This window comes from Candoia aspera, chromosome 4, assembly GCF_035149785.1.
Source record: "Candoia aspera isolate rCanAsp1 chromosome 4, rCanAsp1.hap2, whole genome shotgun sequence".
Taxonomy (NCBI): domain Eukaryota; kingdom Metazoa; phylum Chordata; class Lepidosauria; order Squamata; family Boidae; genus Candoia; species Candoia aspera.
Genome location: NC_086156.1, coordinates 48,104,853 through 48,375,364, shown reverse-complemented (window position 1 = coordinate 48,375,364; position 270,512 = coordinate 48,104,853). Strand labels below are relative to the sequence as shown.

The following is a 270,512-nucleotide window of genomic DNA, read 5'->3' as shown; positions in this document are numbered from 1 at the left end:
TAATTTATTGGTAATTGGTTAGTGAAATGACCATATCAAATAAAATTGGATAAAATAATATAGCATATTGAAATACATAAAAATATTCATTAACATAATCAGATAAGATCATCCCCTTGGCAGTTAATCCCAAGGGGGAGTTCACTTTTATTTTCTATGTAGGCCTTTTCATGCATTCCTCCAATTCTGCTCTAGACCTACCTTCAGTTGAACAAACTCATGGGATGGGATGGGTATTTAATTCCATGAAGATGTTTATGTTCCTGTGGAGGTAGAATACTGTTGGTTCTATATGCTTGTTTCAGTGGATCTACTTTAATTATAACTAAATCGGAATCTGACTCATTGTTTTTATTTCTTATAGTTACTCAAAGGTTTTTCTAACCTGATCCTTTAGAGAAAAATGTCTTAATTGAAGTTCTTGAGTTGAAGATTTCATAAAACTACTGAATCGTCATCTACAGAGCAGTTAAGCATGTAGAAGCATAAATTGGCTTGGCATGACTTGATGGTACAAAGAGCCTATTCCAAAGCTAGTTAAATGTAATTACTTAGATGTTATCTAAGTTGTGGCATTAATTGACATTTAAGTGTTACTAGATAGCGTTACATGATTTGTAAATTATTCTATAATGACTGGTTGTTTGTCTTTCTGTTTTAGAACAGCACATTTAAACACTGTTTATGAATAGAATACTGTTGTTATCTACAATTTTGAATTATACTGAAATCTGAACATGGTTTTTGTTATACACCCATGTTTTGTTGTCCCAATAATTACAGCCAATAAATAATAAATATTTTCTGTTAAACCAGATTTTACTTCAGTAATACATGATTTCTTTTCACTGGTTTTCATTACTCTGTTTTAAATGTATACTTAGTGTTTTCATTACTAGGGCTCAAGAATAATTCATGAACCAAAGGATGCTAAGGGGAAATAATTTTCATGTTAAAGTTTCAACAAATGCATACCAAAATTTATGAACTGTACTGAATAAAATGCCTTTATCAAAATGTTGTTCTATATATGGAGATTTTAAAAACTATTTGAGGAAATATCCTGAAATCTGTATGGGAAGAATATGTTCTTCACTTTCACTAAAAAGTAGTAGGAGACAGAATCTTCAATTAGGCTTATGATACATCTGATTAAATATATACATTTGATCCCATCTTTCCAAACTGAAATCATCACATACTTTATATGGCTTAATTGTTAAGATTTGATTATAATATTTTGCAGCGCAAATGCATACATCCATTACATCAGATTGTTTGGTAAGAGGAGTGACTATTTTTCTATTCTGTCTAAACATATGGGTACATTTCTTCCAGGTTGTGTTTCTATGTTTGCTACTAAAGACAGCATGATCTATAATAGGCCTTCTATTTCAGGTTACTTAACTAAAAATTTCCTTCAAAATCTGCTCTGATTTTTATCATGTATAACTTAGTATTAATTAAGATTGGTCAGCAAACAGATTGAAAATCCTAGACAAAGATACTAGATACTTAGCTGTGTTTTTAATTTATCTATTGGCCTCATTCATTCATTCATTCATTCATTCATTCATTCATTCATTCGATTTATATGGACACCCATCTCAAACACATAAGTCTGGATGGCTAACAATACTTTAAAAAATGTGGAACAAAATTATAAATAATCATTTACGAGAAAAACCAACCACCAACAATCATGAACAACTGACTTATTGTATGCCACCCAGGGTCTTCTTGGAGTTGAGCAGCCTTAATAAATCCTAAGAAAGAAAGAGAGAGAGAGAGAGAGAGAAAGCAAGCAAGCAAGCAAGCTGGTATTGTCTTGCATATTATAGCTAGTATATTTATAATACCATAAATAGAACTGAAATGACTGAAGAAATATGCAAAATCAGAAATAATATGCATTTACGTTTCTTAAAATTGATAGTTTTTATAATTTTTGCAAGTGAAGCATCCTCAAGAACAATCATATTTTTGAGCATGTAGTAGAGATCAGACACAGATTTTCCACAAAAAGCTTGGGGGGAAATTACAATTTATGAATTGACATAAATACCGGAAAACGACTAAACGAATAAACAACAACAACAATGAGGGGAAATGTAGAAATGGCTGCCTGGTGTCCTTAACTGTCACCTGAGGACATGGTATCCTATTGGAAAATTGCAACAGGAACTGTATGGATCAGGGACTTGTTGACTTCCATTGGCATTTCAGACAGCTTCAACAAGCACATTGTCATCTTTTGAAATGCATAGCCTGTGATTCATTTGTGATGCTTATGACTAGGGCTAGGGTTTCTATGATATGTCATATTTTTTCTGGAACCTTTATTTGAATTTATAAGTTAAAGCATGTTTTAGAGTAATCTGGTGAGAATTGGATGCTTTTTATTTTGCCTGAAAAGTCATATTTTGACTTTTTAAAGGTATTATGTGATATTTATGCTTAATTTTGTAACAAATGTCATAGAACGTTACTTACTTTGAAAAGAGTTGAATAACCCAGATTAGATTACAGCACTCTGCAGTTTATCAGTAATTTTTTCAGCCACTTTCCCCTTTGCTTGCTTTAAATCACTCTTAGTTTGTTTTACAATGTTCAGTGCATCACTAAGTTCCATTCCTACAGTTTCAAGGCGGGTGATTGCTCTTGATAATCCACTGAAGTTAGATCCTATATAAGCTAAGTTTCCAGCCAAGGTTTCAGAAAAGGAATCTTGCACAATCTTGATGGAGGAAGATTCACAACAGTCAAATTCTTTATCCGCTGCAAGGAAGCATAATTTGTGAAATAATACATAGCTACATCCAACCAAGTTCCCCAACGTGTCACAGTTGGGGAGGGAGAGCCAAAGTAGGAGCAATTTCTTTGAACTTTTGTACTCAAAGTGGAGCTTTAATGAACATTTTTTTCCCATTCGAAATTATCTTATCTACATCAGGATAGTTGCTTCAAATCTCTTCAGCCACTCTGTGTAAACCATGTGCAAGGCATGTGATATGGATCATTTTTGGATAAAGAAATTTAAGTCCCTTGGCTGCTTTAGTCATGTATGGAGCAGCATCTGTTACAAAGAGAAGGATATTTCCCCTTTTTACACGATCCGGCCAGAGTAGTTTCATAGAATCGTCAAAGAGCATAGCAATAGTGGAATTGTTTACTTTTTGTAGAGTTTCACATGTTAGAAGAAATACTTCACCAGGCTTGTCACATTTCAGGGTGCCAATAATAAACATATCTTCTGTTTACATCACTTGTTTCATCTATTGAAACCCATATCTTAGTGGTGTCAACAGCAGATCTTATCTTTTCTAACACATCTTCATAGCAGGCAGAGATGTAATTTTTCATTACAGTTGATTCATTTGGAATTGGGTGACAGGTGTACTTCTCCAAAAAATGCCTGAGGCTACCACTACCTAATTTCCTTAAGGTGGCGCTGCGGGTTAAACCGCTGAGCTGTCGATCGGAAGGTCGGCGGTTCGAAACCACGCAGCGGGGTGAGCTCCCGTTGTTAATCCCAGCTCCTGCTCACCTAGCAGTTCGAAAACATGCAAATGTGAGTAGATCAATAGGTACCGCTTCGGCGGGAAGGTAACGGCGTTCCGTGAGTCATGCTGGCCACATGACCCGGAAGTGTCCTATGGACAACGCCGGCTCTAAGGCTTACAAACGGAGATGAGCACCACCCCCTAGAGTCGGACACGACTGGACTTTACGTCAAGGGAAACCTTTACCTTTACTTAAATGGACTCGAAGCAAAATTTGAAGACTTCGAGCCAGAATTTTCTCCAGATGAGTTTGCTTTTTTCAAATTTGTTCCTGTAACCTTTTATGATGTCGAATGGAGTTTCTCCAGATACAAGAACATACTGGTGGAGAACGGAAGGAGTTTTGAGTTGAATAACCTCAAGATGCATGTGGTCATCCAATGCAATTCTGCTGTCAATGAAAACTAATCCGGGATGACCATTTTACTCTCAAAATGTTCATTTGATTCTTTTAATACTAGCACTTCTGCACTGGAAGTGAAGAAGAATAAACCTTTTAATTTGTGTGTGTGTGATTTTTAAAAATTAGGTGCTAATTTCAGAAAAATTGTGAAGTCATATTTTTGCTTTAAAAGTCGTATTTTTTGTTTAATTGGTCATATTTAAAGGGTTTTAAGGTAATAAATGCTTGCATATTTCTAACATTTTTAGGTCATAGAAATCCTCGCCCTACTTATTACAATTATGAATAGGAGCACTTTCAGTAAAATTTATACCTGCCTCTGTTGCTTTAGAATTTTGACCTCTCCTAGATGGATTTACCTCACCCAATCCAAGGGAACCCAGAATGCCTGTTGAAGGTCCCCAACTACTGAGATGTAAGACAGGAGGACCTCTGAAAACATTCACATGGCCATTCAGAAGCTTGTAAAAATTTGGCTGTTCTGGAAGGCCTTTATGATTTGATTGTCTACAGTTGCTATTATTATTACTATATGAGGTCAAGTTTTGGTTGTATCAATTTATTGTATTCTCTTGTCAGCTTTGCTCCTGTCTTTGAGACTGAGGCAATTTGTAAAATAATTAATTGATTAAGCTACAATTCCCTGTTGAAAATTTGGAGAAGTATGGAAAGACTCCCCCCTCCCCCCAATTGTCAGTGCTGTTTCTCAGGGAGCTTGTTTTAACAGCTTTAGATTTAAATAATGCAGCTTCACACATAAAACACAACTACCCCTCATTCTTAATCTTTGTGCTCCAATTATTTTAAAGTTTATAGAAACCACCTCAGTAGGGATTTCTGTTAGCCATATTAGAAAAGATCAACGCCTCCACTATTTTATATATATATTTTGATATAAAATATTAATTTTAAGACTTTTTCTCTGCCTTGCTTATTTCCCTTATGGATGTTTTTCTGAGTGTGGCCAAGAGATGTGGCACATATCCAAAGCTAAGTGTGGCACTGCTAATCAGTAGTTGTCATGTTCACTGTTTCAATGTGCACTGTACATCATAACATTTCACATGCCATGGCGCTGACACGCGTTTCTGTTTGGGAGGGAGCTGCTGTGAAACCTTGTACCAAGCTCTGTATCTGTGCTCATTACAATGGAATGTGTTTGGGTTATGTTCTCTGTTCAAGGACTTTTCCTGCAGACCATCAGAAGCTGTTAGGAGCACCTGGGATTGTGAACTTGAGAAGATTCTACGGGGGGAGGGATCTCATTTGCACCGAGGGTTTTTAGTTTGCATTTGGTGCACTTTTATCATTCTCAGATTTCTTTGTGATCCCTCATACTATTCTTTAATAAATCAGGTATCTTTGAATTCCTACTCATGAGTCTGATAGTGTTTTAGAATAGGCATTCATTACATAAAGCTGAGAATCACCAAAGTTGTACCGTTAGCTCCTACCAAGATTAGTTTCTTGTGAGGGAAAATAGTTAATGATGGCTGAGTCCAAGCTCACGACCGGGGGACTTGAGGAGCCAGCTAGCTTGATGCCCGAGTTGACGGTCAAGAGCGGAGAACTGAGCCTCACCCCAGAACCTTCAGATTTCCGGCAGGAATCGAGTTCCAGCTCTGAGGTGGAGGAATCTGACGATGGGGGAGAACCAGAGCAACCAGCACCCAGCGAATCGCCTGCAGAGTTGACCACCTGGGATGAAATGGGAGAACCCCAGCCAAGGACGTCCCAGGTGTCCTGGAAGTATCGGTTCCCGCTGACCCCAGACATAGAATCTACCACGGTATCAACAGAGAGACAGCCTAACACGCGAGGGAGGGAGGAATCTCAAACCCCTGAAAGGCTAAGAGTGGTGGAGGCCAAAATAGAATCAATGGAGTACATATTAAGAAACTTGTCTCTATCATTGGGAGGGCAGGGGAGGCGTGAAGGAGATCCCAGCTTCACGCAACCATCCCCCATCCTCCCACCCGGACCGCCAGCGGAGCGGGGCCGGAGACTGCTCTGGGATGAATCTCCACCCCACAGAGCTCGACCACCAGTGTCCCCACCCCGAAGAGGGAGAACTACTGTAACCTGGGGCCCAACCACTCAAGCAGCTGCCGATTCCGCTCCAGGAGTGGGGGTGAGAGACTTCTGTCAAGTTTGATGGGGATCCAACCAAGTTATCTTTCTAACCAATGCTAAAAGTTACATGAGGCAGTTTGGAGCATACTTCCCTTCCAAAGAGACTAAGATAACTCTCATTGCCACCAAGTTGAAGGGTCGAGCGGCTGACTGGTATGTTCAATTAAGTGAGGCTGACTCCCCTGAACTTGAGTATTTCGAGGACTTCATGAGGTCGTTAAAGCTGCATTTTGAGGATCCTCTGGCCAAGGCAAGAGCTAAAAAGGTGCTGAAGGATCTTACCCAGGGCCAACTGTCTGTAGCTGATTACGCCCTGGAGTTTAAGGCTTTAGCTGGGAAAATCCCCGACTGGTCTCAGTCAACCTTAATAGAACAGTTTAAAGAGGGACTCAACCGGGACGTCCTACGGTGGGCGTTGTGTAGGGACGACCCAGAGACATTGTATGAATGGATCTGTCTGGCCGGCAAGGCTGAGCATGCCCAGCATACCTTCATGCAAACCAGACCTGAAAAACCACCAGCCTCCATGAGGGGACCCCGAAGTGCCGCAACTGCTGCCCGGCCAGGCTATAGAGCCTGGGAAGAGAAGAGAGATCGGCACTATGCAAGGGGTCATTGTCTCCAATGCGGAAAGGAAGGGCATCGAGCAGCTGATTGCCCAAAAGCCAAGGCTGGAGATCGAGCAGGCAAGCTGCCAGCCAAATCGCCCCCCCCCCTCGCGGCGGATGACAGCAGCCAGGGGCACAGCCGACACTGAGGAAGTATTCTACTTCTCGGGAGAGGCTGAAGATGACTCTAAGGAGCCGGCAGGAAACACCAGCCACCTGCCATGAAGAGCGCCTGCGGGCAGGTGGAGGAGGATGGGCGCAAGGATGCTATGGTGAGTGCTGACTGTCCCACTTTAGCAGTAAAACTGAAATTGGGCTCCTGCACAAAAACTACAGACGTCTGGGCTTTAGTTGACTCTGGGTGTTCCAGGTGTCTAATTCACCCTGATCTGGTTGCGGCTTCAGACCTGCCTAGCTTCCCCCTCCAGCAGCCTTTGATCTTCACACAGTTGGATGGTTCAACGGCGGGGTGAGGGGTGGCAACCCATTTCACTGGAACTGTCGCAATGCAAATGGGCAGCCACCGTGAGACTTTAAAATTCGTAGTGGCACCTGTTGGCAATCCCTTGGTAATTCTGGGGATCCCCTGGTTGACCTATCGAAGCCCATATATAAACTGGGAACACAGAACTCTGACTTTTAAGGATGGGTTTTACCAAGCTGCTACAGCGGAGAGAGCTTCACGTGCAGGGGTTGGAAGGGCTGCAATCACCATGCCGTGCCCTAACTTGGTACATCTAGAAGGCTTGCCCGATCGATACCAAGACTTTGCAGACGTTTTGGGGGGAATGGAAGCAGATCAGCTACCCCCCCATCGGAAAACTGACTGTGCAATAGAGTTGGTTCCCAATGCTCAATTGCCCAAGCCAAAAATTTATCCAATGACTCAGAAGGAGCTTGAGGCATTACGGGACTTTATTGACAAAAAACTGTCAAGGGGGTTTATTGAACCTGCAAATTCCCCAGTTGGGGCCCCTGTGCTATTCCGGGAAAAGAAAGATGGCACGCTTCGACTCTGTACGGACTATTGAGGGTTAAATTCCATCTCAATTTGCAACAAGTACCCTCTTCCACTCATGAAGGACATGTTAGCTCATTTGTCTAAGGGCAAGATTTTCTCCAAGCTCGATCTTCGTGAAGCCTATTTCTGCATCCGCATACGAGCTGGAGATGAGTGGAAAACCGCTTTTAATTGTCCATTGGGTTCATTTCAGTACAAAGTCCTCCCTTTTGGGTTGGCAGGGGTGCCCGGAGTCTTCATGCAATTGATTAATGAAGTATTACATGATCATTTGTTTAAAGGGGTCCTGGTTTATTTAGATGATGTTCTCATTTGTTTGGGTTATGTTCTCTGTTCAAGGACTTTTCCTGCAGACCATCAGAAGCCGTTAGGAGCACCTGGGATTGTGAACTTGGGAAGATTCTATGGGGGGAGGGATCTCATTTGCACCGAAGGTTTTTAGTTTGTATTTGGCGCACTTTTATCATTCTCAGCTTTCTTTGTGATCCTGCATACTGTTCTTTAATAAATCAGGTATCTTTGAATTCCTGCTCATGAGTCTGATAGTGTTTTAGAATAGGCATTCATTACAGTAGTGTTTTATTATGACTCAGTGTAAAAAGAAGCGATTTAATTAGGTGTGGGACTGAAGCAAAGCACAGTTATGTGGTCTGGTTTGTTATCTTCTAGCAGTATATCTTGGCTATCATATCTTAACATCTGCTCTGGATGAGAGAATAAAAGATATGCAAAACAAACATTTTGGAAAGATATGTCTTGTTCCTCTATCACTCATTAAATAGCATAGTATTTCCTAGGTGATTATATAATGTGAGAATCTAAAAAAGAATCTCTATAATAATTGCTTGCATGCACTCATAGACTGGTACATTCTGGAAAACAGAACTTTTCCCTAATAAATGCTGCTCAGATTTCATTTTGAAATGAAAGAAAATGTAAAGTGCTTACATGAATCATACATATTTTAACAAACATGTAGAACAAAATAAAGTATGTAAAGTTTATCTAAAGTCTCACAATTTCCTCTCAGAGTTCCAACAGGAGAAAGGTTTCATAGATAGATAGATAGATAGATAGATAGATAGATAGATAGATAGATAGATAGATAGAACATTACATTACATTACATTACATTACATTACATTACATTACATTACATATATAGATATATGATAGATATATATCTTAGAATGTTCAGTCACTGAACACCAAATGGGTAAGGAGGGCTGCCTTAATTATTGTTACCACTGTTTGTCATACATGTTTACTTGCCTCAGCTTATGGTCTAGTGTGCCATCTGAAGCTGGACATAAAGGTTAATTTGGTTTTGGTTTTACCTTTTGGTTTCCAAACAGATGGAAAGCCAGAATGGCTGCAAAAATGGGATACTCCCAAGTGTCATTTTTCCACCTTCCACAGGTACATGGGTTTCTGTTGTGAATACAAAGGAGGGGAAAGAGACCCAGCCTTCCTGTACTCTATCAACTGGTGCACCAAACCTTGGAGAGGGATCTTATTTTAAGAAAAACCTTTTTTAAAAAGAAAAGTTTTGCCCAAAAGATGTCTCGGAGACGCCAAAGTGGCAGATAGCTATATATGGTTTGCAATGTAATTAGGCACCAGATTGATGATATAGTGACTTACTCATGGGTATTGCCACCTCTGTTTTTGACTCAGTATATTATGTGAACATACACTCTGTAGTTCAAGCTATGTTATTCAAGTTGTAGCTAGCAGCCACTTCTTTATTTCTGTCTCTGAAAGTGAAGCAGTGAATCTTAGTTCCTGTCTATAAATTCAGACACAATAGCAAACCAAACTTAGCTGTGGAAAGTGAAGACTTCACCATATCCAAAGCCATACTGGATTCTGAAGATGAAGGTTGGGGCAGCATTATTTCCTTTGGGATGAATTGTCCCCTCCCCTCTTGGTGTTTCCTTCCACTGAAATCAATCATGCAAACTTTGTTATTTGTTTCTGCCGGGTTAGTGGTGTGACTGCAGATCCAGACAAAGAGACAGGAATGGGTGCTGTAAAGCAGCTAGCTGAGGGTGTCTGTGATGTAGGGCTTTTTCAGCAAGGGTGATGTGAAGCATTTCATGGCCCATAGGACGCCTTCCCAGGGACTAGAGGACTACAACCTCGTTGTTTGTACCACTGGGCAGAAAGAGTTCTTGCAGCTGTTGCTATCAAAGTTGTCTTAGTCTTTTCCTACTATTATATTGTTTTGGATCAGTGTTAGGCTACTAGGTGTTAGTTATGATAAAACTTTTTTCAATGATTTCTTGTATAATGCTATTGTAAACAATAACAAATTTATGCATTTCTGCCTTTGGTCATGCTATTTTGGTGCCATATAAACTGAAAAGGGGCCATCAGGTAATCATATGCATAATCCAGAATTGTTTAAACAACACTTTTTCAGTATGCTATGTGCCTTCTAAGGAATCTTTCCTGCTTTTAGTTCATTGCTGCAAGAATTTCTGCCATTGCTCAGTTAACATTTTTAGTAGTGATCTGGTAATATACATAGTTTCCACTAAAAGATAAACTGGTACTTCTGGACAGCCATACAATTTTACGATTTGGATTAGTAGTAGGCCAGTAGATGCAGTAGCTACCAATACAGAAGCCTTCTACTTAGTTACACAATGCAAGGAAATAATGGGTTGTGCCCAGACTCTGTTTGGCCTCTGTGTTCTGTGAGGAGAAGGGAAGTATTTCTTTTCTCTGAATATCAACAATTTTCCTAATGTCATTTATGGGAAAAAGTACAATTCTGGACATTTGGTACTCAGACCATACTTCTACTATGTATGCATTTTTTTTGTCTACTTTGTCTCTGAGGTCTCAATCCCTGTTGGAAATGGATGTTGGAATGGAAACTGTGGGTTAAAGAGAGTGATATTGAGCCCATCTTCTTTAGTGATTTACAACGTTATGACTGCAGTTGTAAGCCTAACTTGCTGGATTACTGCTTGCTATTTGTTGCTTCATTCTTGTAGGCCTTGTGGAGGGCAACCCAGCATGCTACTTCTATAACTGACTGGGAATGCTGAGTCATCACAGCCCATGACTAGAGAGGAGTGACAGCAGCAAGAGCTTTTATGATTGGTGATCTTCAGTGGGCAAGGACTGCAACAAGTGGTATACTGAATGTCTGGGAATGTAGTTAGTGATGGTCATGGAGGTGGTGGTGATGGTGGCAAAGTTAAAACAAGGTGCAAGCAAGAGTCTGGACAGAAAGATTGGCTAAACTGATATTCTCCACCTGGACAGTCCACCTTAGTTAGGATCTCTGCTAGGGAGCAGCCTCCCCATAATTGCTATCTTGAGCCATGTCTCCAACCTCTTTGTTCCAAACCATACAGCCAGTTATAAAATGCCAGTTGTGGAATGCTTCTCATTGGCTATGAAAATGGACTTTTATTGATTATATGCTTATATATGATATTTCTTTGGTACTCGTCACTGAAATTTGGTTCTGCAAAACTGAGTCAGTTTGCTCACTGCCTTGGGAATTAGAGTCATGGGTCTGTGAGCCTCATTCATGTAGGAAAGGGGAGAGCTGACTGATACTTTGTTCTATCTTGGGCTGTTGGAAGTTTCCCCACTCCAATGTCTTTGAATTTAGAAGTAATAGCTGGCTGCTTTACTAACAGTTCTTACTGGGTGGCCTCTATTTATTGTCCTCTCGGGCCCGTTTCACATTTATTTTTGGAAGAGTTTTCAACAGAGCTTTGTGAATTTCTTTTACCATGCTGTCCTGCACTGCTTTGTCAGGACTTTAATATTCATATTAATTCCTCACCAGCTGTGCAGGATTTTTGTTCTGTCCAGTCAATGTATGGTCTATCTATTTGTTCTGCTCTCCCATTTGTATTAATGGGGGCAGTTAAGATACAGTGTTGTCTTAAATGATTATAACTTTTCTGGACTTAGTATTGCTCCCAGGTATTAGATCATTCCATGGTCATATTTTCTTTGCCTTTGACATCAATTCAACTTCCATCTACTGTAGTAGGTACTGCCTGCAATGTGATTGTTTGTGTTTTTTCATGTTGTTCTTATGTAAGCTCTTAGAGACACCACAGTTTTGTGCTTTGGCAAATTGTTCTTCTCCTGCCTTTTTTCTTCCTGTCCTGTAATGTCTGCTGATTCTTTAGGCGATTAATACAACTAACTTGCTCTGGATCAGGTTGCTCCTAGCCATGAATGTGCACTGAGAGCCTGGTCCCCACCACCATGAATGTCCTGCAACTCTGAGGAGGAAGACAGCTAGAAAAGTATCCAGGGAGGACCTCAGGCTGCGAACACATACAGAATAGCTTTGGACCATTGCTTTCACCCCTGTGAAAGACAAAACAGGCCTTCTTTCAGACTAGCATCCAGCCTCAAGCCAGGATTCCTCACCAGATTTTCTCTACCATTCTTTCTCTACAACTGAACCAGGGAATGCGCTGTCTCCTGGTTCCTCTTTCAGTTGAGGGCTTGGGAGAATTTCTTACTCTACTCCCTCTGCCTATGAATTTATTCTTGCTTGGAGGAAGCAGTTGAGAAACCACAGAAGGCTGTCCTTATACTATTTTCTCACCTGTTCCCTTTCCCGGCTTCCTTTATCATACCTTCCCTGGATCTCTGTTTACCAGCCCTTATCTCTGCTTTCTTTTTAATCTTTGAAAGGTTTTGTGATATGATGGTCCTCTTCCTCCTCATTATTATTTAGCATGATCAGTTTGTTTCCTGGGAAACCAGAAGTCTGTGATCTCCGTGGCAGACATTTTGTAACAACACACATGCTACACCCTCAAAATTCCAAATAAACTCAATAACTCCCAAATGCTGGGACATTCTATTATTAATAGAATTTGGAATCTTATCTTGATAAATTACAATCATAATGGTGTGAAAGTTACATTTGATAGTAAGATCAGGAAGTCAACAGTGACATATTTTACATGACTTTTGAGGGATGTGCAGCACCGATCTTAATGAAATATGTTCCATTTTATAAGATGACACATATTTTTATGGCCATCTTACTAGTTTTATTTAGCACTAAACACTTTTTCTTTAGACTGAGCAACTAGAAGACTTGCTCTTTGTGGCTACAGGCCTCTTTCTTTCTTTCTTTCTTTCTTTCTTTCTTTCTTTCAATTTCTATAGCTGCCCATCATAGCCAGGAAACCTGTTTCCCCTTATTCTGCTTTTCCCCTTTCTCTTTCACAGAAGAGTGCTTCTCTTACCATTATTGCCAATGCAGTAAGTGGTTGTCAGTCTTCACTCAAGGTGCCTCAAGGATGAAGAGGGATGATGCAAGTATTTAATATACTGGAATTATTTATCATGCACATAAACTTCTAGATGCTTTCCAATCAATAATGGCTTTACAATAGTGTTGGTCCTCTTACTATTTTATTGTCTTTGTCAGAAGAGCCAGGCTCATTTCAGATCTTAGTTCTGTGCATTGCAGTATGTGAGGGTTTTTTAAAATGTTTTTTGGCAATAGTGTTATAAACATCTGGCCTAAATACTGTGTATGTACATATACAGTATGTATGCAATGAATTAAGTTGGGATGATCTTAATGAAGCAACTCATCCAGCACCAAGCGAATAATGTTCCTAAAAGCTCCATTAAAAATTGAAATGGGAAAGATCAGGATAATGGCTTAGCATCTGCTAAGTACCTTCTGCAAGTACTTTAACATTTCATCTGAAATCAAATAAGGCTGATGGTACTTGCCAACTTTGCATGTGGTCTTCAGGTGTCAAGAAGACTGATTTATATGGTTACATATGCTCACTGAGGCTTGGCATAGCCTAGATACATGAATATGAATTGTTTAAAACAATTTGTGTGTTGCCATATGCATATGCGAGAGCCAGTTTAGTGTAGTGGTTAAGGCATCAGGCTAGAAACCAGGAGACCCTGAGTTCTAGTCCTGCCTTAGGCACAAAACCAGCTGGGTGACTTGGGCCAGTCACTCTGTCTCAGCCCTAGGAAAGAGACAATGGCAAACCACTTCTGAAAAACCTTACCTAGAAAACTGGAGGGACTTGTCCAAGCAGTCTCTGAGAATTGAACATGATTGAATGGATTTATATATATATATATATATATATATATATATATATATATATATATATATATTTACATTTACATTTACATTTACATACATACATACATACATACATACATACATACATATATAATGCTATAATATATTATGCTATCTTTGCTATCATATCTGCCTCATTCCAAGGGTTTTGAAAACACCTACATGAACACACATGACAACTCTCCTGAATTGCTGCTGCATTCCTATTGCTGCTTCATTCACTGTCTTCTTCTAAAACAGGTGATTGGGAATTTTGAGAGATATATATCTAACATATCTGGTTGGACACTAGGTTGGGAAAATCTGTCCTTTAAACTACATCCCATCCCTTGCCATAGCTCATCTTCATTACTATAGTACACTAGAACAAGGATTACTGGTGTTCTGTAGCATGGGATATCCTTGGAAGAATGTGCATCTCATTGATTAGGAAAGGTTACAAAGGAAAAGTGAGAGAGAGAAAGTCATTACCCACAATGACAATGTCATGTTCACCGTTTCAATGTGCCTGGTACATCGTAACGCCTCGCATGCCATTTCCTTGGAGGGGGCTGACTCTCAGGAGCGGGTGGATAATTCCACTCTCCTGAGGTGTTATCTCTTGGCTGCTGTATTGGAATGTGTTTGGGTTAGGTCATGGATTCAAGGTTGCTTTCCCAGGCTGAGGCTAACAGTTTCCAGCACCTGGGAAGGGACGGTTGATATGCTCGGCCGAGGGAGGGGTCTCCTCAAGCCAGGGGATTTAGTTTGTATTTTCGTGCGCTTTTGCTCATTCTCAGCTTTCTCAGTATTTGCCATAATATCCCTAATAAACCAGATTTCATTTAAGTAACCTCTTGTGAGTCTGAGTGTTTGGGGTAGGCAACCATTACAGACAACCACAAATGATAACTCCTTTGTGTAATGGCAGTATTCATTACAAGATCTAAAAGATTTATTGAACAATTAAGGCTCCTTCATGAGGGAGAAATAGCCATTGAAAGTGACCATACCAGAACGAAGGAAACACTTCTGTTTCTGATGCTATCCAAACTAATTGTAGTAACAGTTACCTGAATGGAAAGAATTTAATTCAAGAAAATTGCAGCTTTTCTTGAATTAAAGGAGATCTTTGAAAGATATGGTGAAAGTCACTCAACCTCTTACAAAGATCCCAGTGAAAATTCCCACCTTGAAGCTACAATTTGCTTGAGAAGAGAAGCAGTGGGGAGCGAGGTTTTTGTGATCAGTCCAAACCTCAAAGGGATTTTTAGCACCCTCTAGCAAATGCCTCTAATGTGTGAGGGCTGTTTTAACAGCAAAAGCTTTTTTCTCCCAAATAGGCCAGTTGCGCTCAGAATCTGAGAACTTGCAGGAGAGGTATGCGCATGGTTGGGGGAAGCCGGCTTCATCTTTTTGAACCAAGATGGCCCCAACAGCTGAGTCAGAGGCATCCGCCTGTACAATAAAGGGGTGGCTTGGGTCTGGGTGGGCTAGAATGAGTTCCCTCGTGAAAAGAAGCTTTAAACGGTCGAAAGCAGTTTGACAATCAGATGTCCAAGCAAGCCTTGCCCCTGGGGAGGTAACTTTTTGTGTCTCCTCCCTCCCCCTAGTTTTCAGTAAGTCAGTAAGGGGCAAAGCAATTTGTGCAAATTGGGGAATAAAATTTATGTAAAAGTTGGCAAAACCTAAGAAACTTTGAAGTTGCCTCCTGGTACAAGGGGGTTCCCACCCCATTATATTTTGCACTTTGGCAGGATCCATCTCGATGCCATTTGCAGAAATACGATAGCCCAAATAGTTCAGCTGGGATTTGTGAAACTTGTATTTAGAGAGCTTAGCATACAGTTTGGCATCCCTCAGTTTTCGCAAGACCTTCTTAACAAGTGGAACGTGGTCTTTGAAGTTGTCAGAATAGATTAAAATGTCATTCAAATAAACTAAAAGCCCTTTGTACAGATGCTCATGGAGGACCTCATTAATATATTGCATAAATACTCCAGGGGCCCCTGATAATCCAAATGGGAGCACTTTGTATTGGTAAGAACCCAAAGGGCAGTTCAAAGCAGTTTTCTATTCATCCCCCTCCCGAATTCAAATTCTAAAGTAGGCTTCCCTGAGATCAAGTTTGGTGAACACCTTTCCTTTTGATAGGTGTGCTAGCATGTCTTTCATTAAGAGGAGAGGGTATTGATTGCTTATTGAGATCGCATTTATTCCACGGTAATCAGTACAGAGCGTAAGAGAGCCATCCTTTTTTGCCCGGAAAAGCACTGGGGCTGCTAGAGGTGAATCAGCAGGCTCAATGAAACCTCTCTCTAAGTTTTTATCTATGAATTCCCTGAAGACCTTTTTCTCAGTTTCTGTCATAGCATACATTTTCAGTTTGGGTAATTTAGCCTTTTGGTCAATTTCGATGGTACAATCAGTTTTCCTGTGAGAAGGTAATTGGTCACATTCTCTTTCATCGAACACATCAAGAAAGTCAGAATACTCAGGTGGAATGCCTGATTGTGCAGCAGGTTTTCCCATTGGAATCTGGTTGAGGAGTATCCCGGCTACATTCTGCCCATTTTCGTGGCACAGTCGAGAGGTTGCTGGCACCATCATTAAACAATAAAGTGCCAGACTCCCAGTCAATTTGTGGTTTTCTACTCTTTAGCCACGGGAGTCCCAGGATGATGGAATAGTTGGTGATAGGGGCCACAATGAACTGCAAGGTTTCCTTATGCCCCCGCATCCAACCTCATGGCTACAGTCTCAGTTCGGAATTCAACGGGACCCCTGTGGGCAACAGAACCATCCATCTGAGTGAAAATAATTGGATGCTTAAGTCTTTTAGTTTTGAGGCTCAGCTTGTCAATTAAGGCGGGGTGTATTAAATATTTTGTGCACCCCAAGTCTAGCATTGCTGTCAAATTGGCTTTGTGTTGGGTTCTTAAGTTTTTTAGCTCTACTCTCACCAACAAGGTGGGGCAATCATCACTCACCACTCACTCACCACTCATGTCTTCTTTGTCATCTTCCTCCGAAGTAGGCACGTTGCACCCAGGAGTTTCCACCTGCTTGCGGGCACGATCTAGAACAGGTGAAAGTTGTTTCCCTCTGGTTTCTGTTCCTCCTGTTCAGAGTCTTCGCTTGACTCCATCAGGGACTTCATGTCTGGATCCTTTTGTGCTAGTGCTGTCACAGCTGTCGCTTTGTGTCTGGTCGGCGGGGTCTTAGTCAGTTTGGCTCCTCCTTTAGGTGCATCGGACTCCCCACATGGGCATTCTGCTGCTCGGTGGGTGTCTTTCCCACACTTGAAACAGCTGCCTCTTTTCCATGTGCGGTCTTTCGGGTCCTCTCTGTCATGGAATAGCTTTCGCTGGGTGGAGGGAAACTGCCTTGGTGCTCCAGTATTCTTCCCTGTCGCTTGCGCTTGGAGTTGCCTATGGAATTGGTATTGAGTATTCTCTATCTCCCCTGCTAGGCAAATCCATTCTTTTAAGGTAGGAGGGTCTCCGTGGCAGAGCGCTCATCTCAGGATTTCTGGCTGCAAGCCCCCCTTGAAATAGACAATCTTAGTGGTCTCCAACCAGTCCATAACTTTCCTGGCAAGAGCTTTGAACTCTGTGGCATACTCTACCACGGTTCTGCCCCCCTGCCTAAGTTGCTGTGTGACACCTTTGCTTTCATCTTGTTGAGTGGGTCCTCGAACCACTCTCTCAATGCCGTCATGAAGTCTCATAGGCTGTTCAGCTCCGGGGCCATGGCATTGTGCAGTTGCAGAAAACTAGAGGTTTTCTGATCCCCGAAGCCTGGCGCCTACCTGGCTCACTTTCTTGTACTCAGTGGGAAAGCAAGACCCATATTCCTTCATGTAGATGGACATGTTGGTCAAGAAGAATGCTAGCTGTTGTGGATCACCATTGAACTTAACTTGTATCTCTTTCAGGGTCACAGCCAGCATCGCTTCGCTGGGTGCAGCTCTCCCCCTCTCGCTTTGGCTCTCCAGGTGGCCTCCACTCCGCCGGCACCTCACTGGGGACTCGAAATCCCGGGTTAGGGTTAGGGTGTGTCGCCTTCCTCATCAGTCCAGCAATGCCACTCGGGATAGCTGACTCAAAATCTCCGCCAAGGGGTACACCATGGTTTCAAGGGTTTTTGACATGTTGCAGCACCACTTCCATAGCAGACATCCTCACCTCCAAACCCCGCATTTCTTGTGGAGTCCCGTTGTGGTCTGATATAGTCCCGTGGGACCCTGGGCTCCGCACCTTTACTTGTGCCTCCACAGGTGGAGGGGCTCTTCCTTCCCCCTCCCTGGCACCAGACTGTGAAGGACCCATCTTTGGTTCTTCTATGATCACGCTTGGTGTCTGAGGCTCCCTCTCAAAATTGAGGGAGAGAAGAGCACTTTCCAACTCCATGATGTTGAGCCAGGGTTCCATCTCACACTTGCTGTCCCCATTCCTGGAGCTCTCCTCCAACTCAACTCTTTCCTCTTCGACCTTGGTGTACAGCACTGTCCTCTCCAATGATGGTAGAGGTGATGGCTGCTTGGCTCGGGATTTTCTGTGTTTAGGCATGATTCATTAACTCTCAGCTGAGTTACTTTCTCAGGAAGAGTTTTCGAATAAAATGAGGATTCGCAGCTTAATGTCAGCACCTGGTCATTCAAGCATTCATATAATCACAGTCAAGAGGCTGAGATTCCTTTAACTGTTTAATGAAGCGAAATGAACGGTACAGAAGTAAAGCTGTGAATGGAGAGTTCCCACTCAAACCTAGATTTAAAACTACATTCCCTTAGTTTGTTCCCTTTCCCACGAAAGCATGTCACCCCCCTTCCCATCCAGGTGGTGTTCCTGGTGTATCTCAACCCATTGTCCTTGATGTCTTCCATAGCCATAATAATCCACTTCATACTCCAACCTCACACCCCTTCCCATCTGGCGACACAGAGTCTATACCATTTACAAGGAAATGATGGCAGATCCTCTGATAAGGGGTTCTGTGAATCCTTTGATTGGGGAGATCTGACAGGGATCTTGACAAGATAAAATTCTTTTCCTGTGTTTAATATATCTCATTTGGTTCTCAGTGTTCCCTGTATTTTTGCAATGTTTACAATCATTAGCACATCCACTGTGAAATGCCTGGAGTCTTTGGATTGTTTTGGTAAACTGGACTGCCCTAGGAATATTTTCTATACAGTATATGGTAGAGTTCACCTCAACTGTGATGGCTAAATGGAATCTCCATGTACAGAGGTCTCATGATGTAATGGTATGTGGGAATGATCTTCAGAAACAAGAGGAAGAGCTACAATGGTCAGATTAGAAGCAGCTGAGCCTGCAGAAGGAATGGGGGGGGCAGCTTTCCAGGTGTGGGGAGGAAGTCATCTCTACACACACAGCAGGATGCCTCGTGTGATCTTAGGGAGTTACTGGCAGAAGAGGAGAGTCTTGGCAAATCCAGCATGCCTCATTAACATGTAAATTGAGTTGTCCCACAATGCAACTCTGAGGAAGCTGTTTGTTGCCACTCCCACTTCCTTTCCTTCTCTTCCTTCTTCTCCACCAGAAGCAAGCACAAGGATGCGTGCTGCTCTCCTTCATTCTGGGCACCACGTGGTGGGCCTGGAATTCCCCTTTCTTCCACACAGCTCTTGGCAGCTGTAGGGCTGAGAGTTCAGGGTAAAACTAAGTATTTAGAAAGGAAAGAACAAGGGAACTTCATCTTTTCCACCAAGATGGATGTAGCAGAAGCAACATTAAAGTGAGTAAGAAATTCCTTTTTACTTATCAACCCAATGTGTCTAAGCATGTGATTCTTTATGCTTGGGAGGGCTGAATGTGTAAGAGCAATAACCTGTGTTTCTCTAGCATGCTCATTGAAGCTATCTAAGATAATTTTGTTTTTCTGTGCCAGCTTCTAAGCTGTGTTATAAGCTCTGCTCCATTTCAGTTCTAGCAGGCCACTAAATTGGCTTCAGCCTTGTGTGATCTTAGGGAGTTACTGGCAGAAGAGGAGAGTGACATAGGTGCATTTCATTTTCATAGCCCACACTCGGTTTCCCCTGGGAATTTGGGAGGGGGAACTGAGGCTGAAGGTGAAGGTGATGTAATGGTATGTGGGAATACCATTTGAGAAACAGGAAGAAGAGCTGCTGACCAGGCAATGGTCAGATGAGGCAGCTGAGCCCACAGAAGGAATGGGGGTGTGGCAAACATCTCAGAAGGAACCATCTCTAGTTTCCTGAACTGTAAAGGTGAGGGGGGAAGAGATGTACTTTCAGACTTGCAAGATTCTGTTAATGTAACCTTATAATAAAGATGGAGCTAGTACCCCTGAGTGTGCTGCTTGTCTGGACTACCTTGCAAGGCTGACACATACCTCTGGATACCTGATATGGTATTTCCTGGTACTCATCTTCATTTCCTGCTGAGAACTTCTGTAGGCATCTGTTTAGCTCCTCATTAGATATAAAATGCTACTAAAGAGGCAAGCAATCTGAGGTTTTGGTTTCAAAGACCCACAAACCCAGGCACTACAGCCAATAGTCAAGGATGGCAGGAATGGTAATCCAGAATATTCAGCAATTCTTGTTGATCTTGCAAGGTGGACTTCAATCTGACTGAACAAGGTGATCTTTATGATCCAGCAGGAAGTCACACTCTTGCTTGGGCATTTTAGTGCAAAAATTGGATATGATCTATTTGTAAGTGTGTAGGAAAACTGGACCAAATTATTTATGCATGTATTTTTTTAGTTGACATATATTTAAGTTGTATCTCAAATTTGTATTTTAATAATAGCAATGATGAAAACTTTCCTTTTTCTTCTAATTAATATATTAGAATCTAGATAACACAAGCCTCATAACTTGAGCAACTTGACCTTGGTGCAGGGTTTATAAACTGGAGTTGGGTAACTGACCTATCCCCAAATAGCCACTCTGCAACCTGCTGTATTCGTTATTTCACTCAGGTCTGAAGCCTGCCCATAACTACAAGACTTTAAGACAACCCTAAAAAGTTGTTTTTTATCTAGGCCCTCTGCACTCATTTCAAAACATTGGCTTCATGATGATTGCTGACTGCCCTGTCATTAACAGCCAAGTATCAAAAAGTGTTCCATTCTCCCATAGAAGGCACCATCGGGAACTGTCTTAGGTTAATATTTCTCCTGATGTTTTTTATGGTCAGCATCAAAAATGAGGGAATATTTCCTTTGAAAAAGATACCACAAAGATGCAAGTTGTATTTAGCCATGTAAGCGGGGTGTATTGGGGAAAAAGAAACCATGTTACAATAATACTAACTTTGTATCTGGAAGCTAATGGCAGAGATATCATCTCCACAATGCAGCCTTTATTTGATTTTTTGTCCAAGTTCACATGCAAGATAAAAATAAATGTATCTAGTATACAGAAAAAATGAGTCTGGAAAGTAAATCAAGATGGAAATTTTATTCAGCTAGGAAGAAACCATTAACACATTTAAAATAATAAGACTGAGTCAGATATATAGCTGTTGCTGGGACCAACTGAGTGAAACTCCTTACTGTATCTTCTCTGTCATGAGGTGGTGAGTTCCCAACACTGCTATCTATAGGCAAAATCAAAGCACAACTTTTCTCTTGCTAAACTGGAAGATTTTGGGGTGTGCAAGCATTTTCCTTGTTTTACCAAGCTCGTTTTTCAACTTTATTTTGTCAACAAGGATACCTTGTGTAGGGGAATGCTGGGAATGTGAAATTTGTGTTAGAGTCAGAAGGGTTCCTTCTGTTGCCTTTTACTTCTGGAAGAAGAAAGTTTCTTCAGATTAAATGCTCTTTACTAACATTTCACAAAAGAGTTTTTAATATATTTACAAGCAGAACTAAACAGATAATTAATTTTAAAAAACTATTTTTTTAAATGACCCATTACTTCTTATCATACTCTTACAATGCGTATACAATTGGGATTGGAATTTCCATTGCTAAACTATATGGTTGTAAAGTGTGATGCATGTGGCCACACTGCTTAGCGATGGCAATTCCTGCAGTTCCGGTTGCTGTTGTCAAGCAAATCCCGTGCTGTCATTAAGCATGATATCACGTGGTTGCCATTTGTGACCTCCTGCTGGCTTCCCCATTGACTTTGCTTGTTGGAAGCTGGCAGTGAAGGTTGCAGGTGGCAGTCATGTGATTGTGGGACGCTGCAACATCGTAATTGTGAGCTAGTCACCGAGCACCCAGATGGCGATCATGCGGGGACGCTGCGATGGTCAGAACTTTGAGGACTGGCTGTAAGTACAACTCATTCAGTGCTGTCATAACTTTGGTCACTGAACAAGTGGTCATTAAGTGAGGACCACCTGTATTTGCATTTGTTTATTTCTGTAGTGTATTCTCAGCTGAAGCAGAAATATACCACAAATGAATTCTACCTTCTTTAACAGACATTCTTCACTCATTTTCCCCAATCCATTAAGTAATCCAAGTGAGTACAAGGTTTTCAACTGATGTTCTCTCTCTTGGTTTGAATCTACTTATAACGCTTCAGCAGGTGGCAGCACTTGTTGGATGACCTTGTCTGGGCTTGGAAAGTAAGCAAGCTCAGACATGGTTAGTACTTAAAGGAGAGTCCATCAGGGAATCCCAGGGCAGAAGGCTGCTAGAAGAAGAAGGCCCCAGCAAAACACTTCTGGGTCGTTGCCAAGAAAAGTATCTGGATATCTCCAGGAGTCAAGCTGGAGTCAAAGGAGCCATCAGTTTACATTTGTTGCCTTTAACAACATTAAATTTTCCTTCTGAAATCTTAGCTCTACAATGTGCAAGCCTTGGACTACACTATCTATATGTTGGTATTTTTTTAAAGGTTCCTTTAATATTTTTCTGCCCTCAAATAAACATTTATATTGTATTATAAAGTAACATTGATATAACATTCCAAGGAATTATTTCAGTGCATACTAACAGAGCACATACCACCTTTTGCCTCAACCTTAAATTCATCTGGAAGCTTAAATTTAGACTTCAGCTTCAATCTGTACTTTTGGTATTTTGGTTTTCATTGAATAGGACACATTCTTTTAATATTGTCAAAAAATATCTGGCCAATGAAACAAATGAGAAGGGGCAATTCTATCTGAAATTACCCCATCAGAATTTGGTGGGTAATATACCTTCTCATCTAAAGTGAGGAGAAAAAACAGATTTCTCCCTTTCTGTGCTGAAATATATTCTTTAAAAGTAAAAACATCATATTTATTCTGAAGAAATCTTTTACCACAGAAATTTCCATCCAGTAAATAATGTTTCCTATTAACTGTACCTACTGGTGGTAGATCACAGTTCCTATTTTGTCTTGTGGAGAGCTTTCTCAAAGATCTTTCAAATCCTAAAAGAATATTCCAGTTACACAATAAACTTTTGCAGATCTCAGTTCCTGTGAGCAGAATGGCAGTGCAACTAGAAAAGCTTCCTTCCATGTCCAGAGAACGATTCAGGTAATTTCTTCTGAACTATTGATGTTCTGATGATGTCATAGAGGGAGGAAGAGTGGTCTTCTCTTGTTCTCTAATATGTGCCACAATGCACCCTTTTTCTCACTCTACCACCAGACCATTAACCATGGAAATGTGAAAGGAATTGACTTTCTCCATGGCCATCCAAGAAAGTATCAAAGGTCCCAACAGGAAGGAACAACAACAACCAGTAAGAAGGGACAGAAAGAAAAATAATTCCTGTAACAAACCATTGGCCAGGGCAATGAAGAGGTGATTAATCCACCACAAATTCTCCCTGCCATGTACCTGCAGATTGCTCTGCTGATACAGTTAGACTGCTCTTTCAAACCCTGGTTGAATGTGTTTATAAACTATAGCTTATACTCATAGCTATTCTACAGTAAGTTCAACCTGACCCACTGTGAGTTTCAGCACACACTGTTATGCATTACTCACTTGGTAGTAAGTTCTCTTGAACTAAATGAGCTGACTTCTGAGGAAACATACTCAGGATCATACTGCAATGTATTGGGGCACTCATGATCATACTGCAATAAATTGGGCGCAAGCAATGATACTGTGCTATCTGTTCCCAATATTATCAATAAAACATGGGACTGGATGGAATGATTTGTTGATGACAAGTGAATACTCTTATGGAGTAACCAGATGGAGCAGCTGGTTATGTGGATCTATATTATTTTTCAAAAAATGATTTTATGGAAAGATGTTATTGTTTTGTCTGTATTTGCCAGAGTGTAGTTATAAAAAGCAAGCCATGCCTTTTGGTGTTGTATTTGTCAGAGAGACTGCATAAAATCCAATTGCTGGGTCTGTAACCTTAATTTTTCAAATCCAGGCAGGGTAAAGACGCAAATGTTGTAACACCTCCCTCCCTCACATATATGCATTTTTAATAATTACAAAAGTTTACTCTAAAGAAGCATTAAAATGATCAGTATCACTACTTTGGTTTTCTTAATATTTTCAGCCTTCATTAGCTTGTTTAATGAATAGGGAAACATTGACTCTGTCTAGGAATTTTCCAGACAAATAATTCCACTTAACTCTGCTGTTCAGCGTGTGACTCTATGAATTCTTGTCCCTTATCAGTTCCACCAGCTGTACAAGGGCAGTCCTAAACATCTAACTTTTACAAAACACTTTTTATGACTGTGAGAAGATGGTTTGTTTATAGCTGGAAAACAAAATATGCACCCAGATATTTGTAGTTGTTTTGTCTGTGACCAAGCTAATGGCATCCGCTATCACTTCACTAGTTAATCCCGCCAACATTTCCTATTTGTCTAGGATATATATACTGTAGGATGTGAAAATGCAAGCGGCAATTGTCTTCATGAGGGAGTGATTTCTATTTTCTTTAAATTAAAAGAAAAACTTGTTTAGGTTTCAGATTTTACAAATGAGGATGTGGGGGAGGGGAGGATGTGGGTTCTTTTCTTTTTTCATAAATAATTTCAGATTTCAGAAAATAAATGCAATGAGCAACTCATTTCTTATATGGAACAATTGCCTATTTTGCTCCCAGATGACAAGGTGGCTTGCTCACGTGTCATGAAATTTCTACATTGATAAACATCCTTTCAAAATGAAATGTTAGGAATTTTTCTAAATCTTGTATTGTTGCTTCACTGGATGTATTTTTTAACGAATTAGTGGAATGCTCTAATTATATATTTAAAATAATGCAGGGCTGTCAATCTTCCTTGGGTCAGTGCCTCCAGTACAATTCTTTGACCAATGGAAAGACTGCACCTGCCATCCCTGGAAGGGGTAGGCCTCATTTTTTTTTCTTTTTAGCAACATTTGTAGAATTTCTAGAAGTATGGAGATCTTAGTGGCAAGCCCCCCCCCCACATAGCTGATCCTTACCATTGAAAATTGATAGCAAAATAGTTGAAATGTGATTTTAGGCTCCTCTGTAAGTTGGGAGGAGTGTTTGAGGATGGGAAATGGGAGCAGTTTGTCTTAAGGGGGCCTTCCCAGTCCTTATTGGGGGAGCAGGGGAGGGAAAAAAAGTACCACTGAAAATGGCTATTTATTGCTGTAATTGAAAAGGGTGCTAAATCAGTATTACTGCAGTCCTGTATTTCACATGGGAATGAGCTTCACTCTACTTTTGAGTAGAAATATATGGGGTTGAGCTATAAATGCTCCTGAGTGGTGATTATTATTGTTATTGTTGTTATTCCATTTGTATACCGCCCAACTCCCTTTCTGTCCTAAACTTTAATACTAGGATTATGTACTAATTGGTCCCTAATTTGACCTAATGAATGACATTTGGAAGATACAAGAATAAGCCAACTGTGTATTTAATTAGGTTTGATGTTTAAAAGACTTAATCCTGAATACACTTATAATACTTAGCAATTTATTTGCTAATTTATAGTAGAGTAATAAAACCTTGGTAAGTCTTATTAAATTAAAATGAGTAAGCTTTATTGTTATTTTCAGACTAATGTATTTGCAGCAGGTTTTCTTATGGGAATTCATGCAATACAGTAACACAGCTTTTTCAGTGCTTGAAATTAATTTGTCTTAGAATGTTCCTTTCTCATAGAAGAGAATTGGGAAGATTGAGTACATTTTAAACCTGAAATTTTGAATTATATTCCCAGTGTGCATGGTTTACCTTATGTTCTATTTAGCACTCAGTAATGGTTACACTCTGGTTTCTCTTAAGGTTGTATAAATCTTTCACCTTTACACTTTAAGGCAAACATACTTTTACACTATTCAGGCAACTTAGTATTATCAATAGAGACATAGAAATAAACCCCCTTTAGAAGATACAATTAAAAGACTAGGAAGGAAGGAGAGAGGCTAGAGCACATCCCTTCCAGCAGCCAACTGCTAGATAAGCAGGAATCAGCACCAGATAAATAACCAAGGAAGAAACGATACCCTCATTGAGGAACCATCCAGGAGGAAACCACACCCCCACCAGACTGGCAGGGCAAACTATTCCATATAAACATCCAGAAAGCCCCACTCCCCCTTGCACTGATGATGTTACCCAGCCTGGTAAGGAAACATCTGCAAGAAAACAACCAAGCTCAGAGAGGACCAAAGGCTCAGCAACTCAGTATATGCATAATGAACACATTTCATAGTATCTTAGTCGCAACCATAAAAAGCCAAATAGTTCTCTTTGTCTTCCTTCCTGTGAAAAAAGTAACAAAATTTACATTTAAAAAGTCAGTTCTGTCATATGCAAAAAATATGTTCATTTTTTGGCATAACCCACTACACTATGTAATTTATTTATTTATTTATTTTATTTTCTATCCCGCCTTTATTTTTTTTTATAAATAACTCAAGGCAGCGAACATACTTAATACTCCTTCCTCCTCCTATTCTTCCCACAACAACCCTGTGAGGTGGGTTGGGCTGAAATACTGTAAGAAAATTAAGTACGGCTGTGTGGATCTAAGCATATTTATTTGGTCTTAAACCTAGTTAATACGAGGTCAAAATCAACTGCTCAGGTAACCTAAACTCTGATAGTTTTGGTTTTGAAATGGTTATTTTCCTTGTGAATGTTGTGCTGTGAGCAAGACCAGAACTTCGCACTGAATTTATTTTGAAACTACCTATGAATGTATTAATGAACTTCAGATTTCTTAAGCTCAAAACAAGAATAAATTGCCACAAAGGTAGGCATTTTAAAAAGTATATATATTAGAATTCATAATACAATTAAAACATTTTATCTGATTAGAAGTATAAGAATCAGGTAAAATGTTACTATTATTATGTCGTGCTGGTAATATTTACTGGAAAGCAGTTCAGTTCATTTTGTTTTTGCCCAATTCATTCGGAAACAAAGTAACTATGTACAATATAGTTAAAAGCCTGTTTTTAAAGTTATAAATACAAATATACATGTGCACATAAAAGCACATTAAAAGGGGAAAATATTTAAAATTTATTTATTTATTTATCAAATTTGTCACCGCCCATTTCCTCCAACCGGAGGGACTCTGCGCAGTTTACAATATAGAATAAATATACAATAAAAATTCGAATAAATATACGATAAAATTCTAATAAAATCCCATTAAAACTAAAACAATTTCTTAACTACCCCATTAAAATTAAAATAAAGAGGCTAAAATACAATTAAGAACACAATATTGTTTTTTGAATCTTTGTTGTTGTGCCAAAAGAAAAGAAACATGGAAAAATTATTGTTTTATTAATATCACACTCAATTGACCTACCTGGATATTTTGAAAAAATCATTATCTAAATCTGTTCCATTTGTCATTGCTAAGTAGATATACAAAAAAAAAACCCATTAAGATTTCTATCTAAATCACTTGCAGTGTCCCTGAAAGAATCATAAACAGTGGAACATATGTTGCCTCAGAGAATGTATGGGAAAGTACTGTAAAGAATTAGCTATCAATATCTTTAATACAAAAATCAAGACTAGGCATCTTTCAAGCCATGTGCCAGAGATATTGGCCTGTAAAACGATCTTAGCCAGGTGTTACCTTACCGTGGTGTTTAAACGTTTGTGAGCCCTTTTGAATTTTCAATATTCCTGCATAAATATGACCTAAAATGTGGTCTGTTCTTCACCCAAGTCCTAAAACTAAATAAAGAGAACCCAATTAAACAAATGAGTCAGAAACATTATACTTGTTCACTGATTTATTGAGGAAAAGGATCCAAAGCTACATATTACAAGGTGTTATATTTGGGCTTGCTTTTCAAGGCTAACTAGCTATTGTTACCTGATTTCAGCAGTCTTAAGATAATTGTTCTTGATTTAACTGAAAATTCTTTTTATTTTATTTTTGACATATTAAAAAGCCCAGAAGTGACAATAGCATAATATCAGTAAAAAAAGAGAGATACAAATAAAATAATTTTATCTCATTACAAAGCAAACTGTCTGAGTTAACAATTAACAGTATAAACACCATATTGGGTTTAATTAATTTTAAAAGTCCTGGACATTTTAGTCAAAATAACTCATGAACATTTGAACAGATTGCTTGAGATTTCTGTGCCCTACTTTACTGATACTGATGTGCTGTTTGTCAACATACTGATTTATGTTGACAAACAGCACATATTGGCAGTCAATTATTGCAAATCAGATGTAGATATTTTCCAATGTTGTGTGGTAATTTTATGGTTAACTTCCATGCACAAACAATTCACAAATAATTTCTAAACTATGACTTATATCCAAGAATGTTTGCATCTTTGCCATACAATGTTTACTCTAAAATCATGTTGACAATTTTATGAATTTCAGACCAAAATATGGCAATAGTGGGACAAGCCCAAACCACATGAGTTAGATTTTCAAGTCTTGAACCAAATCTCCAACAGTGGCCTTTAATAAACTTTGTCTGAAGTGTCCAATTTACATAAAATAAAACTTACTATTGTATGAACTGCATTCTAATATTAAAAGAGACTAGTTACTATATTCAACTACCTAAATCATTTTAACTTTTCTGAGATTTTGTTTAATTTGGTTACCAGTTGCAATATGATTCAGTTTTGAAAAAAGATATTAAAAAGTGAAATAAAATTCTTGTCCCTTGCTTTGCTACAGGAGGAAAAGCATAACATTTTAGTTCTCCATCTGTAAACGGAAGGAAAAGTTGAAAAGGTTTTTTAAGAGGAATCCTATCACATATTCAAATTTACAGTATATGAATTTATATCGAAGAGAAAGATTTTTGTAATTGCAATTATTTACAACTTGCTCCAGTATGAGCATAAAGCATCTAGTAAAAATGTCTAGAGAAGAAAAGCTGATTTGCCTATAAGAATGTTTGTTATCAGTGTAACACAGCCTATCAACAGAATTCAAAAAGCTTTTCAGCCTGAAAGGTATCCTGCTGATTAGAAAGATAAAGAAGATATCTTGGAGAGAGTATGACATAAAACACTAGTTCGGAGAAAAATGTTTCACTTTTATGTATGTTTATGTATTCAGCCCTAACATGCAATATCTTAGTCTTTTTGAAGCATATTCTTGGGCTCAAATCCTTCCCTATAACAGTAAATCTGCATAAGCAAAATCTATTCTTAAGATAAATGGATGTACAGATGTTTATAAATTAAAAGAAAGTATATGTAACAGTCTCCTCTTCTGGATAATCCAGATAATCCGAGACATATCGGGTAGGAGACAACTGGCCAAGACTGAACATAACTGAAAAAGTAAAGTCTCCTTTGCTTTGACCTTGACTCCTGTCATTTACTGAATGTGTCCCTCATTTTTTTTTTAATGACACTAAGGAAATAGTTTGCCACTGCTTTTTTCAGGATGATTACACATACTCGTTTAATTATTTTTATTTTATCTTTAAAAAATCATTTTGTATAATCAGTCAGTACTTGAAGACGTGTTTTACATTAGGAAAGCCAGAACTTATTTGATGTTATTGCTAATTATGTGAATAATAACATATCAGTTTGGATCCTCACTGCTCTCTGGATCTTTAGGGTTGTTTTTTTTAATTGCAAGAGTTGTACTATTAAGCTTTAAGAGAAGAATCAGAATCAAATCAATTTAAAAACACAATTCATATTATAAATAACATTAGAGATGCCCATCTTTATCGATGGTTCTATTCCGACATTTTGTGTATCCAGAGTCGTTAAAAAGAGACCAAGCTTCAGAGTTTGGGACAAAAGTTTTTGCTTATCCACAGTTATTGGCTTGTTTTTTGTTAGATGCATGTGCAAAAGGCTGAAGTGTTCCCCATGTGTAGAGGGTTTTTTCAAGGTAATGTTATCCATGGTTTCTTCCTCTACAGTTGCTAGGATGGGATAGAACTCCGCAAATGAGGGCCACCTGTGTTTTGATCAAAAATGTCCTAGGCAACAATTCAAAAATACATTTATAGCTTTGTAGGGTGAGGTGGATGAACCTGGAGGAATTTGGGATATTCATGAGGAATTTAGTCCTAATAAAGAAGTTTAGTGTTAGCCAAATAGACTATATTATTAGGGTGCAAAGTTAGCTGAAACAGCATAAAATAAATAAGCAAGTGGTCGCTATGCTTACATGGGTGCAGTGGTGCAGTTTGGGTGTGGTGGAACTGCACACTGCCTGCAAAACAGCTATAGTAGGTAACAGGACAAATCCTATAGTAGGTTGCTATGGAAATGCCACTATTATTATACACAGGTTCAAAGGTAAACTTTTGGGGGATTTTGCACTTGCTTAGAAAGACCTACATGACCAACTGTGGATTAGCCAATGGACTGTTTGAAATGCCTTGTGTGAAATTGACTATATAAGCTTGCTTGTATGTGTTATTGGGGTCTTTCACCTGGGAATGTGAAAGTGAACACTTCTTCCATCACCCTTGGGGACCCCTTGGTGAGCCTGCAAAGTGGTTGAATGAGGCTGAATGATGGTTGTCCTCCGGCTATCTTGGAGTTCTTTTATGTTTTTATCTTTGTTGTTATTTATGTCCGAGTTTTTAATATTGTGATATATTTTTAATTGTTGTTCTGCCTGTAAGCTGCCCAGAGCCACTTTGTGTGAGATGGGTGGCTACAAAAATTTGCTGAATGAATGAATGAATGAATGAATATATATAAATATAAATATATATATTACTTAACGTGTCCTTGCATGTCTAACCAAGATTCTGCAGACTCTTAATCAAGTTGTGGAGGCTTTTAACCTGTGTCCTGAGAGTAGAGGGATGGGCCTGTGCCTGGCCACCCAGATGGCAGAGGAGGGGAGGGCGCTGGGTTTTTTCTTGGGTGTTCCTCCAACAGCAGCCAGTTTAAACTAGGTACCAACGGATGGGAGGCTGCAATTGTGTCTGAGCTTTCTCCTAATGCAAATGAAATGCTATGAAAGCCAGCAGGGAATGCATTAAGTAGGTTTTCTTACAAGAATTAATGCTCATTTCCTTTTTTAATTTAATTTCTTCTCCTGGTGATTTTGTTATATCACCCACAGAGTGAAGCAGCACAGAACAGATAATGTACTTAATTTTTTCTATAGAGATGCTTCTAATAATCAGTTATTGTTTGCATTTGTTAAAATAAAAGCTGCCAGTATACCTGAATGGTAAGATATGGAACTAGTCCAATATTAGAAAGTTAGAACATTAGAAACCGTGCAGTCAAAATTCCTTAGAGAACATTTCCATGTTCTTTACAGTGCTGCAAATATACTGTGATGCAGTTGGAATCTGGAATATCTTTGTAGTGTACTATATACTATACTACCTTGCACAGGCTGGATTTGTTGTCTGAATTTTTGATTTAAATTAGTTTTAAAGTTCAATCCCTAGCTGCTATTACCTCCTGGACAGGTTTGTCTCATCTTGGAAAAAAGAAATTGAACAAGATATGAAGTATTAGTTTTTAATTATTATTTTATCCCATGTTTCCCAGTCACTCTTGAGTGAGATAGGCGGTGACAAAATTTGAAATATAAATAAAAACAAACAAACAAACAAATAAATATATAACTCAAGGAGGTGACCATACCTAATACTCCTGCATTTTCCCCACAACCACCACCTTGTGAGGTGGGGTTGGGCTGAGAGAACGATTGGCCCAAAATCGCCCAGCCGGCTTCCATGCCTAAAGGAGACCTAGAACTCACAGTCTCCTGGTTTCTATCCCAGCATGACACCAGACTGGCAAGCACTGTTGGTTTTCATCCCCATTAGTGATTACTTTGTGTCCAGAGGTAGCAAAAACTGAAGTCAGGCAATTTTGGATATTTTGTTTTTTAAAAAATGTATTGGTGAAATATAACAACCAGAACACATGATGAAGTACAACCAAAAATATAACAGTGCTAGTATAATCAGAAAAGAATATACAGAATAGTAACTAAATGAATGACATTTGAAGAAACTAAAGATATATCAATAAAGGGTTAATATAGAACTAGCTCAATCCTTTAACATATTATTACATCTAGCCATATAGACCACCTATTGCTCCCTCTTCTCAGTATCAATACAATGTTATTTCAATACAATGATATTTATATAATATACTTAAGAGTCTTAATATTCCATTCTAGGTTCCTTTTCAAAAATTAATAGAATTTGAAGAAGGGGAAATAAACAGATGTTTGGAGACTATGGAATCCAAAAAAGAGAAGCCATGCTATATATTGACTATCAAAAGGACATGAGCAATGACCCCCCACCATGGGAGATTAATAAGATACCCTTTGTCTCCACAAATTATCTGATAAAGATAATTTATTTATAGGCACTAGAGGGTAAATATAAAACCCCAAGAGCAAAGCAGCAATGCAGGCTAAAGGAAACAGAAGCAGATCACATACTACTTTATTGTCCATTCTTTACAGGGCTTCAAAATGATTTAATATAATAACTCAGTGCTATATACCAAAGAAGGTCAGCAGCAGAATAGGTTAATCTATTCCTTAGTCATCATATACATCAAAGGAGATTGCAAAATGTTGCTCAACTGCCACTTATACATGCAAAGAATTGTTGAAAATTCTGAAAAATCCAATCTTGTATGATTGATTTATTGCATTTAGTACATTTTTCTTTGAAATCACTATTTGTTTTTGTTCTCTGCACATTTCTTTTTTGAGAGCCAGTTTGATCTAGTGGTTAAGGCAATGGGCTAGAAACCAGGAGATTGTGAGTTCTAGTCCCACCTTAGGCATGAAAGCTGGCTGGGTGACTTTGGGCCAGTCACTCTCCCTCAGCCCTAGGAAGAAGGCAATGGCAAACCACTTCTGAAATCTTGCCAAGAAAACTGCAGGGACTAGTCCAGGCTGTCACCAAAGATCGTTCATGATTGAACAGCAAAAACAAAAAGCAACTCCCCCGCATTTCTTTAATATTTTAAATATTTCCATTTAGTATTTTTTTCTTTGAAATTTTGTTCTCTGTACTGTAAAAATATTTTAAGGTTGATCATAGAATCACAGTGTTGGAAGCCACCTTAGAAACCGTATTTGTTCTTAAACCAAACTGAACAAACACATCAATGAATAAACAAATGAACAGAAAATACATAGTGACATGTTCCCAATCTGGTAGCACGTGACATTATAACATATGCTTATGGTAATTAAATTACCACAAATATGGTTGCAGTGAGAGAATGAATGACTCTACAGAGCAATTGGGTGAAGTGGCCCAACAGCTGAATATTTCCTGAAGATTATCCTGTACTGCACACTCAGCTGCATTTTCAGATTGCTGCACTATTATGTGACTTGGCATCTCCTATAATACAGCATGGAAGATCTAAAAAACATGGAGGAAGCGGGATTATGGAAAAAGGTCCTCTGCCAGAACATTTATCTTCAATATGATTATATTCTACACTTCACTATAAATTCTTCGGGTGGTTTGTGTGCTAATGGTAATACAAAACAAACTACATTAACATAATACTTTAAACATTCTCTTGGGATATCTACTTTTGAATTAATTTCTTTAATTATTTGATCTGGTAGCTATCTTGCTAAACGGTTTGGAAACTCCTTTTCCTGGGAATGGAAATTTCTCCCCCCTCCCCGCCGCCCCCGCAATTTGCACTGGGACTCCTTATAGTTTTCACCGGTGCGGAAGACAGACGCTTCGGCCTGTACAGTAATTAGGCCAATGATCCGATTAAGAAACTTTAGTTGGACAATGAATTTCAGTTGGCTGATTAAATCTTCATGTATTTGCGTACATCTAAACAAACAACGTGTTTCCTTTCCTGTAATTATCTTTTTCCGATGGCATTTGCATTTTAGCAGACACCTTAGAAAAGCTCATCTTTCCAATGTGAAAAATGCCACTCGCCGTCCGTTTTATAGATGTATTAAACATTCATAGTCCCCTTAACCATCCAATTGGTTAATCGACTATACGCTATTACCCCCCTTTTGTTGTTGTTGTTGTTGTTGTTTCATCTACTCCAGGGTTAAGCCCAGAATGCTCCTGGAAGTACAGTGTACAACAGATTGCAACCCGTCGCAACGCTGCGGAAGCTTCCTCGGCAGATTCCCCGCATCGCCGCCCCTTCTGCTGGTAGAGCGCGCACCTTGGTTGCGGTGCGATTTCCAACGATGCGGTAATGATAATGAGACGGCTTTTTGGCAAGCGAAAGAATTCCTTCCTGCAGCTCCCCGATTTTTCCATTCAACGCCTCCCCGCCCGAATTTATCCTGATCTGGATGGATCTCAGACCCAAAAAGAAAAACGAAAAGTCAAACCACGCGGCAACGGCAGCCGGGCGAGCCAGACGCTGCGGGCTTTGGCCCTTCCTCCAGACGAGACAACAACAATTAACAGCTAACAGCCCCCGCTGCCGGCGCCTTTCCCCGTTCTCCCGCTCTCTCTCTCAAAGGCACGGACGGGTCCCGGCTCACCAGTGTCTGGGCAGGAGGCAGAGGGCGCCGGATCGGGGCGGCGCTGGCTGCAGTCGGGGCAGAAAAGGGTCGGCGGCGGTAGCAGAGAGCAGCTCCTGTCAGCGCACGAGGCAGGGGTCCCTCCCGCGACAGGCAGGCAGGCAGGCGGCCGGCCCCGCCCAGCCTGGCGTCTCCCCCCTCCCCGCCCACCCATATCCCACTCAGGAGGGGTCGGGGGGCAGGAGAGCGCTTCAAAGCTCGGCCCGAAGACGGCGGCAGGAGCAGCGGCGCGAGAAGCCCTCCCACCGCCGCCGCCTCCCGCTCCGTCTCCCCCCCTCCGCTTCCCCAGCAGCAGCTCCCTGCCGGCTCGCCGCCGCTGCCGCCGCCGCGCTCCAGCAACCCCGGTCGCTCTCCCGGGCTCTCGGTCGCGCAAGAGCCGGGGCGGGTGTCTCAGGGGACGATGCTCTGGCTCTTGGGCAGCTCCTGGGCGGTGGCTCCCTTGCTCGGCTCCTCAGGGCTAGTCTTTGCCGGCTGGCTGTGGCTGCCCCACCTTGGACTCCCTGTGACGCTGGCGTCTTCCTTCCTGACAGGTAAGGACAACAGCAGGGATCCCGGGGGGAAGCGGGGAGCCGCACGCGCTGTCCACCCGCGCCTGCAGAAGTTGCGCGCGAAGAAATTACGCGAGGCGTTGGTTTTCAATCCGTGAGGCAGCGAAGATGTATGCACGCGTGGAGACGGGAGTGTGTAGCAGTAGCCCGGGTCTCTGCTAAGGATCACCTCGTAAACTAATTTTCTAAGAAGGCCACACAACGTTTACTAAGGCTCTCTTGATTTTTGGAAACCTGGTTATTAAACAGGTATGATCATAGGCAGCCAATCCGGTTTGGATGCAGTCCCTTTGAAATGTCAAATGCGCTTTTGGTGCCAAGCGCCGCGTGAAAGGCCCCAGCGTCTCTTGGTGCGTTCTGCCACATGTGCTTGGAGCCCGGAGGGTTTTCCCGTGTGCAGACGGCTGTATCTTGATGATCGAGCTACCTGGCCAAGATTGCACTGGGAGGCATGCAGCTCTTTCCCGGCATCCTTACAAGTATTGCTCCTGCAGAGTTGTGTGGATTTACAGATTACACATTGCGTGTCAGAAACAAACCGCACACTCAGCTAAGTCGCATTCTTCTCAAGCAGGTGAAGGACTTAAGATGTACCCTGTCCCCACCCGAAGCTTACACTTGCCTGATACCTGGTGCAAAACCAGCCCAGTTCTAGCCACTGTGAGAAGTGTTACATTTCCCCAAATAGCGGTTGGCATATTTTTTTAAAAAGGATTTGGGAGTGGGATCACCTCTGTGTGTGTGTGTGTGTGTGTGTGTGTGTGCATCTTGCTAATCAAACTCATTTAGCAAAGAAGCTAGAGTGTCTTGCTCTTTACATTTCAAGTATGTTGGCAGACAGAAAGACTAGTATTCCATGCCCTTGATCTGATCCGAATTCGGTAACAATAGATGTTCCCCTGTTGTGTCCATAGAAAGATCAAGCCAACAGTTTTCCTAAATTGCTTTTAAAAATGTTTGAGTTTTAAAAGTCAGGGCTAGTAAAGCACTTGTGGGAATAAAATACTCTCGTTAGACACACATTTATCATGTCCATTGAATTTAAAAGATGCTTGTTAGTTACGGAAAAATAATTATTTCTGCTGTGCTTTTGGTGGCTTTAACTTTTTAGGGGAAGTTTTGAAATAACATTAAGAGTGCTGTTAAAACTGAACCAAGTGCAGATACTTTCGGTGTAAGCAAAGGAAAGAGATAATGATTGAAAAGTAACTCCTGCTAATTTCAATAGGGCCTATTTCTGTATTTATATGACTGCAGCATTTGTTGTAATCTTGTGCACTGCTGGTTTTTAGGCAAGGCGCAAATGGATGCTGGACAAGCAACGCGGAGAAGTAATATTAATTTTAAAATTTTCCCATATAGGATCTGTTGCAAAATGTGAGAATGAGGGGGAAGTTCTACAGATCCCGTTTATCACAGACAACCCTTGCATAATGTGCATATGCTTGGTAAGTGTGAATTCTTCAGATAAGATCAAACAAAAATGTCTGGTGTAATCATATATGCCTTATCATCTTTCTTTGTGCGGCCAGAGGTTATCTTACCTTCCGTACTTGCTGGAACTTTCCAGCTCTGTAATCTTGGGATTATATCCTTGACTTTAGCATAGACACACGTCTTTCAGCTGACTTTGCCTCTGACATTGTGAGGGTGCCTAAATGTTTTGTTTGCAGGAAATATTTGTGTTTGACACTGTTTCCTCCATACAACCACCCATCCCATGTCTGTACTATTGAGGCATGTTGTTAGTGTATGGTGAATCTGCACTACTAGCCAAAGAGAATGAAGAGACTGATATTTAATTTGGAACTGTGCTTATTTCAGCCCAAATGCTAAAAAAAAAAAGTCTTGAAAGATATTAACAAGTCCAGAAGGCCATATGGTCTGGGTGGTTTGGGTGTCCAAGTCTGCTTTCAAAATCATCATGGTGTCCTTTGGTACTACTTTCTTGGCTATTGTCATAAAAAGACAATGTTGTATACATGAGAGCCAGTTTGGTCTAGTGGTTAAGGTGCTGGGCTAGAAACCAGGCGACTGAGAGTTCTAGTCCCGCCTTAGGCATGAAAGCTGGCTGGGTGACCCTGGGCCAGTCACTCTCTCTCAGCCCAACTCACCTCACAGGGTTGCTGTTGTGGGGAAAACAGGAGGAAGAAGGAGTATTAGGTATGTTTGCTGCCTTGAGTTATTTATAAAAATAATAAAGGCAGGATAGAAAATAAAATATAAAAAAATGATACTTAGGTCAAGAATTTTCCACTCTGAGGATGACACTGCCTGTTGTTTGTTCTGGAAGTTCAGTTTCCTTATTATTTAACAATGATCCCAGTTTGTATTCAGGAGCAAAGGAAATAACCCGTTCTTTCATAGCCATTTTCAGTTTCATAGCACAAACTCAGACTATGTAAACCAGACTGTGTGAATCATAGAAAAATTATTACTGGTAGTTAGAAAATATATTTTTAAAAGTAATGTTTAAACCAGTGTTTCTCAACCGTGGCGCTTAAAGCTGTGTGGACTTCATCTCCCAGAATTCCCCAGCCAGTATGGCTGGCTGGGGAATTCTGGGAGTTGAAGTCCACACAGCTTAAAGTGGCCAAGGTTGAGAAACACTGGTTTAAACAATGATCATATAGGAACTGCAGTAGACAGTTGCATTTATAGACTTTGGAAAGTGATTTGATAGACTTTGGATTTTCCGATATTTATTTATTTATGGCAATCAAATGATGGTTCTCCCCCTATCAGGTCAGAAAGGGAAAGAGGTGTTTCAGATTACTGCAACTCTAAAAGTTGTTCTTAAACTTTTGCTATTAAGATACATAGCTCTGTAATTTGTCACTCAACAAAGGAGGAAAATGATGTAGCTGGGGAAACTAGAATATAATAAATTATCTGTGGTTTTATTTACAATTACAGATGTCTGCAACCAGCTGTTTACTATGTATATCTGTATGCTTTACACATTACAGTTAGTTTACATAGTTCATATCAAATCCTGTTTAGCATCTTATTTAATTTTCCAGCTTTGATTTGTATAAAGCAAGGAAGTATATTATTAAAGGTGCTTCTCGTAACATTTATACTATGTTTACTGCGGAAGTCTTAGAGTAGCCTTATTTTCCCCAATCAAGGTTCTGTTGCTTCTTTAATATTATAAGATGTTTCTTCCCCTTTAAAAAGATCTTCATCCCAGTAAATTAATCTACTAATTGACTTCCACCGATAAATACATTATTATGCATTATAGATATTTATATATTTCGAACACTGGATTGCTTCAGTTGCCTTCACTTGCATACTTAATGCATATTAAGATCTCTTCCTGATTTTGGCAGGATCCCTGAAAAGTATGCTGTATCCTTACATCCATAAGGTTGTTAAAAAGAGGCAAGAAGGACTCCTTTTCTGACTGGAGCCCCGCAACAAGGTTGAAGTACTTGTGAGGTGCACTTGCACAATCTTTTGTCAACCCAGGCCTCTGCCTTTCCCTTTCCTCTAGCCTCTGGTTTGGGATCTGATGGAGACCCATCATGACAACCTTTTTGCATACTTTATTGTAAAGTTTGTACGTCCAACATCCCATGCTTACAAAATCAACAGCATAAAATTAATTGACCGTCAGACTAGGAGAAAGCATGTAAGAACACAATTTCCAAAGAAGTCACTGTATTAGGAAAAAGAAAACAGTCATGCTGCACCTTGTATTCCATGAAATCAGACTTTTAAGATGCTGCCAAAGATGATATGTAGGTAATGACTCTCTTAATTGTATCTCATCTGTGATGTTGACCGTTAACTAAAAATAGATGCACAAGAGCCCAAAAGTCCAACATCTCCCACTATTTCTGGTTGTGGTTTTCTGTCAAAAAAATGAACTACTTCTTCCACAGGAGCTCTGTGAAACAAATTTGGTTCATCTCCATCACCTTGTTTTAAATTAACATAGTCACATATGTTCACCCATAAACAAAAGATTAGTGCTTTATCTTTTAAAACAAATCATAAACCTGTATAAATTCCTAGTCTAGAAATCCGTGTTTAATTTTGATGTTACACCATCTGGAATTGCTTTACAAAAGGGATAAATCAGGCAATAAATAATTGCACTTTGGCAGACTTAATGCTAAAGTCATTTTCATCTATAAAGCTTAAATCACCTTTGCGTTTCTTTGCACTCTGTGTATTAACATCTTACCACGTTAATGCAGAAGACAAGGTGGAGGAGAGACATTTTGCAATGTGAATGAATCTTCCAGCTAATTTAGACTTTTTATTTACATTACAAAGAAACTGAAGAAAGCCTTGCTTTATGTGTGAAAATACTTTAAAGGTCGTTCTAAGATATTTACCATTTCTCTGATTGTGTCCAGTGGAATATACATGTGTACATACGCTTCTTCTTAAAATGGAACACCCATTATAGGTTACTTCAGCAAAGGATTGTTACCTTGTCGTGGTGCTGGAGCTTGAGCACCTCAGTGATGCCATGAGCTAAACCGTGAAGGGCCACCCAAGACGGGAAGGTCATGACAGAGAGGTCAGACTAAATGCGATCCCTGGGGAAGGTAATGGCAACCCACCCCAGTATTCTTGCCGTGAAAACTAAATGGATCAGTACAACCAGAGATATGTCGGTATACCATCGGAAGATGAGACCCCCAGGTCGGAAGATGGTCAAAATGCTACTGGGGAGGAGCAGAGGATGAGCTCAACTAGCCCCAGACGTGATGACGCAGCTAGCTCAAAGCCGAAAGGACGGCTAGTGGCCGATGGTGCTGGTGGTGAACGGCGAATCTGATGTTCTAAGGATCAACACACCATTGGAACCTGGAATGTAAGATCTATGAGCCAGGGCAAATTGGATGTGGTTATTGGTGAGATGTCAAGATTAAAGATAGACATTCTGGGCGTCAGTGAACTGAAATGGACTGGAATGGGCCACTTCACATCAAATGACCACCAGATCTACTACTGTGGACAAGAGGACCACAGAAGAAATGGAGTAGCCTTCATAATTAATAGTAAAGTGGCTAAAGCAGTGCTTGGATACAACCCAAAAAACGACAGAATGATCTCAATTCGAATTCAGGGCAAGCCATCTAACATCACAGTGATCCAAATATACGCCCCAACCACAAATGCTGAAGAAGCTGAAGTAGAGCAGTTCTATGAGGATCTGCAGCACCTACTGGACAACACGCCTAAAAGAGATGTTATTTTCATCACAGGAGACTGGAATGCTAAGGTGGGAAGTCAAATGACACCTCGAATTACAGGTAAGTATGGCCTGGGAGAACAAAACGAAGCAGGACACAGGCTGATAGAATTTTGCCAAGACAATTCACTCTGCATAACAAACACTCTCTTCCAACAACCTAAGAGACGACTTTATACATGGACTTCACCAGATGGACAACACCGAAATCAGATTGATTACATCCTTTGCAGCCAAAGGTGGCGGACATCTGTACAGTCGGTAAAAACAAGGCCTGGAGCTGACTGTAGTTCAGATCATGAACTTCTTCTTGCACAATTTAGGATCAGACTAAAGAGATTAGGGAAGACCCACAGATCAGCTAGATATGAGCTCACTAATATTCCTAAGGAATATGCAGTGGAGGTGAAGAATAGATTTAAGGGACTGGACTTAGTAGATAGGGTCCCGGAAGAACTCTGGACAGAAGTTGGCAGCATTGTTCAGGAGGCGGCAACAAAATACATCCGAAAGAAAGAGAAAACCAAGAAGGCAAAATGGCTGTCTGCTGAGACACTAGAAGTAGCCCAAGAAAGAAGGAAAGCAAAAGGCAACAGTGATAGGGGGAGATATGCCCAATTAAATGCAAAATTCCAGAGGTTAGCCAGAAGAGATAAGGAATTATTTTTAAACAAGCAATGTGCGGAAGTGGAAGAAGACAATAGAATAGGAAGGACAAGAGACCTCTTCCAGAAAATTAGAAACATTGGAGGTAAATTCCAGGCAAAAATGGGTATGATCAAAAACAAAGATGGCAAGGACCTAACAGAAGAAGAAGAGATCAAGAAAAGGTGGCAAGAATATACAGAAGACCTGTATAGGAAGGATAACAATATCGGGGATAGCTTTGACGGTGTGGTCGGTGAGCTAGAGCCAGACATCCTGAAGAGTGAGGTTGAGTGGGCCTTAAGAAGCATTGCTAATAACAAGGCAACAGGAGACGACGGCATCCCAGCTGAACTGTTCAAAATCTTGCAAGATGATGCTGTCAAGGTAATGCATGCTATATGCCAGCAAATTTGGAAAACACAAGAATGGCCATCAGATTGGAAAAAATCAACTTATATCCCCATACCAAAAAAGGGAAACACTAAAGAATGTTCAAACTATCGAACAGTGGCACTCATTTCACATGCCAGTAAGGTAATGCTCAAGATCCTGCAAGGTAGACTTCAGCAATTCATGGAGCGAGAATTGCCAGATGTACAAGCTGGGTTTAGAAAAGGCAGAGGAACTAGAGACCAAATTGCCAATATCCGCTAGATAATGGAAAAAGCCAGGGAGTTTCAGAAAAACATCTATTTCTGTTTTATTGACTATTCTAAAGCCTTTGACTGTGTGGACCATAACAAATTGTGGCAAGTTCTTAGTGGTATGGGGATACCAAGTCATCTTGTATGCCTCCTGAAGAATCTGTATAACGACCAAGTAGCAACAGTAAGAACAGACCACGGAACAACGGACTGGTTTAAGATTGGGAAAGGAGTACGGCAGGGCTGTATACTCTCACCCTACCTATTCAACTTGTATGCAGAACACATCATGCGACAAGCTGGGCTTGAGGAATACAAGGCTGGAGTTAAAATCGCTGGAAGAAATATTAACAATCTCAGATATGCAGATGATACCACTTTGATGGCTGAAAGTGAAGAGGAACTGAGGAGCCTTATGATGAAGGTGAAAGAAGAAAGTGCAAAAGCTGGTTTGCAGCTAAACCTCAAAAAAACCAAGATTATGGCAACCAGCTTGATTGATAACTGGCAAATAGAGGGAGAAAATGTAGAAGCAGTGAAAGACTTTGTATTCCTAGGTGCAAAGATTACTGCAGATGCTGACTGCAGTCAGGAAATCAGAAGACGCTTAATCCTTGGAAGAAGAGCAATGACAAATCTCGATAAAATAGTTAAGAGCAGAGACATCACACTGACAACAAAGGCCCGCATAGTTAAAGCAATGGTGTTCCCTGTAGTAACATATGGCTGCGAGAGCTGGACCATAAGGAAGGCTGAGCGAAGGAAGATCGATGCTTTTGAACTGTGGTGTTGGAGGAAAATTCTGAGAGTGCCTTGGACTGCAAGAAGATCCAATCAGTCCATCCTCCAGGAAATAAAGCCAGACTGCTCACTTGAGGGAATGATATTAAAGGCAAAACTGAAATACTTTGGCCACATAATGAGAAGACAGGACACCCTGGAGAAGATGCTGATGCTAGGGAGAGTGGAAGGCAAAAGGAAGAGGGGCCGACCAAGGGCAAGATGGATGGATGATATTCTAGAGGTGACGGACTCGTCCCTGGGGGAGCTGGGGGTGTTGACGACTGACAGGAAGCTCTGGCGTGGGCTGGTCCATGAAGTCACGAAGAGTCGGAAGCGACTAAACGAATAAACAACAACAACAACAATTATAGGTTAAGATTCTTTATTCATTGCAGGTTGTCCACCTGCCAAAATGGCTCTGAAAAGAATAAAATTAAAGAGGGAAAATGTTGTGAATTGTATTTTTCACCCCAAATTACTTAAAACATGGGTTAAATTAACTTCTTTCTCTAAAAAAAATGGATGCGTGAATTGCTAGACTACGCAGAAATGAGGTTGGGTGAAGTTCAGAGCGTTTTTGTAAAAAATAACTTTATTATAGTTTCAAAATACAGATAAAATACAAAGTATAGGAAAGATTGAAAAAAGTACTGAAAGAAAAAAGGCAAACTATATAAGTACAGAGATAGTTAGAAAGAAATACAAAGAAAGTGACTTCTGACCTTCTCCCAACACAGATATAAACACAGATATAATATGTTAATCTCTTGCTCTAACCTAAATCTTAATAATTTCTGTAGACGATAACAGTTTAATCATCAAAGCCCAAAATCAAAACTTCAGTTTTTTTCAGATTCAAGCAAATAGTCCAAAAGCAGTTTCTACATAGAAACAAATCTAGTCACAATTTTCTCATCAACGCTATCAGTTTTGCCATACCCACCAATTCCAGTAATTTCACCATCCAGTCCTCGACTGTGGGAATTTGTATATCCACCTTTGCACATACAAAAGTCTTGCTGCTCTTGTCATATACAGAAGCAAAGTCCCAAATTTTGTTTCAAGTTGGTTGTCCATCAAGCTCAAAAGGAAAAGTTCTGGTTTCAGTTGTACATTCATTTTAAGAATCTTTTGGATTGTAATACTATTTCCTCCCAATATTTCTTAGCTTTCTCAGAAGTCCAGCAAAGGTGATAGAAGGTACCTGGGTGAAGTTCAGAGCATTGAGGGAAAACTCAGCCCTAATATTAGCATGTTATATGAACCTTGCGGTTAATTGAACAGTACCATCTCTATAAAGCCAGTTTGGTGTAGTTGTTAAGGTACCAGGCTAGAAACTGGGAAGCCATAAGTTCTAATCCTATCTTAAACACAAAGCCAGCTGGGTGACCTTGGGCCAGTCACTGTCTCTTAGCCCTAGGAATAAGGCAATGGCAAACCACTTCTGAAAAACCTGCCAAGAAAACTGCAGGGACTTGTCCAGGCAGTCTCTGAAAATTGGACACAATTGAACGGATTAAAAAATAATATTATATGGGATACTGCTGCTACTCCGAGAAATTATAGATCAGTCTTCCCTAATCAGGTGTCTTCAGTATATTGCACTATAGGTTCCATAATTTCCAGCCAAAAAAGGCTAACAGCAGCCTAACTCATGGAGGGCATTTTAGTTCACAATCAGACATGTTCTCAGTCTTCAGAACCAGGTGCTTGTAAAAGCAGCAGTTTTCTCTAGTGATGTATTACTGGCCAGAGATTGCTTTGCCTGTGACTTCTGCTATGAGATCTGCAAATCTTCCTCTGTCCCATGCAGTTGTCATGGTATAGCAGTGTTATTGAGGACAAATAAATATGGCTTGCTTCCAAAATACAGGAACCATGCCAAAATTGTGACCGGCTGGCAGTTCAGTCAGTTATACAGGGAAGATAATGCAATATTGCTTGACAGATGCTATTAACTCAGTCATCCAAAAAAATAAGGAAGAGGTGGAACCTTTCAGATCCTGGCCTTTCTTTCTCTTCTTTCTCTGGTCTTCGTTTCTCTCGGGCAAGAACTGGTTTGGCCAGGATGCAAATATAGTCCATTTTAGTCAGCTCTGCCCAGATTGGCTTGGTTCCAGTTTCTCAGTCCTTAGCTTCCATCTTCCTCCAACTTTTCACTTACAGAATCTCAAAATCCTTTTCTGTACACTAACCGCAACACGCGCCTTAACTGGCCACCATAATGATCTTGCATCTTAAATTGATCAGAGTGCAAACTGACCTTTCTATTGGCTAGATTTTTTTCGATGCCCTCACATATAGTGTTTGTGGCATGGCTACTGCTTCCTTTAACTTTTGGTATAACTCCTCACAGCTATGTTGTACTAAAACCCCATGGATAGAGCTGATTCCATGAAGCTTCCCCATAATGTCATTACCTACCCTCCCCACAAGAGGTCATGGCACGAGAAGCACCCACACAACATGCCTTACCACATGGCTTTAGCCTTTGAATATTGTGCATATATTGTATTTTGTAGCCATCAAGAGAAAGCATTGGTCATGCTACTGTGGATGGATGTGAAGTGAACCTGATGCTGAGTTCCAAGGACTGAGTCCATCCCATTCTAGGATAGTTAAGTACAAGACAATGTAATATAAAATCATTACACTGATCTCTGTTAGAGAATAGAGATCTGAAATATCAGATGATATAGGTAATAGATACAGATACAGATATAGATGCATGCCTTCAAGTCAGTCTTTGACTCCTAGCAGCTGCCTGGACAAGTCCCTGCAGTTTTCTTGGCAAGGTTTTTCAGAAGTGCTTTGCCATTGCCTCCTTCCTAGGGCTGATAGAGAGAGAGAGACTGGCCCAAGGTGACCCAGCAGGCTTTGTGGGTCTAGAACTCATGGTCTCCCTGTTTCTAGCCTGGTGCCTTAACCACTACACAATACTGGCTTTTTAAACATACACAATTAATATTTCTTCTATACATCCACACAGAATTCAGAACTTTGTCTCATAACTCAGATACTTTAGTTGATAATTGAAATTCAGGATTTAATACCCATTGGACTTTTTCTTACTGAATTTTAAATGAAAAACTACATAACTATGAGCTGCTTTTTATGGGAAGCCTGAGTTTGGATCTCAGTTTGTACATCAATACTTGAAGTTAGACTTGAGCAAAACTGGCATGAATGAATGGGCCATTACCAAGGTAACTCTAGAGACAAGTACATTCATGGCAAATCTGTGTCCAACAGAATCAATTTGTACATTCAGCTGTCAGACATCAGCCACCCAGAGTCTAATTGAGTGGATGGCTATAACAAATGTAATAAATTAATGAAATTAAAAATGAAGAACAATCAAAATAAGGTCATGGAAGTGAGCAGGCCTTACATTTGGGAGGCTAGGAACGAAATGTTTGAAAAGTCTGATATTACATGAAATTGCTGAACATAATAAGAAAAGTGGATTAGGGACACATTTTGTATGGAAGCTCTAGTATAACAGGAAAGGCATATAGCACAAGAAGTATTTTAACATAAACGCTGGTCTAAGCACAATAAACTACCATATTTAGCTGAGTTTGGCTAAGCCTGGAAATAGATCACATTGCATATTGTAGCATTTCATGTAAAATATGCCGTGTTTCAATGTTATCTTTAAAAGCATAAACTTACTGCACTGTAGAGGAAAGAAGTGAAATGAGATCCTGCCCATAATTATAGCATTAAAAACACTTGAGAACCCTCCAGAAAATCAACCTAGGGTGGATTATTATTATTACTATTATATATTTTTGAGTTTTCAATACTGGGATATGATTATGGTCATGAGGGCTGCAGCTTGGGTGGTGGTGGGAGGAACCATGTAATTTCATTCCATGTGTCACTGTCTACATAAAGCTGGAGCATCTTACCAGATAGCACTAGGATCCAAGAATAACCTTCCCATGAGCTGTTTTTGGATTTTACTTTTTAAAATAAAACCAGACAGGGAAAATTAAGCATGCTATTCAGTGCAATGGGAGATGGGAAATGTTTGAATTCATTTGCACAAGATGGGGGTCAGACTCTTGCAAAAGGGGTGTGTGCGTGCATACAAGTATTTGTTGTTGCACAGTGAGAATGAACAACTGGTTACTGATCTGGTCCAATCCATTGGAATGTTCTAACAGCATGTTTTCATCAAATTTTAGTCCAGGTTCTTGCCAGAAGGGTTGGCATAGGACATGGAGAGGTGGAGGATCATGGAAAAAGTGAGCAATGTGCCTGAACCACAGCTGCTTCTGATGGTTAAGTAAATACAGAAGAAAAAAAAATAACCAAGGGACACATTACATTTCAAGGTTAGGAGGAACCCCTGCCTTTCTTTTCTTAGATTCCTCATCCTTAGGCCTAGTTTTCACTAAAATGGTAAACCTGTGTTGGATTTGTCACTCTAGTGGGTGCTCAATCAGCTGATATCAAATCCTCCACAGATGTCAAGAAAAGTTTTGGCTTGGATTATACAAATCAAAGTGGTTGCTGTTCAGTGGAGGCACATTCAATCATTTTAACTTCACCAGCAGCCAGAAATGCTGTAGCCTAGGCACAGATTTATTATCTCTATAAGAACTAGGATTTAGTTAACTTTCAGAAAGAGGGAAGTAGGTGCTGCTATGATACACCCTTGCCGTATCTTTGAACTGTAGCCATAAATTGAAGAAAAGTTATAACAAAATTATAACAAAGAACTAATTTCCTAATTCTCCTGCTAAAACAGTTATTCAGTGAAGCAGGTCTTCCACACATGAAGATGAGTTGCTTTACTTCTGATCCGTTGGTTGGTTGGTTTGCTACACAGTTTTTTGTTGTAGTGCGTAACCATTGATCCAAGCCAGAACACCTTGACAGATGATATCTATCTCAATTTCCACCCCGGCAACTTAAAGCTTGCCAAATGTATCTGAGCAACAATCATTGCCTTGTCATTCCCAATCTTTTATCATCCCAAGCTAGATGATAACAAAATGAAAACAGTGTGAGCCAAAAATTATAACCTGGCACTGGAAGCATGAGAGAATTTGGGAGACAGGTACGTAGAAGGTGAAAAATCGGCAGTATGCATGGCATGAGTTTTCTTCAGAATGAAAGATCATTCTGTAGTTTAAATTTCCATTTCTGTATCCAAATGTACCATATAGAATTTGATCTTGCAATTATAAAACTAATGTGAGACTCAGTGTTACAAGAACATATATTGCCCCTAGCTCTATGCTTCTAATTGATGTAAGGTAGAAAATATATGATTTTTCAAAGTTGACATTAGATTCCTCCCATTCCCCCAAAACCCAGAATGTAACATTACGTTACCTCCCAATCCCAAATGCTTTGTATTCTTGAATTCTCTGAATACCTCGAACACATGTTATAAACCCAATTATTTTCTTTTGCACAAATCTGTGGTAATGCCCAGTGTCTTAATACATCAGGATCCAATTTTTATTGTGTCAAGGTATAATGGGGCCCAGATAAAATAGTACATACTAAAAGAAATTCATCAAGCAGTACTTTCATACCCACTTTATTCAATATAATTTCAAGAGCTGATGTACATCATCCAGAAAAGTTTTTCTGAACTGAATTTATTCTCACTTTAAATGAGCACTTTCTTGCTGTAAAAAGGTATAAACTATTCTGCTTAGATCTATCCAGTAGTTACCAGTAGCTTTTACTGGCCTCATACTGAAGGTTTTGATCAGACTTCAGCAGAAACATTGCAGAGTAAAAACATGACTATGTGTGATTAAGTTTGTTCAAGACCATATAATATATACCTGAAACAAAACCCCTGGTTAAGTCAGGAGAGAATCTAGAGATGTGTTTATGTTGTCATGTTGATTGATGCATAAATTAATACCTCGGCAATAATGATGAAAAGGGGGCATATATTAATAAGTCAAGAAGTTAATGCTGAAAGCAAGATAAACAAATTTAATCTCTGTGCCATTGTTTCAGCTGCGTATCTGCAGTCACGTTAAAGATCAGGACTTAAGTATTTCTTCTATTATTAGGGAAGTTTGGGGTTAGAGCTACCACTCGGCTGTAGGAATACAGCAGGAACTAATGTCCTTTGGTTAAAAAAAAAATTAAAATTCCACAAAATATTTTGTTTTGATTAGGTGATGCTGCTCACAACTTCCATCAATGTACTATCGCTGCTTGAGGCATAATTAACTGAACAGTATTTTGTGTGCAGGAGATGTGGAAAGAGTTGTTTCAGTAAAGTTGCTCTTATTCTACAAATTGAACCCTCAGCCTTAAAACAAAAAGAATAAAAATTAAGATCTGCAGGCTGCACTGGGAAAGCAGTGTCTCTAGACCAGTTATTACAGAAAGAGCAGATCCTGCTCATGTACTGTAATATTAATTAACATATGGAAGAAATCACTGGAAATTGAGGTAGAGCAGCTAATGGTTACATGTATAAAAATAGACGTAATGACTGGACTGGTTAGCTTGGTTGAAAAACAACATTTATGGAATGACTTTTTTGGGGGGATAATTGTTAACAAACTGTGATGAGAAACACAGGAAGAAGAGTTACCTATTATTTTTTCAAAATGGATTTAAAAAATAGATGATTGAACTCTGTAGTGCAAACAGTTGTGTGATGCTTTTATTCTTTCCAACCTGACAGAACGTTGGAAATAAATTACGTAAAAGGCTCAGGGCTCTGGGTCTGTCTGTCTGTTTGCCAGGAAGTAAGCTCTCCAAAACCAGAACAGATTGGGGCCAAACTTTGTGTGGAGGAGGAAAAGCTAACAAAAGAAGGATTGGGTTCACAAATGGGCCGGATCAGAGTAGGGCCTACGGAAAAAACATTCCAGAAAAAATGCATCTCTATGGAAGAGGTGGTTGTGCTTGCACTTTTCCTGGTCATGCACCCCAGAGTGGAGCATATCCAGCCTACCCTAGGCTTCCTTGGACTGACATGCACATCAATGAGTCTTGAGAGGAAAGGAGAAACACAGAGCAGGTTACCTTGCTATACAGAATGCAGACACTTCATTTCGATGCTACAGGTAATTCAGGAAGCCAACTTCTGCAGGCTTTTCCCACCTTGTTTCTGTAATGCAAAGCTGCCGCAGGTGGTTTCAGGGTCCAGCTCCATCCTGGTAGAGGGCCGTGGTTTAACCTTTTCTGCTATGGCTTTACTTAGTACTTCTCTCTCTCCAAGGGAAAAATATATGGAAGGCGCTGTTTCTGTGAATTGGAGAAAAGCTGGGGATGTTCTTGAATGAACAAATGACTAAATGAAAAACAGATCAAATGACTACTCCTTCCCTTAGTCTTCCTCTCCATTTTCTACATGCTGAGAAACTTATTTTGTAGGGAATACCTCTATAGCTAATACAATATAATAAGGGTCCGTGGTGGCTCAGCGGTTAAGACGCCAGGCTTGTCAACTGGAAGGTCACAAGTTTGGCGGTTCGAGACCCGAGCGCCGTGTGACGGAGTGAGCTCCCGCACCTGCTCCAGCTCTTGCCAACCTAGCAATTCGAAAGCATGCAAATGCGAGTAGATAAATAGGTACCGCTTCGGTGGTAAGGTAGCAGCATTCTGTGACTGTCATGCTGGCCGCGTGACCGCAGAAGTATCTTTGGACAATGCTGGCTCTTCAGCCATGAAATGGAGATGAGCACCACCCCCTAGTGTTGGACATGACTAAATGGGAACCTTTTTACCTCCACACTACCCTTATGTTTATATTATAGCACAGTGTTTTTCAAACTTGGCAATTTTAAGATGTGTGGACTTCAACTCCCAGAATTCCCCAGCCAGCCTGTGAACACTGTTATAGCACACTAAGAGTTTTGGAATAATGCAGATATGAAGAAATATTCCTAGTAATATAGTAGGATTTTACTTTGCCATAAATCCAAACACTTTGATTGATCTGCTCTTTTAATGTACAATACATTGAATCTTTCAAAGTATGGGTAACGCAGAGATTTTAGCATGTTTCTGACACAGAAGAACCAACAGTTGGGTTAGGGTTGACTGATGCTAAATTTTAGGTAAATATTTTGGAAATTGCTGAGGACTATGGCATGACCAAAAAGTTCCAGAAATTTTAATTCTTAAGTGCCTATACAGTTAAAATGATTAAAATGGCAAAGCTCATGCCACCAAATAATATAAAGGGGAAATATAATACAAATTGCAAATGTATTTGGTAAGTTTTTACTGTACTTTGTATCAAAACAGTCTTCTTTAGCAGGAATGCTGTAAAAGAGGTTTAATATCAAAATTCTGGTTTAAAGGCATATTGTTACTTGTGCATACTTTTATATAATCTGTTCTTCTATTCAAGTGTTAATAGATTTTTTTTAAAAATTAGGATTTTGTAATTCTGTTGCAAATTTCTAATTTTGATGTTGCTATATAAAAATAATATTTTTCATGAAAGGAAAATGAACATCTATTTTTAATTCCCCATAGTGTTTTGTTATTTAATTTTTTTACATAGTTACTGTAACAAATGTATGGTTAAACTTAAAAAGAAAATGGCATAATAAAGATAAAAAATAGCTTTGTGTAACCAGAGACTTCAAATAGCCGCTGTTCTAGTGATTTTATCATAATGCTATTAAAATACTGACTTTTCCTTTTAACTGTGAATAGTTTCATTTACATAGCAATTCCTTTATTATCTTTAGAACATAAGAAGAGCCATGCTGAATGAATAGATGATTATCAACAGCGTCCTCTTCCATTTTTACATTGGCGGTTTTGGAAGCAGATAGCCCTGCTATGTGCACATTCTTCCTAGAATGAAAAGCCTAGAAATGTAACCAGCATTCAGGGGTACTTAGGTGGACTTAAGGAGAAGGCTCAGACAGATAAGTTTTCTATTGCAGATGAAAAAGTAACTCTTATACAGAAGAATATCAGCCACTGTAGAATCTAGTCCTGTCTCCTGCCCTTCCCTGCGATTCCTCCCTGCTCATTTCTTTGCCTTGAACGTGGAGGGTACCTGCACCTGGTTTTGATAATGGTTTTACTTGGTCTCATGTATCCTCTTCTGGCTTTTACAGCTTCAACCCTTTATCTATCTATCTATCTATCTATCTATCTATCTATCTATCTATCTATCTATCTATCTAATTTGTCCCCGCCCATCTCCTCCCATCTGGGGACTCTGGGCGGTTTACAACAATCGATTAAAAACAACAATCATAAAACACACAGTATAAAAATACAATAATAAATAATATAAATAAGAGTAAAGATAAAAAGTCCAAGTGGCGAAAGAATCTAAAAGAGTCCAAGCGTGGGAGGAGTGGTCTATTGCAACCATCCCCATGTAGATCTATTCCCCTCTCCACCCCAAACGAGGCGGCAGAACCAGGTCTTCAGACTCCGCCGAAAGGCCAGGAACGATGGGGCCAATCTCACCTCCGGGGGCAGCATGTTGCACAGGGCGGGAGCTACTGCAAATAAGGCCCGCTTCCTGGACCCCGCCAGATGGAATTCTCTTACAGACGGGGTCTGCAGCATGCCCTCTCTGCACGATTGGGTGGGACAGGCTGATGCAATGGGGAAGAGGCGGTCCCTCAGGTAACCTGGCCCCATGCCATGTAAGGCTTTAAAGGTAATAACCAACACCTTGAATTCGACCCGGAAGCAAACTGGTACCCAGTGTAGCTTGCGCAGCAGCGGTGTTACATGTGCCCTTCTAGGGCCACCAAAAACAGCTCGCACTGCTGCATTCTGGACCAGCTAAAGCTTCTGGATACTTTTCAAGAGTAGCCCCATGTGGAGGGCATTGTAGTAGTCTATATGAGAGAGAACAAGGGTGTGAGTGACTGTTCGAAGGGCCTCCCAATTCAGGAAGGGGCGTAACTGGTGCACAGCACGTAGCTGCACAAAGGCTCTCCTGGCCACGGCTGCCACCTGCTCTTCGAGCAGGAGCCGAGTCCAGGAGGACCCCCAAGTTACACACCAGGTCTGTCTGAGGCAGTGCAACCCCATCCAGAACCAGAGATGTTAATGTCCCAGATACGGAAGAACCATTAACCCACAGCCACTTGGTCTTACCAGGGTTCAGCTGAATATGGGGGTTCTTTTGAATCCTGACTACAAAAATGCAAAAAAATCACTGCTCAAATCAACAGTTTGCCACCAGTTTTTGGTAAAATGAGTTCTAGGAGCTCAGGGGGCTGCAGATGTGTAGCTAGTAGAGCAAATGTGTGCTCTGGGTTGCCTGTCCTGGATCTAGAGAAGCCTTCAATATTCTGGAGTTCAGAGCGTGTGGTCTGTTAAATATGCAGCAGTCACGTTGTGCCTGATGATCCCTGGATGGATTCCTGTTGGCAGTCATCATCTTTACTGCCATGAGCTGGTACCTGAGGGGAATCTGAAGTTGCCTTTTTTAAAAATGTTTTTAAATATATTTTTATCAAGCATTTTGAACTTCATCAGACATGAAGGACAGGATATGCAAACATTGCCCTCCTGGCAAGGGGCCTCCATCTACGGAACACAGAAAGCAATGTTATACTTCATCTGCATATTAGTTCATCTATCTATCATTGTCCATGTCAGCTGGCTTTTAAGTTTTATAGACAGTTGTTTTTTATTTGCCCTGACCATTAGGTGCCTTGAACCTTGGGCTTTTTGAATGTAAATTATATACTCTGAACTATGTTCCCTCCCCATTTCAATCTTCAGTCAGCCACTTGATTACAATAGTGTATGGGATTCATCTGTTCCCATGATGGAACCAACATAAAATCCCACTATTCTTACAGCTAGGCAATTTGGGAAAGTCTCAGAATTGTGATCTTCTTTACAAATATCAGGAATAATTAAATTGTGACGGAACAATGTATTCCTGTCTCTGCTCCTCACACATTTCAGGTGCCCCCAAATAGCAAGTTCTTTAAAATGTCCAGCAATAGCATGTGTATTCTTCTATTCCTCTTAAAACTTTGTCCAAGTGTATTGCTTTTATTCATTTTGTTTAAATGCACACCTAGAAATGTATCTTCTCTTGAAATGAATGTGGCATTTCAAACAGAAAAAAAAAAACATCTGTAGCTGGCTTTCTTCCTGTGTGGATTTTTTGCAGCCATGTGTAATCCTGTTTCCTGGCATTTGAGGAAGATTAGCTGGATTAACAAGCTGCTATCTGCTGTCACTACATATGGAGAAGTAACCCTCCTCACAAAGATTGTAATGGCAGTTGATGCCTCACACAGCTTTAATAACCATCACGAGGTGTAACTGCAAGAGCCAATTCTAAAGCAGGTTGTGTTTCAGATCCCACAGGCCTTTTTTAGGTTTGCCTGTGGTCAAGAGTAAACCTGTGGATGTCTTTGCTGAGTCCCGCTAGTGACCAGGAGTCATTTTGTCAGAATGACAGATGAGTTAGGCACTTTCAGCCTGTCACTTCATGTGTAGTGTCAATGCTTGTCAAAACCAGACATTTTTGCTACATCCAGCAGGAGAGAAAAGGAAGTAATGAAAGCAAAATCTGGTGGAATTGATTCTAGTCATAATTTATTAATGAATTCTGTGCTTTGCTTAATCTGTTTTGTGTACTTCACTGTGGAGGGAGAAATGGAACTTATTTCCAAGAGGGTCCTGATGGATAAAGGACCCAGAGTCATTTGTCATTTGTCAAGATGAGCGATGTAGAAATATGTTAAGTAAATACATAAATTAAGAATTTTCAAAGATACATTTTTATGTTTTCAGATATAAGACTAGACATTTATTCCCATAAGTAAATCCAAAATCCAAAACCTTATTTTTAGTGAATTATTTACACACAAACAAAATGAATGTATGGCTTTATTAAAGAATCAATTTTGCATGTTCTGGTTCTAATCAGTCTTGCAAAATTAAACTTTCCTAAAGTTTTTATATGACCAGTAATTATAACCATTCTGGAATCACTGTGAACTGGCAATCAGTCTAGGATGGTGGCCCTGTTGGAGCTTCACTAGGGGACAAACTAGGAATCTGGGAGCTAGGCCCATTTCCTGACTACTTGAGGTGGGCATTTGTATAAAGGTTATCTTTGACAGCCAATTGAGAATGAGCATTGTAAGCTATAAGTTAGATTCCACTGGAATAAATATTGGTAGCAATTACTCTTTCTCAGCTTTCTTTAACTTATTACTTTGTCCTTAAGGGTATAAAACCAATCAGAGGCTGAGAACACAATTTTAGGGATAAGAATGTTAATTTAAATTAATTAAATTAAATTGAAATATATTAATAATCCTTACAGCTATTCTGTTTGCTAGTGAATCTTTGCCTACTCAAAATTTGGAACATTGTCTTTTTTTTTTATTTACAACATGGGAAGCATTCTGCACCTAGAAATCCCATGGTAGTGAATAAAATACTGTGGTGGTGGTATTGTTGTTGTTGACTTATATGGCAGGCCAAATTGGAAGGACTCAAGGTAGCTTATTCTACTGCCATTAGAGGTGTTATCTAAATTAAGCAACAACCAGTTCAATCATAATTGTAGTCTGCACAGGAGAAGGGAGATACCATTGGGATTTATTCCCAGGAAAATGCAGATAGGATTGCAGGTTGACATCTCTTGCTCCAGTTTTGAGGGAAGATACTGTCCAGATGTCTTGGCATCCAGACCACTTTTATTTTGTGAATGGCTCCTGCAGGCCTGAACTGTACCTCCTCCCCCTCCCAATAGTTGCACCTACAATTCTGATTGCCTCTCTGCCCAAGAATCTCAGTGGAAGACCAGTTCTGACAGGGGTTTGCTCCATGGAGCATAGAAGCAAGGCAAGGGAACTGTGAGCAACCTAGTCTTCTGATTTCCACTTGTATGCCAGCCAGAGCCCTATCCCCAAGTGAAAAGAAAAGTCAATCTGTTGCTGTAACTCTAGGGGGCTTCACCATCAAGTGCTTACCATGATATCACGGTTGACTGGGAACCAGAAATGTTGCATTCCCTTCTTGAGTCATTGAACTCTTGGACCTGTCTTTCCCTGCTAACTTTCCCACATGTACTGTTAAATTTTATAAAACAGACATTTTAAAATAATGTATTTGATTAAACTAGACCAACAGACAACCAGACAAGCAGACCAATTAATACCCCTTTGTTCCATGATTAATTTGCCCATTAATTATTTCATTATTGTAACAGTAGTAAATTGCAATTGTAGTTTATATAATTATGTCATTTTTTTTAAATCTGTTCAATCGTGTCCGATTCTCGGAGACTGCCTGGACAAGTCCCTGCAGTTTTAATTAAAGTTAAAACAGCCTGACCGGAAGTAGCATAGTACATATGAAGTGCTGTTGTCAGCATTTAAGTTTATACACAGAACTGTGCTTATGGGGGAAAATTGGTACCTGTGGAAATTGCATATAGTTTGTACCTCTGAATTGGAATGACCGCTTAACCCACAGCTGCTTGATGAAGGTACTGGATTTCAATACAGTGTTGTTGCAGAATAACAGCTTTTAAAGAGTAGTCCGTGGAGGAAGTCATGTGAGTTGAATACAGTAGGTTTAAGCTTGCAATGCAGCTATGAGATGACTGATGAGCTGCTCTTCAAAAAACTGTGGCAGAGTGAGAATTAATACATGAACTTGTTGACATTTGAAATTATGTGGATGAGGGAGAGTTTAACTCTCCAACTCGTTCTAGAAATAAAAGAAATTTAAATATGTATGTAAAAATAGTTTATTATGCTACATTGCTTAGCCATCTTTTCACGAAACATACTCTTCTCCTTTTCTTAATCTTCCTCCTTCCTCCTCCTAAACTGTACAGACGATCAGATTTCTGGCACAGTTTTAACAGCTTTGCAAAGCTTGTCTTCCAAAGATTCTTGCTTCATCGGTAGCCCAGCATTTGAACATTTCATTGACCATGTCATAGCTGCCATTGCATTGGGACATTTTAGTAAAGAAATGGATACTGTATGTGGTAATAGTCACAAGTGACATGTGAGGTTGAAGTGGTCAATTTGACGCAATGGGTTTAGGAAACCAAGTCAGCCCTAAAAGCTGGAGCATACTGCCAGAAATGCAACTCTGGAAGGCATTTCTGATACAACTCTGTGTGTATCTTGCGTTTTTTAGAACAACTACATGCCACATTTACAATTTTGTTCACACAGGTCTCCCAGAGTTATTTTCTCCCTTATGTAGTGCTTGCTACTACATAGCACAGGCCAGATCACAGAAGAAAAGAAAATCAGGCTCAACTCTTCTTCTGGTTAAAGTACATTCTAACAACAGTGACTGTAGGCCTCTTGCTTAGATAATTTGGCAATAGAAAACAGATTGCTGCTACTTTCTTTGGGCGACTTTTTATTTTGCTGTTGCTCTTCCAACCTCTTTGGACAGATTTTTACAATTTATACAGGGGCAACAAAGAACATCCCCGATATGTTTTTCCTGGGCTTTATACCTGTGTTATTTCTGTCTCATTAAAGCATGTCAATACTTTAAGGTCAGAATGGACAAAAAGTATATAGATGTACAAGAAGAATAATCCTCTGGACAACAAGGAGACCGTATTTTTAAACGCCCGACTCCCTTCCATTGTAAAACTTCAAGTAGCATGAAAGAAAAGGGAGTAAAGTATTCCCTGTTGTTTCCCCTGATGTCTGTCATATCCTTAAGAATACAGTATCATGAAAACACTGTAGATTAGTGATATAGTGGAGTCATACATCTCTAGAAGATCATTTCGTTCAAGAATATAAGCAGTAAAAGACATGATTCTAGCCAGACAGATCAGCGGGGGATTTTGCTTTCTTTCTTTCTTTCCCTTTAATCTGACTCTGTTTTTGTGTTACATAGAAGTGAATTTCTTCATGGGATATGACTTGTTGCAAAATAATCTGGGAGGCCCAGTGGGCTTTGTAACCCCTTTTGAAAATGAACAGTTTCAAGGGCCGCTTTGTTCAGAATTTTGAGTGCAGGCTCTGGCCATGAGGAAGCCCAACAAGGTAATATTGTCATAGACCAATTCTCTAGTGTAAAGACTGTCTAAGCAGACCTTTGGTATGTAGGAGAGATGAAGAGAGAGAGAGAGAGAGAGAGAGATCGCAGTCAAAGCAGCTGCAGTGAACATAATGTCGGGATGAATAAATGCCATCATTCAGGTGAAATACAATGCTAATAATGTAACGTTGCTGCAAAATATCCAAAATAAAACCTTGATCTCGTTTGACAGATAAAACACTGGCATCCTAGAGAAATTCTATTCAGTGGTTGAGGAGAATGTCCGCATGACTTTTTATAGAAACTAGCAATTCTTGGCTACTTCAGCCATCTTGGTTCTCTTCGTTACTCTACTTCGTTACTCTACTTACTCTACTCTTCATTACTCTACAAGATGGCACAGTTGTCATCTTGAAGGTGTTGTGGAAATAGACATCATCTTATATTTTCAGGAGGAGCAACTGTTTTTTGAAGCTGGCATTGCATATTTTAATATAGTTGGGATGTACAAGCATCTGCTTATGAGAATTTTGTATGCCTCTTGGGGCTAGTAAGGACCTGCTTTTTATTTCCACACTAGATTTTAGCTACTTCAACAGTTATTTTCACTTTCAGGGCAACTTCGGTGCTTTACTTCTGTGGAGGGTATTTTAGATCACAGAATTCTTAGTTCACTTCAGTTTCAATCTCCTTTGGACGAGGGCATCTCATCCAGAAACATATGAAATCAATGTATCTTTGCAATGCATATGTGTTAGTTTAATTTCAAAACATCTTGGTCTGTGCTTAAGCTAGTTCTACAGGTTTCTTGTATAATTTTTCAAGCTGTACCTTGAAAATGTCCAAAGTAGCCAACAGAAATGTAGCTCACATAGAGACTTGCCTTAAACTGCTGAAAGAGAGGGCTCACATAGATGGCTGTAATGGTAATAGATGGCTGACAAGCAGTGCAGTTTCTATAGAGGAAACGGAAGGTTAATTTTCTTGGCTGAAACTTGACACAGTTGGAGGGGGGTGAACACTCTTGGCAAGTTTCAAGTGGAGAGGGGAAGAATAGCAAGAGTATTGGGTGTTGTTGAAAACCTGAGTGACTCAGAAACCCAGCAAGCAGGGCAACTAATTAGATAGCAAGAGATATGTACATGCTTTGGTGACTGTCCTGGGTGCCTTCAGGACCTTGCCAATGACTGTTGTGAGTTTCTTTTGGGTGTTGCCAATTGCACCATAAGGAAATGAGTATAATAAGGTGGAGAAAGGGTCTTAAGGTTTTTTTTTTAAGTAAAGTAAATAAACCCAGAAGTTTCCACAGGAGTGAAACTAGGAAGACAGTTTGCTCCATTGATGGAATAATATTTCTTAATTGCAATTAAGAAAACAAAGAAAAGCAAATTATTCCCTTTAAAGATGCTCGTAAGTGCAGTTGTTATAAATCCCTCGTTTTGAAAAGCTCGATATTTTGAAATGTTCCATGTGGTAACTTTGGGCCAATGTATCTCACGCGGCTGCTTCTGTGGGGAAAAATAAGAGAAGGGAGCATTCTGTATATTCTTGATCTCCTGAATTAAAGGTAGGGTAGTCATCTGGTAGATAAATAATAAATAATCAGTCATCAAGATGTTATTATATTGGGTGGCACACCAACTCTTAAGCAAGAATGTCCTGTTAGTCATTTCATTTTAAAATTACAAGGTTAGCCAAATCCTTGGTGGATTGTCTCTTTCCTCAGATATTATTCTTTTATCTGCAACTACACTTAACTCCTAGAATCTAGTCCTTTAATTGATCAGCCTCAATTGTCACTCAAGACCATGCTGATTTGATGCCATGAAAGATTTGATTTCAGGAGGCTGAAAACTGCTGGAATGAACCTGACATGATTTTTTTTTTCATTCAATTCTTAGTAAGGATCAGTTAGATGGCTACTACTCCATGCTAACACAAACTTTATTTAATTGGAACTGAATTCAGGTAACACTCAAGAGTCATATAGTGCTTTATACATCTGATATGAACCAGGCTTTAAGCTTAGCTGGTTTATTACCCTATTCACAGTTAATAACAGTAAGCCTAGTTTGTTCGATCTAGGGTTAATCACAATCTAGGTGGTAGCAAGGGTTTACACTGGAACAGGGTCACCTATCCGTGGAAGATATTGTACCTGGATTTATGTTAAGTTTAATTTTAGTTTAATTAAAAGCTCTCTATAAATTTGTGTGCATTTGTATACAGTCAAGATTTACTGTTTAAAGCGAATTCAGCCTAATCTCATAGACTCTAGTCCATTAACGTAACTCTGTTTTAACAGGGAAATGGATCCATATATCTATGTACATACAGTATGTATGCTTCTCTTGCCCACCCAGTGTATGCGCACACAAATTCAAGCACACACCACCTTTGCTTAATTCGACAGTACCAGGGTTTCCCTGCTGACAGGAAAACTCAGATGTGCAACTAAGCACAAGAGAAAATTTGTTTAAGCATCAGTCACACTGCAGGAAGTGATTATTTGGCCTTTAGGGAGTGGTGTGAACTGCTTATACAACTTGGTGGCAGGATGAAAATTTGCAGTGAAATGGAAGGTCTTTGTGCAGGCACAAACCTTTGCTTTTATTAATGTCTCCTTTGGGTCAAAGTGGAATGCCAAAGGGAATAATTGATGTTGGCAGAGATCCCTTGTAGACGGATCTGTAATACCAACCACCGTTACCTAGGATCAACAGTGCCCTGCTGGTTTGGGTATTGTGGTCCTTTTGACCTGCAAGATTCAGGACTTATTTTCAAATTCTTACAGGAGGGCCTTTGGAATTACTCCAGCTGAGGTGTAAAAATGAAAAATGTCATGTTGGAATAGAAAAATCAGCCAGTGTGGCTAAGTCTATTTAATATACCTTCCATATACACACATGAGCGAAAGAGCATCTGAAGCTGGGTCTAATTGGGTCTGATTTTCATCTGAGCATGTTTTGATGGGGAAAGAAGATGTTTAGTGCTGTAGCAAATGCTTCTACATATTTAGGATTCTAGTTCACTTTGATGGAAAAGAAAATGCTTTTGAGTTTTTTCAAAAGAAAAGCAATTTTGGGAAAGCAAATCATGGATGGGCATGGAGTTCTTTCAGCACTTGGCTTAGTTATGAGATAGCTAAGAGGAGCATGTGTTCTGTGCAGTCATCTTAACAGAAGCCTGGAGTCTTCCAGGCTTCACACCCTTAGTTAAATCTCAAGAGAAAATTGTTGGGCAACTTTTGCTGTAAAATGTGTTCAGATCAGAAAGTGTGGGCAGCCAAAGAGGCTGCTGGACAATGGAGAAAGAAGTAATAGAAAACAGCAGCCTCAAAGTAAGAATTTAAAAATCTGCTAAAAGAAGTTCTAAAGCACTTTTTTAGAGTGGAGTAGGAAAACAAAAGCCCTTTTTCTAAGAAGACCATTTGTGAGAAATTCAAATACTAAAATTCAGCACAGTATTACTTTAACAGGACCAGAGACTTATGTATGCACATATTCACAGCTTCCACTCAGGTCTATGCATATTTGAAGCTATAATATATATGAACACAGAGACAAGCCCAGGTACATACCAAAAGTTTTATGTTTAATATGTATGGGGTTGGAGGTTGGGACATGTGGTAAGCCTTACTATTATTTTTGTACCCTGTGGGAATTGACCCAGCATGCTCTTTGTTACTCTGTTTGAGGGTATATAATGTAGGATAGGCTATGTTTTCAGATTTATTAAGGGAGTGCAGGATAAATTATTTTAAAAACATTACGAATACATCACAAAACTTTACGAATACAATGCGCAGCTGCTGCAAACATAACCAGAATGGGATATTGGAAGTGAAGAATGTGTTTTCGGGATTAGCGTCTTCAGAATTTGCAGCTTGTTTCCCATCTAAGCCTGATCATCAAACTTTAGGTTGAGAAGACAGCAACAGGCTATTCCATGGTGCTTCCCATATTCCCCAAAGAAACTACAGCTCCTATTCCAAGACACATGTACATAAAAAAAGCAGGTCTTGAAGAAAGCAAGTCTTTCTCTTGTTCTCTCTTTTTCCTAGCTGAGTTGCAATAGGGAATCCTGTAGGAATGTTGGCAGAAGACCTAAAACTGTGGTTTGGAACAGGTCCCATTTTAGGTCTCTGCCAAACATTTTAGATATTTTTTTTAAAAAACTTTTCTTTCCATGTTGGCATTTTATTTTACTGTACCATCTGAGTTAAGGATTTTTAATTTTGATATGATTTGTCATTTATAATGGGGGTTTTATATACAGAACTGTTTGATGGTAGGTAAAATACAGGCCATAATTTGAGAATGAATATAAGTTATTGGTGAAATGGGACTCCAGAATAAGCAACCATAAAGTCAAGTCTCTGGATTGTCTTTCTTGTGAATCAACTGACTTAAACATTATTTTCCCAGAAAAGGGAATTTAAGTTCAGTAGTTTGCGGTAGATGAAAGATGTGGTGTTGTAACAAAGTGATCAGAGACCTCTTGATCATTGTAGACAGCAAAGTCAGTTTTCGGTTTCCATCATTTTGTCACATTCTAGGGTCATGCTCTAGCACAATCATGATATCAAATTAAAAGGGTGAAAATGTGTAAATACACCTGAGCTTAGTTTTCAGGGACTTGTGCAGCTTCTGTGGAATGAACTGAATTGGTAGCAATTGATAAGATTGTTGAGAGAAGAGCATATAAGATACCTTTTTCTTAAAGACAAGACAGCTAACAGGACTATGAAGCTTGTTTAATGTTTATACCACTAGTACTCCTAAGGACACTTCTTTTTAAAAGCAATAATAATCATGTATAAAAACTAATACTGTTTGTTACAATAGGAAAAGGGAAGTCCTGGTTTAGACATGAAGGCAAAGCTTGCTTCTACTGAACAGTGAAATCAGGTTGCACTGATTTTGTCTTTACACACACAAAGCACAGATTATCTGTTATACAGTACTGCTGTGATGGAATCTGTTTTACAGTTTATCAAAAGGCCTTTCTTCCCCTCTGAAAGAGTCTTCTATTTTTCTACCTTATTCTCGGGGTGCTTTAGAATTTCTCTAAGTGATATATTTGAGCTTACTTTATTATAGGAAGAAAAGGAAGTTGCTGTTGGGGATACTGATTTATATTGTAGAGTTACAGGTTTCTGTTACTCTTTAGCCTCCCTGGCTGCCCATAGAATCGAATTATCCATTCAGTCGTATCCAACCCTTGGCGATTCCATAAGCCAGCTCTCTCCATGATTTCCGTTCTTGTACAGCTTCTTTCAGTTGCTTTATATTTTGGCCTGTGTCTGCTTTGATTACATTCAACCAGCGCATTCTTTGGCATCCTCGTCGTCTTTTGCCACTGACCGTTCCAAGCATAACGTCTTTCTCCAACGACGTTGATTTCTTGACATGACCGAAGTAACTAAGTCTAAGTTTTGTTATTTTTCCTTCTTGTGACATGACCGGTTTTATGTGCTTCAACACTTTTATTTGTTATCTTTGCAGTCCAAGGAATGTGCAAGAGCCTCCTCTAACACCATAGTTCAAATGGATCAATTTTCCTTCTATCCAACTTTTTCATCATCCAAGGTATGGCTGCCCATACCTCCAGTCTAAAACAAGAAATAGACCATGAGCTTTTTTTGATATATCATTGAAAAGTGGGAGGGCAAAGAGACTAGGTTACTTGAGGGACCATTTCTCCCCAATTGTATCTACCTGTCCAATCTGGTTTGGCAGGATGGACATGCTCCAGGTCCTGTCAGCTAAGAAATGCCAGTTGGCGGGGCCCAGCAGGTATGCCTTTTCTGCCATAGCACCCACCCTATGGAACATTCTCTCTCTGGAGACTAGGTTGGCCCTGACCTTGCTGGCCTTTCATAAGGCCCTAAAGACCTGGTTCTATCCCTGGGGCTGGGGCCCCAAGTGTGTGAAGGGTTCCGTCTCCTGGCTGTGCTAGCAACTGTTGATTGTGGTATCTCAGCTGCTGTGTATTTTAATTTTTGAATTTGTGATGGGAATGGTTTTTAATTTATATTAAGATTATTTACTGCCCAGAGTCACTTGTTGAGATGGGTGGCCTTACAAATTGAATCAATCCATCCATCAATAAATAAACTGTAGCCTGCTAGAGAAATAGTTATATAGTGAAAAATAAAACTGTCACGTATACCTCTTCTAACAAAAAAACAATCAAACAAAAAAGTCCAGGAATTGCAAGTTTTACTCATGAGAATTTCAATGTTCTTCTTTGAAAGAAACATTGAAAGCAAACTATCTTTAATTGGATTGAATGAAAACAAAAGGAAAAATTGCAGGAAAATAGAAATCCGTTGTACTCTTACTATGCTTTCCCAACAGTTTTTGCAGAATTATGGCCCTCTCTCACATTCTTAGTTTCTTAAACTGTATACTTTTTTCTAGGTGTTGATATTAGACTTTTATTTGTGATCTTCCCATGGCTGAACTTTTGTGAGAATGTATAATGTTCAGGATTTGTTAAAAAAGAGTACTCAGTATTAGGTGGTTGACAGCATAGAGAGATAGTTCAGCTGCTGTGGGAAAAGGAAAGTTTTATATAGGATTTAGGGACAGATGCTGGGTATTTTTGGTAAAATACAAGTGGGAGGAGTAGCTAAGAGGATAAGGAGGCTGAAAAATAGAATGAGTTCAAGAATCATAGGGCAAAAAAGGCTAAAAAAATCAGAATTCCTGAAAACCCAGAAAAATAACAATGTTAGGAGAAGTTAGATCTCAACATAAAGTAGGATGAAGGTGATTATGAAACAGGTGTTCGTGAGGAAGATAGCTTAGAATAAATATCAAAATAGGTCCAGCAATAGGAAGACCTTACAAAAATAGAGATGGGAAATCCATTGAGACATTAAAGCAAGGAGATAAACAGAGCCTCAATAATGTCATATGGAGTTTATTGATTTAAAACAGGTTGTCAGTCCTTTTGGGTCCTCACAGGTGCCTGTGTGGGATCATACTTGACAGCCCAAGAGCACAGCATACTGAAATAGCTGAACTCTTGTGAGAATTCTGCAAGATCTTTCATGAGATTACTAATAGCTCATGAGATTTCAGCATACTTGTGAATTTAAGCATATACTTTGAAGGACTTCCAAAGTGCTGTGAAACCTATGGACACATCATTTAAAATAACACATAGAATGTTATTGCAGATCTCTAGAAGATCAATGTAGAAGAGCTTACAAGTAAGTCTTCAAGCATGCTTATATTATAGGATGAATCCTGAATGTCTGGTCAAACAGGGAAGTTTCATAATACGTAACTGGTCATTTTGCAGTGGTGTCACCTGTTTGAGAAACATCACTTCCATTCTGTTTTCCTAGAAAGTTCTCTTATACCGTTTACAGTTAAATGAATTGGAGCTTCTCATTAACCTGAGGGGAGCTTTGCCAGGACAAGGTCTGGAGGCTTGTTTGTTTGTTTATTTTAAGACAATCCTGTCTACCATCTTACATTGTTTACACATCATTTAAATAAACAAAACAGATATGAATGTATAAGCCGTCTGTGCAAGTAACTGTGGTGCATGGCCGTAATTACTTATTTATTATGAATTTGGGGATCCTGTTACGGATTTTGCCTGGCTCCTAAGTTTATGGTTTATGAAATAGTTTATGTATTTATGACCAGTACATCTCTTCGTATTCATTCATGCCAAAAGTACATGCTCATCCTTTTTTTAATAAAGAGGAAGAAAATCCTCTGCCCCCATCTCAGCAATGGCTTCTGAACGTTGCAGTTAGAGGCCCCTACCCGCATCTTTCTTGCTTTCTTTGGAACAGCATCTTTAATGTATCTGAGCTTTTAGTGACTACTTAAACACATTCTTGACAGAGATTTGGCAGTACAGATTTCCCTTTATTCTGATAATTCTTGCTTCTAGTTAATGGCTCTGTTTAAATGTATGGAGAAGTGAAGATCCAGACTTTCTGGTTAAAGCTGATTTTATCTAATTTCTCCTCCTGCCTTCTCTACTCACTGCCAAATGCAATGAAAAAAAAGTCCAATGTAACTAGATTTGTGCCACTAGTTAAGAATGGCACTGGGGTAGGTGTGGGGATTATAAGAAAACCAAAATAATTTTTCCTTGTTTGGTAAGGCTTTTTTTTCTTCTCATCCTTACAATCCATACAGGGCCTTTTATAACACCGGGCTATAATGGATGAAACATGATTTAATTTGAGAAAGCAACAGAAAAAGTGGAGTGGGTAGAATGATATACAAAGAAAAATTCTCTCCCTCCACATCACATTTTACTATTCATGACATTTCTGAAGATACTGCCTACATGGTATGAATCATGTTAGACCATAACATTTTTTCAAAGGATATTCTGGAATGATTTAAGGATCATATCTAGCTGGAGCAGAAAATGGGCACAGCTCCAAAGGTTTCTTTGGAATTACACATACTTGATTTAGGGGATGAATATTCAGCAGCTCTTTTGAAATAGTAGAATAGGTAATGCAATATCTTTTTCAAGCCAGCTCTGGGTTGGCAGAAAGTCATGCAAGTTTTCAACCTGGGTAGACCTCTTCATGAGGCAGACAGGGAAGATAGGGTTTTTGTCTGTTCACTGTATTAATGCTCAGTTAAATTTGGAACATTGGCACGTCATTTGGGCTAGATAGAATAGGACCATAACATTGCATGCCCACACTTAGGATACTGCAGCACTTTTCCTTAGGTAGGCAGTTCAGCATTGGTGGTATTAATTGGAAGCAGTAAAATTTAGCATCAGTAATTTGGTGGAGAGAGTATGGACTGGCCTCAGTGAATCCATCCCTTGGGGGTGGTAATATATAGGTAATTACAGTGAGCTTTGGGCAGGTTCAAGAATATATGAGAAATGTAGACCAGAATTGCTACAAAGGAAAGAAGAAAAAAAGGTGGAACAAAACAAAGGAGGCAGTTCCAAAGGGTTTGTTTTTTCATACAGTAAGTCTAAAGACACAGCTGTAGGGAATCTTCAAGCTAGTGATCTCCCAACACTCAAACTGTCATTAAGTGTACATTGGGACAATTCAATTCATAGCTGAGGCTGGGCTTGCCATTGTAGTGCAGAATATGGTTGCATAAACATCATGACCATCTGTTGGCTATAGACTGTGACATCGGTGGTACTGAAATATATAGCAAACATACAACTGTTTTTAAAGCAGTGTAGCAACTTGCAGGCTGCAGGCCCAGACATCCCTCCATCTTTTTTGGGTGGGGGTGGGGAATGGATACCAGAATCCCCCACAGATGGTTCAGTTTCCTCCTAATTCTTAGCAGAAAGTGCAATGCCTAATGTGCTAACTCTCTGGTAGACATAAGGTCATGTAAAACTCCTCCAAAGAAAAATGAGTAGAAATCAGGCCCAAAAATACCATCCTTGCCCCCTTAGGTGATGTTATAATTTTAAAGGTAGAGTGACTATAGATTAGGAGATTGCTAATTAATAGTATTATAGATTGATCAATTCTGGAAGAAGCATCTGTTTTAATTCTGATTCCAACTATTTATGGAAAGTCAGGGTTTCAGCAGGACCAAAAGGCTCTGGTATAGAAGAACTTCAATTCCACCTGCTGAAGAAATGGTGATAGTGAACAATTTAAATGAGTTTATATGTTATACCAACCAACTGTGCATACCAAAGTCACAAACTGCTCTGCATAGCAAAAAGGAAAAATTCTTAAGTTGCTCAAGTACTTTTAACCACTGTCTTCTCCTGAAAGTGCTAAATAGGTGATATATCCAAAGTTACTTGGATTTTTTAATTCTAGTATTTATAGCAGGGATAAGGAGATTGAAGCAAGGCTAAATATTTATACATGGTTGAGATCTCTGCTAAGGACCTGCCTTTCCTAAATGTTTTAAATCTCCTATTTGACACTATTACTATTGTATGACCAGCAACTAGTGCATAGGATGCAGACTCCTGCAAGGCAGCAATAGTGAAAGTTGGGAGGCCACAGGTATCACCCATTACACATGGAAACAAGTTTTCAGCAGGAAACAATGCTTTCTCAGTGGTTATATGCAAAGTGACATGGATCTCCATTGTCAAATGAGGCAATGAGACTATAGCATTGAAAATGTGATGTAAGCACCAAAGTGGAATAGTTGTGCTGGTAGGAAATGATTATGAAAAATGGAGTGGAGATTATGTGACCCTCTCTTAATCATCTATACCTACAAACATTCTGGGTGACATGACAAAAAATTATGGTTGCCAAAATCAAGAATGTTTACAGGCTTCAGAACAATTTAAAAAATATCTCTAAAGCTGAACCCAGAATACGCCGGAACAGAACAATTAATAGATAGGCTGTGGAGAATGAAACAAAACTTGAAGGAAGGTTCCTGGCTATTTGAACAAAACAAAGTTAACTGTATTGAGTCAAAACAGGTGGTAGCACCTAACTTAGCTTGGTTGAACTGAAAAACCCTAAAGAGAATCAGATCTGGTTAAATTTGGATGGGGGAATCTTATTAAATCCCAGGGCTGTAGGCTAGACTGGGAAGTTGAAAAAGCATCTTAGGAGAAGGTTCTGGGAAGCCACTTCCATATTGCTACCAAGAAACAACATGGAATATCCATGTAGTCACCAAAAGTTGAACTCAACTTGAAAAAGACTTTAGTCAAGAGTTATGATATAGAGACAGTTATTAGAATGCAATTCCTAAAATATATTGGAGTCTGATCTCTGGTGGGGATGTGAATGCTTCAGGATTGAGTTGTCTCACTAAGGATCTGGCTTGGCTAATTTACTGAGCACCTAGTCCACCAGCCACCTAAGTGGTGGCGAGATAATCACCCTGATATTTACATCAATGAAGGAAGAACTTAAACCATCTTGATATATGAGAAGTTAGGATGGTATAGAAATGTTGTAATAAATAATAAAGACCTTTTAAACCATCAGAAATTCCTTTCTGTTCCTGGCTGATTTTCAGGTCTCTGACTTTGCTCCCATTTTTGGAAACAATAGATTCTTGAGTTCAGGTGTCAAAATAATATCAATAAAAATATAAAACCACCATCATAGATGAAAAGACCTCCATCATATCTAGAAGAACACATATATGAATCATTTTGAGAGCAGACACTATTCTGATAGCAGCTGATACTCTGTTTGAAAACTCATATTTTTCTGTTCATTCTTTATGGTCATTGCTGTTGAAATAATTGCAGATTTGGCCTGCTTAGCGGGTAATGAATCATGTTTTATAATATAAAAGACACAGAAGGAATAAAGCATAATGTGATAGTTGGGAAGTGGGAATTTTTTTCTCTTTAAAAAAACCCAGGAGGTTCACATGTGCTAAAAATGTTGAATTATCCTTCAGAAGTACTTTGGCTCAAGCTATAGGAAACAAAGAAAAGTAGCTCAGAGCCTCTTCATTAGTTTTATGATTTGACATTCTTCTTTCTACTTTGATTCCTCTTCCCCCACCCTATTTTTGAGGTCTCTAATTATGACACATGATTGATTAAAGTGGCCAATGGCATCTGGCATATGGGCTTGTGTGTGATGTAGCAGACCAAACCCGTAATTATAGCTGAGGCTTGCTGCAAAGAGAGGCCCTGCGTGCTACGCTTGAGGAAGGAATTTCCAGTAGTAAAATTTTATTTCTGAAAAGAAATGATGCAGGGCAAGGTTGGGGATAAATAGCAGAGAAGGTGTAAATATCTGAAGAGGTTGTTCACTGCTTTTGTTATTTTAGTATTAGGGTTCCTATTATCACCTGCCTTGGCCATTGGATTTTTCTTTATTAGAAACAAGCTAAGTCACACAGATGTACAGCGGTCATGCTATTGCATTAACGAGGCCTAGATTCGGTCTTAGATGACAGAACATACCCAGGGGGCTTCTTTTTAAGGATAATCATTTTGATCAAGTTTAATGCAGCTGCTTTTTGGCCCAGAAGCTGAAACGGATGTAGAATATTATTAAGTGGGGGGATAAAAAGGATCGTGTAGCCCTGATCCTAAATGGAGTGCACTGATTGTCTATACCTACCAGGTCCAATTCAGGTTATTGATAGTAGGGCATAAATGCCTTAGGACCCCAGTGCTTAAAAATGTCTCTCTCTCAGTACTGGTCGCTTTGGGTTTTGAGAATTGTCAGGAAGGGTTTGCTCAAGATCTTGCCTGTGATACGGCCCCTAGTGCAATGACTTGAGAACTCCTTCTTGGTGATCTGAGTACAAGAGTAGAGGTCCTTCCTTCTTTAGTTATGGCTGGTGTTGATTCTTGTTAGTTGTTTGGTCATGTCTTTACAGTAGTAGCATCTGCGACTTTTGGGTGTAAGGAGCGCGTGGAATGGTTGGAATGCAGTGAGGCTTTATGACTCCACCATGGGAATAATTTGAGGATGTTTGTGGCTCCACCTTGGGAATAATTTGAGGAAAACCAAATAGGATATTTTATGCATAATAATAGATCCCCACTTATATTGGTTTAGACCAGTGTTTCTCAACCTTGGCAGACTGAAGATGTGTGGACTTCAACTCCCAGAATTTTTGAGAAACACTGGGTTAGACATAATACTAAAATATGAAAACAAACCACAGTGAGCCTCTAAAATGCCAGCTTAATTGTGGCTTGTTTTAAATAACCATAGTTAAGATTAAACACAACTTAGAATATAGACGAAAGTGTTTCATTGAAATATATATTCCAAAGCAGGAACAGAAACTCTCATCCTTCCATTTGGAGAACAAAGGGGGAAATCTGCTCGCCCAAGACATTCTGAGGATAAGTTTTTGACTTACAATGCCAAAACATCCTATTTAATGTTTACCTTTGAAATTAATAGTGCTTCTTGTTTCTGGTGTTATTTTATTTTCTTTCATACTTGATATGGTCAAAAGACTAAATCAATAAAGTATCTGTCTATCTATCCTGGTGTTGCCTGGATTGTTTCCTTGAATTGCAGCGTACTTGTTTTAATTATTGTTTTCTCTCAGTAGAATGGAGTTCACAAAAACCATCATTCTCTTTATTTTGGTTCAAAATACATACATACATATTTTAAAAATCTAACTATAACAACAAGTTGTTCAACAACTATGGTTGAACAGCCATGACTAAATATTTTTCTTCACACAAGGAAGCCCTGGACCAAGTAGCCTAAAAGTTCCTTCTATAGTTTACACCAATATTATCATTTCTGCCATATACTGAAAAGTAGCCTTAACATGAAACAATTCATATGTTTCCATTGGCATAACTATATCCAGATTCGGTCTCTTAAGCTTGCCATTGATTTCTTTCTCCCTGATTTTCCAGCTGACCTCTGCTGCACGTGTGATACAAAAAAAGAACAGTACCTGTTTGCATGAAGGGAGTCATCGTGTCTTCTCTGGGTCACAAATATTACTTGTTGAGAGAGGAGAAAATCCCCAAACATGATTTTATTGGCAGAAAACAGAGAGTAATGTTAGATTTTTATTTATATATATTTTGCTTTCTGTTTTTGCACCTGACAGAACAAGGAAGTGACATGCAAACGCGAGAAGTGTCCTGTACTTTCGAAGATGTGTGCTCTGGTTATTAAGCAGAGAGGAACGTGCTGTGAGAGATGTAAAGGTGTAGTGTTTTCTCATTTTTTAATTAATACTAATTTTATAATGTAACCTTTAATAATTGCTAGTAAAAACTCTTTATGTGTGAATGGCTGATTGAACATTTAATATTTTGTTTGTGGTTTTAGTCAAGAGAATCAAGATGGGTCCATGATGAGAACTGTAAAATGGGATTAAAATCAAAAACTCCTTGGTTTTTATAGCCGTTGTATTAACTGGGCAGCCAGCCTCTGTTGGAAGGGAGTGCTGTATTCTTCTAATGAAAAAGATGGTGTTCTGGGCATTGACGGTTGCTCTTCGGGCTGATTGCCTTCCTGCTGTTATACCAAGTGGCCAGTAGATGTTTTACCAGATCTATCATTGACTGCAAAAAGATTGATAGCAAGCTGTCTTTGTCCTCATCATCATTAACATACTGTATAGCGCCATAATATGGAGAGAATGTGCACTATCACCTGTCACAGAGTATTTGATAGATGTTATGGTGTCCACTTAAGAACATTTGCCTGATCACTTCATCAACAAGCTAATCTGGTTCTCCTTCAGATGATTGTTTTCTTCTGTGTTCTGCAGAACTCCAAATGGCATTTAATTCTAAAATAATATGTTCAGTGAACAGTTGAAGTTTTGTACTTTCCATGTAAAAGGTGATAGAAGATATTTTTGAGAGGAAAAAAAGTGAGATTAAGGTGTTACATGTCAAGTAACTGCTTATAACTAGACATTATTTGAAAGTAAATATACAAAAATATGTACTTGCAGTAATATATTAATGATAGATATATGGGGACTTCAGATAACTTCATAAATGCTATGTTGTTTTCACAAACACTCAGTATTGCCAGCCAGGGGCCAGCAAAGACATTTTCCTTTCTCATAAGGCTAAACTTTCAATGCCCTTCTGTCTGCTAACCTGATACACTTATTAATAACATTTGATCTGATACACTTATTAATAGCATTTATTTATTATTAGATTTATATTACTGCCCCTCTCCCCCAATGGGCCAAATATGTAAACTCTTTGTAAAATTCCTCAAACTGCTGTAGTGTACTCTATATATGAATTAATTTGGAAAAACAGAGATAAATGGATTTCTGAACTCCAAACCCAATGCAAAAATAACCACAACATACTGGGGAAAAAAGACAGCAGAATTTGTTCCATGATGTCATTTCATCTTTATACTCTTTTCTGACATGGAACCTTCAGTTTTATGAAAGCATGCTGCAAAATCAGCTGGAATCCATCAGTTTATATTAAATGCTGGCTTTAAAACAAAGGAGAAAATACTTTTCTAGATGATGACTGTGAACTGTGTGCGTTGAAAAATTATTTTCTCACTTGATTTGCCCATAAGGTCCCTGTCACCTCTCACTAGGTCACTGTGCTCACTCAGTGGAGCACGTCTGTGCATTTGCTGCTCCCAGATCATCAGCTGAGCTCTAAGAGTGCTTTAAAGGGTATGCGTCTCACTGAACAGACAAATACGGAGGGCCTTTTTCATTTCAACTTACCACATTAAATTATTTATTTCTTACATACACCCATGGTTATTTATGTCCTCTGAAGCAGGTTACTGTAGATTTTATGTGCTTGACCACTTCCTTTATATAAGACCTTTGGAAAGCTGTTTTCTTTTTCAGTGTAGATGCGTGCCTCTGAAGAGCATAAGTCAGAAAATGCTGATCTACGCTTTGGGTCTGCTCCTATCTTTGGGAAGATTGTTGAAAACTGTGAAGGACATCTCAGACTTATATGCACATATAAGGACTACTGGAAAGGACAGAAGAAGTGGCTGTGATACTGGGAAGTGCAGCTGCTGGATTTAGAACACCTCATGCAACTGGAATAACTACAGTCATGGATGCTTTGCTCAAGCAGCCATGCATTTGTTAGTCACTGCAGCAGAGAGCCATGCTTATTAGATAAGCCATACTTATTCAGGATTTGGGATGTCTTTCAAATAGAGGTGTACAACTTGATGCCTTGTGATTCCCAAAAGCCTTGGGTGTGGTCCATAGAATCCCTCCCCAGACTACTGAATCCACCAAATATTTCATTGTATAGAAAGGGGGAAATTATTAAAGACACAGGGAGTAATGTATTATCTCTATTTATTTTATAAATATAAAATCATATATTAACTTTATTTAACTGTAAATGAAATCAGATTTAGTTTTTCTCCCAGCCCCACCCTTCTGTTTGGACTGTCTCTGGATGCTTTTTAGAGTATAGTCCCTGGTGTGCTATTCAAAGAGCAAGTGTGGCCTTCAACATAAAGAAAGTCATGCACCTCTACATTTGATCCTCCCATCATGGCTTGTGAAAACAGTGCTACTGTAGATCAAATGGGCTTGTCTTCATTTTTCACTACATTTTGGAACACAAGGATAGAACCACTGCCTCCTAACAGAGAGTGAATTATAACAAGGGTTAACAGTTTAACAAAGGATAAAAGGGAATTTTAACTATATTGCAACAAAGGTTCTTTTAACTAAGATTAGATCTATAACCTTCTTCCAATGCAAGGAATCAGGTCTGGTGCCAGGGAAGGTGAAGTAATGACTCTGAACAAAATTGCTTAAGCATGTGGAGAGTGAAATGTTTTTTGTGATGGAGCAACCACAACCAGCCCAAACATATCTGAGATGTCAGGGAATGATTTCCAATCACAGTCACCACTTATAGAAAGGTGTAAGTTCATCAGGCCTCATCTTTAGAAGTTGGTAACTAAAGAAGTTCAGATCTCAGTTGTTGCATTTGGACCCCTTTAAAATTAGTGTGAGAAGGTAGACATTATGATTTAACTTTTGGCTTCCAGTAAGAACAATATCTAGATCCAACCTAGAGTATTGACTAATACTATCTTAATCAACTCTTTGTAATGAAGGAATTGAACCATGAATTTTTAAAGCTGTTTTCAGTTGTAGCAGTAAGACAAAAATGCTATTTCCCTGCCTCTCATTTATTCAGTTTATTTAACCAGAACATATGAGATCACGGATTATTATAGGAATGGATTTGGCAGCCTTTCATTATTTCGTTGGATGGAGATATGTCATTTTAATTTGGGTCTGACTCCATCTACAACAGTGTATAATTGCTTTCTGAATAAGTATTTGTTATTAGTGGATTGGAGAGAGGTAAGGTGAGTTTATGATGGCAATATAAACCTTCCATTGATCTTAATATGAGTGCAGGGCAGATATCATTAAAATCAGAGATACATAGTTTTAAGAGTGAATCCAGTTATTTAATTCAGTTTGTTGAGCAGGATTTGTAAAGCTTCAGTTCCCAATTTTTCTTTAAGAACCAACCATAGTATCTCACAACAGCTTAAGAACATGTCTTTTTCTGCCTTTCCTACACAAGTTAATTTGCAGTTGCATAGAAAACTCAGGTCAGATCTATACACAGACTTAAAATGCTTTGTTAGCATTTTACTAACCTGTGCTCAGAGTAAAGCTTGGAAATTAGTATCGTAGTTAGAAGTAACTTTGTAGTAATCTATTGCAGCCCCACAGCAAATGTACGAAATCTGGTACTACAGTATCCTTGATGGCTGACCATCCAGGACCCACTTAAATTTCTCTGATGAAACAGAGCCTTTTCTGTGGAGTCCTCGGTGCTCTCTGAGCCTGGTTGTTTGCTTGCAGATGTTTCATTGCCCAACTAGGTAACATCATCAGTGCAAGAAAGTGTGGGGTTTGCTGCCTGGTTATATATAGTAGCATTGACTACTTTTGATTTCCAAACAATTCAAAATCCAAATCCAAAATGCTAAGGAATTCCTGGAAGCTTGGCATTGAGACAAATCAGCTATCAATAGACACATAGAAATAAACCACATTTATAAATCATTCAAAAGAAACAATAAAAAACTAGGAAGGAAACAAAAGGATTAGAACGCATCGCCTCCAGCAACACTTAAGTAAGCAGGGTTCAGCACCAGAAGAACAATCGGGCAGAAAACAATACTCTAATCATGGAACCACCAAGGAGGAAACTACACCCTCACCAAAACTGGCAGGGCAAGCTACTAGATATAAACAGGCAGCAAACCCCACACTCAACTCGCACTGATGGTGTTACCTAGTTGGGTCATGAAACGTCTGCAAGCAAACGATTCAGCTCAGAGAGCACCAAGGACTCCATGGTTCAACCCTGAGCTACATATGTTCTCTTCTGTGAGAGCCTTTTCTACTGGGATGTTCTTTATAATGTTTAGTCAAATTCCCTTTTTCTCATAATTTGAACCAATTGGTCTAGCTTGGATTAAAGTAGCACCCATTTAATCTTATTTGGTATGTTTTAGAAACTGTCCATGATATTTGTGAGAATCCCTCTTATGTGTAATCTGTAATTTGTAATTTAAATAACAGTTGTTACAATATAAAGTTTTCAAAGGATAGGAACTTTTGTAACTGGAGATAGGCACAGCTGTATCCCCAGTCCAAAAATCCAAGGGAATTTTTCAATTATAGTTCGATTTTCAGAAAGTCAGTCTGGACTTTAGACTGGACCCATGAAAACTGACATCAGATTACTTTGCCATATATGTATACAATAATAGTAGTTGCTTTTAAGGTCCCAGTCAAAATGTATTTTTATGTGGGTTATCAGAAATGATTCATATAGGAAGCTTTCCAAATATGAAAAATCCCAACTTCATTAATAACATGACTGTTCTCAGAATGAAGATCCAGAGGATCAGCTTTAGCAACCATCATCCTTTGTAGCTTATGTATCTCATTTTCCCACATGTCTTGGGACAAGAAAAAAATCCTTTACCCTGATGTACTATGACCATATAGTAACCAAGTCTCCCTTGAATTAAAAGTATGGAAATGATTTGCCATGGTCATCTTTTGGGATGTTTATCAATTTCTGAATCTGACTTACAGCCCTGCTATTTCTTGGTGGTCTCCTCTCCAGGTACTAAGCAAGTCTGATTCTGCTTACCTTTTTCAAGATCAGTGGGGGTCAACTAGATGCTACCTCCCAGATTCCATAATCTGCATCTTAAAATCTTTAGGTTGTTCTTTTGTTTGTCTCTTAGTCACAATCTGACTGTCTGGTTTGATGGATTTAACATCAGTTTTGGAAAATTGATATGTGATAACATTAAAAATCAGTTCAAACTGCCTGGTATAAATGAATCCTAACTTCTAACTGCAAGGAAAAATTACTGCAGAGTATTCCTTTTCATCTTTGGGAAATGGACTCTGTTCTATCTGCATAGTTACTCTATAACAATTTTTTAAAAAACAGCCTCCATATGGTTGATTTCAAATGGCTCTCATGCCATAGTTTATATATGTAAATTGAGTCTTCGTATTATAAGAGCAAAGAGTTTTAGATGGAAAGATCATTTGTTTACTTGTGTATTTCCCATGTCTCTTAAGAGTAGTTGCCCTTGCCTACCTCTGTAGGAGCATTTTTTCAGTAACTTTTGTTTTGTTACAAACTCATATTTGATATTCATTTGTACGTTCTTGAATTTGTTTGTGATGTTCTTACTATTTGGTGACTAAGAGTTGATACAGGACTGTGGGTGAACTATAACCAGTGCTTCTATGAATGCATCCCTGAGGAGCATTTTTCTGCTCTGCAGCAATGCCATATCAGTGACTCATATTGAAACTGTGATTCACTGTATCTGGTAAAGCCATTTCAGCATCACTGGATGCAAGCTCACTTCATCATGTTTTGTGAGTATGCAAGAATAACACATTATATATACCTTCTTTTTGCTATTCAGTACCCCAGTTTTTCAGCATAATTGAAAAACGTTATTTAGTTCTCAGTAATGCTGAAATCCTTCTGATTTTGCATCATTCCCCTAAATCCTCCTCTTCCTCCTCCTCCTCCTCTATTATGACTAAGGTTGAGGAATATTAAACACTATAAAGATAATATGTAAAGTTTTAACTTTATTATAAGTTGAGGACATCAAGGTGATCAACAAAGAGAGTGAGTTGTAAGTCTCAGAGACCTTGCCACATCTTTACTGCCACTGCACAGTATTTTGCTACCATCTGGGTTATAGAGGATTTGAGGTTTGAAGCAAAGTAAACTCATATAAAAGTTACCTGTTTTGTCAGAGTACTAATGAATTGGCTAAGATATAAGCACTGTTGATATCCCTATAGATAATACAGTAAAATAACAGCAAGTAATTTTTCCTTGCAGTTAGAAGTTAGGATTCATTTATTCTGGGCAGTTTGAACTGATTTTTAATGTTATCACGTATCAATTTACCAAAAATGATGTTAAATCCATTAAACCAGACAGTCAGATAGAACATTTGAGCTGTTTAAAATCCATATCTTCACTGTTCAAGTCATTAATAAAAAGAGACTTTGGTAAACTTGTTCTTTCATCCTCATGCTCAGCTCCTAATTTCTGCTGTTTGAATCTGAACCCTTTTTTTTTTGGTAATATCGCCTAACCTTCATGCTTTCAGTTTAAATTAGAAACATTGTAGGTAATTATTTTGGAATGCTTTGCAAAAATCAAGAGATTAATTTTCTTTATTTGTTCCATTTTTTACCCTTTATTTCAAGTCGCCTTTACTATTTAGCAGCCCTTATGAAAGTAAACTCAAATTTAGAGATGGGACTTCATTAATATGTCAGAAGATATTATGACCTAGTTGGCAAATAGTGTGGTGCACCAGTAGGAGTTGGTCCCTGAATATAGGAACATCCAGGTTCACTTCCCTATCAGCCAGAAGGCTTAGTCATTTTGCTGTCCCTGGTGAAGGACAACATGTGACACTCAGAAAATAAGCAGACTAGCAGTTAAATCTTAATTTATCACTGATGGCAGAATAGCATCTTCCACTGCATGGAAGAATGTTAGGATTCCTTTGTGGAATGCAGGACAGACTGGCATAAACACTCTGTTCTCCAATAGAAGAAAGAAGACTCAGGAGGAGGACTGGTATAGGGTTACGGGTGAATGATGCCATGTCCAGCAGTGTCCAGCAGTAAAGCTATGGATTCTTTATAAAATTAATCAGCACAGCAAGATTCCTAATGGAGGCTATTTTATTGTAATGATCATCTGCAGCCCAAGTTTTAGTTGAAGCACATACTTTTCACCACCACCTGTTCTAGTGTAAGGGGAAATTTATGCCAGGATTTCCTTAACTGAAAATGCTTTTTGATAAGCTTGATGGCTAGTAGCTATACTGACTATGGCATAATGTGAAATTAAATATGTTTGATCTTTTTTATTTATGGCACATCTAAGGAAGGGCATGCTCCCAATTTCATGCACACAGATACTCACACATATATAACTTTATTGAGGAGGCCTGTGGTAAACAGCTGATCTGCATAAGTATGTGATGTCCTTGTCAAAGTTAACCGGGAAGAACTTAGAACTTGGAATTTGTAGCCTGTTTCAGATTTTGATTTCAAGTCCTTGGTTCTTGGGGTACATGGTAGACTGAAAGGATGAACAAAGATTTGATGTGGTTGACAGAAGAAGTCCGCTTCCAGTCCATTAACTATGATTAAGGGTTATACCTACTTGTCCTTTAACTGATAAATGAAGGAGAATGTTTTCATGGTTAGTATTAATAAAACTTGGGATTTACTTAGGCAGTGCAACTAATGTTACTTTGTGGTAAAAATATGTGAACATGGATCAAATATCCTCCATATAAAGAATGTGTAGTTCTTTAAGTTAGTCAACATATTAATATTTATGAAATACAGATTTTTAGGGCATTTTTGGTCTTTAAGATATTCTAGTATGAAGTCTCCCCAAGGAATAATTTATCATGAATTAAATATAACATGTCCTTGATTTTTTCCTCCTGTTGTTTATTTTTCATGCCAACAGAAACAAAAGGAGAAGTAGTAAGAGAAAACAAATGAGAGAAATCCATCATTGGAAATGAGGGTTATGGAACAATTTACAATTCTTTACCATGAACGTTTCCTCTTGGGGGAATAGGAAATTTATTTATAAAATTCCTGCTAACCTAAAATAAGCAGAACTCCCTGAGGAATTTTTAGTTTCAGAATGAAATAAAAGGATAGGCAATGTCAGACAGACAGAGAGTTTGGTGATGCAGTTGGAAGAAAATACAACATAAGAGAAGAGTAATCTGAAAAGTTTGTGTCCTGATGGGTTATTTAGGACTGAAAGGCCATTTCTTGAGAAGGTGTTGATTGCAACATTTCCAGGGAAAAAGATCTCTGTATGAGTGAAAAAGGAGTTTGGCAGCAGCACGCAAGGTAGAATTTCCTCTAAGGAGATAGTGCAAGGAACAGAAGAAAAAATGGATACAAGTAACCACAGCTGGGAACTGCAGAACCACAGCTGTGAACTGCAGTGCTTGTGATATATTTATGTTCTTATCTGAAAACAAGAAAATATAAGTGTGTAGCAAAAGCAAATTCATTGCCGCGCTTGCAGATAAACTAAGATGAGTGGAACAAGTGACCACATTTCAGCTCATAAGAAGGTGAAGATTTCTTAGACTAACCAATGAAGGTGCTAGAGCAAGTGCTATAAAAGGAAGTGACCTTCCAGAAGGAAGAGAATTGTGCTCAGTGGATGATGGTTTCAACCAGAAGAAAAAGCAGGAAGATATTTTGAATCATGAGAATTGAGGAACAGCTTTTAGGCTGCTGCAGAAGAAATAGAAGAAACAAGAAAGGGGATGTTGGGTTCCTGAAGAGCAACGGCAGTGCACTTTCCACCTGCAAGAGGACAAATAGAAGAATTGAAGATGGTGATTCATACTACTAGGAAGAAAAGCTAGTATGTGCTTCAGTGGCTTAAGAAATGTACTGTTGCTTGGAAGTATGAATCAGAGTTGGGTTTTTTAAAATTAAACTTTATTAAATATTTTCAACATATAAAAGCTAAAAGGCATGAAACAAAAAACCTACAAAAAAGAAAGAAACGGAAAACTGAAAAGGTGCGAAAATACAAAGAAGACCTTCAAGTGTTCAGGTCTTCTTAGAATCAGAGTTGTTTTGTAGAAACTTCCAAGGTTCATTGTACCCACTGACAGATACCTCTTTCTGTTCATGTGGGAACAAATGAACAGGAAGAAAGAATGGTAATGCCAAGATCAGTTACAACCACATTATGTCAGACCTCAGATCTCTAGAATGGGAATTGAAAAAAGGAGGATTATTTTGTGACTGGCTATGGAAATGGTCTGGTGGGAAGGATCTGATTTCTAGGACTGAGGTCTGCATTACCTGATCAACTACTAGCATAAGAGGGGATGTACGTATATCATAAGAAAAGAGAAGATATTTGGTCAAAACTTCACAGTCACCCAGGAGACCTTTAAACTGAATCCAGTGGAGCATGGAAACTTAGAAATAAGAACTTCTCTTTTGGGGGAGATGGGCGGTGGCTAAATTTGAATAATGAATAAATAAATATACACTACATTTGTATACTACAGAAGTCAGTGAGAATAGCCATGCTGAGGGCCATTAAGCCACAATGAACACAATCAGAAGGTTGATTCATAAAGTTGATGACATCCGTTGTCTGTATACTAATAGGACTATTAGATATAAATACTTTGTATGGGCTGTTAGCCTTAAAAGTAATGAGTGGAAAGGCAAGTTACAAAAGTCTCTGTAGAACGTACAAGAGAGAGCATCATGTTCAATAATTTTAGTTTGTCCATTATCTCATGGACACAGGCAATCCGTAAAGGAGGTCTTCCTGTATCTTCTCTGAGTACAGTTGAAGGGAGAATATTGCAACAGACAAAAATAAAGGCACTCCTATGTTTAAGGACCTCTATGTGCATAAAGTATCTTCAGGTGCTACTATATATCTTCATTTTCACTAATAGGGAAATTTGGGATTGTGGCAAGGTTTGATTACTGCTCCATTCATATGTACTCTAGCCTTGAGAGTAGGTGACACGAAGATAACCCAGATAATGACAGTTTCTTCAATATGTTTCTTCTCCATAGAGTTTGGTATTCATCAGCTAATGTTAACATTAATGTTATAATGTTATTGAAACTAGTCCAGCTGGAGAAAGGGATAGTTGTAACCAGTAACTTAAGCATGGACAACCAAACTCTGGCCTCCATTTTCACCATGCTTATTTTCAGTTATAGGCCAGCATTTGAACCACAACAAGGTAGCTGAAAAATAGCTCTTCAGAACTTATCTATACCTCCTCCAGAGGGACAGAATCAGAAAAAGGGCAAAATCAGGAAATGGGCTCATCTGAGCTCCATGAAGAAGTTGCACAAGACTTAGATTCAGAGAGTTTAAGGGTCACAGATACATAATAACCTCCTTTAGTCCTGAAAACTTTAAAATGACACCAGCATCTTTCTGGAGAGTCTGGGTTATGTAATTGTTATGGGCCATCTCAAACAAGAATTATGAAAGTCCAAAACCAAGTTATTTAAATAATTCACCATGTCATTTATATAAAACTTCAAGTGGGAAAGGATGCAGTCTTGTCTCAGACTTTTACTAGTTGGAACTGTAATTGGTGAGCGCTCTAGAAGATTGCATCTGATTTTCAGAGATGAATTGGCCTTAATTGTATGAATAAGTAGTATTAGGCATCGATCAGTTGTCTTACCTTCTGCCACAGTTTTCCTCAGAGGTAGAGTCAAATGCTGACTTCAACACCATAAAAGCTGTGTATAAGGATACCATTGTTCTTTTAGAATGCTTCTGGATCAAGTGCTGGAGTACAAGGCACTGGTCAAAAGTGGATTGATCTAGCCTGAAACCTGCCTGGTCTTACTCTAAAATACTTTTTTGCGCCAACCAGTCCCTCAATTTCCAGTGTTAGTGCCCAGCACAAAACTTACTGACTGTGCTGAACAAGCTGTTGGATCTGTCATTTACAGGGTTTTCTTTTATTTGGGGATTTGGCAGTACTTAACTATATATATTTATTGTATCTGTATTACAGGGTTTTATAGTTTTATGTATATATATGGAAGCTAAGATTGGAGCCTACCATGCAATGTTATTTTTTTTTTATCAGCTCAGGTAGGATTAGATCATTTCCAGAGTCTCCCCAGGTCTCAATTGGGAAATCAAATTCCTGATCTCTGCTGTCAAAGCAGGCAGCCAGTGACGCAAGGTGCTTAATCCTGCCCAGGGCATTTATGAGTCACTACTTCATCCCTGCAAAGTGTTTCCCAGGCCTTTCATGAGTTACAACTGTCCAGATATGTGGGGTCATTGTTAGGATGGTCCATAGTCATACGGTAAAGTAGAGTTTGTTCTTTTCTGTGTGAACAAGGCATGCCGGCTACTTTGTACCGTATGTTGAAGCAGTTGGTTGTAAGAGCGTTTTTCCTTTAAAAGGTCCTGTGGAGACATTAGTCTTCTGTTTATTTGTAATGCATTATCATTGGCAATAAGATTTTGGTTGATGCTTTAACACATTTGAGATCAATCCATGCTTTTAGACACATACATGGGTGAGTAGTGTGCATGTATATGTAAATATATATAATATTTTTTATTTCATTTAATTAAGCATAATAGAAAGGTAAAAGGAAAAGCAAGCAACTGAAAAAGAAAAAAAGGAAAGGGAAAAAGAAAAAAAGTTTATGAAGACATTTCATATTTATTTATTTAAATTTATTGGCTGCCCAACTCCAGTGGACTCTGTACATATATGCATGCAGATGAAGTTCATGCATGATTGTCCATGCATAATCTGCCTCTGTAAATGTAACTTCAAGTCTTCAATCCCCTGAATAATTGGGGGCCATAAAACGGGCAGTTTGAAATCTCCACAAAAACCCTGATTATAGTAATCCTTGATGGCAAAATGGAGCATTAAAAAGTTTTTGGAGCTTCCTTGTGTCCAGTGCCCTTGTTTATTTCACTGTCAGCAATCTGTAACATAACACTGTATGCCCAACATGGGGAATTAGCACTCTGTTCAGGTAGTTGTGTACTTATTTCTGGAATTGGAAATACCTGTTTTAAGGTGGAAAGGCCCTGAGGGGCAGAACTTTTGCAATACAGTATCTTACTGCAGGCTATTTCCCTTTCGCCCATCTTATCAGTTAAATTTCTCCAGCATGGATCATGGTACTTGTTCTTGTCCTGGTTCTCTTTCCTTCTTCCTTTAATTTATTCTCAACTACTGCTTCTTGTAAATTCATCACTTATTTCTCAAGAAGGACTTTCAGCTCATCTATTTTGTCATTAGCATCCATTAATTGATCAAATATTGAGTTTTTGAAATTATTGAGTCCTTAGTAACCATCCGATCTAGATCTGATTCCAGGCAGAGGATATTGTCTGTATCATTTTATCAATAATAAAAATAAATAGGTATTGCCATCAAAAAGTTGCTTGATTGAAACATGAACTGAGCTTAGTCTAACAAGGCTTGTTGTACTTCAGTCCATGATAATTGTATCATTTTCAAGATGCTCCCAACATGAATGTGGTGGTTGTGATTGTGATTGTCTTATCTGTCTGATTTTAGGACATTTTGATGGCAATACCTATTTGTTTTTATTACTGATATATAGGAAAGAATCAGTGTATCAGAATGAAGATTGTTGTTGTTTATTCGTTTAGTCGCTTCCGACTCTTCGTGACTTCATGGACCAGCCCACGCCAGAGCTTCCTGTCGGTCGTCAACACCCCCAGCTCCCCCAGGGACGAGTCCGTCACCTCTAGAATATCATCCATCCATCTTGCCCTTGGTCGGCCCCTCTTCCTTTTGCCTTCCACTCTCCCTAGCATCAGCATCTTCTCCAGGGTGTCCTGTCTTCTCATTATGTGGCCAAAGTATTTCAGTTTTGCCTTTAATATCATTCCCTCAAGTGAGCAGTCTGGCTTTATTTCCTGGAGTATGGACTGGTTTGATCTTCTTGCAGTCCAAGGCACTCTCAGAATTTTAGAATGAAGATAGGGAATACAAATAATGGCATTAGAATGACCACAAAGTAAAGACTAAGAGCAAGAATAAGTCGAAGAAGTGTGCTGAAAGAGTTCTGAGCCACAGACACAATACTCTAAGATACGCAGCTTCATAAAGAATTGACAAATGAGTTACATACCTTCTTATCTCCTAGTAAGTATGCTCTGCTAGACTGGGAAAGTGAAGAATTATCACCCTTGGGAAACAGAAAACCATTAGGAGAAATAAGACCTGGAGAAGACAATGTCCTCTGCGTGGACTCAGATCTGGATCTGATAGCTAAACATTGTTTACTAATAACTCTAATTTCAATTTTTGATCAATTAATGACTGCTAATGGCAATATACAGTAGATGAGCTGAAAAATGTCATTACCTAATATCTGGAAAACTGTCATTATCAAGAAAGGTTTGCAGGAAATTTATGTTTGCTCACTTTAATACTGTTTCTTCAGTGGTATTGGAAGGCAGATTCAGGAACATCTGCCTCAGTGAGACCACTCACCCTTGTGGTTCAAGTGCTACTAAAATGCTGCAACACATCCTGCTGTAATGTACTTTTTTATGGATAAGCCTAACAGCCTAGTGTTGCTTCTGATGAGGAATATTCCTGGGTTGCCTGATGAATTGTATGTTATATGTCTTCTAGACAAAAAAAACTCAGACAGCATGTTCCAAGCTGCTAAGATTTGCCACTTCTTCTATAGGAGTAGGTGTCCATTTATGGCCAAATAGAATATGGTTGCAGAAATTAAAGTTGCCTGCTCATAATGTGTCTTACTGTAAATTTCATGGTTGCCATTTAGTTGCTGCCTTGTATGTTAGTGTGTGACTGTAATAAAGTTTAATCTATCGGCATGGGTGTCTGTAGAGGCGGTCAAAAAGTCAAGATGGTGACCATAACTGCACAATTGAAGCCCCACCTCTTTTTTATGTGAAACACACAAAAAAGAGGTGGGGCTTCTATGTTGCAGTTGCCATTTTGACTTTTTTTGAGCCCCCTGCCAATTCCCTTGTCTGTCAGTCCTGCCAGTCTGCTGTCTGTTGGACATCAGTCAATCATTCTTTCTGTGTAAGCTTATGCTAAGTGCATCATTTCTAATTATTTCAGTGATCCTTGCCTTTTGTGTTGCAATATGGATAGATGATTGCCTGTTGGCATATTTTCAAATATATCTTCTGACCCATGAGAATTAGCAACTTTCTCTATTTTTTTAAGAGTGCAAACCATGCCTTTAATAACTGATGCTTCATAAAGAGCTTTACAAGCAGATCTTTAGAAACTGAACAGCTCCTGAAGGAATGTGATGTTTTTAATGGATATATAAACTGCTAACTGTTCTATTTATTTGTGTTTTACCCTTAGGTTGCAGTTTTGAAGGAAGTTCATACAACAGCTCAATGTCATGGCAGACTCCAGATCAACCCTGTGTCACACAACAGTGTCAGGTAAGGACAAGAATTAATTGGTGTCAGGAACTTTGAGTTTCTGATAGTTACAAAGTATAAGAAAGAAAGCAAAAGCTATTTCCTATCAATTCATATAGTGAAACTGATCTTGAGTTGGGATTTGCATGAAGAATATAGAAGTTAGTGAAGAATGGAAGGCCCTATTGGCATAAGAGTATCACTGTATATATTCTTTTGCTTGGAGATTTGCCTATGAAAATAGCAAGAAAATAAAGATTTCCCTGAGGAAAGATTCAGGACATTCTGTGAAAGCATTTTTAGACAGAGAAATGGATTCAAGATGTTAACGAAGTGAGGTTATGAATATCTGAAATGTTTGCATTAAATCTGACACTAAGTTTGGGTTTCTCATCCTCCCAAATGTTATAGGGTGCATCTAAACATTACATTACATTACATTTATTGTTTCAATCTATATGGCCACCCACCTCAAATTTATGACTCTGGGTGGCTAACAGTAGTTAAAAACACCATAAAAACATGTAACAGTAAACACACATACGAACACACACACACAATCAGCAGCCAACATAAAAACAAAACTACCACCAACAAATTAACATAGCCATTGTATGGGCTGTGCCACACATCTGGATCCCCACATTCGGTGATAGAATTTTGTCTTTAAGGCCTTGCAAAAGGCCAGCAGACTTGGGGCCAATCTAGTCTCTAGGGGGATGGTGTTCCAGAGGGCAGGACAACGATGTCCTGAGTGATGTGCCAGGACAGAAAAGATTCTCTTCCTGGAGCCACCAGATGACATTCCCTAATAGATGGGACCCAGTCTCTGCCTCTCCTGCCAGACCCGATAGGACAGGTAAACATAACCAGGGACAGGCAGTCCCTCAAATAACTGGGCCCCGTGTTTGCCCAAATACTTATAGATAATAGAAGCCAAATAATAAATTGTGACCTGATTCTTGCCTTTGGAGGCTAAAGTGGCTTCTATGGCTTGCCAGTGCATTTTTGGTTGTGCAGAAATATCCCAGTTCTCGTTACTTGTGATTTGGTGATATCCCTCTAGGATTATTATTCTTCGTAATACTCAGGACAGCCTTTGTACACTGTATACTCTTCATTATTGGCTCATCCCATTAAGCCCTTGTTTATCTACAGCCGCTGTGACCTGAACAGGTTGCTTTTCTGTTTTGTCAGAATATATTCAACCCTTAGATTTTATATTTAGAGTCCCACATAGGATATGTTTATTCTGAAGAGCCAGATACTAAATAACCATTGAAAAAGAAGAGGAAAAAAGGCAAAATTACCTTTAGTTTTAAGTATATGGTGACTGCCATAAAGGATCTCTGTGTACTTAATACAGTATTTGAGGCAGCATGCACAAATCCTAATCAGATGCAACTATCTGTGGGCAAAAACTCCTCAGTGGCATTTGAATATCACTGAATTGCCTCAGTCGTGATGGGGGGAGGAAGAGATTGACATGCACATTTGCTCTTTGCACATTGCAGTGGAATTCTGCAGTACCATCATTTATATCCTGGAGCCTTTCTGCTCCTATCACAAAGCAGAAATGGGCAATTATACTTCCATTTAGGGCTGGAATCTGGACTGTTCAAAAAGTCCCTGCTCCCCACTCATTTAGAAAGCCAAATCTATCCTTTAGGGAATGGTAACTAGTGCACAGAGATCCTGTCATTCCCTTCATGTTGATCAAGATGTTGACTTCTGGGGTAAGGACTGCAGGAAGTGACCATTTACTAGTCTCTATCAGCAGGAGCATCAGAGATAAGAGGCTTCTATTCTGCAGGCCTTTATCTCTCTTTTCATAAGCCTTTCTCCAAAGAATTGGAGTGGAAGGAATGTTTTTATCAGCTCTGTTAGCATCAAAGCAGAGTGGTTGGTTCTCTTCACATTTCCTGTAGCTACACATTTTTGATAAGACTGAAATCTTTTTTACTTCATTAAGAAGCTTTCTTAGTTTCCTGGTGCTTAGCTAGATCTAGCAGGCACAGGCTAGAAAGCTCATGTACTTTTGCGGCGGTTGGATTAATTTTTGATACCATGGTGTGCTGTCACAAAGAAGCTTCACCATATTTGATGTCCATTAGTAGATGCTGAATAGCTAAGGAAGTCCAGAGCGAGACACATCCTGATTCTCACCAGTGATCTGCTGCTTTATGAAACAGCTTTTCATTAAATCAGCACAATGGATTGAATTATAAACATTAATATATAACATTGAATTAGCTGCCTAGAAACAATGTGATTTGGAGAGGGGCACAAAATCAGGTTTCCTGACTATTCAGGTAAAACCATATGGGCAGTATAGGCTTCATATGTTTTGTTTTTTAAATCCATCAAACCTTACATATATTATGTCAAATGTCTGTCTGCATGATGCTGGTAAAATGGAGATTGGGAGCGTGTGTGAAGTGTGCATGTGTAAACTGTCTTCTTTGTACATGGTATTGTACTTCTGGTTTTTGGTGGATGATAATTGTGGCTTTCTTGTGCTGTTTGGCAGGAAGGAGTGATAACAGAATCTGAGGTTCAGTGTATTGTTCATTGTAAAAACCCTTACAAGCAACCAGGGGTGTGTTGCCCCACATGTCCAGGTAAGAGCTGAGAGAGATTGGTTTATATCAACCTAAAGAATAGGAAAGCTGACTTTTTTGCTTTTAATATTTAAGATGTATGGATACATTTGTTTGACCAAGAGTCAGATCTAGCGAGCCTTGTGTGAATGGAAATGGTTGTGTTCCTTCTTGTACTTCATACTTTTAAAACTACCATTTAATTTCTCACCCCCATAACCATTGTCCTTATGCTGTTCTGATATCATGGTGTTTATATTATTTAGCCTTTTCTGTGAGTGGTTGACCAAACAATGATAGATAGATACACATTATTGATTTGTCAGTTGACCAAATCAAAGCATGGGCATCAGCCATAATAAGATACAATAAAATGAGATAAAGTGAGATACAATGAAATGAGGTAAAATAGATTATAGTGAGATGAAATAAATAATATATAGTAAGATAAGATAAAGTAAGGATAAAAAAGTAAGATAAAATAGTATAAGATAAAGTAGAGTGCAGAGATACATAATAAGATGGATACTAAAATTTGAAAACAGTTTGTGTTTAGGTGAATTCATCACCTTTGCATGTAACCCCAATGTGTTCTATAAAATATGTTCTTAGTTGGACAGCTCTGACTGAACTTAACAGTTCTAGTGACTACATATATGTTTGTACCCTGAAGAAAATGACATAATCTTTTCTTAGAGTCCCAATATATGGTTCTGTCAAGTAGTGTCTGTAAGTAATGAACCTTTGCTGTGGCATATAATCGACAGTTGAATAGGACATGTGCAATGACTTCTCCTTCTGATGCTCTACAGACACATGTTCTCTCAAAATATGGCACTTGGTGGAATCGTCTGTATCTGACTATAGAATCTAACTGCTTGAATCTTGCTCTGGTAAGAGCTGTCCTATGGTATTGAGTCAAACCCATTGTCAAGTATTTTTCTGTTAGGAAGGACATTTTATTTTTGGCCAACCATTTCAACAACCTGATGTTTGCAAGTGACTCAATATCAGTTTAGGCATTAACATCCAGAAGTCTTCGTTTGAATATTGCCTTGGCCTGATGTGCAACTGAAAAAAAGATACTGTGTTGAGAAGCCAAGTTGTGAGATGATTTGGAGAAGCTGATTAATCCATGTGGTGGATTGAGGTGTGCCCATCTGTTCTTCAAGGCACAACTTTGGTAGTCTGTCAGATTCCATTAATTAAAGACTTTGATTACTGTTAGATTATAAATGGAGTGAGTGCCTGTTTTAGCTCTTACTGCTGCTGCAAGTGTATTCCTCTCAGTTCCTAGGATAGTTCTTAAAAAGCGTGCTTGATTTTGTTCAAGTAAGGAGCCTTTGACAGGCCTCAAAGATCTGCACCATATGTTAGTATTGGTACAATTTTTGCCTTGTGGACCTTTAAAATGGGGAGCAGGGTGCTTGGGTGGTGATAACTAAATAATTTAGTTAGCATTTTAGAGCTTGCTGTTGCCTTTATAGAACTTTGTTTGAAGGGGTTGGCCCAAGATCCTGTATCCATAAAAACCACTCCTGAATATGAGAAGGAATCTATTTGTTATATAGGCTTTCCATCCAATGCCAGTTGTATATGGGCCTTCTTTTTCCAGAAAACACCACTTCGGATTTAGTCTTAATAATATTCAGAAAGTTAGAAACTCAGTAGGCACCAAATTTCCCCATCAGTCTTCTCAGGCCTACTTGGGAGTATGCCATCTGTATACCAAAGGATGTTGATGTGTCTGTTGATCTTTTGCGAGTGAACATCCATGGAATGGAGAAATCCTGGGATGTCAGTAACATAAAGATTAAACAGCATTGGGGGCCAGGGTGCATCCTTGTCTAACACCATTGTAAGTGGCTATGCTCTGTGTAAGAGAGCCATTGACTCCAGTACAGACTTTCAGGCATGTATTTGTATAGAGGGTCTTTACCAGGTATAGAAGTCTAGGTTCAGTATTTACCTGGCAAACTTCTTCCACAAGATGTCTCTATTTTTGGAGTCAAATGCCGCACTAAGATCTATGAAATATGTAAACAAATGTTTACCACCTGTTGTATATTTGGTAATAAGATGGTGTAAGACAAAGCAATTATCTATTGTGGAATACCCAGGTCTGAATCCAGCCTCTTCTTCCACTAATATATTCTTCTCAATCGTCCAGTCCTCTATTTTTCTCAAGAGATATTTTGCATACATCTTAGGTGTTATATCAATAAGGCTTACAGGCCTGTAATTTTTAGGGTCTTCCTTGTCTCCTTTTTGTGTACGGGAACTATGATGGAAAGTTCCCAGCCTGCTGGGATATAGCTAGTGTTGTCTATATATGTAAACAGCCCTGCCGGCAGTGGAGCCCACCAGTCAGTGTGTGTCCTGAAACATTCTGGGGGTAGGAAGTCTTCACCAGGTGCCTTATTGGGTTTTAGTGACTGAATAATGTGTTTATTTCTGTCACTGGCACTGGTGGCCAAGGAGAGAGATTATCAAGGATCGGAAACTCAATAGTCATCTTTTCTGGATGATCCTGCTTGGGGCTGGCAAATAAGCTATTATAAAAATCCTCCCAAACTGTAGCTGGGATGGGGATATCAAGTAGGAGCTGATGCTCCTTCAGCATGCCAGATACAATGTTTTAAAATATGACTGAGCTGGACCCTTTTGCTGACTTTTCTAGCTCAGACCAAACGGTAGCTGTGTGTTGAGCCGTCTTGGTGGCTATTAGTTTCTTGTAAGTGCGTCTAAGTTTTAACATCATGGCATGATTGTTTGGTGTGGGGTTTCTTTGAACCAAACGCATAGCAGCTTTTAGGGTCTTTCTTGAGCAAGAGCAATAAAGGTTGAACCAATCAGATCTTATGGGCTATTGGTTCCTAGTAAAGGTAAAGATTTCCCTTGACATTAAGTCCAGTCGTGTCCGACTCTAGGGGGTGGTGCTCATCTTCGTTTTAAAGCCAAAGAGCCGGCGTTTGTCCGTAGACACTTCCATGGTCATGTGGCCGGCGTGACTACACGGAACGCCGTTATCTGCCTGCCGAAGCGGTACCTATTAATCTACTCACATTTGCATGTTTTCGAACTGCTAGGTTGGCAGGAGCTGGGACTAGCAACGGGAGCTCACCCCGTCACGCGGATTCGAACTGCCGACCTTCTGATCGGCAAGCTCAGCAGCTCAGCGGTTTAACCCAGCAATTTTCCAGTTAAATTTTCTTTAACGTGTAACACAAATTGGCATACCCAGTAAATGTTCCATTTGGGTCTTGAGTAGATGTAACAGCTATTTTCACCCAGGACTGGGCTCTCTCTGAGTTTGTAAAGCTGGCAATCGCCTTGGTGTCCACTTTGGACCATTTGAGCCGCCTAGCTTGCCTCACTTCAAGGTTAGTGAGTAGCCCCTTGTCGTGTGATATGGGTAGTCTTAAATCTGAACTGCCATAAAAGTTAACTGCAGTTGGTTGATGGTCACTGTCCTGCCTCACGTAAACTTGAATGTCTGAGAATAAGTCAGTTTTGTCTGTTGAGACGCGTATGTAATCCAGGACACTGCTAGCTTTCTCAGCATGGAAGGTAAAGGGATATATAAAGCATCTGTCTGTCTCCTAGGATGACCAAACCAAACAATGAAAAGACTGATGCTGAAGAACAGTTGATTTCTTTGGGACCTATTCCATGTCCTTCTCTTCATCTCTACTGCCCTTTCCTGCTGGGTCCAAATGTCATTCACTTGTTACGCTGGCTTCGCTGGTGCTCTTGCTGCTGTTGCAGTGTGATGCTTTCACATCTTCCCCACCTTTTGCCTACATTCACTCCACAAACCCTTTTCCATCTTCGTAGCTCTCTGTCTATTGACAGCCCTCTTGAGATGAAGTGGCGAAGATAACTACAATTAAAGATATTGCATTAATTGATTTCTGAGGGAAAATAATAGGTCTTCTGCTGTGGGAAATTACCAAGACCTCTATCCAGTTGTTTTCTTTGGAGAGCAAAAGAGGTTTTGTGGCTGAACGTATTTCTTGCACAAGCTTTGATTTCAACAATTCACGTTATGCATCATCTCAGCGCTCAGCCTCTTAAAAGCAGCAGGCATGCTACCCTTATCCATTATATGTGAAAAATACTTTGTATGAGTGCCACTAAGCATCTGATGCTGCATTACATTTAGAATATCCCAGTATTGCTTAATTTGATTAGCTGATAAAATTTTCCAGTGTGTCAGGCAGGAGGCTTTCCTAAGCCTGCATTGCAAGATGATTTGAGAGAATGATTTCAGGACCGTACATGTGCAAAGTTCTACATTTTGGAATATGTACCCTTTCTTCATCTCTTCCAGGTGATAAATAGAGGAAGTGTTTGCTCTGCTTTTTTTCCAGGCACAGAAAATGAATGAAGCAAGTCTGGACTGATTTCCTTTCCCCTCTTTTTCCTTTTATTTGCCTTTATTGACTGCTCTTATTTCTCCCCCCTCCCCCTCCCCCACTTGTGTCTTTTGCAGTAGGATAACAATTCTCTTACTATATCAGTAGCAAAGCTATCACGGAAGGCTTTTCATGACCATATCTACCTTAATTCCTTATCGTTGAGGGTGCCGCTTTGTTTTTTTTCCCCTTCTGTGTTCACAGTGGCACTGTTTAGTTTCACCCAATTGCCATTGTTTATAGCTCTGGTATTCAGGAATTACTGTATATAAAATGAAGTTTTGATTTGGGGTTTTGGTGATTAAATGGCCTGATTTTATAGAAATAATGTTACTAAGGTTTAATTAATGGTAAGAGATTATATTTGTATAAAATGCATTTATTGGAGAAGGTTGGAAGTCATTTTCTTTTTTTGCTTCCTATCTAATTTTGCACTTTTATAGTTTTTCTTTTTTCTTTGGTTCTGTACTCTCTCTTATCTATACTCTATATTTTTTTATTTTAACTATACTTTGAAAATCAATAAAGTTCTTTAAAAACAAAAGGAATTACTGTATATAAATGCAATTTTTCCATGTTTCTTTAAACCAAGATTCCTGAGGTCCATAGTATGTTAATGGCAACTCTGCTTAATGCATTTTAATTAAGTTCCTAGATCTTTGTGGTTATGAAGATAAGATTTAAAAGGCTTAGAAATGAAATTAGAAATGAAAAGGTAATTTAACATGACTTTGCATACATGCTTCTGTTATTTTAGACAATGTTTTTTCTCCCTGAACTTGTGATTTGGGAATAATTAGAATCAGTAATAATTTTTCCCATGTTTTTTATATTGCATTTGCACTATCAGAGGATTTTTATGTCTGTGTATACACACAAACACACAGCACACATACAAACCCACACATATTACACATGTACATATATAACGTATGTAATACTTGTTATTTTATATAAACATATAAAATGTTTGTTTTTCTCCAGGTTGCACACTTGAAGGTAGATATTTCTCTGAAGGTGAGGAATTTCAGCCTGACGGGAACAAATGCATCTCATGTACTTGTATTGTAAGTCTTTAGTATTGAATCAATCCATGTGATTTTAAAAAGCATGATGATGATGATGATGATGATGGAAAACTTGGAAAATCAATAAACAAACATTGAAAGGACAAATTGGATTTTCTTTTTAGGACGTGTGTATCCTAGAAAAGAGCACTGTGGATTAGGTAGTCCAAATGATTGGTTGATTTAGAAATGTGTTGCATTTTATGAATGGGAGTTGAAATCCATTACATGTAGAGAGCACAAGGTTGAGGGAATATAGTTCAAGAATTTGATCTTTATTTAAGAAAATTTAATTTTCTTACTGGCACAGAGATTTTTTTGTAATCTGTTCAATCGTGTCCAATTCTCGGAGACTGCCTGGACAAGTCCCTGCAGTTTTCTTGGCAAGGTTTTTCAGAAATGGTTTGCCATTGCCTCCTTTCTAGGGTTGAGAGAGGGTGACTGGCCCAAAGTCACCCAGCTGGCTTTGTGCCTAAGGTGGGGCTAGAACTCATGGTCTCCTGGTTTCTAGCCTGATGCCTTAACCACTACACCAAACTGGCTTGGCACAGAGATAGTAACTATATATCTATCAATACATCTATTAATGTGTGTCTCTATCCACTGCTTTCAACAATTTATTTGTTTATTACATTTTCATGGCTCTGGGTGGGTAACAGTTAAAAACAGAATAAAAACAGTAACCAAAATTATGAATAGCATAAAATAGCAGCTGAGAACACTAACAGGCACCCCCCCAGTCAATACAACTAGGAAATGGGCTCACCTATACTTTTGGAGGCTTGATGGCAAAACCAAGTCTTTAAGGTCTTGTGAAAGGCTAACAGGGTTGGGGTGAGCCTGATCTCTGGGGGAATGATGTTCAACAAAAAAGCTCTCTTCCGGGTCCTATCAGATGGCACCCCCTCGCAGATAGGACCCAACCATCTAACCCTAACCCTTTCCTGCTGATCTAACTGGATGGGTAGACACCACTGAGCAGGGTTGGTCCCATAAGTAATCCGGCCCCAAGCCAATGAAGGGCTTTAAAGTTACTGAGAGAGCCAATCTGGTGTAGTGGTTAAGGGCCTGGGCTAGAAACCGGGACACCATGAGTTCTAGTCCTGCTTTGGGCATGAAGCCAGCTGGGTGACCATGGGGCAGTCACTCTCCCTCAGCCCTAGGAAGAAGGCAATGGCAAACCACTTCTGAAAATCTTGCCAAGAAAACTGTAGGGACTCATCCAGGCAGTCTCCAAGAACTGGACACATTTGAACGGATTGGATTAAAAAAAAAGTACTGTGACCACCAGCACCTTGAATTGTACCTGGAAGCCAATGCAGCTCCCAGAGCAAAGGTGTTGCATGTGAGGAATGACCATTCCCATAACTGCCTGCACCAGCACATTTTGCACCAGCTGAAGCTTCGAAACATTCTTCAAAGGCAGCTCCATGTAGAGTGCATTGCATTAATCCAGTCTTGCAGACATTGATAAAATGATGGAAGTGCGTGACATTATTCACACATTGGAAACCATGGGTAGAAAGTTATCACGGTGATATATATCAGTTATCCACTGAAATTGAAACATTGAGATTCAGAGCCTATGAAACAATGTGCATATTTATACAGTACATAGCTGAACCATGGCATTTAATACCATCAGATGTGATAACAGTCACCAATTTAGATGACTTTAAATTCATAAAATATAGGGCTGTCAGTGACTGCTATTAGTGATAGCTGTATGCTCTCTTTTTTGAAACCCAGACTGCATACCGAAGAGCAGTATTGACCTCCTGTCCTATTTGGAGTTGACCATTATGTGACACAGAAAGCTGGATTAGATGGGCCTTCTGCTGGTCCACCAGAGTCCTCTGATGTTCTTATATTTAATATAAGATCTTAAAATTTAATAAATAGTGTTTAATTATTTGCAAGTAGTTAATTTTGAAATAATATTTTAATATAAATAAATACAATTTAATAATTTTTTCTTTAATTCTTCAGTTATTATGATGGCATGAGGCCATTGAACTTGATGATAGACCTATATAATTTAATAAATATGGAAACTTATGCTTAGTTACCAAAATACATTTTGTACCATGCTGTTCCTATCTTCAACCAAGAGGAGCTATATCTTTTCCTCTAGTTATCAGTTATGTGCATAATTCAGTCTTTTGCATTTAGAAAATCACAAATTATCCGGACAGCCCCAGAGATGGATGTGAAGTTGGTAGGATTAAGAATACTCAATGACTGGGACACTAGTGTTCTGGTTAACAATCTGCTTTAACTATTTGTTTCAGTGGGATTGACTGAAATTCAGTGGGATTCATATCATGTTAAACCATCATATTTGTTTTTAACTTAGTATGATGTGTGAATTTGGGCATGATGGCTTAGAATTTTTTGTGGCCCAGGCCAATACCACTAGTTTAACATTCATTATCTTTTATATATCTTAGCTTAAAATTGAATGTGAATGCATTTAATACAAGGAAGTTCTACCTTACTATCCTATATCTTTCCTTGGAGTGCCAAGATCTTAAGTTCCCATCCTCCTTAAATCTCCTTTCTTTCATGTGATCAAATGCTGTAACAAGTATCATCAGGAGGGTTATCCCTAATGAATAATTAACAGAACTTACAAGAGAAGCCTACTGGAAGGCATTCCTATTGGCAGTTCTGCACATGGAACAGGCATGTTGTGTAACTAAAAGGATCTACCCTCTGATGGCTTCAATTAATCATTCAGTACAAACTTAATATAGTTCAAGTTGGAGCAGTAGATGTACATTTGCTTTCGCCTGGGGTAAAATTGGCTGTATCTCCTCTGCACCACAACTGCAGCTTCATCAAACAGGAATCATGTTGTTGATTACAATGATTAATAAGTTGCCAGTTTGTCAGCATTTCCTTCCCCACCCTTCCATTCCTTCCTAAATAAAACTGGCAGACTAAAGCAAGGTGTTTGTCAGTGGAAAAAAATGTTTAATTGAACTGAAAAAGAGTGCCCTCCCCTTTGTCTTCCTTGCTGTTTTCTTCGCCGCACTCCACTCTCACTCGCTTATTTTCCCCTGGTTTAAGATCACACTTCTGCTTTGGAATGTAGGTTAAACATGGACTAGAGCAATTGTAAAAAATCATAGAATAATTTACCATCTGGCAGCTCAGTTGTTTGAGAGAGAGAGAGAGCCTGAGAGAGAGACTGCAGCAGCAAATCTTTTATCAGAGAAGTAGGGCAGATGTCTTCTTTCAGATACCCATCTGGTCATGAGGTAGTATAGGAACTGGCTTGCAAGTGGTATGCTGCAACATGTGAAGACTTCAGTAGATGAAAGGTATTTTCTCCACTGCTAATTAGATTTCCACTGTGTTTTGAGATTGTAGTCATTCAGGAGGATTCCTTTAAGGGAGGAAGAAACACACCGGAAGAGGAAGTGGGTGACTACTGGAGGACCATATTTTTAAGATTCCCTATGTGAGCAATAGGATGATAAATGGAAAACTCAAGCTGTTTCAGTCCAATTAAAAATGGAATATCTGTCTCTTAAACCCTGAATACCATTGTTGTTTATTCGTTTAGTCGCTTCCGACTCTTCGTGACTTCATGGACCAGCCCACGCCAGAGCTTCCTGTCGGTCGTCAACACCCCCAGCTCCCCCAGGGACGGGTCCGTCACTCTAGAATATCATCCATCCACCTTGCCCTTGGTCGGCCCCTCTTCCTTTTGCCCTCCACTCTCCCTAGCATCAGCATCTTCTCCAGGGTGTCCTGTCTTCTCATTGTGTGGCCAAAGTATTTCATTTTTGCCTTTAATACCATTCCCTCAAGTGAGCAGTCTGGCTTGATTTCCTGGAGGATGGACTGGTTTGATCTTCTTGCAGTCCAAGGCACTCTCAGAATTTTCCTCCAACACCACAGTTCAAAAGCATCGATCTTCCTTCTCTCAGCCTTCCTTATGGTCCAGCCCTCGCAGCCATATGTTACTACGGGGAACACCATTGCTTCAACTAGTTCATTTTAATGCAGCTTTGCAGTTTGCTACCTTCCTGCCTGGACAGGATTTCAATTTCTTAGGAGTACCAAAGGAAATATTGCTCCTACTATCTGTCTTTTTGTGCTGCCTCTGCACTAATGAGTTTCTAAATCCAATAAAAGGAATGTTCTATGGGGAGATACAGATCTAAACCAACACATAAATACATGTATTGTACCTAGATGCATACATTCATATCTTTTGTCCTGGGATTGACGGTCAGTCCAAACTTCTGCTGCTGTTCCAGTCCAGTCCAGAGCAGAAAATATGAACATGCCTTTTTCAGAGACAGGCCATCACAGTCAGTCAATTTCAGCTGTTCTGACTGGCAGGAGCTCTCTAAGTTTTTAGACTTAAGCATTTCCTAGCCATTTTTGGAAACATTAAGGTTTAAATCTGGGACTTACTGTATTTTTTCCTATAACTATGACTGCTTTTTTTTCTTCTTGGCTTTTGACTTTAAAGAGGTCAGTGCTGTTTGGTAAAAGAGGGCTACAATTTCTGTAAATATGTCATCAAGGGAAAAATCACTGGTTAGACTTACTGCATTTAGTTTTGATCATTGCATGAATAAGAATGTAGCTAAATCAGAACATGTTCCAAGAAGGAGAGTGAAGATGGTCAGGGAAATATGAACATATTAAAATATCAAGCGGGGTATTATGTTATTGCTTAATCCAGCTGATTTCTAAGTAGTGTAGTTGATGGTCCTTGGATATAAAGTGACCTGTTCTAAGGCTATAATAATAAATATATATACATATATTTTTGCAGATGTACTTTTTACTTCGTTCAGACCATTTGATATAGCTTTCTGCTATACTTTAATGCTTTTATGGTATATCTTCATTATTTGATTTTCTTAGGAAGGAGGAGGACTATACACAATAGTTAAAAAATGGTTTTGTTTCTGCTTGTCACCAGAAATATCCAGAAGTAACCCCAAAGTACTCCTGGAACAGCACTGATTCTCTCACAATAATCACTTTATCTAATCTGTATTGTTAGTTTTTTCATCCTTATTTGACCCAATAGCAATACCAGACTTGACGATATTTGCCTTGGTTTGATCATTTGAAAATGAACAATGCCTGCAGAATGATGACCTCGCCATCCTGGGTGTTTCCAGATATTTTGGCTGGGGCTAATAAAGAGATGTAAGTCAAGTCACTGAGGACAGGATTTTGGTTGGAAAAAACTGGGTCTTGGAGATCTCCAGGAGTCCCTCTTGCCAGGTAAACATAGGTGCCCTCATAGGGTTGAATGGGGGAATGATGAAATATATGTGATGATGCCATTGTGTAAATGCTGTCAGTCACATACTTGCACCAGATGCTCCTTCCGTTACCAAGCTGTATGAAAGGCAGATTGCTTAGTCAAAAACAGGGCTTTATAGCATGATTTTTATTAGCTTCATTTCCTGGTCTTGTTCTTGCAGTCATCCTGGTGGTCATATATTTTCCAGTCTAGCTTCCTTAATTTGAGATACGATATTGTGGGTGGGATTTAGGGCCTGTACCAGATTTTCCTTTTTGTTTATTTATTTGTAGGAAATGTTTGAGCAAGAAGAGAGCTTTGCAGTCCTTTGATGACAGCAACTGACATCTAAGGCGACATCTTGTTGCACGTATAACTTACCCCTGAACTTCATCTCTCTACTAACTCCTTGAATCGCCTTGAGTGAATGAGAATCCTGGCAAATACAGTTGTGTGTTTTGTTAATGGGGGAGGCAATGGTTGTTCTTTTGTTCTTCTGCTTCTACATGCATTTTTATTTTTATTATTTTTAAAATAATTCTACTTTCTACAGTATATTTCTTACTTTTTATACTTTCACTGATCCACTGTTGCTAAGAGGAACCTAAAGTAAAATAACTGGGCTTTATTGTAACCAGTTGCATATCTGTGTATTGGGTGAAAATTATTGACTGTTACTTCTCCAGATGGCATCCATTCATACTTGAAACACTCTGGGCCATTAACACTTCCCTGAACAGTCTAGTCCTTAGGGTGACTTAAGCCTTTCCTGATGAATATGAAAAGGTACAGTAACCACCTTATTTCATGTATTGCTTTTCAGTCAGTAGGCTTTAAGTGGCTGGATTTCTCAGGGGAAGTACATTCATATGTGAAAGAAAAGCAGGGTTATAGGGATCACTTACTGTAACCAGCTGTCCTGCTGTAATTGAGGCATCTTGCACGAATGTTAATAGCTCTTGATCTGATGGAATCAATGGATGTTTAGAGGAAACTTTGACTTTTCTTCCCTCCCCCTTTTGGCCTTTATGCATCCCCTTAAATGGTGGACTGGTGACATTAATCAGGTGTATTTTTTCAGAAATCACATTTTTGAGAGCTAGGGAGAGAACCTGCCTAGCTGGATAGGGAGGGGGTGTTGGAATCTGCAGCCCTATGTCAGTCAGATCCCAGTTGTATCACTGCTTTTTCCTTTTGTGGTGCCTGTTTTTAAAAAAATAAATAAAAAGGGCAGCGATGGCAAGCAAGCTGCTTTCATGGGAGGTGGTAACCATGGCAAACTTTACTGTTAAGTACGAGTATTCTAAGTCCATAACTGGGCCTTCTTAATTGCAGTCTCCCGCATATGCATGTTACCGAGACTATAATCTTCCTGAGTACTGGCATGTGAGTTATGTGGAGATACAAGGTGCAACCATGCTGCGAGAGGTGGCTGGGCTATTGAGTGGCTTCAGAAGAGGACTGTTCTAGTCTTAGTCTCCAGCTGGGAGTAGGGAGCAAGGCAAGCAAATAGATTTATCTCCTAAGTTGTGAGATTTCTACGGTGCTGGGATGATGGGATGCTGTAACAAAACAGATGGAGTAAGGAGAAGTGTGAAACTATCACATATTTAGATTGAAAGATATTAGTTAAATATCATTTATTATATCCCATGCTTCCCCCACAGAACTCTGAATTGCATAAAGTTAGACTGAAAAGGATGAGAGGTGGTTGGGAGCTCTTACTGTCAATGCAGAAATCTAAATTGCTTGTAGAACTTGGGCAAATTTGTGCCCGTCTCCATGAGAAAAAAACAAAAAGTGAAACAGATGCATTAAAATGTCTGCAAAATTATTTAGTGAGCTTAAGTATATATTGCTTTTAAACGTTGGCTATATATCTTAAAAAATTAATGACTTAAAATAATTTCTAGATCTTTTCTATTTTGTGTTGTATTTCAGTTAATACTCTTAAATCCTATTAAACTGCATTTTCTTAGTGTTATCAATGTGCTCTACACAAAACTATATGATCTTTATCTAGAAATATGCTTGTTTGCCCACTCCCCAACAAATAAGCCTAAGACAGTGTTCCTCACTGTGATATTCTCAGGTATTCCCAAATTCCTGGAAATTATAAATCTCAAAATTCCCAACCATGATGGGTTTGTTTCTGGCTTTGACACTTTCAAAAACCAGTGTTGTCAGCTGTGCTCTGCATTAAAAAAAGGAAGCCTCAGTCCTTCTTTATAGCTTCCATTTGATGGGGGGAAAATCAGATATCCTTCATTTCCTTTGCTAAGCTAAAGCTATATGTAACTGAGTTTTTTTCATTACACATTCTGGAAAAGATGGATTCTTAAGGTTGGAGGTTGAGGCTAAAGCCTGAGTGTGTGCAGAAAAGAGAATCCAAATTGGGTGTTTTAGCAAGAATAGGGCATTTTAAGTGGTTAACCATGCAAAAAACGGTTTTCTGAAGTATCACAATAGTAAAGCAGCCAATATTATTGTAAAGGGACAAAGTGTGGGCTTAGTAATTATAAAATTTGTTGTTGTTATTTCTCTAACAGTGAACTCAGTTCATGAATGTTGATGGAGATGAGGCTAAATGTGTCCACTGAAGAATAAGAGGGAAAATCAATATAATCAAGAAGAACCCTGAGATTTTCAATAGTACAACAACAGTACAACTTTAAAGCTGGGGCAGGGGGCTGGGGAGGATCATGAACATCCAAAATAGTCCCCTGAGATAGCCACAGATTGCTGATTAGAGAATCGGGAATGAAAATTAATGATCAGGGGACAGAGAATGGAATGGAGTGTGCTGGAAGACAGCATAGCTGCTTGTGGGATTGGAATTCTGAATTTATGGCTGGACTTTTGTCTCTGTAATATCAAATAGGTGATCAAGGGTATATAAATTTAGAAATTATATGTGACCTCCAAATATACAGGACCTTGTAGGTATGCAGCTTTGTTTTTAATAAATAAATAATTTGATTGAGCACATCTGAGTCTCCAGATTCAGACTTTATAAAAAAGAAGGAGGTTGAGACTAAATGAAACACAACTGGATAGACTGTGTGAGGGTTAAATGTGTGATTGAGGGCAGCTGAAACATCAGATATTGGGAAATGTATGCTGTCTGATAAAAGGTGTGATTTCCTCCCTTTTTCTAGTAAACATTCCTATCTAAATTGCTTTACCTCTACTTTTCATTTATATTAGGGAAGCATTGGACATTATGGATTGTTGTGTGATAGTAGCGAGGGACTAGATGCTGAATACTAAACTTACTTAAATAAGGCAGAATAATTGGTTGGAGGTTTGGTTGATCTTGTTTGGTGGGTTATATATTTTGGGTGGAGAGTATAGATTTGAGGTGCTCATTAAAGACAGGATAAGATTTGTTCACTATTTCTTTATAGTACCAAAGACATATACAATACCCACAAATTTCATAGTTCTACAATGTGGTTTGTACCTAAGTAATGCACATCAATTTTTTTTTAATTTGTTCAGTTGTCAAGTTGTGTCAAGTTCTCGGAGTCTGCCTGGACCCTGCAGTTTTCTTAGCAATGTTTTTCAGAAGTGGTTTGCCATTGCCTCCTTCCTAGGGCTGAGAAAGAGTGACTGGCCCAAGGTTAACCAGTTGACTTTGTGCCTAAGGCGGGACTAGAACTCATGGTCTCCTGGTTTCTAGCCCAGGGCCTTAACTACTACGCCAAACTGGCTCTCATCTCATCAAACGTAGTCTGTCTTTTAAAATTAAAATTTTAGAATTGTTCATTTATTCAAATAGTGCTGCCAGATTTTTGCTAGAATAGAATATTATTCTGGAGCAGTAGAGAGGAATACAGAGAAGCTATGGACTTAAAAAAATGTAACATTGTTCATGGAGCCATTTGTGGAAAAATATCTTTTAGGCAATACTTCATTGAGAATCATTTACTTCGATAAACTATCATTCTTTATCTGTTAACTTTGTGGAGAGAGAAAAAAAAGATCGAGTGGCATCTTTATACATGGCTGTGTTTATTTATCATGTGAAACCAAAACCAAGCCCAAGTTGGTCTAGTGAGTGAGCAGGATAATCATAGCTTGTTTGGCCAATACCTGATTTGCTGCCCTATTTGTTTACCTGTTCCTGCTTGGATTGGAGTATAATCTGAAACAAACAAGGAAAAAAATCAAGAAATCCACAAACTATGTTTCCCTTTTTTCCCTTAGTATTATTTCACACTTGCCGTTAGTAAGCCAAGCACAAATCTAGCATTGTGATAGAAGCTTTAGAGGATCTGGGAAATTGGTTTTGGTCCTTAATGATCTGGTTAGGTTTTAAGAGGCCTGAAAAGTATTTGCAGCCTTAGCTGTGGGGACCAGTTTCAGGCAGATTTCTGTTTCCCCAACATTTTATCTTGATTGTAAATTAATCTTTTTGGGTTGGATGAACCAAATTTTCCACATCTTAAAACACTCATTTATTTGTTATATTATTTTCAGTGCAAGGAAAATTCCTTACTCTATGAAATGAACCTTTAGAAGAAGATAAGAGATTTTTCTTTTTATGTACTTCATATTAAATCGACAATCAAAATGGAATTGTAGGTAATATTAAAACAATGACATGAAAAGGAGCACTGATTTTATTCACTTAATTAAAAGGTCATAGGTCACTTGATCGCCATATTAAAAATGTGGGTTTTTTTCCTCTGTCCTCTACAGTATGTGTCACAAGACTTCTTACAGTTTTACAGTATGTCAAAAAATAGAACAGTCAAAAATTTCAAAACATTGCCCAAAGCAAATACAATTATTTTTATGAGTATTACTAGTTATTAGGCAGAAAGGCACTTTTTAATGTTTCATCTTGGTGCAGTCAATCAGCATGTAGGGTACTGAACAGAGATCTGTGAGAGCGGCAGTATTACCATGCGAGGAAGATCATAGTAGTATAACTGGTGGCTGTTTCAGGATTGGCCTCATCACACTATTTATTTATTTATTTATCCCATTTTCCCGCCGCCCATCTCAACAATGACCATCTCAATAATAAGTTCCATAATAGAGTGAGCCATCATGACTCATCCATTCTTGTTCAGATCCCAACACTTTCGTGGATTTATCCTGCCAAACACACTCTAGATTAAAGCAGAGTGCTTTTTGTTTTGTCATTAAACAACAAAAATGGAATGTCAGTGTCGTAGAAACAACATGACAGATCAAGCTTTTGACTTGTGCCTAACTCATGCAGAATTTCTAAATGAGTACCAACTGCTAAGTTACTCATTCGTATGTGTTAGGCTTGATGGAGACAGATGAGCGAAGTAGATGGGTCATTAGTATGACATAACAGGCTCTGTTTTGTGGCTGTTTACAACATTTGCTGGACAGGCCCCAGTTGTATTCCCCATCCTCCAGCATATACACACTGGAGGACATTTACCGAAAACATGTACTTATGTTAAACGTTGAGAATTCCCAGTTCATAAAGCCTGCCTAATTACAAGCAAGAATTGACTGCTTCCACTGACAAGGAAGTATTTAGATTTACAAAGTTCAAGCCATAAATGTGGGCCATTAATAGGCTGCTCTTGAGGAAAACCTACATTTTGTTGGCTTGAGGCTTCACTGGAGTTCATAAATTTGTTGTTTGAATGAACACCTCTGAAAATGTGAAATGTTTCCCATGGAAAAAAGGCAAGAGACTGAGGAGAAAACCAAAGCCTCTTGAAAATAAATGAATAATAAGCCCTGATAACCATGAGGGAATGAGGCCACTACACATTAGTGCAGACGTGTCCACAGAACACAGTGGATTTATGTTCAGCTGCTGAAGCACATTTTATAAATTGCTTTCACATGGAATTTGTGTAGTATCTCATGGGGCCACTTCCATGAAGAATTGATTTAGGCCTAGAAGATTCCCACAACTTGTAGTAGGAAGCAGTAAAAGCAACAGTTAGTCAATGATTATAGCCTTTGTTTGCAAAATGTTTTCCGATGGGTCAAGGAACTGGCTTGCTGACTGCAGTTTTGGAGACATTTTCTAAGGACAGGTCCTATGAAAATGCCAAGTATTTGGTCTTTATTGTGGTGTGGTTTTGCCACGTGATAGAGGCCATCATATTTATCATATTTACTCCATTTACCACATTGAGAGTTAAAACACATTTTGCATATAAATTTCACTGCCTGGAGAGACACAGGGGAAGTCATATCTCCATATAATGAATTCCCAGTCTGAACAGCAAGTGCAGAGTTGGCTTGGAAATGTGTAGGCTGCAGCTGCATGATTTGCTATTACATACAGTATGATAGCCACTCAGGCAGATTCTTGCATTATTCTCACTTTCTACAGCCTCTCAAATTCTCTTTCATTCTGACAAGGTATCTGCCACACAGAGACTGTACTTCGAAAAAAAAAGTCTGGAGGCAGCTTTTTTGGCATGGGGTAATTCATTGTTGTGTAAACACAACGTTCACCTCTAATTTAACAGTAACTTAAAGGAGAGATTGATGCAAAGAGGGTGCAAGGCCCTAAGCCAAAACTGTAGAAGTCAGAAATGAAATGTGAAGATGATTGCTAAGGGCCAAAATTCAAGCCGCAGGTATTCAGGGGCCCCAGCTATGATTTCTATTTTGGGGGAGGAGGGTAAAACATGTCAAGTGTTGAATTCAATTACCACCACCACATCATTCAGATTTGTTTTGCTATCTACTATTCCAGCAAGTGCAGAGTTGGCTTGGAAATGTGCCACACAGCACATATCCTTATGTCTGACATGTTTTATGACAGTATATTATTTAGAAGCAATGGAGAAGAAGTAGGCTGATCTAAGGGTATTTTGTTCCTTGGCCTGAAGACACTTCAGCAATTTCTGTTGAGTGAAAAGGGGGCCCTGTGGCCAGAACTGGACCACTGATGGGGCTGGGGTCTTCAGTTTGGTTATATAGAGGTTTTGTCATCTGTGTGCCATACAGTGCTTTACATTTTGTCACTGATGTGTAAACATTTAAATGCACTAGTAGTTGCAATATATTCAATTTACCTTATCATGAGCTGTATTATTTTGATATGTTACCTAAGATTTATGTGCATTGATAAAGGTCAAACATCTCTCTTGTTACCATGGTGACACTTGACCTGATCCTTCTTCAGTGACTTAATGCCATGATAACAAAAGGAGCACACATTTAGTTGATACATGGAGAAATTGCTTTTAGGGAAAGAATGAGGGGAGGTGAAACCGGATGTCATTTGCCCTCAACTAACTTAGGACATCATAGTATGCATATATAATTCATAACTATTGACCTGCTGGGTTAATAGGATTTGTCAGGGGGAGGGAGAGCCCTTTTGATTTCCCTGTTATCAAGTCACTATTCTTTTTATCTTGTAGTTAGTGTGTGTAGTTATGTTCCAACAATGCAATGCCATTCCCTTGTACATAATTCATATTGTGCATAACCAGCTGGAAACACAGCTGAAAAAACAAGCATTACACTGTGTGTAATGTGTGTACACATTACACACAGATGTGCTCATTAAGTCCATCACATTTGTTTTCTTTTTTAAAGAAAAGCTACTTGGGTAGGGGAGATTTTGGAGTGGAGAACTATCCTCTCCTTGTTTTCAGCTTCATCATTCCAGATCACACCCCCAAATACAATTTCAAATCTTTGCTTTACCTTGATTCCTCCTAGCATAAAAGTGGACTGGATGGGAAAATTGAAGAAATGCATATGAGGAAAGAATTGATCCACATTTCATCCTCTTGAAATTATTTTCTCCTGTGTTTACTTGTGTTGATAGAGTTAGATAGGGCCTGGTAATGTTACCTGAGTACTCACAAAACTTTTCTGAGGGTATACATAGGTTCAACGTTTGTCACAATATTCTCATATACAACTACAGGTAGTCCTTGACTTACGGCCAGAATTGGGACTGGAATTCCCATTGCTAAGCGATGCGGCCATAAAGCAAGACATCATGTGACCGCATTGCTTAGCGAAGGCAATCGTCGCAATCCTAGCCACCATCGTTAACTGCGAATTGCGGGTTGCTAAGCAAGCACCCCAATCCAAGCCATTCCGGGCTTGGTCCCTCCCAGCCTGAGCCTCCGTAAGGTAAGCAACTGCCTCCAACTCCTCCCACGCAGCTATCTTCCCCCCCCATCTCTGCCCTTTTGGCTGCCCTCCACCCAGCTCATCTTGCCATCTTCTTGCTCCCACTGCTGACAAGGTGTGCCTGACCTGGCCCTTCGTGCCAAGAAGCCCCTTTGCATGAAGCTGGCAAAAGCACTCTGGCAAAATCAGGCCCCTTTGCAAGCGGTTTCTCCAGGAACAGCTTCTTGGAAGCAGGAGCAAGAAGGCGGCAAGGTCAGCTGGGGTGGTGGAATGCAGGGCAGCAGGGGTTTCAGAGCACAGGGTGGCGAGGGCGACTGTGGCTGGGACTGGGCCGGGGCAGCCGCAGCTTCCTGGGGCATGGCAAGCAGCCCCAGAGCCGCACAGTTCTGGGGCTGCTTGCCGCCCCACAAGGCAGGATGCAGGGTGGCCAAAAGGGCAGAGATGGGGGAGGGGGTAGGTGAGAGGGAGGAGTTGAAGTGCCCCTGCGGCCATAAGTGCATGTGGGCTGCCAGGTGCCCAAATTTTGATCACGGGACCACAGGGGCACTGCAACGGCCATAACTTCAGGCACCTGTTGTCACTTTTTTCGGTGTGTTCATAACTTCGAACAGTCGCTGAACAAATGGTTGTAAGTCGAAGACTACTTGTATTTCCCATCCCCTTCTGGTCTTTTTGAAAATTCGACTGTGCTTTATTTTACTAACACCAAAGTATTGGTGAGACTTTGAAAATATATTTTGTAATGTAATAGTACCATTCTCATTTAAAATTTGCACAGTAAATGGTACTTATCTATATAATCAAAGCACACCGGTATTCAATTATATTTTAAAAAACAACTTTCAGAGTACAGTGTGATCCAGATCAGAACATCACATAATGTTTAGTATCTCATTGTTAGCTAAAGAAACTAAGAATCCTTGAGTACAATCTGCTTCAAAGCTAAGAATCAGAAAACACCCAGCTTAGAAGTCCGAGATGATAGACAGTTTTCTTCATCAAGATTATTTCAGCATGATCAAATTCTACTAGCAAAAATATTTGTGAGGCAGCTACATGCCAGGATTTATATTTAGAAGATTAAAAAAAATTTTTTTTACATAATAAAACATTTTTAGAACATTTGACATTCATTTTAGTCAATATTATATGCCTGGAAAATTACAGTATCAGCTGTGTTAAACCACATACGCAATCAAAACATAGATTCCATCTTGAGAAGTGGAAAATTATATAATAAATGCATTTTATTCATCATTAAAGCATTCCCATTATAACACTTCGTTCTGGTGAAACAATTATATGAACTAATTTGAAGTTTTGGTAAAACAAGGAAACAGAGACCAAAATTAATCAGTTGGAGATGATGACATTTATGGAATGAAATAAGCATTTCTCATTTGGGATTCTAGTATAGGAATTTTAATTCAGCTTAAACAAGGCATTTGGACACTAGGGAAATTCTTTCAAGGGGACTTTGTGGCCAGAAAATGGCATGACAGTGAAAATGTAGACTGAAAATCAAAAACACTATTACGAAAACCAGAGTGGACTGTTCTAACCTATGTAAGAGTAATTTCTAATCAGTGTCTCATTATACAGTGGGACAAACATTTACCACTACTGGAATGGTCATACAAAGGAGTCAAATGTATGTTTAAACAGTTTCTGAAACCATGGCAGCTGAAGACTGGATTAAACAGTAGAACCCTTAATTGGATATTTCTTCATAGATCCTTCCATATTGTACTTGCAAACCTCCCCACATGTCTGAAAATTAAAAGGATTATCCATCATTAAATGCACAGTTGAAACCAGTGATATATGCAGTGCCTAATGAAAATAGTATACTGCACATTATCTTGAAACAGAATAGGTTGAATATAGTATAATCCTAAAGATCCAGTTTTATACCAAAGCTTCAGATCTTCAGAAGATGGGCAAAAACTGGCAAAAAGTATTGTTAGATTGCTGTGTGAACTCTTCTTGGCTATGCTTGTATTTCCACAGGATTTACAGTTGACTCTCAGTAACTTGGTGTTAAATGACTGCTGGAAAACATAGCAGCAATTTACTAATGGGTCCCTTGAGATGCTTGGGGAAAAAAAACATTGCAAATGGTTCTGGAGTGCCCCTGCTTGTTATCTTCCAGGGCAGAAGTATACTGTTCTCAGTTCTTAGTGCCTTTTCTAAAGGCAACACTTGCTATTCTTTGCTTGCAAAGAAATATTGGCTGAATGGGTTTGTGCTTTTTTCTTTTACTGTATGTTTTCAGTTCTTTTGTGCTCCATGCATTCTCAGTCCTTAGATATGTTGCAGGTGGATCCAACAATTCGTTTTTACAGCTTACCGTTAGGTTTCATTAAATGCTAGATCTCAACTAGCTTTGTGATTCTTTCAGCTGAAAAACATTCGAATCACCAAGTTCATTCAGAAGAGATGCAATGAGTTTAGATGCCCTGGATATAGTCAAAACAACTTCATACTTCAAGGTAGTCTTCTCCAGTATGTTAGCCTACCAGTGGTGCCACAAGCTGGAGATGATAGCAATTTTTGTCTTAATCATCTAGAGAAGTTACCTGGAAAAGGCTGATATGTAATCATACAAATATTATTTATCCTACAGTGAAAGGCTTCACAGCAGTTGAACATGAGAACCTCCTTCACCAATATTTGTCAGCTTAAAAAGAGTATACTTGATTATTCATGAAGCATATAGTTGATTGCACTGGTCTGGTGCTCTGCTGTGCATTGGCAGAATAACATAAATCAAGCAAAGTGCCTGGGGAGGTGTAAGAAAGATTGTCCTTTGCCATTTTGTGAATACAACCCAGTTGCTTGCACTAAGGCCAAAGCTGCCTGCAATCCTGCCCTACCGATTCTTTCCCAAAGTCTTTCTTATGATGGAGAAACTTATCTCTGTCATTGATGGAGCAAGATGGGAGACAGGTTAACACCCTCTGCAACTGCCCTTTGTTGCAAACCTGAACTATAAAAAAGCAGCACCTGCTGTCGCTGTGAGAGGCACAACTGTTGGAGCCACTGACGTGATAACAATAATTGCCAAAAATTTGGATTGCAAAAAAGACGAAAATACGTTTTTAAACCAACGTCAATTTTTTATAACATACAGATGTCCCTTAAATAATTTAAGAAGTCAGCACATGCTAACAGTGCTGTCTGCATGAATTGTATAGATGACTGTTCATATCTGAGATGAGAAGAGGAGAAATGTGATATTCTGTTAATCACATCATTACATTGAATAGATAGGCTATTGAACTGCATTGGAGTTTTGCTATAATGTTGTATTTTATTTTTGGAATGTGATTTAGCATCTACATCTATATGATTAACCACTACCCTAAAACAGTGGTTAATAAATGGATCTTCAGAGCCTGGTCTGTAACCTTGTTGTTTTCTTGCACCACCTAGTGGATTCCATGGGAAACTACTTGGTTCTCAAGGGAATAAGGGGGATGCCAAAGTTAAATGTCAAAATTAAAAGTTACCAGGGAATGGCTAACAACTAAAAGTAGGTTAAATAATTAAACAACAATAATATTAAAGCTACTTTTTTACAGTACTAAAAAAACAGTGTTCAATTCTCTCAAAATTCAATTTGAATTTTGTTTGGTTAATTGTAGAAAATAGAAAAGGCAGTGGGATTTTGAGGCCATCTCAGCTGAGATCCATGAAACTATCTAAAGCAGTGTTCCTTAACCTTGGCAACTTTAAGAGGTGTGGACTTCAACTCCCAGAATTCCCCAGCCAGCATGGCTGGCTAGGGAATTCTGGGAGTTGAAGTCCACACCTCTTAAAGTTGCCAAGATTGAGGAACACTGATCTAAAGCAAACATATTTCACATCATATGAACAATATGAAGCAATAAAGCATCCTTGTTCCTTTCTTAATTTTGGGAGCAAAGTGAGCAAATTGCCAGTGCAGGGTATGAACCTTGAGTTCTCCGTTCTTCCTTCTTTAATCTAAAGTGAGCTGAGAGGAAATCAGAAGAGGGAGGGCAAAATACCCTGTGCATTTGTTCTGAAGACTTCCTGCTCACCTATATTAGGTAGCCTGCCACTTTTTCCTATTACAGTGTTGTTTTATAGTAATTGTGCATGAGATCAAAAACTGATGCTTCTTTGGGGGGGGGTAATTGCCACACATACTTAATGATTCTTCTTTCCAGGGCTGTATTAAAAGCAACAAGAAAAGAAACTTAGGCCCTCTTGGGATGTGGTGAACTGCTGACCATGAATCACACATGTGGCTGTGTGTTTTAGTGTTGCTGTGTTTCGCAAAACCTCACAAGGCTAAAGAGAGAGTGAATCTCGTTTTGCCATTTAAATGTTCAAAGGAAGAAAGAAGACCTAGGCTAGACTACTGTCTAATGCCACTTGCATTTTAGGCAACTTGTAACAATGCATTTCTAGTGCTCTTGGGAATACTGGAGATGCTTGGTTGTTAAATCCCTTTCAGCATGAGTCCACGTATCTACAGGTCTTCCAAATCTGATTTGCAGCATTTTCTTTGTAAGTTCATACCTGGCTCTATTTCTTGTCAGGTGCAGTTCATTCTTTCTTGGAAAACCTGTCTGTCTGCCACTTTTTTTCTTGTCTATTTTCCAAAGAACTCACCAAGACATATGTAGGATCACCCTTGTGACCATTTTCTGTTTGCAGAACTCTGTGAGGTAGGTTAGACTGGGAAGTAATAATTTATGACCCTCCTCACAAGCATTACAGCTGAGCAGTCATTTCAGTCTTATTTCCTCCATCCATAGAGGGTCAGCCGTATCATACTAGTTTTCAAAAGCTTTAGAGAAGGGAAAGGCAACCTTACTGGGGCTGGAAGAAACATTTGGAACGTTGAGAGTATGTTGTGAAATCTCTCGCAAAATGGAAGCCTTTTATTAAAATAAATTAGGACATAACTAAAGACTAGTTGGAATCAACACTTGTATGTTATTCTGTACTATACACATCCTAGACAATTCTGTAAGATTTTTTGGGATACTAGTTTATTATATTATAATGATGATGATAATACATCCCAGAATTTTGCTTGCCTGAAAGAATTTGGAGGGTCTGGCTTCATTCTTTTAAACTTTTAAGTGTCTGACATTATATGGATAAGCAAAATACACAAAGAGAAGTAGTGGGAAGATGAACTGTGGAGCCCAATGCAATCAGTTCTGATAGCTGGTCTGTGAGAAGCAAATAGATTAAAATATTTTTTTCATTATTTTAAATATTTATATCTCAGTTTCCAAATGATTGTCACAATATGATTTCCTTGAAAGCTCTGAAGTTACGAGCAATAAAAGAGTACGATAAGAATAGCAAGACCACAGGAGGAAAACATCTTTCTGAAAGCTGAATCTCCTCACCTTGAAGTAACATGAGTCTTAAGTAACTCTGTTGTGGCAGCTAATGAAGGGAAAGAACTAGATGGTCTCTTAAAAAGAATAACAGATGTTTATAATATTCACTTTTATTTGGAGTATTTGTACAGAAGCCCTCCTTGGAGTAGATGTTTGTTTTCTAAAAGAAAAAAATAAATAATTTTGAGCAGAAACATAGAGTTAAGAATTACCTTTCTATGTGTAGGTCAGCCTTACAAAAAAAATTTCCTGACAGATTTAAGTTAATTTGGTTAAACAATAGTTAAAATGTCGGACTTGGACTGGGGAGCTCGCTGGATAACATGTGGCCAGTCACTTTCTCTCTGTCCAGCCTAATTCAGGTTTAATGTGGAGAAAAAATGAAGGCAGCCCACTAGGATATGAACTTAACCACCCCCAACAACAAGGACATCAAGAAGAACATAGATATTGCTGGATACATGACCTGTTTAAAAAAATCATTGGAGCTTCTGATATTGAATAGAATAGTCAACAGTATAGTCAGAATTCTGCAAAGTTGTTTTCAAACTGTCTTTCTTAGGATAACAGTTTACAATGGTTTTCTGCTTAAGAATATCTGCACACTGTAGAAATGTGTTCTGAAATGCATGTTCAGTCCACATGATCAAATTAGCCTGATCTGTTTTGTCCTCCCCATTGTCCAGCATGACCTCAACATATCTTGGATATACTCAACATTTTTATGCAACTCTGTGTTGCAGAGTTCATCTGCCTTTACTAATCTCAGTGAAGACTCCAAGGAAATTTGGAACATGGATAGTTTCACAGCTAGGAAAGCAATATTTCTGAAGACTGCCTTGGCATATTTGCTACTCAAATTCTTGTACAAAGTGCTTAGAAGTCACTGATCTGGAATATTTAACTGATGCCTCGTGTTCATAGTCTATGATATAAATACTAGCCAAAGTGAAGAACAATTCTGATATGTGCACTAATTAAAATATTTTATTTAGAAAAAATACTCCAGCTAGAAACATAAAGCAATTATAAGAAATGGAAAGGAGTGTGAGGGAATATATGTACATTATTCCCAGATTATAGCTGTAATGAAGAAGATTCATATAGCTTGTTCTATTCCTGGATAGGTTATATTACAGGTAGCCCTCACTTAACTATGGTAATTGGGACTGGAATTTTGTTGCTAAGCAAAGCAGTCATGAAGCGTGATGTCACATGATCATGCCACTTAGCAATGGAAATTCCAGCACTCTGTTTACCATCGTTAAATGAGTTGCTGTGGGTTGTTAAGTGAGGATGTCACGTGGTCTCCATTTGCGTCCTCCTGCCGACTTCCCTGTTGACTTTGCTTGTCAGAAGCTGGCAAAGAAGGTTGCAAATGGCAATCACGTGACTGTGGGGATGCTGCGACCGACATAAGTATGAGGATTGATCATAACTACCATCCGTTCAACACCGCCATAAGTTTGAATGGTTACTGAGCAACTGATTGTTAAATGAGGACCACATGTACTTTTATCACTTAAGCATTTAGTCAGTTGTGTTTGGACATGAAGCCACTTGCTGTGGGAGTTCTTTTTCATTTTTTGTAGTTTATTTGTTCAGTCGCTTCCGACTCTTCGTGACTTCATGGCCCAGCCCACGCCAGAGCTTCCTGTCGGTTGTCAACACCCCCAGCTCCCCCAGGGATGAATCCGTCACCTCTAGAATATCATCCATCCATCTTGCCCTTGGTCGGCCCCTCTTCCTTTTGCCCTCCACTCTCCCTAGCATCAGCATCTTCTCCAGGGTGTCCTGTCTTCTCATTAGGTGGCCAAAGTATTTCAGTTTGGCCTTTAATATCATTCCCTCAAGTGAGCAGTCTGGCTTAATTTCCTGGAGGATGGACTGGTTTGATCTGCTTGCAGTCCAAGGCACTCTCAGAATTTTCCTCCAACACCACAGTTCAAAAGCATCTACCTTCCTTCTCTCAGCCTTCCTTATGGTCCAGCTCTCGCAGCCGTATGTGACTACAGGGAACACCATTGCTTTAACTATGTGGACCTTTGTTGTCAGTGTGATGTCTCTGCTCTTAACTATTTTATTGAGATTGGTCATTGCTCTTCTCCCAAGGATTAAGCGTCTTCTGATTTCCTGACTGCAGTCAGCATCTGCAGTAATCTTCGCACCTAGAAATACAAAGTCTTTCACTGCTTCTACATTTTCTCCCTCTATTTGCCAGTTATCAATCAAGCCGGTTGCCATAATCTTGGTTTTTTTGAGGTTTAGCTGCAAGCCAGCTTTTGCACTTCCTTCTTTCACCTTCATCATAAGGCTCCTCAGTTCCTCTTCGCTTTCAGCCATCAAAGTGGTATCATCTGCATATCTGAGATTGTTAATGTTTCTTCTAGCGATTTTAACTCCAGCCTTGGATTCCTCAAGGCCAGCTTGTCGCATGATGTGTTCTGCGTACAAGTTGAATAGGTAGGGTGAGAGTATACAGCCCTGCCGTACTCCTTTCCCAATCTTAAACCAGTCCGTTGTTCCGTGGTCTGTTCTTACCGTTGCTGTTTGGTCGTTATACAGATTCTTCAGGAGGCAGACAAGATGACTTGGTATCCCCATACCACTAAGAACTTGCCACAATTTGTTATGGTCCACACAGTCAGAGGCTTTAGAATAGTCAATAAAACAGAAATAGATGTTTTTCTGAAACTCCCTGGCGTTTTCCATTATCCATCGGATATTGGCAATTTGGTTCCTAGTTCCTCTGCCTTTTCTAAACCCAGCTTGTACATCTGGCAATTCTCGCTCCATGAATTGCTGAAGTCTACCTTGCAGGATCTTGAGCATTACCTTACTGGCATGTGAAATGAGTGCCACTGTTCGATAGTTTGAACATTCTTTAGTGTTTCGCTTTTTTGGTATGGGGATATAAGTGGATTTTTTCCAATCTGATGGCCATTCTTGTGTTTTCCAAATTTGCTGGCATATAGCATGCATTATCTTGACCGCATCATCTCGCAAGATTTTGAACAGTTCAGCTGGGATGCCGTCGTCTCCTGCTGCCTTGTTATTAGCAATGCTTCTTAAGGCCCACTCAACCTCACTCTTCAGGATGTCTGGCTCTAGCTCCCTGACCACACCATCAAAGCTATCCCTGATATTGTTATCCTTCCTATACAGGTCTTCTATATATTCTTGCCACCTTTTCTTGATCTCTTCTTCTTCTGTTAGGTCCTTGCCATCTTTGTTTTTGATCATACCCATTTTTGCCTGGAATTTACCTCCAGTGTTTCTAATTTTCTGGAAGAGGTCTCTTGTCCTTCCTATTCTATTGTCTTCTTCCACTTCCGCGCATTGCTTGTTTAAAAATAATTCCTTCTCTCTTCTGGCTAACCTCTGGAATTTTGCATTTAATTGGGTATATCTCCCCCTATCACTGTTGCCTTTTGCTTTCCTTCTTTCTTGGGCTACTTCTAGTGTCTCAGCAGACAGCCATTTTGCCTTCTTGGTTTTCTCTTTCTTTGGGATGTATTTTGTTGCCGCCTCCTTAACAATGTTGCGGACTTCTGTCCATAGTTCTTCCGGGACCCTATCTACTAAGTCCAGTCCCTTAAATCGATTCCTCACCTCCACTGCATATTCCTTAGGAATATTAGTGAGCTCATATCTAGCTGATCTGTGGGTCTTCCCTAATCTCTTTAGTCTGATCCTAAATTGTGCAAGAAGAAGTTCGTGATCGGAACTACAGTCAGCTCCAGGTCTTGTTTTTACCGACTGTACAGATGTCCGCCACCTTTGGCTGCAAAGGATGTAGTCAATCTGGTTTCGTTGTTGTCCATCTGGTGAAGTCCATGTATAAAGCCATCTCTTAGGTTGCTGGAAAAGGGTGTTTGTTATGCACATTGAGTTGTCTTGGTAAAATTCTATCAGCCTGTGTCCTGCTTCGTTTTGTTCTCCCAGGCCATGCTTACCTGTAATTCCAGGTGTCATTTGACTGCCCACCTTAGCATTCCAGTCTCCCGTGATGAAAATAACATCTCTTTTAGGCGTGTTGTCCAGTAGGTGCTGCAGATCCTCATAGAACCGTTCTACTTCAGCTTCTTCAGCATCTGTGGTTGGGGCGTATATTTGGATCACTGTGATGTTAGATGGCTTGCCCTGAATTCGAATTGAGATCATTCTATCGTTTTTTGGATTGTATCCAAGCACTGCTTTAGCCACTTGACTATTAATTATGAAGGCTACTCCATTTCTTCTGTGGTCCTCTTGTCCACAGTAGTAGATCTGGTGGTCATTTGATGTGAAGTGGCCCATTCCAGTCCATTTCAGTTTACTGATGCCCAAAATGTCTATCTTTAATCTTGACATCTCACCAATAACCACATCCAATTTGCCCTGGCTCATAGATCTTACATTCCAGGTTCCAATGGCGTGTTGATCCTTAGAACATCGGATTCGCCGTTCACCACCAGCACCGTCGGCCGCTAGCCGTCCTTTCGGCTTTGAGCTAGCTGCGTCATCACGTCTGGGGCTAATTGAACTCATCCTCTGTTCCTCCCCAGTAGCATTTTGACCATCTTCCGACCTGGGGGTCTCATCTTCCGATGGTATACCGACATATCTCTGGTTGTACTGATCCATTTAGTTTTCACGGCAAGAATACTGGGGTGGGTTGCCATTACCTTCCCCAGGGATCGCGTTTAGTCTGACCTCTCTGTCATGACCTTCCCGTCTTGGGTGTCCCTTCACGGTTTAGCTCATGGCATCATTGAGGTGCTCAAGCTCCAGCACCACGACAAGGTAACAATCCTTTGCTGAAGTCTTTTTCATTTACTTTTCCAAAAATATCCTCCTGCAACATCCATTCCATGGTTCCCTTTTCTTAGTTATTACTTCCCTGGTTATAGAAAAGAGAGTTTCCCCCATGGTTCACACATTAGCCTTTTATTCTTTTGAAGACCTTTTGAAATCTACTGTGACTGGATTTGTTTCTACTTGGAAACCACTTTTGGATTACTTGCTGGTAATGGAAAAGAATGAAGTTTTAATTTTGGGTTTTGATGATTAAACTTTGTTTTTATAGAAATAATGTTAGCAAAAGTTTATCTTATAGTAAGAGATTAAATTTGTATAATAAGCATTTGTATCTGTGTTGGAGAAGGTAGTAAGTCATCTTCTCTTTATATTTATATTCTCTTTAAATTCTATTTTTGCACTTTCTTCAGTTTTCTTTTTTCTTTAGTTCTGTATTCTAGCTTTTCTGTACTCTGTGTTTTGTATTTTAACTTTATTTTGAAAATCTAATAAAGTTCTAATAAAAAAAAGAAGACCGTTTGAAATCAAGCTAAGAGCCAACTGAGAACTGAAAGCTACACCTCATAAAGAAAAGGCTAACCTCTTATACTTACTCATAGCACATAATTTCTTCTGCTATCCTTCATTATAATAATCTAAAACATTTCATTTGAAGCATTCATGCAAAATTGTGGATCTGCATCCAATATGCTCATATAATGGCTTATTATTAAGCCATGAAGCCATGAACTATAATTTAACATGTAATTTTATGTATTAAGTTAAAAAAAACAAATGTACTTTGTTTCAATTCCAAAATACTTTGCATATTCTCATTCAAAGAAAACTTTGAGGAGAATGATTAGACTCAGATTTTGCCATATTTATTCCCTGGCATCTTAAGTTAAAATGGGATGTGATGTGAAAGATCTTGGAAAGCCACTGCCAATCAAAGTGAGATGGTCAGAAATCTGACCTGGCATACGTTGATTTTTTGTCTTAATAATCAGTTTTGTCTAATTCTGATAGAAGCCTTTGTCCTCTTAGAGATACTATTGTCCAGTTAGAGAGGGCAGGCTTGATATGATTGAAGAAGAAACTGCTCAGAGATTTGAAGTGATGGTTCACTTCCATCTGTTCCTCATGAGATGACTGTAGCTCCAAGTTGTTTAGTAGCACTATGCTCTATGGACTTTGTTTAGGCATGGCAAATTCTCAGAGGACGTTCTTCCTTTTGCACAATCCCTCACAGGTCCCTACTAGTTACCTACTGAAACCTCTAATACCTCATGGATCTTGTGTTTTAGTAATTCCTTACTACATGATGAACTCCAATTTCTTAAATGCTTCTTTGGGCTGAAGCATAAGTAGATGACTGCTACATTTTGTATAATTTAAGAGGTTTGTTTTCAGGAAAAGACTTATTTCTAAGAATTGGAATTTAATGCATGCAGGATACAATTTGTAGAGAATGAGAAGGGTTGGCTCTTTTGTTGGCTCTTAATGAATGAGAACAGTTTCTTTCTACCCTCCCGTTTTCACTTATACCGTCTAATTTGGTGACATCAGTGGTTGGGAGAAATTGATGAAGGGAAGTAGCTGTAGTTTCATTTCATTAGAGTGGCACCTGTTAAGCAAAGCCTTAACAGGCCTGTGGAATACATTGGAAACATCCCGAGATTCTTTATGAGAATTCCTTGTATTACAACATTTTGTATTAGAGCTTATATTTTAACAAGGTTTCATTGTACTGATCTAGTGGTTTTTTTGTGCTTAGTGTTCTTTTAAAAAAACCACCCAGACTTTATGAGCTTTCATTACAGCTTGGAAGAAGGAAGAAAAACCACCTACTAGCAAGAATATTTAAGAGCTTTCTTGACTTAATGAGAATATTACGAGGTGGAACAATTTCTGTAAGGTGTGCCAGAATAAAAATGAACCCTGTATAAACCATTATGCAAGGCAGGCAGGGATATGCAAAATCTCACAAGGAAATGTTACTTGCTTGATTGAAACTCTCAAGATCACTTTGGTGGCTGAAGATAGTTGCTCAAATTTTGTGGTAGGTAATTTAAGGGATGTGAAGGCCCTTTGAGTTTTTGGGCTTCTTTTGGAATACCTCTAATGTCTCACCATAAAAGGAAAACTCATATTCACTTAAAATGTCACTTTGCAGTGTTGTTCTTTGATTATGTCAAGAAATGGCTCAACCCAAAGTGGTAAAACCATCTTCCTGCTAATCATCTATGACTCTGGGATTGAGGTTATGTTTAGACCTCTCCTAATCTAGAAATGGAGGAAGGAAAAGTGAACATTTAAAGGCAAAATAAGCAAGAAGTTCAAAGGGACAAACAAGGTGAATTGAAAAACTTTAACTCTGTAGCCTCATCCCTCTTTATCTATAGAGTTTCACAGAAGACACTGTGGTTTAATAGAAAGTCTGCTTAATGATCTGAAAAAGAGATGATTAATTAAAAAGTTTTGGCTGAGTTAAAATGTTTTCCATGCTGTCTTATGAGTATGAAAACACAGGTGGAAACCTTGTAGAAGAAGAACAAAAACCAAAACTTGACTCTATAGGCCATGTGAAGACCACAGCTGCCTTGCAGCAATCCACCCATATTTGTATATAGACCTGCAAGATCAAGCACAGTGATTCAGTGGCATTATAATAAAAGTGTCAGGCATCAGTATCAGTAATTTACACCAGCATTTTTAGATCTTCTATAGGAAAAATGCAGCTCTTTAGAGCTGAAAAATGAGGTGTGATTTTGTAAGGCTTGGCTGAAAAAGAACAGATGCTGACATCTCTAGAGTTAATATTTTTTCCTTAAAAACACATCTGTCATCAGCCTCCACTTAGAAGAGCAGTGAAGCACATATCTAAATAAACATGGCACTTGGCTCCAACGCCAAACCTGCTCTTTGCATAGCAGCAGCTATTATTTTGTCATTGTGGGTGGAAGGTATTTCAGCAGTTAACCAGTGGCTTATAGTTACAATTTGGCCATGCAGCTATGCTGCACGTCTAAAACAATTTCAGATGACATCCCTGCATATTGTTAAAAGATGGGCTGACATTGCCAGATCAGAATTAGTGTAAAGCCGGCTGATAAAGTCTGCCCTTTTATACAGCTGAAAATACCGTGCTCTGGAACATATGCTCGGATAAGAAGAGGGAAATTGGTTTCTTTTGGCTGAGTGTTCATCGATTGGAGGAAATGGTGTCTCCTTTCTAACCTTTCTCTAAGGGATGAGTTCACAACACTTTTTCTTTCCATCCTAATAAAATAAAAGGAAGGTGGATTTTGCCATTTATGTTCCCTCTAAGTTTTCAGGTTATCACTTGTTGGAAAACGGGAAAAAAAAATCTTCTAGAATACTAGTATTTCCCAACCTAAACCAATGGTAAATGTGCTCTCTGATCCTAAGAGTTTACCATCTTTGGTTTTGACTGAAAGAAACGGGCAAGGAGAACCAAGTAACAAAACAACCGAGTGAAGGCGTCAGTGGGAATTGCAAGGAGTAAATAAAAGCAAATACAGTAAAGCTGACCTATTCTGGATTAGAGCCGAACTAAGATAGCCAGTTTGGTCTAGTGGTTAAGGCTCCTGGCTAGAAACCAGGAGTCTGTGAGTTCTAGTCCCGCCTTAGGCATGAAAGCCAGCTGGGTGACTTTGGGCCAGTCATTCTCTCTCAGCCCAACTCACCTCACAGGGTTGTTGTTGTGGGGAAAATAGCAGGAAGAAGGAGTATTAGGTATGTTCCCTGTGTTATTTATAAAAAAAATTAAAAAGGCAGGAGAATGAATGAATGAATGAAAGGTGCACTTAAGTCCCATTGATATCAGTTTATATAAGTAATGACTAGCTTAATTTCCAGTGCTGTCAGTGGGAGTGAAGTGCAGCTAAACTTGTCTGGATTGGTCTTGCTCACTTTTGGATATGGAACTAACATTCGTTTGGGGACTTTAAAATTAAAGCAGGAAATGGAGAAGAATTGATAGAAAATAACCAGCTTTACTTTTGGGACAATTTTGTTATATACTATGCTGATACCAATTTCATTACAATTGAAAAGTAATCTCACGAGGCTTTCTGGCGCTGTTGTGTGAGAATGCTAAAATCTCTTGTGATTTCGTGTGGGAGTCTGAACTTCTCATGAGATGTTTACTCTTTCACAAGAGATCTCATAAGAACTTAGGATGAGGTTCCTGAAAGTTGGCTCATCCAGCAATATTATATGAAGCCACCTGCAGGCTGAAAAAGTGGCCAACCCCAGCTGTAGATACATTACCTAGACTGTCTGTTCTAGATGTCTGAGTAAAGTGGAATATGGTAGAAGGCCGGGGATGGACAGCTCTCAGGGAAGGCAGACCTGGTGATTGGCACAAATGCTGTATTCCACCAATTGCTGCTGCTTAATGCAGGGTTGGTTTGTAATAAGGCCTGCCTCATCCATGATTTAAACTATGAATGAGAAGGCCAACCTGGTAAGCATTACTGAAACCTGTTTAAGCACAGAAGGTAGGTTCCCTACTTGGAAATGTGCCCACCTGGGTTTTGTGCAGGGCGGTAGAGTGGCTGTCATTATCTAAAAAATTCTAGTGGCTACTAAGGATGCTCTCCACAAAGGCAGTTCAATTGTTCATGGCCACCATGGCAGCCATGGATGGAATCCAGGTTATCAAGGGTCCAACTCACAATAGAGTTCACATGCTAGATCCGGTTTTGTTTCAGGGCAGTGGCAATATGACCTGAGTTGGGGGACATTACCATCAGTCCCTTCTCGTGATTGGATCACTGCCTGTTAGCCTTGGATTTCTCTCTGGCTGCCTGATGCAACAGGGTGGAAAAGCCTATTCGATTGGTCCAACCCAGGCACCTGATGGTCCTTGTTGAGTTTCAGAAGAAAATTGGGGTTGTCCCTAAAGTCCATTATATGGTTTGACTGAAACTTTAGTCGCTGCTTGAAATGAGGGGGCAGTGATGACCTGGCATCAGATTGTGCCCATTTGGACTCTGTGTCCAAATCCCAGAGGGCTCTCTGGTTTTCAGAGGAACTTTGGGAGATGAAAGAGAAGCTCTCTTTGTTCTCTTCAGAAGATAAAATCAAACTCACTCAAGCTTCCTTGGAGGAGGGTTGGGTGGGGAATTCTCAAAGTGCTCATTTGATTTGCAAATGCACTTGGGACACCAGCTAATTACAGGTTAACTGCCTTCCTTTCAGAGCTACCTTGTGCTGCAACTTACACCAAATTCTGTCCTAAAGGTTGATCAGAGGCAGTTAAAAGTGGCAGACTGACAGTTCTTCATATTCAAGCCTTTGATTTCCAGGACAACCCATATACTTTACTACAGATAAATTAGCTGTGAACATTTAGTCTTCAGCTTTTCAAAGTACTGCCTTAGCCAACAATGTAATTAATTCTGTGTAAAAACCTTGACTCCCATCCAGCGTCCACACCAACACACAATGCTGGCCAGTATAAAAAAGTATTAGATTGCTTTTATTGTAATCCTCTGGAACAAGGAGGAGGGGAAGCAGAGGAGGAAATACAATCAAGCACTGCCGAGGAGCAGTATCTGCCAAAATACATGATCTTTAACTCAACTCTGGCTGTGAAAGCCTCTAAAGATTGGCAGTGAAACCTTCCCAGTCTCTATTTGGAGTTGTTCCGCTCCCCATCTCTCCAATATGGATTGGCTTTCGTTAATGGAGTGTTATGATCCATGTAGACACCTTTATTACTATAAAAAGAACTTAAAGTCCCCAAGGAACAATAAAGGCTAACAAATTGTGGCAGAAGCGGAGGGCCATGATCTTATAAGAAGTGAAGACTTCAAATGCACATACATTACATAACAAGTGCTTACTGACTCCAGAAGCCAGTGGTTTAGGGTAACTGGTTTTATAGTCCTGTATGGGATTTGGATCTTAAAGGTGTTAGACACAGATTGTGCACACATGTTATATTAGTGGATGCAGAATCGATGCTGTGCCTAGGATACTTTTTTAATGTTGATTGGTTAAAAAAGACGTGAAGATTCTGATTTTGCAAATATGTGCTGGTTTGTGCAAAGTTCCCATGCTTGTTCTCAGACTTTTACTGAGAGACTTAATTAGTTATAATATTTCTGGTCTCTGGTGTTTCTATATTTCAAAGAACAAGTAGGATTTATGGTCAAGGCAGCCTTTGATAACTGTGCTGATAGAAGTGGAAGGTGTGAAATCCAGTATTCTGAAGATGGCATCTGTGATAAGCATGGTTTGCAAATCTTCTTTAAGAGGCAAGTGTCTGTTGCACATACTTGTTTGTGCATGAACAGCCTATTAGAGTTAGTAGTAGTTCATTAAGAGAATATTTCCACAGCACTTTGTGAGAACAACCCTACAGTGGAAGTATTTGATAATGGGGGAAGTGCCTGGGGTTTCCATTCAGTAGTTCACTTTTCCTTAATATGGTGCCCAACCAGATGTGGTAGACTACAACTTCTGTAATTCCCAATCTCCATGACCAATCATGCATTAATCTTTGGCCATAAAACTACATACTTTGGATAGTATGATGACTACATTCGGAGATTTGTTTTTCTTCAGCTACTTAGGCAGCTCAGCAGGCATTCCAAGTCCTGTTTAAAGTCAGCCATCTGAGCAACTGCAGTCAAAATATTCAGCCTCTGTCTGTCCCACCCACCCACCTTGCCTTTCCCAGAAAGACATTTATGGCATATTGGAATATTCGATTAAAACCCATTCTCAGGAATGCCTAATGTTTGCCAGCATGCAAATTCCCTGCTTTCCCTGATTAGACAGCAGACAAATTGGCAGCCCAGTTCTCACCACTGTGGATTAGAAAGTGAGACCTGAAACCAAATTTGCAGTAGGGAGCCAGCCAGCCTCCACTCTTCTTAGTTTCCCTCCCCGGTTAAAAAAGATTAACTTGTCTATCATTGCATTACAACATGCAGTGGAATGGTTTGCTCTCTGACTGGGTTTGGGAGTGGGGGAACGCCACCCAGCTGCCTTTTCTACCCCAACCCTTTGGCTATGATCAGAGTAAGCAGGTAGAGTATGGAAACTACAGTGGTACATTGATTGATTGATTGATTGATTATGTGCCATCAAATTGGTGTCAACTCCTAGCAACTACATAGATACATTTTCTCCAGGAGAATCTGTCCCTAACCTGGTCCTTCAGGTCTTCCAACAGTGTACCCATTGCCACTGTAACTGACTCCATCCACCTTGCTGCTGGTCATCCTCTTCTCTTTCCTTCCACTTTTTTCAACATCAGAGCCTTCTCCAGAGAGCTGGGTCTTTACATAATGTATCCGGAGTAGGATAATTTGAGCCTGGTCATTTATACTCAAGTGAGAATTCTGGGTTGATTTCTTTTCTTGGCTGTCCATGGGATTCTCAGAAGTCTTCTCTAACACCAACGTTCAAAAGCATAAATACTCTTTTTGTCCTGACACGGTGGATTAACCAGCATGTATTCTTCCTCATTTATGATTGCTCTGTAACACAGGTATGTGTAGCTGGCTGTCTAGTACAACTTCCGGAGACTAAGGCTAGTGGGTTTCTTTGCAAGGCTGCTGTTCACAGTAAAGTTTCCAGGCTGTTTTAAAAAGATCTCTGTTATAGTAGCTAATTATGAATGTATGAAATCATCTCTTCAGTATTATTTCCTCACACATGCTATTCCAAATAATAATGATCCTTCCTGTTATTATTCTCCCATTTTTATGTTCTGGTTACTTTGTTCTACATACTGAATTGTAATATTTGTGCTGTACTGCATATTGGTTACAAAAGTACAGGATCACATCTGGTTTGCTTTCTTCCCCCTTCTTATTTTCCTTTCCATTATTCATGTCCTCAGCTTCAATGTGCTATGATGAAACTTCAGTCAATGTCTCTGTTTCCTTTCTTAAACTGCTCCCATCCAAATGCGGTTAGGTTGCTCCTTATATTTGGACATAATACAAACATTACGCAAGACTCCGTTTCCCTGACTCCCCTCTCCGTTTCCCTCTTGTATGTCTGTGAAGAGGAAAATGGAAGTTATTATTTCAGTTTTTGATTAGCCATAAGTGATTATGTCCAAATCCAGGTATAGTATGATTAGCCTTTCTTAAGAAACATAGCAGGACTAATCACAACTGGTCTGGTTTTGGACTCTTTGTGGCTACATAGGAGTGGGCAGGATGGCACACCTGAATTTGTTGCTTACTCCTGTAACACTGAGAGCACAGCCATCTCTCAAAAACATTTTCCCCATTAATCTCTTTACTGTTGTTGACCTCACAATTCCCAGTACTCCCAATCAGCATTCCCTCTGGCTGACCAAAAGGACAATGCAGAGATAGGTTTCCAGCCAGCATTCAGACTTCCATCTTCCTCACTGCTTCATTGTGTGTGCATAGTGAGGTGGGGATTGCAGGAACAAAGGGAAAAAAACCTAGTCACTCAGTATAAAAACCACAGGAAATGATGGCCAGGCATCCTGGTATCTTGACATAGGTATCTGGTGCAAACTGTGATGATGAAAAAGGACAGCATGTGCATCACAGATAAATCCCAGGCCTTTGTAGTTGTTTCTTGACATTGACTGCAAGTACACGAGACAATGGTTTGTGGTGGGGCATACATTCCATCATTTGCCTCTGCCCCCCTTATAGATACTGTTGGATGGGGAAAGTTGTTTGGTTTTAACAAATGCAGTGATGTGCTGAAGTGCGATGGCATGTTGATTTCATTGGTGGGGTGGAAGAGAGCCAAGGAGCCAGGATGTGGGAAGAGGGTTTTCCTCAAAAAGAGACTGCCTACCTTGCAGCTCCAGCTATCATGAATGTTCACATAATCATGTTGCTCCACTTTAACTGGTCAGGAATGTTATTATCGAACATGAGTTCCAGTGTTAAGCCTTGTCTCATGTAAGTATAGGATGAAACCTTAAATTCCTGACTTGTTTCATATGGAAAAGGCTTGATTCACGTAACCCACCAAGAAAAATTGGAGCACCACAAACTCAAATAGTTTTCTGATCAGCCAGCAAACAGAAGCCATAACCATGACTGAAAGTGGGTTTATATTCCATGGTTTATGCTAACCATGGCTTGGTGTGTAGGATAAGAAACCACAATTGTGGTTGATGCAACAAGCAATGGGGGCTGCCCTAGCATATATTTATAAGGCAGAGAAAACACATATGCAGCTTCCATCATGGTTTTCCTGATAATATGTTTAGTCTGTTTCTAAATCTAAAACTCAGGAAGCCCAATCCATGGGTTAGTGTAATTAGTGGATTACAATATTCTTCTTAATGAGTTAAAATAAACAAAAGTTTATTCACTGAATAAAATCAGATTGTTGTGTTACAAGTTTAACACAGTTTCTGTACTAAGAAGAAACCCTTTGAAATCATTAAAATGCACTCAGCTGTAAGTTGAGTTGATACGGTGAAGTGTATTCTTGTGTTCTCTGGAAGCACAATCCTTGGAAGCTAGAATAGATGACAAACAGCAGTATTGCTTTAGCCTGTGGCATCACATGTTTCAACATGTTTGCCATTTGTGGAGAAGAATGGCTGTAATTCAGTGGCTTCCTTTTGATCTAAATTACTAGCTGATGGACAGCACACAAAAAATTGTTGCAGCTGGATGCAACCACCAAAAAAAATGTTATTCCAAAAGAGGACCAGTGCCGTAATTATATGGGATTCAAATATCCCAAGAATTTTACACTGCGCGAATAAGGAGCTTATATCAGCTAACCAAATAGATCAGACTTTTCCACAATTTGGTAATATATTTTGTGCCTGTGTTATTAAATATTATCTGTCTGTGTTATTAAATATGATCTTCCAAGATTTGAAAAACTTAAAAAGGATATTTTAATATTTAGAAACTGTTACTCCTTTTTAAAATGTCATATACCATCAAAATGTAGCACAATTCATCAAACCAATGAAGTCCATCTCCAAAAATGGCACATTATATTAAGTTAACCAAACAGTTATAATCAAGCTAGTTCAAGATGGCATTTTCATTTTCATTGAGAGATTTCTAGATACATGAAAAGTAAACAGATTTTATGTTTGTAAGACGCTATGTAGAAATTATACATGGTAACTTACTCAGACTTTTCCATTACTTATGAATTTAGTTTATACAGTTGTCAGCCCTACAAGCATAGCAGACTAAGAAACAAATACCATATAGATCTAAAACTATTTTTATTGGAACATCTCTAGACACAGAATCTTGCAAGTCCTTCCCTTTCTCTTTGTGGGAACTAGGGAGGGGCTTGTCTGAGACATTTTCACAAGTTAGTTTCTTGGAACGGGCTCAAGCCCCACTTATCTGACCATTGCCTTGGTAGCAGTTCTTCCTCTGGTCCTTCGAGGCCATTCCTTATGTCCTCTACAGCAGTTACAGACTGTACTGTATATAGTTCAGTTCAGTATAATTTTTTAAAATAAGTATTTTTGGGTATATTTATTCGAAGGCTTCTCTAGAATTTTGTCAGGAGGTTTCCATCTATGCTTACAATTGTAACCTTTCTTGGCGGAGGTTGCACTCTCACCGTCTTTTTAGTCCTTCATTTATTTTATTTTGGGCCTTCAAGGCAGTGTTGACTCCTGGTGACTGCCTGGACAAGTCCCTGCAGTTTTCTTGGCAAGATTTCAGGAGTGGTTTGCCACTGCCTCCTTCCTAGGGCTAAGAGAGAGGGACTGGCCCAAGGTCCTTTACCAATCCCAAAAAAAGATGGCAGGTTCATACCAATATTGGACCTTTCCTGTCTCAACTATTTTATCAGGTGCTCTTATTTCAGGAAGTATTGATTGTTTCCACCCTTACCCTCTTGCAGACAGGGATGGGCTCATTTTCATAGATCTTCAGGATTCATACTTTCAGGTATCTATAGTACTGTACCATTTATTTTATATCTGTGACTTCGGATCAGTTTTTGACTCCTGGCGGCTGCCTGGATTAGTCCCTGCAGTTTTCCTGGCAAGGGTTTTTGGAAGTGGTTTGCCCTTCCTAGTCCTTTCCTAGGACTGAGAGAGAGTGACAGGCCCAAGGTCACCCAGCTGGCTATGTGTCTAAGGTGGGACTAGAACTCACAGTCTCCCAGTTTCTAGCTTGGTGCCTTAACCACTGCACCAAACTGGCTGTACTCCTTCATCAATTTTATAGCAGATAGGCCTCTTTACTTATTTAATGTTTTACCATTTGGCTTCTCCATGGTCCTGAGAGGGGCTTTTTCCCCCTAAATGGAACCTGACACTGCTGTTCTCTGCTTCCAAGGTTTCAATTTGTTCCTTTTCCTAGATGCCTGGCTTCTAGTTGCACGTTCCCACGCCAAGCTATCTTGCCATATAGCATATGTCTTTTTGTTTCTACAGCTCCTTGTCCTCAGGTATCCAGCTTCATAAAAAACTGTGCTGTTCTGGCTTCAAGTACTGTATCAGTAAATCCATCAGGCTTGTATCAAAGTCATAAATTCAATCCAGGTTTCATACACACGTAGAAGACTCACTGAGACAAACCAAACATATCCAAAGAATTAGCAGGAGGGAGAATCTGAAGACAAAGAGAATTAATTTCCAAGGAAAGGAGCTTGCCGACTAGGGTTCTAAGCAAAAATTCATTGAGGCCTTTACTGGCTGGCATTGGGTAACAAGCTCAAGTACCAGCAGTTTCTACCCTTACCTGAGTATAGGCTGGCTTCTTTCAGCAAGTGACTCCCAAGTAGCTTTGCCAGATCTAGTTTTCTCTTGAGGTAGCTGAGCAATCCTATGTTTCCCTGTCTTTGCTGTTCTCTTTTGAGGTACTGGTGTTCTTAAGGGCTGGGACCAGAAAGCTCCTAGTCTGGGTCAAAATGCTGGGTCTATGGCAGGAACCATGGAGTAGTTTCTGGCAAACATAATTGCTGGAGCCTGGAATCTGAGGAAGGCTCTTGTGATACAAGATCCTTTATGAGAAGTATTCCATTCTTCTCCAGCTTGAGCCTCTCTGTCCTCTATGAATGTTGACAATATTTCATTTAATCAGCTGGGTTGGCCAAAACAGCATTTCTCTCATAGTTTGACTTTCACCATCTCTCTCTTTTTTTATTCCCAAGTTCTTTACTCTTTTTTCTCAATATAACCGCAAAGCTAGCTAGCTTTTTATAATTGACTTTCTCCAAATCTGGTCTAGTGCATTATTGGTGGAGTGTCTGTTTTTAACTTTTTCTCTTCCTTACCATAGCAGCATTCATATAGCATGTTGGCAGATTGCTAGGAAAGCATTTGGCCCAGGAGAGATCAGAAAAGTCACACACCAGGCATTTCTATAAAAATAATTTTATTTACAGAAAACAAACATATTTAAAGGCTGTTTGCTGAAAGGAGAGATTTCTCTCAGCTGCATACTCTCTGCAAGCCTACACAAAAGGGAAACTGAAACTAAAACAAGTTCAGGCAAGTTCCTCCCTTAGGCAATGCAACCATTAACACGTGAAAAGAGGACAATTAAATTCAACCTCTTCACCCAGCCAAAATGATTAGTTACCATAGTAACCTTAATCTGTAGTAGAAAACATATTAACACTCCCCTTTTTATCCTACAGAATAAGATGCAAACCAGTTTTCTTTGACAACTCTGTATGTCTTTCCATTCACAATATTTTAACATTATCTCCCCTTTGGTTTAACAGAAAGCTACCATCCTTCTTCCTGTGTATTTCCAAACCTAGGTTATTTGTTACAGTTCCAAGGCTTTTTAATGTGAAATGGCTTTTCATGCAGGCTTCAAAATCAAGCCTTTGTTTTTCTGTTGGTGTGAACAGCAGCCAATCATCAACATAAATGCACAGATACATACATCCTTGTTTGTCTTTCTTCATATATACACATGGATCTGCTTTTCCTTTTTCAAAATCAAAATTCTGCAGTTTTTCATCTAATTTTTGGTTCCAGGATCTAGCAGCATGTTTTAACCCATAGATTGACTTCTGCAGTTCACAGACTAGATTCTCCCCGTTTTCATAGCCAGGGGGTTGCTGCATGTATAATTTGTGGTCTAAATCACCATAGAGAAATGCAGTTTGAATGTCATAGTGGTGAACTGACATTCCTTTGAGTGCAGCAATTTTTAACAGTAATCTAATTGATTCACCTTTAGTAACTGGTGCAAAAGTCTTGTCAAAGTCTAAATCTTTCCTTTGAGTGAACCCTTTTGCAACTAACCTTGCTTTATATTTTTGGATTTTGCCATCAGCATCCCTTTTCAGTTTGAAAACCCACCTACAACCTAGACAGTGTTCATTGGGAGGTAGATTTACCAGTTTCCATGTTTTATTTTCTTTCAAGGATGCTAACTCCTGTTGCATGGCAGAATGCCAATTTTGTGCAATCTCAGGTGGTAAAGCATTCACTTGTTCTAAAGACTCAGATTCTGTGAATATGTGAAAAGCCTTTACTGTTTCAGCCTGAAAACGTGATGGAGGAATGCCTTATCTGCGAGATAATACAGGGCTTAAATTTTGACTCCTATCACTTTCCTGAGAAGCATCTGTCTCATCAGACAGATCTTCAGTTTGCTTTTCTGGTTTAATGTCCTCATCAGGCAAAAGATCACCATCAGCAAGTCCTTGCTGTTCTCTTGTGGTAGTCAGATCAACTGGAGAGCTAGAATTTAATCTCCCCCAGTTTTGTTCAGCAAAAGAAGCGCTTTTGCTAATTATCAATTTCTCTCCCACTATGAACCTGTAGCTCCTCTGGCTTTGTTCATAGCCAACAAAAATGGCTTTCTTTGTTATGGGGGCCTCCTTTCCTTTTCTGTTGTTTTGGAATATGAACCCAAGCAGTGCTACCAAACACTCTAAGATAGTTTACCTTTGGTTTCACACCATAAAACAAATGGAATGGAGTGTCCTGAATCACAGAGTTATACAATCTGTTTTGTACATAACAGGCAGTAGATATTGCCTCTCCCCAATAGTTAAAAGATAAATGTGAACCTTTAAGCATGCATTCCATCGCATTTTGCAAGGTTCTGCCCTTTCTTTCAGCAACACCATTTTGCTGAGGGGTGTAAGGGTTAGAAAGAATTTGTTCTATCCCCTTTTCTGCTAGGAACCTTTTGAATTTGTGAGAAAGGTACTCTCCTCCTCTATCACATTGGAGTGCAGATACAGGCCTAGGGAATTTTCCATTTGCCCATGTCACAAAACCTTTAAATTTCTCAAATGTGTTTTAAGATGTAGATAAATGTGTATCTTGAGAAATCATTTGTGTTAATCTTTGTGTTTTAAGATGTAGATAAATGTGTATCTTGAGAAATCATCAATGATGGTCATTGCATACCTTGCTTCTTCAAGACTTGGAGCAAAAGGAACAATAATGTCAGAGTGTACCATTTCCAAAGGTGTAGTTGTAATTCTGTCACTGTGCTTACTCACAGGAGCTTTTAGTGTTTTGCATTCTTTGCAAACTACACAATCTAAGTATTTGTCACAGGGTGTTATCTTTAGGTCAGCACACAGCTGTGGCATTTGTGCTATATACTTGAAATTAGCATGACCAAATCTCCTGTGCATCAGGTGTACACATTGGTCATGATATGGCGTGTTGGCAACTGCAGCCTTGCAGCTTGGCTTCCTTGCATTTTGCACAATGTACAAGGAGTCTTTTAATATACCAGTAGCACACAGTTTTCCATTTTTCCATATCTCACAACCATTTTTCTTAAATGTTATGACATACCCTGTTGCAGCCAATTGTGCCACAGATAAAAGGTTTGATTGTAAATTTGGCACATACAACACACCTTTTACAGTTTCTCCCAAGCAGGATAAATACAAGTCACCTTGTCCCATAATTTTGGTCACAGACCCATCAGCCAAAGATACACTTTGTCTTTCAGTTTTAGACAGTGACACAAAAGAGCTTTTACAATTACATAAATGACAACTGGCCCCAGAATCTAACACCCATACATCAGAATTACCCTTCTCAGCAACCTGTGCAATCTGGGTTGTTTGAAGAGCCTTCTTCTGTGTTGCCCTTGTGTTCTTCTTCTCTGTCTTTCTACTCTTGGGTCTCATGGCACAGTCTCTTTGCAAATGTCCAGCTGAACCACAAGTGAAGCATCGCTGGCTTGCTAGCGCTGTGGCCTCAGGTTCCTTTCCCTTCTTTTCCCTCATTTTCTGGTCTTGCAGCTTTCCAGAAGAGATGGGGGGGGATCTTTCCTCTCTCTTCTTCCATTCAGCGAGTAAGCACTGTGTAACATACGATGGGGTGAGGTCTGCTTCAGGCATAGCCTCCAGGGTACAAATCAGCGTGTCCCACGTTGCATTTAGTGAGGACAGGAGGATATAGGATTTTGTGAGAGGTGTAAATTCCATTCCTCTTTCCTGCAACTCAACAAACAGCTGCTGAATATGATGCAGGTGCTCAGGAAGGCTATCTCCTTCTGCAAGGTAGGGTCTGTACAGCTTTTTTGTCAGGGTAACTTTACTCCCTGCTGTTGCCTTTACATACAAGTCTCTCAAAGCGTCCCAAAGTTGCTTTGCAGACTGCATACCTCACACGTGGACTAGCTGATTGTCCTCAACTCCCAGGATAATGGTGGCTCTAGCCCGCTCATCCTGTCTAAGCCATTCAGCACTGGGATTTTGTGGGGGTTGCTCACCAATTGGCAGCCAAAGATTCTCTCTGCGAAGATACATCTCCATCTTCAGGGCCCAGTTCAAATAGTTGGCCTCTGATAGGTGCTCCAGAGGCATCGCTGAGGGCTGGGAGGTAGCCATGGCTTCTTCCTTCTTTTGCAAGTCACCTCAGCTGGCTTCTTTGTCCCGTAGACCGGCAGTTGCTGGAAAATCTCCAGGCAGCTCCAAAGAAAATCTTCACAGGTCTTTGCTACCTGCCTTTAAATTGTGCATGAGGAGCTGATCTCTCTATTCTCTCTGGGTTTTTCTGGGCTTACTGGGTTTACTGGGCTGCTTACTGGGCCTATAACCTGTTGGCAGATTGCTAGGAAAGCATTTGGCCCAGGAGAGATCAGAAAAGACTGCAAGCCTACACAGAAGGGAAACTGAAACTAAAACAAGTTCAGGCAAGTTCCTCCCTTAGGCAATGCAATCATTAACACGTGAAAAGGGGACAATTAAATTCATGATTAGTTACCATAGTAACCTTAATCTGTAGTAGAAAACATATTAACATAGCATTTGCCTGGCCTTAGGCACCAAAGGTGACTCTCTTCTTCTTCTTGATAGACATTTGAATTCAAATCCAGGATCCACTGTGCTTGTTATCTACCTCTTGAGGAGGCAGAACAAGAGAATGAGTTTTAATAATGACACAGAGAATCTTTATGCCATATTTAGGCAACCTTTCTGGGGTGATTTTGAGTATCTGTTAAAGGCACACTTATAAAATGGCTGCCATAGCAGACATAGATGATTTATAATTGATTCACATGAGGATTACCAATATATGAGTTACATAATACCTCCTTTCCATAATACCTGCTTTTCTCCAAGCAATTTCCCCAAGATTACCTCTCCTTTCCAGCTTATCTTTGTCTTTTTCCAGGGCAGATGGGCTCACTTCCAGATAAATTGTGAATTGGATTCATCTAATACTTTTAGTTTCTAAGGATGCCTTTGGGATCTGTATGGGTTCCACAGGAATTCTTGAAAATGAAAATGATGCAAAAAGCTGTTGTTTTGTTTTGCAGTATGCCAGCTTCCTATGTATTTGTTTTCAATAAAATGATCTTTAGAATTAAATCAGGTGCAGCTGGGAGCTTAGAAAGATAAACAAGGTTTTTGCAGGCAGAGCCCACAAGCAATACATAGACTTCTGTGGCTTAAGCTCTTTGGTTTCCCATCCTCCCAGCCCACTCTCAATACAGTTTTATAAAAAATAATGAGAATAGCTTGTCTTATAACACTAAACATATTCATTTTTTTTGTTTGAATTAAGCAAAGACAATAATCATGTGGCTTCCAAACCACAAATGAACTGATAGAAAAAGGCCCATCTAAAAAATCCAGACAGTGGGGAGATGTATTTCTATAGAAAGAAATTCCATCCATGGTGAGTCACCACCTAAAAGACATTATGGCTCAATGTTACCTGAAAAAGTGTCCATTCTATTCTCCCTACTCAGTCTTCCTCTGCAACATCAAGAAAAGGACTGAATGCACACAGTTCTACAAAAGCGCAGAATATTGCTTTGGGTGCAGAATTCAATTTCATTCAAACTTGGCAAGGTCCTAATATATGCTTGAAAATGTGCAGGCAATCCCAAGTCAGATAATGAAGATAGATTTCTAGTGATTTTATATGAGGCTTTGTTGTCTTGCCTTCTATAAATGAATGATAAAACCACCATAAATTATATAAAACAATAAAAATTAATAATGTGGCAATATGTACAAAGTCTGATCAGTACAGAATTTGGGTTACCTGAATTTGGTTTCTATATTACCCTGGAAACCTGTGCATCAGTCAACTGAATTCTGTGTTATTTTCTTAACTGTTAATTTGTATCTGGAGAAATATTGAGGCAGTCTACTGACATCATACCATGTGTCTATTCTCTAAATATTCTTGGGTTTTGTTTTTTTTAGGGTGGAAGGACACATTGTATACAGGAAGTATGCCCCGTTCTTTCATGTCCCCAACATCTGAGTCACACTCCTTCTGGACAGTGTTGCCCAAAATGTGTAGGTGAGTAGTTACTTTCATAGGACTACTGCATTTACAATGTACATTTCTCACAATTCGTAATATTTTGGGAAACATGTTGCTAATTCAGTAGATTGCATTGTGTTGTTAAAGCAGAAAGATGAACAGCTTAGTTTTTTGAAACATGGGTTAAAATTATTAAAAATAATATATTGCATAATAGTTACGATAACGAATAATAATTTATACTAAGGCTGTGCTGAGGTGGGATAGAAAATAAATAAAAATAAATAAATAAACCTCCAAAAATGCTTGCTGCTTTTACATTTTACATTAATGCTCCCACATGCTCTGAACCATCTTTTGAAGATCGAATCTGGAGCACTATGCAGTCCTAATTTGTGTTCCATTTTTATTTATAAGAAATACTGTAAGCTTAGACCCTGATTATGTTTTATATAAGAGACACACTGTAACTTTTAGAGAAATTTTGGTTCCATCTGCATCCTACTTTTTGTCCAAAATGAGAACAGTGTTTTTACCATTAAACTTTTTTGTGGTATAGGCTCAATTCTGAAATCGATTTTTATAGAGAGAGAGCCAGTTTGGTCTAGTGGTTAAGGCTCCTGGCTAGAAACCAGGGGACTGTGAGTTCTAGTCCCACCTTAGGCATGAAAGCCGGCTGGCTGACTTTGGACCAGTCACTCCCTCTCAGCCCAACTCACCTCACAGGGTTGCTGTTGTGGGGAAAATAGGAGGAGGAAGGAGTATTAGGTATGTTCCCTGTGTTATTTATAAAAATAATATAGGTGGGATAAAAAAAAATAGAAGGCTTCATTGGGTGCTGCTATTTACATTGTTTAATACGTCCTTTAATTACCCTCACAGAATTAATACACAGTAGTCTAATTCATACTTACCACATTTTCTGACACCTCCAGTGGTTCTACCCATCTAACAGGCTAGGTTATCAGGCCACCTTTGCTCCAACCCTGTTTGTGGCATGAAATATTTAGTGCTATACATTCAGGTAATACCTTCCAAATACCTTAACTTCCAGACAACTGCTAAGCCCAGAATGCAGTTTGTTTGGTTTTGCCTTAATGCACTGTGTGAATTCAGTCATAGTAGTTTTAAAATCATGATTTATGGCTTAGTATTACATATAAACCAGGCCACTGTATCCTACCTAGAGAACTTTCAGTACTTATAACATACATACATAAACACAAATGTACACACCCCTCTATACATATATGTTTAACCATTTACTGCAGTGCAAACTCTTATGAAAAAATATGGTGGTTTATGTTCTGTACAGTCGGATTTTGTTCAGGGGCATCCACAGGGTAGGGGGGATCAGAGTAAAAATGGCAGCTGTGATTACCTAATCAAAGCTTGGCTTTTTTTATGTGGGATTCATGCACAATGCATATAAAAAGTGTTCTGAGCTTTGATCACATGATTGTAGTCACCATCTTGACTTTATTCACATACACACACACAGATACGAACACTCCTGTCTTTTTTGATGATACAAAGTCCTAACAGCAATCCAACAGCATCCTTTGCCATTATGCAAAGAATATCTCATGGATTCTGCGCCACAAAAGTTTGGGGTGGTACCACGGTTCTTTCTAGATAGTCTGTTAGTCTAAATGGGAAATGGAATTATATAACTGGTTTGGGGGAGGATATGTGACAGCAAGAACCTTTGGTAGCAAATAAATTAGGTAACGTGTTTTTTTGTTCATAGCCTTACCATACCAGCCTTCACGCAATGTACAGCACATCTAAAGATGTGTTATCCCATATGGGATTTCTGAAAAAATTGAACTAATTTTTATTGGTGTTCACTGGGGTTTTTCATATCCTGCAAGCCTTGGCTGGCAGGCCCTAAAAGTTGCACTGAATTGACTTCTGGGCTGGAGCACATCATCACTTGGTGATTGCTACTTTCTAACACCAAACTTTACATCAAGGATATTATTTTGTAGGATGCCAGGAATCATGTAATGACAGTTGCCAATTGAGCACTTTTTCAGATTGGATTACATCACTTTACCAGGAAGAAGGCTACCATGTTCATATTATTCCTTCATATAACCTTTTATCTGTTGTGGAAGATACTTACATTCTTCCTCAAACTAGGAAGGTAGAATTGTGCCTTGAATTTCTCTGGGTTCAAATTTAGAGGTTTCATCCTGAGTAGAAATTCATGGTAGAACAAATACTAGCAACAAGCAATACTTGGTTAATATTTATTCTTCTATTTTTTAAAAAATCTGCAACAGGACTGGAAGATAGGTCTTTCTTTTTGTTAAATGCATAAGATGGTTGAGGAACCTCTTCTAGCTTTGGTTAAACATTAACAAGCAGAGTCTGCTTTCAGGAGGTCTGGCCTCTTTGCAGATTGGCTTCATCCTGTCTTCTGCACTTTCTAAATGAACATACCACCATATCATTATACTGGGTTATTAAAAGGTTAAATGAGGCTGGAAGATATTCCTTGGCTACTTGGTGCATTTTTCTTTGCATTTTAGAATTAGGAAAAATACTGAAAACCTGCTTTGCCAAACAAAGAAGAACAAAGAACAAAGTCTGAGGATTCATATATCACTATCTCATACTGTGCTATCCTTCAGAATCTGAGGATGGTGGCCTGCTCTTCCTGAGAAGCTTTTTCAGATAATAGTCTATTTTATTTCTCAATACGGTAGAACAGCAAATGTGAACAAAACAAAAAGTTACTTTTCACTCCACTAAGCCTACCATATCTGGGCTGCAAAAATCTGGACAACCGCTTGATGGTAAACAAAGAATCTAGTCTTTGCTGTCCTCTAGGGGTCAGAATTTTGCAGTTAAGATATAGTAACTTCACCTTCTGCAGCCTGAGACTTCTAAACCCTAAAGTACCAACATACTTGAAAGTGCCTGTGGTGGACTTTGGTGTTGTCGCTGGTTCTCAGGAAGGAGGGAGCACATTCCAAGGATGTGGTAGAGATAAGAGGAGGCACAATCTGGGAAGCAATGGTGGGAAAATGAAGAGGTTCAGAATAGCCCCGCCCTAGAGCTCTCCCAGTTTATTTCCCCTTAGGTTAGGTAGAGTAGCTTTAGTCTGGCAAGATTCTGTCTGTATGGCGTTAGCAAATAAAGAGCTGAAGTTTGAATGGACTGATTCTTCGTCGTTCTTGGGCTGGGCCTGACAGTGCCAAACTGAAGGAAGCTAGCATAGAAATCAGTTTTAGATCCATGTTTTGCCTGTTTAATGAGCTCAAGTAGAAGGATTAGGAAAATATCTGTACCTAATACTGTGGAATGCCATTGCTAGTCAGAATAAAAGGTATTGGGCTCACTAGATAGGTGATTTGAATCTATAATCGTTGTTAATAATCTGCTTTAGAATTCTTCTAAGCATGCACTGTGTAACAGATCTGTAGATGTCGTTAATAGTTCCCTCCTTTTCTATGAGGCATTGCGGTTGCTGTTTTTATTTTTTTTTACACTTGGTTTAGCAATAGAATAAAACTGACTTACACAGGCAATAATAGGTTGCAATTGAGTGTTGATTTTGTTACAATGTAGTTTCCTTTTAACTGCATTCTCTTTCTCTTATTTATATCCAGGGCAAAGGAAAGTGTTTGATCTCCCATTTGGAAGTTGTCTCTTTCATAGTGATGTTTATGACAATGGAGCCTCCTTTATGTATGACAACTGTACTAAGTGTACATGCAGGGTGAGTCATTAATAATCTGTTTTCCATGGTACCTTTTTTATGGTGCAACATTGATATAGTTTGAGGCTACTGAACTTGTTGCCATTGACTTTTGTAACGTGACAGTTACTTCTCTTAAGCGGTGTGGATAGGTAACTTTAAGACTTGGACCCTTGCAAACATGCATTATTTCTGTATGGATCTTTGATTCCTGTTTAAAAGTACTGAGTGTATTGGAGCCAAAAGATCTAGAACTTGCCCATACCTGTTCCTGTCTTCAGAGGCAGGCAAACAACCGCTCTGGGCAGTTGTGGAAGAGACATGCACAGCCTGAATGTGCCCTGCCTGCAGAGATAGGCAGCTGTCCTGTTTTGCAGAGATGGGGTCAGCCTTTGCTTGGCAGTCAACAGAAACAGCTGTGTTGGCAGAAGCCAAATTACTCCATCTTTCTTCTGCCAACTCTGGTTCTTCGTCAGTCAAAAATGCTCCAGAAGTCTGCATATCTTCCAAGCCAAAGAGCCAACCCAATAACTATTGGTGTGCCAGGTTAGTGAAGGGCCGTTTGGTAGTTCTGGAGTCCTGAGTAATTTTTTGAGTAAATTCTTGCATGTGTGCCTTCGGGTCCTTGACTGCTGGTGACTGCCTGCAGTTTTCTTGGCAAGGTTTTTCAGAAGTGGTTTGCCCTTACCTTCTTCCCAGGGCTGAGAGAGAGTGACTGGCTGAAGGTCACCCAGCTGGCTTTGTGCCTAAGGCAGGACTAGAACTCTTGTACTCCTGGTTTCTAGCCCAGGGCCTTAACCACTACACCAAACTGGCTTTCTAGTTAGGAAAAATAAAGTTTTTTTTTCTTCTAGCTTGGTAGATTAGAAATTGTGGGCCTGCTCTAAAGTTTAACCTAGACAGCCAAGGGATTTGTGTGTGTGTGCATGTGTCAGTGTGAGTGTGTGCAAGGGCATATAATTATATTTACATTTATATTTATTATACAAAAACATGTATATATCTCTTGACAGGAAGAATTTGAAAATAAAGTTCATTTTGGTAGTCAGCTAACCCAGGGCTGCAACCAGGATCTGTGTCACCCAGGGCAAACATGGATTCCATGCCCATTTTGGCGCCCCCCCAGCACTCATTTTGGCGCCCCCCCACTGCTCATTTTGGCGCCCCCCCAGCGCAGTGCCTGGGGCACATGCCCCGCTTGCCCCCCCCCAGTTGCGGCCCTGTGCTAACCTATCCTCCATCTAAAACATTAGTGGTAAATACAGTGCAGACATTTTATCTGGTTTTGAGATATACTTAGAAAATACAGGTAAGTTTATAAGGAGTTATCCATTGCCAGGCTTCTTCCAGGCTAACATTGGATCTAAAAGGCTCACAGGCAGGGATTCAAGGACACAGATTTTGATAAGGTAGTTTTATTTCAGCTACTAGAAAGACCATTAGTACAAACAAAATCAAAATTGCAAACTGGAAGACTCAAGCCGTACATGGACAGCAGACTCAAGATTAAAACCTGTGTCTTTCTCTGATCCATGCATCCATGAACCAAGAGCCATTTGTTTTTCAGCAGGAAAACTGTTTAACACCCTGTGCATTGTTATTGTGATGGATCCCTCTACGCTCAGCTACTTGCTTTTGACCTTGTGTGACCTAGCCCTTGCCCTCATGTATAAGCCAGCCCTCAGAAAGATGCTTCTGGGCCTTTCAAATGAACTGCAAGATCCACACTAGAGATTGTTGCTGGTTGAAAGAGAACCACGAAAGTCAAGCCCCAGAGGGTAACGTTTCAGGCATTTGCTGGTCCCAAGACTAGCAAAGAAGCATTGCTCTAGTGGTGAAGTTGTCCTCAAGCAAGTGCAAATGGTAGTGGTGTCCTGCAGCTTCCAGGCTGAGAATGCCCCTGGGCCTCTAAAGTCCTGAAGCCAGCACTGGGAAGCATTAATGCTACTGAAGGGGCCTGAGAAACACAAGCTGATTTTGAAAAGGAAGTCCTGCAGTGACTCCATTCATTTCAGGACTCCCATCTAGTGCTGAGGGTTTGGATAAGTACAAGGCATAGTGAGCGTACAAACAGTAGTGTAAGAATCTGTGAATGCAAATTAAAGAAAGGATTGCAGATGTGTGCATGTAAGATAGTAGGAAAATATTCCAGACCGTGTTGTTTCATTTTAGGTGCCTGTGTAATGTACTGGCTAGTGCTGGCTGGGGAATTCTGGGAGTTGAAGTCCACACATCTTCAAGCTGCCAAGGTTGAGAAACACTGGGCTAAGCCGTTCTGTGGTAGCATAAACTGGCAGTCACTAAGTATATTCAGTTTTAACTGAGTCCTAACTGAGAGAATAACTTTGTCATGTATCTGCTGTCTCATTTGTCTTTCTTTCCATGCAGGATTCCACTGTGGTGTGTAAGAAAAAATGCTCCCCTCCTGGAGGCTGCATCAAAGGCGGAGAAGAGTGCTGCAAAGAGTGCATCTCCTATGTGTTGCCTGAGGAAACAAAAGTGTGCAAGTTTGGAAACAAAGTCTTCCAGGTACACATCTTTAAATTGTGCCTCATGGTCAGTTCACTGGACCACTTAACAAGTTGTAATACATTCGAAACCATGCTTTTATTATTTTTTAATTGATTTTTAAAGCCAAATGGATACAATGTAAAAATGCCTTGAGGAAGTGGTCAAAGTAGCCAGTCCTTTGGAAGAGCACACTGACTCATTTTCCCTGGGGAGATGACTGACCAGCTGCCTCTTTGAATGGAATGCTATGAATTTGCATGGAATGCTATGCAGATTTGCTTTGCTCTTTGCATAGAATGCTGTGAATTATTTTCTTCAGCATACTTCTGATAGCCCTGGAAGGAGAATTTCTGTGCAGGCAGCCATCTAGCCGAAAAGAACTCCTTTTCCCACTCCTACCTTCAAGTGAGCCAATAAGAGTTTAGTTGGCTTTTCTGGATATTATTCAGGACATAGCTACAGTACTTCATGGATTGAGATATCATTGGGGTATTAGATTATTCTAATACATCATTGGGATTTATTGGAATAATCTGTTCCTGCCCTCCCACCCAAGGTCATTGGAGATTCCCTCCAAACACTTCCAATATTATTGGGTGACTGCTTGTCTTTTCAAGAAGTGCAGGATTTTTTCTCCAATCCCACCCTCAATTCTTTATTGGACTTGTATCATTGTGAAGGCGATCTGTATGTTGAGAGATTCTGAGATCAAATAAAAAGTGAAACCCCTTACAAAAAGAACCCTAACCAATGCCACTTTTAATTAATTTGCATTTTTTTCTTTTGCACAAAGCCACAATATAGAAGCCTTGTTTGCAATAAATTGAAAGAGACTCTCTTTATTTAGTTAGCAGTCTTAGACAGAAGAACTTAATTGTCTTTTTATTATTTCCTTTTTGATGGGGATATATGGGGGTAGATATAAATAGAAAGGTATACAGACGTAGATTGATGTATAAAACAATAGAAAAGAGAAGAGATATATCTTACAGTTATCATAATAACTGTGACCTCAAAATTATTTTAGGTGTATCCACAGACTTTGAGTTTTCTGTTTTAAATAGCTGACTCTCACCTATCAGTTTCAAGGGAAGTGAAGCTTAAGATGGGAGTCATGAAACAAAAGAATAAAGCAACAGGTGCCTAAAATAAATTTAACAGAGCTTTAGATTGGCGTTATTTTTCCATAGAACAGAAATCAAAATAATATATTTTGGAGACACTGGCTTTTTGCGCCAATCACATTTAGCCCAACCTCTTAGAGCAGTTGACTTAAGGAAGTGGATAATAACGAGGACATGAGTGCATAATCCACTGCAATAAACTTGGAAGCTCCAACAAGGTTATTTCTGTGTAATCAATATGCATAGTATATTGCATTCTCATGTTACTCACAAAGGCCTTTAAAATCTGCAGTTGTCTGCTCAGGTCATTTTAAAAAAGATATCTAGGTTATGCAACCAATTTAAAACCTGGGATTCCAGTCAGCGTAATCTGAGATGGGTAAGACAGACAAGGGACAGAATCTGGGGCCAATTGGAGTTCACGCGCCAGCTGCTTTTCTACATTCTCTTGTGTCTCCTTTTCATCCTGCACCTCATCCTAACTATAGGAAGGATGCTTACATTAGGAAAATGCTGTTTTGTTTTCTTAATAGAATTGGTGATGGTTAAGAGGAATGAGCAGGCATATTTTTCTACTGTTTGTAAGAACAGCAGTGCTTGTACTGAATCTCTTCCTCTTTGCTTTGCTAATCCTATTATTTAAATGCCTCTTCTGCTGCTTCACATCATCCATTCATTTCTATCTACCTGGAATGTTCTTTTCCAAACTTTTTGGTGTTCTTGTTTTTTCACATCTTATCTAACTGATGTTAGTCCTAATTTATCTTTTTCATGTTCTGAAAATATTGTGAGGAAGCAGAAGCTGATACTCTGATACCATTTAGAGTGGGTGAAGACAACTCTCTGTCTCAGGAGGCACAGGCCAGTAATGGGGGCCCATAGCAAGCCATAGCAAATCATTGATCCCTGATGTCGTTGCATAAACAGTGTGATTACGTACTTGAGTTTTTGTATCTGATACAAGCACATAAATCACATCATCGCATCAAGATGCATCATTTACACACACACACACACACCTTATCTCTCCATGTAAATACTTGGGAACCTGGTATGCAATTCACCTAGGAAAATAATCCTTATATAAATTAACGTTTGACAAGCAAAACTGAGCAGAGGAACAATCCCAGAAGATTGCTAATAAAAGAGGGAGAAGGGCAGGTTGCCATAAGGTTTGTTTTTGCCTGTGTCATCAAAATACCAAGGGTAGCTCAGTAAGGGGCATTTTATTTCTCCTATCAATGGGAATATATTCTAGGAAGCATAGTCTCTTGCTTTAACAGAGGGGAACTTGCATACAGGAAGTAATGACTGAAAAGTAAAGGACACATTAGCTGCAGGCTAGGATAGGCTATTGTGCACTTGGTGGAGAAGACAATTATTTAATGCTATTAAAGGTGACCCCATAGGTATTCATAAGCAACAAGGTAGCATTTCCAATCAAATGTCTATGCTTGTGTAAGTGCATGTGTATAGACTGTCTTATGCCGCAAAAAAGTAAATACAGGTAGTGCTTGCTTACCAGCATAATTAGGACTGGTTGTAAAGTGATGTCCCATGACCTCACTGACTTACTACAGCAGTTCTGGCAGTCCCAGTTGCCATCATTAGGTGAATCCTGCACGGTCACAGTGTCCCATGGTCACATGATGGCCATTTGCAACCTCCTGCTGGCTTCCCCATTTACTTTGCTTGTCGGAAGCTGGCAGGGAAGGTCACAAATGGTGATCGTGTGACTGCAGGACACTGCAACATTGTAATTGTGAGCCAGCTGCCAAGCTCCCAAATTATGATCATGTGACTGTGGGCTGATGCCACAGCCACAACGACTGGTCATAAGTCCCTTGTTCAGCTCCATCGTAAGTTCAAATGGTCACTGAACGAGTGGTTGTTAAATGAGGTCTACCTGTACAGTAATAAGGAAGGTAATAGTAGTGGAAAATTTTTTATCATATACATCATAAAAGATTTTACAAAAGAAAAAAAAACTAAAAAATTAAGACAGTAAAAAACTGATACAAAATAATTAAATTAGAATATTATAGTAGATGTTTTAAATCATTCGCTCTTTCCCCAGATCATAATACCACCTGTTTTGTCTCTATTTTGTTAGTATCTGCCCCACTTTAATTTCATTGCAGTAAATCAAAAGCTTCCATATGGTGGCCATTAAAGAACTACTTCTGCACCATCAATGGATGAAGGAATTTCTTAGAAACTTCATTTGGCACATGTAAACTGTAAGGAATTGAGCCAGAGCGTTATTCTAGCAACACATTGGAATCATAGTGTCTTTAGAGAGGAGGAATGGGGGGGTTCAAGTCAAATATATCTCTACCTGCTAGAATTTAGGTAATCTCTCCTTTGTACTTTCTAAACATTTTCAGATGTTTAGTAGATCAGATGTCTGCCTTAGCCCTGTAAGTAATCTAAATTTGAATTCAGTATTAGCTGTATTTCTGGGTTAAAGCAGAATGATGCTACATCTGGGAATAAATTTTCTATGTCCTGACAGAACAATCAAATATTTTCATGTGCAGTAACTTAAACATGCCAATCACAGTGGCTCTACTGAATCAGACTTTTCTAATTATGTCATCCCAGATGAGACAACCAGGATACAGGATAATCACAAATTGAATAGTTTTTTTTCCTCTAAGAAGGAAACAGAGCGAATCAGGTGGTTGATGGGAAATTCTATTGTGTCTTCATTAAGTGTGGAGTTATACTTCTCTATCTGGAAGAACCAGAGTGAAAAATTATCCCTGATGGCTTACCAATCAAACCAGTTGGAAATGGACACCTCATAATTGATTTAGATTAAACAATGACATAACTCCAACAGGGAGATTGTTGCTTTTTCTTTGTATAACAGGATGATAAATCCCTGGAACAGCTTCCTTCTGCCATCCCAGCTGATGGATGTATCATGTTTTCCCTCCTGCAGGACGGAGAGATGTGGTCCTCTATTAACTGTACCATCTGTGCTTGTGTGAAAGGCAAGACAGAGTGTCGCAAGAAGCAGTGTATTCCAGTCAGCAGCTGCCCTCACGTGAGTGTGACAATGAGGATCTTTAAAAAAAAAAATTCACCTGTTTATAAATGGTAGGGATTTTTGGTAGAAATCTTGATAGGCTTGGTACATGCAGACTTTGGAAAAGAGAGAACTATTTTCAGTTTCTATGACAAGACTAAAATATCCTGAGCAGAATATTTCTCTTCACTATATATCTATATAATCCTTCTGTTTCCTCCAAGTATTTCTTTCTAATCTAGGGATTTTTTTAGTTCTCTCTTTGTATTTCTCCCACTCTCATCTTCTCCCATTAGGTATACTGCATCATAGGCTAAATAGGTTTATGTGGCAATCCTGTTATTGGTTTATTTCAGGTGTAAGTCCCATTGAACTCTGAGGCTGCTTCTAAACAAGGCTCATTGTCAAAATGCCAAGGGACTCCAAATGATGGCATATTCCAGCTGTAGCTTGCCCATTGCTGCTACTCTTTATTACTGAACATTTATTATGAAGGAAAGATGCAGGACCTACAGAATATCTTTTGACTGCTAGAGCTAGGTGATGGAGTTTTTAAATGTTAATAAAAGAACTCCAAGCAGCTAACAGCAATCTTGCAGAGTAGAAGCGTGAACAAAAAGAGAACTTGCACATCAAGCTTAATTATGTTCAGAAATAAATTCAGTCCACAGCAGTTAGATGAAGAAAAGTAGAGGTAGATTACTTTTATTCAATAGATATGGATACAGGTAGGTTCATTTATTTTATTTATCAGATTTATATTACTGCCCCCTCCCCCAATGTGGGACTCTGGGCGGTTAGAAAGTAGTAGAAAGGCACTTCACTGATTCTTTGGTAGACACTTTCTATGTGGAATAGAAAGTCTGTGTGCAAGTGAGATGTTAGAGGACAAGGCCTGCATTATGTAGCCCTCCTGCCTGCATGTCTGCCTATGAGGTAAGAAAATGGAAACTGTTAAATCTCCCAGACCAAGAAGGAGGAGGAAGAGGAAATCAGATGACCGATGTGACTTCCCACAAGCACAATAGAGACACACCTACGAGATAAACCCTCTTATTATGCTTGTGAGACAATGCTGAGTTGACCCCTGATAATTCCAACACTAGGATCTGTCAGAATTCAATGGAATGCAAGTATATACTAAGAGTTACAGTGGAAGCTATCAGTTTGTAACTCTGGGTGAAGGGAGAAATAAATACATGCTTCCTTAATGCAACTGCTTCACACAACTCAGAACGTACATAAAACTATGCAACAGTTATGTTTGCAGCAACATAATTAAGCTGCATTTTTCCATTTTAGAAATAAAGAAAAGATGAATGGATTGTGGCATCTGAATTACTTTTTTGTTTCAAATATTTTATCCATTGTTCAACTGGAAAAGGGACGCGGTGGCGCTGCGGGTTAAACCGCTGAGCTGCCGATCGGAAGGTCGGCGGTTCGAAACCGCGCGGCGGGGTGAGCTCCCGTTGCTCGTCCCAGCTCCTGCACACCAAGCAGTTCGAAAACATGCAAATGTGAGTAGATTAATTGGTACCGCTTCGGCGGGAAGGTAACGGCGTTCCGTGAGTCATGCCGGCCACATGACCACGGACGGGTCCTTAGGGACAACGCCGGCTCCAAGGCTTAGAAACGGAGATGAGCACCGCCCCCTAGAGTCGGACACGACTGGACTTTACATCAAGGGAAACCTTTACCTTTACCTTACCAACTGGAAAAGGTTTTCTGGATTTCTAAATAAATTCTAATTTGTAGACATATAGGCCCCAATGCACCCTGGGAAGGATCTTTTAAGAAAGAGCACATGCTCCATATGCAGAAGGCTCCTGGTGAGGCCTGATGAAGCTTGCTGCCTGAAATCCTGGACAGCTGTTGCCAATCAATGTTAACAATACTGAACTAAATGAGCCAGGTTACTGAGATGGTATAAGGAGGCTTCCTCTGTTACTGTCACTAAGCTAAATAAGGTCTAGAAGTCTTTGAATGTATTGCCTGTAAATAAGACCTCCTTGTAATTCAGTCACACTTGGCTGCTTACTGGAGGCAAAGTTCCCATAGGAAACCTGATTCACACTAGGAAAGCAGCAGGTTATAGGAAGCCTTTGTAAACATCCTCACATATGCATGGGTCAAGGTGGATAAACATTATGAACATCCCATACGTAGAAGCATTTAAATAAGCTAACCATTGACAGAACTCCAAAAGAAGAAATGTGTTACCCAAGAAGATAATACAGAAGGATTCAGATTAGCAGAAAAAAATGCATGTGCTGATTTATGTATGGGCCTAGGTGCACTCAGTCTGCTGTCAAGTTGCTTATTCTCAATGTGGAACTTCAGAGTCTTTGTCCTTAAACTGGACAAAAACTAAAGAGCCCTTCAGACAGAGGTCAGCTTAATGTAGAAAATAACCTTCTGACAACCTTTCAAATAGAGAATTGAAAAGTAAAGCACAGAGCCACCCTGGTCTTAGATCTAGAGGAGCCCAAGAGTGTTCTCATTCTTACTTGGCAGAGGTCCAGATCTATGTTAGAAAAATGGCAGGAGATATTGAGATCCAGGATCTCAGTCATGCCTGGGGATTATTTGATTCTCAAGAGGATCTAGAAATCTCAGAAGAAGGTAAATTGCTTCAACCTTCTCTGGGCCCATTTTCAATATCCAGGCTATTTATCAAAATGTCTTGTAGTAGTAGACCTAAAAAACATTTCCCCAAGACCCTACATATAGGCCTCTGAAAGTTCTATATTCCGTTTGTTTGGAATAACCTTCCTTTGGGATATACGTTGCACAAATGCATTTTGAACCTATGAACTTGAGGTGAGCTTCAGATTTATTCAGGGCATGCTGTCCCATGCCTAGCATATGTTTTTATACACATCTGCTATTTTAACAAATAAACAAAAAAGAAGCGTGGCTGGTCATATACCCGTGCCAAATAAGGGAAAAAAACAAGAGCAGCTGCTCTTATTGCATAATCTCCCCCCAAAAGCTTAACCAGTTTTGCTTTTTTAAACCCACACACAGAGAAGACAAACCATAGATACAAACCTAGACTGTTATTAAAAGAACCAAAAGGGAAGACCCTATAGAATTCAAAGATCCCCAAATATGAACTACTTATAAATATTCATGGATAAAAGTGTCCCATTCCTAAGGAACCCCTCAACTGATCAACAACAGTTGCAGCACATGTTAGCAATAATAAATGGCTTTCTTTTACAAGTCAGAAACAGAATTCTGTGCCAACAGGGTGGCTCAAGTAACTAGACTTACCAAAGCATAATTTTGTTTGACTTCCGGCCACTTTCAGCTGGGAGGGTGACTACACCCCTTTTATGCAAACCCAGAGATAAGGCTATCCTATTTAATTAGAAAGTATTCAGTTATATTTCTCCCCTCCATTCTAGAGTAGCTTGTCCACTTGAGACCCTTCCTGCTGGATCTGATGTTTGGGGAATTATGGGAGAAGGTGGGTGGTTGTGCCCTGATTAAAAGGATCAGAAAGTGCTTTATGGCACCAGGTGAGACACTTTTTTGCCTTGCCCTAAACTGAAAGCAAAAAATATAACAATATGTTTAGGCTTCATTCCATGTAGATAGACATTATAACTTTCTGCTGCTAGTCATTACATATATACTCCATTTTTCTGTTTTATTTTCCTTCTAGAAAACTTAAGGTAGAACACTTGGCTTTCTCCTGTGAAGTAGGTTATTTGAGTGGCTAGTCTGTGAAGGTCCAGGATAAAATGGACATGTTTGTGTGCTGGCTCATAGGCAACTTAAAAATGGATTGCCCAGTTAACCTCATTTTCCGCATTCACACAGGGTGGTGGGTTGTTCATATACATTTTTCCTGTGACACAGGAGGGCAGTGCAGATGACCATCTTGTCAAGTGGCACCTTCCATATCTAGTTGTACAAGAAAACAGGCATCATGTTTTCATGTTATAAATGACGAGCTGCAGATTATCTGTAATGAGTGGCGATAGAATATACTGGAATAAAGCTGCTGTCCTTACCACTTTTTAATACTGCATTCATGGACATGTTGATTGACATTGTTTCTCAATACTCTTTTAAAATTATTTGCTAAAATAATGCTAAAATAATGCAGTTTGCTTTATGTACAATGAACAAACTCGGTGCTCCACACATGGCTGTTGAGGAAGCCTTCGCTTCAAGGCAGAGATTAACTGTCATGGGTTGGGAAACGGGTTTAAATGTCTCCTTCTCCCTTGTGTCCTTCTTTCTACCTTCCAAGAGAAACAACTGAAATATTCCTTGAAGTGCAGCACCAGGAAGGTAAAGACAGTGGCATGTGCCACTAATAGTTACAGTAGTAAAAATCATGTTCATCCTCTTCATTGCATATTTTGTTTTTGTCTTAGTACATCACAAATTTATTAAGGTGGTGATGTCTTTTTGTTTCACTTAAGAGACACTACAGTGCATCAAAAACATTGCATCGAATGCTTTTCCCATCCCCTTCCAATACAATATTCTTTATGCTTGTTTCATGTAGGGAAAGATCCTCAACCGAAAAGGATGCTGTCCCATTTGCACTGAAAGTGAGTAAGTTCATTTATTTACTTTTTTTTCTCAACACTGTTCTTGTCAGCAAAATAAGGATAAATTATTGTGTGTTATTCCTCATTTTGTGTAAGTAGTTGCAGTAGGATTGAGTTTATGAAAAATTTTGAAGAGCAAATTTTGTATTTATCAACATAAATCTCAATAATTTTGCCATTTATTGCTTCTATCCAAGCCATTTCCTTGTTAATAAAATTATAATGAGAAGCTTAAAATGCTTTTATGTCATTACAGAGCTTTCCCGACATAATCTACATCTATATGACTTGAAATAATGTTCAATGTCATGAGAATTTTTTAAAATGCATACAGATTTGCAATGAGATTAATAATACATAATATTTGCTAACTAGGACTAAGATTGGAAATTTCTAGTCCTGCTACTGTTTGTATAAAAGAATAAAAATTATTACTAATAATATCCTTAATGAAAGACAGGGTAGCCCAGATTTATTATTGCAAATATTATTCATTAAAATGTATTAGCTGTTTAATTTTTAAAGAATGAGCCATAGAACAGTTCACTGATTGGCCTTAGGCAAACCTCTACGTTTTCATCTTCACCTTTCAGTTTGCAGTCTGAATAATAGCTACTTTACAAAACATTTTACTGATTTTTTTTCTACTCTGTTTTATCAAGGTGGGAGAATAGATTTAAGAATTACATTATTTTTCTGTTTGCCCAAGAATAATATAGCTGAGTGTTAGAACTCACGTCTGACATCTGGAAAACTCCTGCCCTGAATATTGTGACAGATGAACTGACTCAGTCTAATGTAGCTTCCAGTAACATCCATCCATCCATCCATCCATCCATCCATCCATCCATCCATCCATATACAGTATCTTTCACTGATATAAAGATTTCTCCTGCAGATCACAGTGATGTAACAGTTGATTTTAATACATAAATCTGACATAAATCTAATGGAAGCCATGAGCAAGGCTAGAATAAGGTATTTTGGTGCTAATTCTCACTTCTCTGGGGCATTTTTTGCAAGCACACTGGTACAAAATATAAGCAATTAGGCAATTAAGAATTAATAACTATTTTCTATAATTCATGGACAAACATTTTAAAATAATGAACAAATTGCCTTCCAAGAACTGATTCATGTGTGCATATGTATTAATTATTTACAGATACATTTGTAAACCAACTTGGTTGCAAACTATTTAATATTAATTGAAGTTCTATGTGAGAGTTTGATATGCAATGGTTATCACACAATGATAACACCCACACTCATACTTTTTCATGAATAGCTGCAAACATCTCTTCTCATTGCATTTGATTTTTATGGAGAGATTCAGCATAGAAATGAACATGTATTTTGGAGTTGTGTAGTTGCCTTAGGCAGATGATTAGCAAGTAGTCTTCTTTCTCACAAAAGATGACCTTTGATAATTAACCCAGACACTGAAGAAGTAGTCTGGAGCTTTGAATCAATCATTCTTGTCTTCTTGGACTGGATTTTGATGCTTCAAAATATTCCTAGGGGACTTTGTGAGATCTCATTCATTTCTAGAGGTGTGAATATACATTTTTGGAAAGGCCAATAATTTACTTTCTCTAAAGAAAACTAGTGTGAAATGTTAAGTCTCTCCATCATTGATTTATAAGGTAGCTTAGAGGTAGAATATAAAACCTGTTGAAAACAAAACACGATATAAGAAAAAGCTACTTGAGTGCAGAGGGTATACAGGAGAAAAAGTCAAAAGGAAATACCCATAAACATTCAAGCTAGAAGAATTCTTTGGACATGATTCTAGGAATAGCTTATGACTGACAGTTGCTTGAGCTCTAGTGAATGAGTGTTACTGAATCTATTTACCATGACTACACATTTGGTTGCAGTTAATCCATTAAGTACCTTAGATTTAAATGTTTTAAGATGTGATTATTAATTCCAAAATGGTAATGAAAGAAACTTCATTGTGTGATTTTTCCACATAATTTAACACAGTTTGTTATTTCCTTGAGCTGTAATGAAAATATTTATGGATGGAGATATGGTGGTATTAAGTCAAGAGGGTGCTGGAGTTTCTAAAATATTTGAACTCAATTGCAAAAATGCTGTATTTTAAATTTTGGTTATACTAAAAATAATTGACTTAAAGTGATTCCTCAGCGCTATCCTGTATATGACATAAACAGAAACCTTTAACAAGTAGAAAGGAATGCCTTTTTTCCATAGTATCTCCTTTTATTACAGATTAGTATATATATTTTAGTAATAATACAACACTAATGTGCCATGAAGTGCAGTGGCTTTATTAGGAAGAAACCCATTTTGTAGCTGTGGGAAAGGTTTCTCTGCAGAAGAACACTTGACAGTAAGAGGAACATTTCTAAAGAGAGTAGAAAGGTTCAGAAGAAAATTGCAGCCTATCCCATTGTTAATGTTGAAACGAATGATAAAACTTTCCAGTTCTTTACTGTCACAGGTCAGCAAGACTGAAGGGCCATAGAAAAAAACCTGCCTTAAATTAAAAAGCATTTCCAAAATGATGAATAATATTCTGTGGTAGAAATTTCCAGGGCTGTGCAGAAGTACCCTTCAGAACGCATAGGAGTATATATGACACATATCCTTTTTGAAGCATAAAAACAACCGTGTGCAGGTTTGCACAGCTATTCAAAAAACAACTTCAGGAGTCTCTCCGTGCATGTGCATCAGGAGCCAGTTTGCTTCATTATTTTCCCAGCAAAGCAAAGTGGCTGTTCGTGCACATACACCCAGAAACAACCAGGAGACAACTGTTTATGAAGCGGCACACAAATCTTGAAAAACACACTGATGCTTTAAGGATCTGAAGAGGTAACGTTCTGCAAAGCATGTCTTTTGAAGGGTTTTCATAACCCTAGAAGCTGTACTTACTAATTTTTAAGTTTTTGGTAAGAGATACTGGAAATGAAAAGTGCAAGGAAGCATGGTGTATTCACGCAGTTCAGCTCTTGCTCATGGTGTTCTAAAATAAATTTAATAAATAACCATGTAAATCAATTGTGTTGATGTATGGTTTTCCTTCTTTACAAATGAAATGTAGAGTTCAATTCTGCTCTGTGTATGATATAACTAGCTTTGAATGTCCCATTTTAGGATCAGTTATTTCTTGCTTGGATGCTGAAGCCTAATTCAGAGTTTGGATTTTTAAAGCCAAATCCTGTTGAGTTATGAATGTGTGAGCAAACTACTCTATTCTCCAAATGTAATGTCATATTTTGACTCAGAAAATATTCAAATCCCCCTTAGTTATGGGTTGTACAATATTTGGCTTGGCTGCTATAAATTAACTTGCAAGCTCTGCCTCAAGAGCAAATTACATCTGGATACTTTGGAATTCACTTGGACTTCATTCCCCAGCTGTTTTTGTACAGGTGGCAACACTGAATTCCAGGGCTTCCCACCTGAGAGATTATCATCATCAGAAGACGGTCTTTTTGTTCTTCTGTGTTATGGTATGCGGGTTACTAGATAGCACAAAAACAGTCCAAAAATCCTTCAGAATTCCTTCCAGAGGCTAAGTCATTTAATCTATCCGCTCACCGAACCTCGTCTGCTAGGTCCAGAAACAACCAACTGCTTACATTTTTAATGGAGGATACGGTCATTCCATAAGTAGACAGAATGCCTTCAGGCCCAAGGAACCTGTTTTATTCTGGAAAATGATGTCTGTTTAGTAGACTCAAAGGAAATCCATCTCAGAAGATGTTCTGACAACAAAGCAGGATAGAAACATTTTAAGCTGTATTTCATTTCAGCAAGTGATTAACTCCCACTTAAATCAGCAAGACTTGAATGAGGTTAACTTTGGTGGAAATGTTCTGTTTCGCCATTGCAGTTCAGTTCTGATGAGCTTAGGCTTCTCAGGTTCTCTGCTTGCCTAAGTCCTTTCCAGTCTGGAATAATTTAAAATGCAGTGATGCAGGAAATAATTTAAAATGCATTGGTGCAGGAAATGATGTGCCTCTGCAGCTAGACAGTGATACTGATGGCTTGCCAAGATAAGTCTAGACTCAGCTGCCAAGATTTGCCATGGCATGTTTGATGGACCAGAGAGATATAGATAGACTTTAAGCCTTTCACATTTTGGCTTCTGGTGGGAACATGGCGGTCTGAACAGCTGTGTTCGCAGGCTTCGCAAGCAGAACTGACAGCGTGGCAATTTTTCGGGCTCAGGCAGGTTTTTCCTGAAGCCCAGGAGCATTTTTCCGGAGAAAGGAAAACACTCAGAATTACCCCTTCTGTCCTTGGGAAGACTGCTTTCAGCCAGAAAATCGCAAACAGTGTTCACGATCAACTGGTAAGAGCAGCCAGGAGGCTGGGGCATCATCATTTCCAAGCCACGCTGTAGTTGTGTTTGGCAAACCCAAAAGTAACTTAAAAATAAAAATTAGAAACCCTAATATTCAATTCAAAGTGTATAAGTATTGTATCAACTTGATACATAATATAACTTTATTATATGAATATTTTGTCTCTTCAAATATAGGTAGTGCCTTCTTACAAAAACAGGCCCATGTTACACAGTGAGCTCCATGGCCAAATAAGGACTTAAACCAGGGTTTTCTCTTTTTCCAGTCCAACACTGTATCCACTATAGGTGCTATTAATTTTTGTTAAAAATGATATTCCTCTATGGCAATTGCAAATTCCCTGATTTTTCTTTTCAAGTCTGGCTGGTTAAAATATTATTGACAGAGACAGCACAGATGAATAACTTTGAAAATACTGAGCAGGTACCAAAATACAAGAAAGAAATAACAGTCATTATTATACTTCTAGTGCCTATAGCCAAATTCTCGGCAATGAGATTGGGTATTAATCAGATTATCAGTCCAGGTATAGAACAAGTAGTACTTTCACCCTACAGTTTACTCTTCAGTAATGCTTGATGTGGGTCTCAGGAAGCAGGCCACTGTGATCTGGCTAGAGATGGCCCTGGCAGGATAGGGGAATGTTATGACTCAGGATGTTCTGATCTATCATTTGACTTCTTGGTGAGGTTGACTCTGGCATTCTACAGTATATAAAGACTAATTTGTGGAGCAAGGTAGGGAAAACAGAAGGCTCCAGCAAGAGGCCCTGTGGCTGTAGTCTCCAAGTCTGAAAGGACAGCAAAAACCATCACCTTCTTCCTCTGCCTTCATTATAGTTATGAGACTAGTAAACCCCAAAATTACAAACATTTCCTGCAACCACTCTTAAAAAATAAGCAATACATTTGCTCATTTAAATGCCCAGGACTTGTACTTTGGCATTCTGGCGGGTCATCCGCAGCATCTTATAACTGCTTCTGTGTTGTGTTGCGGTACACAGTAGCATCAAGCCTAAGATAGGGAAGCTTCAGCTTAACTCTCCATTTAGCCAGGGAGAATAACTATCGTTGCATAATATTCCAACAACTCTTATCTCCTACCTTGACTCACCACATAGGATGATCGTGAGTGCAGGTTGGTGGAAAAAGCTTTATATGTTCCCTTTTGCTTCTTGCAGAAGGATGAGGATACAGAATATAAAGAATACATTGTTACTAGGAGTGATGATATTGTCCTTAGACATTTCTACCAAAATCAGAGCATATATCTATAGCCTTTAAGAGGTATAGTAAATCAACCAGAACAGAAAATGTTTTTCAGTACAACCAGATCCTTTGTGTGTTTACTTGACAGTAAATCCCACTGTGCTCAGCAAATTTACTGCCAAGTTAAATTGTATAGAATTATGACATTTAGATTAAAAAATAGTTGCTCTTATACACACACACAACAGTTTCCTCTGCCCCTCCACACGGTAGGGTTTTGGAGTGGGATCAGCTCTTATGCATTGGTGAGAAGAGAAGAGAAAAATCTACTAGAGCCCTACAATATATTAAAAGGTATCTCAGGATCATGTCTTGGTTCTCCAGTAAACCAGCTGCTTGACTCTTTGAGATAAGTTCCAGGGAGTTCAGTAAGACATATTTTTGTCTATAGAAATTGCACATTAAAGTAAAATACACACCTTATGGATTGTACTTATAATTTATCTGTCCCCAATGCAAAGATTATGCATACTTGTAACCTACAGAAGCCAGTCTGGTTATATAGTTATGCCAAATAAGGACAACATCAGATGTTTCATGGCAGCAAATCCATGTTTTTCATTGAGTGTACCCTTGAAAAAGAGCTGCCGCTAATAAGGCTTTTCAGATGAATGTATCAATATGGCTTTGATGTTTGCAGGTAGGTGTTTGTGCCCTTCACACATTATTTGTTTTAGATATCTACTGCACTTCAAAATATAAAATATGAAGTATCCCTTAATCTTGGAAGATCCTTTAGATGCATCTAATCCCTACCTTTCCAAACTTTGAAATTGGTCTTGATATTGCTTTTGTTTCTCACTTGCCTGCAGAGCCTGGAGTTTGCACTGTATTTGGAGACCCCCACTACAACACTTTTGATGGACGGACGTTTAACTTTCAGGGAACATGTCAGTATGTTTTGACAAAGGACTGCTCCTCCTCTACCTCACCCTTCCAGCTGCTGGTAAAGAATGATGCCCGAAGGACCCGTTCTTTTTCCTGGACAAAATCTGTAGACCTTGTGCTGGGCAGCAGCACTGTCAGCCTCCATCAGCATCTCACAGTGAAGTGGAATAGGACTCGCATTTCTCTACCATATGAAACACCACATTTTCACATTGACTTGGAAGGATATCTGCTGAAAGTGACAACCAAAGCAGGTGGGGCTACAATACGTGCCCATTTCTAAACTTTCTATGATAGCACCACAATGATATAACAAATATAATTTGAGTTTCTACATTCTGCAACAAGGTTATTTGAGCTTATCTTTATTTATTAAAAAGATGGAGATTCTACCTTTTCCATTACTGCACTTTTCCCCAACCTGGGGCCCTAGAGGTGTGTGGGATTCCAGCTCCTAGCATTATCTGGTAATTTAGGAAGGTTCATTTCCAATATATCTGGAGGGACCAGACTGAGGATGGCAGCATAATAGAGTAGAACTCAGAATAGCTAACATCAAAAGGTAATTCAACAGAAACAATCAGTAAAGAGCCCAATGTAATTAAAACATCCAAAGCAGTCTGAAAAAAGCAAGAATGCTCCATCTTACTTTAAGCTCTTGATAAAACAAATCAGATAAACAGGATTCCTGATATTTGATGGGTTTTTAAATGTATTTATTTGGGTCTTTTCTATTGTAAGCAGCTCTGAAAATGCAGATTATGAATTTGATAAATGATTAAACAAAAGTAATTAAGGGAGAAGTCAGTCTCTAAGATAATTCAGCATAATCTATTAAACAAGTTTTGTGCTGATCATGAATAATTGAATTCACTTTGTTTTTTCATTCTTCAATACAGCAGAGTTGTGAAGCAGTTGGCAGATTAGATACATGGCTGATTGATTAAATTTAGCCTAGTAAGTCACAAGTTCTACAGATGAATCCTAGTATATGGATTGTCCAAGTGATTTAGGCTGCCTAGGTCAAAAGCATATATAATGCTTCCTAACTGATTATTAAAAGTTCTCATAAGCTATGAGTAGAATAACCCATGGCTGAGCAGAGTGGGTGAGCTGATGACTGATTATGACCAAAACAATTGCACCCAGAGTGAAGCATCATTTATTTATTAACTGCCTAAAGCCTTAGCTGGTTCTATATTTGTTTTAAAAACACACAGAAAAAATTACTTATCTACAGTTGCTTCTACCTTCAGTTTTAGTAGTATACAGAATAGCAAAAAGTTTAAGCACAGGTACAGGTAGTCCTTGTTTAGTGACTACCTTGTGTAGCAACCATTTGCAATTACGATGGTGATGAACAAGTAGCTTTGTGACCAGTCCTCATATTTACAACCTTCACAGGTCTGTAAAGCAAAGGAAAGTTGAAGTAAGATCGTAAGCACAGTCACATTTTCACTTAGCAACCACTTCGCTTAACGACCAAGTTGCCGGTCCTAATTATGGTCCCTAAACAAGGACTACCTGTATATGCAACACATATAAATACATAGATATATTGATGCAAGAAATACAAACAGGTATATTATAAGAAAAATCAGTTCACTTGGAATTCAAAACATTACAATTAGCAGAATATTAGATTAGCCAGATAAATGCCTTTCCTCCCTGCTTGGCTAAGGTCCAGTGCCAAGTAGAGCTAAAAAAAAGAAAAGAAAGAAACTTCAAGTTCCAAAAGTATTTTGTTCCTAGATTTTACTACATTGAAGTACACATCAGGAAGAATGAAGAGATATTTTCCTGGATTAACTTCTTTCTTACTTTGAAAAAACTAACCCTGTTTGGATCAGACAAAAACTATTCACCAAGTATGCCTGATAGTGGATCAGACCACATTTTAAAAGATCACTAGAGGCAGGGCTTGCATAAAACAGATCAAGGAAGCTTTTGTGAACATGAGGTTTCCATTTCATGTCAAATGAAACATGATTTGCATTAGAAGAAAGGATAGAATTTCTATTTGATGCCTCTCCACCTGGCAACAGGACTTATTACATTTAAATTGGGAATTTGAAGGCGGCTGGGTGTTTGATTACCCAGATAACAGACATGAAAAATACAAGCAGAAATTAGTGTCTTGCAAGCTTTTCTAATCTGGCAAGCAGGAGTTTTGTCCTTATAACAAGGTTGTCATAACAGCCCTATGGCTCTCCAAAAAGGTTTTGAATGCTAGTTTTCTAAGGTATCAGTATAGTCGAAGGAAAGACCAGGAATAAGTAAGCATCATTCTGCAGGTGCTTATAGAACAAGGAAAACATTTAGTAAAACATGTCCAACCCAAATAAAGTTAGCAAAAAAAGTAAATCTAGATGACTTTAGCAAATTCATAAGGCAAAGAAACCTGCATGAATGTTCTTTGCTGATTCCAAAATGGGTGTGATCCTAGATCCCTAGTGTGAAAGAAGAGCTGTTTGCTGAAATCCCTGAAGTATAATAGTAGGTATGTAACATCTCTGGGTTATTTTTTCTGCTGAAATAATCTACTTGTGTGTTTGTATTTAGTCTATCTTGCATTATGAAATATGATTCAACAGGAAATTCATAACAGATTGTAGCTACATTCAAGGAATAGGTAAATGGTAGTGCACAGGAAAATGAAATTGCTGAATCCTTAAAATTATATTGGAGAGTTGTTGACAGAAGTTTCATTAGTTTTTTTTTTAATAGCGTGATCTATGGGTATCAGTTTTAAATGAATTGAACTTTCAGGGTCTACCTCTCAATCATCAAATGCTCAGAAATCTCATTATAAAGAACAGTTCTGGCCATCTTTATTCATGAGGAAGGAGGTTGAACTAGAGGCTCTGTTCAGATGGTCCTGTTAGTTTTATTGCAGTCAATCTTGAAGTCATTCCCAACCAGCACAAACACGTTTGAGAAGCTGTTGCTTCCTATCTTTGTCTATCTGTCCTTCTCTCTCTTTCTGGAGGGAAAAAAGACCCAGAGGGTCATCTCTGCTTACTTTCTTTCCACTTGCCTCCCTAGTGTGGCCAAAGGCTTTTTTACTTTGAAAAGTAAAAAAGAGATGGAGATGGAGTGCCTTGAGTACTTTTACATGGTGTTCATTTTGTTTTTGTAAGCTGGAAGGTAGGATTAATGCTCCATGAACTCTTTCACTCTTGTTTTCACAATATGCTTGCAATTAATTGACTTGGTTTATGAAGTTGGTATGACATGCCTTTCCTCAGCCCATTTATACATGTTATGGAAACAAAACCTACGATTCTAAATACATATTTTGGGTAGTACTGGGCTGGTGGCTACCTGCCATACAGGTACTTGGAAGCTAGATCAGGAGGTTGGATTTATTTACTGGAGATATTCTGCTTATGAATTGCAAAAATTCAAAGAGCCCTTTTTTCCTACTTAAGGACATTGTGTTCCCAGCTCTAAAAATAACTGGATTGTGATAGGGCATTCAGAGAATGTTTTGGAGAACTCAATTACCATGATGCATTTTCTAAGACCCAACATTTGATATTTCACTTAAAATTTCACTTTCATCACCATTAAAACCGGCTGACTATGCATCTAAATGTGGGAATGTGGGAAATAAAGTTAATATTCTGTTCATGCTAAGAACTAAAACATCTAAAAAACATCAGTAGGAAAATACGACTAAAATAGAAGGCAAGAAAATGATACACAATACAGTCTATCTTGATCTGCAGAATAAATTCTTATAATGAGGATTGTATAGGGCTGTCCTTGCTGGTTAAAACCTCAAAATCTTGGGTATCTTAAAAACTCTTCTACGCATTCCATCATGCAGTCAAAACAGTATTTGAAATCCTGTGTCCCTCATCAGATGAAGTACGTTGATTTGAGAGTTAGGTTCTCGTCCCGCAGGCATTGAGATTTTTCAGGCATTCCCTGAAAATCTCTCCTGCTCCAGTCCTTAAATGTGCTGAATCAACGATCATCAGTCATCCTTTTACAAAGATCTGTTAGAATATTCATCTAAGTGCCCTATGGACTGAAAAGCAGGATATACATTGAAATAACACACAAACATGTTTCCTCCATTTAAGGAAGGCTGACCACTAGTTGTTCATTTTCCCTCTTGCTGTGATTCCTTTTCTGCTGATCTAATAAATAGTCTTATTATTTTTATTGATGTTTTGATTTTAGTTTTTAAAAATAATTATTAGCAGCTTTAGGCTCCTGGAAGAATATAAAAATGTCTGTGTGTGTGTGTGTGTGTTTTAGAAAATTAAAAGTATACACATATAGATAACGTATATACATACGTACAAATACATATGGTAAATAAAAATATAATCGCCCCCCCTTCCCTGCATTACTTTTCCACTGCTATTATAGAAAATGTCTATTTGGAACTCTTGGTAGAGAAACAGCTGGAAATCAGCAATGCAAGGAAAGAGTAAAGGGGCAGTGATTAACTGCCACCTTGAACAAGCTTGCTTTTGCCCCCCAGTTCTTCCCACGGTACTTTCTTGATGTAGGTCAGAGAGCCTGATTCTCAGATGTAGGTTTTCTACCTTTGTCTACTCTTGTTTCTGCTCTATCAAATTTATCTTCTAAACAAGATACTGTGAAGGTTGGTCATCATCTCTCAAAGCACTGAAAAGCTAACAGCATCTCCTACTCAGCCAAGGAATTATACACCTGTTTTTTTGTCTTCTGCAAAATAAAGATTCAGTTCTGGGCTTGTTCATCGGAGTTATAAGACAAAACATTCTGTGGCTGTCTGTAGAGTGCACATAAGAGAAACATTATTCATAAAGTCTAATTAAAAACATATTGAGTGTTTCTCTTTGCTGCCAGCTGAATTATAAAATTCCACGGAATTATTGAGGACCAGCATGGATGCTTCAATTGACTACAATTTTGATTTTTTTGTTACTGTGTTTGCCTCTTCTCCCAGCTCATTAAACTACAGAAAGCATAACAATTTTTGCTTAACAGAGAGGGGTCAAGCATGGCCTCTAAAGGTGCACTCTATAAGGTGTAACTGCAACATATTATGTTATATCCAGATCATTTCCCCATGAACTAGAAATTTTACTCCCCAAATTAATGCAGCCTACCCTTATGCTGAGGCAGGTTGCTTAAGAAGATGAATTGATTGGTTACCTGAACTACTAGTGCCACTGAAGTCTCTTAAAATGGAATAGCAGCAGCTACGGCATCTCAAATTCATTATGAGATTATAGGAGGGAGAAGCGTCAAGTACAATAGCAGCTTGTTCCACAAAAAGGTCCTTGCCATAAGGTGAATCTGGGATATTCTGCCTATGCCCTATGCATAGTTTACATATTTAGCAAGTTAATATATTTATGAAAGGTTTCTGTATGTAAAAGGTATAACAGACATCTGAACCTCTGAGTCAAATCTGCAAATGTTACACCATGGCTAAGGTGAAGGGAGTATGCATTTTTTTTAAAAAGCAAACATTTGGTATTTCTGATTTATACTAGATATTATAGGATTTCCTGGAGAGAAAATATAATGAAAATTCTATGCTTTAAGGACTATCCCTGCCATATACCTTCTCCTCATGCAGTAGATCTTTGGGGAATTATATATTGGGGAAGATTCTGCCACTAAACTGAGCTGGAAGTAAGCTGACAAGGCCATATTACAAGTCACCTACATACCTTCAAATAGCTTTGTCCCAGTGCAGGCTAGCACACCCCTTGATGTCCAGCAGAGCTATGTCAAAGTTTGTAAAATAAATTGGTGAAGCCCACTATTCCAGCATAAGGAATGGTTAAGCATGGGTATGTAGGAAGGGGGGAGAAAGATTAAACCAGCATTGCATCAAACTCACTACTTTTGGTGTAAGAGATAGGAACTAACTGATTTGTAGTTACTTTCCTTTTGCATGGCATTGTTCTACGCCAATCATGAACATTCGTCAAGAAAATGAGGATCCTAAACCAGGATCCTCAGCTCTTTTAAATATTACTTTTGACCACCTGTCATTGAGCTAATCAGTGCATCCTTATGTATGAAACAGTGTTTTCTGTTTTAAGAGTTGTGAGCAGAGAAGCAAGAAATAGTTAATTCTGGAAGGAAGTGACTTGTGAATATACAGTATCGCATTTGTCAGTGATGTCCCTCAGTTTTGCCCTGGCCTGGGAGATTGTATTCTTGTGGCTACTGTACAATTATTCATCCAATACCCACCACCATTATTGATTTTGTAAAAGGCTGGACTTTGATTCTCATACCTCCTGGAATATTTGTATATGCCTTTTCTTTGGAAGGAAACTGCAGAAGAATTGGGAATTCCCAATGCATAAATCTGAGCTACATTCCAAATTCTTTACATTGAATTTTGTGCCAAGTCAGAAGATAAGTCATGAATTGATTAAGTATTGTCCAAAAAAGGAGGATACTGGGAAAACTGTACAAAGGATTGCTGTTGTTCTGCACATCTCCAGATGGGACAGATGTTGGACTGCCTTCTAATTTGATCAATTACTTATATCTTGATTTCTATCCAAGAGAATGGAGAACTCATCCATTCAGAAAAGGAGGAAACCAAAGTTAGATCCAAATGATATTCGTCTGCTAAGGAGTGTTTTAAAATCCTCTTTCATGGAATGAATACTTTTATTGCAGCTCTGAATGATGGACACTTGAATAAATTAATTTTCTAGATGTGCACAGATAAAAATACATGTGCAATTTGAAACAATGAGTACAAGACTATTATAATCCTGGGTGATAAAAGTTAATCCCTTACTATTAATTAAACATTTAGTGACCTTGTATCTCTAAAATCAAACCGTTCAATCATCAAAACCTAATATACCTGTGCTGGAAAAGGTCAGAAGCCACTGGTGGGATATGCTTTTTTGTTTATTCCTTCACCGGTTTAGCTTTTCCTGTTTCGTTTTTAGATTTGTATTCTGTTGGTCTTATATTCTACGTTATGTGTCTTAATTTTATCTTGAACAATTACTAATTAATAAAAAAAGGAAAAAATAAAATAAAAAAATCCTGGGTGATAATACCCTTATTCTGAACAGTTATATCTTCACCCCAACCCCCAGCATTTCAAAAAACCCCAAAAAACAGTATTTAGCTGGTTTTGAATTGTCCCATCAATGTGAGTTTTAGGTTTAGAATAACTAATTGAGTTGTCCTTTAATAATAAACCTATACATGGTTCATATAGGTTTATTCTTTATGAAAAGTCAAACACTTAGTGGTACAAAGCAAAGCTGGATTCCATATGAACAAGATTTCTCTTAACTGTATGTGGTTACATGGGTTCAGTTGTCAGTTCGATAAAGTATTTTCTCAGTTCAAGATAAATGTTATTTTTTTCCATAAAAGCTTGGTAAATCAAAAGTGATGTTAACTGAAGTTCTCAATGATTACCTATTATGCCACACGCTTTAGCTAATGTGTCTCTCTGACACTTAAGTTACCCTAATAACAATGTAGATAGGAGTAATTTGAAACCTTTTTATTTATTTATTTTTTGTCTAGGGATGGGTTGGTGATACATAACTAATCTGGGATCTCCTTGGCTATTGTCTGATTATTGATAACTTAAGTAATGTGTTGTATCTGCTTGTGTTTTCATCCCTTGCTAAGGGTAGTTGTAATTAGTCCTGTTCTTTTTATCAGTTTTTATCAAGCTTTACCTTTGTATTGTATTTTATTTACTAAATTGGGAGGATATTTGCCTTAAAGATGGCGTTGAAGCATTCCAATATTAAAAATGGTCTGTAAATGGGCAGCCAGCACCAGAGGCAAATCCTAAACTAGAATATGTAACTCTCATGTGCATTTGTTTTAATCTGTTGAGAAAGCTTTTAAGTAATAGCCCTTTTTAATGTTTTAGTTTCAGAAATTCTAAGGTGATATCTTCCTATTTCTAGTTGGAAATAGTACAGTCCAGTCTACTATATTATTTTGTTACAGCATGTAGTAGAGTCAGTTTTAGGTGCAGTCCTGCTTGCAACTCATTAGGTCAAGCGGAAGAACACCATGGGGAGGAGGACCGTGCTCGTTAACTCCCTGCCAGAAACAGCTTTCTTTGGGCAGCTGCTTTCTACTTTGTCATAGCTCAGAAATGGAGCATCTGATAAATGGAGCATAATGCTAAGTAGGCATTTCCAGTCAAAGGAGTCCAAGTATTAAGATGGGGAAGGATCTCTGCTGAGAGGTCTGGAAAACTTCTACCAACCAGCAGGAGACCAGATGGAGCTGTAACCAGGCTCAGTGTATAAGAGAACATCATGTTGTCCGATATGCAATTAAACTTTTCCTTTCTTTGCCTTTTTCATTAGGACTGGAAATCTCTTGGGATGGAGACAGTTTTGTTGAAGTCATGGCTGCCCCTCATCTTAAGGGTCGGCTTTGTGGTCTGTGTGGCAACTACAATGGACACAAGAGAGATGATCTGATCGGTGGTGATGGTCATTTTAAGTTTGATGTGGACGACTTTGCTGAGTCTTGGCGTGTGGAATCAAATGAATTTTGTACTCGTCCTCCAAAGAAACAGTTTCCTGAATTGTGCCAAGGAAACGTGAGAGTAAAACTACGTTCTCATCGGGAATGCCAAAAGCTTAAAGCATGGGATTTTCAGATTTGCCACTCAACTGTGGACTACACTATGTTTTATCGGTAAGTGTTGCCTTTTGATGAGCAAAATGAGAAATAAAAGCTAACTGTTGTAATAGACTTCTGGGAAAGATCATGGTGGTTTGCCAGATATTACAGAACTGGAACATCTGCACATTCCTCCTGAATCAACAAAGCAAGTAGCAACCTCCCCACTTCTTCAAGAGGCAGGCAGCAAGAAGATCAAAGAATCCCCATCCTAATGAATTTATTGGTAATTAAGATGTTAAAGTCCACACATCCAGTTTCCATGATTCTGGAACTTAATCCAGTTTTTCCTTTAATAAATCTGCTTAATAAGACCCTGTGAGAATCTAGCCTTGGTTGTGAGTGGCTGCTAAGGCTTGTCATTACACTTGGAAACTGGATGTGTATACTTTAGCACCCATATATCAGTAAGTTTGTCAGGCTGGGGATTCTTTGACTTTCTTGCTAATTGCTTCCTGAAGTAGTGGGGAGGTTGCTGCTTGCTTTCTGATGTAGGAGGAATGCGCAGGTGAACTGGCCTGCAATATTTTGAAAATTGTCATTTTCTTACCCATGCTTTGAGAAGTCCATTACAAACTCTAGAGCAGGATTAGGCTTAAAAATTCTTTGGAAATTGAAAAGAGAAATTGGCAGATTTATCTATTGAAAACATTTATATCTCACTGTTCAATCAAAAATGCTCCCAGATCAGCTTATAGACAGTTGTTAAAACAGAACAGTACCTGCCTGCAATGTACAATCTCAAAGATAAAACATAAAAGGTGAAAGGGATGGGTTGGGGAGGGGGAGGAGGAGGAGGGGGAAGACCACCATGCAGGTATTATAATTATGGCTAAAGTTAAGTAGTAGCTGGCCGGCTGGAATGGAACTATCTGAGCAATAGTCAATTTGCTAAGAGCATATGATATGTTGGACAATCACTAAAAAGATGTCTACTATTGCTAAGGAATTAATCAACATCCCACCAAAATTAAAGAAACACAACTCAAACCTGAAGAATCTTTTGTAAGAGAAAGTTTAGTGATGTGCTGAAACTCATAAGGCTCCCCGCACCCACATATATGATGTGATTTGTGAAGCCTCTTAAGCTAACTAATGTATCATTCTTGAGATCCCTTTAAAACATTGACAATAGGTTTTTTTAAAGTGATTTCTGCACTCACAGTGAGAAAAAGCATCCTGCTAGAGTAAGAAACATGTCCTTATCATGTGTTGAGTATTTACAATTCGAAATGTTTTCAAATTAGTTCTTAATTTGTAGCAGGTTCTCTGGAACCTGCCTTAGATTGATACTCAGTAGAGGAGAAGAGACAAGTTGCTATTCTTATCAGTGCTTTGCTATAGTTTAACTTCGTGTCATGTGTGTCCATACAGACTCCATCCCTTCTTTAAGCACATGCAATGAAAACTCAAAAAAAAAAAAAAGATGCTGGACATTACTGTTCTAGAATAATGATATGTCATTGCCAGAATTGGTTAGGCTGCCAAAGAGTTCTGAAATTTTTTCGTTCCAAAATCTCTGAAGACAATCAAGTTAGGAAAGGCTGCAATATAAAGTTACAGGAAAATACAGACATACATTTTAAGCCAAGATAATGATTCCATTCTGAAGAGAGAGAAGACAGCTCTTTCTGTTCCTTGATTGGAATCAGAGGAATCTTACAAGGAGTATAAAAATGTTGTTTTCATTTGATTTTGGCTGATATAAAAGAAAGACATTTATTATTTTTGGATTGCACAGTGGTGAGAAGTACTCCCTTTTTTATGAGTTACACAACAGTCATTGTCATGATTGCACTGCTGTTGCTGGGGTGGTTCTTGAAGTGTCTACTCTGAAACATAGGCGAGCATTACTAAACAGTGGCAAACCAAGAGCATGTCTCAAAATTGCCACATCTATTTGTCACAGTTTTAATGTTTACTCCATTTTAGAGTGGTGCAACCTGGTAAAATATGATTGCAAGTGAAATATAAGGATGTAAAAATATGCGTGGTATCACACTTCTAGAAATTTACAGGAAATGTTTACTAACTTATAGTGGATTTTCCCAGATGAAGAATTATGTAAGACTCCATCTGTATATATGATTACCAACATAGGCACTAGCTTCAAATGTTGATGAACCCAAATATGTTTTATCATGTTCATGTTGGAAGGGCACCAACTCCATCATTCTTTTCTATGCATGTGGATTTTTATGCATGGGGGTGTACCGTTTGACTATATAAATGCATCTCCCAAGCTTTTGGCTGCATAATGAAGGAATCTTAAGAGGTGGACAATAGTGCTACAGACCAAAAATAGCTAAGGAATGATAAACATACAGTATGTATATATTAGTGCTACAATATGTATTAAATATTGGGCCTGAATTGTTAATCCCAATAAGTACTAACCAAAAAAAGAGTATCACCTAGAAGCTTATTTATTTACATCATTTTTATACTGCCAACTCCCCAAGGGCATAGCCACCCTGCAGTTTGCCCCATTGTGAATATAGACCACCAACGATTTCTGGAGGGGAGTATGGATGTTGTCATCCTCTGCTTGCCCCCACCCCACTGTGACTATGACCTGTGCCCTGTGCTTTTTTGCTTCATACTTCAAGTAGTGTTTTCTGGCTTCTGGTGGCTCAAGAGTTGCTGTCTGGTTTGCTTGCTGTGCTTTACTTTCTTCTAGGCAACCACCTGGACTTTGGTTACTGCATGAAAGGACAGGAATATCCTCTTACCTGGGTTGGTTGTCACTGCCCTGCAACCCCATTAGGAAAAAAATCATTCTTGTATTTTTTTCCCCCCAGATTTGTCTTGGTATTCTGTGCTGCAGCTACTGATGAAGTAGTATTCTGGTAGCATAGTGGTTATAGTATTTGCCTGACATACAGAAGGTAGCCAGTTTGAAACCTGAACAGAAACATTTTTAAAATTATTTTTCTTTCCCTGAGCTACCTGCTGGCCATGTTTTCCCTGAATCAATCCATTGAAATGTTGGTGCTTACTTGCCTTCTTCATTCTCCCCTCCCCTCCCCTCTGCAGTGCTAACTCCTTTGATATCCTGAGGTTTATAGAAATTATCCATAAAAGTATAAAACAGAACCCTAAAAACTTTCCCACTCACAAGAAAGACCTTCATCCAATAATGACTCCCAAGCTTCCAGTGAGAATAGCAGACTGAACAGCTGTGCCTGCGGGTTCAGCAGGCAGAGCTGACAATGTGGTAACTTTTTTTGGGCTCAGGCAGGTTTTCCTGAAGCCCAGAAACGTTCTCTGGATAAAGGAGAATACCTGGAATCATCCCATCTGTCCTCCGGATGGCTCCTTGCAGCCAGAAGATCACAAACAGTGTTTTGCATTGGACTGGTAAGAGCCAGCTGGGAGGTGGGGATTTCATCACTTTCTACAACAGGCCACCCCATTTCTAAATTACCAATTTGTGTTTTTTGTAAGTATATGTACCCCAAGAGAAGCTTTCTACAGTGAGAAGCTGGTTCTCTTGGTGCTTAACATTATTTTTGGGATTACTTAAATTTTTTTTTTTTTTTAATGTTTTGGATTTCATTTTCCTTCCAAATATAAAGGAGGATTGAGAGTAAATAATTGTCTTCCTGTTATTATTTTAGTATTTAATTTGAAGATACTAGTATTTTCCTACACATTGAATCATCTGATTTGAACCTTCAGCTTTCTATTTTCACTTTCCCTTGAGAACAGTCTGCTATCTCACTTTTACTGTATGTAAACACTTCCATATCTTTGACATTCGCTGGTTAAACTCCTAGGAAGTGCCATAATCTACTGCATGAGACATGGAGGATTTCAACCAGATTCTTTCTGACATCCCCCAAGATTTTAAACAGATCTCTTCTGACTTCTGTCAAGTTTTTATGCAAGATATCCAGGACTTTGTGGAAAATATGAGATCTAAAATGTGCCATCAGGATGGGGATGTGGTGGGTGAAATTGAGGAATTTAAGAGCGATAGGTCTTTTTTAAGAGTGATATTGGGATTTTTATCAAGATGCTGGATGAAGATTGGATAGTGGAGTTGGAGAAATCTAAGGGAGAGGGTGATCTGCAAGCCATAAGTAAAATCAATCTCCTGGTGGAATGCCATGAAAAGAACCTGGAATCTTTGAGGGGGACAGTTGGGCTGTTTGATTCTTTCAAGAGGAAAGCTCTGTGCACATTGTGGGGCTATGTAACTGCTCTGGTTTATTTTGAAGTGGGATAAGGGTTGAAGAATGCTCATCTGGTTTGCTTTAAGGATTTGTTTGATGCTATTTGCCTTTAAAGATTTGGATTTACTGTTTTGAACTGTCTTTGTTTCTTGGGTTTATTAAGATTAAAATTATTAAAACTATTGTATTAGGGTTAAAGAATGTTTATCTGGTTTGCTTTTAGGATTTGATTGATGTTATTCCCTTTTAAAGATATGGAATTACTGTTTTGAATTGTCTTATTAAGATTGGATTAAAATTGTACTATTAAGTATAATAGCAGACAACTTATGTGCTTTTTAATTTGATTCTTATAGTAGACAGAAATGTATAGAATAGTGGTAGGAAGGGAATAATTAAATATATATTATCTTCTGGAGGGGAGAAAGATGTTTAGGAGGTTTAGATGAACTTTTTTCCCCTCTATTTTAATATAAGGGGGAGGAGTAACTGTACGTATTGATTTTTATTATGTGTTAAAGTGGAATGACTTGTAGAAATAATGTGGTGTTTTGGTTTAATATACGGTAAGAGATTGATTATGGAAATTTTTGAATAACCTTGCTGTTAAAAGTCAGAAGCCACATCTTTTTGTAAATTTGAAAAATTATTCTCTTGTGCTTCTGCACCTTTTTTTAGTTTTTTTCCCCTTTCTTAGTAGTTTTTTTGTTTTTCCGTAGTTTTTTATTCTTTGCGTCCCTCCTTGTAGTGCAGATTCTGGTAAGCACTATTGAGGCAGGCTTATTAATTGTCCACATGACATCTTGCATCGGGTGGAAAGGATGTCAAACATGGCTCCCTTTCGGGGTTGCCAGGCCTAATGAATGGCTTTGAACTTCTTAAGTCCTAAGGCCCAAACAGATTTTATTTACGATTATGTAATTAAATTTACAGATTTTGGTTAAGGAAAACTTTATTAGAATTGGATTTTGATTCTCATAGAAGAGTAGAATTGTTTTTATTTGATTCCCAAGCTATCAGCCACAGAAGAGGTAGCGGTAGTGTATGTTTCATGAAAGTAACCCAAACATTATTCTTCTCATTTTGTAGATATCTGAAAGCAAAGTTGTTTCAGGAGTCCATATATTTTATTTAAAAGGGCACGTTCCACAGATGTTAGCAACTCTAGCAACTTTGTTGCAAACTTTCTATTTCATTATTTTCTGTTTGAAATGATAGATATCTTAGTCATTTTTGTCTAGGTTATCAATACTCATTTAATTTTAACACGAGTGTTATTTAAGGGATCTAGTTTGGAAAAGTATTCTGACAAACGTAATTGTGCAAGAATATAACTTTGCCATTGAATCTTATTCTTAGCGTTTTTCCCACGCTATGGCAGGGCAACTTTGCCATTGAATATTTTTTCAAACACCGAAAAGGTAATCAACCAAGCATTTTGGCCATCTTATGACATTGGCCTAACAATGAATTTTCGGTGATGGTATCTTGATTTCAACGTTAAGATTCTTTTATTGAGTTGTGATTTATTCCCAGTGTGGGAATGCAAACATTCAATAAAACTACTACTTTAATTAACCTTTTTGTATGGAAAGTTACAGTTTAAAAAGCAAGTTAACTTGTGGACCATTTGAAAAATATCCAAGGGATAACAGCATCATGTAAAAATGCTTCAGTTCCTTTTCAAGCTCTAATACTGTACATGATTGCATAAAATCGCCTATGCATTTGTACTTTACTTTTAACCACCATTTTTTTATTACTAGATTGCTACTAAATTTAAAGGCATGATCTGGTCATTTACTTCCTGGGATTGCTGGGGGACTGATTTAAACAAATGCTACTTCCTTTGCAGATACAGTAATGAGTAGAACATATGCTCATCATATGTTATGCAAAACAACTTTGATAACCTTTGGCCAGGGATTCAAATAAAGAATTCAGTGTTTCAATAGCCTGTTTTTCCAATAAATCCTTATGTTATACCAGAAAAAATCCTGAAGATTGGGAGATGCTCTAGAATGCGTACAAGGAGTTGTAGGTGGAGGGGCAAAATATTTGCCTTTCATTTCCTGTCTCCTAATCAATGGAACACATTGAAAATGCCAAAGAGTTTATGATTGTAAACTCTGAAGAAATACTCTACCCAAACGAAGAGAGCCAGTGCTAGTGTTTTAAGCAGAGCTCTATATGATTGTTACACATATGGATTTGTTTGTTGCACATATAAATCAGAATAGCCAAATAGGGTGTTCTCTTCTGACCCCTACACCCATATTCATTCCACATAGATGATAGTAACAATGATGATTATGTATATTCCATACCGTCATTGTTTTTCTATGGGGTAAACAGAATTCCCCATTGTACAATCCTGTGCTACTGGGGAATGTGTGTGAATATCAGAGCAGTATAAATGAAGTCAGTTACAGGTACCTTTCCCATTTTTGAAATCTCATGGAAGTTATTATGCAGGCTTGACCTTTAACTGGACCCACTCAGTGGTTGTGACTTGTGATAATCATACTTTTCATAGCTTTGTGTGGACATACAATAGGGAAATACGTATATACAATGCTAGTTTATTTATGGGAAGGGAATTTTTTTTAACAATATTCAAGCACATGCTGCTAACCACAGGGGAAAATAGCCGGTTCCTCAAGTAACAGATGGAGTTCCTGTGTGAAATAATCCTTCAAAATTATTATTTCATTATCAGATCAAACCATAATGAATTCATCAGTTATCTGCAAAGAGGAACATTCACTAGTTCCCTGTCAGGTTGTCAGGGATCGAAACCACGCTGAGACAGTATTCTAACTCTAGTTCTTTATTGCTCCTATCCTACAGACAGAATCTTGCCAGACTGAGGCTAGTGCACTAAGCTAAAGGAAATAACCCAAAAGGGCTCTGAGGAGGGGCTGCCTTGAACTTCTTAACCTTCCCAGACACCAGGTCTGGGCTGTGAAGTCGTTTATCAGTCTGGAATGCTCTCTCCCCCTGGGAACCAGCACTCTCACTGGAATCCACCACATTCCCGGAGTATATTCTGTCACACAGATCTGATAATTTCATGTTCAAATATTGAACATTTAGGCCTTTAACAACTTATTTATATAGCTAACTGTAATTTATCAGTAATGTGTCAACATCATCTGTATCCAAATTAAGAAAATGAATCCCAACCCTATATTAAAGTCTGTTGTTAAAAGGTCTCACCAGGGAATGATTTTTTTTATCGGAAATCAGCCACAGCCCTTCCCCCTGCACCAAATACATTAAAGTCAGTGATTCAATCATTTGTTCATTGGCATGGAAGATAGTCACACACATCATTTAAAATGAACTTTTAAATATTCATAAGGCATATATGAAACACAAGTTTCCACTAATCTAAAACCATCCTGCCAAAATGAAGCCAGACCCTACCCCACCCCGCCCACCAGTAATATGTGATACTGTTTGAGGGGAGAAAACCATTTCCCAGTCTATATTCCAGCTCCCTAGCATGGGGTGTCTGTTTTACTTTGTGAGCACCACCCCAGCCACCACCCTCTACCTCCACACTGTAATCTCCTCAAGTCCCAGCCAATCCTAAATATGTTCATTCAGAAGTACATCTTACGCTATCGGCTTTCTCCCAACCGAACTTGCATGGGATTGCAGCCTTAGATTGTTAATTCAGGAAAACAACAAATTTCCCCCCGTTATGAATATCAATGTGCTTTTTCTGTGAATAATGGATTTAAAACATTTTCTCTCAAGTGCCTACGTATCCTCTTATCTTTTTTTCCCCCTAACAATTTAAGAAATAATATCAGCAGAATGGAACAGTAGCATTTTACATGCTATTGTGCTGCCGTACCTATTATTCATACAATTTGATTCTTGGATACCATATATTACTTGGGCTGTAAACCCAGGAGTGAGGGCTATTACAATATTTGGTTCAAAAGCCCATGTTGATGTAGTCTCTGTAGTCTCAGTATTGCTACAGATGACTTTAAGTTTTAGAAGTCTGCCAGTGTGACAAAATAGACTGTATTGCAGATTCTTATTTATTATTCTTTCCAGCACCTCCTGTTTGATAAGATAATTGTGAATAGAACAGACGACTTTAGGCTTCTGCTTATTCCCCCCTCCCTCCCTCCCTCCCTCCAAAAAATCAAACCTCAGGAATCTTTTGCGTGGAGGAACATCCTTCTCCTTACCCATTCCCAATCTTCATGTTTGTGGTTATTGCAGCTGTAAACCATTGAAATGATGCCAGGAGATTCACAGATGTCTTTTTTCCTGCAGAAATACTGGGAGTGGGACTTTGAGAGGGTGAGTGTGGATTTGGGACATCAGATCCTGACATGACTATAGAGCTGGATAGACATCACTCTCCTGGGATTCTGAGTAGCTTCAATCCAGTGTAAGAATGATGTGTTTCCCCTTTGACCCTACTTTATACTTCCCCTGAGTAGAAAGCTAATGATTTTTGTTGCTATAGGGAAACCAGATGAAGAAACATGCTATTTGTTACCCTTTGTAATTAGAACCTAAAGTTCCTCTTGTTTTTCAAAGATGGCCTTTCAGGATTTTTTTCCTTTTTTGGAGTCAGGAGGAGTGATTTGTGTTCCCCTTAATTTTACCACAGTGCCATGCTTCTCCTTTAAGTTGCCATCATTTCCTAACGGGGTGGGGTGGGCAGGGGGAATGATTATTTTGTTTTGTTAGTTACATCTCTCTTTTGCACTCTGAATTAGTATTTTTTATCCAGCAGAAATAACTAGCTTTTTAGATCATTAAAGGTTTCAGTGTTATCTGAGCCAGATATTTCATCATGATCTACTGCTCCTCCCTGTCTGAGGAATGTGTCTGAGATTCATAAGGTCATTGGGGATAGGTCCTTATTGGAAATTGTTTTAAAAGTTTTGAATTTAGGGAAAAGGGCAGATGTTTCTTTGAACATCTCAAGTAATCCCATCAGAAACCCAGTTATGCATGCAAACCTGCAGTAGACTGTGGCCTTACAGGCACAACAATTTTGGATCTCCTGCTTTCCCTGAGATTGCCTCTTGCAAAAATATACTTTTAGGAAAAAGCCCAGTCCAGATGTTTCTGCCTGACAATCTCATTGTCGCATGGAGGACAACAGGGCCATGTAAGTTCATCCTTCCGCCCCTATTATGCTTTGCATCAACCTTCCCCAACTGATCAAATACTGGGGGATGGCCTGAGAGTTGGGTGCCTCCAAAACAGGTGTAGGTTGTTATTGGGAGCTGAACCCCTAAGATCGCTGGCTCCCTCAAAATTAACATTGGATAGAGAGAAAAGTCAGAACACAGAGAAAGATTCATGGTTACTGTGTCCCTATGTATTAGGCTAAGAGTAAGGAATATAAAGCTGTCCAACATGTGATTTATTTATTATATGTGTACCTTTGGTCTAAGATGCTTCTGGTATAAAGATTTTGAATCTGGGAAGCTTCATTTTTAAGGCTAATACCATTGCTAGATGTACATCCTTCATTAAACTGGATGCTATAGTCAGGTTTTGCTTGTGTGGGTTTTTCTTCAGAACAGTTTTGTGGATAATTTCTGCATACGAATATACTGTATGTGAAGATATCTTTCAGTCAACCAGATATTTTGTTGAATATTCTGCAGCATATGTGGTAACAGAACCATACTGCACTGATAAATAGCAAATTCTGTCTTTCTTGAGGTCAGTGTACTGTAGGCTTGACAGCTGGACAGTTGGTTTTAATGGGATGAAATGTTCCTGTTTGCACACCTGGAGAAAGATGGGTCAATAAATAGAAGAGTTATTAAGAGACATTACACAAATATCAACCACTTGATAGGCGGCACAGAACAAAGCCTGGTAACAGTGTGTCACTTTCACTATTAACTCGAGCAACCATTTTGTTGCTGATGTCTTGATGTGTCCAAAGTGAGATGTGTTAGAACAACATTCCTCGTGGATAAGCTTCCAGCTTGCAAGCTGAGCTTTAGAAGACAAAAAAGAGGATCTCTGCATTCCTCAAAAACTATAATAGTCACTCAGTTTTGTCCTGCAGCAAAAATTACATCTTATCTTGATTTTAGTCCAAAGCTGAGTGCTTTACTCTCTGAGTTTTTGGATTTATCACTTATTAAAAACACAGTAGAAATCAGAGTAGAATAAAAAGTTACAGGGTGCCATTCTGTATAACTCTTATTTTTAAACTTGAAATACAAGACTAGGGAAAACATTATCTTATCATTTGAACCTTCCTTCCTTCCTTCCTTCCTTCCTTCCTTCCTTCCTTCCTTCCTTCCTTCCTTCCTTCCTTCCTTCCTTCCTTCCTTCCTTCCCAGTATCTTACAAAACCCCAAATATGTTTTATATAAAAGGCCCAATATTTCAAAGACATACCAGAACATTGTTTTGTTTGGGGAAAGTGGGGGTGAGTGGAGAATTGGAATCATAATGATCAAATTCTTTGTACACCTAATCAGAATTTTGGAAGTAAACCATCCTGAGTTCACACAAACCTATACCCAGATAAATATTTGGAAGAACCAATTAAATGATTTGGTAAAACAAAACTGATGCAATTTCCAGGGGTAAAGTTTGTAATATATTGTCTTTTGCATTTCCAATATTCCAATATTAAGTTATGCAGCACTTCAGCCACAAAACCAAGGAAGGCTCTTTTGGGCATGACATCTTTATCTAAAAAAAATCATACAGAATGCCCAAATATTCTATGCAGATACAAGAATTAACTATAGGCTGCTTCTACTTGAGTAGCTTGTAGCTCTAGTTAATGATTGTTTTATAAGCTGAGATCAGAAATGTAGTTGACTTTTTATACTCTTAAGAATATTGTGCTTGTTTTTATATCTTCATCACACTATTTTCTGTTCCACTGCTTGTGACAAAGCAATTGTGGATGAAGAAAGAGGGAAGTCCAATTAATCTGAGCTGTGATTTAAAAATTTTCGAAAATCAGAATGATTCTTAAAATAATTGCCTACTTACCACTAAGTATTTATGTATGTATGTAATTTCTCATTAGTATACACAAAATACCAGAAATCAAAATGGGTGCTTTTGTACATTTTAAAAAAAAGGTAGACATTCCAGTAGAAGGGAAGTTTTATTGTACACTGCCCAGAGTCACATTTGTGAGATGGGCAGCTGTATAAATTTGATAAAGAAAGCAACAGTAGAAACAAAGGATAGTTACAAAGGGATGGTGATATCACATAGAATCTCCTAAATGTGATTGGATGAAATATGGCAATTCCATATTATATATTTACTGTGAGTACAAACAGAGCGGCTGTTTCCCAAGCAAATCTTAGTCTTCAAAAATTCTTCAGACCTTGCTTTTCACACCATAATATCAGTGCTTTCCATCAAAATTTGGTCTTTGTATGGAACTTTGACAGCTTGTCAATCCAAAGGTTCCTAATAGCTGAAAAGCAGTTAACAAGCAATTTCTGAAACTGATTAGAAAAGGAAGGATGTGAACTTAGTGTCCTTTCAAAGGCACCAAGTGTGGTTTGAGCAAGGTGGCTATCCCTTTGTCTCCCAGAGCTCTAAACCTGCCGGAGACTGCTGTCTTGCTGTCTCCTTGTGAGGAGCATCTGTCTGGAGCGCTTGTGGGCGATTTCAAGTCCTCTTCTTGTCTGGAGAGAATATCAAAGAGCCAGTCTACTTGCCAGCTCTTCATTCCACCGCAGCTGTTGGCTCTGCTTTTTGCAAAGCCATCTTCAGCCTGCCATTTCTTCCCTGGAAGTCCGTAAGTTTGCTGCTTCCAACCTCATGCACAAAGGACATGTTAAGCAAAGATACATCTTTCCTCTTTTCTCCATTTCCCCCCTTCTATACCGGGTGTTCCTTGACTTGCAGGCATATATTATAGGCAAGGATTCTATTGAACTGAAGGTGCTGTATGAAAGATGACAATTTAATCAAGCTCACAGCACTAAGCTATAATTGTCTTTTAATTTTTCTCTTAATGGTCCATTCTGATGTCAGCCTTAAATCCTATTCCATTAAGACAAATACTTTACTATAATATGTCTTATAGACCAAGCTCCAAAACAGACTGCAAGATGATTTGCCATAAGTTCTGTAACTTTAGGTCTTCATGTTACATGCTTTCCATTCAAGATGCAGATGACTCTTCTACCAGGTGCTCATCCAAGAACATCTTTAATCCATCATGTGAAACTCTTCCCATAAGTACTCGATGGATGTCCGTCTCTCTTTCACCTTCACCCTGAAGTGCTTGCACAGGAGCTGCTTTCTGAGTTCTGACAAATAGCTCCCTCCCTTCCTATTCCCCTTCCTCTGGGATTGTTGTCAAGGTTTCCTTGCAAAGGAGTAACAGCCTTATACATTACAGGAGCCGGCGGGCCTTCTTACGTTCAAGGAGATGCCATTTAGTTTTTGCCATTCTTTGTACGTATCCTCACGGATACTGATTTCAAGTTAACTCCAAGGTAAAATCCCTTTGCATGTTGTATAACTATTATAGATGGAACAGGAATAAGATCCATAGCCAAGATGGGGCCTGAAGGCAAACAGATTACCACTGAATGCTTAAAAGTTTTTCCAGATGCAAAGGAAATTGGGAGATTGAAATCTTCCTTTATCTTTATAATGGATGCCAAGATGGCATTAAACAATTACTGGTTTCTGTTTTGTGGTCTATATGAAGATTTATGGACTTGAGAGCAAATATTGACTGGGAGGGAAAAACCAAAGTTTGCTGTGACCCCAAGGCACGCACTATACATTCAGATGCTAACTGAAAACAGAAGGTTGTGTGTTAGAAACATTCTACTGCAATCTGCGAATGATTCCTCCAATGGTATGGTTAGTGATTCTTCCAATAATCTAAACCGCTGTAAAGCTTCTTCTGCTGAACAGCAATGGGCAAGTATCAAATGGGAAAAAGTAATGGTATTGAGTTCCCCATTCTTTTTGGCGCTAAAGAATCACATTACCAGTCATCAGTTTCTTCAGTAGAGTGATGCCAGGATTATGTCATGTGAAGCTATATCCAGAGACAGCTTTTGTTATTCAGAGATGCTGCTAATGAAAGGACATGGGAGAAATTAGGATTATGCATTTTATTGTCATCCTGAAAAAATCACTCATTTGATGGTTGAATAGATACCCAGTGGCTGCAAGTATGTATGTACAGAATACTTTCCATGAAACCTAGAATCTGACTTTAAAGCTTTTGGCTCACACAGTATATAAAACCAAGAGTCCTGTCACCATGAGTCCTTCCATCCTATATGTTCAATTATCAGGACTGAATAATTGACTTAATAATCAATTATCTTTAGCAGAGAAGATCTGAATTCACTTTGCTAAAGGAAAATATGAATCAGTATATATGTGCATGTATGTGTAACCAGATAAAATGCAGTATCTATTTGTTTCTAAATTGAAAAATAAAATATTTTAGGGAAGTATCAAATAGACCTAACTCTCAACAAAATTAACATTATTGGAACACTCGCATTTGTAATATGGATTTCAGTGTAATTAAGTACAGTTTTCATTTTTCACTTACACCATCCTTTCTTAACATGGCATCCCTTGGATACACTGGGATACTGTCCAAAATACCAAGCTTCCTATGTTCCTTTCTCTGTCACAGTTCCTGCCATCTTTTATTATTTCTCCTGCTCCCCCCACCCCCCGCTGCCTTAATTTAAAATATATGGGACCCACTGAAGGGAAATCAAGACTAATACCTTCTAAGCTGGGAATTCTGGGAGTTAGAAGCTCAACACATGTGGCAAGCACCAGTCTGAGAAAAACTACTCTGGATATTGTTATTTGCTCAGCCGACATCAGTAAACTCTGTAACACTCCCCCACCCTAAAATGTATCTGGCAATACAGCAAGCATAATGGCAAAATAATTGTGCTCTTTGGGAAAGGATATATTTAAAGGCATGTCCATTTATCTAGGGATGGTATTCCCTTTTCCCTTCAGTGACATCTGGAAAAATATGGCCCTCCAAATTAGACGTGTGGCTACAATTGAACAGTACCTCTGCATGTTTGATCATCAAAGGCCTTATAGCAAAGATGGGCACTGGAAAGGTTATGTGTTCCCAATTTGAATTGGCATCAGCCCCGGGCTAGCATGACAAATAGCAAGGAATTATGGGAGCTGTAGTTCACCGTTTTCCTGCTATTTATCTGGTTACCCTGATTAGTTTTAGAGAATAAGTCTCTAGGAACGGAAGAAGAGTTGTAAAAAGCAACAGCTAAGTTGAATCCATCTTAATCGTAGGACAGCTATGAAAATCCCTGATTTAATATAATGGCATTCCTTAAAATGACCTTATCCAGCCAGCAATCAAATGCTTGCTGTACCTGGAAATAAGATAAACAGAAAGCATCTGCATTTTTAGCAAAATGCATTTTAATATATGCTCTGTCTGCATTCTATAGTAGAATAACATGCCAAGGCAAGGAAAGTTGTATTTATGCATTATCAACTTGCCTTTCGTGAATAGCTCTGCAAAATCTGTGCAATAAATTTCCTTGTGTATATAGTATGAGGCACTTCAACTTTAAGACTGCTTAGTGATCCCCTTGATAGCTTGTAAATTTTAATATAATACTGTTCTTTTTGCCTCAACCAATACAAAAACGATAAATTGGAAGAAAATAGCAAAGACACAATAAACTTCTTTCAACTGCTTCCTTCTTTAATACAGGTGTGATAAGGATGAGATGGACTCAGAGACTTCCCAGACACTGAGACCTTTTCCCGAGTCTCATTTGCAAAGTGAATTGTTGGCCTGCCTAGAGCCATGTGTGCTAGCACAAAGTATTTATGTGCCTATTTTCAAAGATTTAAATATTGAGAAAGCTGTCTGGAAGTTGGACAGCTGCCCTCTTAGAGTTAAAACAGTCCTCCATAATTTTGAACTCTACCAAACAGTAATTTAAATGATTGTTTTGGACTGCATCCGCGTCCAACTTGAATGCAGTTCTGTTTAACTGGTTTTTTTGGATCCTATCTTTATAACCAATTTGCATGAGTAAACAAGATCCTAGTTTAGAAAACAGTGGAATGTAACACTTTAATGCTAATTGGATAAGCCACTAGTGGTTGAGAATTTAATTTATATTTAATATCCCAGTAAAGAGGAGTTTGTCTTCCAGAAGAAGGTTACTCATGCTAACTGGCAAAGACGTAAGAGAAAGATTTTCTTACCAAGTCTCAGATTTATATAAAATATGCAATAGTGCTATCAAATAAAAACATTATAAACAGAGAAGTTTATTTGTATTGTATGTTTTTAATGTTTTAACTTGTGAGCCACCCAATGTCATTGGGAGTTGGACAGCATGCAAAGAATAATAATAATAATAATAATAATAATAAAAAACACCTGGAGTTGAACTGGAATAGATTTCTAATTTAATTTTGACTCTGTAGCTAAGTTGCATTGGCTTCGTAAAGAACTAAAAAGTCTATAGTTGTTGCAGTGCTCACTTTTCTGGCAGTGATTTAAAATATGTTTTCATAAATGAATCCTTATCAGGTCTTGGTCACTTCCCCAGAAAGCTTTCACCCAGAATTGGTCTTTTAAAAAGAGTTGTCAGTTCATTGAATCTAGAATGTAAAAATGGCCTCCAAACATCCTATTTTCATTATATTGGAAGGTGATCAGTTGCTGGTGTATCTGTGGCTCTCTGTGAAGAAGTAATATTGAAGATAAAAATCCATATAAAAACCTGGGATCAGATTGAATTAGAGACTATGTGCTTCAATTTCAAAAACAGCTTCAGAGTGCAAACATGGCACCTGCCCATAACTCATGAGGGCAACTGGATCTCTGTCCAGGATCTCATGGCTGCTGTGAAAGCTTGTACAATCCCGGAAATAGATGCAGCTGCTTTTATGAGTCACCTATAGAGTCATTAAAGCACTTTTTTGGAATCCAATCCCAAACACTTCGCAGTCATATTACAGACCATCAGTTCTGGCTGTTTCAGTGTGGGATGTACTATGTATTCTGTTTTTGATAAAAAGACAGTGTTTGCCTTTTCTAGATCTCTAAAATTAAAATTACACGTAGCCCGAATAATGTAATTATTGTTTCTCCTGCACCCACCTGGATTTTCTTTTAAATGAACAATGTAATTGCTAATCATGTTCTTCAAGAATAGTTAGGCCTTTGAAATTTTGGATTTGCTGTCACCTACTCTGACATAAGAGCCTGAATGTTTTTACAGGTAGTTCTCATTTAGCAACCATAATTGGGATCGGCAACTTGGTTGTTAAGTGAAGTGGTCGCTAAGTGAAACTGCAGCTGTGCTTATGATCTTACTTCAGTTTGCTTTACAGACCTGCAAAGGATTGGTCGTAAAGTTAACTGTGAATGGTCGCTAAACAAGGCACTTGCTAAACAAGGACTACCTGTAGAATGGATTGCAACCCTGGGTTTCTTTCTTCAACATGTTTAAAGTTAAAGGTCCAAGTAACAGCTTCCAAATGCAGTGTATTACACAGCTGTATAAAAATAATTGGGTGAACTTTTCAGCATTGGATAGTTGATCATGGAGTCCATGATGCATGCAAATGAAATCAAACTGTTGGTTTATTAACTGTATTCAGACATGAGAACTAAAAGACTAATGAGGGTATATTCGACTCTTCCTGTTCCATGTCAATTCTGTAAATGTCCTATATCCTCATTCATCTGGTTTTTGTTGTTGTTGTTTAAAAGCTTTAAAAACATATTTAAACCAACAAATCAAATTTGAGTAGATTTTTGAGGGAACAGATATTTCTAAATATAGTTTATCTTGGAGTGTGTGCTCTTAATATATTTTCACAAGCATATTTTTGAAATCCTTGAATTTTTTTGGCCACAAACTCTGCCTCTTTTACGTGTGTACAGTGTTGGCACATGTAATAAAGGGGTGGGACTTGGATTACATGTCACCACTGCCATTTTGTCTGTTTTAGCTCCTCTGGCCAGCAAATGCTGCTGTAAATGTCCCAGGAGTCCCAGAACTGCTGTCACTCCAGGGTTTTTTTTCCCCTTCTCTTCCTGGTACTCTCTAATTTTACCTAGTACGTTTGGTGACATTGCCAGGTTTCGTGTTTCCACACAGTCACTGGGTATCAGCAACAGGGAGAGAGAAATTTACATGACAAGTTGCTGTACCTAAAATTAGTTGTTATTAGAAGAAAGAGAAAGAAATGTGTCAACTTCACGCATCAGTTCAAACCTAAATATTGAGTGCTCAGACACTGCATTAGCCCAGTGTGTAAAAACCTGACTTCAAATCAGGATTTGTAAGCATTATGCAGACAGGTATTTATCACATGTCTTTATTCAGGGTGTCAGGAACCACCCTTAATCTGCTGAAACATAGCAGCTGTTGATTTTACCTTCAGATTTTTAATTCTCCTAAGTATTTTTTGCTCAGATCACCTGATCTCCGTTTTTATTCATCCACAATAAAGCTGACATGACAAGGAGGCCTTGTTAGACTAAGATCCTGAAGCAGTGCCCTGGAGCTGAACTTTACATCATGTTTTCCATTGGCTGTCCTGCTTGCATCCATGTGGAATTATCCATTGGCTCAGCACACAGTCTTTCACTGAGTCTCTCTTGCCCATCTAACAGGCAGTGGGCAAAAAAGCAACATGTGTGGAGCAGTAACTTTGCTCTTTGCAATGCTGGTTTCTGCCAAACTATTCACACTGATCTTCTGTTGGGTTTTCAGCCACTGGGAATTTTGGGGGGAGAGAGTTGGAGGGAAATGTTTACACAGGTTTTTTTTTTGCTTCCTCTTCAGTTTGATTACTGCTGTGCAGAGGTTAGCTCCAGGCTGCTGAGCCTCTGAGAGTTGTGAAAGGCATAGAAAGACAAGAACAACAGCTGGATGTATGATCTGGAAATCACAAATGGTAACTTGTTTGTCACTTTCCAGATCCCTCTTGGATGTCTTTTCTACTTGCTTGCTCTTTTTGATATCTGGACGAGACAGTAAAATGGATTTGGAATGTACAGAGCTTTGCTTAGTGGCTAATTTTACAGTATCCAGCTAATTTTCTGAGAAATGTTTGGGGAAGAAGTCCAGTACATAAAGCAACAGAAGGTGAATGTTGAAGCCAACCACATTGGCTTTCTGTCTAAAGTATTTACAGCATGGTCTAATTGTACTGCAGTAGATAGTCCCTTGGAGATGAGGTTTAGAATTTGACTGACAAGCATTAAAATTCTGACTTGACTTGATTATCATGTTTATATAAAGGCCTTTTGTTTAGGTCATTGCTAGTCCTTCTTCAAGCTGTATTGTGCCTGTGTGTGTAGGCACACACAAAGTGAGCATCTGAATTCTTGGTGAATGGAAGCATTATGTTTGAATGCTAATGACTCTACATACATTTCATAAATGTGGGATGCTTTCTTTTCTCATTTTTCGAATTTCAGTAAATGTTGAAATTCAAAGTTAGGTCAATTCCTCACCACACCAGCTGATCTCCTATAACTTCACTAGTCATACAAAAATGTAAGTGGTCACTGTTATCAGAGTCCAGAGATAACATTCTGCAGTGCTGTTCAACCTATAATAAATTTAGGATTGTTAAAGATCTGCATATATCACACCACAGTAGAAACTGTTATCTGCAACCCCTTAGTTTTTAAAGAGCATGGAACTCAACAGTATCAATCACAGGGTGGCTTAGAAGAAGTTCCCTTCCTTAATTTGGGTGGAGGATTAATTTGGGCTGTTTTATTTTTCACTTTTGACAGCTGTTCTACATCCCAAATACTTAGTTCTGAAAAACTTTGTATTCCATTATTTTCACAGATAGCTACCATTTCATTTTAGTGACATATGCTTCCCATTATTCTCCTGCAATTCAATTTGACAAGAGTATTTAGAGCAAAACAGTATCCAAATACCGTCAGCCTTCTTGAACTTCATGATGTAGAGCAGTGTTTCTCAACCTCAGCACCTTTAAGATGTGTGGACTTCATCTCCCAGAATTCCCCAGCCAGCATGTTCTATTGGGTCAATTCATGAGGCCCAATCTCTGTCCTGTAAGTTAGACCTGCTAGAACATGAAATGGGACTTCCTTTGTGATGATACTTACGTTGGGGAGGTTGCCAGTCATCATGCAACTTCATTTATCAGCTTTTTCCTATTTAGTAAAGCTTGTGTGGCTTCTGTTTTTAGACCACACCATTTATTAGGATATTGATACAGTTTGTATAGCTCCTTATTTTTAGCTTTTATTTGAGTAACTTCTTTATTGCATGCATTGCCTCGAGCAACACTGAAACATTGACAATAAGGTAGGTTATCCAAGAGCTTTTTGGATGGTGCTTGGATAAGACAAGATTGGTTTTCCACTATGTGCTTTGAGTTAATTGCTGTTTTATGTAGGTGCTGTCTGTTACTTGCGACAGCAAAATGTATGTTGCTGTTACACTTTAGCTACATATCACTTGCTTTCCAGCAGTCTTCCTTTACTTTGATTCTTGATGTAGTCCTTTGTTTTTGAACTAAAGTTTTGTGTAGCAAGAACAGGTGCTGTGATTTAAGCAGAGGCAATTGACACTGTGGGGCTTTTTGAAGCATTCCTCCCACTGTGGCTTTCCTCACATGGATGTGATATGGCTCAATTGATTCGGGACAAGATGTATGACCTTCACATAAAAGCCATTATGAATACTCCAGCATTGTAATTGCTACATAGTCGGTGGTCTGGACAGATTTTCTTCCTTTGTCTTTGCAAAGCTACTTAATAGCTTCCTACAGATGCTCCCCTGAGCTTGCATGTGTGTCTTCTTTCCATTGATGACACTCCAGACCTATTTTTTAAATTCTTTTTATTGCTGCAGGAAGTTGAAGCTCAACAGCAGAAGCAATGAAAACATTCCCTGCACTAGCATTGTTGGTTTCCTCACCTTTTTATTTAGACTGTGAATGCCGCATAGGCACTGACTTCCCCCCTCAATGGCAAACACCTTACCACAAACAACTATGTCTGCAGATGGTGTCTCTGCCTTTTTCTGCTTCTGTGTTCCATTTCCTTTTGTGGTTTTCATTCCCACAGTAACTGATTCATGGGACTCTTCCTCTCCTGAGAATAGCATACGGCACATGTCATTTTCACAGTCCTGTTGTAAATGTGGGGATGGTCTGTCCAGATGGGATCAAGAGTTTCTGGAATTCTGTTGTTTCTGTGTCTGGGCTGATGTTTCAGGGCTGAAAGAGATTGCTGAACAGTAGGTTGTTCCTGGCTCACATCCTTTGCTCCGTGCATTATGGATGTGGTGGGGGTGGGGTGTGGTTTAAGATTAAAATACAGTAAGTGGATTTCTAAAATTCTGTCATGCCAGCTGTGCTCCTTGGTTAACCTACAGTGCTGGCAAAATACACATTTGTTTATTTTATTTATATTTATATCCTACTTCCTCAACCAATGTTCCAGAAGTGAGCTTACAAAATGTAACAACTTTGTAAACCATAAAAATGTATTTACAATATGGCACTTGAAAGAAAAATTAAAGTAGCAATAAGACAACTCTAAAATGTCCAGATCATGTTGAAGTAGCTAGAAAGACATTATATCTTAGCCACATATTCGTTTAATCTGGCTGTTTCCACAGTGTGGCCTTGGTTAATTTTTACACTGACTCTTATGACTTGTCCTGTCTTGTGTTGCAATATATGGTGCTTGCCCTGCCCTTCTCGTTTTTATGCAACACAGGCCCATTGAGAGTTGTTGACACTAATCAACTGTTTCCTTGTACTCTCCCTGTGTACCATTAAGGAAGAAAGTAAGGCCGGATGGTGATGAAAAGGCACAGACAGTGAACTCAGTCAACCTTGTCACAGCACTATCCATGAGCAGTATTAGGCTCCTAATATAGATAGGATATTCTGAGCTATCTAGTAGTCTAAGACAAAGCAGTTTGCAAACATGTTGAATGGATTTTCTGATTTGTGTTACTCAGAATGCTCTCTTACAGAGAGACTTTTATTTTTGTTCTTGGGAATGCAGCCTCTCTTTCTTCCTCCTTTCCTTCCTTCCTTCCTTCCCTTCCTCCCTCCCTCCCTTGTTCAGAGACTTAAGAGACAATTCCACCAACTTCCATAGTTGGTGGAATTGATTTAGTGCCTCCTGGAATTAAATGTGCTTTCTTAGGAAGAAATTAGAACTCCTGGGTTCCCTTCCCATGAGCTTTCATTCTTTATCTTCTAAACTGTTTTTAATTTTTAAGGGAATATAATTTAATTTGAACTGAATTGGTCATGTTCCTGTAATAGTAATAAAATAAAAATGTATAAAATGTTCCATGCTAGAGCAATCTGGTTCTGGGATGTTTTGGTTTGCTCCCCAAATGTCCTATTTCTCTCCTGGAATGACTCAGTCTGTGTGTTCTGGAGTGATGAAATGTGCCAAGATCATCTTGAACTACTTCTGGAAATAGACAAAACACCTCTAGCATGCTTCCTCTGTTTCAAGAGGAAAAAAATAAGACATTCCAGGGTAAAAACAGAATGTTCTTGAGTATGATCATTCCAACATGGAAGATTTAATACATTTCAATAGTTTGGATAGGTTTATTTTTTAATGGATGTATAAAATCAGTATTGTTTTGATTCCAGAAAACTAATCTACTCCTTCTTAGTCAATCATTTGAAAAAAGCTCTAGGAAATATGTGCAAGAAGACAGTATTTTTGTTCACTTCTGGTACCCTTCATATTTTCTGCACTTTACTGTGAATGTTCCTCTGTGGTACACAAGTTTCTTTATTTTACTGAATCAGACCATTCATCCATCTAACCTAGTCCTGAGTAATCGGACAAGTAGCAAGTTCTTAATGGTCCCAAGTAAGAGTTCTTAGCTGTGCTACTTTGAACACTTTTTATCCATAATTGCCAGCAGATCCTAGAAACTTCTGTGTCTATAGCTTGTGATTGTCTGCTGTTGAGCAACGGCTACTTGTCAGCCCTTGTCAAAATGCCAGGAGAATTTCCTGGTGGCCTTCCCCGTTTTTAAAATCCCTCTTGTTTTTTTTCCCAAGCAGGATATTTTAAATGCAAAATAATGTGCCATGTATTCAGAAGCTGCTACAGGCAAAGGAAGTGTACATTCATAGCAAGACATGTATTCTGAATCAGTGCTGCTGTCAGGCCAAGTACACCCAGTGGTGGGATTGATATCTGGGCCTGTGGCCATGCTGGATGTAACTGGTCAGACAACAGATGCATATCCACAGGATACTGTTTCAGGTGCCTCTTGATCTTGGTTTATGTTGGCTGGTAAGACTGCCCAGATCTGGGGGTATTCTATCTATGACCTTGGATGGGGTGGCACTTCCCTATTCAAGGATGGTGCTCTTTCATAGATCAGGGGGCCCTTCAGATAATCACTCATGCCCTAGTCATCTCATGGCTTGACTACAGCAATGTGCTCTAGATGGGGTTGTCCTTGAAGACCACCCAGAAGTTTTAACTGGTCCAGAATGCAGTGGTTCAGGCAATGATAGACATGCCTCGGTGTGCCCATGTAACACCTCTGCTTTGCAAGTTGCACTGGTTGCCAGTTTGCTTCTGTGTGCAGTTCAAGGTGCTGGTTGTTATCTATAAAGCCCTACATGGCACAGGGTCTGGCTGCCTGTCTTCCATAGCATCTGCCTGGCCATCTATCTGGACCCCACAAGTGTGCCTTCTCTGTAGTAGTGACTGTCCTCTGGAATGAGGTTCCACCCAAGATTTGAATAGCCCATACCCTACTGGTGTTTTGAAGGGCCCTGAAGACTTAGTTCTTCACCCAGGCCTTTGACGAGTGTGATTGAAGCTCCGTTTTCTTCTTTTTCTTTGTTCCCTTCTGGGTTTGTTATCTCTGCCATCTTTGCTCTTTATTGCTTTGTTTTTTTTTCTTGTTTAAAATACTTTTAATAATTTGTAAACTGCCCAGAGTTGCTGGGAGTCAGGCAGCATTTACATTTAATAATAATAATAATAGTGATAGTAATAATAATAATAATAATAGTGATAGTGATAGTAATAATAATAATAATAAAATAATAAATAACCCAACTCATAGATTGCTATGATTGATTGAATGACTATCATATTGACTATCATATCAATACTTAACATAGTATCAGTGTTAGACTACTAAAGTGACTGTTCTGCCAGCATACACTCTGTTGCATTTTGCACCTCTTGAAATTTCTGAGTAATCCAAAGGTAGCCCCAAGAAATCCAATTTCAGGAGTAATAAGAGCAATTATTGCTTAGGCCTCTCACTCTAGAAATGGCCAGAAGAGGCAGAAAACCTCTTTACCCCTCCAGCCATGGATTCTACGTACTGTTCTAATAGAGACCCATGAGTCCAGAAGGACCCCCAAGTCATGGATCTACTCCTCTGTTCAGACAACCCCATCCAGAGCTAAAGTAGGGGCCACCAAGATGCTCAGAAGCTTTTGAACAAAGAGCCACTCAGTCTTAATGGGGTTCAGTTTCAGTCTCTTTATTTCCATGTTGATCCTTAGAGTATCCAAAGTGTCTGCTACAATATTTCCTCTTTGGCCCAGAATTTAGATGTATAGTTAGGAGGCATCTGTATATTGATGGTGCTGGAATAAACCATGGAGTTTCTTGGGCTGTGGGAACAGGAAGAAGCCACTTCAGGACAGTCTCATCTAATACTCTTGTCATTGCTGATTTCCAGAGATGAATGATCTGGCAGAGTTGCTTGTTGTGCTTTTGGGAGAATCCCCAAATGCCTGATGGAAACTGAGATAATCCATTAAGTGCTCGGGCAGGACCATTTTAATTGGTCCCCCTTCCTTGTAGAGGATGGTAGTAGTGACCAACTGTGAGCTGACCAGGCAGTGATCTGACTATGACTAAGGACTGATGCTAGTGTCCTCTACTTCCAGATCATATCCCACCTATTCCAAGATGAAATCAAGGCGAAGTGTGTATGTATCCTCTGATTATGGATTGGGCCACTGACTTCAATTTTTTCTGAGAGACTTTCCTTTAGGCAGAATTCAGTGGCAACCAAAAGCAAGCCAAGTGAGTTTAGCAGGACTTCCTTTCTGGCAGGTTGTATGGGATGGCAGCCTGAAGCTCTTTTAGCTTCTCTTGGAATTCTTTGGAGAAATTTTAACTCAGATTAACTCTTGGTTTGGCCTGCTCTAGAACATAAACCTCTCTTGCATAATTTGCTTTAACTGTGCTATACTTTTATAACATTTTCTACACATATCCCTTCATGTTTACTCTCTGGAGATGTGAAGATGTGAGATGTGATTAGAGGCTTTTAATGCTCCCAGTTGTATTTCATATGACATTATATGAGTTTTAATATTATGTAGTGCCCAGAAGCATTCAGTGGAGGGCATCGTATAATTTTGTAAAATAAAATGTGTACTGTCTGATAGGGTTACGTACTGATTTGGATTCAAAGGCAAAAAGGTCCTTTAGAACATAGGGTTATGAGAACATAGCATCTGTCTGCAACTCATTAAAATGTATTTCTTCTTTCTACTGTATAATTTGGGAAAAGGTGTGATTAAGAGCTCCAAAGGCACTTTTTGGTGTTCAGTCTGAATGCTGCCCAGCCCTACAGTTTGACAGAAAGCCCCTACTTCTGTGATACTAATGATCAGCCTGCATGAGCTGGTTTCCTCCTCCCAACTGGAAAAACAAAGCAGCTTTTAAATATTACTACTATTGACAAAAATGGCAAACAGCATTGTGAAATATCTGTAATCCATCCTTCTCTTCCTACTGTATTCTTGTTAGTTCCCAAATAACAGTCTAGCTTCTGGTCTTCTCCAGAAGACTTTTAGGAGGCTTTCAGTGTGTTAGACCTGCTGGTTGGGGATTGTAGAAGTTGCACTCCATCATCACTAGACCACCAAATCTGAAAAGCAAGTTAGTGAATTAGCTGCCCCCCTTTCCCCATTAAGAGCTGAACAGCTTTTAAAAATGTTTTCGAGCCTCCTAGAGGAATATTCCTTCTATTGTCTTTCCAGGGAGCATGTTGCAGACAGTTTAGGAATGCAACTCTTTCTCAGCAAGGGAGAGTGTTTATTTTTATATTGCAAGACCTCCCAGGAAATATATACAGTGAAACATCAAACTGAAACATCTAACTTTAGAAACTGAAGATAACTTCATTTGACTTTTCCAGGCTCCTATTTTCCACTTTGCTGGATGGGATGCCTTGTCTCTGAGCAGCTCCAAGTTGTCTATTGATACCTTTATCTGTTCTAAACTAGAGTTATAGGATGAATATTTGTGTAAATGTAGGAAATTTTGGTACCTATAGAGATCCCCTCTACTTTGTTCTCTCCCTGTCTATTTTGTTCTCACCTGCTCAGCAGGTTGTAGAGGTTAGACTCTGGGTGTCAAGGAGTAAGTGATTTGTGTCTCTTCCAATGCACCTACAGCACTGGGAGGTTGGTGGCATAGTGGGATACGGCAGGTCCCCAGTTTAAGAACAAGTTCCAAAGTCTGTCCTTAAGTCAAATTTGTATGTAAGTCAGAACAGTTATTTAGCATCAGTTAGTTAAATGTTTGTCTTAGTATATGGTACATATTTTACCTTTTTATGCATATAAAACACTTGAGAAACACTTCCAAATACACTAAAACATCTTAAACATGGTAATACACAAAGTAGTATTGTGTATTTAATCCAAAACATTGTACTTAACTCAATTTTTCAATACAATAGTCTTTATGGCAGTCAGTTCTTAAATAGGAGTCATTTGTAAACCCAGATGTTCTTAAATTGGGGAACTGCTATACTTGAAAAGCATAGATACAGTATATCTCTAAATACTTTAAACTAGGAACGGGCAAATCACCGAGGGAGTGAGGTGTGAGCCTTTTCTTGCTCATGGACAAATGGTATCTCAGGCTACGTGATGCAGTTTCACACATGACTATTTTGTAAGATTTGGCTAATGTATTGATTGACTCTGGTTTGGATTTAGAAAAATGATTTTTATTATAAGCTCAGAGCAACAATATGTAGGATCCCCTGACAGAAGTAGCTAATGGGAAAATGAGCTCAAGATGGGTAGGCATTTCTACAAAAGAGAAATTCAGAGTGCAGTTGCAAACAATTCCAAGAAAGAAAGGAGGAGGACAGCAGAAGTAAATTGTTTAGGTGTTAATTTCCAGAGCCACTGACAAAACTTGTGGATGATCCAGCCAAAATTTTATATAACACGTTGAGAAATCCTGGAGAACAGTTGAAGTGCCAGATAACTAGAGGACAGCAGAGGTCTCTATTTTGTGAAGAAAAGTGGGGAGGATCAAAGGAATTGCAGATAGTCTAGAGCAGATAATAAAATAATACATTTGTAAGCATCTTACCAGAATTACTCAAAGAGTAATCCATTAGTGGCTCCTGATGGGAAATATTTAGTAGGATACTGTAAGTTTCAGTCCTGGGCCCTCTATTGTTGAACATTTTCATAAATGACTTGAATGATGAAGTGGAGGGAATAATGATCAGATTTGTAGACATCACAGAATTGGGAGTAGCTACTACTCTAGAAGACCAAATTAGAATTCAAAAGATCTTGATAGGTTAGAGAAATAGGCTGAAAATAATAGAATGAAATTTAACAGAAATAAATGCAAAGATCTTACAGGAATAAAATGCACTGATATACAGTGTGATTTCTGGGTTGGCAATAGTACTTTTGAAGGAGTTCTTGGAATATCTATCTATCTATCTATCTATCTATCTATCTATCTATCTATCTATCTATCTATCTATCAGATTTTTATCACTGCCTGTCTCCCCCACATGGGGGACCCTGGGCAGTTCACAATAAAAACAATTTAAAATTCAATAAAATCATAAATACTACAATAATCAATAAATATAAAATGCAATGAAATCCAAGCCACGCCAGATCTAATTCAACCCATAAGGGAATAAAACCTGTCCCGGCAGAACTAGGGAACCAACCAGCCCCAAGAATGGCTCTTCCCCTCCCCACTCCAGGCAAGGCAGCAAAACCAGATATTCAGCTCTTTTCTGAAGTCCAGGAGGGAGGGGGCTAACCTCACTTCCGGGGGTAGGATGTTCCAAAGGGCGGGAGCTGCTGGAGAGAAGGCCCACCTCCTGGACCCCGACAGATGGAATTCTCTTGTGGACGGGGTCTGTAGCATCCCCTCTCTGCATGATCGGGTGGGACGGGTTGATGTAGCGGGGAGAGGCGGTCCCTCAGGTAGCCTAGTCCCATGCCATGTAGGGCTTTAAAGGTGATAACCAACACCTTGAATTGGACCCAGAAGCAAACTGGCAACCAATGCAACTCGCAGAGCAAAGAAGTTATATGTGCTGATCTTGAAGCACCTAAAATCACCCGCACAGCTGCATTTGGACCAGCTGTAGCTTCCAAATACTCTTCAAGGGTAGCCCCACGTAGAGCACATTTCAGTAGTCTATATGGGAGATGACCAGGGCATGAGTGACCGAAGGGCCTCTCACTCCAGGAAGGCACACAATACGAAGTTGCGCAGGCCCTTCTGGCCACAACTGCCACCTGCTCATAGCCAGCAGTGTTATGTGGCTGAAACAAAGGAAATGAAGTCAAGAGAAATCCTAAAAGGGATTAAAGGATCTAGGGATGTTTAGTTGTGAGAAAGAAAACTAAGGCGGAATATGGCGATACTTCTCAGCTACCAGAATCAAAAAAGAAAGGTGAAATTCTGCTTTCTATGACCCCAGATGTGGGACATGGAATAATAGGTTTAAGTTACAAGAAGGCAGATTATTTGTACTGACTGCTAGGAATTCAGCAGTGCAAACAATTGCCCAGAGGGGTGGTGGGCTCCTCTACATTAGATATGTTCAAGTGGAGACCAGATAGTTGGGGATGCTAAACATTCTAAACCGAACAGCGGGGTTGACTCAATGGCCTAAGTGGTCCCTTCCAATTCAATAATTCTGTGATGCCTTCAAGGTTACCTGAGGAGCTAGTATTCACTGGACCTAGAACTATTAAAGGTTCTGTATCTCTGCCCTCTCTCGTTTTCTTTCTATCTCAAGAACCTAACCCTAACCTGGTATCTTCTGAGAAAGGGAACTAAGACTGTATGCTGACAACGGCAAAGGCCAGAGGCAGGACTACACGTCTCCTTATTCTTGATAGCTCTTCTCTCTTTCACCCAATCCCCCACACCCTTTCTCTCCATGCTCATGTAAGGGGGGGTTGAAAGTTTTCTCTTTGAAAGTTTGGGCCTGATCGATGCTTTTTCTGGGAAGAAATTAAGGAACACACAAGAAATGTTTCTGTGTGCACGAAGTCTATATAGGCTTTCCAGGCTGCTCTAATGCCACAGATATATGTACAGAGTGTCTGCAGGCTATGGGCAAAAAAGTCAAGGTGACGGCTACAATGGTTTGACCAAAGCTCCCCCTCTTTTTTATGTGTGTTGTACACACAATGCACATAAACAAGAGGAGGAGTTTTGATCACTCATTGTGGCCGTCACCTTGACTTTTTTGACCACGTCCCTTGGACATCCCTGTGTATAGATCTTCTCTGAAACTTGTTGGTTTACAAACTAAACCAGAGTTGAAATTCAAAAGTTCATTACATGATAAAATGATGTAAAAACTGTGTTGCCCCAGTGAACTAGACACAGCAGACCAGGAGGTACTTTTCTGATAAATAACATTGAATATATGTTTTAATCTGTAGTACTGGTACAAAAATAAGTTATGACTCAATTTTTTCCCCTCACAATACACAGAAAAGGCAAAAGAATAGGAAAAACTATGCATACAGTATACATCTGACTTTAAATCTCTGTTTTTAGGGCATATGAATGACAAGTCATGTAAATGTTTATGATTGCACTTCTAAACACATTTACAAGGGAGTAAGACTCAATGAAGATCATAGTATTTACTTCCAAGAAGACATTTACAGACATGTGTTGAATCCCCCCCGCCCCAATATCCTTGTTTCATTTTGGTATGGTCACTTTTATTATTAGTATAATTTTGGCTTTAAAATCCCTTACTGTGGTTTACCCTATTTTGTCTTGACTTGAAAGAAACGTAAGATGACAATTATGATAAAGCTGAAACAAACTACCCTTAGTTAACAAAATAAGGGAGTCTGCACAGAGGCATGGCCTAATTTAATCAAAATGCTTCATGTTTCCGTGCAGAAAAGGCCATGATTTCCCTTCAGAATTTACATTATAGATCTTTCTAAAGTATCCAAAATAGCCTTCTAAAAATTAGTCTCAGGTGGAAAGAATAATTAAATTATGTGAAATATTTTATATTTTATATTTTACACTGTGAAATAGTTTCAAGTTACGGTGGAGAAGAATAATGAAAACAGCATGAAAGAACTATACTGCTTTTTAGATAAATGTTCACAGCCACAATGGCAAGCATGCAGTTACTCTTTAATAAAAATGTATGAGAAAAAGTACAGATAATAAATTTCACATTGTTTTGTTTTTGCATTTCTGATAGCCACCTTAATAATATCCCTCTGGAAAAACTATTTTAGAAGAATTTTGATTTGTTGAACAGTGTCTACTGAACAGATTAAATAAATGCAGATGTTCTTAAGACATTTCCTGTTGCTTCTTCCATCTTTTCTATGTTTGTAATTGTTACATGAAGTACACATTTTGCACATTATTTAGTATAATATATCAAGGTTATTTTATATCATAGTTAAGTGGAATCTGCATGTCTTTCTCTGTGTGTATGAAAAACAATTTGGCTTCTGTAGAAGACTGAATGAATTATTCTCATGGGAAATAGTCTGGAAAAAGCAAGGTTCACATGCCTTTAGAATGAATGGAGAAAGTGTTTAACTATACTTGATTGCTGTTGGTTTCAATGGGACTGAATCACAACAAAGCACTCAGTTTGCTCTCAATTACGCTTCATGACTATGATGTTATTTTCTTTATCGTGCTAATTTAAAGCATGTTTTACTTGATTCCCCAGCTGAAAATATTCCAGAGCAGTTTAGATAAGATTAAATCCCCTTCTTGTGTTTCCTAGATCATATGTTCTTGCACAAAACATTTATTTATTCCGCTGTTCAACTAAAAAGATTCACAGTATAATTTGCATATTTTTTTTAAAAAAACTAGTAAGTGTTTGCCTATAGACTTATAATCTGAAAGACATGACAGAAAGAAAAATGAAGGAGGAGGAAAAGAACAAAGGCATCAATTATTAAATGTATATACTAGTTCTATTCTGATTAGATATGGAAACCGATAGAAAACTTTTCTTCCCATCTCTCCCTTGGCTGCAGCCTGATGGAATTTCATAACAATTTTCTGAAAGATTTTATATAAGCAAATATAGCCACTAAATTATTTGTTAAATATTTTTACAAATAATCACAAATACGTTTGCAATTATATACATTCAGAAATATTTATGTGTGAGGATATATACAGACATCATGCTGCCTTTTTTTGCTTGTGAGAACGGACCAAGTTCTCCTAGTCTTCAGACATATTTATCAGCAACTGAAAGACCAATTTCAGTAATTTGTTGTTTTCCTTTCATCTCTAATCATCAGATAGTCTGCTCACCCTTTTGATCCTCTAAAGCTTGGCATGAAGTTCTCTCAGTTTAGATGTTAAAATCACTTCTGCTGCAGATTGTCAGGCCTATTTGCTTTTAAGATTGAATCCAGGATAGCTAATTGTATTATCTGCATTTTTGCATATACCATATAACCTGCATACAGGGTGGAGGTCATATCTGTTTTCATTTCTACATTTATCAGCTATTGAGTTTATAGAGATACATAACGATGATGACATTTAAAGCACCCTATCATTTGGGATCTCAGGAGTTGAAGCAGCTTTTATTTTATCTAAGTAATAAGTAATCATTACCTAAGTAATAAGATATGTCATGTGAGAGGGTATACTGGTTTGTGGAGTTTTGTTTGCTTATTTAAGGCTTTTTTTAAAAAAAAAGGTCCCTTGCTCTTTCTTGATTGTGATCTATTCAAACAGGGCAAGTTAGAAATATTTTAATGAAAAAATAGAATAGTAAGAAAAATAATAAAGAAATAAGACCCTTTGTTATTCCAAGATCATTTAACAAATAGGGCAGCAGGTAAGGTGGCAACAGATTTTGCACCTTTGTTTTCCTGACTAAGCAAAGATAATGCCCATTTGACAATAAGTAGATTTGTTGGTCACTGACATCATAAATGACCAGTGGCATTCAGCAGAACAAGCCAAAGGCCTTATATACCTAGTTACTATCTTTCATTCATCCTCCACATGGAAGCAACAAATTAGCAAACTCTCATCTTGCACACTGAAGCCCTCAAATGCAATAATCGAGTATGGTAACCATAAAAGCAATGATTTCTGTTGTTGCTTGCCTGCAAATTGGCTGCCTGAGACACAGGTTGTTACTGAATTCTTTAATCCAACTTAACTTGTAGACAAATTCAACACCTGGAAAAAAGCCATAGCATATGAAATTTTGTGTTGTGTCCTCTCAGCCTAAGCACTAATATTAATCTATCTGGAATAAGAAATTTCCAAGGTGAAGCAATATGTTTTAGATCTTGATTTATAAATGACAAAAAGTACAAAATTGAGTGCATTACTAGAGATGGAAGGAAATGGAACCTCAAGTGATCAGATGACAGTATTGTTGGGTGCTTAATATGCTGGCTTCCTCCTCCTGTGAAAATCTTGATGTCACAGAAGAAGAAAGGCAGGACTATCACAATGAAAAGCTCACCAATGCTACTGTTTATCGATCAGTGGGGGCAGAGGCTCAGTTTGTTTCCTGAGCTGAAATGAAGCTACATTTCATAATGCCCTGAGGTCCTGAAATAAATAGTGCAAAAAATAGTATTTCATATCTGAATGCTAATAAAACGTTCCCTGTCAAAACAGGGAAAGGAAAATGCACATGTATATTAACGCATCTAACTGAAAATGTTCAACTTTCAAGGCAGATGGAAATATCTATCATTTTTTTGTTTTTTGTTAGATTTATTTCTATACTTCATTTATTCTTGGAGCTTAAGATGGCTTATAAGTGAAGCTCTCTTCATATTATCTCAACAGCTCTGTGAAGTAGATTGGACTGAGGAGTGAATGGCTCCAAATCAATGAGTTTCCATAGCAACTTGAACCTGAATCTCTTCCATCTGGCTGTGTAACCAGAACACCACACTGCACCTATAAAACACATGGCCCATGCATTTCATTCAGAAAAATGTGTCAGGAAAAGGTTATGCCTTAGGTATTTAAGCATTGGAATGGCATTTATCTCTATATTTCATGTTGAATAGTTGCATTTAAAGCTCAAGCTCAGTGTTATCATGTGAGCAAGGGGCAAGTGAGATTTATTAAAATGCTTTTAAAGGAAAACTAAGGTGCTAAAATTTGTTTGTGGGGGAGGTGGTGTATGTATACATGTGTATGTGTATCAGCCCAAATTAATCTGCTTCAGGATGAAGGCCTCTTCATTAAAGTTATAGATCATAATCTGCTACACAGGTCCTATGCAGGTTTTCCCAGCTGAGATGTGAGAAAACTACAGTGGAGGGTTGGTGCCTGCTTCTGCAGAAGTCTCCCTTGATTTAGAGGTTTTGGCAACTTCACACAGTACCAACCTCCCCTTTTGGAGAAGGTTTTTGAGAGAGTAGCATTCATTTGCAGGAGATCCTGGAAGAAAAAACTGTCTGGTTCCATTCCAGCTAGGTTTCAGAACTGGACATGAGTTGTAAACAACATTGGCGGCTCTTGTAGATGATCAGTGACAGGATATGGATGGAGAGAATGCAGCTCTTCTGATCTGGCCAGATGTGTCAGAGGCTTTCAATGCCATCAATAATGGTATCTTTCTAAACTGCATGCGAGTGTTGGAGATTGGAACTGCAGTGTTATGGTGGTTCTATCTCTTCCTGAGTAGGTGGGTCTGGTTGTTGCTAGTGGGGGATGAGAGGTTGAGCCGTTTGCCCCTCTGATGTGTTATGCCCAGGACTTGGCCCTCTCTCTGCCCACCCCTCCCCATTAAATTTCTACACGAAACTGCTGGGAGAGGAAATCCATCAGTTCAGAGTGAGATAATATCAGCAGCCTGATGATACCCAGTTCTGTATCTCTACCCCAGGGCACGTAGGAGGTGCCATTGAAGTCCTGACTCAGTACAGTTTCAGATTCAGGATAACTTGCAATTTCTTTTTTGTGCCTTCACTAACTAATGTCAGTGGCTACACCATTAGCATAGCTCAAGTCTTAATTTATGATATTTGCAAGTAGCTGTTCTATGGTCTCTCTGCAGTGAGTATAACCATGCAGAATTCCAAATCACTTATGCGTGGTGTGTATATATGAGTTTGTAAGGGTAAGCGTTTGCCAGAATTTTGTACTAAAATCAGTGGAACCACTTCCATGAGCAAGGCTAATATATGTGCAAAATATACAACTATTGGTCTGTTTTCTGAGAGACATTAAGGCATGTGCTTTGCATTCTTAACTCCATTCCAAATATTCTTAATGAGTCCCTTCTGGTGTACACTGAGAGAATTTACTTCTAGCCTTATTTTCCAAGTATGCATGGTATGAATTTGAAACCCAAATATAAGCTGCACGAAAGCCCCACTGTCTGCAGATACTGCTTCAGTATTTACAGAAGAACCATAATTTCACGTTCTTGAAGCAAGACAGTCATGGCAGTTCATGGAACAGTACACAGCTAGGAGTTAATTCAAGACCAGTCCAAAGATTAGGCAATGCTTTGATTCATCAAAGCCTGAATGATCAGTGAGGCTGGCTGCTCATCCTACATCTCACAGTGACTTTGTTCCAATTCATACTGTTAAAGATGCTGGCAGGCCTTAGATGAATAGCTTGGCTGGTTCATTTAAAGCTGAGCCAAAATGTTCATATTTCCTATGCCCCAATTCTGGGTGATAAAAGGTTGTGTGAGGGTTATTTCAACTCTATTAAGACAGAGCAATGTAGAGGTCAGGAAAACAAAGCAGCCAATCGCTCCTCTTGGCTTTCCAGTGTTGCAGCCTGTCGTATTAAATTAATCACAATGGCTTTAGAATGGTGTACTACTGCAATGTTTCAGGAGGCATCACGGAAGGGAATTATGGTTATCAGGGAAGACTGTCATTTTCCATGAAGAATGCCTTTCCAAAGAATGCTACATCATAATGCAGTGTCATTCCATGGACAAAAGAGAATTTAATATAATGGCCAACGTGGCAACTGGGAAGAAAAGAGTGTCATATTCAACACCACTTGCTCATGCTGCTAAAAGAAGGTCTTTCGTTTTTGTCATTTAAAACCAGTCTTGACTTCTAGCAACTATCTGTGCAAGTTCCTGCAGTTTTTCTGGCAACATTTTTCAGAGGTGGTTTGCCGTTGCCTTCTTTCTAGGGCTGAGAGTTATCAGCCCAAAATCATCCTAAAGCAGGACTAGAACTAATGGTGTCCCAGTTTCTAGCCTACTGCCTTTAAGTGCTTTGCCAAGCTGGCTTTCGAAAGAACTGTCATGTTCACCGTTCCGGTGTTTGTCTACATTGTAACGGTTCGCTTGCCAACGTGCTGATACGTGTCCGGGCTGGGAGGGTGCTGCTGAGAGCCTTGTACAGGAGACGTGCTGATCTGTGCCCGGAGGAATGTGTTTAGGCTATCTCTGAAATGTCAAGGTCCTTTTGCCCGTTGATCAGCAGAGCTCGTTAGGAGCTCCTGGGAATGTGGGGCGAACTGTATGTGAGGGAGGGGGTGGGGTGCTGTTTGCAAAGACGCTATTTAGTTTGAGTTTAGGCGCGCTTTTCTCATTCTCAGCTTTTTACCTGTTTGCACTCTTTCCTAAATAAATGCAGAACCTGAATTGACATTTTGAGTCTGAGAATTTTATTTAGAATAAGGCAATCATCACAAGAACAATAGGAAAAAGTGGCATCCATGGCCATCTGACCACTGTGAACTCTTACCTCATCACATAGCCCCCTAAATCTGGTTCGTGACTATACTGTTGCTGGAGTTCACACTTCCAGACTTTCACTCAGTACTTGTTTATCAGTGGAAATGAATGATGTGAGATCTTATTCTGAAAACAGATAATAATCACTTTGGGGATACGGTATTCATCAGAGCTTGGTGGTGACATCATTCAAACCAAAGGGAAGAGTGCAGAGGAGCAGCTTAGATATAATTGGTTTGAGGTGTAGTAGTTATCTTTCGGGATCCAATAGCTTAGTGGATGTGCTCTCTTATACAAGCACCTTTATTTCTGTCCGGTTTTGCATGTACTAGCAAAAAGACAAATACTACAAAAAAGAGAGCAAAGGTCTCCACAACACTCTCACCCAAAGGATAAAGGACTAAAGCCTACGCCATTGTCCTGTGATGGCTGCGTATAACATGTACCACATTGGCCAGATTGTCCACAACAATGCAATACTCACATTTTCCAGGAGCCCTACACACATTGTCTCGTCCCCTTTCTCTCTGTCTCTCCCCCACCAAAACAAAGTTGGGAGGGGACATCCCAAGGTTTCATCAACACTGAACTTCTGGCACATCTTTCAGCAAACAACTGGATTATAGGGGCAGTTTGCAGGAGGGAGTATGAGCAGATGGGAACATTGGGTAGCTAACCTCTGGTTACAAGAATTCAAGTACCTGATGGGGCCCAGGAGCAAAGTCTGGTTTTCTGCCACCTCAGGATGGATGGGTTATGCAGAGACACAAGTATAATAGCTACTCCACATCACCCCTTTTTCTTCTGACTTTTGGCTCTCCAGAGCCTGTGTCGGCAGCTGCAAAAGAACATGTGCTCTTTTTCCATAATGATCTACTAGCAGCAAGTTAGATCTGGTTCCGCAGTATACATGTATTGATTGTACAGCTCTGATATGCTCATTAAGTGAAAATATTGCTGTTGACTTCTTACCCCAGAAAATCCCAGCCAACCACTTCTGTTTTTCACATACGAAAGCCTGGCAATTGCCCAAAGGCCATCTCCTGCCATTAGAGGGGTGACGTGTTGATGTGCGATGCTGCAAGGAATAGTGTCCTTGCAAAAACAGATGAGCCAAACAATACCACATGCCTGATAGTGTGTGATAACTCTGCTGGCCAGTTGCACAGATAGTAAACTGATATCTTGGGTCTTGCGCCTGCCAGAAAACAAATGTGGAAGAACTACGATTCTAGATGTGAAAAAAACAACAACGGGTGGCACCTGATGGCTGAGGGAAACAGATTTAGGACATTCCCAACATCAGTTGTTTCTCTAGCAGCGGGACAGGCAACCTCCAGCCCTAGCAACGCAACACAACTCATGCAGTCTTTTGCTGAATTCAGATGGCCAATTCTGATACCTACTAGGCAGGCAGAGAAGCAGCAGGGAGGCATGGTCAGTTCCAGTATTGGGCTTGCTTCCATCGCAAGTGGATGATGGGAGGTGTAATTAAATCAGATAACCCAGCAGCAGTGTAGGGAGTGCATCTGCTTTTAAGATTTGGAGACAGCATGAGAGGAGGGAGTGCGGGACCAAACTGGCCTTTCGCACTGAAGAAAGAAATATTTCAAACTGGGCTGTCTGAATTGTTTCTAATTTCTGGCCCTGAGAAGGGCTGAAGAAGGTGGAAGAACGGGAAGGGAGGGATTTGGCAGGGACAAGTAGGCCATCAAGGGCTCCAACCAAATATGAATGTTTCCCTTGAGGAGCTTCAGGATTTGAGGAGGGGTGTTTAGGAGGACCCCCAAACTGTTTTTTGATTGAACAGGCCCCAGTGCATTAATCCCTAACAGAAGTGAGTATGAGCCGTGCACCAGGACATTCTCTCATAGAGGTCTCATCGATCCACACAGATTTTCCTAGTGCGTTGTTGTTCAGAAAAGGAATGGAAGAACCAGTGTCTGAACTCTTTGACATTGGCTTGCTTTCTGTCCAGAAGCTGGATGGAGTGAGAATATGATTCTCTTAATAAGTGTCTTTATAGCATAAGGGAAAGCGGGGAGCCTACCATTAGTTTAATCAGGACAATATTAGGAAGAAAATGATGAGAAAATGAGTGGGATTTTTACTGTCTTCAGAACTATGGCTCCAGATTTAGGAGAATTATGACTGAGGCTCTTTGAGGTGGGTATTATGATCACAAAGTCCTGAAAGTCCTATTTTATGTGGTTTTATAAAACATACAACTGCTCTGAAGTTTCCTTTTCAGATATATTTTTAATGAGATACTCTGAAAGATTTAATAGCCCAGTTCTGCATAAAATTTTAATAGGCTTATTCTGACATACATGTATTGAATGGAACTTGCAAAAGAGCATATTTATTTACAAGTTGGGTGGAAGATTTGGATACTGAAAGTGCAGCTGTTAGTGCAGCTCTTATGAACCGGATGGTCTGCATGCGCATTGAAGATTTGATAACAAAAAGAAAAAGTGAGAATGCTCATGGCTTTAAGCCAGATAGCTAAGTCTTCTTCCTTCCCCAATAGTCAGCTGTTTAATTCTTTCTCTCCAAGGTGTTTTCTTCCAGCAAGACATTTTGTACTTCTCTTGGCTTTGGAGTTATCTGTAGGCTGCAGATAGTTCTCTATTACATTGTAGTTTTAATTACATAAATGTTAATACTCTGATCATTTGAGTTTATGATAACGTATAATAGTATTCCTAACCTGGTACTGTCCACGTGTGTTGGTCTATAAATCCCATAATCACTGTACAACATACTTAGATTTAAAGTCCAACACTTTGGGCATGAAGTTTAGAATTAAAATGTCAAAGCTTCTGGGTAAAGCAAGTACCAGGAACAAGATTCTGAATAATCTAGCCTCCTTCACAGCTGTAATTTATCTTTTAGCCTCTGTGTCTTCTGCTCACATCTCAGTACTCCCTTTTTATGTGACATTCTGTTCTTTACAGTAATTTTCAACAGAATGTACAAGGAACTTGCCTATTAATTCATCATAAAATCACCACAGTTTTTCACCAAGAGCTAACATAATTTCAAAATCTTTGTTCCCATGTTCACTCTTGCTTCACTTTTGCATTTTTCTTCATTGCAAAGTTTATGGGTTCTCTACAGCCATTCAGTCCTCCAGATGACAGACCATTATCTCCTACTACCAACATGAAAGTGAAGTAGTGGAGCTGTCTCACTGAAATGACATAAATAGGATATAGCAAGCATATTCCATGCCTTAGGTAGGAAAGCTGGCTGGGTGACCTGGGCCAGTCACTCTCTCTCAGCCCAACTCACCTCACAGGGTTGCTGTTGTGGGGAAAAGAGGAGGAAGGAGTATTAGGTATGTTCACTGCCTTGAGTTAGTTATCAAAATAATAAAGGGACAGAAAATAAATAAATAAAACATTGGAAATCCTAGGTTGTTTCCTTAATGAATTTAGCGACCGATATTTCCTTCCTCTCTTCTTCTGCACAAATTATTGTGGTTCTGCAGAAATGGTACATGACCAAGTAGATGTTGACCTAAGCCCTTATACCAGGTCATTGAGGGGGGGGGGGGTGGACATACAAATTTTGATGATGATGATGATGATTACGATTACCAGGTGTGCACAACTTCTGTTGACTTGAGGACCTCATCAGGCTTTCTATGACATATCAAAGGCCACACCCAAAAGATGGTGGCGCCAGGATTCAGTTGTGTGAGGAATTTTAAAGGGATTAAATAGGTATCTTAACTGTCTCAGTTTTAATCCTAAAAATCTTTTAACTCCTCCATAAATGCAAAATAGGACCTGCAAAAGGGCTGCTGATGGGTTGAAACCTATCTCCCCTCTCTAATAGCTGGGTTTTTCTGCCATGAGAGAAGATACATGCAGAAGAATTATGAAGGGTAATTCTTTAAAGCAGAAGAATAAAGAGAAAATAGTACTGTCTGGGGAGAGAGGGAACGAATTTGCTGATATTTCCCTGATGGGCATAAAAAAGTGCTAAAAGACTGTAACAGCATAAGAATATTTCACTCTAAATCAGCAATATGTATGAGTACCAATTAAATTTGCAACAAATACCAAAAATAACAGCAATATTTAAAATAAAAATAGATTTGAGGACTTTGGTTTTAGATCCGGTTAAAAGCAATCAACGATGAAGCCAAACATTGGGAGGTAATTCCTCAGAAATGGGGCTATACAAGAGAGAGTCCACCAGAGAGCAGTTTGTACGAAGCAAGCATGGTTGAAGTTTGACTGCTCCTCAGAAAATAATCCAAGTCTGGAAAGGCTTCTTCCTAAATATGGTCTGGGTGTTGCAAGAAGAATCTGGCTGCAGTTTAGGTGCTCCCCTTTCCATCTCCACTATGCATCCTGAAATGAGACACCATGTTGTCAAGGAAGAACAATGTACTGGCTCTTGCATGGCTTTGGGTTGCATGCTCTGAGGGTCTCAGACCTTAGCCTGGCCAACACCCACTCACTTGTCATGATCACAGAGGGATAATTTGCTTTAGTGAGCAAAAAAGAAAACAATGATATATCTGTAATTCCTTTCCACCAATCCCCTGTTTGGACATTGTAATATTTTTCACTGATCTTCTGTAAAAGAAAAAACAGTTAGCTTTTACATGAAGCAAAAGAAAACTCCAGTTTGAGTTTTGGTATTAAATTATTGTGGCAGAATTTGGATAAGCTGTCAGACAGATTTTGCATACCTGCAGAGTTAAATTAGGGGATTTGAATGCAAACTTTTTGAATGTGTTGCTCCAGCGAGTAGAATTTCTTCCCAGACATTCATTGCAAAACGGGGCCTCATGAATGTTATTTTTTAGCTCTACAATCCTCTTCCCCACTATCTCCCAGTTTTTGTGTGCTAATGATACGGATTATTGGAGCTGGCTATACCAAGCTGGTTAAATATTATATAGCACCAGAATGCCTATGCCAGTCACCAGTTTCAGGCTCTCTTAGCCTGAGTCTCTTCTCACCTATATAACATTATAGATTAGGAGAGTACATACATTTCAACACATACTACATCATGCTGGATTTGTGAGACAAAAGGTATTCCCACTTAGGAGGATAAGTCTGGAGTACTTATTTATTGTATGTTAAAAAGAACTGCAGATGTTTGATGAAAGAGCCCACACATCTGCATTTTCAATATAATAGAGCAATGTGCAAGGGAAGGAAGACAGCAAAAGTAATCATTATATATTTAAAAAACCTGATGTGTCTGTGCACATAGGCCTGCATATAAGGAAGCACATTCTTTCTCTTAACTGTCTCCCAGGAATTGGACCCTTTCTGTAGTTTAATGCAAAAAAAGCCCATTGTTAACGAGAGGGCTCACATGCTTTGATGATGTGGGAGCAATGGGGGGTGGGTGGGATTTTCTTCATGTAGGGATGGGCCCCACAAATGGGAGGGTGTCTCTGCCTTCAGTGGGTTTCTCCTTACCAATGGTTGTGATCATATATATTGCATTATCATCATCTCCTGACAAATGAAACCTCCTTGCATCCACCTGGGACCATCAACGTCTAGTGCAGCATCAGATGAGATTCAACCGGCTTTGAAAAGTGACTGGTAGGGAAAAGCTACTGAAAAGAAACAGGCTGCTTAGGAAAGGAGTGGATGAAGGAGTGCTAAAGCAACCTCTCTTCCCTTCAGTTTTGGAATCCTACATTGTTCCTTGAAGGCTTAGTTCTCATTTTGGATCAAATAATCCATCCTACCTATTTGGTATTGCCAGTGCTCTAGCATGAAATCCTGAGGCTGCAAAACCTTCAGAGAACTGAAGGTTAGGGTCTTTTACATGTCTGGGTATATATATATGCATGTGTATATGTGTTTGTGTGTGTGTGTATTAGTGCACAGGGGGAAGGGGGGAATACACCAAAGAATTAGAGAAAATGCATGTTTCTTGAATCATCCACATGTATCTATCAAATTAGTATCTTTCCATGTTTACATAAAAAGCATTACACCTGCCTTTCTAAATAATTGTCTGCCCTCTGGAATGAAGTTCCCCCTGCAATCCAGGCATTCTGGAGGACCTTGAAGACCTGGCCCTTCTCTCAGGCCTTGGGCTAGAGTACATGGAGACCCTTGTTTGGAGCCTCTTGCTTTGCCATCTTTTTTTTATCTGCTTTCTTATCTTTTTGCTGGTTTCTTTTTAATTATATTGTATTTAATGTTTTTGCTGAATTGTGAGCCACCTAGAGTTGTTTGGAGTTGGGCTCCAAACAACTCTAGATAGCTCACAATTCAACAAAAAATGACCTGGCTAGCTTTGTCCTTAGGAAGGGATCTCAGGCAGAAAAGAGCTCCTTCAAGTGGAAATTGAAGGCCCTAACCTGGTCTTTCAGATATTCCAATAGTGCACTCATTGCCACTATAACTAAGTCCATCTACCTTCTTGCTGGTCATCCTTTCCCAGCATTAGAACCATCTCCAGAGAGCTAAGTCTTTGCATAATGTGTCCGAAGTAGGATAATTTGAGCCTGGTCATTTATGCCTTGAGTGAGAACTCTGGGTTGATTTCTTAGTTGTCCACAGCATTCTCAGAAGCCTTTTCCAACACCAAAGTTCAAAAGTGTCAATACTTTTGCTTCTTCAAAGCCCAACTTTGGCTTCCACTGAGTGTCCCAGGGAATACCTTGGCTTGCATGATTCTGATCTTTGTAGATATAGGAACATCACAGTATTTGAATATCTTTTCCAAGGAAGTTACGCCTACATCAGCATTATTTTTTTGTACAAAATTTAACATACAGTTTTGCTGTACAGCAAGCATTAGTCATGTGTGATGATTTGCATACAATGTACTAGACTTTTTCCTTGTTTAAAGTATTCTACTTGGAAATACTTTTTTATAGAACTTTATTAATTTTCAAAGTATAGTTAAAATACAAAATATAGAATACAGAAAACATAAAATATAAAACTAAAGAAAAAAAAGAAACGATAGAAGTGCAGAATTAGATAGAAAACAAGGAAAATTACTTCCGATCTTCTCCAACAGAGTTATAAATGCATATTATACAAATGAAATCTCTTACTATTAATTAAACCTTAGTAACATTATTTCTATAAAATCAAACCATTTAATCACTGAAACCCAAAATCAAAACCTCTTTTTTTTTTTAACTTTGAAACATTATGATACATCCCAGGTACTTGTTCCCTGATATTTGTCTATTCAGCACTAGAGGGAGCCAATGCCTTACATTTTCTTTAGTTCTTTGAAAATGGTTCTTGAAACAATTCCAAAAAGCATTTAGTGTGTTCACAAAATGCTTGAATCTGTTTGTATGTAACAATATCATTGTGTGGAACTACCGCCAGCTGAAAAGAATGCTACTTCTAGGCAACATCATCCTGAGATGATGATGTAGCCCACTACCGTTATTGAAAGGAATGATTATGCCATATCAGCATTGTGCCATGCAGTATGCAAAATTCAGAAATGGCCTTGTCCATTGAACTTTGTTTTATAACAAAATTCAAATCATTCAGCTGAGCAGAAGTTTGCTGCCAGCCTGTGAGACTGATGAATCACTTTATTAAAATTGTATCAATCTTGTATATCCTTCCTCAGCCCTCTGCCCTCTAGAAGACTGAAGCCCTGTCCCTTTTTAACATGCTTTGCATGCATCTCACACGCATAAAAAGGGGCAGGGCTTTGATCAAACAGTTGTACACACCATTTTCATGCTGTTGACTTCTCCAAGGGTGCTTCTGTCCTTCACCATAATATTAGAATGATTGTTGTTTATTCGTTTAGTCGCTTCCGACTCTTCGTGACTTCATGGACCAGCCCACGCCAGAGCTTCCTGTCAGTCGTCAACACCCCCAGCTCCCCCAGGGACGAGTCCGTCACCTCTAGAATATCATCCATCCATCTTGCCCTTGGTCGGCCCCTCTTCCTTTTGCCTTCCACTCTCCCTAGCATCAGCATCTTCTCCAGGGTGTCCTGTCTTCTCATTATGTGGCCAAAGTATTTGGCCAAAGTTTGGCCTTTAATATCATTCCCTCAAGTGAGCAGTCTGGCTTGATTTCCTGGAGGATGGACTGGTTTGATCTGCTTGCAGTCCAAGGCACTCTCAGAATTTTCCTCCAACACTACAGTTCAAAAGCATCAATCTTCCTTCTCTCAGCCTTCCTTATGGTCCAGCTCTCGCAGCCATATGTTACTACGGGGAACACCATTGCTTTAACTATGCGGGCCTTTGTTGTCAGTGTGATGTCTCTGCTCTTAACTATTTTATTGAGATTTGTCATTGCTATTAGAATGATAGATTATAGTTATTTTAATGATTGTTACGTTATTGTAAGATAATGTTATTCTTACATTATTCTATAATAATATTATTCTACGTAGAATTGGCTTTCAGTAAATTGTTCTGTTCTTTTTTTTTTTTTTATATGTTGAGCATGTTTGTTACCTTCCCCAAATCTTCAGGCAACTGGGGTCAATCTTAGGGGTACCATATCTGGACTTCAAAACCCAGCCTATTACAAAACTCTTTGCTGCCACCTAGTGCCAACACACCTGCCACCACACTCACAGCACAGATTTAGTAGTCCTACTGTAATGAATCTTTAATAAAGTCAATTGGTTTTTATTGGTCTTCAGGCCAAGTCCAATCAGGAGATTTGCTCACTCTAAGAATTTGCAGAGTGAGAAGACTCAGTAGCTCTTCTTAATTTCAACCATACATTTACTGCAGCCTTTCCCAATCTTGGGATTTAGATAACGATGGAGTCCAATTTCCAGTGATTTTAAATTGTGTAAAATTGTGGGTGTCATGAGCCAGTGCTTTGGGAAAATATTTGTTTGGGGAAGGCTGATTTACTCCACTGCTGTGCAGGCTCTGTTTTGGTACCTGAAGGCTGTGGGGGTTTGAATGGGAAAAAGCAGGCTTCAGTTCAGCCCTGGCAAAATGGAGGGGCTCTGGATTTTAGGACCGCCCTCAGTTGCAGGGACTTTCCATCTGTATGGTGTTAGATTACCCCAGACAGAACCAGTGTGCAATTTGGGGGGTCCTCCAGGTCTTTTGGCTCCTGTTTGAGGAACAGGTGGCAGCCATGGCTAGGAGGCTTTTGCAGAGCTTTGTGCTGTGCACCAATTGCACTCTTTCTTGGACCCCTTACAGTCCCTCATGCTGCAGTCACCTCATGGGGACTTGCCTTTTGCCAGGCATGAACAACTTGGCTCTCCCATCAAGCCTGGGGCCCTGATAATATGGGTGAGCGCACTCCTTGGTTATATTGATTGTGGGATGTTGTGGTGGTTCTCAGCTGCTTTTTAATGTTATTTATGTTTTTAATTCTTGAATTTCCTTTTGAACTCTGTTTTTATTTTTGTTTTAATTGTTAGCCACCCAGAATCATGTATGTGAGATGGGTGGCCATCTACATTTATTAAAATAAATAAATGGTATTGCCATGCACTCTCCATGGGGCTGCTTTTCAAGAACATCCTGAAATTGCAGCTGTTTCAAAACGGAGCAGCGCAAGCAGTTATGGATGCCCCTTGGTGTGCAGACATTAAACCTCTGCATCAGTTATCAGTATGCTTCTGGATGCCATTCAGGATGCTGGCAGTCAACTATAAAGCCCTTCATAGCATGGGGCTGGGTTATTTGCAGGACCTCTTCTCCCCCGATTGTTTCTGCCTCTTTAATCAGATCCAGCAGAAGAGGCAAGTTATGGATCCTGTCAATCAAGGAGCATCATCTGGCAGGACCCAGGAAGCAAGCCTTTTCTGTCATGGCACCTGCCCTTTGGAACATCATCCCCTGGAGATTAGATTGACCACAACCCTGCTGGTCTTCAACAAGCCCCATTCCTCCTTGTGTTCCTGGGCATGGGGATTGGATTGTGAAATGGTTATTTTAATTGTTGTTTGTTTTCACCTTGGCTGCTGGAAATGTATTAGTTTATTTATTTTATCTGTATTATTCTGTATTTATTTTATTTTAATATTTTACTCTTGCTTGTGTTTTTAACTACTGTTGGCTGCCCAGATTCATTGTGGTGAGAGGGATGGCCATATAAATTGAATAAAATAAAAATAAAATAATTTAGTATTCTTTTTACTGTGAACATTTGAATGTAAAAGTTTGGACCCTGAATTATTTCTCAGATCACACATACCGTCACACTACGTATTGACTGGGTAGTTTAGATAAATAAAACAAGTAAGTATCACCATTACCAAAGTTTCAACAAGGTTGCAGATGCAGAGAGGAATTGGAAAGTCCCATTCTGTTTGCAAACCATTTATAGAAGCAACATTAATATCTATGAATGAAGATCTTCACAGAAGGAACTTGCTGTGGCTATTTTCACACATTTTTAAAAATTGGGCCCTGAGGGATCTCAATCACTCCTTTGTTTCTTGCAGGTCCTGTGTGACAGATATGTGTGAGTGCCCAGTCCATAAAAACTGCTATTGTGAGTCATTTCTAGCCTATGCCAGAGCCTGTGAGAGGGAAGGTCTGAAGGTCTATTGGAAACCTGAAGAAAATTGTGCTGGTAAGGGATTTGCCATTTCATGCACTGCAGCCGTGGAGGGGAATGTAAGACAGCTCACATGTGCAAAACCCTTCCTCTGCTCCCCCCTTTCTTTACTTCATATTGTAGGCACACCAAGTCTGCCTAAGTCTGTTGAATGAAGTAGCGGTTAGTGGAAGGACCGCAGAGTTCCAGGCTGGAATTATTCTGGCTGATGAATAACATTTCCTGCTCTGCTTCTACTCATATGGAAGTACAGCTGTAATAAATCTGCCTTCATCGGAAGGGGGAGAGGAAAGAGGAATAAATAAGTAAATCAACATTGCCTAGTATACTGATCCTGCTAATAATTTAAGTTCAAGTGCTTGTAGCTGAGATGAGAGGTGCAGTGTTGCTTTCAAAACCCTGGGTGGAGTGTGAAAAGCACTTATTCCATGCTGCCCAAATGCCAAAGTTAATTGTAGCATATCCACCATCCACAGAGAGGCTTAACTAATAGGGCTTTGCTTTTGTCCCTTGAGCTTACTAAAATAATTCAACTATTTTTTTTAACTGGTATTGAGAAAAACTCACCTCCTTAACTTCTGATCTTGGCTAATACTATATTTAAAGCAAAGAAGTGGAAGTAATAAAACAGATGACTATGTAATATTTGAAGTGGAAAGTCGAAGGCAGATGTACACGTGGAAAAAAAAGGTCTGGTTTTAGTCTCAGATGAATTGCTAAATTCATCTCCTGCTCCCTTTGTTTTTGGCCTTGGTCTTAAGAAGGAAGGAACTGGAAGGTGAATTGAACAGAATACAGGAACAGCAAAGTTCAGGAGAATTGCACGAGCATTTATAGTCAGAAGGGAAGGCAGAAGCAAGGGGCAATAGAACTTCTGTGTTTATAATCACTAAGGGAATATTCTCCTTTGGAAGACCTTGGAATTGAGGAAAATTGACATAAGAAATACAAGATGAATGAAAAGAAAGCTCCATAAGCTTAAAATGGGGAAACTAAGCTTGCTTTTTTTTAAAGGCATAGAGGGATGGTTATATTATTAATCTACTACAGCAGAAAGAAACTAATCTTAAGACTTACTGTACCAGAAATGTTTGTGGCCCAAATATAGATGAATACTTCCTGAATTCAGCTAGTGGGAACATATGAGTAGCCACTAAGGGCCACTTGTAAATAAATACAAATCAGATCAAGTATAAATATAACCTTCATGATAAACAGGTAGTGGGGTAGGGTGCCCTCCAGATGTGTTTGACCAGTTTCCATCTTTGCCAGCCTGCACACACACTGTCTGAGCTGCCAGGGATTGGAGAGATACAATCTTACATACTATCTCACACCGTGCATCTCCAAGCAGCATTCCATAATCGTGAAATCAAAATATTTTTGCACGAAGAAGAAAGATCTTGAGAGAACGAAAATGAAGCAAGGGAGGAAAAAGAGGAGAGACTCTGTTTTGTTTGGCCACGCCCACTTTCAGCCGGGGCCTGCCTCTGCCTTCTTGAAATGTCACATTGGAAATAAGTGTCTCCTGGGCTGAGAAAGGTTCTTCAGCCATGTGCTCAGCTATAATGCTTAACTGGCATCACACCCATAAAAGAACAGCAACAATTCAGCTGCTGCTCTGCTTAGAGTTGGAGCAGTTTGTTTAACTCCAGTTGCCATATTTTTAGAGAGAGAAAAATATTTAGACAGAAACAAGAAAATAATGAATGATTTAGAGAGTTGTGACATAAACAGATGTGGCCACTTTTGTAACACAGAAGCTATTCTTCTGGATTCAAGAAGCTGACCCCCCTGAGATCTCCCAAGTGAATTTTCTTCAGCTCCTTTGCAAGTTACTTTAAACAAATCCTGGTGTGGTTTCCAACAGATAGGAGGGGGATTTAAGGCAGCAATTTCCCTCCTCCCCTCCTTTGCAAATCCAAATAAAAATATCAAACCTTTTGTGAATATTTACAATGTTACAGACGTACAAACTGTACCATCCTGGCATATAAAAATAACTCCACAGGGTTAAGCCATTGAATTTGATGGATATGATGCCGAGAGGGCTTGCTGAGAAGTTAGCAGTTCACCCTCTTTCTCTCACTTGCCACTAAGTGATTGGGTAGTCTTCTCAAAGGTGCAGTACATTTCAAAGCCACAGTGCCTGTTTAAACAATCCAACTCTTCCCCCAACCCCTTTGTAAAATGCCGGAGGCAACAGCTGGGCCTGAAAAGGTCTCTTGTAGGAGTTTTTCTCACTCTCCATTTCTTCCTGCTCATTTGAACCCTCTTCCTGGGTTGGATCCCCATCTGGCTTTTCTTATCCAATCTGTTTGTCCTTTCTGCTCTGCAGGTCTCAATCCTCCCCCAGCTGATCCACTGGGTGGGTCCCTTGCTGGTGAAGCTTCCAGCCTCTCTCATTCAAGTATTGCCACCCCCTCCCCATATTCCTTTGCAGACCCCAGGCTGTTCCTGTCTGAACTGCAAGGAGTGGAAGGAGGGGTGGGGGCAGAGTTCTGCAGGAAGCAAAGCTTAATGCTTTCTCTCTTTTGCCTTCTTCTTATTCATGATAAAAGTGTCCTCTTGCACTTCTCTTGGGCTCAGTTCCCCAACTTTTTATCTCTTTCCTAACTCCTCTGAATATCATTTTTGTGTCTATTCCTTGGGATAACCGCCTCCCTTGCCCAGAGGTCTTAATTCTAATTTCCTTACTGGTTCTGAGTGGTCTAACAACAGATACTTTAATCCCTCCCTTACTTGCCACCCATTTGCTTTCTCCAGAGCTTGTTATCCCCCACAATTCAAACTTCTTGTTAGAGTCCCAGATTCTTGGCATCCAGGTTTTAAGTTCCTTCTTCTGGCAACTCCTACCAGTTTGCACTAACCTGGTATTCCAGAAAAACCATTCCAATTGCATAACTATTAAAGGAACCAGATTTGTTTGGTGGGTGGGCGGAATGAAAGAGAAAAATGGGAAGAGAGATGCCAAAACATTTCAACAAACTGGTGTTGATGCCAATAGAAAGAGAGGCATTTGGTGATGAGGAGAATTCCTCACAACTGAGGACTTCTTTTCAAGTCCTTAAAGTCCTTTACTTAACAAGTAAAACATTATTCCCTTTTAGAGTCATGTTTGAGAGAGGGAAAGCAATGGCTATTTTACATACCTCAACCCTACTCCAATGTGGGTGGTTGTAAAATAAAAATTCACCCTATTGCTTATATGTTTCATTATTGTCTGTCTTGTTCTTGCTGCCAGTCTGTTTCTTGGGATGACTCCAGCTTCTAAAAGCTGCCATCTGGACTTTGTATTCAGTGGAGCATTCCTATTGGCAGAATTGTCAAAAAGGCATTTTTATTCATTCTTCCTCCCTGTGCACCCCTTTGTCCCCTTTCCCCCTCTGAATCTGTGCAGAGGATTAAGAGGTCCTCAGGGATGGCTTGAGAGGTGATGCTGTGGAGTTTGTGGGTTGGATGAGGGTTCTCTCTTCCGAGGAGAGACGGAATCTGGATTCAGCCCAAAGTTCTGAGAGTGGAATACTTTTTCTCCATATCCCTCTGATCATTTTTAACTCTCCAATGAAAAATACTCTGTAATGGTCCCAAAGAGAAAGTTGGGAGTTAATAGAAGATGCTGTAATAATATTTGCCATGTGTTGTAACATAATCAGCACCATAAAATCTCTGGAAAATAAAGTAGGCTATTGATACTGAAGAACATTCAAATCTAAATTTGTAAGTTATCATCAAAGTTGTATAGTTGTCATATTCTGTGATGAAATGCATTCACCTGAGGCTTTTAATTTAAAATGCATCAGCTTTTCTTTTATATTTACTATTCCACTAATAATTTGTGAGAAACAGTTTGGTATAGTGGTTAAGGCACCAGACTAGGAATCAGGAGACCGTGGGTTCTAGTCCTGCCTTAGGCATGAAGCCAACTGGATGACCTTGGGCCAGTCACTTTCTCTCAGCCCTAGGAAGGAGGCAGTGACAAACCACTTCTGAAAAACCTTGCCAAGAAAACTGCAGGGACTTGTCCAGGCAATCTCTGAGAATCAGATATGATTGAACAGAAATGAATAAATAATCTGTAATGATTAGTTATAGTATCCTGACTGTGATTTCCATGGATCTACTCTGAGGATAACTAACTGTAGATCCAACCGAGTGGACTCTGTAAAATTCATATCTTTGAACTGTCTTCCAGGAACCCAATGTAAACACGGTGCAGTTTATAACACATGCGGTCCTGGTTGTGCGAAGACTTGTGACAACTGGAATGAGATTGGTCCATGTAATAAGCCATGTGTTGCAGGATGCCACTGTCCTGCCAACCTAGTCCACCACAAGGGAAGATGCATCAAACCCACTCTCTGTCCACAGCGGTGACATTGGCTGTTACTCCAAGGACATGGAACCTGATGTCTTGAGTCCCTTTCGAAGCTCATAGCCAATAAGGACTGCAGAGTTTGTTGGCAGATCTTGCAAAACACTCTTCAAAAGAGAGAAGGAAATGTGTGTGCCTATGAATGTATATGTCTATATGGAAATGTACACCAATACAAGCATATATGCAGCTGTATATATACTGTGTGTGTGTGAGAGAGAGAGACAGAGGGTGTATGCAGAAAGAGCAGATGAAAAAATTAAATTGCCCTATCCCTTAGCATCAGTGAACTAAAGGAAATGGTCATGGCATCTGCTACCCACCAGCACTGTGTGAAGGCCCATGTGAAGAAGCCCCAAACCATTGTTAAATCTAACTGGCATAGCATGACCTTACCATGTGACGCTCAGTTCGGCAAGAGGCTCTTCCTCACTTCTGTGGGTTTTCTGCATCAGATTAAATGTATACAGGTTATGTTCCATCACAAACCATTTCCGCAGTCAGGGTGTGGAAAGAAGGTAACTCCAAGGTTTAAATATATATTACTATATATACATAAATATACATGTGCACATGCATATGAAAATATGCATCATTTATATCAATCATAGAAGGACGAATTATTATATGTATATATATTTTTTGCTATTAAGTTTATGTATTAGTATTTATCTGCTCCTAGGCTGTAGACCAGTGTTTCTCAACCTTGGCAACTGTAAGCTGTGTGGACTTCAACTCCCAGAATTCTACCTGGGGAATTCTGGGAGTTGAAGTTCACACAGCTTAAAGTTGCCAAGGTTGAGAAACACTGCTATAGACCATGTGAATCTTTTGTATAACTCAATTAGACATTCAGTGGCAAGAAAGTACCCACTGGAAAAGCAAATTGTTTTCAATTCTATTCATTTTCCAGTCCATACTTTGGCTAAATTTTAGATTTATCCAAGACTTACTAATAATTTCTTCCAGAGGAGTCTTGGATACAAGTTGAAGTATTTTAATAAAGAAAACCTGACAATGCATATTAAGCTTCATCAGCAAATTTAAATGTTGCCCCAGGCATGTGGGAGCCACTTAGAGTATGATAAGGATGGTAACATTTAAATCCTACAATCCCATCGAAAGCCATTGGCCTGTTAAGTTATATATATAGCACTGTGCTGTAAAAGTAAAAATATTTTCCATTTAACACAGATTTAAGTCTCTTCAATCCTGTTGAAGGGAATGGGATTTGGGATGCTTAAGTGTATGAAGTGGGACGCGGTGGCGCTGCGGGTTAAACCGCTGAGCTGTCGATCGGAAGGTCGGCGGTTCGAAACCGCGCGGCGGGGTGAGCTCCCGTTGCTCGTCCCAGCTTCTGCACACCAAGCAGTTCGAAAACATGCAAATGTGAGTAGATTAATTGGTACCGCTTCGGCGGGAAGGTAACGGCGTTCCGTGAGTCATGCTGGCCACATGACCCGGAAGTGTCCTATGGACAACGCCGGCTCCAAGGCTTTGAAACGGAGATGAGCACCGCCCCCTAGAGTCGGACACGACTGGACTTTACGTCAAGGGAAACCTTTACCTTTACCTAAGTGTATGAACTAATTTAAATCAAGATCCAGAATTTACCTGTTTCCTTCTTGAGTGCTGTAATTTTTTTGTAATTTATTTCCAAGTTTTGGCAAACCATAGTTTGCCATGTTATTTGATTTAGTTAAAATAAGTTCAGCCAGGGTCATACCATGGTTTTAAATTTCAGATGAATTGACTCTACATTGGGATGAAACCAAAGATTCCATGCTTGCATTTTCAAAATAGCTAACTATATTGTGTTGCATATGTGCTGCCAGAATTACCTTGATGATAACTGATCTTAAGCACTATGAAAGCTCATTTACATGAGCACCAGAAAGTTTCAACAGTGCTTGAGCAGAGTGTCTAGCAGTGATGTTCGTATTGCCTGATGGAGAGAAAGGAAAGTTGTCACCAACATGCTGTCACCATCCTCCATGATACGATACCTGGCATGCACATTACCTCAGTCCATCATCTGGAATGTGAATCTATTTTGCTATCCAGCTTGTTGGCCAGGTAGCTTAGCTGATGGCAGCACGTAGCCAACTTTATCAAGGTTCTCAAGCCAACCATGGTTGGGTCTGTTTAGTGTTAGACAGGAAACTACCAGGGTATTCCAGGGATGTAATGGTGAATAATTTCTATATTGCTGCCAAGAAAGTTGCATGAATGTGTCCATATAGTTACCAGGAGCTGAGCTTGATTTGGAATCATCTTTAGCTTTATGTTGACAAAAAGGAAGAAAATTTCAGCCTTAATCCCAAGCTTCTTTGAAATCTGTTGATCTTTTGAACTTGAGACATCACACACTGGATAGACTTCTGTTGTCAACAGTGTACATGAGAGTGGATGGGGGGGCAGTTAAGATGGATGTGATCCGCTTTCTCTTGCCTGTTTTGACCCCCCCCCCACTCTCCGGACTCTGCTCTCTCTTGCATGCTGTTCCCATGAATTCATTTACTAGTGAACAGTTATTCATAAAAAAGAATGCATGGAGTGTGACAGTAATGTGTTGTGGCTATACCTCATCCATCAGAACTCCACTGTGTTTGCTAGGAAAGTCTGCTAAAGTGACAGAAAGTGGTTACAGGCTTCCACAGGTTCAGGAGCACTGATTTTGCAGTCATTCTTCATCAATTCAGGGAGATGGTAAGAAGATGTCTGGAAGCAGAGCTGGAGTAGCTGTTCTTTTTGCCTTTATTAAAAATGCCTGAAGAGATCTTGGGTTTCAGACCTACATTTTTGTGCTGACCTGTTATCCGAGTTGGCAGAATGATCTTTGCACTTGAATGCTCACCTCCCATTCAGACAAACAAACAAAAGGACAAATTATAGTCTTTTTATTTAAACATTTAAATGCATCTAACCCATATATGTTATGTTTGATATCCATTGAAAATAAATACTAAAAATTTAAAGAAAATAAGAACTTCGTTATTTTGTTGTTTTTCAGTGGCTAGAAATATACTATGGCTTTTAAAGGGAATGGATTGGCTGAGAATTCTGGTATCCCAGCACATCAGGATAACACCTAATTGGCGGATTCTGCCTTTACACATTAGGTCTTATTAACATATTAATATAGTGGTGGGAAAAAACTAGTAGTTTATTCTGGATACTGGGGAAAGATTCAGTTATCAATTGAAACAACACTGGACCTTAAAAGGTATTTAATGTTTTCAAACATGAAGTTTCACTTAATAAGCTGCCTCTTATTAACAGGATGCTAATCCATAAAATATACTTTGAATGCTGAAAGTTGCATTATTTGAACACTGGCTCCCTCAGTGGAAAGCAAACCCACTGTACAGTAATGGCTTTTCATTCAAAATGCTGTTCAGGCAGGCAAAGGTGAATTGCTTCCATGCTGTACACACTGGTTGTAAAGAAGTCCTGAAAAAAAAATTCATTGTAAAGGTCTGCTTACCGGTGTGATCTGTTTAACAAAAAAACAAGTTTTTAAAAAATTATTTAATAGGAGGTATCATCCAAAGACTGTTGGACAAGCTTGATGAGAGCTGCTGCTTTTATCTTACGAATATTTCAAAGTTGAAGTGGCTTCAATACAAGTCAAATATACTTTCTGCTATAGTTTGCCAACTATGACTGTTTTGAATTCTCTTTCAAAAATGTGAACTTAATCTAAGCTGATTTTTGGAAACATCAAATACAGAGATTAATCAAACTTGCAAAGCTGGTCTACATCTTCATTTATTGATTCAAGTCTTGGCTTTTTGAGACACTTGAGCAAGTGTAAAAAGACACCCTCCCATTTAGATGATGTAACATAAAAGTCCCATGTTTATCTACTTGTGTCCATGGTCTGAATCCAGCCACATATACAGTGTGTGGATATATTCTCAGGCAGAACTGAGTCTTATTGATTCCTTTAAATTAATTTCTTAGTTCTGCTTTTACATTAATGTGTTCTCTTAATCACAGCTAATAGAATTTCCCTATCAATGTTACCAGGCAGTGTTCAAAGCAGATAGTTCACATGGATCAGCTGTAAGGTGGTTTTATGCATTTGTTGCTGCACAGTTTGCATTACAGCAATGTCTATCTTGCAGTTGAAAGATCAGTGAGAATCTTATTCTTCTAGCTTATCTTTCAGAATGAAAATCATTCCTGTAAGGAAAAAAAAGCCTGTAGTTCTGATCCAATAAATAATTGCACGAACAGCCAGGCTGTTTTATCTTTACATAATCTGCGGTCAGTCAGCAAAGGAAAAAAAAATTACAGAATCAACCAGCACGTACACAACAGGTGGCATGGTTTTGCAATTGGTACTGTGAATGTGTCTCTGTGTGTAGCTAAATCATGCTGTTTATAGTGCAGAGATAGTAATCCATAATCAATGAGTAGTGATCAACTCTTCAAATGGCTGGTTTTCAGCTGTACTATGCTGAAATTAAGTGGTTCTTTTAGTTGCCATCAATGTCTCTGAATAGAAATGTGGCTCAACAAAATCATAATATAGAATTATGGAGACTCATATAGCGATGTAATTTTTTTGGGGGGGAAGGATCTCACAAATGATGTGCATCACTCACACAATTGAAAACCTTGTTCCTTCCAATTTGAAGCGGCAACATTGTGTTTTTGTCAAAACATGGCCACTTACTAGTAAACGGAATAAATCACTAGCATACTGAGAGCATATTGTTTGACAAGGAAGGTTAGGAGAGAGAAAGCATTCCCTTCCGACTTTCAAGCTACATTTTTTATCCTTTTGACTTAAACAAGTAGATAGGAATTCACTCATTAATCATCAGGAGGAAGATAAAATGCCTTTAAAATATGATTTTTGGCACTTGTTAACATAAATAGAGTCCAGATTTAATTAGCCATGCTACAGCTCATTGAAATCAATAGAAAAATTGGTCAACATTATCACAAATTTAGCTGTATTGGTTACAAGAGGCTTAAATAATTGCTATATTTTCTAGATCAAATCTGTAGACCTCACCTATAAATTATACATACAGTATATCGAATTTTAAAAATAGGCTGACAAATTCATTCATTGCATAAAAGTTCATTTGCTGCATAAATGAATCAAAGAAACAGTTTTAACTCAATTCTGCAATGCAAGCCATACGGTATTTCTATAGATCTATTCTTAAATTCTTTGAATAGACTTTGAATAGATTGTTTAGCTTTTTAAATAACTTTAGAGCAAAGCACCATAGTTGATGTTTCAGTGTTCAACCTGCTTTAATGTGATCAAAATAACTTTTCAGTAAATGATTTGGGAATTGTGTGGCTTTCAATATTGCATTTCCAAGTTTTTCAATAGTTATCTGAAAAACAGATTTTTCTGAGACAAATAAAGCTTAGATTGCTTTACTTTCAGATCACCAAGAGGAAAAAAAAATGGGATCTATTGGTTTGGGAGTGGGAGGTTGTTTCTTTTTTTTTTAAGCCTGAACTTCATAATACACTTCTAGTTGGTACAGTCTTTATTCTTGGGGGAAATGAATCATGATTAGGTGATGTTGCTTCTGTTTTTAACAATTATAGCACAGGAAAGGATATTTGATGTCAAGTATTAATGTTGCATAGGAAGATCTTAGATATCACAAGATATAAGAATATTTCATTTAGAAATTACCCCAAACTTCCTCCATTTGGGAACCTACCTATCTTCGCTGTTTTGAATTTTTGCTTTTTACCCATTATTCATTCCTGGTTTAAGAATGATTGACATCATTCACATTTCTTTTCCATTTTGTGTAACAATGCTATCTTAAGGTTAAAAACATGCAGTATCTTTACAAATTGTGTTCTTTACAATGTTGAAAATATGGTCAAACTTTTTATATAGGCAGCTACCTGGTATTTTATTGTTTGTGTTGAAATGATAGGTGGGCACTGGGCAGCTTTTGGAAAATCATTTTTTTTTCATTGAATAGCAGATAAATCTCAGTCTGAAGACCGTCTCTCAGTGAGGATGGATGTAAACTTGTTTCATTTGAACTTCAGTGTTTGTTTGGTCCATTTAAAGCTTTTTTTAAAATCATTGCTATCTGTTCATGAGAGACAGTGTAAGGGAGGCTGTTCACAACAGTTGTAAATGCCCTTGGTAACCCTTTCTTCACAAAAAGGGGATGGACAATAAGGTTGATTTCTTCTATCTGCAAACAATCTGAATTTTGCATGCTCTTCAGGTTTTTTCCAGATTGATACTGTTAAATGCTTCATTTTGTTCAGTGAAACTGTGTTGAGAAATAGGAAGGAAAAGTAGTTATTCCAGGAAATAGACTGATTTCTAAGAAACGTAAGTGTTGAAGAAAAGCTGACAATTCCAGGAAATAAGTGGAAGACTGAATCCAATGAGTTGATATTTCTGGAGTAGAAGGGGATGCAGGAGTGGGCATGAGATTGCTTCTTGGGCAGTCGTGGATCCCAGCTTGCCCTACTGTTGCTTAGGGCATTTCTAGCGGGAATGTTGCAAGGCAAAGGCACATTTTTTGTAGGCAGCATAGAGCAAGAGAATGGCCCGCAGCATTTGTCGGCACATGGCCATAGCCATGTGCACCTGTGGTTCCCGGAGGCCATGAGGTCTGCGTTGCTGGGGACTTATCACTTGACAGAAGGCTGAACGCTCCGAGACCCTCAATGAGCCAGTCCAGTGGGGAGGCTGTGCGGTCACAAGATGCCCGAAGACTGAGTCGAGTCCTATAAGCCTCACCGCCTGTGGTTTGTGCACAGCCCCATTGCATCCCCTGGTCTCTCCTGCCATTCTGGAGGCTAGCGGCTGCCTCGTTCCAGTCTTAGCACTAGACTCTAGCACCAGACTGAGCCCCTGGAAGCAAAGTTGCACTTCCAGGTCAGTGGCAGTGGCTGGGCTCTGTCCTCCCCGGAAAGGGTGTTTAGTGCTGCTGGGTCTGGGCACAGCGCCCCGCAGCCATCGCAGGGATTCATCCAATGGGGACCAGGGTGCCCACAGCTGGTACCCACTGGCCATGGTCAGCACTGCCCAGCTGCTGCTACCCTGCTTTGCCCAGGATTCTGTGGCATGTTTCCTTTTCCTAGTGCCCTTAGCAACCTATTATGAGTAAGTGTACACCTTGGAACACACATACTGAATCAATGTTCCACTAGCTCCTCCTCCCTGCTCTCAAAGAATGGTGTGCCCTATAGAGCGTCTACAACCATTGGTTGGTTCTAGACGTTATTTCCCAGAAATACAGTCTTCATCCTGCAGAAGTAGAGGGATCTTGCTGGTGGACTGGGGAAAAGGCAACTGTCATTGCTTCTGCCGTGCTCCTCTGGCGATCTCCATTGCTACTTTGCCTAGATAGATTATGGAACTGTCTGAAAAAGGAAGTGCTAGAACTGCAGATGAATAGGGAAACTGATGAAAGTGCTTCTCCTTCCTTTGCCATTTTGTACTTGTGGGAACACAGTCAGTAGAAACCCAGTCTACTTTCAGGGTCAGGGGAAAAAAATCGAATATTTCTAGAAGACCACAGTACCTTAATCTCCAAATAACCACACCTCCCTACTTATGTATTCATTTTAAGGAAATTAGATATCTGCAAATCAAAGGTATTTTCACCACATCTGTTGAAGTCAAATAGTCTGGCTTTGCACATTCAGGCTCATTGCTTACATACTTAAAATTGGATTAATGGTGTTGATTTATGCAAACTGATTCCTTTGGAAAACACTGTGGACAGCATGTTCACTTGAGCTAGTTCAACTCAACATTTTACACCAACTCAGAATCAGTAAGGAGCTTCCAGGAAGACCCCTACACTAGCGGAAGGCTTCCTAGATCCCTTATCTTAGTGGAATAGAAGAGGTAAGTTCACACTGCACAAAACCATGGTTGTTTAACCATGCTTACTGAATAAACCACAATTGGCTTGGTTTACACATTGTGCTAAGCCAGAACCCATGGTTTACTGAACACTACAGTAAATAGCAATCAAATAACCATAATACACAGTAGTGTAAAGTGTGTGTAGAAGCACAGAACTTTCAGTGGAAAGGAGAGGGAAAGGAAGTCCCATCACAGAAGTGGAACTTTGTTTATGTTTTGTTGATCTGGAGCCAGTGCTAATTCATTGAAGTTGGTTCACTCATGTATTAGTGAATCATTAGCAATTCAGCAGTCAGCTCTTATCTAAGGGTTGATGAAGTGATTAAAAGAAGTGTGTTTTATTAGGAAAAAAAGCAATTTCTGATAAAGACAGAATATTTCTTTTTTATTTAGGAAGCAGTGGTTTTTTTAATATGGAATAATACCCTCATCTGGTATTTCTGACATGTGATAAAAATAAAGCCTTTTTGTATTTGGGATATAAACCCAGTGGATGTACTTGCATTGTATGTCAATTCTCTTTCTATTTTAAGTTTGAAAAGCTTGACACCTTCTTAAAGACTTACTTTATTTGAAAAGTTTAAGCTTCCATAGACATCTTTTTTGTCAGATGCTAAAAGGAAGCAGACTGTATAGTTTAGGCTCTAGAAAGACCATATATTTTCTTCAGAAACAAGAAAGCTAATGCAGCTGTAGAATTTGTTCTATTACAAGATGATCTATCTACCAGCAATAGCCATTCTCATTAGATTGTCTCAGATATAGCAGTTGAAAGAGTTTGGAAAAGATAACATTAATGATGAGGGTTAAAGTTCTAAAGTAAACATCAAAATAATAAGTAGCTATTGCTGAGTTTTAAAGGAAATACAGAGTGCAAATCAGTGGCATTTAGTTTGCTTAGGACAGAGGTTTTCAAGCTTTTTCAGTCAACAGAACCTTTTTGTCTTTTTCTTTAATTTCCCAAAACTCTGATCAAGAGACAAAGTTTTAGTGACAGAAAATTGGCAATAACATGAAACTTGTGCATGTTCTAATTTATTTATGAAAATATATGTAATAAAGTTATTTGTTGTTTGAATTTCATAAAAATGGATGCCCAAATTATTGTGTCAAAATGTTCTCCATTTATTATTAATATAAAAAGTAAACTTTTATTCTAAGTGCAAAATTAACATTTCAAATGTACAAGAACTAAACCTTGAATGTTACAATTACTTGGGGGGCTAATGTTTTGACCAAACAAATTAATGTTCAGTGACTGGAATGTGCTTGCTCAGAATGCCACCAAAGTCTCATGGAACACTAGGGTTCTGTAGAACACTGTTTAAAAAACCCTGGCTTAACAAAATTATATAACTCTGGGAGGGGTAGAGAAAGTTAAAAACCAAACTACAATCAATCAAACAAACAATGATCAATGTAGCCATGATCCATGGTCAAGAAAAACACTCCCAATTTGCCAAAGCAACAATTAATTGGCCAGCTAGTAGAGCCAGTGAGAATAGCCAGTTAAGTGTCTAACGAAAGGTGAACATGATGGGATTTGTCTGAATGTCTGGGGGGAAGCTGTTCCACAGGGCAGGTACTGTGAAAGAGAAGACCCAAATCCTGGTCCAACAGGATGACATTGCATGATAGAAGGGACCTGCAGCATGCCCTTCCTGTCAGATCTAGTATGCTAGGAAAAATAAAATCACTAAATCAGAAATGTTATACTGACTATTGGCTTCATTGTGATTAACACTGATATTCAGCTTTATGTAAAATGGTTTTAGGAATATAGCTTTGAAATAATAAGTTTTTAAACTTTGTTTTGAGTCTAAAATGGGTATGTTTCAGTGGGGAAGGAAAATCTGGTAATATCTCTAAGTCTATCTCCTGTATTGGACAACACTTTTCAAAACTCTTTAGAATTACATAATGTTTCTGAAAAAGTGTTTTCAGGATCTAAATCATCCTTAAAAACTAGCCTTTGTAAGAAGTGTTACATACTTTTGGAGGGTATATAGACTCTGGAGTATATCCAGTGGATTCACTATTTGTGAAGTAAGCATGAAGTATTTCTATTATATTGTCCTCCTGGACAACATAATCCATCAGCAGGATGGAATGGTCAAGAAAAAATTTCCTACCATACTTAGAAATTTCAACAGGATTTAATAGAATATGGCCGTGATGTGGTAGACCAATGGCACCTATTCTAGGGGCAAGAGTTGTAATTATATTTCCTGAAATTTTATCAGGTATATGGTCGGTGTCATCATGGTCAAAATTACAACAAATGGTGGCAGCACTATTCCTGAATGATCTAACAAACTGTAAATACTACAATTTCTGAATTGGTTCACTAGTTTACAGTATTTTGCTGAATATGCCAAATAACAGTGACTGATATTTGTATGCTACCTACATGACGTATCATCATTTTTTAACATCCATCCAATGACGGTTTAGACTATGACCTCCAAACTAGAAAACTAGAATATAGAAATGTGCGTTTTGACTATTTACATCAGGTGGTTGTTGTATTTTCTTAATCCTATGTTTCTTTCTTTTTAGTCCCATGTTTATCTGTTTATCTTAACAGTATTTCATAATGTAACATCATCCCACAATTTCAATTCAATGCTTCAGTGTAAATCCACTATGGTATTAACTAGCAAAATTCAGGCACAGTTCAGATCACTTCTGCAACATCTTCAGCAGTAAAATTCTGTGGATGGAATTCAGTGTTATGTATGGTTAAAGTAGCTTTTTCCTTTCCCCAGCCACTACTGATGATCATGGCACAGTGGGAAGTTCTTTGCTTTCTAAGCTGCATTTTGTATGGTCACTATTAGGCAGAAGAGGGTGGCTGTGAAAGATGTTAGGTGCTGCAAAATACAGCACCTACTCAGTTTGCCTAAGGAACATGATGCCTCATGTGCAGTGGAAAACCTTGTCCCACTGCCAGTATCAATGAAAGATTCAGCTGCCAATCCATTCAGTTTCTGTATATGGAGAATGCATATGCTTCATGGGCAGCAAGAAGGAAGGAAACAAGGAAGCAAGGAAGGAATTGCAATCTATGAAAGTAGTTTGGGCCTTTACTAAAATTCACATAACTCTTCCCAATGATCCTCCCTTAGTTATCCTAAATGTTGGAGGTCCAAATTCTTTGGCATCACATGGTAGACCACAAAAGGACAGTAGAGTGTAGATAGAAAGTTAGGGGTTTGCTCTTGAGTCGCCTATTTGACTATCACTCTGCCTGCTCTCTGTCTATGAGATTGCTAATCTGAGGTCACTTCCTTCTGCCCTTTTTCACAGGCACACATAGAAAACATGCTTTTGGACCCTCTTCCTGGTAGGATGTAGTTAGCTAGGTGCTAGGCTTTGCTTATCCATTCAAAGTATTTTCTTTAAATAAATCTCCTTCCTGTTATAGTTATGCAATCTGACTCATGGATTCTGGTTCAGATTAGATTCCCACATTCCTTAGATGTGTACTTAGTCTGCTTCAGCTTCTAGCCCTAAATGAAAAGGCTGTCTTAGAAATTAAGAGTTAAATTCCAGTAATTTGAACAGTGGTGAGTGGGAGGGTCCTTTTTGCAAAGGCAAGATGAGAAGACTTTGAGTGGGTGGTGACATCTTTCGATTAAGCAGGCAGATTGAGGCCTCTGAGCAACAGCTCTTAGTTTGGCCTTCACCCTGGACCTCTGCAGGATGGCACACTCAGGAAGCACCGAAGACCATCTCTTTAAGCAAGGTTATGTCAGTCCCTCTCCACAGACCAAGGCACTGTCGTGACAGCAGAAAGCTTTGTGGCAGTTGTTGGCCATTTGTAATAAAAGGACTCTTTCTGTCTTGCTGGTGAAAACAAGATGATCTGCTGCTGAACTTTATTTTAAAAACCTCAGGAGTGCAGAGTATTTGAAGCACTGTCTACTTAGTGATATAGTTATGAATTTTCTTTTTCCTTGTATTTACTTTGGGGCTAGTAAATAAGTTGTTTTCCTCCCTTTCACTTGTATTTTCCCCCTTTATCACCTGGCAGCAGTATGGAGTAGCCCATTCTATACACTTTAAAAGCACCCTGTTGTACTTCTTACATTGCACTTCTCACTCCTCCATGTCTGAGGAGCACTATTCAGAGTTGATAGAAAAAAAACAGAATCTCACATTTGCTGGCTGCCTTTTTCTCTTGGCTGTCTTTTGTTGGCAGATGGATCACAGGCAAAGAAACTTAACTCCAAATGATGTCGTACAAGGTAATAACCAAATGAGATTCTTCCATATTATTGCCCTTATTTCAGCACCATAGGCCTTGTCAATCCTTCTTCCCCTTTTTGTCCCATTTGGAATTCTGAACATCAACATACAGCTTCTCATTATTTTCTTTAGCTTGGAGTGAGTAGTATACAGTCAATATATAGCAGCTGTATTTCAGAGGGGTTCCTATCAAAATGTTAATACATAAACTTCAGTGCTGAATTTTAAGCATAATATAATCAGTGAAGTGAGAGGGATGTGAGGAAGAAGTTGGGCCTTCTTGGTAGAGGTCTTTTCTCTATGGACAGCAGTGCCCCATGGTATATGCTTGCCCCCCCCCCCCTTCTTCATGGCCTTCAGAAAAATTCTTAAAACTTTTCACATGGGCTTTTGACAATTTTAATGTCAAAATCATCAGTAGTGGCTGGAGAAAGGATAGCCACCTGGCATTATATTGGCTTAGGTTATTTATTATTGCAAATTATTGTACTGGGGATATAATTTTTTGGGGAATCTTTTCTACACTGCCTAGAATCATTTGATGGGGTGGGGTACAAAACATTAAGAAATAAATAATAATAAATAATCTTATGTTGCATCACCGGGACGCGGTGGCGCTGCGGGTTAAACCGCTGAGCTGTCGATCGGAAGGTCGGCGGTTCGAAACCGCGCGGCGGGGTGAGCTCCCGTTGCTCGTCCCAGCTTCTGCACACCAAGCAGTTTGAAAACATGCAAATGTGAGTAGATTAATTGGTACCGCTTCGGTGGGAAGGTAACGGCGTTCCGTGAGTCATGCTGGCCACATGACCCGGAAGTGTCCTATGGACAACGCCGGCTCCAAGGCTTTGAAACGGAGATGAGCACCGCCCCCTAGAGTCGGACACGACTGGACTTTACGTCAAGGGAAACCTTTACCTTTACCTATGTTGCATCAGACTACAGTATTGGTTCAACTAGCCAAGGACTATCTATTCTGGTTTTTGTAAGATGACTAAATGGCCAAATGATCTATAGTTAAAGGGAAAGTAATTCTTAGACTATTGGGTGTCTCTTACAGTACATCATAAAAATAGTGTAAAGACTCTGTTAAGAAACCAGTATTGGGTTCATTCTCATGTCCCACTAACTGCAGCACAAAAACACTCTTCTGAGGACATATCTTCATGACACAGCCTTCATTTCATCTCCAGTCGACTGCAAAGGCAGCTTACATTCATCTTTGGCTGATCCAAGTAGTGTCTTTCCCCTTCTCCTGACACAGACCTTACCATATTGACATTTTACAACAGTTCATTGATGACAATGCCCACTACATGATCAAGGGCTGGGATCTGCTTAGCTGGAATGATGCTTTCCTTCCAGGCTCTGAATACTGCTGTCCATGGACATTTTGGATAGGCTCATTTTGGATTTTGCTCAGGCATCTGCCCTTATATGCCTGATGATTGTATAAATATGTGGATCTGTACATAGGGGTGTGTGTGTGTGTGTGTGCTCCTTCCAAATATATTAGGTTTTTCAAATTCCCACCATCATGAACAATAATCCTGCTTACTGGGAAATTGAGAAGTTACAGTTTTAACAAATCCAGAGGACACCAGTTTGAGAAATCTGATAACAAATTTTTTTTCTGTTCTAATGCAAGTAAATCTGATGAAGAATTCTTAAACTTTTTTCTGACCCCATGATTCAGTAAGCCATTATTTTATCACCAGTTTCACAGTGCAGAGATTCAGAAGATAAAGGTCGCAAGAATGACTCTCCAGTGCTATCTGGAAGAGCTGCAACTCTCTGGGTGATTATGAATCCCCACGGTGCTGCTGGTCAGTGAAGCAAAGATGTGGGATAATTTCTGGGACTATGTAATTACTGGTTGTAATCTTCCTCATGGTTATGATCTCATGGCTGCCCTTAGCAGCTGCAGAGAGATCCTTGAAAAAACCAGTGGGTGCTCCTGAATGTTGCTGTGAAGCATCTCTTTTGCCTTTGGATCCATAGCATTGCACAGCCCTAATAATGTCATCCAGATGAGGCAAGTACCTCCATTAGCAGCAGATATGATTATTGAGAAAAGAGCTTTTAATATTTATTCACAGTTGTGAGACAGGCAGACCAACAGAGGAATATTCCTTTTTTATATATTGTTTCTTTTCCTTAGGTATGTAGGTAGGTATGTGAGTAGGTAGATAGAGATAGACAGACAATAGATAGGGAGAGAGAGAAATACTAAGCAAAGCATTATAGTAAAACTGAGTGCAACTTCTATTACTCATTATTTGTATCAAGTTTCCTTTCTTTCTCTGCCATGTATCTCCCTCCCAACCTATCAGTATAGTCTGAAAAGCAAAGCTGGATTCTGCTTGAGCTTTCTCTCCTTCAGGTCTATTTCTAACCCATTTAAGGTTAAATCAGGTATTAAAACTCCCTTGATATCATATTCCCTCTGTCAGCAGGCTTAAGTGGCCAAGGATATATGAGTTTAGAAATGAACCAATACCACCAAATATTCTTTTAAGGAAGACTGTCAGCGGGAGAAAATGATTAATTGCTTTCCTTCTTAAAATACGCACCTCCAGATATCAGCAGAATTACATATCTCCTGTTCCAATTAGAATAGAGTAGAGTAGAGTAGAATAGAATAAACGTTGTCACTCTACTATACAACAAGGTACATATTAAAATGAAAATTCGTTGCAATTGGCTCACAAAAAATAATTACTACAAAATATAATATATATTCTTAACCATTCCACTCCCCTAATCGTTATCCCTAATAGCTGAAACTCTACATTGGAGGACTTACTTCAGGAGATGGGTATACAGGATCCAGTCATTTTATAACTGGTTGGTCTTTTAATTTTCACTACTGAAAGTTAATTTGAAAGAATTACCATCTTACAGTGCTTTCATTAATGGCTTCATCTTGGCAAAACTCTCTGCAAAGGAAGTTCCAGTAAAGACAAAGGTTCCTGGAAGTCCAGTTCAATTCCTTGTGACCATGTGATTCACCATCTCCTATCACAGTACTTGTGCTACACTGTATCTATCAAAAATAAAAGAGAATAATAAAAGATATTCAAAACTCAGGAATCTTGATGGAATGAGGAGTTAAGCCACCAACACTTAAATTAAGCTGTATCACCTGTTGACTTCAATTCTGGTAGCACTCCGGACTCATCCATGGCTGCTGAGCTAGAGAAATAAATTAAAATATAGAAACTTCATACATTGTTTTAGCTGTGATATTTTGAATAATTGGGAAGTCAAGTAATGCAAACAGCAAAGGTATTCAGTGAAGAATATATTAGACTAAGGTAGTGCATGCTGAGCCAACAAAGGATTGCTTGCAGCAGAGAGAACGACCCAGTTCTCCGTGTTTTGTACAAGAGAAATTTGATATGCATGGAAATGAAAGAAGTGATGCCAGTGGTTGAGTCAATGAAACTCTAGGTTGGCCTGGTTGACAGGCCCATCAAAAAAGTACGTACAGGCTCTGCTCAGAAAGTAGGTACAGCCATTTTCTCAGCTTGGTAGCCTCCAGATGTGTTGGACATCACCTGGCATTAGTCTCCGCCAGGGAGGCCAAAGTCATTGCTGTCTGAGAAGGAACAGAGTTGAAGTTCAGACTTTTGGAAGACAGCATCAAGAGAAAAGTTACTAGAGGGCTTGCTTGTAGCGTAGCAGTTAATTGTGTGGCCAGATTAAAGACCTACAGCTTTTGTTATTCTTTGTTAATCCTCCATATTTTATATATATAATGGTTGTGACAGCACTAAATAAGAACTATCTAGGGAGCCTTTAAAGTGAAAACATCAATTTATGTTTATTTCTCAGAAGCAGGTGGTGTTTTGGTATTAACTCCCACAGGGCCTGGTGTGTTTTGTTCTCTGAACATTCTGACTGAAATCTTGAAGGTATTTTTTTTTTCACAGTGTTTACTTCAACTAAACAGTGGCTATGGCAGCAGCCTGGTCTTTTTTGTTAAGTCTCAAGTTTCAGAACTATTTGTATGCATGCAAAATCATCACTATAGTTGATGATTAGGAATGGAGATACATGCATTGATTGATCTTACTGAAAGGAAAGTTTTCAGTTGTTTTTCAGCCTTATGAAAATGTATATTTCAGAATATTGGATGTCACGAAAGAATGAGGGTTGCTAAAATCAGACTGCTAGGAATGGGCAATTCAGGATAAAGCCAGTCCTTGTTAATGATGTTTCTTTCATCTGTTTTATTATTTTTGTTTTTTGCAGATAAAAAAAATCCACTGGAAAATATGTATCTGTTTTTCATTCACAATTTTTCTTAATATGTACACCTTTTCTATGCATTATCCCCTATTTCTGGCACTTTTTAAAAGTATAAATGTTTCCCAAACCTCTTTTTAATGTAATTTCCCCCAGTGCATGTTTTTTAAAGCATAAATTCTATCAGTGGCTGCTTTAAAAAAATGCAGTTACATACTGCTGTTTTCAACTGCAAATCTATTTAATAATGAATGCATTTTTATGCCAGTTCCCCAAACATTTATTTATTTTTCAATTTCTTGACGTCTCTGGGCAGCTTACAAATAAAAAAGAAAAACAGTAACGAGAATCATAGCTGATAGAAGAATAATACGACCAGCTATAAAGCCAAACTTAACTAGGGACTCTAGAGCCATCCTGTCCCAAGGCTTGGAAGAACAAGCAAGTTTTTAATGATTTCCTGAATGTCATAAGGGTGGGATCTGTACAAATCTCTGGCAGGATGTCATTCCAGAGAGCAGGCACTGCAACAGAGGAGGTGCACTTCCTGGTCTCTCTAAGATGACACTGATCAACAGGACTCAGAGTGTACTTAACCTGCTTGATTATTTATTTATTATTATTTATTATTCAAATTTAATTATACCAGATGGGCAGAAACAATGGGAGATAAGCAGGTCCTATGCCATGGAGGGCTTTCAAGATGATAGCACCTTGAATTGCACCTGGCAGTGAACTGGTAACTAGTGCAGCTCACAAAACAATGGGGTCATGCGAGCATAACACAATGCCCCATCGTTGCCTATGCTGCTGAGTTCTGGACCAGCTATAGCTCCCAAGTGGTTTTAAAGAGCAGCCCCATGTAGCATGTGTTGTAGTAATACAATTGTGAGGTGACCAGAGTATGAGTGACTGTCTGAAGGGCCTGTGCAAGGGCCCTCTTGGCCACAACCGCCATTTGCTCTTCAAACATGTGCTGAGAGTCCAAGAGGATCCCCAGATTGCACACAAGCCTTGAATGGGGAAGTGCAATCCCAGTGAAAGTCATAGATTATTCCAGGAACTGAGGAGCCCAAACAAATGCAGACACTCACTCTTGGCAGAATTCAGAATTGAGTCTGTTCCTCCCCATCCAGACATGCACAGCCTCCCATGAGGACTTCAACAACATCACTTGGTCAGTCCAGGGTCAAGATGTACAACTGGGTATCCTCATCATTTTGATGATAACTGAACCCAAACCCATGGGTGACCTCAATCCAGCAGTTTCATGTAGATGTTAAACAGAAGGGGAGAAAACTTTGAACCCTGCTACACCCCACAGGTGTGATCTCTCCCCACCTGTCAATACCAATTGAAACTGGCTACAGAGAAAGGAGAACTACCATAAAATGGGACATTCTACCCCTAACTCTTGAAGCCAGTCCAAAAAGATAGCATGGCTGACAGTATCAAAAGCCACTGACAGATCAAGGAGCACCAAGATAGATGCACCAACCCCATCCTAGCTCCACCTCAAGTCATCAGTAAGTGGACCAATGCTGTCTCCATACTGAACTTCAGCCTGAAACCTGGCTGAAATGGGTCCAATAATTGGTTTCCTCCAGAGTCCTTTGAAGCTGAAGCTTGACCACCCTCTCCACAATCTTCCCTAAAAGGGGAGGAATGGAGGGCTGGACAATAATTAAAAGCCGAGGGGATTGCCCCCTCACTCAGGGAAGCTGACAGCACTGCATGGTTCCAATCACAGTTTACTGCCTGGGCAGCTTTGAGTATCCAGGAAGGGCCTGGATCTAACAACAGGTGGCCAAGCTGGCAGATTGGAGAACTCTGTCCAGTTCCTTGAGGGTAACCTTAAACAGGAGCACCAGGCAGCTGTGGGGAGACATGATACGAGTGGAGAAATGTTTTGCTGCCCTTATCACCATGATGTAATCCCTAACATGGGTTCTTATTTGTGCTTGGTGAGATTCCTCTTCTTCCAATGGCCTACCATAACTCTTTTCTTGTGCTTCATCTCCCCAAGGTCCTCAGATAATCAAGTGATCTCCACTTTATATACGTCACAGATAAACTTGTTCTGTGCCATTACATTGCTGTCATGCATACTGGTACAACAGAAACCCTAACTATAAGACAGTTTTAGGCAAAAGATAACTTGAGTCCAAAAATTGCTAGGTTGTGAATAAATGTAATGTTTTTCATCCATTTCTGGGACATGTTAACCCAAATAAGGATACTGTGAAGGAATCAACTGACTCAGCATTCTGCTAGTTTGAGCTGATCTCCCTTGCTGAAATCTTCATGCGAGGCCCTGTTTTTGATGGCTGTCAAGTTTCTTGTCTGTCTCTCTGTATAATATGCTGAAATAATACATTTACTGTCTAAATAAGGAAGTAATTATTCCTAGGGTTCAGACTTGTGACAAATCTAGTGAAAAAGACATACAAATACAATTTGTTGTAAGTTGACATCAGTATATTGCTTTGGGGCTTCTGCATTTTTGCTGATATTGAAAACCCTAATTGCTCATCTCTCCCAGTTTTGGAAAATAATTGCCCAACTCCTTTTACATCTCCTTTTACATCGTGCAAAGTATCAACTGCAAGCCCAAAAGATTCTTATTCACAGAATAAGAACCTTACTCATTCACAAAAGCAATCTAATGGTATTTAAAAGCACACTTCCACTTTTCAATTTTATCAATTTTATTTAAAGAAACTTTAAATAAGATAAAATTGGAAAGTGGAAGCATTGTACTTTTCCATCTATGCTGTGATGCCAGCATCTATTCCCTCTTCCCTTTTCCATTTATTCTGTGATGCCCAGGGTTTAATCAGTCATTTACTGGTATAAATCAGCTCCTGTGCCTCTTATTTCAAGAGATTGTTTTTCCTCAGATGGTATATCTGCCAAGAAAGGGAACTTCGGTGTTTTTTTTAGGGTCCTGGGGCATTTCTCCTGGGGTTGTATGTTCACTTTAGAAAGGATATTAGATAATTATCATTGAAGTGACAACCTTCCTCCTGGCTATTCTACTTTAGTTTTCATAGTTCTCTCCTCCCAGTAACATATGTGGATTTTCCTGAGGGATGAAGATCCTGGCCTATACAGAACCAGTTAATCTGGCAATTGATACTAGTGATGTAAAGAAAAAATGCCTGAATTGTTTTTGCACCAATCCTTTTGATGGTGGTGGTGATGATGATGATGAAGATGATGATTTTATCATTATGTTCAGCAATCAGCTTCTAACTGGAGTAGAGCATAACTACAATACAAATCTACATGAGAAAATTCTGCAATAGCTCATAGCATCCCAGTGAGTGTTGAATGACACATACAGAAGTAAACTCTATGGTATAAGTGTTACTAGGATAGACACCAGCTCATATAGAGTAATCAGATCTCCAGCCTTGGATTCTCTGAAGATTAGGATAAATCAGCCAGGTCTACCACTCCCTATACATCATTGTAGGACTGAGGTTTCCCCAGTGTCTGACCTGCAAGGCCAAAGGTGATGGGAAATATGTGTTTTGAAATCTACATCATAGATGGTAGAATGTCAAACCTTGCTAAAATACAGTAACATTAAGAGGTAGAAAGCTAGTTTAGACCTGTTTTTTTTTTAAAAATTTCCTTATCAAGAGGCTTGGAGCTAAAGTATGCATTGTCTAATAAGACTTTTGCTCTATTATTGAAGCTAGAGGATGAATGCTAATTGGGAAGAAACCAAGTAACTGAGTTAGTGTCCCCATTTGGAAGCCTCTTTGACATGTTTACTGAATTTATGGTAGTTGTTTCATTATACATGACTTGCTCATATGGAGATAGGTGGAGGGCCTTCACTTGTCACAATTGATTTCTACACCAGGATCTTGGTTTATTTCTTTATTTTTCAAATGTATATAGCCGCCCAGCTCACAAACATGTGACTCTGGGCAATGTACAAAGAGCTAAAAACAATCAATAAATACATTAAAAAATATTTAAAAACCAACTAAAAGAATAAAAGACAAAGGGATGTTAATATTTTCTGGAAGTTAAAATGAAAAGAGAGCCAGAATCATAGTGCCCTTCTCATGCCTACCTGCAAAACACACAAAACTGCTGCATTGTCAGCATAGAGTAACATTGGAGGCCCTCTGCCTACCAAAAAATGAGGATTTAGGTTAAAAAGGGACTGGATAATTGCACTGATATATAAATGAAAAAGAGGAGCTAAAATACAGCCCTGTCATCCATCCATCCATCCATCCATCCATCCATCCATCCATCCATCCATCTCTATTCTCTCTTTCTCTTTCTTATCTATCTATCTATCTATCTATCTATCTATCTATCTATCTATCTCTCATCTATCTATTACTTCTATCTGTCATCTATCTATCTATTTAGCTATCTCTATCTATATCACATTCTGGCAGGATTGCTGCTGTGAAGACATGTCTATATTGCCAGGGCTTTTTTCTGGAGGAAGCAAGCAGTTCTGGACAAGCACAGAGTACTTTTCCCAGTTCTCCACTTAGGTGACCTTAGAAGAATGCCATGGCTGAATTGGTCCTGGTAGCCCAACTTGTGCTTGATGGCAGCAGTTGTATCCTGCCAGAAGTCTCTGAGAAGTCCCTGAGCAATGCATGCCAGTAGCCTTGGTATATGTTTTCTGTGCTCTCGAGCAACTGGTGACCAGCACTATCCTTACTCTAGACCTGGAAGTTTGGGTTCATACAACATGCTAAACTAGACTTGGGTTGTGTTGAATAAATTGTCGTTCAGTGTGTCATGGGCTCCTATCATTGTTTTAGCATATTGTTGAATCAGGCTGTCATCTTAAGAAACAATATTGTTATGTGAACATAGATACTGACTTTTGTTAACCCAGATTTAGGGTGCCCTGTGAATCCAGCCAAATAATCCTAAGGAATAGCTCTCACTTATTATTTGAAAATACATTTTTGGGTTGGCTGTCAAGCACTCATTCCCAATACAAATTCAGCCTCATTTCCTAGTTTTTTCCTCTGATGATTATAGGGTTTGAAAGACAGAATGAGTTCTGGGGTTGGGAAGAGTAGCATTTTTTAAAAAATTGCACGTTGTGTTATATGTAGCATGTTCCATAGAACTTTCCTCTGCAATACGTTCTCTTTTTAGACAATTCAAATGTGATGAGCCTACTTTCACATACTACATGGTACATGTATTTAGGGAACACTATGAAAGATTTCTAGCCATGGTTTGCTTAAATATTTTCATCTTATTAGCTGTTTTATTTAGTCATAACAGAAAGGAAAATTGGTGTATTGGCCTTTTTATTCAGTACTATCTGGTCAATGGAATTAAGGCTTAATTAAGTTTAAATTTTAAAAGTGGTCTTCCTGTGTATGTGGCAAAAAGCAGATTCTCACACAGGATGGATATGTCCGTAGAGTTGTCCATAATACATGAGATGAGTCTGCACTTTACAATATTCAGGGCTATCTTCAGTTGTTTCCTATCCTTGGAAATCATTGATGTAGATAGTCACTTGAATTATTCCTTCAAGTTTTGCACATATTCTATGCCATTTTCCATACCTGATTGTGTTTTCAAAGAACAATTCTATAATTTGCTTTTACTGTTCTTACTTTAATACTTGCTTGACTTAAGAGGTTTTCTTTTCTTTTTACTTCCAAAGCTTCCACACTGCTACCACTTCCAGCTTGATGCCAACTCATTATTGTCCTCACTGCCACCTACCACAAAACTCTGAGAATAGCCATTTCTCCTCCAAACTGTCCAGAACAGTACAAAAGACAGCATTCAGTCAATGCCCCATCCTTATCCATGTTTTTAGTTTGTGCTGTGTGCATTTGTCTGGTGATTTGCCCCCACCTTCCAAGAAAGTAGTTGTTGTGGGGGAAGAAGCAAAGTTGCCAAAGGACTATCTCACTGTTGCATTAATAAAACATCTTGAAATGTCCCTGTTTTGAGATGAAGCTCTGCCAGCTGAACCTTATGGTGAAGAGGGAGGACTTGAGCCCAGAAGCTGGAAGGCAGGACAAGGGCAGCTCCTGCCAATGGGAAAATAGCTCACGCACAAGCTCTGTGGAATTTCAGCACTGCTCATAGAAATATCACCTTTTGCATGACTCTAGATACCCCAACAACTGCATTTTCAGCTGCCAAACACAGAAGGTGAGATCACACAGGTACATGACTACTTTTGAAATGATTCAGAGACCCCATGTGGAAATGCCCTTTTAAAAATAACTTCCTCTGAGAACTTTTGATTAATCCTAAATTAATTTATATTCATTAAAGTTTTCAGAGGAAGTTATGGACCATCTGTAATGGTGGCTGCAAGGGGAAGCAGGTATATTTTGCATTTAGGGCACTGAAATATTTTTTACACAGGCGGGTTGGATCCAGATTTATTCAGTTATGCCATAGTGATTTTTGGATCCAATTCCTCATGTTTAGTGACATTTTAGTAGGCATGAAAGGATAATCCTGTTCAAACAGAACTGCTGGTGGTGCTATTGAGCAGTCAACACCCACTAACTCCTACCTCAAGACATATAACATAAAATAAAAATTTATTCAAGTAGATAGACGTTAGTTTTGCATGGTCTTTACTTATTTTTACTGGAATCCCAGTGGTTCACTCTCTGCATATTAAGAAATAGAAGAAATAGGGAAAGAAATATTTGATTCTTTCAACGGTATGCCAAGTGCAATAATTAAGTGTAGTAGGGTATAGGAATAAAGCGGAGATAAGGAGGAAATGAGAAAGGTGATCTCATGCAAGTATTTTGAGGGGCGATTCAAGTGTAAAGAACAGCAAGAAATGATATATAGGAATCTTTTAAAAAAACAAAAAATCTGGATGGCAAAAGGGATTCATCTCTATACTCTTGTTGAGACTAAGGAAGATGACTTCGATGGAAATATGCAAGAACAGTCACCTAGACAAAGAGGGCTGAACATTTTTAAGCCTTGAGAAAGAAGACGATATTCAGAAGCAGCTCTGGCAGATGCCTCCCTGAGTTAATGTGGTATAAGAAGGGATGGGGATACAGTACAGACAGACTTGCAAGATTCTATTACTAAGACTGATCTCAATAAAGGTAGTTTTAGTCTTCCTGTGGCATTGATTTCCTGGTCTGGTCTATCTAATGGGGCTGACAGCTTGGCTGCTATGTTTGGGAGAACAAAGTAATGGGTATTAACCATGCCTCTGGTAGGATTTCATGGCAATGTCTTTAGTTAAGCTAGAAAAACGTCATGCATGATGTTATGTACTACAATATTAATTGATGAACAACTAATGTCTCCTCCTTCCCTAAATGTATACCTCTAAATCCCAAAGTGGATCCAATTCGGCTTGGGGATTTTATGATCATGGTGTAGATGCATTAGCTGTGCACACATTGACATCAGCACTGGTTATCTTCATAGAAAACTGCTACCACATGCGAATCCCTCATACTGTATTGTTTCATTGGATTGAAGCCCAGGAGTATAAAGCTTTGTTTTAAATAAATAGAAGCAGTTTATCTCCAGGAAGCTTCATCTAATTTGTGCAATCTAGCAGGTCACAAAGGAATAGAGACTCCCCTGGAAGGTTAAATTAGAGAAGGCACAAAATATAATAGTGGAGTTGATTACCTCCTGCTGCTATGGAAAACCAGTTGTGTTTGTTCATTTTTGATGCATCAGCCATGCAGGCAAAGTATTCAAATGATTCTGGATTTAAGAGGACGGATTGGTGTACTTAATGGAACACTTGAGAAAAGCTGTCATTTTTATGTTGCTTTCTGAAGGAGCAAGTACTTTAAACAAATGGGCAGGATCTGGCAGAGGATATTTATCCCTCTGGATTTCAAGAGTCATCTGATTTCTCTCAGAAGCATATCAGATTTTTAGTTCTATATGCTATAGCATACTACATACTATATGGGCTATAATTTGCTGCTTCCTGGTAGAGCTTCATGAGCTATGGCATTTTTTGGATCTTCCCTTCCAACAATACGTAGGCCCATCTTTGGAGGAGGAGATGACCTTACAATTGGTTCGGTATCAGGCAGCACATTGATGTTTAATAGGTGCTTTGCATGGAGAGGCAGTGGATCAGTTGGATCCAAAGCTTCTCCTTTCCTTCAACAAACATCCAGAATAGGGAAGAGCTGCATCACCCCAGCGCTGTCATTTATTTCCCTCCCACTGGAATTACTGTTTCGTAGAGTTGGAAGGGGCCATTTAGGCCCCTGAACTTAACACTCTGCTTAGTGAAGGAATCTAAATTAAAGCATCCCAGACCCATGGCTATCTAGCCTCTATGATTCAATGAAGAGGAGCCCACCACCTCTCTGGAAACTGGTTCCACTGTCAAATTGCTCTTCCTTTTAGAATGATTTTTTTCTAACATTCAAAGAGAATTTGTCTTCCTTCTTGTAACTTAAGTCTATTATTCCTTGGACTATCAAGGAACAAGTCTTGGCCTTCTGTATGATGTCCTTCCTCATATTTGAAGAGGGCTATCATATCTCTCTCAGTCATTTCTCTCAAGGATGAACATATTCAGCTTCTTCACTGGACTTAGTTTTCAGTTTCCTGTTCGTATTCATTGCGCTACTCAATTTTCTCTGAATTCTTCTTAAATATGTGCCCAGAACTGGACACTGTATCTGAGGTGGGTCTGATCAAAGCAGAATAAAATGGAATGATTACTTCCTCTGATTTGAAAATAATACTTTCGTTGAGGCAGCCCAACATTTCAACTTAAAAAGAAAATGAGATAATGATACAAAAGAAAAGAAAAAACTCTACACTGAGTAATGATAATACAGTGGAGAAAAATTATGGTGATGAAATGAACTAAACGTAACAAAAATTGTAACGAGAAAAATCCATATAATGTATAAGTAGTTATATGAAATCAATGTAACTGGTAAACGTATAGTTAAATCTGAACCATTTCACAACATTTTGTGTCGTCTCATTTTTAGAGCATAAAACTTCCAAAAATAGATAAGAAACTCATATCCTGGATCCATTCCTTAAAATCAGGAGAATGATTTTCTTTCCAGTTATTCTCTTTGCATGTAATTATCCTCTTTGCCATATGTCAGGTTTGATGAGCCAAAGCTCTTCATAAAGTGAAAAATTCCATATTTTAGGAAGATAATTAATAAAGAAGTTAAAGCTTCAAATTTCTTAATTCCCAGTACAAAAAAATCTAATGCCCATCCCTTTTAAAACTTCCTTTGAGGAGTCTAATACACCTGAAACAGTATTTTCTGTTGAATTTGTTTCATTTTAAATCCTAAGAAATATATTTCATGTTTTTTTTAGTACCTGGGCCCACTGATTTTCTGAAATGGGATATTCCAATTCTTCCTTCCACAGATCAAATACACAGGTTGATACTAAATTTTGTTCCACTTTTTAATATCTTATAATTGTTGGTTTCTGTTCATAAGCAACCCAACAATTTTAAGTGCCTTTTTTGCAGTCACATCATGCTGTTTGCTCATATTCACTTTGCAATCAACTACCATTCCAAGACATTTCTACATGTATCATTACTAAATACCTTCTAGTGTGCACACTTGAGTTTTCTTCCCTAGTGGAATAATTGTGCATTTAATTTTCATGTCTTTATTTTCAGTCCATTTCTATATCCTATCGTGATGGTTCTGAATTTTATTTCAGTCTTAGTGTATTAGCTATCCTGCTCAGTTTTTATCATTTGCAAATTTGATGAGCGTTGCCTTCATTCAAGTCACAGACACAAATATTGAAGTACAGGATTACCGCTGAATCAAACTTTCTGACGGACAAAAAACAAACAGTGATGGAGAGAAGATGTAGAGACAGACAGAGTCAGACAGACAGGCAGATGATAGATTGAGATACAGAAGCTGAATACGTGAAAAACAAACTACTATAAAAAGTGGGAATCATTCTCTAGAGTAAAAGAATTGTTTTTGAATCTAGTATTACAGAAATAAGCCCTGGCAAATAATATTCCATGGAGAAAATAATAGCTTGATTAAAAACACACACTTTTAGAGCCTGAGAAAACAAATTAATGAGTGTACAAGCAGTTCATAGAAAGGAACAGAAATAAATGGCTAAAAAAAGCAAAACTTACAAAAAGCTTTTAAAAATACATTATTCTCACTCTAACGTCCATTTTATAAAGGTGATTAAGCCAAACAACTTCAGCAAAGGATCGTTACCTTGTCGCGGTGCTGGAGCTTGAGCACCTCAATGATGCCATGAGCTAAACCGTGAAGGGCCACCCAAGACGGGAAGGTCATGACAGAGAGGTCAGACTAAATGCGATCCCTGGGGAAGGTAATGGCAACCCACCCCAGTATTCTTGCCGTGAAAACTAAATGGATCAGTACAACCAGAGATATGTCGGTATACCATCGGAAGGTGAGACCCCCAGGTCGGAAGATGGTCAAAATGCTACTGGGGAGGAACAGAGGATGAGCTCAACTAGCCACAGACGTGATGACGCAGCTAGCTCAAAGCCGAAAGGACGGCTAGCGGCCGACGGTGCTGGTGGTGAACGGCGAATCCGATGTTCTAAGGATCAACACACCATTGGAACCTGGAATGTAAGATCTATGAGCCAGGGCAAATTGGATGTGGTTATTGGTGAGATGTCAAGATTAAAGATAGACATTCTGGGCGTCAGTGAACTGAAATGGACTGGAATGGGCCACTTCACATCAAATGACCACCAGATCTACTACTGTGGACAAGAGGACCACAGAAGAAATGGAGTAGCCTTCATAATTAATAGTAAAGTGGCTAAAGCAGTGCTTGGATACAACCCAAAAAACGACAGAATGATCTCAATTCGAATTCAGGGCAAGCCATCTAACATCACAGTGATCCAAATATACGCCCCAACCACAAATGCTGAAGAAGCTGAAGTAGAGCAGTTCTATGAGGATCTGCAGCACCTACTGGACAACACGCCTAAAAGAGATGTTATTTTCATCACAGGAGACTGGAATGCTAAGGTGGGCAGTCAAATGACACCTCGAATTACAGGTAAGTATGGCCTGGGAGAACAAAACGAAGCAGGACATAGGCTGATAGAATTTTGCCAAGACAATTCACTCTGCATAACAAACACTCTCTTCCAACAACCTAAGAGACGGCTTTATACATGGACTTCACCAGATGGACAACACCGAAATCAGATTGACTACATCCTTTGCAGCCAAAGGTGGCGGACATCTGTACAGTCGGTAAAAACAAGGCCTGGAGCTGACTGTAGTTCAGATCACGAACTTCTTCTTGCACAATTTAGGATCAGACTAAAGAGATTAGGGAAGACCCACAGATCAGCTAGATATGAGCTCACTAATATTCCTAAGGAATATGCCGTGGAGGTGAAGAATCGATTTAAGGGACTGGACTTAGTAGATAGGGTCCCGGAAGAACTCTGGACAGAAGTTGGCAGCATTGTTCAGGAGGCGGCGACAAAATACATCCCAAAGAAAGAGAAAACCAAGAAGGCAAAATGGCTGTCTGCTGAGACACTAGAAGTAGCCCAAGAAAGAAGGAAAGCAAAAGGCAACTGTGATAGGGGGAGATATGCCCAATTAAATGCAAAATTCCAGAGGTTAGCCAGAAGAGATAAGGAATTATTTTTAAACAAGCAATGTGTGGAAGTGGAAGAAGACAATAGAATAGGAAGGACAAGAGACCTCTTCCAGAAAATTAGAAACATTGGAGGTAAATTCCAGGCCAAAATGGGTATGATCAAAAACAAAGATGGCAAGGACCTAACAGAAGAAGAAGAGATCAAGAAAAGGTGGCAAGAATATACAGAAGACCTGTATAGGAAGGATAACAATATCGGGGATAGCTTTGACGATGTGGTCAGTGAGCTAGAGCCAGACATCCTGAAGAGTGAGGTTGAGTGGGCCTTAAGAAGCATTGCTAATAACAAGGCAACAGGAGACGACGGCATCCCAGCTGAACTGTTCAAAATCTTGCAAGATGATGCTGTCAAGGTAATGCATGCTATATGCCAGCAAATTTGGAAAACACAAGAATGGCCATCAGACTGGAAAAAATCAACTTATATCCCCATACCAAAAAAGGGGAACACTAAAGAATGTTCAAACTATCGAACAGTGGCACTCATTTCACATGCCAGTAAGGTAATGCTCAAGATCCTGCAAGGTAGACTTCAGCAGTTCATGGAGCGAGAATTGCCAGATGTACAAGCTGGGTTTAGAAAAGGCAGAGGAACTAGAGACCAAATTGCCAATATCCGCTGGATAATGGAAAAAGCCAGGGAGTTTCAGAAAAACATCTATTTCTGTTTTATTGACTATTCTAAAGCCTTTGACTGTGTGGACCATAACAAATTGTGGCAAGTTCTTAGTGGTATGGGGATACCAAGTCATCTTGTATGCCTCCTGAAGAATCTGTATAACGACCAAGTAGCAACAGTAAGAACAGACCACGGAACAACGGACTGGTTTAAGATTGGGAAAGGAGTACGGCAGGGCTGTATCCTCTCACCCTACCTATTCAACTTGTATGCAGAACACATCATGCGACAAGCTGGCCTTGAGGAATCCAAGGCTGGAGTTAAAATCTCTGGAAGAAACATTAACAATCTCAGATATGCAGATGATACCACTTTGATGGCTGAAAGCGAAGAGGAACTGAGGAGCCTTATGATGAAGGTGAAAGAAGAAAGTGCAAAAGCTGGTTTGCAGCTAAACCTCAAAAAAACCAAGATTATGGCAACCAGCTTGATTGATAACTGGCAAATAGAGGGAGAAAATGTAGAAGCAGTGAAAGACTTTGTATTCCTAGGTGCGAAGATTACTGCAGATGCTGACTGCAGTCAGGAAATCAGAAGACGCTTAATCCTTGGAAGAAGAGCAATGACAAATCTCGATAAAATAGTTAAGAGCAGAGACATCACACTGACAACAAAGGTCCGCATAGTTAAAGCAATGGTGTTCCCCGTAGTAACATATGGGTGCGAGAGCTGGACCATAAGGAAGGCTGAGCGAAGGAAGATCGATGCTTTTGAACTGTGGTGTTGGAGGAGAATTCTGAGAGTGCCTTGGACTGCAAGAAGATCGAACCAGTCCATCCTCCAGGAAATAAAGCCAGACTGCTCACTTGAGGGAATGATATTAAAGGCAAAACTGAAATACTTTGGCCACATCATGAGAAGACAGGACACCCTGGAGAAGATGCTGATGCTAGGGAGAGTGGAAGGCAAAAGGAAGAGGGGCCGACCAAGAGCAAGGTGGATAGATGATATTCTAGAGGTGACGGGCTCATCCCTGGGGGAGCTGGGGGTGTTGACGACCGACAGGAAGCTCTGGCGTGGGCTGGTCCATGAAGTCACGAAGAGTCGGAAGCGACTAAACGAATAAACAACAACAAAGCCAAACAATTTAGGGTAATGTGGAAAGATTTCATAACAAGCTTTGTGATGGAGATGGACAATACAGTATGTGCTCTTGGTTCCTCTCTGGAAGAAATTAAGTTACATTGGAACATTTTTCTGGGATCTGGAACAACCAGATGGACCTTTCCAATATAAATATGGGGTAAGAGCACTTTGTACCACATGTGATGTCTATTTACTACCTTTTTTAGGTCCTTGACCTCATGGAAAGAGGGAATGAGCCCTTGCCGACTAGTTACATCTGAAACCCATTTAGTAGAAGAATGTACTTAGAGGCTCTCATGTGACCTGGATCCCTGTGCAGTCTTGATGTTGTAGCAAATATATCTGATATAATCAGAGGGGTTGTGGCTGGTGGAGTCAGGTGGGGCTATGGTGGTTCTGGCTAGAGCCTGAACTGCTGAATTACTGAAGCAACACTTCTCCCTCTGTGGAGTTCTTGGTGCTCTCTGAGCTTGGTTGTTCATTTGTATACATTTAATTACCCAACTACGTAACATTATCAGTTTGGCTGACTGTGGGGTTTGCTGCCTGTTTATATGTAGTAACTTGCCATGCCAGTTTTGGTGAGGTTATAGTTTCCTCCTTGGTGGTTCCTTGATTAGAGTATTGTTTTCTGCCTGATTGTTTTTCTGGTGCTGATCCCTGCTTACCTGAGTGTTGGTTGCTGGAGGAGATGTGTTCTAGTCTTTTTGTTTCCTTCCAAAAATTTTTATTGTCTCTTTTGAATGTTGTGTAAATGTGGTTTATCTCTATGTGTCTACTGATGCCTGATTTGCCTGAACATCAAGCTTCCAGGAATTCCCTAACATTTTGGATTTGGATTTTGGATTTTTTTGGAAATCAAAAGTAGTCACTGCTACTATATATACAGTATATGGTAGCAAACATAACACTCACTCGCACTGATGATGTTACCTAGTTGGGTAATGAAATGTCTGCAAGCAAGCAACCAAGCTCAGGGAGCACCAAGAACTCCACGGTTCAAATCTGAGGTACAGATATTCACTTCTATTGGAACATCTCCCTCTCCCCTTTTATCATTTTTCTAACTCCCCTTTTTTCTCTTCTTTCTCCACCTTATCCTCACTGCCCATCAGGGTCCTTGGAATAGGTCACTCAGGTGGCACAATGTCAATTTTTGGCAGAACATTTTTGAGAGTTCAAAGCTGTGAACTGAATTTCCTTCATGAGGAATTTTGGAATTAGGCTGCAGGTTGCTCAGCTCTACTATACAGCTTTAGAAGAATGGTGAAGATGGTCTTGACCAAGATGTATTTTGTTTTGTTTGGTCTAGTGGTTAAGGTGCTGGTCTAGAAACCAGGAGACTGAAAGTTCAAGTCCTGCCTTAGGCATGAAAGCCAGCTGGGTGACCCTGGGCCAGTTACTCTCTCTTAGCCCAACTCATCTCACAGGGTTGCTGTTGTGGGGAAAATAGGAGGAGGAAGGAGTATTAGGTATGTTTGCAGCCTTGAGTTATTTATAAAAAAAAATAATAAAGGTGGGATTAAAATTAATTAAATAAATAGTCTATTTTATAGCATTGGTTAACTTTTTGGCCAGGCATAGATAGGGTTTAATCTGCCTTAGCAATGGTGAGTGATGTTAAAAGGGTCTGTAAACCATGATAATATCCATTTCTCAGTCTAAAGTAACACATTTTTATGGTTATCATTGGTGGAGAGTTTTCACCAGTCTTCCAGTCAAGCTGTGGTTTATATGGTGGAGGACCTGGGTCATCTCTCTAGATGACTCCTGGGGAAGGTGGGCAGATGAAGGCCAGAACAGTCTCATAGTACCTCTTATTAAAGAATGGAGAATTGGATGGATTTTACTGACATCAGTCTAAGACTCCAACCTAATGTTAACTATGGCCAAATTCTTCTTGACAGCAAATGGGAGAGCCTGTTGTATGGTTATATATATGTTGCTGTTGGTTGTGGTTTTTTTCCCAGCTGCTATTTTTGTTATTTATACTTTTGTTATATTGTTTTTATTCTGTTTTTAAATACTATTAATCGCCTGGAGTCATGTATTTGAAATGGGCACCCCTATAAATTTAATAAATAAAATAAAATAACTGAATTTACCAACAACTAACACTTCACCACATCCAATCTCTCTCTGTCTTTCTCTTCCTCTTCTCTTTCTCTCTCCTATATAGAAATTATATCCTTCAAAAGATAAACTGGGGATAGGGTTATTCTTCTGGACAGTTGTCAAGGGAGGAGAAAGAAGAGGGACTTGCTCCATACCATGAAATGTCCCCTTCATCAATGGGAGAAATCAGATATGGCTGATATTCTCAAAGATGAGTCAAAGATTTTGAGGAAAATGTACACAGAGAACCTAACCCCACTTGCACTCTCCCATGGCACAGTCATGGCCTGACAATATCAGCACCCTTGGTCTCACAAAATGGATTCATCTCCTCCTGAATCCATAAGTAACACAGCTGTAATTCATCATTAGGTGTGCCAGTTTTAAAGTAATATTTCCTGCCTTGAGCTTACCCTATCCCACCAAGCTTTGAGGTACCTTAAATCTGTAATGCTTTCTTACCCATTATCTTGGAAGTAAGCTCAGCTGATCTGTCATGGATAAATCCAGAGGTGAATTTTGGGAAGATAGGGGACCTGCCCCTTCTCTTTTAATCACTAGTCAGTGTTTGCCCTCTCCATTAGCACTTTTTTTTCGGTGTTCCTATCTTCCACTTTTCCTATTTTTGTCCCCAACTGTTTTCTAAGTTCCAATCACTTCAACCTACCCCCAAATAATCCAGTCAGCTCCATTTCTCCCACTCTACAGGAACTAGCTAGCTGGATAGTAATGGCAAGATCTGCGTCTCTTCCCTATAGCTCTATTTCTGCCGTGTCTTCCTAGATGTTTCTTGATTTTGCATTATTTTAAATTCACCACATCCTGAAATATGGAGAAGTAGACAAACAAGCCTAGAGAAAACAGACAGACTACTGAAACCAAACTTACCCCATTCCTACTTCACTGTCTTGATTGACAGGTGTTTTTCCCTTTGGTTGGTGACATGTTGAAAAGGACTGCAACAAAGCCAGAGGAGAAAACAAATAATTTTTGGTTGTAACAAATGGCACGCTCACAGATCAGAACAACACAGTTCAACAGTAACTTGGCATAGATGGAACGGAGGTAGACAGAATTTGTCAATGAGGACAACAAAATTTTATGACAACATTGTCTTATGCCATCCCTAGAATAGTTAGGTAGCACTTTAACTCAGTAGTGTAGAAAAGCTCAAAGTTGTATTATTTAGAATTTCTCAGCTACTGGAATAGATCAGGGACCAGGATGGGGGGGGGGGAGAGACAGCAGCACACAGATCCAGATGTGGCTAAATTTCAATGAAGGCTGCATCTGTTCCACCATACATAGCTGGTCTTAATGCCTAACAACTGTTTCTAAAATGGATATAATGAGAATAGGAAATAATGGCTTTTGAAAAATTTGTCTAAAGATGTAGAAATCCTCAAAGGAATGAGTGGAACTCTGGATTGAATGTTGTAGTTAATCTGTTTTATAAACTATAACATTTAATCCAAAGTAGCAGACTACTTCAAATGAACTTTCAGTTTCATGCCATACACATAAAAAACAGTCAGAGCTTTGATCACACTGTGGCCAGCATCTTGACTTTTTTGACCATACCTTGTGGACACCCCTAGAGCCAAGAGTTGTACAGCAATAGTAACAAAAGTACCAGATCTCTTAATGGTATTTCCTTTAACAGAAACAGGCAAAATCCTGAGTTCCATAAACAATGGTAGTACAAATGTACAACATTTGAACAAATTGTGCTTCTATAAGGAGTAACTTATTTGATTGCTATTATTCACAGGAAGGCCAGTCAGAGAAGAACTATGATGGAGAACTTGTGGACCACCTGATGTTGCTGAAATACTACTCCCAACATTCATTGGCATTTACCAGTCTGGTTGGGAATGCTGGAGGTTGTTGTTCAGCAGCTTCTGCTAGATCAATTTTTACCTCTGATGCAGACAATTCTAACCTTAGATATTCATATGATTTGACACAATATGAGGGCACTTGTGTGATACTAGAAACATGATTCAATACTATGTATTCTTTCATAATAAATAGACTGGGAGTTAAACACATACTACCTAGTCTTGGTCTGATTGGCTGATCCCTTGTAGGGAATTCATTCTTCCAAAAAAGAACTGTAGAAATAATGTCCTAAGACCAGATTGCAGGAGTTGATGTACCGTGTGCATATATGCCTTTAGTATCACAGAAGTGGCTTTTAAATTGTCTATTAGATATTTAAAATGGAATCTAGCAATTATACAGGGCTTTTTGAAAAATGTGGTAGATAGAAGAGCAGCCACTGAAAGTTTCAATCTCAACATTTTATTCTAAGCTGTTTCGGTTCCAAATAGCTGAGAACAGCCCCCACCTTCTGTACCCTTTCCTTCCATCAGTTCATGATGCCACAGACTGACTTGCCCTTGGATCAATTAGGTGATGTTTTCTCCTTCTTCCCAGGGGGTGTTAGTGGGCCTTTGCATCTATTTTATACAGATTTTAATAGAAAAGCAGAAGACAAACCTTTCCTTCATTCTTGATTTCAACAAGCAAAAAAGTACCAACCATTGTTTTTTTATGACATACCAGGGGATGAGTTGGAAGCAGTTCAGTGAGTTATTAAGGCCAATGCTTTTCTGAGCCAAGAAATATAGATTGAGATTTTGTACGGAAGGAAAAATGCAAAAGCCAAAAACTTTCCCCAATCTTGATGCATTTACCATATGTTTTTTCTTTGTTTTTAACAGCTGTAATAGCAGTTATGCTTATCTCTTTTGGGAAGTGGGGGTGAGAAGTTATAAAACTAACAAGAAATAATAATCATACTAGCAATATAACAACAGCATGACCAACCCTAGCCAAAGTACCAGATTCATCTAAGTATCAAATGGGGTGCCACAAGGATCAGTCCTTGCTCTTCTCTTTTTTTTCCAAGTAATTTTATTAAAGATTATAATTACAATAGTAAAAACTAATACAACCTATGATAGAAAAATAGAAAGAAAGAGTAAAAGGTCCAAAAGGAAAAGAAAAGAAGAAAAAAAGAATAGAAAGAAAAAAAAGTAAGAATATAGTAAAGAAAAAGAAAAGAAACATATAAAGAAGTTACTTCCAACCTTCATCACAACAAGTATAAACAATTTTAGTAATGTTTCCTCTCCTCTTAGATTACAACAAATTATCTCTTCTTCCCATATCCCAGCTCTTATCTATAAACAAATCCATAAAGCATCCTCATTTTCAGTCCCGGTGTCAGCAAAAGTCCATTAAAGATTACCAGAAATAACATATCTATTTGAACCTTGATCAAATAAACCAACTTTATATTCCCTTGTTTTACTTCTAACAATCTTAAGCTTTAGTCCATTTAAATAATGTCATAGAACTTGATTTCTTTTCATTTCTTCTTTATCTTTTCTCACCCTTCTCCCTTCTCTTCAAAGCTTTAACAAATCTCTTTTGTGAGTCCAATATAGAAAAATTATCCAGGTCACTCTCTTGGTTTATTGTTTGTATGTCCCTTTTAATTATTAAAACATCAGCCAGTTACTTTGTATGTCCACTGTAACATCTTTTTCCATGTCATTCTTGTAGTCTGTCATGTGTAAATCCACTTTCAACTCAGTCTCTGTCTTGTCAGGTAAAACTTGTTCCTCTTCCATAATATCTTTTAGACACAGTCTATCCATAGAGGCAGATATTGCTGTTGATGTTATTAATATTAACTTCTGACTCCATTTTTCAAAACTGTCCTTCACTATTTACAGTGTCAGAATTTTTGCACCACTCTGTAACTGTCAGTCAAGTTTATGTGTTCTTCTCCTCTAACTGAAATCTTTAGTTCCAGCTACTGTCCATTTTTTAAAATCTTATCTTATTATGCATTTTAAAAAATTCAAAACAATTTGAATTTCCCTTGGGCTGGATTCTTTATAATTAATTCCAAAATCTCATTTCAAATTTATCTGAACTCTTAAGCCATTTATAACTTTCTAAAATCAAAGTCTTAATTATCTTTTTACTGTTTATTTCAAACTTTTTTTTAAAGTTCTTAAGCTGGTAGTTAAATTTTTCTTTCATTAAGAAAGAAAATTTCATTAAGAATTGAAGGCAGATTCACCCTGTGTTTTCAAACTTGTTGATCCAAAGACTTCTAATAGCTGAAAAGTAGTTAATAAGCAACTTCTGAATTAGAAAAGGAAGTATGTGAACTTAGTGTCCTTTTAAAGGTGCCAGCTGTGATTTGAGCAAGATGGCTATCCTCTCATCTCCCAATGCTCAAAATCCACCAGAGACCACTGTCTTGTGGTCCCCTCACAAGGAACAATTGTTTGGAGCACTTGTGGGCAATCTCCTGTCCTTTCTTTGTCCAAACAGGTTCCAATAGCTGGTCTATTCACTGGCTCTTTGTTCTTCAGCGCGGTCATCAGCTCCACTTTATGCAGAGCTGCCTTCAGTCTTCCATTTCTTCCTCTGAAGTCCAGGTCATCTGCTCTTTAATATTTGCATTAATGATTTGGATGAAGAGATATAAGGAATGTTTATGAAATTTGTAAATGATAAGGATAGTTAATAGTTTAGAAGACAGAAATAAAATTCAAATATCTAGATACTTTGAGAAATGGGCTAGAAGTAATAGTGAAACAACAGAGACAATGGCAAAGTTTTACTTAAAAAACAAATATCAAATATAAAGTATAAGATGGGGGATAGCTGGCTTAATAAAAGTAGTTGATTACCAATTGAATATATAAGCTGGTATGTGATGTGGCTGCAAAAATGAAATTCAATTTTAGACAGAAGTTTAGAAGTATAATTTCCAAATCATAGGAAACAATCATTCCACTCTGCACTAGTTATTTTAAGAAGGATTTGGATAAATTGGAAGATGTTCAGAAAAAGGAAATCAGGAAACCACAAATCCTATGGAGAATAATTGGAAAAACTGGGTATATTTACCTTTGAGAAATGATGACTTGAGAGGAAAGATGGAATTTGTTTGTTTAATTAGTTATAATTTAGATTTCTAAGGTTGCCCAGTTCAACAGTGACTTTGGGTGGCATACAAATTAAAAACAGAACCACAATACATTAACACCTTGTCTACTCAGTCCTGCAAAAGAAAAAAAAAAGTAAAAGATGATTGGAGCCCATTGCAGTAGGGTTGACCAATCAGGAGAGACTTGGATCTAACAGGTGATCAAATTAATAGTCTTGAGGACCCTGTTCACTTCCTTAGGAGTCATGAGATCAAGCACCTCCCAAATACCTGAAAGGATACCACATGGAAAGTCAAAAACTGTTCTCTCTGATTCCAGAAAGCAGGACACAGAATAAATGTAAGTTACAGGAAGGCAGATTCTGATCTGAATGTTAGAAAAGAAGAAGATTAAATTATTAAATATAGGGGGAATAATCATTATGATTGAATGGGCAATTCCTTCTGGATTCATAAAAAGCATCCAACTGATGTCCAGAGTTCCTTGATGTTCAAGTCAAAATTTTGCTTAAGAAAAAATTTAAAGGAGAAATCTCAGTAGGCCACCAAGGATGATTATTTTACTTTCTTGAATATAATTTTTTTCCATAGTACATTTGAGGTGAAAGTCTCTCTATTTAGGTCACGAAAAGTTACATATGACTAAGGATCCAGGTGTGCTTCCAGATTCAATCCTTGCCTAGACTCTCCAGTCCAGCCCAGCTTAGCCTCCAGAGCCAAGCCTTGCCTAGAGGTACCAGTCCAGTCTTGGCTAGTCTCCACATGTCAGCCCAGTCCTATCTGCGTGCCAGCTCACAGAACCTTGCCTCCAGCTTCTGCCTTGCCACGCGCTCTAGCTTCACTAAGCCTGACAGCTTCGATCAGAGAGTTAGCTGAATTCTGCCTTGCTGTTCTGCCACCGTCTGACCCTGCAGACTTGCCTGTTCATCCGCCATTGCCTGGGTGGTCTTGATTGAATTGCTTTGCTTTATTTGTTCACCAGGAGTTTTACTGTTGTAAATAGTTGTTTTAAATAAAGAGATTGATCATAATTCTGTCTGGCTGCCTCATAGTCTGAACAGGACAGGTAAACAAATCCCACCAATTACGTAATTTTTTTTAAAATAGTAACTATTACTGTGTTTTTCTAGCAGCCCATAGAGATAACTGCCATGAACACAGAGTAAGCTTAGCTTTAGCAATGCAGCATTCTATTTATGGTGAAGCAATCATTTTCTAAACCCAACATTTGCCTTACTTGGCAATGACAGATGATCATCTCAGGAATCCCACTAATGTCACGTGAAGCAATTATTGGACAGGACACTTGGTCTTCAGAGAAGTGCTGAAATCAGGTTTTTCTTTTTGGAATGAGACCTTTTCTGTCCTTTGATTGCTTAAGAGTTGCCTTTCAGGAAACATTAGTCATCTTGTCAGGAATCGAGAGAATCAGGATAAATGCCTTTTTTCATCTTTAAACCCTGATTTAGCTCACATCCTGATGAAAACTTAAGCATTTCCTCATGTAAATGGGTCTGCAGGGAGGGGAATGAGGCAAAAGACAAAGTGATCATAGCTTTGGTTAGTGCTCGGGCAGATATTTGACTCAGTTCCCATGTTGTTGTTGTTTATTCGTTTAGTCGCTTCCGACTCTTCGTGACTTCATGGACCACCCCACGCCAGAGCTTCCTGTCGGTCGTCAACATCCCCAGCTCCCCCAGGGACGAGTCCGTCACCTCTAGAATATCATCCATCCATCTTGCCCTTGGTCGGCCCCTCTTCCTTTTGCCTTCCACTCTCCCTAGCATCAGCATCTTCTCCAGGGTGTCCTGTCTTCTCATTATGTGGCCAAAGTATTTCAGTTTTGCCTTTAATATCATTCCCTCAAGTGAGCAGTCTGGCTTTATTTCCTGGAGGATGGACTGGTTTGATCTTCTTGCAGTCCAAGGCACTCTCAGAATTTTCCTCCAACACCACAGTTCAAAAGCATCGATCTTCCTTCGCTCAGCCTTCCTTATGGTCCAGCTCTCGCAGCCATATATTACTACAGGGAACACCATTGCTTTAACTATGCGGGCCTTTGTTGTCAGTGTGATGTCTCTGCTCTTAACTATTTTATCGAGATTTGTCATTGCTCTTCTCCCAAGGATTAAGCGTCTTCTGATTTCCTGACTGCAGTCAGCATCTGCAGTAATCTTTGCACCTAGGAATACAAAGTCTTTCACTGCTTCTACATTTTCTCCCTCTATTTGCCAGTTATCAATCAAGCTGGTTGCCATAATCTTGGTTTTTTTGAGGTTTAGCTGCAAGCCAGCTTTTGCACTTTCTTCTTTCACCTTCATCATAAGGCTCCTCAGTTCCTCTTCACTTTCAGCCATCAAAGTGGTATCATCTGCATATCTGAGATTGTTAATGTTTCTTCCAGTGATTTTAACTCCAAGTTATATTTAATAACTTTAATAAAATACTATGTCTTTTCATGGGGAATCTTTTAATAGGGAAAGTAGACATGTGGAAAAGGAGTTATCATCTTGAGACTGAGATGAAACTGTGACATAAGAGTGGTATTCCAAAGTGGAATTCCCCTTGTGAGATGTTGGGTCCCCTTCAAAGAACAGGATGTGTGAACCCTGTTTTTCTTTCCTCTCTCAAGGTACTGAGCATAAGTGATCATTATGTAATTATAATAGCATACCCTTACAGGTAGTAGCTACCAACAACCCTCAGTGCTGACAAATATAATTTTAATGTTTTCTAGCCATCATGGGAACTGAGTCAATTATATGTAGCTGTTAGCTAAATAGAATGTACAAACAAGAATTCCCAGTTCAGAGCCTGTAATTGATTGATTGATTGATTATGTGCCATCAAGTCGTTGTTGACTCTTAGCAACCACATAGATAGATTTTCTCCAGGATGATCTGTCCCTAAACTGGTCTTTCAGGTCTTCCAATGGTGTACACTTTGCCACTGTATCTGAGTCCATCCACTTTGCTGCTGGTCTTTCTCTTCTTCTCTTTCCTTCCACCTTACCCAGTGTTACAGCCTTCTCCAGAGAGCTAGGTCTTCAAATAATGTGTCTGAAGTAGGATAATTTGAGCCTGGTCATTTGTGCCTCAAGTGAGAACTCTGGGTTGGTTTGTTTGATGATCCATTAGTTCGTTTTCTTGGCTGCCCATGAGAAGGACATTTTTCCAACCCCAAAGTTGAAAAAATGTCAATACTCTCTTCACAGTCCATCACAGCCTGTAAGGATCCCCACAAAGGAAAGATTTCTACAATAAGAAGTAAACTAAAGATTAAAGACTTCTGGCTTCTGGGTGGAGGAAAATGGTGAGCTGACATGTCTCTGAAGAGTGGAGATGCTGCTGAGATGGAGACTGGTGCCCAGGCAGTGAGCCCAGCTCAGCGGAGCTTCTCTGGACAAGGAGAAGCCAAGTGTAATGTATGTGGTAATGACCTTGGGAGACAGGGGGAAGAGATGCTGCCTAGGGAATTATCAGATAAAAGAGGACATGGCCTGCAGCTGCATAACAAGTAGAGAAAGAAACTCTGAAAATAACCTCTTTATTTTTTCAGGCTGTAAAAGAGATGGTGGGAGATTTGTGCTATCAGACTTGCAAGATTCTGTTAACATAGCCTTACAATAAAGTAGAATTAGCTCGTCTGGTCGTGTTTCCTGTCTGATTGATCTGGGAAGGCTGACAACAAGAGATTGCCCACATGTGCTCTGGAAGGCAGCTCCTTGCAAGGACATTTTACAAGCCTTCCTGGACAGTACCATTTCATTCTGCAGGTGGGGGATTATTGGACAAAAATGCTCTCTAGATATAGACTGACTACATCATGGATTTAGCTTCCTCTTGATGTGATATAATTCCACATTCAGGGATTATGCTGAGCATGGGGATCACTCAGATATATTACTCCCTCTCTCTCCCCAACATAACCCAATGACATATACAGAGAATGAGTGTTATAATATTTCTTCAGATCTAGTTTGATTCTTCACACAGTTTGGGAAAAAATTCAGGTCATATTTGATGGTGATTTCAGAATCTTTTGGCATTCCAATTCTTTTGTATGATCCCTCCCTGTGACTCTTACAGGTTTTATTGGCAATTGTTCTGTTTTGTAATGAATGCTTATCACTTCATTTTATTTTATTAAAATAAGTATCTCTTCTATACAAAGTACATATGATGGACTATCATAAGTGACAGCCCTTTCCTTGATTTCCCAGATGGTGAATGGCATACCCCACCAACCAGCCTGACTACAAAATATTGAACAGTTAACATTATGAAAATGTCTTTCATTCTCTTTTCCTGTTAAATAAATAACATTAAAAGATAACTTTTTGAATGAGTAAACTTGGATTGTGATAATAAAACCAGCTAGTGAAGAGTTCATTATAAATCTCGATTATGTTTCTACCAACATTCAAAAAGGGCACTGCTGGACAAGTGAGAATGGGAATGAATGAATTCCTCAATGTGCTCTTGATATTAATATGGTGATTACCTTCATGAAAAAATAACTGGTGAACACAAAAATGTCTGGTTCAAGGACAGCAGGTGTGATATTACTTTCCATCCACACAGCTAGAAAAAGGTTATAGAAAAACATGTTGGTCCAGAAAGATTTCAAGCATGTATAAAAGAACTTGCTGTTCTTTATTTTTTTTTCAGTTATTCTCTCTAACACTGACTTTGGTCTCCTTTGATCTACTTTGAAATTGAGCTCGAATTAGATGATTGAGAAACTAAAGAATGGTATTAGCAAGCTCTGGCTCCTCTACTGAGCAGGTTCTATGGTTGTTGGCCCTGAAGAAATAGAGTGAAGAGAATAAAGAAGATGACGTTGATGGAGATACAGTATGCAGGTGCTGTTGCCTAGGCAAAAAGGGCTAAAGCATTTTTTAAAGTCCAGAACTGCAGTCAACATTGGGAAATGGCTTAGCTAGACACCCCCTTAATCACTGAATTATAAGAAACAGGAGGATGGTCAGCACAATCAGACTTACAAGTTTCTGTTATTATAGCCAGTCTCAATAAAAGTGGTGTTTCACTGCCTGTGGAGTTGATTTCTTGGTCTCGTCTACCTAGTGGGGCTGACATAGAGCCTTCCATAAATCAGCCTCTTCCTCTGGGGCTGGTAACCATAGACCTCTCTCAGGACACCAAGAAGATTCTTTAGTTGTTAGAACCTGATGAAATAGAACAGAAAATCAGTTTGTTTGCAGTACTGGTAAATCAGGCAAGAGCTGGCAAGTGAGGAATAAGCAGGGAAGATCAGATATTCTTCCTTACCAATCTCAGCTGCATTAAGATAGGGGATGGAAAAGCTTTGTATGTGCTTACCCAAGGTGTAGATATGACTACCTATATGGCCTCCGGCCTACCACCTGCAACAAACATGGATATCAGAGCTGAAATGTAAAACAATATTGCAGAAGAAAGCAGAGGCAACCACTTTTGTAATGTTGCCCAAGAAAATGCATGGATGCCATCATCAAAAATTGAGCTAGATATTAGGTGGTCTTTATCTTAATTTGCAACATTCCAAATAAAGGCATGGGTGGGTAGATGGAAGCAGATATGGATGAATATATACTGTGATTTTGTTTCAAGCCCTCTTTTTTCATACAAATTACTTACTTGACTCAGAGGGTTTCTTATCTTAAACAGAATATCAGATAAGTCCTATTTGCATTCACCAAAAATGAGCCTTCAGTAAAAATACAAATGTCAAGACTTGACTTCATGCCTTCATCTCTATCTCTCACACTTCCCTTCCCACACTTCATGAAGCCAATTGCTTCACATTTCAGTGTTGCAAACCCAAATGCAGGTGTGACCAAAACTCTTAAGTGCTCCATTTGAAAATGGCTACCAGTGATTAATCAATTCACAGCCTAGATAATTAGATCATGAATTCAATATATTTCAGTGTTGTAGTCCTAGCAACCTCTGTTATTTGATCTTGCTTGTTAGAAATATTTCAAGGATTTTGTACATTACTCTATCAAAGCCATCCAACAAAGCATTTAGCATCACTTGGATAACCACTGACTACTATGGCTAAGACCCAACCATCATTGCAACCCACTGTTAAATTGTGGGTTTATAAACTCCAAGGTGTTGTTTTTCCCAAATGTCCTTCTATCACAGGTACTTTGGCTAAGAAACGTTCAAGCAGAAGTAATACTCGCCTCACGTTGCCACTTCACACCACCAGTGTCACCTTCTTTTCTGAAAAATAACTACCATATGTGTTCGCTTAAAAACAAACTGGCAAAGAATTATTCCCTACTTAAGTTTTGGACAACATAATGGATGAAACCACAGGAATAAAGTAGGACTATAGCTTCTCTTAGTAACATATGGCTGCGAGAGCTGGACCATAAGGAAGGCTGAGAGAAGGAAGATAGATGCTTTTGAACTGTGGTGTTGGAGGAAAATTCTGAGAGTGCCTTGGACTGCAAGAAGATCCAACCAGTCCATCCTCCAGGAAATCAAGCCAGACTGCTCACTTGAGGGAATGATATTAAAGGCCAAACTGAAATACTTTGGCCACATAATGAGAAGACAGGACACCCTGGAGAAGATGCTGATGCTAGGGAGAGTGGAGGGCAAAAGGAAGAGGGGCCAAGGGCAAGGTGGATGGATGATATTCTAGAGGTGACGGACTCGTCCCTGGGGGAGCTGGGGGTGTTTACGACTGACAGGAAGCTCTGGCGTGGGCTGGTCCATGAAGTCACGAAGAGTCGGAAGCGACTAAACGAATAAACAACACATAGCTTCTCTAGAGATGAGAATATAAGAATAACTCTGCTGGATCAAGCCAAGGCCCTTCTTAGAGGAGCGTGTTGTTTCTCACAATGTTCAACCAGATATCTTCGTGGCGTTCAGAAGCAGGAAATAAAGACCTACTCTTTCCGCACCATTGTTCCCCTGCAACTGGTATTTGGAGGCATGCTGGTCACAGCCTGGAGGTAACTCTGAGTCTTCAAAGCTAATACACCTTAAGAGACCTGCCTATGAATTAGCACCTCCCCTTTTAAAGCCATACATATGCTAATTAATCCCACAGATTAATTATTCTCTATGTGAAAAAAATCTTTTTCTGTTCTAGATCTCATTCTAATCAGCTCACTGGATGATCCCTGGTCCTAGTGATTTGAGAGAGGGAGAAAAAAGTCATTTCTACCCAGTTATCCATGCCATGCATGATGTTATACATCTTGATCCTATTGCTTGCTCATTCACTTTTTTTCTAAGCTGTCCCACAACCCCTAAATGTACTCAATAACTTTTGATAAAGAGCTTTGTTAGAGGCTTTTTGTCCAGATGTATCACCACTTTTTATGTGCCTTTTCTTAGGCACAGTCTTTGGGTATCATGGAATTTGGTTTCATTAAGGTGTCCTGGGCATGAATATAAGAGTAACCAAAGACCCACATTATATTACAATTGTTTCTGTTTTGCATGTCTCCCTGATTTCTTTCACCATATTGAAGTCACCATCAGTATTCTGATCAGTCAGGCAAAAGCATATCTCTGTGCTACCTGTCTTCAGCAAAGGATCGTTACCTTGTCGTGGTGCTGGAGCTTGAGCACCTCAATGATGCCATGAGCTAAACCGTGAAGGGCCACCCAAGACGGGAAGGTCATGACAGAGAGGTCAGACTAAATGCGATCCCTGGGGAAGGTAATGGCAACCCACCTCAGTATTCTTGCCGTGAAAACTAAATGGATCAGTACAACCAGAGATATGTCGGTATACCATCGGAAGATGAGACCCCCAGGTCGGAAGATGGTCAAAATGCTACTGGGGAGGAACAGAGGATGAGCTCAACTAGCCCCAGACGTGATGACGCAGCTAGCTCAAAGCTGAAAGGACGGCTAGCGGCCAACGGTGCTGGTGGTGAACGGCGAATCCGATGTTCTAAGGATCAACACACCATCGGAACCTGGAATGTAAGATCTATGAGCCAGGGCAAATTGGATGTGGTTATTGGTGAGATGTCAAGATTAAAGATAGACATTCTGGGCGTCAGTGAACTGAAATGGACTGGAATGGGCCACTTCACATCAAATGACCACCAGATCTACTACTGTGGACAAGAGGACCACAGAAGAAATGGAGTAGCCTTCATAATTAATAGTAAAGTGGCTAAAGCAGTGCTTGGATACAACCCAAAAAACGACAGAATGATCTCAATTCGAATTCAGGGCAAGCCATCTAACATCACAGTGATCCAAATATACACCCCAACCACAAATGCTGAAGAAGCTGAAGTAGAGCAGTTCTATGAGGATCTGCAGCACCTACTGGACAACACACCTAAAAGAGATGTTATTTTCATCACAGGAGACTGGAATGCTAAGGTGGGCAGTCAAATGACACCTCGAATTACAGGTAAGTATGGCCTGGGAGAACAAAACGAAGCAGGACACAGGCTGATAGAATTTTGCCAAGACAATTCACTCTGCATAACAAACACTCTCTTCCAACAACCTAAGAGACGGCTTTATACATGGACTTCACCAGATGGACAACACCGAAATCAGATTGATTACATCCTTTGCAGCCAAAGGTGGCGGACATCTGTACAGTCGGTAAAAACAAGGCCTGGAGCTGACTGTAGTTCAGATCACGAACTTCTTCTTGCACAATTTAGGATCAGACTAAAGAGATTAGGGAAGACCCACAGATCAGCTAGATATGAGCTCACTAATATTCCTAAGGAATATGCAGTGGAGGTGAAGAATCGATTTAAGGGACTGGACTTAGTAGATAGGGTCCCGGAAGAACTCTGGACAGAAGTTGGCAGCATTGTTCAGGAGGCGGCAACAAAATACATCCCAAAGAAAGAGAAAACCAAGAAGGCAAAATGGCTGTCTGCTGAGACACTAGAAGTAGCCCAAGAAAGAAGGAAAGCAAAAGGCAACAGTGATAGGGGGAGATATGCCCAATTAAATGCAAAATTCCAGAGGTTAGCCAGAAGAGATAAGGAATTATTTTTAAACAAGCAATGCGTGGAAGTGGAAGAAGACAATAGAATAGGAAGGACAAGAGACCTCTTCCAGAAAATTAGAAACATTGGAGGTAAATTCCAGGCAAAAATGGGTATGATCAAAAACAAAGATGGCAAGGACCTAACAGAAGAAGAAGAGATCAAGAAAAGGTGGCAAGAATATACAGAAAACCTGTATAGGAAGGATAACAATATCGGGGATAGCTTTGACGGTGTGGTCGGTGAGCTAGAGCCAGACATCCTGAAGAGTGAGGTTGAATGGGCCTTAAGAAGCATTGCTAATAACAAGGCAACAGGAGACGACGGCATCCCAGCTGAACTGTTCAAAATCTTGCAAGATGATGCTGTCAAGGTAATGCATGCTATATGCCAGCAAATTTGGAAAACACAAGAATGGCCATCAGACTGGAAAAAATCCACTTATATCCCCATACCAAAAAAGGGAAACACTAAAGAATGTTCAAACTATCGAACAGTGGCACTCATTTCACATGCCAGTAAGGTAATGCTCAAGATCCTGCAAGGTAGACTTCAGCAGTTCATGGAGCGAGAATTGTCAGATGTACAAGCTGGGTTTAGAAAAGGCAGAGGAACTAGAGACCAAATTGCCAATATCCGCTGGATAATGGAAAAAGCCAGGGAGTTTCAGAAAAACATCTATTTCTGTTTTATTGACTATTCTAAAGCCTTTGACTGTGTGGACCATAACAAATTGTGGCAAGTTCTTAGTGGTATGGGGATACCAAGTCATCTTGTATGCCTCCTGAAGAATCTGTATAACGACCAAGTAGCAACAGTAAGAACAGACCACGGAACAACAGACTGGTTTAAGATTGGGAAAGGAGTACGGCAGGGCTGTATACTCTCACCCTACCTATTCAACTTGTATGCAGAACACATCATGCGACAAGCTGGCCTTGAGGAATCCAAGGCTGGAGTTAAAATCTCTGGAAGAAACATTAACAATCTCAGATATGCAGATGATACCACTTTGATGGCTGAAAGTGAAGAGGAACTGAGGAGCCTTATGATGAAGGTGAAAGAAGAAAGTGCAAAAGCTGGTTTGCAGCTAAACCTCAAAAAAACCAAGATTATGGCAACCAGCTTGATTGATAACTGGCAAATAGAGGGAGAAAATGTAGAAGCAGTGAAAGACTTTGTATTCCTAGGTGCAAAGATTACTGCAGATGCTGACTGCAGTCAGGAAATCAGAAGACGCTTAATCCTTGGGAGAAGAGCAATGACAAATCTCGATAAAATAGTTAAGAGCAGAGACATCACACTGACAACAAAGGCCCGCATAGTTAAAGCAATGGTGTTCCCTGTAGTAACATATGGCTGCGAGAGCTGGACCATAAGGAAGGCTGAGCGAAGGAAGATCAATGCTTTTGAACTGTGGTGTTGGAGGAAAATTCTGAGAGTGCCTTGGACTGCAAGAAGATCAAACCAGTCCATCCTCCAGGAAATCAAGCCAGACTGCTCACTTGAGGGAATGATATTAAAGGCAAAACTGAAATACTTTGGCCACATCATGAGAAGACAGGACACCCTGGAGAAGATGCTGATGCTAGGGAGAGTGGAAGGCAAAAGGAAGAGGGGCCGACCAAGGGCAAGATGGATGGATGATATTCTAGAGGTGACGGACTCGTCCCTGGGGGAGCTGGGGGTGTTGATGACCGACAGGAAGCTCTGGCGTGGGCTGGTCCATGAAGTCACGAAGAGTCGGAAGCGACTAAACGAATAAACAACAACAACGTGCTACTTGTGGCCAGCTTTGTCAACTGTAATGATTCTGTAAAGGGATCCAATCTTCCAAAGTTTTCTAGAACATTAGATTTTGTCCCCTTTTTAATATAAAGAGCAACACTTCCTCCATGTCTTTCTCTGACTTTTTTATAGAGTTTGTATCCAGGGATGACTATATCCCACTGACTTTCTTCTTTTTTGTTTTATTCATTAAATCTGCATTCTTGTTTGCAACCACACACACTTAACTTTCCCATCTTGGCTTAGAGATCTAAAGCATACACCATGACATTTTTCAAATGTTTTTGTCCTGAGAATTTTTCATGGCCTTTCCATTCCTTGATCTGTCTGCCTATTAAAGAATATTAGTCTGATCCTTCAAAATACCTTCCAAATCAGATGCTGTCCAGCATCTCTCAACTTTCCCCCAAAGAGCAGCTTAAATCTGGTCTGCCATCCTTTTAATGGTATGTCCCAGCAGTATGATTCCATTTTGGTTCATGTGGAGCCCATTTTGCTTGTACAGGTTCAGTTTGTCCCAAAATGTTCTCCAGTGCTACCAAATCTAAATCTCCCCTCCTGGCATCATTGTCTCATCCACATGTTGAGATCCCTAAGCAATGCCTGTGTAGCTGATTGTCCACATGGAACAGGTAGTATTTTTGAGAATGTTAGTTTGGCAGTCCTGGACTTCAGTGTGCTTCTTGCAGCCAAATTCAGCTTCTAGGAGTGGCACCATGATTGATGTCTTCTTCCCAGCATTATCCAAGAGTTTACCTAGAGGACATGTGACATGTGCATTCTTTGCACCAAACAGGCAAGTCAACATGCAATCTATATGCCCACCACAAATTCATTTCTCTGTTATTTCAGTAAGAGAGGATATGGTTTAATCACAAGGATTAGGTTACTCCTACAGAAACCTCTCCCTCATTCTTGAAGTGATGTTTGCTGGCCTGCCTGCCTGCCTAGGAGTTATCATCTTGAGGCAAAGATGAAACTGTGACGTAAGAGGGGTATTCCAAAGTGGAATTCCCCTTGTGAGATTTTGGGTCCTCTTCAAAGAAGTTAGAAGTTAGAATTCAAATGTATAAAATTTTAGCAAGATGTGTATTAAATGTAAGGTGTGTGATGAAAATACTGTAAATCGAGTCATTTAAAGGTGATCCACTGAAATCAGTGACTTACTCAAAATATGACTGATTTTGAATCTAACCCAGTATCATTTCCTGCTTCTCCAGAGGATTTTAATTAACTTTAATATTTTAGTTTATTTTTACAATTTGAACATTAGTTAGAATGAGGTGTGGGTTTGTGAAAGAGAAGACGGCAAAGGGAAGACTGGGAGAATAGAAAAGTACATGAATGTTTCAGTGAAGGTGCTGATGCATTTGTCAAAAGATAGTGATTGCTTCAGGCTTATGAAGCTGAATTATGAGACCAGTTACAAAGCCGCAGATCATGGGCCAAGTTCAGTCAGTTGAAAATGTGCTGTCCCTAAATGATGACTCATGGTGATGGGGTATGTTCACTCATTTCTCCTCTCTCAGCCCTTTAATACTTTTGAAACTAGGTAAAACTTTTAATGTTTTGCAATCCCATTGTACTAAAACTCAGATGCCTAAGAAGAAAGAATTGCCATCAGGATACTTTTAAACCTTATCATTAAATAAAATGCTATATCCTCTGGATAAGAATTAAGAGAGATAATGCCTACAGCGGTGCTTATTATTTTTCTGTAAAAATGGATTTGTAGCTTTTAGGGATTCACTTCACTCTGAACAGTGTGATTATCCATGTTGTTGCAGTACATAATTCATGCTTCTGTAGTGCTGAATGCAAGAAGCTTTTGTGTGATAGTTTTGTGTGATCTTTGCACAGCTGGAATTCAACAATTTAACAGGTCACTTTTGACCTCTGTTCAATATTGTCATAGGGTGGTGAAGTCTGTGGAATATTACAATTCCTTCTCCTAATTGCTATTTTTCACCTTGATGTCTTTTGTTTAACATATTTACAGAAAATATCCCTCCTGCTTTTTTCCCCTGTGATATGCTTTCCTCACATAGTGAAAGTATTTGCAACAGTTTTTGTGGTTTTTGTGATTCTTTCTCTTTTTTCTTTTCTTTTCTGTTTTTGAGGGCGAAAACTTCTGCAGCACTTTATATGGGATAGATTTTTTTTCCTGGTGAAATATTCTTCATCCAGAATGACTGTGCAAACTGTGCTCCTATTATGCCTTCAGCCTACCATGCTGTGGAATGTCCTTCTAAATAACCACACATAGGATTATCTTCAACAATGGCTAGTTCAAATTTCAGCCACACAGTGGGATGCTCAAACATGTTATGTTTCTAGGCACATATCTGGGATTATGTAATGTCATAATCCCTTTATAATTCTGTTTTTTGAACGTCTAAATCAACATTCACCAACCTGGCTCTTTTCAGAAGTGCTGGGACTTCATTTCCCAGAATTTTCACCAGCATAATTTGGAAGATCCAGATTGGGGAAAACTGATCTAGATCATAGCTCTTGAACAGAGTTTGGATAGAATGCTTAGAGAAATATTCATATGTCAGAAGTCATTGGCAAGGCTTTACCATTAAAACAATGGCAGAAGGTTATCTCTAAGTTCATTTGGCAAGGGAAGAAACCAAGAATCAAGTATAAATTGTTACACGATGCCAAAGAACGAGGAGGTCTAGGTTTGCCTGACTTGAAATTGTATTTTGTTGCCTGTTGTTTGCTGTGGATGAAGGATTGGGTGACTTTGAAGGACAAGGAATTATTGGAACTAGAAGGACATGATCTCCGATTTGGGTGGCATGCCTACTTGTGGCATGATAAAGTTAAAGTTAATAAAGAGTTTAAAAAATCATTTTGTTAGGCGTGTCATACTGAGGGTTTGGAATAAATATAAACCAATATCGTCTCCTAATGTACCTATGTGGTTGTCTTTTTTAGAAGAGAGATGACAGGCAAACCAAGCTGGTTGAGATATGAAGATCTGCTGAATTTTGAAGAAGGTATACCTAAACTTAAAACAAGGGAACAACTAGAATTGGAAGGTCATATTTGTCACTGGTTCAATTTCGTACAACTGTCAGAATGGTTTAATTTGGATAAGACGGTATATAATTTTGTTGATGAAAAAACACAATTTGAAATGGAACTTTGAACAAACAATGAGCAGCTTATTAAGAAAATGTATAAAATGTTGTTGCAATTGAATTTAGAAGATGAATATTTTAAAGATTATATGATTAAATGGGCTAAGAATTTTGGGTATAATATTATGCTTGAACAATGGTAAAATATGTGGAATAAAGGTATGAAATTTACTTTGAATTATAATTTAAAAGAGAATTTTTATAAAATGATGTACCATTGGTATTTAACTGCTAATAAGCTGTCCAAAATGTATAATGGGGTATCAGATGTTTGTTGGAAATGTTTACAGGGTGAAGAAACTTTCTTATCATTTATGGTGGACTTGTGGAAAAGCTAAGAAATTCTGGAATTAAATATGCATTATTATTCAAAAGATCCTCAAAGTGGACTTACAATTGAAAACGGAGCTGTTTCTCTTGGGTTTGATGGACCAACAGCTTGAGAAGCAACATGGAGTTTTGTTCTTATATATGATAACAACAGCAAGACTTCTATACACTCAAAGATGGAAGGATGTACAAATTCCCTCAATGGCAGATTGGATGATTAAGTTAATGGAACTGGCGCAAATGGCTAAACTGACAGCACTGATAAGAGAAAATACCGTGACTGGATTTGTTTCTATCTGGAAGCTGCTTTTGGACTATTTGCTTGTAATGGAAAAAAATGAAGTTCTAATTTTGGGTTTTGATGATTAAATGGTTTGATTTTAGAGAAATAATGTTACTGAATGTTTAATTAATAGCAAGAGATTAACTTTTAAGTACTTTTATATTTGTGCTGGAGAATGTCAGAAGTCACCTGTCTTTTATGTTTTTCTGTCTATTGCATTGTTTTAATTTTTCTTGTTTCCTTTTTAGATTTGTATTCTATCTATTCTATATTCTGTATTTTGTGTTTTAATTATATTCTGAAAAATTAATAAAGCTTTATTAAAAAAAAAAGAAGTCATTGGCAAGGCATTAGTCAGCCGAGACCACTAGCAAGACTGAGCTCTCCTTCCCATAGTAACTGCTTGGATGGGAAGGAATAGGTAGCAGGAAGGAAGAGAGAAAAGCAAATAGAATAATAAGAAAAAGAGTTACCCCTCCTTCCCATCTTTGCTTTGGTTTCATTCACTACTGGCTTCAGCTCCACCAAATGCCAGCTCTCCATACAAAAAACTCATTGATGATCACAATAGGTGCACACTGGATGTGTAAGGTTGTACCTCATGCAATGGTGATAGCTGGCAAAAGCAGTCTCAAGGAGTTCAGAGGTCCTAAACTGGGGTGTCTTATTACCTCCTTTTGGGTTTTGCTCAGTAATCACATCATTATAATGGGATTATATTTCTAGGAGAAACATACTTATTTTGAATGGATAAAAATAGAGAAATTTATATATTGTATTAAAGTCTGGTTTTGCTTTATGGTATTTTATTGTAGACCAAAGAAAAGCTTTGATTTACAATACTTTTGTATTTTCTATAATTTTCTCACTTATGTTCATCTAAAATTCATAAGTAGTAGGATCTCAGTGTTTAATTTAGTCTATGTAACTGCGCCTTTGAAAGTGATGTATAGAATCAATGTTAAGAGCAAATAAAAAGTAATTCCTACTTGTTTAAATGCTCGTCTGTCAAAAGATCTAGTTACAGGTCCATCTGGTTCCAATGGCATACAATCAGTGAAACAATCCTGATTCAGCCACACAATAGTGTTGAATCTGATTTTCACAAGGGTCCAACTGAAAACAATAACAATAGAGTACAGAGACATGCAGACCTGTACATGTGGTGTTTTTCAATCACCAAGACAAGGAAGGTGACACAATACAATCAAATTTATTAGAAGACCATACATTTAAACATTCATTGGAGTATAAAATATTTTTAAATGTGTAATGATGACCCAAAATATTCACAGCTTAATTCATACATAAAACATGTAATGGACGTATAGTATATTGTCCATTACATGTTTTGTTCATCAGGTATGCACTGTTGGGCAAGTATATCTATGATTGGAATGTTGGCCAACTTGTAAACTTGTTCTTACAACAAAGTATGGTTTTGTCCAATGCATCTCCCTATACAAGGGCCTGTCATGAGTAAGGATGGCGAGCAGGGGGCTCCCATCTAGACTGTCAAGCGCATGCGTAGCACTGAGGAATTGTTCAGCCATTCAAAGAGACACAGATCGGGACCGCCTTAACCCTTGGGGATTATATGTCTGGGTTTTTCCCACGCTTCTTCAGTTTGTTAGGATTCCTGTTAAGTACTAGCAATAAATATTAGAGACCAGTTTATTGTCTCAGTGTGTTTCCTGGTTGTTAGGACAGGGCCCTACGCAAGGGGTTATCTGGAGAAAATCCCACTAAACTCAGATTTATGACTGAGTGCAGTGGGCTAAAGATAACTTTAGGACTGAAGGTGGACTTGAACTTGCTTTCTCTCCTTGGTCCTATTCCAACACTTTCAGCACTGTATCACACTGAGCAAAAATGGTCTATTGAAAGATGTTCTATTAAATTAAGCACCTTGTTTTTTCTCTAGAGTTTCTGGGTTACAACAGAACATTTCAAAATAATTATTTATTTGGAGAAACATAGATTCAGTTCCTTTCTTGTGTTCTGCCCATTTTAAAAATCAGTATCCCAGTTTCCTACATCAGGTTAAAGAAAATTCTGAGATAAGTTTCAGATGAAATCATGAAACCTTTCACCTTTTTCTCACAATGTGCCAGAATGAGGACAGGTGAAATTTGATGTGGCTATGAGTATTGGCTTCATAATACAGACAGTTTTCATTGCCACATATCACAGTTCTAAAGCCAATTCAGACTGAGAGCTGGAAGCATTATCTGAAGTCTGCCTTGCCATCATGATATAGCCAAAAATAATTGTCCATGTGGTGGTATCTGAAGCCAAATCGTGGTGAGATTAATGGTTCCTGTTCTTTTGTTAATATATTGTGAGTAAAATTATAAGAAAAATGGTATATACCTGCAAAGGGTAAATGCTGATTTGATTTGATTTCCCCCTTTTCAACAGATATATATTTAGTTGAGATTTCCTTCCTTCCTTCCTTCCTTCCTTCCTTCCTTCCTTCCTTCCTTCCTTCCTCCCTCCCTCCCTCCCTCCCTCCCTTCTTCCAACTATACTTATTTAGTCTTGTTGTAATTTGTGCTGCAACCAAACTTCAAAAACTTTAAAAAAAATATATGGATGTGTGCTATTTATTGGCCAATTATTTTTCTCTGCTTGCAACTTTTCAAGTGGAAAAAAATTAAATGATTTTCCTGAAGTACCACATATAGCCTTCAGCAAAGGATCATTACCTTGTCGTGGTGCTGGAGCTTGAGCAGCTCAGTGATGCCATGAGTTAAACCATGAAGGGCCACCCAAAATGGGAAGGTCATGACAGAGAGGTCAGACTAAATGCGATCCCTGGGGAAGGTAATGGCAACCCACCCCAGTATTCTTGCCATGAAAACTAAATGGATCAGTGCAACCAGAGATATGTCGGTATACCATCGGAAGATTAGACCCCCAGGTCGGAAGATGGTCAAAATGCTACTGGGGAGGAACAGAGGATGAGTTCAACTAGCCCCAGATGTGATCATGCAGCTAGCTGAAAGCTGAAAGGATGACTAGCAGCCAACAGTGCTGGTGGTGAACGGCGAATCCGATGTTCTAAGGATCAACACACCATTGGAACCTGGAATGTAAGATCTATGAGCCAGGGCAAATTGGATGTGGTTATTGGTGAGATGTCAAGATTAAAGATAGACATTTTGGGCGTCAGTGAACTGAAATGGACTGGAATGGGCCACTTCACATCAAATGACCACCAGATCTACTACTGTGGACAAGAGGACCACAGAAGAAATGGAGTAGCCTTCATAATTAATAGTAAAGTGGCTAAAGCAGTGCTTGGATGAAATCCAAAAAATGATAGAATGATCTCAATTCAAATTCAGGGCAAGCCATCTAACATCACAGTGATCCAAATATACGCCCCAACCACAGATGCTGAAGAAGCTGAAGTAGATCAGTTCTATGAGGATCTGCAGCACCTACTGGACAACACGCCTAAAAGAGACATTATTCTCATCACAGGAGACTGGAATGCTAGGGTGGGCAGTCAAATGACACCTGGAATTACAGGTAAGCATGGCCTGGGAGAACAAAACGAGGCAGGACATAGGCTAATAGAATTTTGCCAAGACAACTCACTCTGCATAACAAACACTCTCTTCCAACAACCTAAGAGACGGCTTTATACATGGACTTCACCAGATGGACAACACCGAAATCAGATTGACTACATCCTTTGCAGCCAAAGGTGGCGAACATCTATACAGTCGGTAAAAACAAGACCTGGAGCTGACTGTAGTTCAGATCACGAACTTCTTATTGCACAATTTAGGATCAGACTAAAGAGATTAGGGAAGACCCACAGATCAGCTAGATATGAGCTCACCAATATTCCTAAGGAATATGCAGTGGAGGTGAAGAATCGATTTAAGGGACTGGACTTAGTAGATAGGGTCCCGGAAGAACTCTGGACAGAAGTTGGCAGCATTGTCCAGGAGGCAGCAACAAAATA

At 39.1% G+C, this 270,512-nt stretch overlaps 2 protein-coding genes across 2 annotated transcripts; one reads left to right on the top strand and one right to left on the bottom strand.

The window, feature by feature from the left end:
* The first annotated feature begins 34,700 nt into the window (after window positions 1-34,700).
* Window positions 34,701-216,250, top strand: BMPER (BMP binding endothelial regulator). The gene is made up of 15 exons (XM_063304049.1): window positions 34,701-35,268; window positions 36,649-36,734; window positions 71,079-71,178; window positions 85,463-85,545; window positions 88,055-88,145; window positions 93,527-93,609; window positions 134,800-134,899; window positions 138,484-138,593; window positions 140,961-141,101; window positions 145,155-145,259; window positions 149,767-149,812; window positions 156,236-156,565; window positions 164,645-164,981; window positions 210,571-210,701; window positions 214,882-216,250. The coding sequence occupies exons 1-15, from the start codon at window positions 35,139-35,141 to the stop codon at window positions 215,061-215,063; spliced, it is 2,055 nt and encodes a 684-aa protein (XP_063160119.1). The 5' UTR covers window positions 34,701-35,138; the 3' UTR covers window positions 215,064-216,250.
* A 5,310-nt stretch (window positions 216,251-221,560) lies between these two features.
* Window positions 221,561-222,091, bottom strand: FANCD2OS (FANCD2 opposite strand). Its single transcript, XM_063301949.1, has one exon. It carries the CDS (start codon window positions 222,089-222,091, stop codon window positions 221,561-221,563), a length of 531 nt encoding a protein of 176 aa, XP_063158019.1.
* Window positions 222,092-270,512: the final 48,421 nt, after the last annotated feature.

What these genes read in the sequence shown, in the direction of transcription:
- BMPER (XM_063304049.1), top strand. Translation starts at nt 35,139, where the DNA reads ATGCTCTGGCTCTTGGGCAGCTCCTGGGCGGTGGCTCCCTTGCTCGGC. An exon ending in GCATCTCATGTACTTGTATT is followed by an intron (nt 93,610 to 134,799) that starts GTAAGTCTTTAG and finishes TGTTTTTTTTAG; the next exon opens with GGTGGAAGGACACATTGTAT. An exon ending in TTGGAAACAAAGTCTTCCAG is followed by an intron (nt 141,102 to 145,154) that starts GTACACATCTTT and finishes TCCCTCCTGCAG; the next exon opens with GACGGAGAGATGTGGTCCTC.
- FANCD2OS (XM_063301949.1), bottom strand. Translation starts at nt 222,091, where the DNA reads ATGGCCAGTGGGTACCAGCTGTGGGCACCCTGGTCCCCATTGGATGAA.